Source organism: Phoca vitulina, unplaced genomic scaffold (assembly GCF_004348235.1).
Source record: "Phoca vitulina isolate PV1807 unplaced genomic scaffold, GSC_HSeal_1.0 scaffold94, whole genome shotgun sequence".
Classification (NCBI taxonomy): Eukaryota; Metazoa; Chordata; class Mammalia; order Carnivora; family Phocidae; genus Phoca; species Phoca vitulina.
This window is the reverse complement of record NW_022589797.1, coordinates 3,477,708-3,766,065: the sequence shown is the minus strand read 5'-3', so window position 1 is coordinate 3,766,065 and position 288,358 is coordinate 3,477,708. Positions and strand designations below refer to the sequence as shown.

General features: G+C 41.0%; 5 protein-coding genes and 1 long non-coding RNA gene across 15 annotated transcripts; 3 read left to right on the top strand and 3 right to left on the bottom strand.

Moving 5' to 3' along the window:
• Positions 1-49,021: 49,021 nt before the first annotated feature.
• Positions 49,022-53,625, top strand: TMEM215 (transmembrane protein 215). 2 transcript variants are annotated; one of them, XM_032396834.1, is made up of 2 exons: positions 49,022-49,537; positions 49,769-53,625. In XM_032396834.1, the coding sequence occupies exon 2, from the start codon at positions 49,827-49,829 to the stop codon at positions 50,529-50,531; it is 705 nt and encodes a 234-aa protein (XP_032252725.1). In that variant the 5' UTR covers positions 49,022-49,537; positions 49,769-49,826; the 3' UTR covers positions 50,532-53,625. The 2 variants fall into 2 exon arrangements, with proteins under 2 accessions (XP_032252725.1, XP_032252726.1); XM_032396835.1 differs by having other exon boundaries at positions 49,022-49,667.
• A 37,397-nt stretch (positions 53,626-91,022) lies between these two features.
• LOC116627147 lies at positions 91,023-108,502 on the bottom strand. The gene is made up of 6 exons (XR_004298436.1): positions 108,464-108,502; positions 108,183-108,225; positions 107,314-107,475; positions 105,494-105,594; positions 92,475-92,592; positions 91,023-91,356 (listed from the first exon to the last, which is right to left on the bottom strand). It is a non-coding gene; the product is annotated as an uncharacterized LOC116627147 (long non-coding RNA).
• A 20,375-nt stretch (positions 108,503-128,877) lies between these two features.
• LOC116627207 (cyclin-dependent kinases regulatory subunit 2-like) lies at positions 128,878-129,148 on the top strand. The gene has a single exon (XM_032396925.1). It carries the CDS (start codon positions 128,878-128,880, stop codon positions 129,115-129,117), a length of 240 nt encoding a protein of 79 aa, XP_032252816.1. The 3' UTR covers positions 129,118-129,148.
• Positions 129,149-129,934: 786 nt separating this feature from the next.
• Positions 129,935-218,259, bottom strand: APTX (aprataxin). 9 transcript variants are annotated; one of them, XR_004298416.1, is made up of 10 exons: positions 203,195-203,241; positions 195,434-195,570; positions 194,048-194,094; positions 193,525-193,827; positions 192,829-192,888; positions 191,523-191,749; positions 185,438-185,541; positions 184,455-184,637; positions 139,830-139,932; positions 129,935-130,056 (listed from the first exon to the last, which is right to left on the bottom strand). XR_004298416.1 is itself a non-coding variant. In XM_032396716.1 (9 exons), the coding sequence occupies exons 2-8, from the start codon at positions 195,564-195,566 to the stop codon at positions 184,483-184,485; spliced, it is 1,029 nt and encodes a 342-aa protein (XP_032252607.1). In that variant the 5' UTR covers positions 195,567-195,570; positions 203,195-203,241; the 3' UTR covers positions 138,877-139,932; positions 184,455-184,482. The 9 variants fall into 9 exon arrangements, 8 of the variants coding, with proteins under 8 accessions (XP_032252607.1, XP_032252608.1, XP_032252609.1 ...); XM_032396716.1 differs by lacking the exon at positions 129,935-130,056 and having other exon boundaries at positions 138,877-139,932; XM_032396717.1 differs by lacking the exons at positions 129,935-130,056; positions 139,830-139,932 and adding an exon at positions 166,071-166,632.
• An 11,133-nt stretch (positions 218,260-229,392) lies between these two features.
• DNAJA1 (DnaJ heat shock protein family (Hsp40) member A1) lies at positions 229,393-239,485 on the top strand. The gene is made up of 9 exons (XM_032396714.1): positions 229,393-229,529; positions 230,651-230,792; positions 230,937-231,114; positions 232,929-233,033; positions 233,950-234,177; positions 235,870-235,984; positions 236,981-237,096; positions 237,399-237,499; positions 238,284-239,485. Exons 2-9 carry the CDS (start codon positions 230,661-230,663, stop codon positions 238,500-238,502), a joined length of 1,194 nt encoding a protein of 397 aa, XP_032252605.1. The 5' UTR covers positions 229,393-229,529; positions 230,651-230,660; the 3' UTR covers positions 238,503-239,485.
• On the bottom strand, positions 239,131-265,063 carry SMU1 (SMU1 DNA replication regulator and spliceosomal factor). The gene is made up of 12 exons (XM_032396713.1): positions 264,919-265,063; positions 260,850-261,060; positions 259,149-259,301; positions 257,839-257,949; positions 256,384-256,512; positions 254,854-254,973; positions 253,224-253,340; positions 252,477-252,604; positions 251,413-251,539; positions 249,114-249,281; positions 246,813-246,965; positions 239,131-245,730 (listed from the first exon to the last, which is right to left on the bottom strand). Exons 1-12 carry the CDS (start codon positions 264,942-264,944, stop codon positions 245,632-245,634), a joined length of 1,542 nt encoding a protein of 513 aa, XP_032252604.1. The 5' UTR covers positions 264,945-265,063; the 3' UTR covers positions 239,131-245,631.
• Positions 265,064-288,358: the final 23,295 nt, after the last annotated feature.

Below are 288,358 nucleotides of genomic sequence, written 5' to 3'. Positions count from 1 at the left end.
TGTGCTTTAAAACCCACTGGTGTGCCACCTCTTCCTGGAAGTCTTTCCTGACTCTCCTGCTCCTTTTTGTCTCTTCATTTTACACCTGCAATCTCTATTCTTATCCCTCTATTGTCACTGGAAGTCCTTTAATAAGCCATGAGCTTCCTGAGAACAAGGATTGTGCCTTAGTTTTCTCTGCCTGTTCGGTTCTGGGTACTGAACCTGGCAAACACTAGAAGTAAATGACTCTGTAAGTGTAAAGGAGATGCTCTCAACTACACTCTAAAGGGGAGGGAAGGGAGAGAGGAGGACAGATTTTTTTTTTAAACCATCAACAATGTTTCTGGTCCTTTAAAGATGGACATTGAGATTCACCCCTGAAGGCACACGATTTCTTCATTTCTGGAAGACTTTAATGATCCTTTATGAAAAATTGAAGCTATGATCCTCAGTCCAATGAAGCGCTTATGGAGACAGTGAGGATCCAAACTACTCCACATGAAAATATAAGTGGTAGTCTTTACTGATGATAGAGAGGCATCCCCAAGGTTATCATGCTACTGAGAGACTGGTCGTAGATTGAGAGTGAGGATGAAATGGGGTGTTTCCCTGAGTGTCAGGGATCTGGATCAGATAGGCAGGAACTTGGCAAGAGCACTCATTTTGTAGGAATACAAACTGGCTTAAGCAGCAAGGTCACAGGCTGGTGTAACCAAGAGGGATCTCTGTGGGATAGCATGGCCAAAGGACTTGAGAAAAGATACCTGTGGTGTCCAGTTGTTTTGGTTTTTTTTTCCTGTGGTGTCCAATTTTAAGGCATCCCTAACTCCCTGTATCATTCCCTCCAGCATCCTATTCTCCAGTAAAGCTTTATGAAATGTCACAGCCCCATCTTAGCTGAACTCTGGGGAATTAGTACAGTGGCCAACATCCACTGTCACAGAATAAACACAAAGCCTCCAAAATAGTCTAAAATGGAGGCAGAGTATATTGCCTGCTAGGCAAAGAAGAATCATGTTCCTTAAGAAAAGTCAGGGAGAAGGGCCCTATGCACCCCAGTGTTCACAGCAGCAATGTCCACAATAGCCAAACTGTGGAAAGAGCCGAGATGCCCTTCAACAGATGAATGGATAAAGAAGATGTGGTCCGTATACACAATGGAATATTACTCAGCCATCAGAAAGGATGAATACCCAACTTTTACATCAACATGGATGGGACTGGAGGAGATTATGCTAAGTGAAATAAGTCAAGCAGAGAAAGTCAATTATCATATGGTTTCACTTATTTGTGGAACATAAGGAATAGCATGGAGGACATTAGAAGGAAGGGAAAAATGAAGAGAGGGAAATCGGAGGGAGAGATGAACCATGAGAGACTATGGACTCTGAGAAACAAACAGGGTTTTAGAGGGGAGGGGGGTGGGGGAATGGGTTAGCCCGGTGATGGGTATTAAGGAGGGCAGGTATTGCATGGACTGGACTCATAACACTGGGTGTTATACGAAAACAATGGATCATGGATCACTACATCAAAAACTAATGATGTATTGTATGGTGACTAACATAACATAATAAAAAAAAAAGTCAGTAAGTCTTCTGCAAGCTAAAAGTGAAAGGGACAGATACGATATGCAGAAGGGGAAGTTTTTTTCAAATTTCTGATTATTTCAAAAGTGGATTATAAAGTCTCCCTTGAGATTAGTTACTTTTCTGGTTTAGAATTATTGAGGCGCAGGTATGGTTCTAAAACATGCTCAGAATAGGCTGCATTAGGCTCTTAGAGGTCTCAGTGTCACTCAGTGGGCAAATTTGAATAGAATGCTTGAGGCTTCGTGAAATTTTTATTTAACGTTTTTGTTGGAGTAAAACAGTACACAGTTTATAACAGTCTAGTCTTCACACAGAAAGTGGCCATAGTTCAAGGTCAGAAGTCAGTCCAAGGTGACAAGCAACAACCAGGGCGAATGTTTCAGTGTTCCTGAGAAACCCCCAAGGCACCCTGCAGAGGCTTACTTGGTAGAACATTAGGGGCTCAGATGATGGCTATTTGGAGAGAGACTTATGAACTCGGAGCAACTAGGGCTACCAGGGTTTCTGAATGTCACCCCCAAATTAAAATTGCCTTGAAACCTAGTTCTTCCCTATAATTAGTAACATTGGCTCTTACCTTTGTATCAGTTGAAGTCAGGGAAAATACCACATCAAAATTAAAGGTGGGAAACTGGATCTATTCTGCACAAAGACAATCATGCTCTGAGTTATACACCAAAACCCACAGTTTTGTCTACTTAAGCAATGCAAGGCTTCTGCGATCTTTTAAAGAAATATTATCATTTCCTTTCCATGAAAAATTACCAGAGGTATTGTTCATTTTTTTTTTCAATACAATTGAAATCATACATGGTAGGGAAGTTTTTAATTAGTCCGTTCTGAGCAGGAACTGTGTGTGCTCACTGCAGTAGGAGTCTAATAAATTACTTCATAATCTCAACCGGAGGCTTTGTGTTGGAAAATACTCATTAGTTTGCACCAGCAGCCAGCGGCTTCCTGTGAAAGGTCTAAGAAACACGCTGCAGTAGTTGTAGAGCAAGTTGCTTGAGCAGAACTTCTGAGGCAGTGAAAACAAACGGGGCTGCATGGTGAGGGAAGCCATGCGGATCTGAGCTTCAGTGTCTGGGGACAAAAGAACTTCTGGAAATTGCATGCCAGCCCCTTCTGCCCAGTCCACACTTCCCTGCTCATATAGCTCTTCTCCCACCCCCCAATCAAAAGCTTGCCTGCTTGCTTTCAGCTCTTCCCAATATATATATATATATATATATTTAGTGTGGAGAGATCAAATGCTTGGAAATACTTGTCCCAAACTAGTAAGGCAATGCATATACTGTTCGGTTGAGATACATACATATGTACATATACACACACACCAGTGGGCAAAATGTTATTAGCCCAGCTGGTAAGAATAGTTCCTCTCAGGGGGAGCATAGGATTTGATATGTTAGTCACTTGGAGGAAAGGTTGAGACCCCAAGAGTCATGTTCTTATAATAAAAGATGTTCCCTAAATTGCTTTCTAAGGAGAGAGTGTCTTGCTGATCTCAGCGTTCTAACATTGTTGCACTCTGGTGGTTTGGTAAAGAAGTTTGGGTGATTGCTGGGGTAGAACAGTTCTGCAATATGAAGAGGTGAAAATTTGAAACTGTGGGTGGAGGGTTCAGGGAGAGAACCAAGAAAGCCAGGCTTTTTTTTTTTTTTTTTCTTTTTTAAAGATTTTATTTATTTATTTGACAGAGAGAGACACAGCGAGAGAGGGAACACAAGCAGGGGGAGTGGGAGAGGGAGAAGCAGGCTTCCCGCCGAGCAGGGAGCCCGATGTGGGGCTCGATCCCAGGACTCTGGGATCATGACCTGAGCCGAAGGCAGACGCTTAACGACTGAGCCACCCAGGGACCCCAAGAAAGCCAGGCTTTGTAAGCAAGAAAGGAAAGAAGGAAAAATGTACTTCTTAGCAGAGCAGGAGAGGTGAATGTCTAAGGGGATTTTGAAGTTATTTGCTGTAGCAAATACATGATAAACTCCTCCCTCCATTTGCCCTAGAAAACAGTTTCCCAGAAGCAGACCCTGAGGCTAAGATTCCTATGCAAGGGGCTTATTAAGGAGGTGCTGCCAAGGGAGCCCAAGAAGGGAGCAGGAAAAATGAGATAGGGAAGAGGGAAAAGTCAAGCTAAAATACAATCCAGGCAAAACCCATCAGCCTGATCCCACAGGGGAACTCTGGAGCATAAGTACTGGTGGTAAGGGAGCTGGGCTCTCACACTCCTGCACCTGTCAGTCATTGGTCAAGGGTGGGGTGGAGGAAGGGGATCAATTCGCAAGCACTCTGGCTCTGTTATGGAGGACAGTGCTCACTGAGGAAGAGTTGTACAAGGTGTTGCGTGCAAGAAGCCAAAGGGGTAGGGAAGGCAGAGCACAAAATGGTAAAAGTGGATCTGAGGAGATCTGATAGAGCACTGATAGTGTCCACTACATAAATCTATAATAAAGTCTACATTTGCTCACCACTGATTGTGTAGGAGTCCATTTTTTGTGGTAATAAAAGAAATAAACCTGACATATGCATTCAGGTCAAAATCTTCAGGGAGTAGAAGCAGAGACTGTCCTTGTAGGTGCAGAGAACGAGGAACACCTGACATCTAACTCTGTAGGCTTTTGGAACCAACCTCACAATTGCATCCAAATATATATTAATGTATACTCATGAAGCTATATTACTGATGCTAGACTGAGATGCAATTCCTGTTATCAAAATGGGATCTATATATGGGAGGTACGTGTATTCACATCTCTAATCATTTCTGCTAGTAAAATGTCCATAACTCCTGCTTGCCCACCTCACACAGTCTGATGCCAGCCTCTCGCTCCAGTTTTATCTCAGCCCAACTCCTGCCATGAGTTGCCCCTCATCCACACTCCATGCTGCCCTTGCACAGTAGCCACAACTAAACTAAACCTTCACATGCACCAGGCACTGAGCCAATATGGGTCATGGGTGTCACTTAATCCTAACTCCATGCCTTAGATGTTATTTTATTTCACAAGTGAGAAAACTGCATCTTGATGAGGTAAAGTCCAAGTTCTCTAAATGGGTAAGGGGTGGGGCTGCATTTCGACCTAGGACCTGGCGACTGAAGAGTTAGTGCTTTTTGCTGCCATGCTCCTTTCTCCACGGACATTGTCTCCCCTTCTAAAGCCCTTTCCCCACTTCAGAAAGTCCATGCCCTACCATCTTCCAAGAGCCAGTGCCCATGCTATCTCCTCCACAAAACCTTTTAAATTAGGCAGAATTCTTGGAGGGAAGGGATAGAAATCCAATATACAAGAAAGGGAAATTATTGGCTTGAGCATTTGGGAAAAATACTGGAGTGGTCTACATGTTCAAAGGGATTGCCATAGGAACCAGGGCTTAATAGGGACTTAATGCAGCTAGAATCTTCTTTCTACCTCTATCATTCATCTACACCCGCCCCCAGCCCAATAGCTTCAGCAATATGAGATACCTCTCTCTCTCATCATCCATTTATCAACCCAGAAAGGGACCTGATTGGCCCTATTTGGGTCATGTGCTTAACCCCTGCCTCAATCTCAGAGTCCAAGGGAATGGATTATTATGATCAGCGAGACCATGGACACTGGATTGTTACATGAGGAAGGGGGTGGCAGAAAACCACTCTGGCCAGTTCATAGCAATCGCTCCTACAGTTCATTAAACCATCTATGAAGATCCAGAGAGAATTACTCTGTTCCACTTTCTCTGGCATAAAACAACCATTTTATCATGCTTACAGACTCCATGGGTCAGGAATCTGGATGGGACACAGCAGGGATAGCTTGTCTCTGTTCTACAGCGTCTCTTAGATGAAAGACTTGAAGACAGGGGTTAGAATCATCTGAAGGGTCATTCATTCACACGAGTGGCAGCTGAAGATGGCACTCAGCTTGGGGCTCAGTTCCTTTCCACGTGGCCTCTCCATGTGGTCTGTCTGTGTGAGATGGTTTGGGTTTTCTCACAGCAAGGTGGCTGGGTTCTAAAGCTGAGCATCCTGTGAGAGAAAGCCATGTGGGAACTGTACTGCCTTTTCCAACTTAGCTTCAACCTGCTGCATTGAATTTGTTGGAGCCTCACAAGCTTGCCCAGATTCAAGGCGGCGGGTGGGCGGGGGGGGGGGGTAGGGGTGGGAAAGAGAATCCACCCCTTGATAAGGTATAGCAAAATTCTGGAAGAGAATGTGGGACCAGAAATATTGCTGTAGACATTTTTGGAAAATACAGACTGTCACACATTTTTCCCTGTGAAGTTTCTTTATGTTTGTCATATCTCCCCTAAATTATTGTGAGCTCTGTGAGATATTCATCTTTGTATTTCCGTGCAATGCCTTGAGCAAGACCTTACACACAATAGGTCTTCAAAATATGTTGATTAGCTAAATATCTCTAACCTAATGGCATTACAATTTTTCCACCAACTAACTGTGTGACTGTGAGAAATTTATGCAACATCTCTGAGACTCCGTTTACAAACTGAGAAAGTTTAACTAAAGTTGTGGTTTCTAAACATTCTGGTTTAGCAGCAAGTTACAAATCATTTTCTTCAAATTACATCTAATGCAGAATTCCAGTATGTAAAACAGATTGGGGGGGGGAAGCCAGATGTGGATAAGAGGGAACCCTGGTGCACTGTTGGTGGTAATATGAATCAATACAACCACTATAAGAAACAGTATGGAGATTCCTCAAAAAAATCAAAAGAACTACCATATGATGATCCAGCAATCCCACTTTGGGTATATATCCAATGGAAATGGAGACAAGATCTTGAAGAGATACCTGCACTCCCATGTCCACTGTAGCTCTATTCACAATACCCAAGATATGGAAATAACCTAAGTGTATATCAACAGATGAGTGGATAAAGATGTTGTATGTGTATGCAGTGGTCTATTATTCAACCATGAGAAAGAAGGAAATCCTGCCTGTTTCGACAACATGGATGAAACTTGAAAGCATCGTGCTGAGTGAAGTAAGTCAGACAGAGAAAAATATGCATGGTATCATTTATATGTGGAATCTAAAAAAGCCTAGCTAATAGAAACTGAGACTGGGGTGGTAGTTACCAAGGGCTGAGGAAAAGGGAAGGGACAGTAGAGGAACTGGAAAGATGTTGGTCAAAGAGTACAAACTTCCACTTATAAGATAAACAAGTTCTGGGGATCTAATACACAACATGGTGATTATAGTTAATAACACTGTATTATATACTTGAAAATTGCTAAGAGAATAGATCTTAAATGTTCTCACCACAAAAAAGGAAATGGTAATTATGTGATGTGATGGAGGTGTTGGCTAAAGCTATGGTGGTAATCATTTGTAACATGTGAGTAAATCAACATTTGGTACACCTTCAATTTACACAATGTTATATACCAATTATATTTCAATAAAGCTGGTGGGGAAGAAAAAAAACAGAAATGCTCTTTTTGAAGCAGGTATAAGAGGACTGGAGAACTGCCCAATTCTCTCCCCTCCCACTGGCTGCCACAGATGACCCTGAGACAGTATCATGGAGCTAGTGACCATCTTCTATTTTTAATCTTCTAGAATCTCTTCTGATAACAGAATCTACCTCTTTTCTGAGGAACCTCAACCTCCTCACCATCACCACTCTCCCATTCCACTTGGTTCTTCACACAGAACTGACCCCAGTTCCCATCTCTAAAGATGAAAATGTGACCCAGACCTGCCCAAGCAGAGTCACCAAGATTGGTTTGAAAATGAGTGTGACCCATTTAGGGTCAGTGAGACTCAATTCTAAGACTTTTTTTTTTTTTTTTTTTTTTTAAAAGATTTTATTTATTTATTTGAGAGAGAAAGACTGAGAGAGAGAGAGCATGAGAGGGGGGAGGGTCGGGAGGGTCAGAGGGAGAAGCAGACTCCCTGCTGAGCAGGGACCCTGATGTGGGACTCGATCCAGGGACTCCAGGATCATGACCTGAGCCGAAGGCAGTCGCTTAACAAACTGAGCCACCCAGGCGCCCCGAATTCTAAGACTTTTTACTGAAAATATCAGGAAGGAAGATGCTCTTTGTTCTGGGATTGCTCAGCCAGTAGAATAAAAGCCTAAAGCTGCTGTTAGCCATCTTTGCTGCTTTATAGGAGAGAGTCTGACTGACAATAAAGCTCTAAAACAGAGATAAGATGAACTGAGAGACAAGAATGAGAAAAGCAGGGCGCCTGGGTGGCTCAGTCGTTAAGCGTCTGCCTTCGGCTCAGGTCATGATCCCAGGGTCCTGGGATCGAGCCCCGCATCGGGCTCCCTGCTCGGCGGGAAGCCTGCTTCTCCCTCTCCCACTCCCCCTTCTTGTGTTCCCTCTCTCACTGTCTCTCTATGTCCAGTAAATAAACAAAATCTTAAAAAAAAAAAAAAAAAAAAAAAAAAAAAGAACGAGAAAAGCAGGGAAGTGGTGAGTTGATAACATTATTTGGGCATCTGGATCCAGGCATGCCTGTTGCTAATATTAACCCTGGATTGTTCCAGACAGTTTGATTGTTTTGCCCCACTTCTGAATGAAAGAATTAGAGCAAATACATAGAACTGAAGGTTCTATGGAACACAGTTTGAAAACCACTGCAGGAGATCATCTTTCAGGTCCCTTGCCCTTCACGAACCACTGAAGGTATAGACCTTTCAGCTTTTCATCGTTTGTCACTATAGCACCATAGCACTGGAAATGCATTGGTTTCTTGGAAATTACAGAATATCTGATGGCCACGAGGACACGAGGAAAATGCCTGTGGATGGATACAAGACTCACTTATGATACCATCTGACATTTGCTCTAAGGCAACCCAGACTTTCTGTTTCTAGGATTGAACTTAGTAAAGCTTGGAAGCTTTTAATCATACATAAATTCTATATTAAAAAGCCGTATGTGAGGGGCGCCTGACTGGCTCAGTCAGAGGAGCATGCAACTCTTGATCTCTGGGTCATGAGTTCAAGCCGCTCCTTGGCCATAGAGATTACATACATACATACATACATACATACATACATACATACATAAATAGCCATATGTCTTCTGTAGGAAAAACCACATTAATGGATCTTTAAAATTTTTGTTAATTGTGGAGTCAGGAGAGCAGACTGTTAAAGGCCCATTTTGGCAGAAGAAAAGGAAGAGACTGACCAACCAAATCTGATTGGCTAAGTGTGCTGGTTTCTGCCATGCCTTTAGCAAAGCCCTGTTCACTCATCTATGGAGGAGTGGTGGTGGTCTCTCCCACACGCTCCTAGACATGCTTTAGGGGTTAAAAGCAAAACCTGGTGCTTTTTTACTCTTCTATTAAGACTCCTGAAATATCTCTTTGAATTTTTCTGTACCCTGCAGGGGGCCATTAATAGATCTATATCAAGAATACGGAACCACCTCAAAACCACGAATGAATCTCACAATGTAGTCAATGTTGACCACTGTAGGATCTGATGTCTTTGGCAAAGGATGTTATTCCAGCCTATCTCAGGGCCCAAAAGAGTCCTGGTGCTGAGTCAAGTTGGATGCTTTGCCTCTGCATGATACTGTCTCTACTCATTTTCCTGTAGTTATTTCAAAGAGATTTCATAATACAGGAGAATTACCACAAAGATGATTTCTAAATGGTATTTAAATAGGAACCCCTACTCTTTTTCCATGCTTTTCTTAAGTCACCTTTGAACCTTTCCTATTTGCAAATGGTATTGCAGAAACATCTGTGTTTTAAGTTGAGTCCCTATCATTTGCAGGAATTCCTCCCTCTTTTTTCTCTGCTGCCTCATCCTGCCTGGAGTCAGACTCGGTTATGTCACAATCATTTTCAGGAAAGCAGACAGTGCTGCCAGAGGCTCAAGATTATGACTTTCCCATACAGAACAATATCATTTTCAGGGCAATTTCTCTTAGAAATATATACCTCAAAGTGAACATGAGGAGGTGGTGATGAGACAAGAGAGGGGTCTGGAGGCTCAGCTTCAGGGGTCTCCTATAGAGGACCCTCTCGCTCATGAAAAGAGACTAGGCAGGGCCCCACACATAGCAGGTACTTCATAAGTGTCAAATGAATGAATGAATCAGTGACTAGAAGAGTGGCATAAAACATGCAATTTCACCCATTTCAGTGAATTCGCATAGGAGTCCAATAGTGGAAGAGGGAGAAATGATATGTGATCACCTATTGTCCCTGGGGGATAAACCTGAGGATACAGAAATACTTTCCTAAAGATTATTTTCCTAGATTCTTACCATACTGATGCTTAGAATCAAGGAACATCAAAATTGGAAAGGACCTTATACGCAAAAATTCTTCTAAAAAATTCTTCTAGGGGTGCCTGGGTGGCTCAGATGGTTAAGCGTCTGCCTTCGGCTCGGGTCATGATCCCAGGGTCCTGGGATTGAGCACCACATCGGGCTCCTTGCTCCGCGGGAAGCCTCCTTCTCCCTCTCCCACTCCCCCTGCTGTGTTCCCTCTCTCACTGTCTCTCTCTCTCTGTCAAATAAATAAATAAAATCTTTAAATAAACAAACAAACAAATAAATAAATAAATAATTCTTCTAAAAGTCTATAATTGGCCCTGAAGATCTCCAAACTGAGTGTTTCTGAGCATATTGTGGAATATTAAGAGGTGCTATTTGGAGTAAGAAATACAAGTTTTGAAACAAGTTTTGGAAGCAACATGGTAAACAGAAGTAAATAGGCATCTTTACTGCGGGGTTCTCATAGTCTTTTTTTTTTTGTATAAACAGTATTTGTTTATCATTAATAAAGTGGAGGTCTGCATCTTCCCTCCCCTCCAGCACATCTTGTCTCTCTCATAGTCTTTATTGGCTATTGTTTATTGTAAATCTCCAAGGGGCAATATAGTGGACAATGTTCATCAAACATTTTTAACACAGAATCCCTTTTTTTTAGTTTCTCCTATTACTACTACAAGGGCCTTTGATACATGCTTTTGGAAACGCTGTCCTAGAACAAAGTTCTGACTGTATTTCTCCTATGGATATATTCAGCACAAGAAGGAATCTATTCTCGTCCCCTTGTTTTTCAAGCTCTTTTCTTCCCAATAATGTAGTCCTAAAACTGTATTAAAATATCTTGGCTCTCCCTAAGTTATTTAATGAAATATGAATTAAAATACCAACAGTTTTTTTAACTAGTAAAGATGAGTCTAATGTTCAGATGGAAGAACAAACAAAAACAACGAGATAAAGAAGGAATACGGGTTGTTACCATCAGATGTCAAAACATATTATAAAGATATAATAAAACTGTGTTAATAATTGCACATGTCCACATCAACAGATAATAGTGGAACAGAATAGAAAGAAATGCACCAAATGTCCACAGGCACTTGAAATCAGTTGGGAAATGGTAAGCACTGCAATTTTTAGAGTTAGAACACTGACTAGCCATTAAGACAAAAATAAAATCAGATCCATAGTTAACATCTTACGCCAGACTAAATTCCAAATGTTCTTAATGGACAAAAGATTTAAGTGTAACAAATGAAATCATAAAAGCACTGAAAGAAATTATGGAGGAATTTGTTTTATATCTTAGAGACCTAATATCTGAAAGACCTAATTATAATAAAAACCCAAAAGCCATAAAAGAAATGAATGGAAAATCTGACTACAAAAAAAAATATCAAAGGTTCTACATGGCAAAACCCAACATCAACAAAGCCAACAAACTGGGAAAAAATTTTGCAACTCATATCACAGAGGAAGAGTCAATTCCCTAGTATGGACGAGTTCCTACAGATCAATAAGAAAAAAGGACTAAAAACTGCCATAGAAAGGATATGATTATTCCACAAGGAAGGAAATACACATCTGCCATAGAAAGGATATAATCATTCTACAGGGAAGGAAATACACATCTCTTAAAACATCGGAAAAAACAATCAACCTCATTCATAATAAGAGAGACTCAATATAAACTATAGTGAGATATCATTTGTCATAGTATGTATAGTAAACCACTCTGTGCAGAGGAAAAGATTAGAGGGGAGAATATGCTGAGTCCCGGTATATACATAAAATACATCGCAGGTTTGCCTGAGAAAATCCTAACACTGTCGTTTGTAGGGAAATTTGGTAGTTGAGAGACAAGGAGAGAAGGGAGACTTCACTGTCTTTTCTTTTGTAGCTTTACAATTTTGAATCGTGAATGACTTTGAAACGTGAAAAAACTAAGAAATAAAGTTGGATCTAAGAAAATCTATTTTTATTTTCTTTCCACTACATCAGTTGGCTCAGCTATGGCTGGTCTCTGCCACTGCCCTCCTCTGGTTTCCAAGAGTCCTTTAAGAACTGCAAGGGCTGCTCAAAGTCTTCATAATACCCAGGGCTGGTTTCATAGCTCATGAAATGAAAGTTGTCCTCAGAACATTGCCACATGATTTCAGAACACATTTTAATGTGATGTTTCTGACAGAGCAGCTGTGGCTTCACTTAGCAGAATATTTGAGCATTTTAGTCTAAATACGGCAGTTGGGTTCCTAGAATAAAAGGTGGTGAAGGGATGGAAGCATGAAACCGTGGAAAGAGACTGGTTCTCTAGGTGGCACATATTAAATTTCAGAACTGTAAATTTTATTTTTACATTATTCTCCTGATTAGATTTTATAACATAAGTAATATTTATCTCAACTCAAATACATAGATATACATGTTTTGCTTTTTGTCTCTTACCTTTCAACTGATAAAATCTGATTATTTTCCTCACAGCACTGGGTGAAGAGTTGTAGGATGTTACAGCTAGAAGAAACCAGAAAGATCCTTTAATGGTGTTGTTCGGCATAAATAATCTGTTTGCTAGGTATCAAGGGAATATCAGGTGACCTCCTTCCCTCTGCATTTGAACCCATTGCCCATTTCTGGTAAGATTCAATACAACAGTCCATTTCAGACTCTGAAAAGACATGTGGGGTCATGATAGCTTCTACTAACATATATTAATCTTCCTGGCAAGGTGGTAAGGAGAACTAAGGGGAGCCTCAGAATAGCAGAGTTAAACAGGCTTAGGAAATAACATGAGCCTACCAGGATCATGGGAGCAAGTAATTCAAACTCAGTTCAAACAAACAAACGAACAAAGTTACAATGATTTATACGGGTTATGCCTCCCTCCACTTTACACAATCACGTTGTAGTTCAACCTTCTCCCATTTTAAAAAGCAAAACACATCCTTTAACGACCATTCTCATCTCCCAGTCCAACCCCCCTGCACAACCATAATAATCCCAATCTTTAAGCAGCAAGGAACCAAAACAGAAAGGAGAATTAAAGCTGCAAGCACAAGCTTTGCTCCCAATGTGAAGGAAACACATCCAATCATTCTTCTTGTGGGCATCTCACATCTCATGCTATTTAATACCTGCCTTTGACATTGAACGTGTCCTCAGATGGATCCAGACTTTCCTGACATTTTAAAACATATCAAATGGGCCCATATCAACTATGGAATTTCTTCTTTTAGCCAATGTTCACATCTCATTTGTATATCACAATTGTTTGAGAAAAGAATCTGCAAATAAAACCAGTTTGGAATCCACTACCTAGACTGTACAAGCACTATAAATGGAAGGAAGATAATGACAGGATGGCCCCACCCACAGAGAGGGTCATGTGGGACTTTAGAGAGCTCTAAGCCCTGAGGACGGAAGAATACAACCTGCTGAGGGTTCGAGATAGTTGTTGACTGCATATCCCCTACTCTCACCACTACCACCACCCCCTCTCCCCCGTTGAGTCTCCCCTCAAGTATTTGAAGTATTCCCAATACGATGAACCACTGTTAATACTGGTGAGAATTCTACTCTCTTGTTCTCTTGTTCCCAGGTAAAGGATCTTCCCTAAAGGAAGCCATTTTGGAGCAAATACTGCCAGTTCTCTCCCACCTTAGTCTAGTTCCTCTATATGGGAGAGTCACTTATCTGACTAATGAGATGGGGAGATCCTGACTTCCACTGGTTCACATTCGCCAGAGAATGGGGGCCTGAGTTAGATGAGAACAATGCTGGCCTTTACATTCTTGTTTTCTCTGACTGTTTCAGACTTGCTCAGAGCCCATGCACGGTGGATACCTGTGTTTCTGATCTGCATTCAGGAAGCAACAAGGTGCATCTCTGTCTCAGGCTCCAGCGTTCCAACTTGCCTCTCTCACTCTGCTCTTTTCTTTTTCTGGGGTGCTCTCTCTTTCTCTTGCATTTGACAAGATATGAAGTAGGCTCCCTTTGGCAGCTGGCAGGTTATGTGGGCCTGGAGTTCTTTGTGTAGACATCCTTTCCCTCAAATGAGTCCCCCGGTCTAGGCTGAGATGGAAGGGAAGTAGTAGGAAATCTCACTCTGCCCCAAGTCCAAGCTATGTTCTCCAACACAATAGATTAGAAGTCCTTTATCTTGGACAATATATCTGATATTATACTTTAAGTCTCATTTGTCTTTTAGTGTCTATTTCTAGAATTGTTAGAATGCAAAATGGAAAAGAGGTCGGGATCCCAAAAATCTCCAACACTCACCATAGGGTTCAAGCAGTCATGGGATCCTTCTGCCTTATATGGATCATGGTGCTCACCTGTCCACCTAGCAAGGGTATATGGGTATATTAACTGCCCCAGAGTTATTGGAAAGAGAAAAATTATGGTCACTGTATTATAGCTTAGTGCTTCCAGCAGGAGGCCTGTGTATCAATGGCCTAAACTGGGAAGAAGGTAGGCATTGGAGTCAGCCAAACTTCAGCTTCAATTTTAACTCTTCTACCTATTCATTCTATAACTCTGGACAAGTTACTTAAGTTCTCTGATCCCCTGTTTCGTCATCAACAAATGGGAATGATAATTATTTTCCTGTCAGTTTTTTGTGAATAAAATTAAATGGAATCATATACATTATGATAGCATATAAATTAAATCAAATCATATACATTAAGTGCTTAGCACATAGCCAGTGCCTCCAAAATTGAGCCTATTAATATTTCTGTGTAGCTGTAACTGGTAACCCAAGGGCTTCTCCTTGGATCTACTCGGCTATACTAACTCCAATAGTAATATATGCAATCTCACATACAGAGCTGCAACCCTGGAAGGCCCAGCCTCTACTTGCTAAGCATCCCCATAAAGAAGAGTGTATCTGGTGGCAGCAGGGGGTGGGAGAATGGGGCACATAAGCTTTGAATCTGTGGGTCCTTGGGTGGTGGTGAAGCTCCTGAGAGAGCCTGGCACAGTGAGGAGGGGTTGTTAAGCCAGGGACAGCCTTTGGCAACAGCGTCAAGGAAGAAGACCAGCTGGGGGGGTGGCACTGGCAGCCATGAGGTGTGGGAGGGTAGGCTGGCCATTGCTAAGGCGCCAACAGCAGTTTCTGGAGCAGTTCTGGCATGGCCTATTTGCCAGCTAAGGCTGTGCTTCTGAGGCAGCTCAGCACGGCCTGGACCCTCCTGCAGATGGCAACAGCTACAGCAGTGAGATTCTGAACTACTTCAGGAGCAGTGATGGGTACCAGCGATATGAGTTCTGTCTGTGTGGACCTCAGGGAGGACAGCTTAGGGACGTGGGTGTGGTAGTGATGCTCAGCAGGCTCATAGTTTGTTTCACGAGTGTATTTGCTTTTTTAGGGCTGCTGTAACAAAGTACCACAAACAGGGTGGCTTAAACAACAAAAATGTATTTCCTCACAGTTCTGGAGACTAAAAGTCCAAGATTAAGGTATCAGCATGGTTGTTTCCTTCTAAAAGCCAGAAGGGAAAATCTGTTCCACGCCCCTCCTAGCTTCTGGTGGTGTGCTGTCAATCTTTGTTGTTTCTTGGCTTGTAGTTGCATTACCATGACCTGTGCCTTCATCATCACATGGCCTTCTCCCTGTGTGTGTGTCTATTTCTGTGTCCAAATTTCCCCTTTTTATAAGGACACCAGTCATATTGGATTAAGGCCCACCCTAATGGCCTTATTTTAACTTGATTACATCTATAAAGATCTTATTTGCAAATAAGGTCATATTCTGAGGTACTGGGGGTTAAGATTTCAACATATCTTTTAGAGGGACTCAGTTCAACCCATAACAATAAGATAGCCTCAGAGGCAGCAATGGGTTCATTCTTGGAATGCCTGGGTACACTCTCTCCCCAATGGGATGGGAATGGAACCCCCAAGGATATAATGCTCTGGCCACAGACTTCCAAGCAGCATTTCCCACTTCCAGAGCTGAAAGGCCATCCATCATGATTGCCCCCCCCAACAACTCTCTGCCAGCACCCTTCCCCAGAACATCTTCCCCTCAACAATTTTCCCCTTAGGAGCAGGGTGCTGTTCTAGCTCACTGCTCATCTTGTGAACACACAGGGGCCCATGAAGGAAGATGTGGATGAAGAGGCAAAGTTATGACTACTGAGGATACTCTGTAGGCAAAGGGCCAGTAACCCTTGGTGGAAAGAAAATCATTCGGAGGCCAGCCAAGTATCAATACATGGGTCAGACTCAGGAGTCAAGGCTGGTATGGAAATAATGGCATTTAAATGCCTGTGTGTGAGTTCTTTGGAAATCCTAGGACTAGTCCCCTGTCTCTCTCCCTGATAAATAGGGACAAGATGCCAAGGTGACGCTAAAGGGATTCCTGACCAAACAGGGATTCAAGTTTCCAGGACTGGATAAAAGGCCTAATCTTTTATGTCACTTGGACATCAAAGCTACACCCACAATGACACATCATCACCTGCTTGGTTTGTTAAAGGTATTTTCATCATGTCATCAGAGATTCTGAATTTGCTCTGCTGGCAAGTGGCTTGCAGACAAAGGTAAATAAAAATCTTTGTTATCTGGATATCCATTACCAGTCTATCCATAAGCCAGGGAATTCTTCCTTCAAGTGATATCTTGAATTATGAAGAACCAGGTGAAGATGCCAGAGGCTACAGTAGAAACTGTTGAGAAGATGAAGCAGAAAGCAAATCCACAGACTGAAACAGACATTCATGGGCCAGGGGCATAGGAGCCTGACGCGGGGCTCGATCCCAGGACCCTGGGATCATGACCTGAGCCAAAGGCAGATGCTTAATGACTGAGCCACCCAGGTGCTCCAACCCAGGTGTGTTTACCAAAAGGAAAGTTGAAGCAGAAAAAGAGAATGTGCATGGTTTAGGGTGGGCAGGCCTCAGAGATGGGGTCAAAATCAGCAGAAATTTTTCCTCAGTGAGTCTCCTCAATCAGGTAAGTCATTCTTGCCAGAAGAGGAAAGTGAGGGGGAAGAGACAGGCAGGGGCCTCCTCCCCAGGATTTCTGTCAGCAAAATGCCTATTCTGTGGGCCAAGACAAAAGTGTGAGGAAACAAAGAGAATGGCAGCCCCCCTAACAACATAACAGTCATAATAGCTACATCGACTCAACTCCCACTGTGCACCAGGAGTTGTTCCATCTACTTTTGTACATTTAAACTTTGGAACAGTCCTGTGAGGTAGGTCTAATTATCCCCATTTTACCAATGAGGAAATGGAGGACGTGGAGAGGTTAAGTCACTTGCCAAGTTCAGGGAGTAACTGAATCACAGGGCTGGTTTGTCTGGCTGCAGAGTCTATACTTGTTCTGTCATACATAGCTAGTTATTCTTCTAAAAAACAGAGAGAGAAACAAAATTCCCAGAGAATTCAAACTCTGAGTGTGCGTGCGTGTGTGTGCGCGTGCGCGCACGAGGAGCAGGATGAGGATCTGTGCTTCATTCGGTTCTTCAAATGCTGCAATTCTTCTTTTAAATACCTACACATATACCCATAAAATACTGTCTTTCCACTAGATGAGGTACACAAAGTTCAGGCAGAGTAGTCTACCTGGATAATTGGAGTGATGTCCTGGGTATGGAAAAGTCCGTGATATCAAGTGATGGGCTAAGTCCTCCGAGTGCCAGGAATTTACCCAACCAGAAGCCCATTAATATTGGTGGTTTTCCTCCTGCCTTTAGGGGCTGCAAAAGAAATGCCATTTTATATACACTTTCCCTGAAGTTTCCTAGAGTGTGAGAGCCTTGGCATTTGGATAGAGATTTCATCATCTGGGTCCCCTGCCAACTACAGTGGAATAGTTCAAACCTCCAGGCTGTGAAGGCTCCTTGTCAAGGATCTGTGGACACTCTGTTTTGCCAAGGGGTATGCTGTTTGCAAGTCAGCAAAAGGAAGGTTTCTGTCTTTCTCAAATGTCCTAGTAGAAATAAAATCTCTGTGAAGAAGACTCTACCCAGGATGACTTGAGCCACGCACTTGGCTTTCTCGCAGAAGAATCAGCATGTATGGTATCTGTGTCCCTAACCACATCATCCTAATGTAACTTGTGCATTTGACAAGACAGAAGGTAAAGAAAGAGCAAGAAGCAGCTCAGGATGCCTGGCCCCAGAGTTTAGGGCAAAGAGCTTAGGACCAGGATTCCACACTTTTTTGGCACTTGCCCCAAGTTCTGAAATCCATAATAGTGCTTCAGTGAGCGGATGCAAGCTTGAATATGATTCAAGCATGAGTTGGAGACCAGGGAGGAGGCTTCCATCAAAACTATTTTTCTTCAGGAATCCTTCATAATGCCCCAGTTTCATGATGCCATTTTGGTGGAATTAAATTTCAAGCAGTTCAGAGTTATGGAATTGGTTACATTACGCTTCAGTTACAAGGCCAGTCACTACAGAGGCAAGCTTGTTAGGGACCCAAGAGGTAACCAGGGCATCAGCAGGAGGCAGGTTAGGAACTCCCAGCCTCTTGGTTCACAGTCTTGAGCATAAAGTGATTAAGCAGCAAGCCCTTCAGTTAGTCCTGGGTATGTCCTGTACTTTTTTATTTAATTCCAAATATTGTCTAAAAAAGTTGTAGAGGCTCCAGAGTAGGCTTTAACTTCTAGACTAGGGGCAGATCACTTTAACTCAGGCCTGCATTGCAGTTTTGCAAGGCCTGATCTATTTCTGGTTTGTTCTTACTCCATGGATATAATACTTGAAGATCCCAGCTAGCATCTTTGACTATCTATCAGGGTCTCTTCTCCTTGGAAGACCCTGAAATCTGATTTGTATCTCCCCAGCACTGTGAGAAAGCTCTACGGAGCAACTTCACCACTTTCCAATTAGTGAACGCCTCAAGGGGAGAAGTGGTTCAGATGGTCTCACTTCCCTGTAGGAGTTCAGCCTCTTGAGTTATTGCAGTCTTTGTAGCCTTAAACTCCCATTTTTATCCCCCCCACCCCCCGTGAGAAACTAATGTAAGCTCTGCTTGAATTCCCTGCCTCTTACAAGTCACTTGATGCTTCGTTTCCCAGGCTATGCATCCTTGCTGCTTAAGAATCAAGAAGAGATGCCTTGAAGGGAAAAGCAGTTTAGAATATCAGGCTCACCTCAGGGAGTTTCCTTTCTATCCCGAATTTTCCCCAGTTCTGGCCATCTTCACATACCTCTCCAAAGCTTTCAAATACTGCTTTTTTATTCAGGTTCTCTAGTTTTTTTCAATGGGAAATTTGGTTGGCAATACACTAGTCTATCAATACCAGAATCCCAAAGTAAGTCTTTAACAATACAGTTCACAAGCGTTTTAAACTGTTGGATCCTGTACAGCAAATGTTCTTGAACTAGAGGATGGCAGAAGGAATTCTACAGACCCATGACATCCTGAAATTGTATGTAAAATTGTGTGAACGTGTGTAAATGTCTTTGAAGGGACACACGACCCCAAGAGTTAAGGACCACTGCTGTAGGGTATCTACAGATACTTAATTTGTACTAAATACACATGTGTTTGTATTAAATAAACTTATAAATTACCTATGTTTAATATCTAATTTATTAAATACCTAATTTAATATAATACTGCCAAGGTCTTGTCCCAGAAAATGGTTCTCTATACCTAGTGTCTAAATACTTGATTTTAAGCCAATAAATATTTTTCTATTATAATGTTTCTTTTTCTACCATTCAGTAAAACCACTATAATAATGCCATAGATCTCTTTAGCATTTGAATGAAGCTCATTTCTAGAACTGCAGTCTAAATTTAGAGAAACCTACTCATAAGACTGAAGTTTTTCTTTAGGGCTGTCAGACATAATGATGGCCAACGCAGGACTATCATGATGGTAGTCCTTTATGGCCCTGTGTTTCCTTTGTGAATCATGTAAAGGTTGTTTTCTCTTATAAATAAACTATGTTTTATTTTCACAGCTTAGGATAATAAATTTTTTGCATTATTACTGTGTATCCACTTGAAAATCATTGGACCTCTCCTTTTGGATAGACTCTTTATAGAGATTTGTTGCAGAAAATATACTGCACACAAGTCTGTCTTCTTCTTTTTCACATGTTTGGAAATCACTGAATAAGATTAAGCTGTGGGATTGTGAGTCCACTGAGAATCAGCAGATTCACACAAAGGGCAACCTGAAAACAAGCAGAAGATTTCCACAGACTGTGTCCTGAAGAAAGGTGCACTCTAGAGAACAAGGCTAAGAGTCGGACACATTTTTTCCTTAGGTCCTTGAAAGTATCAAAATGTTATAAAGTCTCATATCTCTTGCCTTGTTGTGACCAGTCTGCCTTCCCGAGGGCCCCTGGCCTAGTCTAGGGCTCAGCTGGTAACTGGGGTCCTGCTGCCTTTGGACAGATTCACCTCCTCCCCACCCAGTTCCACCTCCCCCACTACAAAATGACTGCCTGCCCTCCCTAGACACCTTGCCACATTCAGACAACCTAACTAAAACCTCAAGGAATCTCATCCCTGACCAGGGATAAAAAAGGGACTCAACACCTAAAAAACAAATAATCCAGTCAAGAAATGGGCAGAAGACATGAACATGGCTAATAGACACATGAAAAAATGTTTAACATCACTAGCCATCAGGGAAATACAAATCAAAACCACAATGAGATACCACCTTACATCAGTTAGAATGGCCAAAATTAACAAGAGAGGAAACAACAAGTGTTGGCAAGGTTGTGGAGAAAGGGGAAGCCTCTTACGCTGTTGTTGGGAATGCAAGCTGGTGAAGGCACTCTGGAAAACAGTATGGAGAGCCTGAAGATGGTAAAAATAGAGTTACTCTATGATGCAGCAATTGCACTACTAGGTACTTACCCCAAAGATACAGATGTAGTGAAAAGAAGGGGCACATGCATCCCAATGTTCATAGCAGCAATGTCCACAATAGCCAAACTATGGAAGGAACCGAGATGCCCTTCAACAGATGAATGGATAAAGAAGATGTGGTTCATATATACAATGGAATATTACTCAGCCATCAGAAAGGATGAATACCCACCATTTGTATCGACATGGATGGAACTGGAGGGGTTTATGCTAAGTGAAATAAGTCGAGCAGAGAAAGGCAATTATCACGTGGTTTCACTCATATGTGGAACATAAGGAATAGCATGGAGGACCACAGGGGAAGGGAGGGAAAACTGAATGGGAAGAAATAAGAAAGGGAGACAAACCATGAGAGACTCTGGACTCTGGAAAACAAACTGAGGGTTACAGAAGGGAGGAGGGTAGGAGAATGTGGTAACCAGGTGATGGGTATTAAGGAGGGCACGTGTTGGGATGAGCACTGGGTGTTATACACAACTAATGAATCGTTGAACACTACAACAAAAACTTCTGATGTACTATATGCTGGTTAACTGAACACAATAAAAAAATTTAAAAAAGGGGGGGGTGGAGCCAGAGAGCTATGGTGGCAGCACTGGGACATTATAGGTACTCAAAGAACACCTGAATGAAGGAAGGAAACAAATGAATGTGAGAAGAGGCCAAGGAGAAAGTGAAACTCAGGAGCTGGCTACTTGGACAGTGGCTCCTACTCCCCCAAGGCTTCCCTAAACTTTTTTCTGCTAAAACCCCTTCAGGACTAGGTGAGTTCTCATCTTCCGGTTCAGTTTCCTTATAAATGTCATGATCTCCTTGCCTCCTGGGTCTGGAAGAACTTCAGGATCCTAGTTTTCTGGGACTAGCTCTCAACTGTTCTCTTAGCTTGGATCCTATTCAGGGTTTACCCCGCCTGCTCAATAGCAATTCCAGATCTAGAATTCTGAAAACATTTCTTAAACACAAAATGCTTCTTGGAATTACACTAAATTCTCTAGGAGATTTCACTATGTGGTTTTTCCTTTATAGATCTGGATATAGACATTCAACATACATTTGGAGCCTGGAATAATAGAGACTAAATCTATATTTTAAAATCTATCCCTCTGGAGGGGCGCCTGGGTGGCTCAGTCGTTAAGCGTCTGCCTTCGGCTCAGGTCATGATCCCAGGGTCCGGGGATCGAGCCCCGCATCGGGCTCCCTGCTCCGCAGGAAGCCTGCTTCTCCCTCTCCCACTCCCCCTGCTTGTGTTCCCTCTCTCGCTGTGTCTCTCTCTGTCAAATAAATAAATAAAATCTTAGAAAAAATAAAAAATAAAAAAAATAAAATAAAATCTATCCCTCTGGAAAAACATAATAAAATATATTCCTCTGGGACTACTCAGAGAAAATCATGGGGTGGCACTAGACACTGGAGAGTTTAAGATGAATAAGATGTGAGGCTTTTTTTAAAGAAATTAATGCTTTTATACCATAATAGAATTTGGTGGCAAGTGACAAATGGATTTTTTTTTTAACTTATAGAACTGAATTGTTGAAATTCCTAGCCTGAAAGTCAACTAAAACCAGGAATAGACTGCTACTAGGACATCTCAGGCTCTCTCTGTACATCAGCTTTCTTCTCTTAGTCTTCGCCAAGTCACTGGAAACATGACTGTTAGCAACATCCAAGCTCACATCACCCAGCTTTGTCACAATGCATGACCCAAAAAACAATCCCAGGAAAGGGTTCTGACTGACCCAGCTCGGGTCAAGTGCCCATTACCAGAAAAATCAGTAGGATAGGCAGATGGATAGGTAGTATCCCTTGGCTCAGCTTGGATCAGATGTCTAGCTCTGGCTGTTGAGCAGTGACCAGAGGACTGAGAACTGTAAGAATGCGGCAGATCTCATTTAAATTGTATGTCTAAAATAACTCTTGGCAGATAAAACAACAAACATCCACTACTACTTCCATAGGACCATGTTCCTTTCACACTTAGAACATTCTAAGATAGGGGTATTTCCTAGAATCCTAGGGCTATTTATTTTTCAATGGGCTACAACATTTTTCAAATGTAGGTGCCTCTGTTTGCAGAGGAAAACCTGGATCTTTTCACTGGGAAGACTCCTCTATTCTCTAAATTTGCTCATTATCTGTCTAGAACCCTCCCAGTCTAGGATGCTAACCACTGACTGGTCAAATCTCAGTTTTTTGGTCTTAGGAATGAAAATGTAAAAGCAAGTGTTCTTATCTCTGGTGGGCAAATTTCCCTCTTCAAGCCCCTCAGGTGTCCCATGGACTCTGATGCAGTGGCAGCCTGTGAATGATAAGGAGATAGCAAATCTGATTTCTGGCCAGATGCCATTGGCTAGGTTACTTCTCTTAAGACTCAGGAACCCAGTATTTGTACTTCACGGGTCACAGGTAGAATCATGGGGATGAGCCTGTATACTTGAGTTGTGAAATGCCATGCAGACACAGGATGGCTATTAATATAAGTCTACTTGTGGTCTTTTCTAGAGCTTTCCAGGCTAGCCAGTTGGCCTCCCAGGAGCTCCCTCCATTTTTAGGCCCCACACTGTCTGCTATGCCCATGGTTAACTTAAATCCTGTGATCTTTGGGGTGGGCAGTCTCTTGCCCTTAATCTGAAGTGGGCTAAGCCTAGTCATGTCCACTGTTCCCATGCTGTAGGACTTGGTCCTATCTAGGAGCAGATACCATGCCATTTCAGGACTTGCTGCCTTAGAATGAGCAGGGAGTGGGAGGGTGAGGAGACAAAGGAAATGTTTCCCATCTGCTCAATCTGGAGGACACTGAGAGATCAAAATTTTGGCATAAAATGTTACCATAGGAGAATGACAATTTTTAATTTTTAGTAACAGAAAAAGCTCTAGACTACGAGGCAAGGGACCCAAGTTTTACTGTTGACTCAGCCACTAACCAGCTATGTGAAATCTTGAGACTAATTTCACCCTCATTTCCTTGCCTGTAAAATAGAGTGATTGAATTCAGTAAATTGTATGTTCTCCTTCCAGCTCTAACATTTGATGATTTGGATGTCTGTGCACAGGAAGGTTTGGGGTAGCAGAGAAGAGGGATATAGAAACTCTGCCTAAATCTATGGTTTCCAAGCTTGGCCATGGACCCCCTCAGAGAGAAGACAGAGAATTTTTTTAAGTGGTTCTCAAATCCGTTTGTGAGCCAAACATCATCTGCAGACTGAATAAAAAGTATTTCACACATATGTGACTATTTTTAAATTTACATAGGTGTTACAGGGATTAATTAAATGCCAATTCATTTTAAAGGTAAGTGTTACTCATTTTAAAACTGTTTCAAACAACAAACACCAAGAGAACAACTACCATTATTCTTGGGGAATATTGTTTGTTTATTTGTTTGTTTATAAGAATCCTTCTTACAAAATGGAGAATCATTGATGAGGAGTAAAACTTAATAGTAGGGAGAGATTGTGTCTGGGATGTATTAACTTAACTACTGCCTTTTGATTGTGAGAAATTAAAGCTAACTTAACATTAGACAAAATTCTATTTAGCTTTTAAACCCTAGCCTCAACATCACCTCCTTTGTGAAGTCTCCTGGCTGGGTCACCATACCGCCCCATCCCAACAAGATTAGATATAATATCAGCCAGGGACCCAGTAAGAAATAATCACACACTCAAATAAAGATGATTTGACAAAGACTTAATAAAGACCGATTTACTCAGGGATGAGCAATTTATAGGGGAAATACAAGGGCTAGGGCAGTACCCGGGGTGCTAGAAGCAGGACTGTTACCACCAGTGGCATGACAGGCTAAGGGAGGTGTGGTTGTTGGAACTGGTAAGAGAGAGTCCTGAGGAGAGGGTGGCCTTGAGTGGAGCTGTGACTCTTGTTGGAGGGATGCAGCTGGCCCAAAACCACACTGTAGGGAGGACACCAGGGGAATAAATAACCCCACTCATTCTCCTTTCCCGATCCTTGTCATCTACTGCTCCCTGTAATGGACCACTGGAACCAGAAGCTGGACGACGATGGAGTCTATTGGTAGAGCTCATGCAGGTCAGCCTCCCAGGGCAAAGAGGGGGGCAAAGAAGGGCTGAAAGTGGACCTACAGGAGCATACAGAAGAGACCCCCACTCACTCTTTCTGAGTTCTAACAGTACTCTGTACTCAACCTCTTTCTAGTACTTTCCGTATTCAGTGGTAATTATCTGTTGACATTTCCATCTCCCCCCTACACCATGGTTTCCCTAAGGGCGGGAACCATGTCCTGTTCACTTCCGCAGTGCCAAAACCAAACACAATGTAGATCCTTAAGAGATATTTGTTGAGTTTCAATTTGAGGCAATGGTTTTGAAAAACAAGTGCCATATGGCTGGTATAGGTGGCATCTGCCGATGCTGCTGGGTGTTCCTGGGACCCGTGGGTCCTGGAACACATCTCCTTTCCCAGAGCACCGCATGAGATGAATGGAGAAAATCACACTATTCATGTGTTTGTGAAGCTGAGGCCAGTGAAGGAATATGTCAAACCTCTTGATTGAAGCTTCTAATTTTAACACAAGTGACTAAATCTCTAACCTCATGGAACTGATCTGAATCTTCTCAGAGTTTCTGCAGGGCAACTTTCTTTTTATTTCGAAGTGTCTCCTATTAAATTACCCTGTCTTGTTTCCAGAATCACAGAACATGGGAGGGATTGGGGAAAGCACATGTGAGAAAGTCTTTGTGCCAAGATCTCTCAGATTCTGGAACAAGAAGGCCCTGCTTCAAAAACTGTTCCCATAAGATCCAATGCTCCAGAACCTCTGAGAGGTTGAGGGACAATGGGATTCTGTGGACAGAGCTCTGCTCATCGCAGGTCTGATCACATTGACTGATGATTGGGCCTTCTTTTCCTAAACCTTTTTCCGCAGCATCAGGTTGAGAAAGTTTGCCAATGGGATGCAGATTTCCAGGACAATGACTTTTCCCTTGTTTCCGCAGGGAATTTATTAAGCTCAGAGAAATGTGACAATGCCATGTAACCCAGGCCCCACAGCATCAGAGTATTAGCCAGTGGCCAGAAAATACAGAAGGAGACTCCAGATGCAAATTCTTTTCACAACTAGGTGCAGAGGGGCACAAGCTGTCTGCTCTTCTAAACAAAAGGGAAGAATCAGGCCCAAACCCGAGAAAGAATCTGAGAAAAAAGTTCACAACTGCTTTGTTTGAGGCACTACGGAACCTACGTAGTTCAAACCCAGATGTCCATCTAAAATTAAGGTAGAAAAAAGGAAAACAGAAAGGTAACAACTGAAATTAATGAGATGAAAAAATTGCACTGGAGAAGATGAGCCAAGAAAAACATTGGTTCTTAGAAAAGATTAATAATACTGATAAGCTCTGATAAGATGATTAAAATTAAAAACAAGAAGGCGCGAACAAGCAATATTGGTAATGAAAAGGGGCATATAATTATGATGTTGTGGACCTTAGAAAGGTAATAGGAACATATATATATTTTTTTTCTTTTTTTAAAGATTTTATTTATTTTTTTGACAGAGAGAGACGCAGCGAGAGAGGGAACACAAGCAGGGGGAGTGGGAGAGGGAGAAGCAGGCTTCCTGCCGAGCAGAGAGCCCGATGCGGGGCTTGATCCCAGGACCCTGGGATCATGACCTGAGCCAAAGGCAGATGCTTAACGACTGAGCCACCCAGGCGCCCCAGTAATAGGAATATATTTTTAACTATAACATGCCAGTAAATTTGAAACTTTATATGAAATGGACAACTCCTTGGGGTTCTTGGGTGGCTCAGTTGGTTAAGCATCTGCCTTCGGCTCAGGTCATGATCTCAGACTGGGATGGAGCCCTATGTTGGGTTCCCTGCCCAGCAAGGAGTCTCCTTCTCCCTCTCCCTCGCCCCTCCCCCCCTGCGTGCGCCCTCTCCCTCTCAAATAAATAGACATCTTAAAAAAAAAAAATGGACAACTCTTGAAAAATATAACTTACCAAACTAACTTAAGAAGAGCTAGAACAGGGGCGCCTGGGTGGCTCAGTTGGTTAAGCGACTGCCTTCAGCTCAGGTCATGATCCTGGAGTTCCAGGATCGAATCCCACATCTGGCTCCCTGCTCAGCAGGGAGTCTGCTTCTCCCTCTGACCCTCTTCCCTCTTGTGCTCTCTGTCTCTCATTCTCTCTTTCTCAAATAAATAAATAAAAAATCTTAAAAAAAAAAAAAGAAGAAGAGCTAGAACATGTCCTATAACCTTTAAGAAATTAAATCAGAGGTTAAAAATCTCTCATTCTCAAATCCCAGATCTATTAGCTTTATTGGCAAGTTTTACTGAACTTTTGGTAAAGCCAATAATACCATCATACCTGAAGTTTTTCAGAATGTATAAGGCTTATATAACCATGGTTCTGAAACCTTAGAAGAACAATCCAAGAAAAAAAAATTCTGGTTAATATCACTCATGGACATATATGCAATCTCTTTAAATAAAATATTAGCAAATTAAATCCAGCAGGTTAGATTTAATCCAAGAATATGAAATTGATTTGTCATCAGAAAATCAATTAAGGGGCGTTTGGGTGGCTCAGTCGTTAAGCGTCTGCCTTCAGCTCAGGTCATGAACCCAGGGCCCTGGGATCGAGCCCCGCATCGGGCTCCCTGCTCCGCGGGAAGCCTGCTTCTCCCTCTCCCACTCCCCCTGCTTGTGTTCCTGCTCTCGCTGTGTCTCTCTCTGTCAAATAAATTTTAAAAGTCTTTAAAAAAAAAGAAAAAGAAAGAAAATCAGTTAAAATAGGAGCATCTGGGTGGCTCAGTCAGTTAAGTGTCTGCCTTTGGCTCAGGTCATGATCTCAGAGTCCTGGAATCAAGCCCCAAGTCAGGCTCCCTGCTCAGTGGAGAGCCTGCCTCTCCCTCTCCCTCTGCCTGCCAGTCCCCCTGCTTGTGCTCTCTCACTCTCTCTCTCTCAAATAAGTATATAAAATCTTTAAAAAAAAAGAAAATCAATTAAAATAACATCACATTAATAAAGTGGGAAAAAATCATACGATCATTTCAACAGATACACAAAAAAGCATTTGAGAAAATTCAACATCATTTTATTTATAAAAACATACTCTTTGCAAAATAAGAATAGGATACTCTATTGATCTGACAAGTTTACTTGCAAAAAAAAAAAAACTACAGCAAATATTTTTTTACATGTGAGCTATTGAATTCATTCCTTTTGAGATGGGAACAAGAGGACAAGAATGCCAGCAATTATAACAGCTATTTGACATTATACTGAAGGTTCTAGCCAGTGCAGAAAAGCAAGGAAAAGAAATCAAAATTACAAGTATTGGGAAAAGACACTGGCATCTAGAAAGTCCTCAATAAATGCTGCTATTATTATAAAGATTTTTTTTAAGTACTGGGCAAAGAAAAACAAAATTGTCATTATTTACATTACATGATATAATTGTGTCATAGAAATTCAAACAATTCTATAAATTTTTTTAACTAATAGAGATGTTAGCAAACTTCAGATACAAAATCAGTTCATAGAAATCAATTGTCTTTTGGGGCGCCTGGGTGGCTCAGTCGTTAAGCATCTGCCTTCGGCTCAGGTCATGATCCCAAGGTCCCAGGATCGAGAAATCAATTGTGTTTTGATACATTCAAAGAAACAGAAAAAAAAATAAATATCATTTACAAATAGGATTTTAAAGTACCTAGCAAAAATGTGTGAGACTTTAATACAGAAAACTATACAAACTTAATTAAAATACATCAAGAGTATCCAAATGGAGAGATATAGAATGTTCATGTATTGAAAGACTGTATATTAAAAATAGGTAAATTTCTCGGGGCACCTGGGTGGCTCAGATGGTTAAGCGTCTGCCTTCGGCTCAGGTCATGATCCCAGGGTCCTGGGATCGAGTCCCGCATCAGGCTCCCTGCTCCTTGGGAGCCTGCTTCTCCCTCTGCCTCTCTCTCTCTCTGTCTCTCATGAATAAATAAATAAAATCTTTAAAAAAAAAAATGTAAATTTCTCAAGTTGATCAATAGATTTAATGCAATTCTGATTAAAAATTCTATATGTATTTTTGTAGGACTTGATAAGCTGATGCTCAATTCATGTAGAAATGCAAAGAATAGCCAAAATACTCTTGAAGAAGATTGAGGTGAAATAATTTGCTCCACCAGATACCAAGATATCAAGCAAGAATAGGCAACGTCACCAGTGGAATTAACAGAGCGCCCAGAAGCAGACTCACTTATAAGTGGATAACTGATGTATGATAAAAGTGGTATTATGGTGGAGAAAAGATAAGCTTTACAATAAGTGGTGCTGGGATAATTTAGTATCCATGGGAAAAAAAATATGACATTGAATCCCTATCTCTTACCATATACAAATTAAATTCCAGGTATATTAAGACCCTAAAGTTGAAGTCCCTTAAAAGAATAATTCGAAAAGAAAATATAGGAGAATATCTCATGATTTGGGGGTAGAGAAGAATTTCTTAAACAAGACACAAAAAGCACTAACCATAAAATAAAATACTGACAAATATGTCGACATTAAAATTAAGTGCCCTAAAAGACATCATATAAGACAGTGAAAATAGTAGGAAGTGTTTGTAACACAAATAATCATTAAACAACCTATATCCAAAGTCTATAAAAAAAACAGCTAATAAGAAAAAGAAAAACAACTGAACAGAAAAATGAGCAAATACTTAAGCTGGCACTTTAGAAAAGAGGATATCCAAATGTCCAATAAACATAAAAAGGGGCTCATTAATCATTAGGAAAATTCACTAAAACTACAATGTTATATCAAAACATACCCATCACATAAAAAATATTTGTAATCCTTATAATACCAAATACTGACAAGGATGAGGAAGAGTCGGAATTCTCACATACTTCCCGCAGGAGATGTAAGAGACCACTTTCGGAAACAGTCTGACAATTCCTAATAAAGTTGACCAGGCACATATCCTTCAATACAGCAATTCTGCCCCTAAGAACATACCCTAGGGAAACACTTGCACATAGACTCCAGGAGATGTGTGTGAGAATGTCCACAGAAACTTGGCTTCTAATAACCCCCCACTCAAAACAGCCCAAATGAGCAGTAGAATGAATAAATAATTGTGGAGCACTCTTCATCAAAGAAAATGAATGAACGTCAACCACACAAAACAACAGAAGATATCTCTCAAACAGGATGTTTAACAAAAGAAACAAGTCACCCAAGAAACTACCTAGTATGTTACTATTTTATGTAGAGTTCAAAAATAGATAAAACTAATGAATACATTGTTTAGGAATACACACATAGGCTGTATTTCAGTTATTTATTGCTGCCATAATAAACCATGCAAAAACTTGGTGACTTAAAATACCAATGATTCTATTTGCTCATAATTCTGTGGATCAGGGATTTACAAAGAGCACACCAGAAATGGCTCACATCTGCTCTACTTTGGAGCCCCACCTGGAGTGACTCATATCTGGGGGCTGGCTGGGACAGCTTGACTCCTGGGCAGGGGGTGGGGGGTGCTTGGGGTGGGTGGGCACATAAGTGTAGCACCTTGGTTGGCTTGGTTTCCTCACAGCATGGTGGTTTCAGAGTCCCAAGAAGGAATATTCCAAAAGAACCTATCCCAATATTTGCATAATGCTTATCACTGTCCCATTGGCCAAACCAAGTCATATGGACAGACCCAGAAGTCAATGTGGGAAGTGACTACACAAGTGCAGAATAAAGGAAGCCATGGTTCATTGGGGGGCCACCAATGCAATGGCCCACCACAGTTGGTGAAGTAAGAGAATAATTTTCTCAAAAACAGTGGTTACTTTTCAGGAGGAATGAGGAATCCAATTAGGGAGGAGCACAAAAAAAGCATCTAAAATATTGGCGATATTCTATTTCTAAACTGACTGGTAGTTAACATAGGAGTTACTTTATTCTTCTTTAAAATAGAAATTGCACATGATACAAAATTATGCAGGCATTGAAATTTACATTTGTATACTTGCAAATAATTTACATGACATTGTGTTATATTATTAAATGAAAAACAGGGAAATATATATGTTTATTATAAAGATCCCAACTATGTATCAGAGCTGTTGAAGAGCTAGAGGTAAATAAACCTCCATGCCACAGTGGTTTCTCAGCATAGTAGCAGAACCATGATCGATGCACATTTTCTTATTATCTTTTTCTGTGCTTTTGGAATCACTAAAACTTTATGGGGTAAAAATAAGAATGACACCTCCCACAAAGTGAGGGATTCCAGTAATCCCTGCACTTCCCTTGACTGGCTTCACTTTATCATTCCTATTCTTTTCATCATAGCTACCAGAAGTTAATTTCTGGAGCACAAGGTATCCCAGGCTTTTCAGAATAGACTCTGATAAAAATTAAATCAGAACCACTTGAATTAGTTCTCAGACATGAATAGTATTGCCAAGCCCTCGATTTTGGTGTTCAAATGGGAACTGTCAGTCAGAGAGGGAAAGGGGCAGAGGGGACAGAGAATGATGAATTGAGGTGTCTTGCAGCTTCTCTATTTTGAATCACAAGATACCAAGAATTTGGCAGTGTGGACTTTTTCTTTAGGTCACCTACAAATACTCCTTCTTCTCTGATTTATAACTGGAGGAAGTTAATTCTAAGACCTATGGGAAGTTATAGAGGAGGAGGGAAAGGCAAGTACGGTATAACCTAATAAATTAAGAGCTTAGGCCCTGGTATCCAACTTTTTCACTGTATGACCTTGTACAAGTTCCTTAATCTCTCTATGCCTCATTTCCTCATCTCTAAAATGGGAACATAATAGTGCTACCTCACACTTCCACATTGTTGGAAGGATTAAACGAGATAATATATGTAAAATGCTTAAGTACAGAGCCTGGTTCATCAAAAGCACTCAATAAACAATGGTTATCTCCACTGCCAGTCTGTGTGAGGCATTCACACCTGTCATAGCAGATGTTCACACAGGTCCTGCTATGGGCCAGCACTCTCCTAAGAGCTTCACGTATGTTGACTAATACCACACCTAATCCTCATGATACCTGGGAGTTAGATATTATTATACCCATTTACTGATGGAAAAAAAAGGAAGGTCTGAAGTCTGCAACCTGCCCAAGGCCACAGAGTTCCTGAATAGCAGAGTGGGTTATCCCCAAACCTATGACTTTAAGCTCCCTCAAGCCCCTCTTGCTGGATATGCTCTTGGGATGGTTGGAGCTGGTGATGGTTAAATTTCCTTACCCTAAGGGGCCTAAGTGACTTACTCTCACCATCTGGTGAAAAATTGGAAAGAGAAATTAGAGAAAGGCATTTTCCCCAAGGCTCACAGAAAGTCTGCCAAAAAAAAGTTCCTCCAACTAGAGTATGAATCCTCCAAAAAAACTTCATTTTATCCCTGTAAGGAATGTCATTTCCCCCAATGCCCTCACTCAGCTTCAAGCACATCTTCAAATCCCTGGAGTATTTATACAAAAGACTTAGGAGCTCAATTTCTCCTGGGCTGCCTTTTACTCCAAGGAGCAGATGTTGCACAATAGAACTAATAGGCTTCAAGTTACATGAGCAGCAAGACTAACATCTTCTGCTAATAATGCTGTGAGTGATTTGAGCTCCCATGGGGCTATTACTCATAGTGAGACATTGACTTTACTCTCAGAGTCTCAAAAGCACTTGGCTGATCTGAATTAATTAAGCCATATTAACTTCCTGAGAGGCAGAGAGAAAACCTAGGAAGAAAAAGAAGTGGAAGAATGGGAAAGTGTTGTCTAATACTGAGATGAGCGTCCCCAGTGGACTGATAATATTATAGCAAGTGAACCTCACCAGCATAGCTAATGATACCCTAGGGAAAATTACAAGTCATTTGTAACATCAGAAATTACCATTGACAGTGATTAAAATGCTAGGATCTTAAAATACTTAGAGCTCAAAGTGTCCTTAGAGATTGATCATCTGGCATAATCCCCCACTTTAAGACTGAAAAAGCCAACCACTTAGATGAGTGAGAGCAGAAGACAGACCTGCTGATCCTCAGGACTCTTTCCTGCTGCTGGTGATGAGCTACCCAGGACCTTCCCTGATACTCCCTGCAGCAGGGGGTGCTGTGCCCAAACCAACTTCCCCCAGGACCAGTGGCCCCAAAGACTCCAGGTGTTTCATAGAGCTCTATAAAGAGCTGCCCAAAAGCATAGACTATTCTATTGCACCTATATATTTGCACCTGAATACAAAGTATTTGTCACCCCGTGAACAAGGCACTCCCTTTGGTCCATTAAAAAGAAAAGTAACAGGGGGCGCCTGGGTGGCTCAGTCGTTGTGCGTCTGCCTTCGGCTCAGGTCGTAATCCCAGGATGCTGGGATCAAGCCCCGCCATCAGGCTCCCTGCTTGCCGGGGAGCCTGCTTCTCCCTCTCCCACTCCCCTTGCTTTGTTCCCTTTCTCGCTGTCTCTCTCTCTGTAGAATAAATGAATAAAATCTTTAAAAAAAAAAAAAAGAAGAAGAAGAAGAAGAGTAACAGGGTGAGGTCCCTCTGCTACAGTACAGTCCACAAGTGCATCTAGCTGCATCCTGGCCCAAGCACACTTCTCTATAGAATGCCAGGAAACAGGGACCAGCATGTCTTCTGACCCTCCTCCCAGAGAGTTCCAGCCCCTTCCAGCAATTTCTACTGGCATTCACCCACATCCTTCACACGATATCCATTAACACATCAGCCCTTCTAGACCTTTCCTGTGGTTATTTTTCACCAAATACATTATGGATATCTCTCCATGTAAGTACACAGAGATGAACATTGTCTTTTCTAATGGCTCCATGGTATTTTACTGCAGAGGCAAACCAGGATGTAATCAGCCAGTCTTTCTTTGTTGTTTCCAGTTTAGGCCTTCCAATTGTTCACAATTAAAAATAATACAGCAGTGACCAATTGTACAAACACCTTTGCACACTTGTCTGATTATTTCTTTAGGATAAATTCTTATAAATGGAATTGCCAAATCAAAGAATATGGACTTTTAAAAAGCTTTTGATATAATCTGCCAAATTTTTCCCCAAAAAGTGGTGTCACAGTAGGTTCCCACAAGATTTCTGAGGTGGATCATCAATGACTTTAAATAGTTTTCTTGCTTTTCATTCAGATTCATTCCAATAGAAGCTAGTAGCCAAGTCAAATGCCAAATGGCACATTTACCAGAGGTCTGCAGAGGTTGGACAACTTTCTATAAATGGTGATAGCTTTGAGGAAATGAGGAGAGGTCATCCCTGGAAGCAGTGAGATAAAGGGCTTTTTCTTTATTACGCATCTTAATTTTGATGAAGACATCATTTTCTTTTTGTAAATTTCCAATTTGGGATACTGATGATTTCTGCATGGTGAAATTATGAAATATTATTATTCCTTATTTTGTTTACCTATATTTTCTAATATTTTTACAATGTCCTTGTAATACTAGTGCAAGTTTTTCAACTTTGGCACTATTGATATTTTGGTCCAGATAATTCTTTGCTGTGGGGGGCTGTCCTATGTGGCATAGGATATTTCGTAGCTTCCCTGATCTCTACCCACTCTTAGCACTGCCTGGTTGTGACAACCAAAAATGCCTCTAGATACTTCCATATATCTCTTGGGGGTCAAAATTTCCCCCAGGTGAGAACCATTGCTAGAATAATAGACAATATCAAAAATAATAATAAACATTTATAGTAGTTCGTGAAAGATGCTATTCTCAGTGCCTCAGGAGTATTATCATGTTGATTATTTTCAACAATCCTTTGAGGTGGATACTATTATGATATCCATTTTACCTAAAAGGAAACTCAGAATAGAGAGGTTGAGTAACATGCCCAACTTCAAGAAAATACAGAAGCCCAGACTGGAATCCAGTTGACTCTAGAGCCTGTGCTCGTAATCATTTTTCTGAAGCTGCTTCCCACTGAAATACTTTCAAAGACTCTCTTTAGCCATTTAATTTTTTTCTAGCATATCTTATAAAATATTTTTAAACATATACAATAATTCAATGAACATTCATATATTTATCACCTAAATTTAAAAACTATCAAGACTTGGCCATTCGCAACTCATTTGTCTCTTCCTTCTTTCCCTCTTTCCTTTTTCCTTTCTCTCTTCTTGATTCTTTTCTCCCTCCCTCCCTTTCTCCTCCTCTCCCTTTTTTCCTTTCTTCCTCTCTATTATATCATTTCATCCTTTATATAGTTCTAAAAAGTATGGATATTTTCTTATGTAGCCATAATGCCTATCATACCTAACAAGGTTAATAAAAATTCTTTGGTATCAATCCATATTCAAGTTTCTCCATTATCTCAAAAATGTCGTTTAATTCTTGAAAATGTCCAACTTTGGACACTAAGAAAGACAAAGCAGTATTTCCCCATATATTGTGCACTGAGACTAAAAGAAAAGGGTAGTCATACAAGTGCATTTCATAGGAAATCTCTCCATGGTTTGAGCTGAAAATGAGAGGAAAACACCCAGCCCACAACCACAATAAAGATCCTATTGCTGTTTTTGGGATACAAGTCCTGACATGAGCAGGAACACAATTGATTATTAAAGTTAATTTTAATAACAGCAGGAAACTGGGGCTAGCCTTCAGAGTTTCTCTACTCAGCTTTCTCAATGCATATTTATGAATTCATTTTAGTGCTTGTTGATTTACTGCCATTAGCCCCTAAAAACCCTGACTCTTCCTTTCTGTTGTCCTTGAAACACAGTAGAAATTCCTCACAGGTCTGTGGTTAAGGACTAGCTTCCAAGAGGGTGAACTGGTCTTACTTTATTTGAGGGCAGGAGGTTAAAGAGTGAGGATTCTTTGGAGACCAGTGGGAATCACTGCTACTCCTTCACCCCACACTGCCACCTGCTGGAATGGGTTAGGGGCAAAAAGCAGAACCTTCCTCATATGAGTTTCTTAGAGCTGCTGTGACAAATCGCCATGCACTTGGTGACTTAAAACAGCATACACTTTTTTCATTTTATTTTATATTTTTTTCATCATGATAAGTGTACTCTTTAATTTTCATCCTCTATTTCACCCATCCTCCCACCCACCTCCCCTCTGATAATCATCAGTTTGTTCTCTACATGTGTCTGTTTCTTGGATTGTCTCTCTTTTTTTTCCTTTGCTTATTTGATTTGTTTCTTAAATTCCACATATGAGTGAGATCATATGGTATTTGTCTTTCTCTGACTTATTTTGCTTAGCATTATAGTCTCTGGCACTATCCATGTTGTTGCAAATGGAAAGATTTCATTCTTTTTTATGGCTGAATAACATTCCATCATATATACATATGTATATAAAATATATCACCTCTTCTTTATCCATTCATCTATCAATAGACACTTGAGCTGCTTCCATATCTTAGCTATTGTAAATAATGCTGCAATAAACATAGGGGTGCATATATACCTTTGAATTGGTGTTTTTGTATTTGGGGGGTAAATACCCAGTAGTGTGATTACTGGATCGTAGGACAGTTCTATCTTTAACTTTTTGAGGACACTCAAAAGGACTGTTTTCACAGTGCCTGCACCAATTTGCATTCCCCCTTTCTCCACATCCTCACCAACACTTGTTTCTTGTGTGTTGATTTTAGCCATTCTGACAGGTGTGAGGTGATATCTCATTGTAGTTTTGATTTGCATTTCCCTGATGATGAGCCATGTTGAGCATCTTTTCTTGTGCACAGGTAGGGGGTAGGGGCAGAGGGAGAGGGAGACGCAAGCTCGCCGCTGAGCAGGAGCCAGATGCTGGGCTCAGTCCCAGGAACCTGGGCTGAAGGCAGACACTTAACCAACTGAGCCACCCAGGTTCCCCTGCCTCCTTCTTATAATAACTTCTGTGATTACATTTAGAGCCCACCAGTTAATCAATGATAATCTCCCCATCTCACAATCCAGAATTAATCATATCTGCAAAGCCCTTTTGCCATATAAGGTAACATTCACAGGTTCAGGAACTAGGATCTGGATATCTTTGGAGGCCATTATTCAACCTATCACAATTCCTCTTGAGCAGAACTCATTCCAGTAGTAACACCACTTATATTTTGAGACCACAAGGCCTTTTACATGTGTTTTTCATTTGATGATCACAACGATCTTTCAAGTTGAGCAAAGTTTAGGTTCTCCCAGAAGCAAACCCTGAGGCAGGGAGTTAAGTGCATGTGGTTTATTTAAGAGGTGACCCTAGAAGCACAGGCAGAGAGTGGGGAAGTGAGAAAGGGAGGAGAAGGAAGCCAATAAAAGGTGTGGAATCAAGCCAGTTGCCACTGTGGAAAACTGGAGCTCTATCCCTTGGGAGACTAAGAGACAGTATAGAGACCTCAGTTATCCAACCAGCGACTGAAGAAGCTGGGATTTACCTAACTCCCCCATGCACCCTTGATTGAGGGCAGTTCTGGGGGCATTAACTCCCACACCTTCATCTTTCCCCTGACTCTGGGGCCAGTATTATCCCAAGGCCAGAAGAAGACCTCAGAGTCACAGGTGTCTTCAGCAAGCAGCCTGAGTGGGGAGGTGAATGCCCAGAACATCGGCCAGGGCACTAGCAGTGTTTGCTATGATCCCATTTACCAGTGAGACCCATTTCTTCTCTCTTTTTTAAGATTGCATTTATTTATTTGTGGTGGGGCAGGGGGAGCAGCAGGTAGAGGGAGAAGCAGGCTCCCCGCAGAGCAAGGAGCCCAATGCTGGACTCGGGACTTGATCCAGGACCCTGGGTTCATGACCCAAGCCAAAGGCAGACCCTTAACGGACTGAGCCATCCAGGCGTTCTGTGACCCATTTATTCTTTCACCAAACATGTCTTGACTGCTTGCTTACTCTGGGCCAGACAGCATGCCAGGTGTTGGAGCTTACAAATGAATGAAGCCTCCCTGCATTTGAGAAATTCACAGTGTGTACAGACATGTAAAGAGAGAAATTATGATACACTATGGTAAGTGCTATGCCAGAATTTTAAGTATTTGTGCCTGGCACATAAGGAGTTTGCAATAAAAACTGGTTTTTAGAAAGAAAGTATTAAAAGCACAGAAGACCTCTGTCTAGAGGACAAATGTCCCTCTCCATCATTAGAAACAAACACCCAAATAAGGCACTGAGAGAAAATAGGGTAAAATACCAAGTGACTGGGCCAAGATAACCTGGCCTGTGAACAGCAGAATCAGGAGAAGAATCCACATCTTCTGACTCCTAGGCCAGAATTTCTTTCACTCCACCCAATGGCCTCTGAGAGATGAGACCTCACACCTATTGCAATGCCCAGCACATGGTAAGTACCCAGTGTCTTTGTGAACCGGAAAGAGTGCATCTGGTTGACCATGAGGAAGAGAAAGCATAATCCACCACAGGAATGGCAAGGGACTTTTCTTAAGGGCAAAGCCTAAAATGTTGGTGACATTAATCACCTCCCAAATTCCCCACCTCCTAATACTATCACATTTGGGATTAGGTTTCAACATCTGAATGTGGGGAGAGAGGCAGGGACACAAATATCAGGCTATAGCACTACCTCATTTCACGCTTGCCAAACCAGCAGAACGTGCTTCCCGTGAGAAGGGTCAGGATCCTTGTTCCTTATGGGCAGCTTGCTTCCAGGAAGAAAGAACAAGCCAAGCATGCTCAGTTATTCTTCCCAAACTTACCAGGTAGATAAGTGACTCACCTCCTGGGTGTGGAGAGAGGCCCAGATTGTATTAGGAAAAATGCCTCATTACGGAAACCAGGAGTAGGGAAAAAGCCCTTCCTCTCTAACGCTGTGATTGGGAAACAGAGAACCATCAGAGACTGAGGTTATTCCTTTCTATCAAGGTCTGGGGTTATCTCAGTTTCTCTCAGGGCATCTGCTTCCATCCCTTCACGTGCCCCTGGCTTCCTCTTCTCAGTCTTCTTACTCACAGCCTGATATGGTGGCCTCACTCCCCAAGTTCACTTCGCTATTCAGCTCCCCAAAGTTGACACACTTACCCTCTCAGTGTTCCCACTCCAAACTTACAGGAGTAGATCAGAATGGCTCAGCTCATTTTCTTTCTTTTTCTTTTTTTTAGAATTTTCTCTTTACTCTTTTCCTGAGTTGATGATCTTAATTCCACTCTTCTCTCTTATCCTCTTCACCTCCATGTACCTGGTCTCATTTCCTGTGTTGAGTTTGCCCTACTCCTGTGGTCCCCATCTCAGGCTTTATAAGACTTATCAAACCCCCTCTACTCTCTCCTTGACGCCTCAATGTGGACTCAGTTCTTCCCTGGAGGGTTGGTTTTACCAAAGGTCACATCTTCTTATGACTCTTTCTTCCCTACCCAAATTACCTTGGGCTCCTGATCACCCCCCACCCCCCCTCCTCCCCTGGCCTGGCTCAGCTCATCTTTTAAAGCCAGGCTGCCCAAGACTCAAGCCAGCAGCTGGTCAACTTATTCAACAACAAAATCAGGAAAGCTCACTCATACCAACAAGATTCACAGGAGGCTGTCTATAAACTAGAAAGCCACTTCACTGACTGTTAGAAAGGGAGATGTTACTTTCCACTCACTCAAATATTCATGTCTATGGAAAGACCATAGTAGAAATTTGAATTAGTGATAAGAAATTATTGAAAATTTTTAGGTCGGATGCTTTTTTGGCTAAGTGATATACCTTGAGACTTATAATTTACTTTAAAATAATTCAGGATGAAAAATAAAGTATAAAAAATTAAAGGAGGTGACTATTTTGGAAAATAGTTTGGCAGCTTCTTACAAAGTTAGAGTTACCATATGACCCAGCAATTCTACTCCAAAGTATTTACCCAAGAAAAATGAAAGTATATGTGCACATAAAAACATGTACATAATATTCATAGCAATATTTTTCATAATGACCAAAAAGTTGAAGTAACTCAAATGTCCGTGAACTGACAAACAGATAAACAAAATGTGGTATAACCATGCAGTGGAATACTATTTGGCAATAAAAAGGAACAAAGTACTAATACATACTAAAACATGGATGAACCTCAAAAATATTATGCTCAGTGGAAGAAGCCAGACACAAAAGAACACATATGGTATGATTCCATCTGTACAAAATATTCAGAAAAGGCAAATCTATAGAGACAGAAAGTAGGTTAGTGGTTGCCTAGAACCGGGGGTGGGAATAAAGAGTGACTGTAAATGAACAGCAGGTTTATTTTTAGGATGATAGAACTGTTCTAAAATCAGATTGTGGTAAAGACTGTACAACTCTGTAAATATACTAAAATTCTTTGAATTGTATACTTTAAATGGCTGAACTATATGAAATGTGAATTATATCTCAATAAAGCTATTTTTAAAAAGGAAGGGGCAAGGAAGGAAGGAAAGGAAGAAAGGAAGGAAGGGATGAAAGAGGGAAGAAAAGATTTTTGTCAGCCATAATGATCAGAGCCCTCACAGTACTAGAATGTCTGAGAAGCCAAAATCATCAGAATGTTGCTATGTGAGAGAAGAGTGGAAGGTCTTGAAAAATTTTAGATGCAGGAGATCCTGTGAAACCTAACAAACCACCCCCTTCCTGTAATCCCCATCTTCCTCTAAAGAGTGCTAGATAAACATAGCAAATGTCTGACCCACTGGTTCTTTCTTTTCTTTGGTTGATGGTAAATATCACTCTCCAGTTACATACTCTGTGTAACATACTCTCTGTAACTTTCTAACTATGAAATATGATGGGAGCTGCTATTATTTTTTCTCTAAAAAATATATCCAAACTGCCCGAACTATAAATTTCAGTGTTTTCAAAACTCTTCAGTCACAAATATTCAGACAAGCTCTTAGTTTCCTCCCATAGTATGATACTCTTTCATTGGGTAGGAATTTTTTAACACTCAAAGGGTAATCTTATTTCCAAAGATTTGGGGAACCATCACTCTCAGGCTCATGTATCTCTTATAGTATATTGAGGTACAGTATTATCAGGGATTTTTGGCAAGTCTGCGAAGATTATACACAATTATTTATCAGTTAGATCTCACCAGCTTTCTGTCTTTCATGGCTTTCTTCCTGTTTTCCAGGACTGTGGTAGAATTAATCTCAAATTAATTCACACAAATCTCTAATCTCATTTCTAGATTTTGGAAGCCTGAGGAAGGAGAGGTATGTGTGTTTGGTCTGCCATCTTGATCCAATTTGCAACTTAATTTATCATGATTGTAAAACATCCCAGTGTGTTGATGTAACATAATTTATATAATCATTTCATATTTTTCCATATTAAAATTAACATTGTAATCAACATCCTTATTTATATATCTGGGCATATGACTGATTGCTTCTAAAGAAACCTTTTTAGTGTCTGTTAAATATAATAATAAAATGATTTGGTGGTCTCTGGGTTTTTATAAGCATATATAATCAAAACTTGGACATGTCAGTGCACTATGCTTAATCTAAGGACAAGAGAGTAAGAAAACCAAATCAATCTTTAGTTTGGGGATCAAACCACATCAGAATTCTCTACTCCCAGCTCTTTATGATTCCTAACAATTCATCTTCTAATCCTTTCTTTATTCCCTTACCAAAGACCCTGTACAGAATCAAAAGAAGGACAACATGAAGAAAGATCTAAGCTGTTGAATAAGCTCAGTCCTGGAGAGCAAATGGATGCTTGGCCAGAACCACTCAGATACCTAAAAGGTTTTCATCTTTGGAACCATTAATCTAACACTTTCATTTGCACCAGCTTTATTTTTTAACTTAAGAACAGATTAGTGAAAATTCTAGGCTTTCTTTGTACTTTGTACTGTGTTCTGCACAATCTAATGAGCGCTAATGAGCTGCAAGAATTTTTAAAACTCTGTTAATTCAGCACTGGATAAACAATCGAGCTACTTTACATCTCTGAAGGTCCCAAGTGAAATAAAGAAAGGTATAAACGTAGCTTTTACTAAAGATCTTAGTTACTTCCCAAGAGGTAGAAAAGATGGGAGAAGGTATAGAGGAAACATGAACATAACCAGGTAAGTTAGAGGCTCTCAATAAATATTTGTTAAATAAATGAGTCGGAATTACAGCCAAGAAAGGTGGGGGGTGGGGGGGTGGAGTCAAGCCTCTAACCATGTGCATCAAAACAATCATGTTTAAGTCAAAAGGGGGAGAAATAGTATATTTATTATTTTCTATGTTGAAAACAGGCTTATAAGAAATCTCAAAAATGATTAGTATAAATTTGAAAGAAATGGCAAAGTCCAACCCCAATTCAACGCGAAAATTTATTAGTTTTCTTTCAATTTTTATGTTTTCCCAATTTTTCCACATCCTTTTCCGTCCTATGAGGAAGTGCTGGAGTGAGGAAGGGGGCAGGATGAATTTAGGGAAAATGTAAAGTTAAGAAAATTTGAATTTATTCACTTAGTCTTTCAAATATTCATGAATCTTTTATTCAACTACCATTTATTGAGTGCTAAATATGGGCAGGTGACCATTCTATTTTTAAAAATACTTTTTCTTAAAGGGGAACCCTCTTACACTGCTGGTGGGAATGCAAGTTGGTACAGCCACTTTGGAAAACAGTGTGAAGGTTCCTCAAAAATTTAAAAATAGAGCTACCCTATGACCCAGCAATTGCACTACTGGGTATTTACCCCAAAGACACAGATGTAGTGAAAAGAAGGGCCATATGCACCCCAATGTTCACAGCAGCAATGTCTGCAATAGCCAAACTGTGGAAAGAGCCAAGATGCCCTTCAACAGATGAATGGATAAAGAAGATGTGGTCCATATATACAATGGAATATTACTCAGCCATCAGAAAAGATGAATACCCAACTTTTACATCAACATGGATGGGACTGGAGGAGATTATGCTAAGTGAAATAAGTCAAGCAGAGAAAGTCAATTATCATATGGTTCCACTTATTTGTGGAACATAAGGAATAACATGGAGGACATTAGGAGAAGGAAGGGAAAAATGGGGAGGGGGAATTGGAGGGAGAGATGAACCATGAGAGACTATGGACTCTGAGAAACAAACAGGGTTTTAGAGGGGAGGGGGGAGGGAGGATTGGTTAGCCCGGTGATGGGTATTAAGGAGGGCACGTACTGCATGGAGCACTGGGTGTTATATGAAAACAATGGATCACAGATCACCGCATCAAAAACCAGTGATGTATTGTATGGTGACTAACATAACATAATAAAATTTTTTAAAAAATACTTTTTCTTATTATAAAATAAGAGTAGAAATTTTTAAAAATTCATAAATATATAGGGGCACCTGGGTGGCTCAGTCGATTAAGCATCTGCCTTCAGCTTGGGTCATGATCTCAGGGTCCTGGGATCTGAGTCCCATATCTGGCTCCCTGCTCAGCGGGGAGCCTGCTTCTCCCGCTGCCCCTCCTCCTGCTTGTGCACTCTGTCTCTCAAATAAATAAATAAAAAATCTTTTTAAAAAATGTGGATCAGGGTGCCTGGGTGGCTCAGTTGGTTAAGCATCTGCCTTCAGCTCAGGTCATGATCTTGGAATCCCAGGTTCAAGCCCCACATCACTTCTCCTCCTGCCCCTCTCCCCACTCATGTTCTCTCTGTCTCTCTCTCTCTCAAATAAATAAATAAAATCTTTTTTAAAAAATGTGGATAGCACAAATGAGAAGCTGGATTATTATTTAATTTCATTTTAATTAATTTAAAATTAAATAGCCTTCTGTGGCTAATGGCTATGGTATTGGACAGTGCAGCAATAGTTCATCTAAAGTCTTAATTTGTTTGACTTTCAGAGATTTCCACAAAGTGGCTGCCATTCTGTTTCCATAGCACTGAGTTCAAGAAAGTACTCATACCAGTTGTGTGGGCCATTAGAGTCTGAGGATGATAATGAGGATTTTGTTTACGCTTCATGAACTGTACCCTGCTGTCATATCAGGTGGTCTCAGCAGACACGAGGCCAGGCTATGAGCAGGCCTGGATCTGACTCATGAAAATAAGCCTTATCTATATATGGTAAACCTAGAGAGAAACTCTTTTGCTTCCAGAGGGTTAGATGTGACCCTCCTTACTCAGACATTACCATCCTCATCTGTGTGCCCACTGGTGAAGCTGTGGGGACTTCCTTCTTCACCTTGAGATAAGTAAATGCCAATTAATTTACTTACACGGTGCCTGGGTCTGTTCTGTCCATTAGTACATACCAATTGTTGACAGTTTTCAATATAATGGTCATGTAAAAGGTAGGAGCTTTTAAAAGGCTCTTGTCATATCTGGACATATTTCTTCCACTCAAGAGTTAGTACCAATACATTCCCACCATCAATACATGTGAGTGCTCATCTTAGCACATCACGCCCCAGCATAGGTGTTATTTTTTATATTTACAAATTTAATGGATTAACAAAATGGCCAGTTAAATTTACATTTCTTACATCTTTACAAGCAAAATGCTAAGAGAGCTCCCATCTTTTAAAAAGTTTTCTCTCTTGACCCCACATGGCCACCTCTAGCTATCATCTCATTTCTCTGTTCTCCTCAACAGCAGAACACTTTTGAGTTATCTCTGCTCTCCACCTCTAATCCTTTTCTCCTATTCTCTCTTAGACTCATTTCATTCAAGCTTTCACCCGCATCCACTCCACCAGAACTGTTCTTCTAAAGGTCACCAATGACCTTCATGTTGCTAAGTCCAGTGATTATTTTTTAGTCCTTTTCATACATGACCTATCAATAGAATTGATGCCCCCACCTTGATATGCTTTCTTCTTTTGGCTTCTTGGACATGTCTTCATTTTTTCTCCTCACTGAACAATCCTTCATAGTCTCTTGCTAGTTCCTCCTCATCTCCCTAGCCTCAAAAAGTTGATGTTCCTTAGTAATTAGTACTTGGACTTCTCAAACCTATCAATGCTTGATCCCTAAGTTATCTCAGTAGTCCCAGGGCTTTCGATGCTAGCCATGTCCCAGGTCCTCCCAAAATTATTATCTCCAGCTCAGACTTCTCTCCCAAAATCCAGACCTGCACACCAACTCTATCAACATCTATCAACTTTGATATATCAAGTGAACATGTCCAAATTCAAGTTCTTGATTTCCCACCTCAAATCTCAAGTATTGGAATCATCCTTGACTACTCAGTTTCCCTCACATCCCAAATCTATTAACAAATACTGTCAGCTTAGGTTAAGATATATCCAGAATCTGACCCACTTCTTGCCACATCCACTGCTATCACCCTAGTTCAAGTCACTATCATCTCTTGCCTGGACAGTTGCAATAGTATCTCAACTGCTCTCCCTGCTTCTGCCCTTGACCTACCTTAAGTCTATTTTCTATAAACAGCTAGGAGCCTGTTAAGACAGTTAGGACTTCTCTCTCCTTTCCCTAAAACCTTCAACCAGGCCTGTCTCTAACATGTGTGAGGCTCCAGGCAAAAATAAAATGAATGCTGCCTTTCTTTTCCCATCCCCAGCTCTGTTCTAAACCATGAAGGGGTTGACAGGCAGAGTATAGACACCCCATCTTGCATGCCAGAGCTTTATCCATACTCAAAAACACAGCTGTCCCTTAACCACCCCACAGGCCTACGGATGTGCATACCTGCAGTACAGTCAACACTTGGGAGGATGGACTTAGCAAAGAGCTGTGCACAAGCCCTGGAAGCAGGTATGGGGCTGTTTGGGCAGGGAATTCTAGGTTTGTGGGTACCTATCATATGGTCTAGAAAGGGCAAGAAGGCGTCCAGGTGAGGCACATCACTTTGGCCTATAGGGAAGGGCATAGCTAGAGGAGCCAAAGAAAGAATCCACTGAAGTGAAGGGTCAGTGCAGGGCCTCCAGTTGCCTGGATTCAATGGACTGGCAATGTCCCAAATGGAGGCTGCCTTGTCAGCCTGAATCCCAGAGTGAAGACAACCTGGAGCAGGGCTGCAGCTGACCCATCATAGACACATAGTATGAGCATACAGCCCTTGAGATCTGGAAGTCTTTTGTTGCCATGGCATAATCTATCCTATCCCACTAATACATATATCTTGCTCTATGAACGTGAGTTCTATAAAGGCAGACCATATCCCATTTGACTTATATCCCTAGCACCTAGCACAGTGCCAAGCACATAATAAATACTCAAGTTAATATTGCAGGAATGGAACCTTTCTGGATTTCATCTGTATAATAAAGGGGGTTAGAGTAGATATTTTATAAAGTATCTTCAAATTCTAGCATCCCATGTTTTCTGTGATTTCAGAAATAAAAGGTTCTGCATTTCCTTCTCAAACACCCACATGCCAAAGCCTCATTCCAACCTGAATTTCTTTTCTCTTCTGATGAAAAGCTTTTGTACATCGCTATATATGCTTATAGCATTACAAGAACTGCTTAAGGTTTTAAAATCCTACTGCAATCAGCCTGTACAGGCAAGGAATTAAATACTAAGAATGCCTTTTCTGTCTCTGATTACTATGACCCTGAGTGATGTCTCCCCCCACCCACCCACCCACTTTTGCTACTGGGCTTGCGCAAGTATACCTGCTGTTCAAAGACCATCTGAAATTACCTCTAAGAAGGAACTGCTTTGAGAATCAGGCTTATAATTAAACAGTAATTGAAGTTTCCTGTGGTTTTATGCATGGGTCTTATCTAATGCTTAAGTAGATAAACTGCATGGCTTAAAAGTCAGAATGGAATTAGATGCTCCTACAAGTGAGCAGAGGTCTTTGTTCAGCAATGGTGCTTCTTTAAAATCCAACCTGGTTTCCAGCACTTTTGTCACAGCACCTACACGACAATGACATCAGTCTACCCTGCAGAAGCGACTGTCAGAGAACCATGGAATGATAGAGCTGAAATGGACCTCAGCGAGCTCCTCATCCAAAGTCCTTGTTTCACAAGAAAATAAAACCCAGGGAGGTAAAATTGATTTGCCTCAGGTCACAGATAGAAGAGGAGAAGATCAGGGATTTAGGAGGTAAGACTATGATGACTTGGGTGACTTACTGGATGCAGGTTGTTAGGGAAAGAAAGGAATGGAGGACAATTACAAACTTCTCAGTTGGGGTCAAATGAGAAAGAGCAAGTTTGAAGGAAATCCAATGAGCTCAGTTGGGGTCATGTTGAGTTTGAGGTGTCTGTGTGCCATACAGACAGCTATCAAGCAGAAAATTAGATATTACAAATCTGAAACTGAAGAAAAAAGACAAAGTTAAAGAGAGAAATTTAGGAGTCAGCATCCTCCCACTCGGTGTTTAAAACTATTATAAAGCAGGAAAAGAAATCAGGAAAAGGGAGCAACAGGAGTATAACCAGCAGAATACTGACATCTAAGGGTTTTATTAAAAATAAAAATAAATAAAATAAAGAAGAGTTTACAAAATAGTTTACAAGAGTGGCCAGAGAATAGGAGGGAAACTGGGATAGAATGGTGTTGGTAAAGGCAGGGCAAGAGAAGGTTTCAAGAAGGGGGACGTGCTCTGTAACTGTGGCCCACGCACTGCTAGCTGCCCCCCCCCCATTCATTCTCCTCGTTTTCCTTGCTAACAAAATCCTGATTGTTTTTCAGAGTGGCAATAAACCTGGTCAAAAATTAAACCATGATTTCCCAGGCTCCTTTGCATCTAGAGGTTGCCCATATGACATCCCTCTGGCCAACTAGATATAACCAGATGTATATCTACTTGGTGAGAATGTCAAGAAAACAATTATTTTCCTGATATAAAGTTTGATATAAAGTTTGATATCCTGATATAAATGGTCAAACTGCTGGCATCTCACTTTTACCCTTTGCCTTTTCCCCTTTCTTTCTCCCAAGATAATGATTCTATGTCCAGAAATACAGCAGCTATCTAATGAGCATGAATACAAAGGACACACACACACACACACACACACACAATAGATGATATGGAAAATCAGATCTACTCAGTTGAATGAGTGAGAAATGTGGGAATCAACCTTGATTCCTACCCTCTTACTGCCTTTGATCCAAGATCCTTGACTCTACCCTTAAATATCCTTCAAATTCACTTTCTTCTAACCACCCCTAGTCTCTGCATTGTTCAGGCCCATATCATGCCTTGCCCAGCTGACTGAACTGTCCTCCTAGAAGGTCTTCCTGCTTCCACTCTTACCCCCTGCAACCTGTCCTCTAATCTTCTGTCACCAAGTCAACAAAATGGAATGCTTTTGTGTTGATCCCTGCTGAAAATATTTCCATGGCTCTCATTGCCTAGTGGATAAAATCAAAGGTGCTTAGCCCCACAGTTAGGCTCTCTATGATTTGGCTCATGCCTTATGTTGATTATGACATACTATGCAAATATATAGTGGTTCACAACCACTTCGTGAACAAGGACCACTTACCAAGCATTGTGCTTTATATTTATTTAGTTCTCATAATGCTTTCCCACACATTTGATAGTACCATTCTCATTTTGCAGATGGGTCAACTGACTCTCAGAAAGGTTAGGTCACTTGCCCAAGAACACATAGCTTGTTTAAGCAGGGCAAGGTCTGGATGTGAAAGCTCTTTCAAAGTCCTTTCCACTGCAGTGCCTTGACATGAAAGAATGTACACTCCTCTCCTTCCTGTTCCTCACTATTCCTCATCTACCTTAAATGGACAGCCTTGTTGAAGAAAAACAGTCTTGCCCCTCGGGCCAAAGGAATCTATCCCCCACTGCGGTGGGAAGAAAACAGGTTCTTCACACCAGCTTCGGCAAGGGAAGAGAGAATCGCCCAAAGCTAGAGCTGTATGGTGAGCTGGTGGGCCTGACTCTCCCATTCAAGGCTCTGCCTTCTCCTCCTCCTAGGTGGGGGTCCGGCGCGAAGTGCAAGGATGGGGATCCGGGTCAGAGAGCCCTTCTCCTTTGACCTAGCCGGCCTGGCTGGCGCCACCACAGTGTTGGAGTAGGATCCCGTCTCCAAGGCCACCCCCTCCAGAGTCCGGAGCTGGAAGACCAGGGGGGAAGGACTCTGGTGACTCCCCAAAGTCTCAAGCAAGACCTGACACCCACTCCTCACCACTATCTCAGCCTGGGAGCCGGTCCTGTGGGCTCTGGCAGCGCAGCCTACTCTGCCGCCGGAGCGGTTTTGCACACACCGCTGCCGCCCAGCGCCCGGACCCAGAGCAGTCGGCCAGCAGCGGGACCCTGGAGCAGTGCAGCCCTCTGAGCCCCGAGAGTCTCGCGGTTGAGAAACCCGCGGTCAGAGAACCCCCTGGGAGCTCTGCTATCAGTCGGGTCGGATCACCCAGATTTGTAACTGGAGAAAGGTCCAGGTCCCCGAGGGCCATGTCCAGCTAGCACCCTCTGGCCCTCGGACCTGAACTCGGAGTCCAGGCTGTCCCGTTGGGCAAATCGTCCCGAGTTCCGCTCTCCCGCCAGCCGCAGACTCGCACCCCCAGACCCTCCCCAGGCACGGAGGCAGTTGCTGCCGTACTGCTCAGCCCTCCTAGGCAGCGGCGGAACGATCCCCAGCTGCTCCCAGCACCCCGACTTGACCCTGGGCAACCTCTTCTGCCCGGGTGGCTCTCCCCGGGGTCTGAACCCCTCGCGCCCCCGCGCGTCCGTCTTTGTTTCTGAGCTTGCTCTGAAAGTGATGTAACGAGGCCAGGCTCGCGCGCTGCTTTCCCTCTTTCCCAGACTTAAGTCCTTCCTCCCTCCAGCACCAGAGCCCAGCGCTGGGCTGTGCCTCCACTCCACTCCCAGAGCTCTGGAGACCGACGGGCGCTGTTGAGAAAGAGGCGCTCCCACGTCCCACCTCCTGGATGCAGAGTCAGTGGGGAAAGCGAGGCTTTCCTTCCAGAAACAAGGGAGAGAGCCGAGGGGACAGCTGTTGTGGAGGTTTCTAAGGAGACTCAGACTGGCTTCTTTCCCTGCTCCTGGGAGACGGCAGGAAACCTCAGGTACCTCAGTGACCCCAGTCGGTGGATGTTTATATGAAAGAGACAGAGGCAGTAAGAGAGAGAGAGAGAGAAACAGAGGAAGAAACAGAGACCCAGAGACCGTGATTGACAGACAAGTGGAGAGAGACGAGTAAGAGAGCTAGAGAGTTGGTGGGTGGGAAACTGACTTCGGTTTTCTTTTTTCTTTTTTTTTTTTTTTTTTTTAACCCAGTGTGGTTTTGCTTCTGACAGAAGAGAGAACTGCTGCTCCCTAGCCAGCAAGCAGCCCCCAATCTGGATGGAGTGAAAGATGCGGCCTGATGACATAAACCCGAGGACTGGGCTGGTGGTGGCCCTGGTCAGTGTCTTTCTGGTCTTTGGCTTCATGTTCACCGTCTCTGGGATGAAAGGAGAGACGCTGGGAAACATCCCCCTCCTGGCCATCGGGCCAGCCATCTGCCTACCAGGCATCGCAGCCATTGCCCTGGCCAGGAAAACCGAGGGATGCACCAAGTGGCCTGAAAATGAGCTGCTGTGGGTCCGCAAGTTGCCCTGCTTCCGGAAACCCAAGGACAAGGATGTGGTGGAACTGCTGAGGACCCCTTCAGATCTGGAGTCAGGCAAGGGAAGCTCAGATGAGCTGGCTAAGAAGGCGGGCCTCAGGGGGAAGCCCCCCTGCCAGGGGCAGACAGAGGTGCCTGTGGCCAGTTCCATCACCACCCCCACACCCACGGAAGGAGAACGCCAGAGCCTGGTCCAGAGCGGGCATCAGGAGGAGGCATCCAGATACCTGGATGGTTACTGTCCCTCAGGCAGTTCCCTTGCCTACAGTGGCTTGGATGCCAAGTGCTCAGCCTGGGACAGATCTGATTGCCCGGAGCCTGAGGACAGCATCTTCTTTGTGCCCCAGGACAGTATCATCGTTTGCTCCTACAAGCAGAACAGTCCCTATGACAGATACTGTTGTTACATCAATCAGAGCCAAGGCAGGTGGGATCACGAGACAATAGTCTAAGCTTTGCATACAAGAGTCGCTGTGTTGATAGAAACGTGACTACATTCAGCTTCTAGGGGAAGGAAACTGCCCTGCTCCAACAGCCTTCAAACTGTTAGAAATTGACTTGGTATGTGATGGGTGTGCAAGCTTCGGGTGCCTGAAAGCCATGTAAATAGGCATGTTGGGGACACATTTTAGGGAAGGGTGATGAGGGTTAAGGACACTGGAAGAGGCAGTGGGTAGGAGAAGAAGCAGTTCCAATTGCTTTTTAACAATTAAACCATGTTGGATGTTTTGTAAAATAACCCAGAAAGTGCTACTCAGCACCTGCTAAAATCAAGATAAACCTAGAGTGGGCTGCAGATATCAGGCATGAAATGATACATGGGCTTGCCATAGGGAAACTGACCTGCTTTCAGTCTGAATAAATTGAAAGACAAAACAATTTAGTGCTTCATTGTATGAAATGATTTTTATCTGGTGAAAGCTTTTCACACTTATGATTTGCTGAAAGAAAAAAAAGTCAAGATAGAAAAGCTACTCCCTCCATAGGTAGGATGGTTTTTGGAGAAAGGGGAGTTAAAGGCAGTTGAATTATGTAATTGAGTTTTATATTATCCTCTGACAAGATCAGAGATTTCAAATAAAGTAAAGTAAGTGTGACCAGCTAGGTAAAAAACTAACATTTTTAGATGGCTATGTTCCTTCTTAAACTCTTCGTTTAAATTGATTTACTGGGTCTTTATCTTAAGTGTTTTTTAATATTTACTATCATTCATGTATAATTTCCTCATCAGGTACAAAATGACTTGATGTAATATTTTCATAGATTAGAATTTGTGTTCATCAAGTCAAAATTGGTTTTATATATGTATACAAGTATCTTTAACATTTCTGGGAGTTCTGGTAATAACTATTCCTATATGCCTTTTAAAATCTGAAAACTATGAAGTCAGTACATTAGTCTTGAACTTTATGCAGAATTTACATAAAATGTAATGGCTAAACTTCTGGAAGTGTCATTATTTGTACATTTATTCAACATTCCCAAAGACTATAAATGCCAATGAAACGAGTTAATCTACTAGATTTAACTAAAGCTCAGTTTTTATTAAGTTCACCTAATCAGTGAGCATTGCATGACAGGGTCTGTTTTATTTCATACTTAATCTTTTGCTGCTGAGGGAAAAAGGCACAATGGGATCCTAAAATGTATTTCCTATTTCACTTGCTTAATTGTAATAGACAAGAGGGCAATCAGCCAAAATACCATTTAGTCCCTGTTGAAGAGAAATATTGAATTATATAGAGAAATCATGGTATATTTCATCTTGCAGATCAAAATATTTTGCATCCTTTAAAGAATGATGATTTATTTTCAATGATCAAATAGTTTCAGCCACTTTCTCCCAAAGGGAATTGAGGACAAAAATTCTAGCCATACCCCTTTTGTATATTTCAGGTCCAGTTCTGCCAAGTCTTTAAGTGCAGCAATCATTCAGTCTTAAGAACCATGCCCTTAAAAATCACAATTTCCAAACCAAGTTCAACATCAAAAGAGTATGATTTTTTTTTAGTAGGGCTTAAATGTCAGAAAATGAGATGTGTGATCCTAAGCAAATTTTATCTTCTTGTACCTCAGTTCTCACTCTTCAGAAATCAGGGAGGAGTGGGACCGACTTACACTAGAGTATGTCTATCGTTCATTCCCAGTTTGAATATTCTATGGCATCATGTCAACGACACTTTATATAATGCCAGGGAATGAGATACAGCAAAATGCATGCCAAAGTTAATGCAATTCATGATAAAAATTATATGACATGGATTGAATTCTTACTACTACTCAAAAGAATTTTGTAGATATGTGAAAGCAGATTTGTTTTATTGCCAAATATTATTTATTCAACAAATACATTTCTGGGAATAAAATGAAGATGTTAATTAAGGATAAAATTTTTTTGATATCGGTATAGCCCCCAAATAATCCAATAAATGCAATAAATGTAATTTACTTTGGATTTGGCATGGAGGGAAAATAGTTTCCTAGAATCACAATACCTCTTAATAATTCTAGGGCATTTAAAAGATGAAAATCATGTTTCAATGAAGGTAAAAATTATTGGATAACTCTTTTAGGAATAAAAGCTTCTAATTTGAACAACAACAAAAAAAACCCTTCTAATCTGCTTGCCATTTGTGGACCTCTTCAGAGATGAAGAGATAGCAAGACAGCAGAGAGAGATATTCACAAAGACTCAGCAAATCCTATACAGGGTCTGAAAAGAGATGCTTGTAGTGTTAGGTATGGTTTAAGGTGTGGAAAAGTTACTTTTTGATTTCTTGGAATCAGCTCAAACCCCTTGATATTATATACACACATACACACACACACTCCAATGTCCAAATCCAAAGTTAATTACTAGTTTAGAAATCTAAGATATTTTATCACATTTTCAAGTTCTATTTCAGAAGATACTTACTTCGGTCTTCTTCCATCCACCTACTTAAGATACTTAAGGTATCTAAATATGCTCTTGAGGGAATTTTCTGCAGTGCTAAAATAATGGTTTGCAAATGTTGACTGGGTGGCTTAACTCTGACCAGAAAGAATAAAATACGTGATTGTGTGTGTGAATTTTTTTTAACATCTTACATTAGGTAACGCCCTCCTAATATAAAGCAAGGTAGCCTAGTGCCCCAAATCAACACTCATTAAGTAGTATTCAGGGGAAAGCAGCCATTCTGTTGAACAGAGGTGGAAGAGAAGGAAAACAAGATGAGAAAAGTGTCTGAGCTTGTTAGAGGAAAACAGCAGCTCATTCTAGTCAACAGTTTTAGCAAATTGTTAATATTAACGTAATAGACAGGAAGACTATTCCCTGTATCCAGTAAGAGCTTTCAGACAGACATAAATCAAAGTAGGCACTAGTTATTTTTTTACTTGCTATTAATCCAAATAGTCATTTCAACTTGATTTTAAATAGGCATTTTATTTTTGAAATTATTTCTATTGACTTTTTCTTGTTCAATATTCCTATCTATTATGCTCATGAGTTCTTTTTCCAAACTGCTTCTTGATTTTTTTTTAAAGATTTTATTTATTTATTTGAGAGACAGAGAATGAGAGACAGAGAGCACAAGAGGGAAGAGGGTCAGAGGGAGAAGCAGACCCCCCGCTCAGCAGGGAGCCTGATGTGGGACTCGATCCCAGGATTCCGGGATCATGACCTGAGCCGAAGGCAGTTGCTTAACCAACTGAGCCACCCAGGCGCCCTGCTTCTTGATTTTAAAGTGTAAATTCAGCCAAGATACCCAAGCTAGAACATATTTAGACAACTGTTTCAAGATTTAGTTTCTATTACAATCATGGCAAACAAAATCCAGATATAGTTAAGTTCAGACTCTCTTCCAATCAGGTCCTTTGGAAATGTTTTCAATACTCTACTCATCAGGTCCTTTGGAAATGTTTTCAGTACTCTAGGTCTTAATACCCACTGAGCTGGCACAGGTAGGGAAAGAAGACTCATTCTTTTAAATGCTTTTCCCTTTTGTAATATCCAACCTCTGTTTATTTATTAATATCTCCACTCTGCACCTATAGCATCATTTACTTGGTAAATTCACTGTTATTATTAATTTATAACATTAAAGAAAATTGTTTGAAAATCCACAGCCCCACTATCCTAACAGAACTACTGTATTTCCATTTTAGCATATCATCCTCAAGGACTCCCCCACATACACCTTAAATATTATAATTGTGTGGTTTTCTTCTCCTTTTATTTATATGCTAAGTATGTGTTCATGTTTCTATGCAGTGTTCCCGATTACCATTTAACAATTGTGTAATATGCCATTTTTGAGAAGTACCGTAATTTAACACGCCATTTTTTTTTATCATGTCATTCTTTATTGCTAGCCAGATAACATGTTTTATGGATGGTTTTGTATGTTTTTTTTCTATTGTTGGTAACACAGCTACATTATTTGTCATTTGCCCAAAGAGGTGAATATTTACAATCAAAAAGCTGTCTCCTTATAGATGAGAGTAAGGGGGCAGAGATGTGTAAATGGATCAAACACTTGACATTATTGGTTTTCTCTTGATTCATGGGCAAGACATAGGGTAAGAGACAAAATAATGCTTCTACAAAAAGGTCCCCCCTTTGGGACCAGAGCCAGTATTTTTAAGAATAAGATGAGATGGGGCCTATATTTTTAAGAGTAAGAGGGAACATTTCCCCAGTTAAGATACCACTAGTGTATATCTCAAAATCAGTTTACAGTGGTGTCAGTCTTCAAGAGCATAATGTTGAACAAGGAAAATGAAAAATAGATGTAGACAAAAATTACTTTTCAATATTTCAAAAGCACTTTCTTAAAGTATCTCATCATTTATTTTATAATATATTTAATATGTATATATATTATTACCTATTAGTGACTTACAAATGAACTGGAATTTCAGGAATTCAACAGACTCTACCCATGAGTTTTCTGTTTCTTCCTCAACGGAAAAATGAACTGAAGATGGAATTATGGACAAATGCTTGGCTTAACCAGATATCTCAATAAAGAACTGAATTCCATTCAGCCTCTTGTCCAGATAACATGAAATCATGTAAACACCACTGAGTCATGTCCTTGATTTCTCACCACCTACCACAGGCTCCTCACTCCACGAACACCCCAAAGAAAGAAGTTTATACATGACGCTGTCCAGATACAAATAGGTAGACATTGATATCAGATCTCCACAATCTTTTGCAAATTATTTCTGGGCCTGACCCTTCTTAGAGATCCTTTCTTTGTCTTTCCCTTTATTCCTCCTCCTGATTGCATGTTACAGTCTACAGACCTGGTATCCTCAATGACAGCACAAGGCTTTACATGTTTTATCCATAACAAGGTACAGTGATACAGAATGCGCCAGTTACAAAACAGGGCATAAAACTATTAAAACGTCTCTTTGACAAATCTATCCCAAGAAAGTTAAATATAACAAGTATCTTTGCAATTCATCACTTTCTTTCTCTTTATGGTAATAAATGATTATATATGAGACAATCCCTCAGTCTGAGGCCAGACCACATTTGTTTAGAAAAAATAGGCTTTTGAACATCAACTGCCTGTAATTCAACATGAAAAGTATGGACATACCTTCTCTGTGAGCGGTTAGACCATCAGACCAACTCATAAAGGCCCGCCTGCCCCTGTGCTCTTCCCCCTACCTCCCATCCTCTGCAGCATCTTCTTGGCTGTGCCCTGATTGTGCCCTGCAGCTCACTACCCTGAGCCTTCGCCCCATCATTTTCTCTGCCTCACATGTCCACCCTGTCTTCACCCCTCTGCTGGTTAAGGCCCTAATATCCTTCAGGAGGCAGCTGCCACATCAGTCTTCTAGATTTTCCCCCTCAGAACTAATAATACTTCTACTATTCTCTGGCCTGACAACACCTCCACCATTATCATCACACACATTAGCTGAGGGTGTGTCTGTCTCTCTAACCGCAGTGTGAGCTCTTTGAGGGCAGGGGCCACGTTTTATTCATCCCACCACTGCACACCCTCCCACACACACTTTGCCCTTCTCTGTGAAAACTCTAAATTGCACCACTTGGTCACTCTCACGGCCTTCCTTCTTCCTCTTTCTCGCAGGAAAAAAATATCTACCTTCTTGATTTGAACTAAATTAAATAGAATATAGTCAGCAAAAATGCGGGTTAAAATAGGCTTCTGTGGGTTGGGACCCTAACTTTTATTTAGCATATTGTTTCTTCGGGGAAACCACATCTTACATAACAAGGAGAAGAAAGAAATAAACCATTCCAGAATATTTTCTCCTCCCTCCATGATTGACCTAACTCCTACTCCCTGCCTCCCTCCATGAGTCAGTGACCATATACACATGCAACAAGAATTGGTGGTTCTAGAAGCACTTGACAGCCAAGCTTCTGAATTCCTAACTAGAAAGAAGGTAAATCAGTGTACTTAGGTTAACCCTGTAAGTAGGTCAACAGAATATAATTTGCCAGCCTGGCTATTGTCCTATTATGCTTCCATCCAATGATGCTAAACAGGACTTTCCAGGCCACCCAGGTATTCCCTCAGGACGCTCTCAGGGGGCTGAGTGGCAGACCCTCACTCTCTCAGCCCCAGTGAAGCTTTTCTTCTCCACAAAGTCTGTGAGATGCTCAGAGACTGGTTTGTGGTTCAGAGAAGGCTCTGGCTTATTCTGGAGCAAGATGATGGCATTGCTCAGCAATTCTCCTGAGTAGTATTTGAGGCCAGTCTTAATAAACTTCAGGCTCATGTAACTGGTCCTGTAAATTTCCTAAATTATCTGACTGAGTGAAAGTGGCATTTAATTTGAGTAACTCTTTTTCTTGACCTTGGCAACTATCAGGTTCTCCTTCAACAATAGCAAGAAGGACCTCATCTGAGTATGGGTGGGGAAGGGGATAGCAAAGGGAGAATGTGTCCGTATGGAATTGTCAGCACAGGGAGAAGAGCCAACAATCCCTCATTAAGCCAGTCACTGTTGTGGCCTCCTCCCCTGACATCACCACTTCTTGTCTCAAACTTAGTAGCAAATGCTAGAAAATGGACTGAGAGGACAAACCAAACAGAAACATGTTTTAAAACTGAAAAGCGTAAAAGGAAAATGCTAGAGAATTTTGATACATTTTTTTAAATGGCTAAGAAAAGAAATACAAACAATTTAAGTGTATTCTAATAAGGGCAAAAATTAGCTAAAACTATCCTGCTGGACAGAGTCAAAAGGAATATAAAATAGCATCCAATAAATAATCAAACTCATTTAAAAATTACTCAATAGACTAGTACAATCAAAACTAGAAAGTTAAAGGAGTACAAGTGAATACTTTTAGCTAAAGTATTCAAAATTAAATCTTTTTAAATTCACTAAAAATGTCCCACTGAAAAAACAGGGTGTGAGATATGAGCAGCAATACTGAGACTGGGACTAAGAGCCCATTGACCTATGGCTGACAGAGGCAAAGACAAACAAGGAACGAAGCTGGGCTTAGCTCTCCTCTCTTGAGTCCCCCAAAGCAGGCCCTTACCCTTCAGGTAGCAAAACTACAGAGTCCAGAACTGTTGCTCCCCCACAAGCCTGAGGTCCCTCCAAAGCTCACCTCTCACCCTCCTGTGTTAGAATAGAGGCCAGCAGCTAAAATGTTGAGAGGCAGTGTGCAATCATGGCCTTATGGAGGTCCTAACACAGGAGAAGTGTCACTGCCTACACCTTTGTCAGCCTTGCCTGGTCTCTGTCCTCTTCATCCCCCTGTTTCCACAAGCAGCACAACGTCCATTCCTTCACTCCACAAGTCCTGGTTAAGCAGTGCATATGTGCTGGGTATTGTGCTGGCCTGAGATGTCACAGTGAACAGAACAGACCAGGCTCCTGTCTTCATGGAGCTCACAGCCTAGCACAGGGTGTCAATGGCTGAGGTGAGGATGTTATGAGGATGTACACTTGGCAGGAGCACCTAGCCCTCACCTTATTGGGGGAGGGTGGTGAGCAGGGAAAGTGGCTAAAGGGTTCTACCAATTCCACAGTGTGTAGAGGTAGTGGGGAGAGTTTCCCCACACACCCAAGCAGTTCTCCAACACCAGCTAGGCATCCCATAATTCAACTCAATTCTGATACCGTCTACCTGGAGATACCATCAGATTTCACAGGGCTCAATCGTACAAGACTGCCCCTCCCACTTCAGATGCCAGTTGCAAGTCCAAGTGTCACCTGTGCTTCTAACAGGCTACATATTAAAGGTTCCAGGGGCGCCAGGGTGGCTCAGTTGTTAAGCATCTGCCTTCCACTCCAGTTGAGATCCCGGGGTCCTGGGATCTAGCCTGGCAAAGGGCTCCCTGCTCAGCAGGGGGGTCTGCTCCTCCCTCCCCCTCTTCCCCTCCCCCAACCCATACTCTCCCTCTCTCAAATAAATAAATAAAATCTTTTAAATAAATAAATAAATAAATAAATAAATAAATAAATAAATAAGCGTTCCAACAACCCTCTCCTCAGCTTTGATTAATTTGCTAGAGTGGCTTAGAGAACTCAGAGAAATCTTTTACTCACTAGATTACTGGTTTATTATTAAAGGATATAATTCAGGAACAGCCCAGTAGAAGAGATGCATAAAGCAAGGTATAGAAAAAGGGCAGAGAGATTCCATACCCTCTCAGATCATGCCACTCTTACTGAATCTCCACCTGTTCACCAACCCAGAAATTCTCCGGTCCATTCTTTTGGGGTTTTATGGAAGCTTCACCACATAGGCATGATTGATTAAGTGACTGGCCATTGGTGATTGACTCAATCGCCAGCCCCTCTCCCCTCCCCAGAGGTCAGAGGGTGAGACTGAAAGTTCCAATCCTCTAATCACAAAGTTGATTCCCCTGGCAACCAGCCCCCATCTGGTGATCCAGGGGCTTTCCAAAAGTCACCTCATTGACATAACAAAAGGCATCTTTATGGTGGTCATCACTTAGGAAATTTCTACAATTTTAGGAGCTCTATGCAAGAAACTGGACAAAGACCAAATACGCATTCCTTCATATAAATCACAATATCACAGAGTCATGGGGGAAAATGTCTGAATGAGACCTGAAAAATGCATAGGAAGTAGCTGACTAAAGAGGGGAGAAACAGTGTTCCAAGCCAAGAAAACAGTGTTTATGAAGGCCAAGAAGGAAGAGGAAAGCATGACACATGTTTATTTGGAAGAAATGGAAAAAAAAAAAAATTCATTAGATGGCTGGAGAGGGGGCCAGGTAGAGAAGGGCCAGGCAATGGCTTAGGCCTCTCCCCACCACTACATTTAGGCTTTGTTACACAGAAAAAGAAGGCCTGGCCACCCTGCTCGTCTCCAGCACAACCATAAGGAAGGAAGATTAGACTCATCTTGACTAGGGTTTGCAGGTTTAACCAAATTCTACTTTAAGGAGAATTGATTCAATAAGCAAGTGCTTGATCTGGTTGCATTTCAGGGCAAGGTTCCTTTCACTTGGAGACAAATAACTAATCAAACTAAGCAGTCCACCTTTCAAACATTTGTTTTGCTCTTACATGCACTAAAATAATTTGGAGCTCTTAAGTGAAAATACCTGATATAAACAGCTTCTAAAATCACCATTTCTGGGATACTTATCATTATTACAGACAGGTTGGCATATGGAAAGACTTTTTTCCATCATCGAGTACCCAACAATGATTGTGACATTAACCAGATTTACATCTCTACGGTTAACATTTTCTGTGTTTCAAAATGTCCCTAATATTTCTTCCTTACTTCAGCTGCTTGGAACTCAGGTCCCTTGTACAGACATATCTATCCCTGCACAGATACATCTATCATTCTCAAAGAGTGTCCCATGTCCGTTAGTTCCTTGTTAGGTGAATATATGCTACACAATAAAAGGTTTTAATACTCAAATAAGTTTGAGAATTGCTGGTTAAACCAAGATAAACATTTTTTTTTTTACAGTCTGTATCCCCAACACTCAGAACAGGACCTTGTACAAAGTGGGCACCAAATAAGTACTTGTTGAATTAGTGAATGTAGAATTCCATAAAGCCATATATTCACATGCTCTGTGACATATAAGAAGGGAACTGAGTGTGCAGCATTCCATGGGGCTTCCCTTAGGACTAGCATTGAAAAATCTTGCCCTAATCTTTAAATCTAGAAGCACACTAATCATGACAAAGAAGACAAATTTCCAGAAATCAAAACGAAGAGACAAAGGAAAGGGAGGGAAGTTACATAATCCCCAGAATTACTTCTAACAGACTACTCTTCCCTCAGCAGGGACAATTTGGGTGATCAGGGTAAGGATGTATCTGCCAGACATTTTGCCTCCAGATGCTAATTTCCCAGGTGTCCAGTTTGGCTCAAAAAAGGTTGCCATGGGCAAGCCTCACGGGTCCCCTCCCTCTTTGGGAGCTTTGTACTATCACTCAAACTATCGCTCAATAAACTTTGCTTTGCTGCCCACCAAAAAAAAAAAAAAAAAAACGGTTGCCAGGTCCTGCCTTGAACTCAGAAATTAAATAGATCCTAGATACCAGATATCGGTGAGGAATGTTTATAAGAGTTCTAAGAAGCTTTATGATGCAGAAGTAATGTGTTATGGAACCAGAAACCCATGGGAAATTGGAATCCCCGCCTTCCCTAGTCCCAGCCCCATAAGACCAGCATTCTCAGTCTCATCTAAGACCTGAGCAAGTATCATCAAGGTAGTCCAGTGGTTCTCAAACTCTAGCATACATCAGAATCACCAAAGGGCCTGTTAAAATACGGATTGCTGGAACTTACCTCCAGAGTTTCTGATTCAGTAGAATTTACATTTCTGTGAAATTCTCAGGTGATGTCAATGGTGCTGGTTCCTGGTTGCTTCCTCACCACTACATGTGCTATCAACTGGTTTTTACAGCCACAAGTCTGGTATAGACCCATAGGTCCAGCCATGTAGTAGCATTTGGATCTAATAACTGGTACATAATAGGCACTCAGTAAATAATTTGATTAAATTAATAAATAATTGTTTGTCTAATCCCTAAGATTAGAATCTACTTTGGGAAAGTGTACCCCACCTCCCCTGATGAAACTGGAGCCCAGTCCTTTATCCCCACTTGCTCAACTGGGATCATGACCCTCTCTGCCTACCTCCAGACCTTACAGGGACCATGTGCCCGAAAGAAAGACCTTTTGACTAGTGACAAGGGATATGACAGAGTCCAAGTGAGATAGGCCCTTTTTGGACCATGGGATTTAGACTCCTGGCCTGCCTGGTAAAAGCCAACTCCATCATGATCCAGTCTGTCCCAACCATTCCTGGGTTGATTCCTCTCCTTGCCAGGCCACTTCTGAGCTCCCCAGCCAGATGCTGGCTGAAGATTCACAGCTATTTTGGGACATACGGCAGGTATCTGAACCAGGTTCCAATGATGACTTCGAAATAGAGACTTCACTAGAGATCTTGAATGCTTTCCCCATCAGCCAGAATAAACAGTGGTTTACTTTATTATTTTCTTTTGTACTATTTTAACCATGCTGTGAGTGCACAGACAGCAATGGCTAATTTCATTCTTCCCTGCCTGTAACTCACATATGTGAAGTGTGTAGAAAAGAAAATCATACTATGCCCCAGGAAGAGCAATATATTTGGGCTTTGATAGATGATGGGAAAAGTAAATTCCAAGAATAAAGATTTTTCCAAGAAATTCAGAAACAAAAATTAAAATCTATTGTTCATCAATATCCCAACATTTTAATATTCTCCACAATCCCACATCACTGAGGAAGTGCAGGTAACTGCCTATGTATAGACACCTGATAGAAGAATGACCCATCTGTGCTAAACCACAGCCTTCCCACTCCTTTTCTGATGCAGCTTCTACCACTGTTTCCCTTGGAAACCAAAGAAGCAGCTGCCTGCAAAAAACATCTCTCTCCCTCCTCACTCATCAGTCCAAAGGACTAGCAGCTTGTTTTCTTGCTCACTGAAAACATCTGATGTTGGAGGATGGCATGCATGTGGGGGACAATACAAAAGATATTACCACAGTGGGTCAGACATATTGTATATTCTACCTACTATTCTTTCTTAGGTGGTTTCATGTTCCTCTTCATTTTATGTACTGCACCATCAATTTCTTCTCTGTGTTGTAATGATTTGTGTACACAAACCTTCTCTACTAGATCCTAGTTACTTAAAGTCTAGGAAGAACATAATCTTCTGTTCAGCATTCACTACATATTGATTAATATGTTATAATAATATCATATAATTAATGTAATATGATTATAACCCAATGATGAAAGTTTTAGTATCCACTGATGATTCTTGCCTGAATTAAGTATTACTATAATGGCTTATAAATATTCATTTTTCTTCACTATTCTACTTTTATCAATTGGAATTCTACTCTAAGAAAGAACTTTTCCTTCTCCTCCATTTATTTGTTGACTTACTCATTTATAAACAAATATGGAGGGGTACCTGGGTGGCTCAGTCAGTTGAGCATCTGCCTTCGGCTCAGGTCATGATCCCAGAGTCCTGGGATCAAGACCCACATCAGGGTCCTTGCTCAATGGGGAGCCTGCTTCTCCCTCTCCCTCTACCTGCCACTCTCTCTCTGTCAAATAAATAAAAATCTTTAAAAAAAAAAAAATGTGGACTCATGGATTATTATTTTATGCCATGAGTTATAACCCATTTCTATCAATTTTTAATGATGACATTGTCATGGATTATTATTTTATTCATGGGTTATAATCTGTTACTATCACTCTTGAAAGCTCAAATTGTCCTAGATTTGGCCAGAGGGAAGTCTTTGAAGCTTGCTTCTGTCCTTTGACATGTCTCCATCTTGCTTTTAACACTACTTTCTATCACAAGATGTTTCAATAAAACACTTATTATTTACAAAAAGAGAAACAGTAATTTTATAGCAGATAAACCTGGTAGACATCAGCTCAACCAGTGTTCAAAGTTAATATCACCAGTAATGGTGCCTCCTGATACCATGCAGTGAGAAGGACACATCATCACTTTGATGGTATTTCTGCCAAAAAATGAATAACCTCAATCTAATCATGAGACATCAGAAAAATCCATTAAGGGACATTCTACAAAAGAACTGGCCTGTACTCTTCAAAAATGTCAAGGTCATAAAAGACAAAGACTAAGAAATGGTCTTGGATTAAAAGAGACTACAGACATGATACTAAATGCAATGTGTGATCTTGGATGGAATACTGAATCAGAGGGAAAAGAGAGCTATTAAATATTATTGGGAAAATTGGAAAAATTTTAATAAAGTTTGGAAATAACAGTTTTATATCAATGTTAAGTTTCTGATTTTTGATCATTGCATTATGGTCATACAAAAGAATGTTTTCATTCTTAGGGATTTAGAAACTGAAGTCTTAGGGGGGAAGGAGTCTCATGTCTGCTCCTTACTCCCAAAAGGTTCAGAAGAATGATAAGACGAAAGTGATAACCTGGTTGAAGGGTACATGGGGAAGTGGGTGAAAGTATACGGGCATTTTTTTGTGCTGCTCTTGCAACTTTTCCATAAGCTTGAAACTATTTCAAAACTAAAAGTTACAAAAACTGAGCTGCATAAAAGTTATTTATACTTCACTACATTCTTAGAGGATTAAAGGCAATTTATAACCCTTTCTAAGCAACAAGATTTTTTCAATTAACTGTCTTCAGCTGAGTTCCCCTAGAAGCAGACACTGAGCCAAGTATTTGAGTACAAGTAGTTGATCTGGGACATGATCCTAAAAAGCATCTTGCCTTGCAAGAAATGTTAAAAGAAGTTCTCCAGAGGGAAAGAAAATGATTAGGATCTTGGTCAGGTACTTGGATGTACATAAAAGGTACTTGGATCTACATAAAGAAAGGAAGAGCATTAGAGAAGGAATAAATAAAGATAAAATAAAAACTTCTTTTTCTTACTCTTAATTGATCTAACAAATAACAATTTGTTTAAAATAATAATAATACCAGGGCATCTGGGTGGCTTAGTCGGTTGAGGATCTGACTCTTGATCCAGCTCAGGTCTGGATCTCACGGTTGTGAGTTCAAGCCCTATCAAAAACAACAACAATGGAGACGCCTGGGTGTCTCAGTCAGTTAAGCATCTGCCTTCGGCTCAGGTCATGATCCCAGGGTCCTGGGATTAAGTCCCACATTGGGCTCCTTGTTCAGCAGGGAGCCTGCTTCTACCTCTGCCTGCTTTTACCTCTGCCTGCTTCTCCCTCTGCCTGCTGCTCCCCCTGCTTGTGCTGTCTCTCTCTCTGACAAATAAATAAATAAAATCCTTTAAAAAAAATCCAACAACAACAACAATAACAATAATGCCAACAATGTACTTGATGATTATAACTCATGTTTAAATAAAATGAATGACAGCAATGATACAAAGGACAGGAGAGAGAAATTAGGAATATTTTGTTATTTTGTTATAAGGTACTTGCACTGCTAGTGAAGTAGTATAATGTTATTGGAAAGTAGACTTGGATAAGCTGTAAATGTGTATTGCAAACATTAGGGCAACCACTACAAAAGGTTTTTTTAAAAAAGTATAACCAATATGCTAATAAGAGAAAAGAGAAAAAATGGAATCATATAAGATGCTCAATTAAGGGCGCCTGGGTGGCTCAGTTGGTTAAGCGACTGCCTTCGGCTCAGGTCATGATGCTGGAGTCCCGGGATCGAGTCCCGCATCGGGCTTCCTGCTCAGCAGGGAGTCTGCTTCTCCCTCTGACCCTCCTCCCTCTCATATGCTCTCTCTCTCTCTCATTCTCGCTCTCTCAAATAAATAAATAAAATCTTTAAAAAAAAAAAAAAAAAAAGATGCTCAATTAAAACCATAGATGGCAGAGAAAGAATGGAAGACAAAATTAGGAACAAAGAACAAGAGCAACAAATAGAAAACAGTAACAAATATGGTAGAAATTAATCCAACTATATCAATGACCACTTTAAACAATGGTCTAAACACACCAATTAAAAGACAGAGATAGTCAAAGTGGATCAAAAAATAAGACTCAACCATATGCTATCTATAAAAAAAAATCCACTATAAATACAAAGTAGATTAAAAGTAAAGAAATGGAGAAAGATACACCATGCTAACACTAATCAAAAGAAAGCTGGAGTAACTATATTAATTTCAGACAGAGCAGATTTCAGAGCAAAGAAAATTTTCAGGGATAAAGAGAGTGCTATGAATTGAATTGTGTCCCCCCAAATTCATATGTTGAATCCCCATTCCCCAATATGACCAGATTTGGAGATAGGGTTTATAAGGAGGGAAATAAGGTTCAATGAAGTCATAATGGTGGGTCACTGATAAGATAGGATTAGTATCCTTCTAAGAAGAGGCACCAGAGAGCTTGTTCTCTCTTTCTCCAAGTGTGCTCAAAGAAGTGAGCAAGTGAGCACCCAGTGAGATGGCAGTAACCTACAAATCAGGAAGAGAGGCCCCACCAGAAACTGACCATGCTGGCACCCTTATCTCAGACTCCCAGCATTAAAACTGTGAGAAAATAAATGTCTGTTGTTTAAGCCAACTGGTCTATGGTATTTTGTTATGGCAGCTCATACTAAGACAGAGAGACATTCCATAATGATAAAGGGATCAACCCACCAAGAAGCTATGACAACCTTTGATGTGTATGCACCAAACAACATAGTGTCAAAATACATGAGTTAAAAGCTAATAGAACTGCAAGGAGAAATAGTTGGAGACATCAATACCCTTCTATCAAAAATGGGCAGATCCAGCAAGGAGAAAATATCAGATGTGAAAGAAGGGATATCACTATAGATCCCATGAGCATTAAGAGAATAATAAAGGAATACTACAAACAACTCTATGCTTACAAATTTGATAACTTGGATGAAAAGTACCAATTCCTTGAAAAACACAATTTGCCAAAACTCACATAAGAAGAAAACAGACAATCTAAATGGGCCAATACCTACTAAAGAAATTGAATCAATGATTAATAACCTTCCAAAACTGAAAGCACCAGACCCATATGGGTTCAATGATAAGTTCTTCCCAACATTTAGGAAAGGAATTATACCAATTCTCCACAATCTCTTTCTGAAGATAGAAGCAGAGGGAATTTTTCCTAAATCATTCTATGACTCACAATTACTCTAATACCAAAACCAGAGAAAGACTTCAAAAGGAAAGAAAACTATAGACCAATATCTTTCATGAACATAGGTGCAAAAATCCTTGACAAAATATTAGCAAATCTAATCCAACAATGTATAAAAAGAATTGCACAACACAACCAAGTGGGATTTACCCTAGGTATGCATGGTTGCTTCAACATTCAAAAAGCAATTAATGTAATCCTTCATATCAACAAGCTAAAGGAGAAAAATCAGATGATCTTATTAAAAGATGCAGAAAAAGCATCCGACAAAATCCAACATCCATTCATGATAAACATTCCAAGCAAACAGGAAATAGAGGGTAACTTCCTCAGCTTGATAAAGAACACTTACAAATAATCTACAGCTAACATCATATAACTAACATCTCACTGTCATTAGCAGTTAGAAACTAGAAACTTTCACGCTAAAATCAGGAAAAAGGCAGGGATATTCTGTCCTCTTGTACCACTCCTTTTCAACATTGTCCTAGCTAATGCAGTAAGACAAGAAAAGGAAATAAAAGGTATACTGATTGAAAAGGAAGAAATATTACTCTCTTTGCTCACAGATGACACAGTTGTCTATGCAGAAAATCTAAAAGAATTGACAAAAAAGCTGGAACAATTATAGCCAGACTGCAGGATACAAAGTTAACCTATAAAAGTACATCACTTTCCTATATACTAACAATGAACAAGTGGAATTAAAAACACAATGCCATTTGCATTAACACCTCCAAGAATGAAATACTTAGATACAAATCTAACAAAATATGTATAAGATCTATATGACAAAAACTACACAACTCTGATGAAAGAAACCAAAGAACTAAATAAATGGAGAGATATTCCATGTTCACGGATAAGAAGTCTCAATACTATCAAAATATCATTTCTTCCCAATTTGATTTACAGATTCAGTACAATACCAATCAAAATACCAGCAAGTTATTTTGTGACTATTGGCATACTGACTCTATATGGAGAGGCAATAATGCCAGAATAGCCAACACAGTGTTGAAGAATAAAATCAGAGGACTCACACTACTTGACTTCAAGAATTACTATAATGCTATAGTAATCAAGGCAGCATAGTATTGGCAAACACACACACACACACACACACAGATCAATGGAACAGAAGACAGCCCAGAAATAGATCCTCATAAATATAGTCAACTGATCTCTGATGAAGGAGCAAAGGCAATACAAGGGAGAAAAGACAGTCTTTTCAACAAAAGGTGCTGGAACAATTAGACATCCACATGCAAAAAAGAAAAAAAAAAAAAGAATCTAAGCACAGATCTTATACCCTTCACAAAAATCAACTCAGAATGGATCATAGACCTAAATGTAAAATGCAGAACTAAAAAACTCCTAGAAAATAATATAGAAGAATCTCTAAGTGACCTCGGGTATGGTGATAACTTTTTTGATTGAACACCAAAAGCACAACCCATGAAAGAAATAATTGATAAGCTGGATTTCATTAAAATTTAAAACCTCAGGGCACCTGGGTGGCTCAATCAGTTGGGTGTCCAACTCTTGATTTCAGCTCAAGTCATGATCTTCAGGGTTGTGAGATCAAGCCCCGCATCGGGCTTCAAGCTGAGTGTGGAGCCTGCTTAAGATTCTCTCTCTCCCTCTCCCTCTGCCCCGCTCCCCTCCCCTCCCCGCGACCACTTGTGTCTGTGTGTGCATGCTCACTCTCTCTCTCTTTCTCTTAAAAAAAATTTTTTTTAAACCTCTGCTCTGGGGTACCTGGGTGGCTCAGTCAGTTAAGCATCTATCTTCAGCTCAGGTCATGATCCCAGGGTCCTGGGATGGAGTCCCATATTGGGCTCCATCCTCAGCAAGGAGTCTGCTTCTCCCTCTACACCTCCCCTCTGCTTGTGCTCTCTCTCTCTCATGCTCTCTCTCTCAAATAAATAAATAAAACCTTTAAAAAAAGTTTTTTTTAAATAAAACCTCTGGGGCGCCTGGGTGGCTCAGTTGGTTAAGCGACTGCCTTCGGCTCAGGTCATGATCCTGGAGTCCTGGGATCGAGTCCCGCATCGGGCTCCCTGCTCAGCAGGGAGTCTGCTTCTCCCTCTCCCGCTCCCCCCTCTTGTGCTCTCTCTCTCTCTCTCTCTCTCTCTCTCAAATAAATAAATAAAATCTTTAAAAAAAAAATAAATAAATAAAATAAAATAAAATAAAATAAAACCTCTGCTCTACTAAAAACACTATCAAAATAATGAGAAGACAAGCCACAGACTGGAAGAAAACATTTGCATAAGACATATCTGATAAAGGATTGTTGCCCAAAATATACAAGGAACGCTTAAAACTCAACAACAAGAACACAAACAACCCAGTTTTTAAAGGACCAAACAATAGGTACATACATGAAAAGATGCTCAACATCACTAATCATCAAGGAAATGCAAATCAAAACCACAATGAGATAGTACCTCACACCTGTTAAGATGGCTATTATCAAAAAGACAAGAGATAAGTGCTGGTGAGGATGTGAAGTAAAAGAAACCCTGGTGCACTGTTGGTGGGAATGTAAAATGGTGAGCCACTATGGTAAACAGTAGGGAGGCTCCTCAAAAAATTAAAAATAGAACTACCACATGATCCAGCAATATATCCAAAGGAAATGAAATTACTATCTCAAAGACATATCTTCACTCATGTGTTCATTGCAGCATTATTCACAATAGCCAAGACATGAAAGCAACCTAAGTGTCCATCAATGAGTAAATGGATTAAACACACATACAATGGAATATTATTCGGCCATCAAAAAAGAAGGAACTCCTCACCTGAGATAACATGGATGAACCTAGAGAGCATTATGCTAAATGAAATAAGTCAGAGAAAGACAAATACTGTATGATATCACTTACATGTAGAATCTAAAAGAACAAACTCACAGAAACAGAGTAGACTGGTAGGTACCAGATGCAAGGGTTGGGGAAAAAGGATAAAAATGGTCAAAAGGTACAAACTTCCAGTTATAAGATGAAACTTAAAAGTTTTCACCACAACCAAAAAAAAAAAGGTAACATGTGAGGTGATAGATATGTTCATTATCTTACTGTGGTAATGATTTTACAACATATACATATCAAATCATCAAGTTGTGCACCTTAAACTTACACAATGTTATATGTTAATTATATCTCAATAAAACTGGGAAACATTTTTTAAAATTTCTTAAATGGGGCCAAAGACCTTAACAGACACCTCACCAAAGAAGATATACAGATGGCAAATAACTATATGAAAAGATGCTCCATATCATGTCATTAGAAAAATGCAAATTAAGGCAATGAGATACCACTACATCCTCATTAAAAATCTAAAACAAAATCTAAAATGTTGACAACATCAAATGCTGAGAAGGGTGTGGAGCAATAGAAACTCTTATTTATTGCTGGTAGAAATTCAAAATGGTAGAGTCACTTTGGAAAATAGTTTGGGGATGTCTTATAAAACTCACATACTCTTACTATATCATACTCCTTGGTATTTACCCAAAAGAGTTGAAAATGTATGACCCAAAAACCTATGCACAAATGTTTGCAGCAATTTTATTTATATTTACCAAAACTTGGCAGCCACGATGTCCTCTAGTAGGTGAATGGATAAATAAACTGTGATACAACCAGACTACGGCATATTATTCAATGCTAAAAAGAAATGAGCTATCATACCATGAAAAGACATGGAAGAATCTTAAATGCACATCACTAAGTGAAAGAAGTCATTCTAAAAAGCTATATACTATATGATTCCAACTATACAACATTCTGGAGAAGGAAAACCTATGGAGATAGTAAAAAAAAAAAAAATCAGTCTTTGCTAGGGATTGGGGGGAGAAAGGGATGAATAGATAGAGCATAGAAGATTTTTAGGGCAGCGAAACTACTCTGTGTGATGCTTTAACGGTAGATACATGTCATTATACATTTGTCCAAACCCACAGAAGGTGTAACAGCAAAAGTGAACCCTAAGGTAAACCATGGATTCTGGGTAATAATAATGTATCAGTGTAGGTTCATCAACTATAACAAGTGTACCACTCTGGTGGGGGATGTTGATAATAGGGGAGGTTATGCATGTTTGGGGAGGAGATATATGAGAAATCTGTATACCTTCTGCTCAATTTTGCTGTGAACCTAAAACTGTTCTAAAAAATAAATTAATTAATCAATTCATTAATTAAAATAAAATAAAAAATAAAATCTATTTAAAAGGAAAAGGAAATTACTTTTTTTAGCTGAATGGAGATCGTTACAAAGCATTTCTGCCCTCTGAAAGCTAATAAGAATCCACACAACTTTAGAAGGTATATCCTACATAATGAGTTCTCAAGTTGGAATCCATGATCAAACTCCACAAAAATTGTGTGTGTGTGTGTGTGTGTGCATATATGCATGCATCTTTCCCCCTGGAAAAAATTCCAAAACTTTCATGCTTAATCACTTAATGCTTAATCACCATCCCCTTCCGAAAATCTTAAGGATCTCTGCCTATGACAGTCAGCTCTGAGTATGTGTTTCTGACACCTTCATCTCTTCCCCAGTGGCTGATATAGACAGCAAACAGTGCAGTCACAAGGTCTTTCACCCACCTCACCCAAGACATCAGCCTGTAGGTTGCCTGCCATGCCCAGAAGTCAGCTGATTATCCCCAACAGAAAATCAGTTCATATCCTCTCACAGGTGCTCTCCATCTAGAAATGGTCCCAGCAGAGGAAACATATTATGACACTCAAGAGCAGCATCTTCACAGTCTCATATATAGCCTATTGGACATTTTTCCCCCAGGAGAAAAGAGGAAGCAGAGAAAAATGTATAGCATATCCTCATAATTATCAATATTGTTACAGCTATCCCTGTCTCTCCTTAAACTGTTTGACTTTTCCATCCGGGTCTAACCTAAAACTATTTTTTTAACCCACATACCTCAATATACTTGTATGGTTTCCTCTTCCTGCTACAAAGTAAATATGGATTAAAGAAAATTTTGAGGGAAAATCTCTGTTCTCTCCCACTCCCTGCCTTAGTGGGCATCCACCTCTCTCCCCAACATGTGTCACCAGCCCTCCTAACCCCACAGCTCTGGGTCAACAGTTCCACCATTTGTTTTTCTAATCATATAGATTTGAAATTTCATTTATCTTGTTACCTCTCCATTCTCTTCATGCCTCCTCACTTGAATCCTCTCAATTTTCCCACCACAACAATTCTCACATCTGGTGATGAATTCCTTTCTCCTAGCCCTGGCCTGGCCCAGAGCACTCAACCCCAAAATGCTGACATTTGCCACCCCCATTAGTTTATCCTATCACTTGTCCTAACAATAATGATATTCCTCTTTTATTGAAAAATAAAATATTACATCATTCATGTGTATATCAATGGGGTGTGGGAACTTTAACACAATTCTGAGAGATGAGCGTTATCTTCCTTCTCAAAAGAGATGGATACTGAAGTTCCCTACACAAAAATTGTGAGTTATTAGGGCCACCACAGATAAGACGATTAAAAAAGAGATGTGCAGAATTCCACTGAGGCCCCCTCATGAGTTTCCTTAGGTCCTGCCTTCATATTAATGTATAGTAGGGGATCTGAATGGGCCCCAGAACATCTGCCAGTTAACAACCCTCTAATACTGACACATTTAGACAGACAAGGCAGAGACCTTGGTGAAAGTAGAACATAGTCCATTTGATTTTGACTCGGGACAGGCTTCTAAAACATTGACAAGCTCTCTATCGACCTTAATAAGTGGTCTATAAGTGAGGCATTAGAGTTATCTCATCATATATTAAAACTTGACAAAAATGGTACATTCTTCTCTATATCCCCACACTGGCTAATTAAAGTGCTTATGTCTTTGTAGGAGTCATCCCAACTCCATAAGGTCGTGGTGTTTTCTCCTGCTGATCAGAGCTTCTGGTTGGCAGTTACATATACTTTTGATTAATAAAAGATTGGGGAACAAATTAAGCACATTTAATAAGTACAGTTTTACAGGAGAAAAAAAATTTTTTTTTTTTTTTCAAAAAAAAATTTCACAGAGTCCTTGGTAGTAGCAAGAGGTGGAATTACTGATGTGGATTACTGCTGGCTATTTTATTTGCTGATCCTTTTCAATACCAGCTTTACAACCAGCACAGCCACCCCAGCTCCGTGTTTACCTGGCCAGGCACTGGGTGGTCCTGATCCCTCTACAGCCCGCGCTTTGGTTGCTGGTGTTGCCAGCTAGCACGGCTGGTACAGCCAGACAACTGGCCCGTGGCGTCAGCACTCATGGCTGCAGCAGCCCAACCATCCCCCCCTGCTAGCAGACCTCAAGACAATAGCCAAACTTGTGACCCAAGGGTATGGTGAAAATGGGAGTTCGGGACATCTACCTCTACCTGTTCCATTAAATGAAAGCCAAACCAGTAGACTGTTGAGTTACAAGTTTAGGTAGAAATTATCCAGTACCGACAAATAAGGTGAGCTAATGGGCACTGTGATGTGGAAACACAGATAGCATGGCATATACATAAGAAAAGTAACATACTTTACAAACAGACAAAATAATCACCCAGGATATGAGTTGCCAGCACAAATTACGAAGTTCAAAATTGTCTTCCTAAATATTTATCCAAAAATTATCTTTTGAAAGAACACAAGGTATGGGACACATCAAGATAATTAAGACACAGTCCTTGCTCTCCAAGTGCCTACAATCTAGGTAAAGAATGACTGAGTACAGGGACGCCTGGGTGGCTCAATCGGTTGAACATCTGCCTTTGGCTCAGGTCATGATCCCAGGGTTCAGGTCATGATCCCCGCTGAGCAGGGAGCCTGCCTCTGCTTCTCCCTCTCCCTCTGCTGCTCCCTCTACTGCTCCCCCTGCTCATGCTCTCACACTTTCTCTCTGTTAAATAAATACATAAAATCTAAAAAAAAAAAAAATGATTGAGTACAGTTGACTCTTGAATGACACTGGCTTGAACTGCGCAGGTCTACTTATGTATTTTTTTATAAATACAGTGCCATACTGTCAATGTATTTTCTCTTCCTTATGATGATCTTAACATTTTCTTTTCTCTAGCTTACTTAATATAAGAATACAGTATATAAGATGTATACCATACAAAATATGTACTAATGAACTGTTTATGTTATAGGTAAGGCTTCCAGTCAATAGTAGGCTAATTAGTAGTTAAGTTTTGAGGGAGTCAAAAGTTATACTCGGATTTTTTACTGTGTTGGGGGTCGGTGCCTGGTGTTGTTCAAGAGTCAGTTGTATATAAAATGAATATCTGGCAAAGTGACCAAAACTGAGTATTTCCTAAGAAGTAACTATGATGGTATCACTGGGTTCAAAAAAAGGAAAGGTTTCATCAGGTTTCATGGAGGAGCTGGTGTTTAAGAAATTAAACCAGCAGAGCTAGGGAGAGCATAGTGAGTGAAAGGAAGAACAAAGACAAAGGTGTGACTCCTAGGAAGCAAGGGCAGGTGTTCTGGAAACAATGAGCCATTTGGTTCCACTGGATATACAATGAGCAAGCAATGAAAAAGGAAGGTGGAGAGGAATGTGGGGCCCTTACAGAAGCGGGAATTATGGTATTAAAGGGTATGCACTATCAGGGCCACACTGCATGGGCTCAAATCCCCACTCTGCCTCTCACTAGGTTTGTGATTTTAAGTATAACTTCTCTGTACCTCAGTTTCTTAAGCTGTAAAATGGGTACAATAATAGTGCCTGTCTCAGCGAGTTGTGGAGAATGAAATCAATTAATATGCATAAAGTATTTAGAACAATGCATGGCACATAGCAAATGCAGCATGAGTTACAGCTGCCCACTTTATTACCATGGAGGGTCTGAGATTCCAGAGTAAAGTGTCTGCACTTAATTAGGACAAAGAGTTAGGAAAGCTTCTCTGAGGTCAGAAGTGACAAGATTCAAACTGGGTTTTAAGAAGGTAAGTCGGTAAGTTGTAAGGGATGGAATGAAATGGGGGTGGAGAGGTGGGGGTGGGAAGTGAACACAGTGCAAGTAATGGGCTCTGGGCTGTGGAAGAGGGACCTATCCCTTCCCCTGAAGATAAATGTTGTGGTTTTGAGGGGGGTTCCAGAGCATGCGGATGGATGCATTCCTTCAGATTCCTCCTTCCCATTCAAATCACCTGATTAAAATATAGAGGAAGTTGAAAAGGATTTAATACCTATGGTAAGAAGCTCTACCAGCCTGAACCAAAAGATGGAAAGCAACTCCTGATATGTGGAAAGGAAAACTGACCTCTAAAAGCTTCTAGTTTTCTTTCTGTATCCTGAACTAAGACTAAGACTGAAAGGAAACTAACAATCTTATTTAAAAGGACACACAAGGGATGCCTGGGTGGCTCAGTCAGGAATCCGACTCTTGATTTTGGCTTGGGTCCTAATCTCAGGGTCATGGGATTGAGTCCCCACTTCCTTCCCTCCCCCCTCCCCCACCCCCCTTCCTTCCTACCCTCCTACCTGCCCTCCTCAAGCCCTGCATCAAGCTCTCACTCAGCACAGAGTCTGCTGGAGATTCTCTCTCTCCCTTGCCCTCTGTCCCTCCCCCCCTACACTCTAAATAAATAAATACATACATACATAAATACATAAATAAATAAAATCTTTAAAAAAAACAAATAAAAAAATAAAAGAACACAATTCTTCACAAGAAAAGACAGACACTTTCCTCTTTGGAAGGTGTTGAGGATTGCTAAAAATCCCCTTCTATGGGCTTGCCCCCAAACCTAGGTTCTTACTATGTGTTACTTCCATGAGATAAAACAATGGTGATCCCTATTAAAATGCAAAGAGATCCCTTTTCCTATCCAAATTTAACATCTCAACAAGAGTAATTTATTCAATTAATAATAAGCTAGTCACTAATGAGTCTCCACAGGAGAGTTAGGTTTGACTGGGAGCATGCAGGAGGACATAAACTACAACTCTGTATGAGAGAGTGGCCACGAGTTGGGGACAAGGAAAAGTACATGGTGGGGAAGGAGTAGGAGCAGAGACCACATTAAAGAAGGAAGCAGATATAGAAAGGGGAGTGAAGGGGCGTAGGGAATACACTTGCCAACCTCAAATCTTGAAAATCAGTCCTGACCAAGTTTAACGAAACCAACATCTGCCACCCAAACTGTACAACCTTGATCTTCACTGCCAGCTGACTTACTGCTCTCTCCTTTTAGCTACATGTACACCCCCATCAGGGACCTCTATTCACCCATTTCCCCTAAGAAAAAGGAAAGAGAGAAAGAGAAATGAACCATTTACAGTTTTAATTGTGGTGCAGATGATCTGAAGTGTGTAGATGTCTCCCTTCCCACTGGCCCAAGATGCCACTAAAATTTTAAAACTCTAGACTCCTCTATGTTTCATGAAAAGACAGTGACAGGCTACATGGCTAGAAAGAGTCAAAAACCAAGTGTAGAACAGAGAAATTACTTTAAGCTAAGTTACAGAGATATTCATTGTTAATGATTCCAGAATTAAATTAAAAGAGCTTCACTCTGGTCCTTAAATGCGGACAGCAGTGCCACAGCCCTCCTTTGGGGACTGCAGCAAATGTCTTTCCTTCCAGCCCACAGGTGACCATTCCCCCTTTCCCCTGGGGAGGAAGAACACAAATGTTTATTAGGGAAGAAACAGCCAACTCAGCCGGAAAAGAAGCCATCCAGTGCTAGACTGACCAACTCAGTGGACATGACAGAGCACATCTTCAGCCAGCCCAGGAAACCCTGGAGTCCCTGGGGACTGGCATCCCCAAGAGACTGCTCTTTAATTGGTTCCCCACATTGCTGCAGAGAGCTCACCCTGCATTCGGAGCAGAAACAACTGCTTCATGGGGGCCACGAAATGCTGGCTGACTAATGAGTCACACTCACCCGCACACACTCACTGATACTGCCACGGCTAACAAATCCCACATGTGCTGCCAACCCTGGAGGAGAGAGATGGACTAGAGCTCTGCAGCTACTTGGCCCTTCTGGCACAGCTAAAAGATGATGACCCAGTAACTCTGAAGACTGACACCTTCTTTTTAGGACAGTCACAAAGCAGGCAGTATCCCCATGTGAAAAATTAGTGCCCTTCCATCAACTGTGAATCACTAACACTCTCCCAGCCAAGGGGTCAGAGCCTCAGCCTCTCATTTACATGGAAACTGGTCTTCAGAAGCTTTCATTCAAGATTCACATTGATAGGGGCGCTTGGGTGGCTCAGATGGTTAAACGTCTGCCTTCACCTCAGGTCATGGTCCCAGGGTCCTGGGAGCCCCACATCGGGCTCCTGACTCAGCAGAGAGTCTGCTTCTCCCTCTCCCTCTGCCTCTCCCCCTGCTCATGCTCTCTCTCTCTCTCCGTATCTCTGTCTCAAATGAATAAATAAAATCTTTTAAATAAAGATTCACATTGATAGACTCTGCAAAAGAAACGTTATCTGCCTATATTTGCTGATCAAATCCAACTGAATTAATCATGACTCACTTCATTAGAGAAACACTCATGCAGGCAGTGCTCTGTGCAAAAGGAATTTCAGAGTTAAGCCACAGGAGTGAGTTGCTTTTCCTCGGGCTTTTCTATATGGGTTACCATGGCACCCCCTCTGAACATATTCATAGTTTAACTATACAAAAATACCACAGAAACTCTTTGGACAATGTCTGGAGGGAACCGCCCACAAATAATGCACATACATCTCACATTATTTTATAGCTGGCTAAATTGGCTTCAGGCAGAACTCATTTATTTAGTGATTTACTAAGTCACACAATCATTATTCCTGCGACTTTCTATCTGGGGGAGCAGAAGCAGAGTGAAGTGTCTCAGGTCCACCAGAGCTGGTGTGAATAGATAAAGAATCAGGCTCTGGTGAAGTAGAGACAGTGGTACCCCTTCCCCAGGCTCATCTCCCCCATGGATGGAGTCAAGGATTTGGGGACTGAAAATCTAACTCTCCTTAAGCTAGCCCCACCTTCTGTCCTAGGGATAACCATGTCTAAACCAATTTCAATTACCTTAATACAATTAGTTTCATTGCCTTTTCTAGGAACCAATTCTCTTTTAAAATAAAATACTCCTTTGAAAGGAAGTATACTGAGAGTATCTCAGTGGGAATGAGTTCATAAATGGACTTTTCCTATTATAAAAAGGAACTGCAGGCAATAGGAGATGACTGAGTCCAGTGGCTAGGAAAGAGAAGGATGTTGAAATCAGAGGAAAGGATCTGGAAAGAAAATGTGAGAAAAACCAGATATACTTGGCCTGTTTCACAATTTTGCCAAAGATATCTCACCCTCCTCAATTTAACCCCGAAGAAGGAGTGTCCCAAAAAAGGTCTGATCAGCTCATAATGGTCAGGAGTGAAGAAAATATCTATTTTATGAGCCAAAAGAAACATGTGTGGTCTTTAAGCAGATGCTCAATCCAAACACCTACATTTGTTAATATCTTAATCAAAAGTCAAAGGATTTCCAAGTTTGTTTGGGACTTTTTCCCCTGTGGCAGGGATAGCATGTGCAATATTGCAAATTCTACCAATGAGTTTACCAAGAGCAGTGACTAGCAGGGTTTTAATGACTAGTTTCCTCGCAATGCTCCTCTTACCCTCATGTCTCCACTGATACAGGTAACTGATAGCTACCTTCACTTGAAAATTCCCACAGCACACCAGTAGTCTCCAGTTTGTTCCTGGGGTTGGTATGCACCTGAATGACAGTGGATGTTCAGAGGTGAAGGACAGAAGAGGAAGGAACACAGTTATATAAACCCAGTCAACATCCCCTGCTTTTGCTTTGCCCTGAAAAATCAAGCAACTCTAAAGCATGACCAAGGAAATTAAACTCCAAGAATCACCCACTGAAGAGGTGCCTCAGGGCACATCCTAGCAAACATCCTGAAGTACTTCACATAATATCCTACACCTGATTAGCTTTGCCCATGGTAGTTATGTGGCAGGGGCTACTGACCTGGGAAAACCTTGCCTATTCTAGAGAAGAGTCGATGTCTACTCTTTTTGGACACTTATCCAGAAATATCTGCCCTTTTCTCATCATATACCTCCCTCCAGCAGCCAGCTTTTGATTACCTGAGGTAGGTGAGCAGAGCAAGAATAAAGATATAAAATCCCCTAAAAACCCCACACTCTCATCTAACCATTCCTTACATCCAAAATGTTGGGAACTTACCTTATCAGGTGCATCCCAAGTCATGATTTTTTTTGTCACAACCTATACTATTATTGAGTGAACATTTTTCTTTAAATGGATTTATTTAATTGTTTTAATGAAGAGTAGCAAGATTTATAGAGTTAAAAGCATCCCTTGACCTAATCAGAAGGGCTGCAAGAGAACTAAAAGAAATAAGTTCCTCATCTAAAATCACCTAATAGAATCACCCCCCCCCAAGTAGAATGACCCCACACTTGGAGGTGAGAGGGTCTAAAGAAAGCCCAAGCACCCTCCCCCATACCTATACACACACACACACATACACACACACACACACAAACACACCACCTTCTACACACATATCACCAAGGAGGAGCTCTGACTTAAGTGCTCCAAACTGGGCCACAGCAGTCAGTAGAGGTTGGAACTTTGGATGGTTAAACCAAAGGGGATAGGAAGTGACCCCTCTTCTAGATTTCTCACAGATTTTTCCCCCCACCTTCTCTCCCACTGTACGGAGTAGTCAGATACGCCAGAGGCTGCCTCCCACTTATCAGGCCCACACCTATCCTTGGTCCTCATAACCAAAACAAAAAAACAGGGAGAACCTAGAGAAGCCATGGAGAGGATACTGAGGCCAGACTGATCTAGGCTTTACAAAATAGGATTCTGTTCTCCTTTGTAGTCTTTTTGGATCTTCTCTTACCTAGAGAGTCTTAGGATCCTGGACTGGGGGAAAGGGTCCAAGGAGGCCGCACCATGCCCTCACCTCATCTAAACCTTGAGCTATGGGACAAAGGAGTCCTCCTGGCTCAGAAATGGTTCTTCTCAGTCAGTAGGATCTAGACATCACTGTTTTCCTCTGACACTGTCAACCCTAAACCCTGATAACAAGTTATAATACTGAGTGGCCCCAACTCATGTTTTTTTTTTTAAGATTTTATTTATTTATTTTTGCGAGAGAGAGTGAGACCATGGGTGGGGGGTGGGGGGCAGAGGGAGAAGCAGACTCCCCACTGAGCAGGGAGCCTGATAGGGGACTCAATCCCAGGACCCTGGGATCATGACCTGAGCTGAAGGCAGATGTTCAACAGACTGAGCCACCCAGGAGCCCCCAGCTCGTGTTTTTATTATCCTGCCTACCTGATTAAGTTTCATTAAGCTGGAAGAAAAGCAAAATTTGGATAATGCCAACCAGAATAATTGGTCCCTGAATAATTGTGTTAATTGTACAACCCAATCATGAATGAACAAAAATAATGAAAAGTATATTACTTTCCATAAAACAGATAATAAACTTGAAACAGCACTTATTGTTTTTTATTTTTACATTAAAATTCTCTTTTGAAGTCCCATTACAACTGTGTAAAATATTAATAATTATCTTTTGTTGGCACTATGTGCTAAGATTTTAATAGCATCTCTAAGAGGTAAATAGACTTTCCTCCCATTTTATAGATAGGTAACTAATCTATAAAGGCTGAGGCTAAGGATGTTAAATGCATGCCCAAGAGAACATAGCTTATAAATTGCAAAGCCAAGACCCAAAAGCCAATGCATTAAACACTTCAATAATATCATCCTAAATCCTAAATTACCCCCTCCAGAAAGATAAGTCATAAGAAGTAGAAAATGGGATAGCTTAAATGTTACTGTCTACATAGAGCAGAGAATACATTTTCCTAAAAGGAAGGCTTTATTTTGAGCTTTTACTAACCCAGTAGAGGATTGAAGAGAAGGCTTTTAGTAGAATTCTAATCTTTTGCCAGAGTCTTTTACCATTAAAGAGCCTCCATTAATAAAGGAAAGTGGTTTGGAAAAGAACATAGGCCCTTGAGTATTTTTTTTCTTAGAAACTGAAATAACCTGGGTGATAATGCATCATAACACTCCAACTGGAAAGTTTCCAATTGGTGTTTGGCTTTTTACAAGTTGGCCTTAACTAAACTTCCCTCAGCTTGATTAAAGTTTAGGTAGGCTTCCTCCTGACCTCCCTTTTCTTAAAGCATTTACTTTAGAAACTTGCAATTGTAAATTCTTTCTCTGAGAAGATGTACATCTTCTCCCAGCCTCTTGCCAATTATACAACCCAGGAAAGTCTTTCTCAAGGACCTGGGAATCATCCCTTTGAAATGTAATCATCCAGAAACCCCTATCTCCCAGTCTTTATGGGAGAGTAGGAGCCTAACTTCCTTGAACACCAATTGGCAAACACCATCACATTGAACCAACCTCCTTCTCAACATCCTCAATACTCCTACATTAGCTTACCCCAGCACTAAAAACTCTCCCAAAACCTTTTGTTTCAGCAGAGTTGAGTTCAATCTCTCTCCACTATTGCAATAGTCTGGAATAAGGTCTTCCTTGTCTGTCTGACTCCATCTGGTACAATTTTCTTTGACACTTTTGATTCACAATAACCTATGCTAACCCATCGTTTCTCCATTGGCAATGACTTTGCACTTGTAGTGACTCAGGGTCTGCAGGTTCTCTTATAAAATAAGGAGCTAGAAGTGAGTGCCTGGGGGTTATTACAGTACTGAACATTACAGACCCATGTTTTCTACTTCCTGTGACCAGCTATTACAGAAACTGTAAAGAAATCATCCCAACATAGGCAAAAAGCACCACATTCAGCCTTGCTCAGACATCTACCCCATCCCAACCCTATCACCAGGACAACTTTCTACTCACTGGAGGTTCACTTGAGTTGATATGCAAATACCCTTGGCATTGAACTCAAATAAAACATACCCGGAAATGTTTAGGACCCTACTACCTTTAAAACCATCAAAAACATACAGATCACAATAAGCTCACTAAAACAACACTTATATTTCACAAATTTTCCATCCAACTTGCATTGTCTTCTGTACAGCACCCCAGTTCCATTCTCCACCCCCCAAGTCCCACCTATCCCCATCAAGCTATAATGGTTCTCATCTGAGCAGTTGTGACATCAATGCCCTGAATTAGACCCATTTAGATTTGACATGTAAAGTTAAAAGGAAAGCGTTTCAAGGAGTTATTTTAGAAGGCAGCAGGCAAAGGAATTACCATGTAACTTGATGTGTAGGAAAACACACTAACTAGTCCTTTGGAAAATGTGCCAATGGGCGCATCTAACTTTGGCTGGTTAACTCCATTCAAGAGGTTGTGTTCACAGTTGTATCCAAATAGACAATATCTAGGCATTTTGGTCGCAACAACTCCATCAACCACTGGCTCTGATCAGGAAAATGTATGGATTTAAAATCTAGAAGTCTGTGAATCAAGTTGTAAGTCTAAGGTAAGAAAACATGGTGCTGCTACTTAATGTTATCTACTATGTGTCAAGTGCTTTGCATTCTCATTTTATTTGATCTTAACCTTGAGAGGTAAGCACTATCATCCCCATTTTAAGTCACACAGCTAGTAAAGGTTAGAGCTAAGATTCAAACTAGTGTCTGTTTAATTCTAATGCCTGTTTTCTTTCCATTGTACAATACTATGCTTAATTTGGGGTGGGGGGATTAATCAGCTTTCAATTCTTGCTCCTTTGTTCCTGAAAGAAATACAGGGGTGCCAGGGGTGCCTCAGTCAGTTAAGCATCTGACTCTTGATCTCAGCTCAGGTCTTGATCTCAGGGTCATGAGTTCAAGCCCCATGTTAAAAAAGGAAGGAAGGAAGGGGAAGAAAGAAGAAAGAAAGAAAGAAAAGAAAGAAAGAAAGAAAGGGAAAGAAAGAAAAGAAAAGAAGAAAAAGAAAGAAAGAAAAGAAGAAAGAAAGAGAGGGAGGGAGAGAGGAAAGAAAAGAAAAGAGAAGAAAAGAAAAAAGAAAAGGAAAGAAAGAAAGAAAGAGAAAGAAAGAAAGACACAGGGCAGGGGGAGGGAGGGAAGGTGAGAGGTTGGAAGGAAAGAAGGAAGGCAGCCAGCCATTTGTTTAGCACTCAGAGGATTTGCTCTATGATTCAGATAGCAAACATCTTATAGGAAGTATGTAATCAATTGAGATAGAAATTGAAGGAGATGGTGCTAAGAAGTTAAGGTGTTTGGTTTAGATATGTGGAATCTGATGTCCATGTAGGACATTCAAATGGAGTCAACTCAGGGACACTTATCAATATTGGTCTGTAGCTCAGGAGAGAGGTTGGGGGTAAAGATCATGATGTGAAAGCTTTCATCAGCAAAGAGTTGTTTGTAAACTATGGAAGTGAATGAAGCTGCCCACAGACAATGGAAAAAGTGAAAAGACAAGATGATTGAGGACAAAGCTCTGGAGCTAATAGAGGAGAAGGAACAAGTGAAGAAGACCTGGGGAAGGGGCAGCCAGAAAAGTGGGAATAAGGAAATGTGAGTTGTAAGCCGAGAAAGGGGAAAGATGGTGGCAATGGTCAATAGTCAAAAGCCTCAACCAGATCAAGTGAAGTGAGAATTGGACAGTGCTGCAGGACAAAGAATAATTTAAATGGGTTGAGGGTTCCAGAAAGTTGGAGATGGTAGAAAGAGTCAATGCAGATGTCTCTAAGGAATCCAGTGTTGTAATAATAATGGTTAATATTTATAGAGTGCTTACTAGAACCCAGGCATCATTTACATACAGTACCTCACTTAATCATTATAGCAACTCCTTGAGGAAAGTACTGTTACTATCTCCATTTGATGGATAAGGAAAATGAGGCACAAGGAAGTGAAGGAACTTGCCTAAAAACTCAAATCTAGTGGTAACAACATCAGGATTTGATGTTTGTTGATCAGGTAATCTGATTTCAGACCCCAACTTTCTAACCTCAGGCTAAATTTCTTCCCTTCATAGAAGAAAAAAGGCAAGACTAAAGTTAAGAGGGGCGCCAAGAGAAGTTTCCTATACATGCTTGATTTTATATGGGAAAGTTTTGAGTATGTTTTTATACTGAGAAAATGAATTAGTGAAGAAAACCTGAAGATCCTAGAAAGAAAAGAAAATCAATGGCACACGTTCCCATAGGAAGAAGGCAGGATCAGAAGCAATTCCTTATCTATTATTAATTCCTCAAGTCCTTGGTGAATGCTTACATGTCAGAATCTGCTTGGCATTAGGGACTCAGTGGTGAACTACAGAGATGGAGCTCTCACCCCAGGAAGCTTCCAGTCTAGCAGTACAGAGACAGGTCGAAAACAAGGAAACAGACCAACAACATAAACCACAGTATGTGTGATGAGGGGAGCAAATGGGGTGCTGGGACAGAAAACAACCTCCCACAGATAGTGACATTTAAACTGAAACTGAAGTATGGGAAAGAGGCAGATTTGTGAAGATTGCAGGATAGGGGTCAAGGTGGAGAGCACGGGGGAGAACAGAATGAGGTGCCACAAAAGAGGTAAGCAAATCACCTGGGTGGCTTTTAAAAACTGTTGACCAGAAAATCAGGATGTCTCGTCAGACAGAGAAATGACATCATCACATTTACATTTTTAAACAATTAAGAAAACTAAATGGGGCAGGGGAAGGAATCAGCTTTATAAGGGTAAAAGGTCAGCTCTTTTTTAAAACAGGAAAGAAGGAAAGAAATACTTTTATAGACAAGTTTAAAGGTGAAAGGGAGAGTTCACACCTAAGGAACTTCTATTGTCTCTGAAAAAGGAAAGACCCTAGTCCCACCTGCAGTGATTAAAGAGCATGGGATGGGGCTCAAAGGAGAGATGGGAGGTCAGAAGCAGCCAACAAAGGGAATTTGGAAAGGAAGACACCTGGGAAAATAAAAGACCTAGAGGGTAGCACTGGAAGCCTCAGAAGATGCTGGAAACCAGCTCTTTCAGGGGAGCCACCATCATTGGGCAAGATTATGTAAGAGTCTCCACTGTGCCGAAGAGACTGGGGACTGTTAGACTAACAGAGACATGAACTGTAGAGCAAGTGCAGAGGAAAATCCAGGTAGTTGAGAATTTTCAATAAGAAACCATTACAGAGATTAACCACGGATCCAAGGCTGTGTCAGAAAGTAAGCCAGGAAAGCTAGTTAGACTGGAACAGTTAAACAGGAGCCTTAATGCAGCTGAAGAACAAACAGATTTATCGAGGGGAGAGAGGAGGGATGCAAGCACATGGACGCTAATGGGATTTCAAAAAAGGAGCAGTTTCAAGCAATGACAAGGTCTGTGCTGTGATTACAGAGCAGCATTGGCAGCAACCAGTTTGCCCATTGCCCTCTTCAGGGAGCCTTGCAAATAGACAGGCTTTTGTTTATGGACATTATCTAGATTCCACATAAAAAGCACTCTACAACCACCAAATATTAGAGTATTGTTGTGAAGGGATGCTGGGGAGATGGCTTCAGGTCATATGTTGATGGTTGCCTGGCACCTTCCCTAAAACACTTAAACCCTGAGTACAGTTACTGACCATATTATCCCAGCAGGTGGAAAAATTCTATTTAAGAACAATTTCCACCATTATGTCATCAAGAAACTAAAATCACTGCCTCGATTCAAAATATCACTGTTGCTGACACCCAGTTCTTACAACCCTGGTTATTTCTCAATCTTGGATGAAATGCCTGTCAAGATCTCAGTTGGCCTAATGCAAGATGATTACCCATGGGTGGTGGTTGTTTTTTCCAGTCAGCTAGAGGATTAGCTGTGAGATTCAGCCAAAAACCCAGGGATAGCTTTGGAGAAATGAGGGTGAGAAGTAGGAATTGAAGCTCCACACACCAGCTGTGAAAGGCTGAGCAGAGTGGAGTTAAGATCACTGGCTCAGTGGTCAGCTCTGACATCCAACTCCATCTCTACTTGCCAGCTGAGTGGATGAATCTCACTTTCAGTGTCCTCTTCTGTACAGTGGCTAATAATATCTACTTTGCCTGCTTTGTTACAAAGATTAAACAAGATTGAGTATGTAAAGCATTAAGCACAGGGTTTGGCACATAGTACTATAGAGCTCATTAAATGATAGTTGTTGTTGTTGTTGTTGTTGTTATTATTATTATTAGGTTCTCAAATTGTATGCTTAGGACAATGAATCACTTCCAAGACATTGCTGAGGGGTTCTAGCTTCTCTAGATAGTTCTCTAAAGCAATATATATATATATATATATATAGCAGTGTGTCAGTAAGCCCATTAGGGAAAGGGTAAGGAGGAGAGTAGAGCCCTGATTTGTAATGGTTACCAATTTCCATGGTGTAAATACATCCACCGTGATTGACTTCAGGCTACCAAATGTGGCATCACCAAAAGTACATTCGGTTTTCAGGAATCGATACAAGCTAGCTCCCATACACCACTGAACATTTATCTGAGAATATCCCTCAAGAGTTCTTGGGAATTCATTTGTTAATGCACACACACACACACACACACACACATCAAACACCTATTCTACTCTATGATGGGCCAAGCATCTATTGTAGAAAGAAGATTTTAGAAAATGAACAAAGAAGACATGGCTCTCCCTTCCTTGAAGCTTGTAATCTTGGAGGAAAATGGACAACTAAACAGCTATTACAACACTGTGAGGATGTGCCATGTGGAGAGAGCAATGTGACAAGGAAGGTCAGGGAGGACACCTCACATCAGAGAACTCTCCTAGTCTAGAGGATGAGTAGAAGCCAGCCAGGTAAAGTGAGGGCTGGGAGTGTGTTGAACAGAGGAAGAGGAGCAATGGCCTGGAGTAATAAGAAAGCAGAAACTAAGAGGAGATTAGTATGGGTGGACATGGCACGAGTTGGAGTGGGGGCAGGGCTAGTCCCCACTTAGGCCATTAGAGGCCTTGTAAGCCATGTTAGGAGAGCCAGCACAGGGTTTTAAATAGAAGAGTGAGATTTGATTTTGAAAAGATCGCTCTGATACAAAGTTTATATAATTAAAAAGAAAATAATTTAAAAACAGAAAATAAAGGTCAGCCTACTTAGAGTGTGAATAAAGGAGTGGTGGGGAGGGATAGACAAACCAGAGGCAGGGGATCCTACTTGGAGGTTGTTACTATAATCTGGGCAAGAGATGATAGTGACCTGCCCCTGAGTCTTATCAGGATGGGGAAAAGGGGACAGATCTGAAAGATAGCTGGGAGATAGAGCCACAGGAGCTGGTGACAGATAAGAGAGGGATGTGAAGGAGAAGGAGAGGTCAAGAATGATTTTCAAGTCTCTGACTTGGGGCACCAGGTAGATAAGGGTGCCATTCTCTGAAAACCAGAGGAAGAAGAGCTGAAAGAGAAAGAGTATGGGATTTAGTATTGGACATGTTGGGGTGCAGATGCCTGAGAGAGTGGGATAATCCCCCTGGAGTTCAGGAGAGAAATCTGAGCTAGTGATAAAGCCATCAGAGCCTCTAGCATATAGGTCACAGCACAAGCCGTGGGAGTAGTTGAGATCATCCATGGAGGTATGTAGAGTTAGAAGAGAAGGAGGCTTAGAGTAGAACTCTAAGAGTCATCAATATTAAGCCCCCAAAAGAAGAAGCACCTAGGGGAGCCTGAGAAAGAGCAATCAGGGAAGTCAAAGGAAAACCAGGTAAATGAGGAAGGAAGAATCAATCAGCAAAGTCAATGCTACTGAAAGATCAAGACCAGGAGGACTAGGAAGTATCATTGGCAATCCCTGATGACTTTGGCAAAATTCATATCAGAGGTGTGACAGGGATGAATGTCAAATTGCAGGGGCCAACAGAGGAAGGATGTGGAGGTAGCAGGTATACACAATCCTTCAAGAAGATTGACAATGAAAGATGTAAAGAATTTGGACCGTAGCTGGGTAGGAATGTGGGGTTGATGGAGGGTTGTTCTACTTTGTTTTAAATGTAGAGAGACATGAGCATGTTTAAATGCTGGTAAGGAGGATCCATCAGAGAGGGGAGGCCAAGGGAGCAGGAAAAAACATAATGTGGGCCAAGCTATGCCTGTGATGGACTCCAGGCTTCCAGTCACCTCTGGGGTAGGAACTAAACCCTAAGGGTCTCAGAACAAGCCAGAGTTCATTGTCCCAGTAAGGAGGAAAGGGAAGAGAAGGAAAGGGGTGTGGAGCACTAAGGAAAATGTGTAGGTTAAATAAATGGGGCCACACCAGTATGTGAGCTCCTAGTACCAAGTCCCAATTCTAGTCAAACACTACCACTTGAGGGAAATGTGATTAAAACTTATCTTAGGTTGGGCGCCTGGGTGGCTCAGTTGGTTAAGCGACTGCCTTCGGCTCAGGTCATGATCCTGGAGTCCCTGGATCGAGTCCCGCATCGGGCTCCCTGCTCGGCAGGGAGTCTGCTTCTCCCTCTGACCCTCCCCCCTCTCATGTGCTTGCTCTCTCATTCTCTCTCTCTCAAATAAATAAATAAATAAATCTTTAAAAAAAAAAAAAAACTTATCTTAGGTTATTCTATGAAATAAGCTTTTGGTTTTTAACCAAAATAAATCTTTAGATCCTTTAAATGCTTAGAAAAGGAGTCCAAACTGGCAACCTGTAAGTCCAATCCAGCTGGCAGACAAATATTTTGCCTAAATAGTATAACAAAATTCAAGAAATTTCACATAAAAATCTAGACTCTGGAATTCTTTTGAAAACTTGAAATCTGGAAATGCTAGGACGACATGGCATCCATCAGATGACCTAAGTGGTTGCTGCCACGTTGAAAAGGGGCAAGCACTCCCCAGGTTGTCCTAGCCTCACCCAGCCTCCTTCCTTTCCTGCCCAGCCCATAGAGGAGGACTCTTCCACTCTGGCAAGTTGGGTTAGATGGCTCTGTCATCTGTTTCAGCTCTGCTCTTTTTGGGGGCACCTTCTACGTGCAGGGCAGAGAGCTAAGGCACCTTCTACGTGCAGGGATACAACAGCAACTGCAACACTGTCTCTGCTCATGGAGCATGTAAGCTGGGGAGGCTGGCGGACCCTTAATCTCAACAATACGAGGCTGCTGGCACTCTTTGACGGTACAGATTTAAGTCTGCATTTGGAAAATATTCCAGCTGTCTGCTCGTCCCACACACCCACTGATGAACAAAAGCACATTCGGAATGGATGCTCAACTAGCTATAGAAATTGTGACACGAATTTCCTGGAGTTGACATTGTATTGTAGCTCACTGCTTTTGGAGTGAGGCCAGACCACTGACTGAAGAGGGCAGGGGAGAACAGTTCAGCATAACACCAGAGAATTTAAAAGAGCATTGGAATGTTTTTGGCAATGGCAGTCTCATTGTATTCCTTCCTTTTTCTTTACAAATTGAAGTCATTTCCAATATTGTGCCAATATCTGACCTTGTCTTTGCCAGACTCAATGGAAGAGAGACTAAAGCAATAGAGCAGGTATGACCCGTAGGGCTCAGAAGATTTGTTTGTTTTGCTAAAACTCTTGCAGCTGATCTTTGGCCAATGTAAGTGTGTCTGCCTGCCCACGTCCCTTGAGGGTACCATTTTAAGGAGAAGGTGCTCCTTGGAACAGAAGGGCTTTTTCATTATTGAGCTTTCCCCTATTCCTGCTGCAGAGAGAGTAGGGAAAACAAATTTGATAAAGTTTTAATGTAGACTGAAAAAAGGCATTTCACATACAAGTAAGACCTTTATTTCTTGCAGTAGAATTTTCATTGAAAATGAAACAAAGATGAAAACAGCTGAGGCCCCAAGGAATTTCATACAATAAGACAAAACTAGAATATTTCTGTTTTGAGAACTAGTACCAATCAAAGACTCTGAATGGGGGGTGGAGTATGGGTAGAAGAGGCAAGTTGTTCTAAGTTTGGGGCTGAAACAACTACCAGGATTTAGAAAGGAGGTCACACAGGCTGCTCTGTTGACCCAGCAGTTCCTCCCCCCATCTATCCCTTCCAAATCAAGACAACAGCATAGCTCCATGCATTATGGATCGTGAACTTTGTGTTTGCCCAGGACAGATTTGGACTTGGACCCCAGCTCTGCCCCTTAATGGCCAGGTAACCTTGTGCATTTACTAGCTGGTAACCTTTTTACCTAATGTGTCTAGGCTTCAGTTTCCTCATTTATCAAACATGGCTATTAATCCACATTTCAGGGGGTTGTGCTGACAATGGAGTGAGAAGCCTTGCAAAAAGTGGCTTGTCCATAGCAAGCATTCAGTAAGGGACACCAAGAAAGAGACTGAACTCTTCTGAGCATATGGTCAAATAATATTGGGAACCTGTTATGATGTCAGTTATCAAAATTTGACATCTGAATTCTGGTATTCTTAGCCTAATTTTCAAACTATTCAGGAGCCCATTATGTAAAACTAAAGAACTACTACAAAAGGTAAACAGGGTTGGGGAGGTGGGGATACACAGACTAGGGCACAAAGAGGCTAAAAGGTGTGGGAGGGAGAATTACTTTTCATTGTTTATACCATTTTGCATGCTTAGAAATTTTTACAGCTTTACTGAGGTATGATTGATATACACTAAAATTTACCCATTTTCAAGTACACAATTAATGAATTTAGGTAATGTATATAATAACGTAATCACATAACCACTAAAGCAAGATATACAACCGTTATAGCCCCCTAAGAATACCCTTTTGCTCCTTCACAGTCAATCCCCTCCTCCACCAGGGCCTTAGGCAACCACTCATCTGCTCTCTGTCATGATTGTTTTGTGTTTCCTAGAATGTCATACAAATGAAACCATACAGTATGTAGCATTTGACCTTTATGCTTAGTATTTTTTAAAATTCATCCATGTTATTGCATGTACTAATATTTCATTCCTTTTTATTGTTGAGTAATAATCCGTAGTATGGATATATCACAATTCATTTATCCATTCACCAGTTGATGGATATTTGGGTTGTTTCCAGTTCAGGGTTATTGTAAATAACTCTGTTGTTAACATTTGCCTACAAGCCTTTGTGTTGTATCCTTTAAATTTTGTCCCAAATGCATGTATTCCCATTTTCAAATTAGGGTTTGGGAAGAATCACCTCTCTAAATAACTGGAACCCAGAATAAATGAATATAATTACAGTTTGAATGACCAAGATTTACATAACTTCTCTCTACGTGCAATACTCAGTTGTCTTTTTGTGTACTATGTCTTCTGATATACTAACATGTAAATGTGCAAGAGCTATTTGGCTTCTTCTAAGCAGTACATCTGGTTGATTTCCCCAGCAGACAAGATCAATCAAATCACTATGATGATGCAAAATGCTTCCCTGCAGCCTTAAGGGTGTTTGATTTTCTTTAAAAAATAATCTTTAACAGCTACATGCAACAACACATAGGGGAAGGGAATACGTGCATTTGGAACAAAAGAATACATAAATTCAAATACAGTCAAAACTAATCTAGGGAGATAAAAGTCAGATGAGTGGTTACCTCTAGCAGTGGTATTGACAGGTCCAGGAAGGGAGAGATGGGAGAAGGATATGATCGAGTCTTAGGGTGCTTCAACTGTTCTCTATCTTCATCTGGGAGCTGGTCTCATGAATGTATTCATAAATAAAAATTCATCAAACTATGCAATTAACATTAGCGTACTTTACTATATGTATGTTTACCTCAATTAAAAGAAGTAAAAAACAAATAATAATCTTTCAATCTTGAGTCAAATGAGATCATACGTATGACTGCCTGGCATTATACCTGGCACATAATAAATGGTGCTTATTAATATTCATCTTCTTCCCTTGCTTTCATTTCCAAGGGAAATATTTGGCAGAATGTTAACATTACAATCATGGAATTTAAATATTCACTCTTTTTTTTTTTGCCTGCATAGATGGGGTCACTTTGTCTCCCCTGAAAACTGATGCATAATGGGGTATGGGAAAAAGTGCAGGGTAGGGTCTTCACACATCCTATCTTGCCTTACCTGAGTGGATCCCAGCACAGATTTTCAGCTGGACGTTGGGCTTGTGTGGAATCTCAAAGGTCTTGCACACAGCAGCCAGGTCCAGGGCCATGCTTACTACTTCCCCAGTGTGGAGGAGCCCATTGGGCTTAGGTACCCCAGATAACACCATCTCTGAAAACACACAGATTAATGACAAACTTTAGTTAACTTGAGTTAACTAAAGCAGACTAAGTTTTTGGGTTTTTTTTAAGATTTTATTTATTTATTTGAGTGAGAGAGAATGAGAGATAGCACGAGAGGGAAGAGGGTCAGAGGGAGAAGCAGACTCCCTGCTGAGCAGGGAGCCCGATGTGGGACTCGATCCCAGGACTCCAGGATCATCACCTGAGCTGAAGGCAGTCGCTTAACCAACTGAGCCACCCAGGCGCCCTAAAGCAGACTAAGTTTTTACGGCTGCTACTAGAGGCTTGCCATTCCAAACCTTTACCTGGACCTTCCCCCTCGCAGCTTGGAAAGTTCACGTAGGACACAGAGTCCAGAAAAACTCCCAGGAATGGGTTCTTAAGAGCAAAAGTCACCAAGCTTGGGTGGTCTGGACATAAACTGATCCAATAAATATTTCTGGTCCATAATGTGAATAGATTGCCTCTTGGCAGCTGATGTTTAACCCTCCTTATGTTCAGGTAGCATTGTTTTCTTTGTCTTTCTGAAATAGCCTTGTCCTCTCATATTCGGTTTCATGGCAAACAAGAGAAACAGTGTCGGTCAACCAGCCATGTTTGAGTCAATTTCTTATATCTGCCTTTCATACCAAGAATAGGAACTCTGGGCCAAAGTTACTGAGGGCCACAAGAAAAAATGAAATAATACATCAAATGTTAATTCTTTAACTTCCACAAGACCATTTATACAGTCAGAAGGGTACTTATGGAATAGCAGCCCAGTAGCTTGGAAGAGTCAGTGGAGCTTCCAAAGATATAGAAAATACATAAAGATCAAGTCCTAGGTTCAATGTGAACAAAGTGGATTTCCTGGATCAAAGATGAATGACCTCTCTTGAAAAAGCTAACCTTCTTGGGGCGCCTGGGTGGCTCAGTTGGTTAAGCGACTGCCTTCGGCTCAGGTCATGATCCTGGAGTCCCGGGATCGAATCCCGCATCGGGCTCCCTGCTCAGCAGGGAGTCTGCTCCTCCCTCTGACCCTCCCCCCCCTCATGCTCTCTCTCTCTATCTCATTCTCTCTCTCAAATAAATAAATTAAATATTTTTTTAAAAAAAGAAAAAGCTAACCTTCTTTAGAGAAATGTGACAAAATCTCAAAAGTTTTAAATGGTATAATCTGTAAGTGGTTCCCCAGAGTGGTGATCCATGGCGTTAGCAATTCCTCGAAGAGATGAGGATGGAGAAGCTGGAGGAGAGAAGGTTGATAAAGAGGGGTCAGCAGGATCAGAACACGGTGGAATTGTAATGGGCATCGATATAATAAAGAATGAGAACTTAGACACTTAGACACTTAGACATTGACCTTTAATGTATGACTGCTCTGCTCTGCTGGAGAGAATATCTGATTGTTTGGAATTTTAATTTAAGAGGTGATGCTAAACGATGTTTTTAACCTTTTCTAACATTGTTGATTGAATGGGTAGGGAGACACTCTCTGTTCAGCATACCCACTTTATTTCTGCCTGGATGCTGAAGGTGCTGCTTCCAGATACCATTCAGCACACACACACACACACACACACACACACACACACACACACACATATGGTTGTCATGACAATCGAGGCATGGTCTAAACAAAAAACACATTGAGTCCATATCTGAATAAAGCCAGTAACTCAGACATTTTGGTAAAGCCTTTTTTGTTTTGGTGGGGGTGAGGGAATTTGTCTACCCAGCAGCAAAAAAAAAAACTTCATCTGTCTACACAGCAGACAGTAATACTGCCTAACTAAGTGCAAAATCCTGGGATTTGGGGATTAATTGATTAATTAATTAATTTAGAATTAATTTAATTTAAATTAAAGCATTGGCATTTAAAACATCAATTATTTTTCAAAAGGACTCTCTGAATGGGGTTTGTCCATCTCTTCTAGGTCCTTACCAACCAGGCGTCATAAGGACTAAACCACAGTAAAAATAACTGCCAAACCATTCTAGCACAAAGTTCTTGTTTCCAGGAAACATTTCTGGTCATTTTGTTTTGGGGGAAACATTAAGGTCCGCAAGTGTCAATCTACCACTTGTTTTTTCACTTGCAAACATTCTGATGCTCAATTCGAATGATTATCTAGGGTCTAATGACTCACTTAGGGAGCAACTTATCTAAATTAGAGCCCAAGTACTCAGAAACAATGAGAAACAGCTAATAATGGTACCTAATTTTCATTGAATGCCTTAGACACTAGGAAAATTATCATCATTACTAATAAGCAATTACTCTGTGGTAGACACTTGGGCTAGAGAGAGATATAAGGTTCAGGGAAGTCTATAAATATAAGCCACACTACAGGGCCAAACATAGCAAACAACCGACTAGTTAGACAAGTGGGTAATTAGGAAACCTTGAGGCAAACAAAGTTTCAGGGGGCAAGTGAGACTTCAGCTGAGCCCCATAAAAAGCATAACACTTAAGCATACTGGAAGTAAAGGAAGAACTATTACAGGTAAAAGAACTTCAGGAAAGTGTGGGATGGTTTGGGTATTACCTTGTTTGGCCAACAGTGTTCTACAGAAGAGCAATGGAAAATAATACTGTGCAGTGATGAATTAACCTTACCCAAAGAGAGGTCTGGCCTTTGCCCTCAGCTACTAGGAGTTGACCTCTAGGCCTTTGGAATATCTTGCCTAATAGGTAGGTCTTTGTTGTTTGCAAGCTTTGGCCACTGACAATCCCTAACAATGTGATTTGTGATGGGCCCTCAGGGCATGCAATGACCTCCAGAGGAAACGATGACTAAAGGTATTAGCCTGACCTCTGGGAGTAGTTGGAGACTAAAGGTCAAACACACAGGCAGCATGTGATCAAGCCCTAGTAAAAACTCTGGACACCAAAGGCTCAAGTGAGCTTCTCTGGCTGGCAATACTTTGCATGTATTATCACATATGGAGGAGGTAACGTCCATGACTCCACTGAGAGAGAATGCAGGGAACTCTGCATTTGGACCCCTCCTGGACTCTGCTCTATATGTCTCTTCTTTGGCTGATTTTAATTCGTATCTTTTTGCTGTAATAAAACTATAATAGTAAGTATAACAGTCCTGAGGTCTGTAGTCATCCTAGCAAATTATCAAAACTGAGGGTGATTATGGGGACCCTCAAATATGTAGCCAGAGGATGGTCCTGGGACCACCAAACTTGTGGCTGGTGTCTGAAGTGAGGACAGTCTTGTGGGAACTATGCCCCCAAACTGTATAGTTGGTGAAACTCATGGCAAAGGCTAAAGAATTCAGTTATGGGGGCACTGCACACAAGCTTGGAGAGTTTGGATATAATGCTGTATGCCATTAAGTTCTTGAACAAGAGAACATGATAAACAAAGTATAGTTTCATCTCATAGTAGTGCAAAAGACAGAGGCAAGGAGACTAGTGAGGGGACTCTTTTTTTTAAGATTTCATTTATTTATTTGAGAGAGAGAACGAGGGAAAGAGCGCAGGAGTGGAAGAGGGGGAGAGGGGGAGGGAGAGAATTTCAAGCCGACTCCCCTCTGAGCACTGAGCCCCATGTGGGGCTGGATCTCCCAGGGCTTGATCTCACAACCCTGAGATCATGACCTGAGCTGAAACCAAGAGTTGGACACTTAGCTGACTGAGCCACCCAGGTGCCCCTGAGGGGACTCTTTCTTGTTCAGATGTAGGAAGATGATGGTCTGGACCAGGGCTGAGGCTAAGAAAGGGAAAGGTTGTGTTAATAATAACATTTATTGTGAGCATATGCTGTACCAGGCATCATAAGTACTCCATACACATTTTTTCTTTTGCCTTTTTGTTATTGTTCTAGTTTTGTTTGTTTTTTTAATGTTCATAGTCCCTGCTTTATTTTCATTTGGTCACACACACTTTAAAACACACTCATGGAGCACCTGGGTGGCTCAGTTGGTTAGGCATCTGCCTTTGGCTCAGGTCGTGATCCCAGGGTCCTGGGATTGAGCCCCAAATTGGGCTCCCTGCCCAGCGCGGAGTCTGCTTCTCCCTCTCCTCTGCCCCTCCCCACTGCTTGTACTCTCTTTCTTTCTCTCAAATAAATAAATAAAATCTTCTAAAAATAATAATAAAACACACTCACAAAATACCCAAACATCCATAATTAGAAGGGCATAAAACAAGGGACTTACAGGCTGAAAGAAAATCCTAAGCTTCAGAGCAAAACAATACCAATCGACTATTGGTTTCACCAAAATTCCTTTGGCAAACACACAAAGATGTTTTGTTTTCAATAGGAAAAATTTAGGGACAAGAACCAAGCTTTTTGTGCTCCCTGAGGCAGGGTGTGACTTCTCTCCATATGCTTGTAATCCTAAAAACCATCTTATAAGGTAGACAACATTATTATTTCCATTTTCAAGATGAAAAAAAACTGACGCACAGAGAGATTAATTTGCCCCAAATCACCCAGCAGGCAAGTGGCAGAGCTAAGATTTAAAACCAGCTCAAATCTGACTGCAGAGCCTGACTCATAACCATTCTATCAAATGAGCTCTACCTCATGTAAGACATTGTGTTAAAGGAGTCAACAGTATTTGCTAGCCAACTGGATATGAGAAGAAGAGTACAGGGTGACTTTAGAGTTTAGCACATTGATAAAGGAAAAGATATAGTGGCCCCTACAGCCCAATTCTTCTATTTCACCATGAGCAGAAAGGACATGAAGAGATCTGGGTCGTGGCCCCAAATGTGCTACTAACAAGGGGACCTTGGCTAAGTCACTTAATTTTCCTGGGCCTCTGGTTCTTCAGCTGGAAGTTCTCTGCCAGCCATGAGAATTAGCATAGTGAATAGCCAGCAGCATGAGCTCTAGAATGAAAGAGATTTGGGTCCTGGCTTTTGCTAGTTATGTGAGCTTGGGCAAGCAACTGAGCCTCAGCAATTCTCATCTGGGAAATGGGGATTGTAATACATAGGTCATAGGGATGTTATGAGGATATTTACTGTAATAAAATAATCCATGTGAAGCCCTTAGCACAATGCCTGGCATATGGCTAAGCATTAGATATATGGTGGTTTTACTGTTAGTATTCCAGCTCTAACATGCTGTGAGATAATGCAGAATTGATTAGCCCTGAGCCCCCCATTCCAAATAATTCCCTTGGCCAAACTCAAGGTTGAATAACTAATTGGTCAATCCTTATTAATAAAGATATGAGAGAAACTAACATTTTTAAGCTACCCTTATGTAAATGTATATTCTATATTCTACTTTGTGACTTTCATTGCTGTCCGGTGCTGTGGTGATACATACAGTAAGAATACAAGTTCATACTGACATGTAACCAAATTGTGAAACAACAGTAAAACAGACAATAGCATAGGATGAAGATTCAGCATCACATCAGACCTTGACCAAAACATAAATGAATCACCACTTTCCTAAAGCATAACAAAGGAGAACCTAGAATTCCAAGTACTTACTCCATTTTTTTTAATCAACTCCAAGCAATAGCTACTTCAAATTTAGCCAAAAGATTATTTCAGTTTTCTTTTTTTTTTTCAGTAGTGGCCATCAGAGATAGTATAATGACCTCACTCACATTTCTATATAATGAGCTTACCCTTGGTGAATGAAGGAAAATCCTTTAAATACAGAGATTATTGAAAATCAGCATCCCTGCTTACTAAGTATGTAGTGTCCTATATTTACCCATTAATAGATCTGTTAAATATCCTCATCATTTACTGGGAGTATGTTTGGGTCTAAACACTTGTTCATTGATTCTGAATTAGAGGCACAGGGAAGAGAAGCTCAATCAGAGAAAAATTAAATACAAAGCAAATGATGACATAGTCATGTATGATAGCAACTTTAATTCTATAATGCAGTGTTTTCCAGTAATGAAAAGAAACACAATGAATTGTACAAGCACAATAGTTTCATCAACATTAACTTCATAATGCAGTATTTTTCAGTAATGAATGGAAATAAAAGGAATTGTGTGAGTCACAATGAAGCATGCAGTGAATTGCGTGACCTGTAGGTCAAGTAATGAAGGTAAAATGGGAGAAGCCTCATTCCCTCTTCAACGTGGTTACTGGTCTCGGTCTTTCTATTTATCACTAGACTGTAAATTTCCTGCGCGTAGAAATCCTGTATGTCATGTTCACCCTTATAACCTCCAGAGCTAACACAGTGCCTGGCACAGATTGGACTCTCAACAATTACAAACTGAATAGATGAATTGTAAATATTTTTTAATTATAAATATTTTAAATCTATTTTCAGTTTGCCTGATGGCTAATGAAACATTTCATTGTTCCTGTCTCAATTTATGCAATTAAAATTGAAATTAGAAATTATAATGATTGTTGATACCATTTTATCTAATTATTGTTCCATGTTTACTACACCATCTTTCAAGATTCACCTCCTTCTCTCACTGGGTAAGGGGAAAGGGAAAATACCAATGTGAACAAATGGGGGTTCAAAGGTCATGCCCGAGAGTCTGACCCCCCAAAAAAGTATAAAACCAGTTTATTTCCATTATTATTGAATAAAAATGGTTCTCAAGCCAAATCAATAGGCATTTTCTAGGTGCCCACTATGGAAAATGTCAAAGGCATAATGGAGACCACTAACTATTGCTTCCTAGGAGATTATGACTTAGCAAAGTTAGAATTTTTATACAAATTATTTGCTTCCATTAATTCCTAGCTTTGTTCCACTGCCATTTGATATTGTTCCATGTCTCAGGGACTGTCCAATCATCAATAACTACTCACATGCAACTCTGACTGTCTCTACTTTGTAGACATCATAATGACCTATAATTTTGCTGAAGGTGGTGTGAAGCTTGTTCAGGAACAAGTGTATCCACTTGTCCAGTGCAGCTTGGCCACTCCCTGTACGGCAGGCTGATGCTGGAAAGCAGAGTGAAGCCCACAGTGCCACAGGAAAGGGGCAGTGAGGTAGAAAAAAGTTAAATCAGGCAAAATAATTGGCAAGACCTGATTAAGCAATGGTACTTCCTTATTCAGCACAATTTTTTGAAGCTCTCAGAATTCTGAGCCAGGGAGACTGGAAAGTGATGGGCCAGTTAATTGCTTTAGAAAATATTCTTCATTGTTTATGATATGTTTGGTTGGTTTTTTGTTTTGGTCTGGTTTGGGGGGAATCTTTGTTTTTGTTTTTTGTGTTGCTCAGCGTTGCTTCAGACTGTGTTGATCAAAGCTAGGGCAGCTTGTTTGATGGGAATACCATCCCCTAACATCTGGACTCTCCCTGTTTCTGTCGATCAAGTGAGTGGGTTTATATAACAAGAGATTCACAATGATTGGGAAGGCTGTGTAAGACTCATTTAGAGAAGTCCCAGGCTGAGGTTCATTTGCTTGCCAGTTATCCTGATTCCTGCATGCATTCTAGATCTTTTATTTCTTGAATGTCAGTGGCACTTTCATTTCTTCAGATAAATTATTTTGAGTTCATACTAGACTCTTGGCTGGAAAGAGGCTTTCTGCCTCCCCCTCCGATCCCCTACCCAGGAGAGTGTCTTCAGCAGTGACAAGGCATGACTCTAAGCTTTTCTAAACTCTATGCTCTCTTTCTCCATCAGTGAAACAGGGAGGACCCCTTGACCCCCGGTTAGGGACTGACTGCTTTGACTGCCTGCAGCAAACTCCTGTTAAGCAAAACGTTTAGAATGTTTTAACCTGGGTGCCTGGGTGGCTCAGTCATTAAGCGTCTGCCTTCCGCTCAGGTCATGATCCCAGGGTTCTGGGATCGGCCACATGGAGCCCCGCATCGCGCTCCCTGCTCCGCGGGGAGCCTGCTTCTCCCTCTGCCCCTCCCCCTCTCTCTCTCTCTGACAAATAAATAAATAGAATGTTTCAACCTTACAATTTACAAGTTCGATTTAGGGGTTTTTCATTGAACTTTCAAAACTTGCTCCCAGGCAAGATGACCTTCGCTATATAGGGAAGGGAAGAACTATATGGCCTATTTACTTCAGATTTTAAAACACACTTCCTAAGATGAAGAAGTATATCTTTCTAAAGCAATTTCCTGCTGTTTTTGCTAAACTGGATGCCTTTTAGCTCTAAGAAACTGATTTAAGTTAAAAAAAGAAAAGTGGTGGGGGTGGAGGGACTTAACCAAATCACTGCAACATACTGTATTAACAGCATGCCTAAGTGCTAAGCTCACTGCCACTTTACTCAAATGCCTGCATTTTCTTCTTTTGCAGATAGGATTTGCTCTCCACCTACTAACAGTCATGCACAAATTTTATAATACTGTAGATTGCTGATCTCTCTGCCTTTTGAGTTGAAATCCTAACTCCAGTTATGTTAATTTACCTGAAAAAGATAGATGCACTCAGGTTACTCTGAGTTTGGCAAGGTTGGCCTTGTCTTAGGTCATCAGCAACTTGTTTTGGTAACATGCCTTTATCAGCTATGAATTAGAATAGTTAGTTATCTGGGGCACCTGCGTGGCAGAGTCAGCTAAGCATCTGACTTGGTTTCGGCTCAGGATCTCAGGGTTGTGAGATCAAGCCTCACATCGGGCTCCGTGCGCAGCGCAGAGTCTGCTTGAGATTCTCTCTTCTCCCTCTGTCCCTCCCACTCGTGCTTGCTCTCTCTCTAAAATAAATAAATCTTAAAAAAAAAAAAAGAACAGTTAATTATCCTCAAGGAAAAGGACACAAGGCCCAATCTTCATGTCTGTAGCATCATTTGTCACCACTCGTACTTTTGATTGTTCTGTGTTCCATATATAGAGTAGGGTATTGTTTGTTTGTTTGTTTAAATATTCTATTTGTTTATTTGACAGAAAGACAGAGAAAGAGACAGAGCACAAGGGGGAGCAGCAGAGGGAGAGGGAGAAGCAGGCTCCCCGCTGAGCAGGAAGCGGGATGCAGGACTCAATCCCAGGACCCTGGGGATCATGACCCGAGCTGAAGGCAGACGCTTAACCAACTGAGCCACCCAGGCGCCCCTAGAGTAGGGTATTGTTTGTATTGTTTGCCTGGCCATGATTGATTGATACCAAGCCAAGCACATTCCCTAACCCAGGCTTCCCTGGAGCCAGTGTGGAGATGGGGTCATGGGTGCTATCAGGGACAGAGATACCAGGAGAGTTAATTGGAGGAATGGAAGCTCTGCCTGTAATCGCTTTCACTCTGAGTTTTACTGACTGAGCACTTTGGTCATTGAGATTGGGGGGGGGGGGGGGAGTGTTAGGAAAAGCAGGCTATTACCTTCTTCACAGGGAGTTTGGTGGTACAAGGACAATTTATCCTGACTCCTCTAGTTTGGGGGATTAAAAAATCTAACATTATTTGAATCTTTAAGCTGTTAGAAGAAGCAACCAACTAAGATCTCCATTCTGGCTACAGGGTAGAAACAATCGGAGTGATTTGCCAGGCACATTTAGTGCTCATTTCACTTGCAGAAAGCTTGGGACCCCCTAGAGGGATAAAGGATGAATATTTATTGGAGTCTAATAATAGTGGTAAAATCAAATTTGTCTTTTTTCAGTGAAAGAAATAGGGTGAGGGGCACCTGGGTGGCTCAGTCGTTAAGCGTCTGCCTTCGGCTCAGGTCATGATCCCAGGGTCCTGGGATCGAGCCCCACATCGGGCTCCCTGCTCCGTGGGAAGCCTGCTTCTCCCTCCCACTCCCCTGCTTGTGTTCCCTCTCTTGCTGTGTCTCTCTCTGTCAAATAAATAAAATCTTTAAAAAAAGAAAAAAAGAAATAGGGTGATATTTTTGTATTTCCCTCAGGAATTCTGTCTCAATAGTCCATTTTTGATACATATTCACAATCTACCCTGGTAATATGCTAAATACTTATAAATACAGCATGATATGACTATATTGTTATTTTTTGTATTCACTGTTAATTAAGTAATACAAAATGCAGTCAGGCTTCCAAACAATATTTACAGAGTACCTACCATGTCCCGGGCACTGGGTGAAGTACCAGGGACACAAAAATGAACAAAATTCAGTCCTCACACAAAAGTAACATGTAATCCTGCTAGAGTAGGGTATTGTTTATATTGTTTGTCTGGCTATAAGCCTGCCCCTGTTTTTACTTTTTATTTTATCTTCTACTTCTCTGCCCAACTGTCCCACTCCACTGACCCCCATGCTGTCTCTCCAACTCCAAGCATGTGCCTGCCTGTGTGCCTCCCATTCCCTCCACCCCCAGATGCCCCTCACTTCATTCAGGGTTCTGATCACACCACAGAAAACTGCAATCCCAGTCACTCGCTCAATCCCTACATGGCTTTATTTTTCTTCTAGCATTTATCACCACCTGATACAACTACCTGTTACTTTGTACCTTTTCTATCTTCCTCCACTAGACTATGAGCTCCACACAAGCAGAGACTCAGTCTGTCTTGTGCACTGCTGTATTATCTGCCTAGTACAATGCCTAGCACATAGTAAATAATAAGTATTGATTCAATGTCTAAATGAAAAGAGTCAGCAAGATGGGATCCAGAACCTAAGTAGAGAGGTTGGCCTTGGAAAAACAAATGGTACAGCTCTTCCTCTGAAAAAAGAAGAAACAAGGTAAAGATGAGCCTTTATTTGATAAGGTTAGTGATAGTTGGAAATGGGGGGACATTGGTCAATTTCACACTTTAGAGCCTATAATTGGGAAGGAGGGATGGTGGAGCAAGGTGATCCTCTGGGAGTGAGATTAAGAAGGAATGTAAAGAAAGCATTAAAAGTGAGGAATTGCCATAAGGCAGCTAGGGATAAATAGAAAGACTGCATACAGCTGTAGTCTAGGTGGCCCAGAACATCCAGGTCAATGGCTGGAACTTACACACCCAGACCTCAAGACAGATGGAGAGCTAAAACTCCAGGACTAGAAAACGCTTGCATACAGGTAGTGGTGGCAGCTGGGAGTGGGAGTTAAATCAGAGAGGGTTTAGAACAAGTGAAAAGCATGCCAAGGGCAGACCCCAGGAAACTCTAAGCATTTAAAGTGTGTGTGAAGGATGCTGCTGAAAAACTGAGAGGGAGCCTGCTGGGCAGTAGGAGGTGAAGAGGAAAGAGCGAGTGGGGAAATCTGGTGAGGAAAAAGCTTCAGAGAGAAGGGAGGAGTCAATGGTGTCAAATGCTAGAAACAGGTCAAACAGAAGAAGAACCAGTTATCCCTACTGGTTATTAAATAATTATGGGTTTGGCAATTATACTGCTACTAGATGTTTACTGATTCCCTTGCTTAAAACAATGCTTAGTTTACTTGTTAAACTGCTAGGCCAGTAGTTTCCAATCCACCAGTGAGCTTCTAAAATACTAATGCCTGAATTTTACCCCTGAATAATTATAGCAGTGTCTGAGAGGTGGGACCCAGGCATTAGTTTATTATGAAAGCCCCAGGGGATTATAATATGCAACCAGGATTGAGAAGTACTGTGCTAGGGGAAACTGAGCTTTCCACAAATAACCACATGGGGGAACTCCATGTTTGGCACATACTGAACAACCCTAGCCCACCCAATAGGCTAGAGGACAGAGAACTTTGGTCCTTCAGATAATGGGAACAATCTGTTGGAATGCTGGTGGACCTTGCCTAGGCACCTAAGCCTGGGGATATAATGGTCACCCTCTCTGCCAGGTACCTGCTGCCTATTTGCTTCCTTGGTTTGGCAGATTCTTCAAACAAAGATCCTTGTCTGTTCACATCATCATCACCATCATCAACATATCTATCGAGCTCTGTATTGTACCTGGCACTTGCTAAGAGCATTACATGCATTAACTCATTTAATATGACATTCCTATGAAGTTGGTACAGTTTTTAACCCCTATTACATGGGATGGAGAAACTGAGGCTCATAAAGTGACTTGCCCAAGGATCATAAAGCTAGAAAAAGGCAGAGCTGGGACACTAATCCAGCTCTGGCTCACTCCAGAGCCTAAGCTCTGAACCATGTCTACATCATACTGCTCCATTACACTGCTGGAGTTGGAATCCTCTACCTGCCTGAGCACCTCCCCTTGCAGCTTCCTGGGAGGACTGCTCTCCCAGCTCCACCTCCCCCTAGACTGGGCACTTCCTTGCAAGACTCATGCACAGCTGCCCAAGATCCAGTGCTGACATTTAACCCTTTCCTTGGTAATAAGTAAAGATTTGTCTTCTACCTTCAACGCACATTGACTTCTGTTAGAGGCACTGAGAGTTACCAAAATCCTAGTGAAATGAGAACTGAGCCTTAAAAGTCCATGCAAGCAGAACACAGAATTAAAATCAAAGATATAAAAGTGTTATTTCCATGGCTTCAGCAATTAGCTCTCAGGAAAGAGCATTCCAGAGAAATAAGTTAAATAGAAATGCATGAACTAACCAAATCAGCCTTTATTACTGACATTGTATTTCAATAAAATAAGCAGGTGGTGGTTTTTTGTTTTTCATGCATTAGGTCTCGGATCTTGTCTGCTATAAGTACTTCCGTGTTTGCTATATTTCTCCATCTAAGCATCCAACACAAAGAGAAATTATTTCATGAGAATACTTTGTTCCCTATGTATTAATCTCTATTTGAAAGCACCTAGAAGGCAGGGGGGTTTCCATAAGGGGCTCTTCACTTATAATTATCATCCCTTTAGGATCCAGTAACCAAGCCAGCTATGAAGGGGTGCACCAGTGAGATCTCCCCTTAATGCTGTGATAAATCCATACCTAATTGGGCGCAGTTAGTGAGGGCTGGGAAGTCACCCAAAATTACCAAAGACATCATCACCTCTACCAGACTAACTGTGTTGGGAAATTCGTCTTATATAAAATCTTTATTTGTTCGAAAGTGGGTCTTTGAGATGGGTTGTTTTTCTTGTACCTCCTAATCAAAGGCAGTGATCAAGAGTAACATCCAGGCACTGATTTACTGATATTCTGAACAAAACTGCAGAATTGAACAACTTGGAATCATCTTAGTCCCAGTGTTCCCCATCTTTGTTAATGTTAGCCCCACCAGCCAGGAGGATTTGATTGAGCTTTACATCCAAAAGCATGAACTACAAAATCAATCCATGTGATTTTTATAAATTTTATAAATATGAAATTTGATTATAAAATTCAATATACTTTTTCAGACCACTTACAAAACCTGCTCTTAGGGGCAGGACCACCCCAGGATTCACTGATGTAGTATCCCTTTTTAGTTTTATTTATTTATTTATTTATTTATTTATTTTATAGCTAGAGTCTTTTTTTTTTAAAGATTTTATTTATTTTTTTGACAGAGAGAGACATAGCGAGAGCAGGAACACAAGCAGGGGGAGTGGGAGAGGGAGAAGCAGGCTTCCCGCAGAGCAGGGAGCCCGATGTGGGACTCGATCCCAGGACCCTGGGATCATGACCTGAGCCGAAGGCAGACGCTTAACAACTGAGCTACCCAGGCACCCTGTAGTATACCTTTTTAATTTTAAAGATGAGGAAACTAGCCCAGAGATGCTAGGATGCCAGAGGCTTGGAGATTGAAGCACAGGAGGGCAATTAACCCCATGTCTGGGGCTAGACTGAAGGACTCTGTAACATCCCTGGCAGGTCCTTTCCACTCCACCACTGTCCCATGAACCCTTTCAAAGTCACAATTCTCATTTTGTGTTTTAGTAAATTAATTACATAAATCATCATAAACACATATACACGTCTAAATCCCAAGATGATGGGTATTGCGGCTCCGCAGCTGTATCTGTGGATGGGGCACGCTGCGTATAAACATGCTTGCCTTGTTTTCTTCATCATATGTGTCACTTTGTCATCGTGTATTTAATGGCACCAGAGCTCTCCAGAAATACTGGGCTGCCATCTCAGCATTCTGCTGTCTCTTCTCTCTCTACATCTTCTCCCTAGAAGGTTTCCTCTCTATCTATGGCTTAGGTAGTGGTGGTCCCCAAACTTCCATCTCCATCTGAGCCTCTGTTCCAAGTTCCTGGCACATATTCAAATTGCCTACTGGATCATCTCTACCTGGAAATGGGCTTAGAAAGCCCGGGAAAATGCCAAGAAGTTGTTACTTGACGCAGTAGGTTACTTTTGTTGATATATCTCTTTCCAAGACATAATATGGGTTTGTGCTTAGCTGATGACTTCAGATGATGATCAAGTTCCCTTTCCCACCTCACCTCCTTACCTCTGCATACCCTGAAGGGCAAGGACAGTGATTCTCAGGCTTCCCTATAATTAGCTCAAGGGAGAGACACTGGAATGCCTAACAGAACAAGAGTCTTCTTTCTGTGGGAGGAGAGAAAAGAATTAAAGAAAAACTAAAACTTAGTATTACAAATAATCAAAACAGAAGCATGTGCCAAACTCTCTAGACAAAAATAAAATTTAATCCCTCTGAAAACTATGCTCACTTTCACTGATCTATTTATTCATTCAACTAATATTTACTGAGCACCTACCATGTGCCAACCACGTTCTAGGCCTTCAGAATACAGCAGGGAGCAGAGCAGACAAAGGCCCTGCCCTCAAAGAGTGTATAGTTCAGAGGCAGAAGATAGCAAATATACCAAACATATATAATTTGTCAGTTTGTGATAAGACAACAGGAGTTTAGGCAAATTAATCTATATCAGGGATGGACCATTGGCATCTAAGCCAGGTGAGGAAAAAAATGGGGTATGAAAGAAAGTGAAGTATAATGAGGTCAGTGGATTGGATATCCCACCTAATGCATTGGTGGAGTTGGGAAACTGAAGGGAACTCACTAAAAAAAAAGGGGTGGGTGGATATCAAAAAGTGAGATATTGACATGGAGATGTGGAGGTGATCCAGTTATGTGTAATGATAATATCCCAGGTGTGCTATAGAAATGGGTAGCTGAGACAGGTGAAGAAAAAGATCATGGGAGAAAATGGGGGTCAAAGAACTGACAGAACAGAACACATCATCCTCATGGATACTAAGGTCAGCCAAAATTATAATGGAAGTAGGGTTGGAGAGAGAGAAACAGGGAGCCCAGGACTGAAACTGTGTCCTTCTACCAGAGAACTACATGGGAATAAGGGAGCAAGATGGAGCCTTAAACAGGTTCCTCAATCTCTCTGGGTCTCAGTTGCCTCATCTGAAAATGAAATGGCACAAATAAATAATCTATAAAGTGACTTCCACCTAACAGCTCCAGTTTCAGACAAGCTGAGATGGTTGATTCAACCCCTTGGCCTCCCTCTGACAAGTAAAAAGGGTCAAATTAGCAAGTGTATCAATTCATGATTCATCTGTTAAACAGTATTTAGAATTACACTGTGAATTAGGCATTCCTTTATGAGATCTAGCCTTGAGCCCTTACTAAGTGTCTTAATTAATCATGAGGGAAAGAAAATTCAATTTTGCCACCAATACCTGTCTCTCTCTTCATTCTGTTTATGTCATTCCCACCACTTAAGAGCTGACAATGCTCCTTTCTGATCAAGTGTGACTTTCTCAGCCTGGCATTTAAGAATCACCACCAAAGGACCCATCCTAGTCATCCAGTCATTCCCAGCTCCCCAATATGGGCTGACCAGCTCTAACAATGCTGCTTAGGCCCTTTATTCCGTGTTGTCCTGCACAACCCACACCCTCTCTCTCCCACACACATACTCAGCTCACTCCTGTAGAGGACAGAGTGATGTCAGCCCAGCCCCTGCCATAGACAAGTTCCATATACAGTTAGTACTCAGTATAGAAATGACCTTGGTCATCTGCACTTGTCTAAGAGAGTCCACTTTTAGATATTTATGACATATAGTGACTAGTATGAGCCTTTCCCCATGAAGAACAGTAGTCTGCTGTTTGGTTTTGTTTTCAGTCTCTGTGGGATTACACTTAAATTGCATGGTTGTTGTTGAAAATTAATTTACTTAAACATATATTAAAGCTGGGTAATAACAAGATAATTGGGGGAAATAGGAATAGCCTATGAACCCAAACAGTGTAGTTATTGGTATAAAGTAAATTTTCCATTACCATCAAAATTTCATGATTCCTCTGATCTGAGAGTTGAGACAGATTTTCTTATTATATACTGTCATCTCTCCTTCAGCTCTTCTTTGCATTTATTTAAACATACCAAGAGCAGTCAATAATGTTCAATTGTTCTGAATGAAATTCCCATGTCCCTTGATTTATCTGTTAAATGGCATTCAGAAAAACATGAAACCATTGGTCAACATATACAATTCCCAAGGGTTTTACATTTAAAATAATTAAATGAAAACTAATTTCAAGGAACCATGCCCCCACCCTCACTCACCTCCTATTTCTCTTATGATCAATGTCTTTTATGACAGTTTTAATGTCTGCTGAAAATATGTATAATTTTTGTGATTTTTTGGAATTTATAAACCTGGAGGGATTTCTTAGAATAAATAAACAAATCCTAAGGGTGAGAAGAATTTATTTAAGGACTCAACATCCTGGGGAACAAAATCCACGCTCAACATCATTATGATTGGAATGTGGTCAAATGAACCAAATCCCAGAGGATCCCTGTGTTCCAGATGCAGCCAGAGTATTTTTAGTCCTGCTCTCCTTTAACTCAGTCTGCCTAGATTTGGATGGGGAAACTCACCCTAATATCTAGACGACTTTACAGTATGGAATTTTGGTTCAGTACTTTTTCAAAAGCATAAGCTATTCAAATAGATAGATAGATAGATAGATAGATAGATAGATAGATAGATAGATAGATAGTATTTATCTTATTCTCTCATATATATGAACAAATCAGACAAAACATCATTGTCTGCTAGGATAGGGCACACAGTTCATTGCTGAGCAATGGAGATGCAGACTCCCTGATGGTTCGCTTGAAAATATGTTCAATAGAATCTTACCAAGACTGAGTCACTTCACGTAGCAATCGAAACAATGGCATACCTGCAAAAAGACATTTTGATGTGAAATCCCTCATCTAGAGCAAATTAAAAATCCACAGAGATTACTCCTGATCTATGAAACGCAGATCCACTGTGAATTGTTTCAAATAAGCTCAGCTATACCCGTATTTGTGAATGCTATGAGGTCATAATTATCCAGAAAAAAAAGTGAATATTTCTTCCAAATAAATCTGATTCACTTGTACATATGTCACATTTAAAAATAAATTTAGGGGCACCTGGGTGGCGCAGTCAGTTGGGCGTCCAACTCCTGGTTTCAGCTCAGGTCATGATCTCAGGGTCGTGGGATCAAGCCCCATGTTGGGCTGTGTGTTCAGTGCAGAGTCTGCTTGAGGTTCTCTCTCCCTCTCCCTCTGCCCCACACTCTCTCTCTCAAATAAATCTTTAAAAAATAAAAAATAAAAATAAATAAATTTAAATGTTCATAGACTGGTCTATAATTAACAGACAAGTTATGTATTATGCTATTTACATTGCTAATATCCATAAGGCTATGGATATCAACTCAGTTATAGTTACAGTTATCCTCAGTAAGAGATATGTTAGAAATACTTTTCCCAAATACTTATATGCCTGTTAATTTTCACTGTGGTGTCATATAATCATATATAAGTGTTTCCTTCTAGTACTTTTAAAGTTTCAGTTTTCATACTGGAAATTTAAAGCTGTCCCCAAATTAATTTTGGTTAAAGGTGTGCACTAGGGGATCTAATATTATTTTTGCCAAAAGGCTAGACAGTCATCCCGAATCCTTTATTCCAACAATCTCTCCTTTCCTCACTTATTTGAAATTCCATTTTTGTAATATACTAAATTATCTTATTTACTTTGGCCCATTTCAGGACTACCTACTTATCTTTCTGGTCTCATTTCTCACCACTCCTACCACTCGCCTCCACCCTCATCTCTAAGCTCTGGCCATACTAATCTACTAACAATCCCAAATTGGACCATCTTCCCTTAGATTTTACATACCCTGTTCCCTCTCTTTGGAATTACTTCTCTTTTCCCATTTTCCTGGCAAACTTCTACTCTTCCTCAGCTCACCTCCACTGGGATACCTTCCATAGGCCGTTCCCCATGCTCAGTCTGGACTAGATGCTACTCCCATGCACATGACACTCCCTTAGGACTTCTATCAACTGTTCCATAACTCTGTTTGTCTTTCCCACCAGCCCAAGATGTTCTTGACGAGAGGGAATATTATTTATTTTTGTAGCCTTAAGTGCCCAGCACAGTATTTGTTAGGTGTATTAATTAGACCTAGCCTGTGCCCACCACTTACAAGACTCTTTGCTGTTGCTTGTAGCTATACTCTTTAGATGCTAAACAGGACTTTCTGCTAGCATCTCCAGCCAGGTCTTCCCAGGCACCAGTGAGTGGGTGGGCCTAGTTCAAAATCCTCTCTAGGCCTTCCTGTGTAGATATAATGATCCACCCATTCCCATCCATGCCCCAAGACATAAACAAAGCCTCTTTCAAGGTAATGCATTCAGATGACAATAGATCCTTAGGAACAATGATGGAAATGGGGTTTGGTTGTAGAATTTCACTAGTTTATGTTTCCTACCACTCAAATGCCCGGCTCTCACTGGAGACCTCAGTTGACAGGAATGTCATTATTGAGCAGAACATCCATCAAGCTTCCCTACGGGCAGTATTCTGTCACAATAACCACATCTGGCACTTTAATGCAGACTTCAAAGAATCTGCAAATGTTTGGATGATCTAATTCTCTGGGAAAATCAATAATACAAACCAGAAACGATTTATCTGGAACATGATCTCCTAATTCCCACTTTAAAATTTGACCTAGTTTTTCTGAGCACATAAAAAAACAAATATCTTCCTGGATTTAGTGTTGTACACAAATAAAGCTTGCAGATCCACCCATTGTGATACAGAATTAAGTATTTAGAAAAAAAATACCATCACCATCACAGTTCATTCTGGGCCAGGCACAATACATCTAATATCTCTAATCTGCACAACAACCCTAACTTACTAGGTATGATTATCTCCACTCTAAATGAGGAAACCGAGGCTCAGACAGGTGAAGTAACTTGGTCAAGGTCCCCCATAGGTAAGAGAGCCAGATCCTAACCCTGATTTCTGCAATTTCTGAAATTCATTCATGGCTTTTTAACATTGCCATAGTGCATTCCAATATAAAATACAAAAGCAAAGAGAAAGTTCTCACACCGAGAAAAGTTTTGTTTTCCTCAAAAATATTGTTGCTTTGGAAACAAAGGCAATTTTCACAAGCCAAGTAGTCACAGACTTTTCAAAGTCTTTCCACACCTGTCTCTCATACATTTGTTTCTCTTTAAGTTGGAGTCCCCCACCCCCACTCCTGAAGAAGGAGAAGGCTCTCCCCAAATCCCAGGTGTGTGGCTGGCATTTCGGTGTGGTTAATTACTACATTTGCACCATCAGCACAGAGGCACACATGCTGCTTTGCATAAACCAATGACTGGCTTGCAGATTATCCATGGGGAGTTCTCCAGTTATAATATTTTTCTCCAATCAAAATTCTACCATCTTTTCAGCTTAAAGCTTGTTTCCCCAATCATCAATTCTTGGATTAGATCACAAATGAGACATCTTCCAAGGGATAGCACAACAGCATTACTTTTCAAAACTGATGTTGTTGAGGGAAGGAATATTTATAGTTGTTGTCCCAGCTGTAGATGAAGGGACTTCTGCCTCCTCTCCCCTTGTTTAGGAAGATTAAATGGAATGCTCTGATCTCTCCTACCCCTGACTCACTTTCCACTGAATGACCGGGCTGTCTGATGGGTCACACAGTTAGTGTGTGCTACAATTACCGGTGGGTATCATTACGGAAACATGACTATACTGACCACTGTTCCATTTCTGCTCCACATGGCAAGCACCCCTGGACAGACACCCCAGGCCTGCCATTCTTCTTGTTCAACCTATGATGGGGTGGGTGTGGCAGGCATGTAGTCCTGGAATGCCGATGGTTAGATACTTGACTTTTTATCTTTTCTGCAGGTCTTTACTCACTGACTTACTCTGTCATGTGGCTGAGCATGTGAATCTAATGACTTACATTTGGGCTGGGTGATAGAAGCATACACTTCAACTTCACACCAGAGTCAGGTTCACCAATCCACCTTTTACCAAAGTTTACTTTGGGTATCAGGAGCTTGTTTACCTATGAAACAAGTGGTAATTGTCTCTCTATTATTCCTTATGTGTGTTCCCCATTGGTCAGAATCAGAAAAAGGAGAGGTGAATAGCAACCTGAACATCTAACAATTGAGAGTTCTCAGAAACCAGGTTCTGAAAATATCCTCCATCAACATTAGAATGGCCCCAAGTCAAGGGCACATAAGGAAACCCCTCCTGATTGCAAGATGAGATATTTTAAAAGAAATACGGCATATTAAAAGAACGATCATTTGTGCCCTGCTTTATAGTCCGCAATATGCTTTTTATACACATATAAGAAGTCAGTGAAGGGCGCCTGGGTGGCCCTGTGTGTTAAGCATCTGCTTTCAGTTCAAGTCATGATCCCAGGGCCCTGGGATCAAGCCCCTCGTCAGGCTCCGTGCTGGGCAGTGTTTGCTTCTCCCTCTCCCTCTGTCCCTCCCCCATACTCGTGCTCTCGCTCTCACTCTCTCTCAAATAAATAAATAAAATCTTAAAAAAAAAAAAAAAGAAGTCAGTGATGCTTTGGTTTGCTGAGCCTGGAAAGCTACAGAGCCCCTTGCAAAGGTAAAGAACTAGGAGTTAGTCAGTCTGTGGCTGCCCGATATGCAGGCTACTTTGTATCTCAGAGATGAGTTTCAATATCAGGAGTATTCTGCAAAACTGCAAATGTCGTCCCAACCTAGTGTCTCCTAACCAATGTAAATTGCTGCTGGCCCAGTGCCTCCCCATGTTTTCCCTTTCTTTATTTTAAGAGGGAAACAAAGTTGAACATATTGCCCCATTAGTCTTGGGAGTAAAAAAAGAGGGGAAAAAGCAATGTGCCTACTCCCCTAACTTCTCCTGAATCTAAAGTCAGCTATACAGCGTAAGGGAGAATGGCAGGGATTAGAAAGAAACTAAATTACTGAGGGAAAATGCAATCATGATTTTTGCAAACTGATTAAGTTTCTCACACAACCTGTTCACAAAATAAGGCCTTAGATGTGTCAAAAATAATGAAGGCTTTTTAAATAATAAAAACTATTGTACTTTTGCTGCAATCAATGATCTAGTTTTTTAAACATTTGTGATATTAATTCTATCAAGCTCTGTTACATTGGTCACCACCCCAGTCTTCTAGTCCTAAATGTACCCTGATTTATCATTTTCTGTGATGGGTTAAATATGAGATAAAATATAATATGAATCCATGCAAAGCAAGTACTTGTGTACCAACTCTGAGACATGACTGGTAATGGCTAACTGAAGCATCGTGTTTAGAAGGATTCTGAGGAAAAAGTGCCAATAAAAAGATCCTTGGATGTGAACAAGGTCCATAGCACATATTTTCCACCATTGATAGAAATAAAGTCTTATCCATAAGTCCAAAAGGCCAATTCACAAGGACATAGGTAGGGAGGTCTAGTGTCATAATAATAATATATACGAAGCCGATTTGGAGTCTGAACTGACTACAAGCTTAACACGAGCCTACAACATGAAGGCACCATCTGGGGTGGCACGGATGGAGGCATCCCACCCAGAGTCAGGCAGGTGTGTTCTGCTCTGCACTGGCAGGATCATGACAGGAGTGATAGGTTCCATTCCAGAAGCCACACTTGGAAAGAAATGTTAGTCAGCAGTCAGCAGGCTGGAAAGTGGTCATTCAATAAAGGGCTTTGGATTCTGTGTTTTCTGAAGAAAAACAAGGTTGTTCAACCTGGTAAAGAGAAAACTTAGAGGAATCCTGATACCCATCCTTCCCAGAAATCCAGCATGCTGCTGCCCCCAAAGTAGACCACTTGAGGTCTTTAGCACCACTAATTTATCTAATTCGGCAACCCGCATGAGCTCTCTGCTGTATTTACCCGTCTGCCACTACCGTGGTATGGCTGCTGCACCCAGATGTCCAACTAGCAGGCTGGGATCAGTTAGCAATTGTAATTAAAGCTGAATGTAATTAATAACATAATAGTGAGATATTCTTGTTTAATTTCCTGAAGTTGGAAGATGATGATATTCCTGACAAAAGATAATAAATATAAATAAACCTCCAAAATTCAGATGAGCATTTTGAGTCATATCCAAGTAACTATTCACCAAGCCATTGTCACCAAGTGGAAATTCACTGGCCCACACACATGTAGGATAATTATCTTAATTAATGATCTTCTGGCCCACTATCAATAGACTTAGATGCCCCTGCTGTCTTTAAATGCTTACAATATAGATAGCTGATGATTGTACAATAATTTGAATGTACTTAATACCACTGAGCTGTAACCTTACAAATGGTTAAAATGGTAAATTTTATGTCATGTCTATTTTACCACAATAAAGAAAAATGTTTTTAAAAAAATAGCATGGTGTAGTGGTAAAAGTATAGGCTTTTGAGTCAGCTGGAAAGGAGCATAAATTCTGACTGGGTCACTTACTGGTTCTGTGACCTCAAGCAAGTTGATAAACCCCTCTGAATCCCAGTCCTCTGCAAAATGGAGTGATAATGCCTACCCATCAAATGAGGTAAATAGTTGGAGGTAAGGAGTAGGAATGACACATAGAAGCCACCTGGGTGGCTCAGTGGGTTAAGGGTCCAACTCTTGATTTCGGTTCAGGTCATGATCTCAGGGTTCTGGGATCGAGCCCCACGTCAGGCTCTGCACTCAGCAGGGAGTCTGCTTAAGGATTCTCTCTCTCCCTCTCCCTCTGCTCCTCCCCCTGCTCACTCTCTCTCTCAAAATAAATAAATTTTAAAAGAAACAAAGAAAGGAAGGAAGGAAGGAAGGCAGGCAGGCAGGCAGGCAGGCAAGCACCCAGGGGATGATATGGCAGCTGAGAATGGATTAGACTCAGTATAAGGACCAGTGGGTTGAAGTTTCAGGAAGACCCACTGGCATTCAGGATAAGGAAGATTTGCTAACTTAAGAGTTTCTGACAATGGAAGAGGCACCTCCACAGAAAGACCATAGCTCTGCAAAACCATAGCCCTGAAAACCACAGCTATGGAGAAATGATAACCCAAGAACCAGAGGTTCAAAAACAATGGTTCACTTCCCAAGACTGAGGCTTCTAATCCATTCCATAGGATGAAAGGGCCACCTGTTAGCAGCAGACAACCACTGTATAAAACTCAATTATCAGTGAAGGAAGATAGAATTATTCAATAAATAGCACTGGAACAATAAATCAGTTGTATGATAAAAATTATATTACATCCTCACCTCACTCTATTTACTAAATTAATTTTAGATGGTTAATCCATTGTAAAAACTGAAAATGACATAAATTTTTTTTATAAAGATTTTATTTATTTATTTGTCAGACAGAGTGAGCAAGAGAGAGAGAGAGCGCACAAGAAGGGGGAGCAGCAGGCAGAGGGAGAAGCAGGCTTCCCGATGAGCAAGGAGCCCGACGTGGGGCTCAATCCCATCATGACCTGAGCCGAAGGCAGACGCTTAACCGACTGAGTCACCTAGGTGCCCCAGAAAATGACATAAATTTTTAGAAAGGAGTTTAAAAGTTTGGGATAAATTCACAAAACAATGGATAAACTCAAAAGGAAAATATTTATAGATTTGTCTGCATTAAAAGATGAAAATGCCTAACTCATTTGATCCTCCTGGGAAGATCCAATTAGATTAATATGTATTAAAATGTTTTTGCACACCACACAGTGGAATAATTTAAAAATATTTAGGGTCAGAGTGCCTGGGTGGCTCAGTCAGTTAAGCGTCTGCCTTCAGCTCAGGTCATGATCCCAGGGTCCTGGGATCAAGTCCCACATGGGATTCCCTGCTCAGCGGGAGCCTGCTTCTCCCTCTCCCTCTGCCTGCTGTTCTGCCTGATTGTACTCTCTCTCTTTCTCTCTGTCAAATAAATAAATAAAAGCTTAAAAAAATTTAGAATCTCTGACAGGAGGATATACTCTATTCATTTGGTGATCCCAATTCAAATTCTATCTTTATCCCAATTTTCACTGGAGCATACTAGGTTCGTGTTTTAATTTCTTTGGTTTTCTATTATTTTTTCATATCAAAGAACAAAAATATTCTTCCTTGCTACTATTTTTTTTATTATTAACATATAATGTATTGTTTCAGGGGTACAGGTCTGTGATTCATCAGTCTTACACAATTCACAGTGCTCACCATAGCACATACCCTCCTCAATGTTCACCCCCCAGCCACCCCATCCCTCCCACCCCCCTCCACTCCAGCAACCCTCAGTTTGTTTCCTGAGATTAAGGTCTCTTATGGTTTGTCTCCCTCTCTGGTTTCATCTTGTTTCATTTTTCCCTCCTTTCCCCTATGATCTGCTGCCTTGTTTCTCAAATTCCACATATCAGTGAGATCATATGATACTTGTCTTTTTCTGATTGACTTATTTTGCTTAGCATAATACCCTCTAGTTCCATCCACATTGTGCCAAATGACAAGATTTGGTTTTTTTTGTTTTTTTTTTTGATGGCTGCAAAAGCCTTGCTACTATTGTTTTAATGTCCCTGGATATTCTCATCTGTTGATCTTTCCAAAGGAAATTGAGAATCCTTTGTTAGCATGGTCCTGAGGCTTCTGAGGCAGGGCCCAGGCAATGGGAGAACAAGGCACCTTCTACCCTCTCTCAGGCAAGCAGCACTGCCCTCCAATGTGAGGTGAAGCAAAAGCAGTCCATGAATGGGTTTTCCCAACCCAACTTCACTGTTTCTACAACTTCTGGAAATCTGTATTTTCAGAAGCTTCTTTCACGTCAAGCAGAATCTAGCTGAACCCGTTCTAGCTAAACCTATCTTAGACCTGTTAGAATGGGTTGGATGATTATGATAAGTGCTGGGCTTTCTGAGAAATAGTACTACTTAATCATAATGCCTGTGACACTTGTAGCAGACAAGCTCAAAATTAGTTAGAAATCTTAAGGGGAAAAAATTGTCAGAGAGGTAACTTTTAGGTGAATGGTTTCACATAAAAGCCTAACTGCCTTATTTGGGGGTAAAAAAAATATTTTTAATTGAATAGACTTCCTCCCCAATAACTGATAGAATATTGACCAAATAAAATAGTCTCTATAGCAGATTTAAATCATACCAAAAACTGTGAATTTGTGTTTTCAGTATTCATCCTTTTGTTTTTTAGGTATTTTCTTGAGAAGCTGAGTAAAGATGCATCAAGGGTTGTTAATCAGATGCCATTAAACCATTATAATGGAAAGTTAGAAGGAAGTGTAGTAGGGGCTCTACTAAGTAATCTACCATCATGTGGCCCAGAAATCCAGATATTTTCTAAGTTAAATTTGTGCTACTTTTAACCAGCATTGGGAAAAGTCTGGCTTAATAGTAAAGGAATGTGCTTAGAATCCAACAAACTTGGGTTCTAATCCTGGCTCCATTTTATACTATTTAAAAGCTCTGGGCAAGTTTATTTTACAGCTCTGTGCCTCAGTTTCTTTGTAGATAATGCAGAGAAAATAAAACTGACATTATAGCATTCAAGATTAGGGGTAATGCATTTAAAGGGCCTTGTACAATAGTTGGCACAAGATGGATCCCTAATAAATATTAGTTATTAATGCCATCAATAATACTGAATGAATAGTCTGTGTTTCCTTATTATTCTAGTCTAAGAGCTCACCTAGAAGAAAGTAAGAGGATATCAACTATGCCGAGTGGAGAGAAAAGATTATAAATGATTCTCCTAGTCTATAGCGTTTCTGCCAAGGAAATCAAGTTCTTGCCTCTGGCTTGAGTAGCATCCAAGGAGCCCACTGGCTGCAGTACAATAATGGATGCATGTCCCTGCCTGGCACTGAACACACACTCGGAAGCCAGACTACTAGATCCCACTCTGAGAACCAAGAGCAACTGCATAAATGTCCCTGGGGCCCCAGGGACTATGGGACTCCCTGGCCACCACTGACCCAGGCTCCCCATCATGATCCAGCAAGCCACATCTGAGTGTAAGAAACAGAACAGTGACATCAGTTTGTGCAACCAACAAAGGGAACAAGCCAATCAGCAGACACTCATTGAACAAGTATCCTTAATAATAATAGCTACCATTGATTTGCCAGACACCCCTCCTGGTATTTTACAGGCCCATTCTTATTTAAGTATCAAATAACCCTGTGAGATAGGTATTGATATCATCATTTTACAGAGGAGGAAACAAGGCTCAGAGAAATTCATTGTAACTTGCCCAACATCCCATAGCTGGTAAGAGTCAGAGATAGGATTCCAATCCAGATCTGCATGGCTACAAAACTCAGTGTCATCCTACCATACCATGCTGACTCTCTAAGAGCCCACAGAGTTCTTCATGGGCTTCAGAACCTGACTCACAGACTCTAATCTGGAAGGAACCTTAAAGATTATACCAGTTATTAAGCTGTTGCCTCTCGGCTCCAAGCCCACCCCTCCACATTTGGCTTTGTGATGCTAGGGCGAGACCCTGCACACCCCATTTCCCCATTGCCAGCTGCTTCCTGTGAGGCTTTTCCAATGGAGGTTGGGGGAACAGTGTGCTAGAGTAAGACCTAAAAAAAGGAGAGGTGGCCTGCTACTTCCTGCCTGCTTCCCATTAGGTCAGCAGGGCCCCAGCAGTGTTTCTTCTTTACCCTGACCTCAGCAACTTGTTCCTATAGCACAGAGATTCTGTTTGCAATTTTCTCAGCACCAGCCACATTGTACCATCCTCCCCTCCCTTTCCCAGAGATACCAGCACCTACTGGTTCCGAGAAGCATGTATAACAGTCTTAGCTTCTTCCCTCTGTTCCCCCAGTCCTAAGTGTGATAGCTGCCTTCTGCAGTTACCTCTGTGTTCCCTGTCTGCCTTTCCAGTTCTCTACTACCTGGTTAAGAACTGTTTATAGTAATTTCTCTGTTAAAATAACTGGCATGGTTTCTATCTCCTGACTGGACCCTGACTGACATAAAGAATCATCTACTCTAATGCTTTTTGAATAAGGAAACTAGGCCCAAAGAATTGAGGTGACTTGCCTAAGTTTGCACAGCTAGTTAGTACTAGAATTCATAATAATGTTCCTGCCACTTATACACTTAGAAAATACTACACCCCAATGAAGTACTTAGACCATCAGCCTTATAGAACAAATGTGAAAACTGAAGTTCAGAAGTTTTGTGATTTCACTCATGTCATTCACCTAATGAGCAACAGAGGCACAATTTGAACTGAATCAGCCTCAGTGCCCAATCAGGGCTCTTCACCACTATTCTGTGCTTGGCATCTTTTCTCCCCTTACTGAGAGATGCAGACATGTAAATGTCTCTGCATCTTCAAGGACTGGCGGAGCTTCTAGCTGTGACCACTCACTCTACTCCTAGAACTGCTCACTTGACGTCAGTAATCTTTTCTTAGCCCTCCTGGCACAGAATAAAAATCTAAATATCATTCCATCTACTAACACTTCTTAACCAAGTCCCCAAACCAAAAGGGAAGAAAACAGTGTTTATATCATATCACTTGTCTCCCAAGCTATCCAGGAATCATCAGGATGACTGAAGCCCCTCTCATAGCCAATCACAATGACTCCAAGTCCTGGCTGACTCACAGACAAAACCAGAGGAGGATTAGTTGGCAATAAGGAAGGAGGTAAGATCACAGTTATGAAACCTATAAATACCTTTCATAACCCTGCTGCAGACCGGGCTGCAAAATGAGGGAGCTCTGATATGCTATTTACCAGTTATCAAAAAAGTTGTACTTCAGAAATATCAGTAAGTCTCTCTCTATTATCTCCTGACAGGTGGAGCCCAATTAGGAGCTTCCAAGGAGCTGGGTTTGGAGTCTAGCCACTCCCTGGACTGGGAGTTCTGCTGATCACAGCTAGACTACAGTCAGTTAATCACAAAAGTAGATGGCATGGCTCCCGTGCCAGGGATGCTGCCAGCTTGCCCAGCTTGCTGTCTACTAATGACTCAACCTAGATGACCAGCAACTCTTGTTAGGCTCAATACCCTTGTTTGTAGGAAGCATCCTCAGAAAAATTCATCTTCATTCAAGCCCAGAATGGAGGTTAAGGCAGGAGGCCTCAGAGCACGCAGGAAGCCTTGCTACCATACCAGGGTTGAAACTACCCACAAATACAGGAGTAGAAAACATAACGAGGACAAGCCATGGCCCTTTCCATGTGTCCTGAGCTTTGGCAGTCAGTTCCATGAAGCCCTTGAAAGTTGTGCTGCTTTATATTCAATATCCATTTATGGAGCACTAACTAGAAGCCAGGTACTGACAGGATTGTTTTGTTTAATTCAACAAACATCTGCTGAGCACCTACAACGTACAAGGGCCTTACCAAAGAGGAAAGACTCATGCCTAAAGGCAGCCTTCTGGGCTGTGTGTTACCTCTACTCTGTTCAGTATCCTTGTTTTCACAGATTTCTCAGTGCCTACAGCAGGAGCAGTCTGGTTTACTAGGAAGAGCAATAGACCAGGAGCCAGAAGGTTTAAGTCTAGGCTCTGATGCGTACCCCCTATAAAATTTAGGCAAATCACTTAACTACCCCTCAGTTTTCTCATGTGCCAAAAGGAATCTGACAGGTTAAGATGCAGTGAAATGAATCTATTATTGAAATTTGAGGGCAGAATGGAAAAAAATGTATTTTAGTCCTATTTAGTTTAACCATTATAGCAGACAAATGAAATTCCCTGATTAAAAAAGACATGGGGTCTACACAGCAAAGGAAACCATCAACAAAATGAAGAGGCAAACTACTGAATGGGAAAAAATATTTGCAAGTCATATATCTGATAAGAGATAAATATCCAAAATATATAAGGAACTCATACAACTGAACAGCAAAAGCACAAACAATCCACTTAAAATTGGGCAGAAGATCTGAATAGACATTTTTCCAAAGACATACAGATGGCCAATAGGTAGATGAAAAGATGATCACTAATCATCAGGGAAATACAAATCAAAACCACAATGAGATACGACCTCATACCAGTCAGAACAGCTAGTATCAAAAGGCCAAGAAATAAGTGTTGGCAAGGATGTGGAGAAAAAGGAACCCTTGAGAACTGTTGGTGGAAACGTAAATTGGTGCAAATGTAAACTGGTGTGGCCACTATGGAAATAGTATGGATGTTCCTCAAAAAATTAAAAAGAGAACTACCCTATGATCCAGCAATTCTGCTTCTCAGTATTTATCCAAAGAAAATGAAAAACACTAACTCAAAAAAATATTGGCACCTCCATGTTCATTGCAGTATTATTTACAATAGCCCAGATATGGAAACAACCTAAGTGTCCATTGGTGGATGAATGGATAAAGAAAATTTGGTATACACACATACACACACACACACACACGAATATTATTTGGCCATAAAAAAGAAGGAAATTTTACCATTTGCGACAATGTGAATGAAACTCAAGGACATTATGCTAAGTGAAATAAATCAGACAGGGAAAGATACTGTATGATCTTACTTATATGTGGAATCTAAAAAAACAAAAAACAAAAAAACACAAGCTCATAGATACAGAGAACAGATTAGTGGTTGCCAGAGACAGTAAGTAGGGGATAGGAGAAAGGAGTGAAGGGGTCAAAAGACCCAAACTTCCAATTATAAAATAAATAAGTCACAGGGATGTAATATACAGCATGGTGACTATAGTTAATAATACTGTATTGCATATTTGAAAGTTGCTAAGAGAGTAGGTTTTAAAAGGTAAGAAAAAAAAGTTTTGTAACTAGCCAGGTGATGAATGCTAAACTTGCAGTGATCATTTTGTAATATACAGAAATATCAAATCATTGTGTTGTACACTTGAAATTAATATGTTATATGTCAATTATATGATAGATAGATAAAGAAGAAAAGTAAAACAAACACCAGAAATGAAAAAGAGGACATAACTCCAGAGAAAGTAGATATTAAAAATCATCAGAAATATATAACTTTATGCCAGTATATTTTAAAATGACACTTCTATAAAAATATTACTTACCAAAACTGACTTAAGGGAAAAAAAATTTAAACCTAAATAAACCAATAACCATTAACAAAAAAATAGGGGAAAACTGAAAGATAAAATCACCCCCAGGAAAATGTGGCCACACATAGATTTATTTTCAAGGCTGCTGTAGCTTATTATTATTATTTTATTTTATTTTTTTTTTTGGTGTCCACTTCCTTCAGTGGCCAGCCCCAACATGCAGAATAGCCCTCACCCTCACCCCTCCAGAATCATGAATCTCAGCACTGGAAGGGCCCTCTGCCCATCTCATCCAGTCTCTTGCTCCCACAGGACTCCAGTCACCAACATCCTGGTTGAAGCCTTCCAGTCTTTGCTTGAATTAATACATGCAAGGGTGACCACTCATTGTTTATCAATGTGCCACTCCATTCCTGCTCAGCTCTCTAAATAGAAAACATGGTACCCAAAACCTCTCCCTATATTTACCTCTCAGTGGTCCTAATTCAGCCCCTCTGAGGCTACCTGACTTACCTAACCCCTGTTCTCCAGGGTGCTCTTTTTTTTTAAGATTTATTTATCTATTTAGAGAGAGAGCATGTGAGCATGAATGGGAGAAGGGGCAGAGGGAGAGAATCTTCAAGCAGACTCCCCACTGCACAGGGAGCCGGTCTCAGGGGTTGATCTCATGACACATGAGATCATGACCTGAGCTGAAACCAAGAGTCGGAGGCTTAACCAACTGAGGCACCCAGGCGCCCCTCTAGGGCACTCTTGGACACCCTCATTCTCCTCCTTCACAAGAACTCCTATAAACTGCTTTGAGGTTTAACAAAGCACTTTCCTTACATATCATTAGCAAAATGACATTCCAAAGGGGTGGGGGGAGGAGGGAACCAACACCTTCACATTGCTTGGGCCCTATTAATAGAAATGAGTTCTTTATCCTGTTTATTCAGAAGTTGATATTAGGCATAAAAAACAGGCATGACCTTTTCAGCCAGACTCTAGGCAGAAGACACTAAAAATACATCTATGTCCTCAGGCACATGGTCAGAGCCACTATGAATAACCCTCCATGCTCCCTGGAAATTCAGGCAGGCACCAAGAAGGGGCCTGCAGGGCAATGTGTATGTGGGAACACAGAGGGAGGCCTTTGTCCTCTAAGAGATGAGGCACGGCCCAGAGCAATGGAGACCTTGTCCTTTCCTGAACTATGAGATGGTCCAGAGGAGGAGAAGGAGTGGATTAGGAAAATGGGGGGATTTGGCCATATTATAATCAAATTTCCCTCAGTCTTTGAGAATTATGAGCAAGAACTTGGACTCAAATTAGCTTATGATTAAACTCAAATAGTGTGATAGTACTATTGATTAAAATGAAATATCTGGCTATACTAAGTCCAAGTCACTGTGTGGTAGAAGGAGTTAATCCCATATAAGTATTATCACTTATTAATAACAATAGTAATTACATTTATTGAGCCAGTCACTGTTCTTTAGCTATATTATCTCATTTAATCTATACAACAACCCTATAAAGAGATACCATTATTATCCTCATTTTACAGTTGAGTAGACTAAAGCTAATAGCAAGTAAGTAATTTGACTAAGGTCACACAACTAGTAAATAATTTACTCTGGGTCCATGCGACTTGGATTCCAAGCTCTTAACCAAGAGACAAGAACAGGGGAGCCTGGGTGGTTAAGTTGGTTAAGTGACCAACTCTTGATCTCAGCTCAGGTCTCTATCTCAGGGTCATGAGTTCAAGCCCCGGATTGGGCTCCACACTGGGCATGGAGCCTACTTTAAAACAAAAAAAAAAAGAGAGAGAGAGACAAAAACAGAGAAAGAATGAAGCCACCTTCCATAGCCAGTCAGTTATAGAGCCATTCACACCAGACCAGGGTCTCTAGATACCAATTGCTCCTACCTGTAGACTTCTCCTGGAGAAGCAAGCAGGGCAGGCCTCTGACTGATGTGGACTCCCTCGGTTCTCTGGGCTGGGGACTCTGCCACCTGCAATCTAGGCTTTACCTCAGCTGTCTGGTCACATCATCCCTGAATCCCCAGGCTCCCCTGCCCCTGCTGCCACCTGCGTCTGCTTACCTGTGCCTGCTTGACTGAGCACAGGCACTTGTTCCCCAAGCCTGTGCTGAGTCCCTGGACCCTTAAATCCAGCAGGTCTACCAGGGAAAACATGACCCATCTATTCTTGTCAGTCACCTCCTTCCGCCTGCTTGGAAGGTCTTCCACAGCTGGCTGCTTCTCCTCACCTGCACTACACTTGCAGGGCTCTGGACGCAGTTCTACAGGTTGCACTCCCATGCCTATTTAAAATCTTCAGAGGCAATAAAGCACAGTGGTTACGGCCCACCACACTTCAATTCAGTCTCAGGTCTGCCATATAGGAGATGGGTGACCTTACGCAAGTTTCTTTCTTTTTTTTTTTTTTAAGATTTTATTTATTTATTTGACAGAGAGAAAGAGAGCACAAGTAGGGGGAGCAGCAGAGGGACAGGGAGAAGCAGACTCCCCGCTGAGCAGGGAGCCCGACATGGGACTTGATTCCACGACCCTGAGATCATGACCTGAGCCGGAGGCAGATACTTAACCGACTGAGCCACCCAGGCGCCCTGTTATGCAAGTTTCTTAAACTTAGCTTCAATTTTCCTTCTTTTTTTTTCTTTTTTCTTTTTTTTTTTTAATTGAAGTATAACTGACGTATTAGTGTCAGGTATACAATGTAATGGTTCAATATTTGCATTAGCCTCAATTTTCTTATCCATAAAAGTGGATTTTGAGGATTCAGTGAGGTAGGATACAAAGTGCCTTGAATGTACTTAGTGCTCAGTAAATGTAAGTTCCTGTCTCCAAATTTAAACTTTACTGCCTAACCCAATCCTAACTCAAATATTCCTTGGGTGCCTCCTACCCAGATGCTACCCAAGATGTAGCTCTGAGTCCCTGGTTTGTTTTCAAATCAGAGGGCTTCTCTGAAAACTGATAACTCATCAAATTACATTGAAGCGTAAGTATGACTTGCTTTCACAAAGCACTAGAAAGGGAAAGTATCTTCAAAAACAACCCCCTCCCTCCCCCCAGATCACACACCTGGTTAGTAATAGAGCCAGGACTAGAAGCTGGGTTCAAATAATTTTCTGTCACTGCCTAAAATGAATTAAAAAGAGATAACAGTTTCTTGGCAAAGAGATTCCATTTATATGGTTATTTATAATAACTTTGATCCTAGGGATCCCGAAAATTGGGCCATCTAAAAATTCTTTTCTTTCACTTTTGTTGTATTACATTTTTCCGCACAATTAGATTTTGGATAGGTCTGAGGCTCAAATTAATTTGAATTCCCTGCTTTCATAAGAGCCAACAGTGGAATTTGGTGCCCCAAGAATGGGCTGGGTAGCAGACAGAGCTAGTTAGGAATTCTATTTTGTAGAACATAATCTCTAGGTAACTGGAAAGTTACCAAAGGCTACTTAGACTCACTGTCCCTCAGAGTTAACATTATTTGGCCATTCCTAATTATGATGATTCCCAAACATCATCAGTCACACGCTACCATCACAATTTTTTTAATATCTGGGGCCACTATTATCTACTTCATGTGTTTCTGTAAAAAAGCTTATTTATTTTCTTCAGCTATGTCTAAACAATATCTATGCAATCACAAGCTGATATTCTGGTTAATATTTTTCTAATATGCATTAAAATACGCAACTGTTGGTTTGTTTGTTTGTTTGTTTTTTTAATTTCCCATCAGTAATACATAAACCACTACTGCCACATACTGCCTCATGAGATGCACAAATACCTTCCTCAACAGAATAAACATTTGATTAACCAAGGTCCCCTTCAGGATTAACCAATGTCCCCTTCACTAGATGGATGATGGCTATTAAGGAGGGCACTTGGGTTGAGCACTGGGGGTTATACGTAAGTGGTGAATCACTAAATTCTACTCCTGAAAACAATATTACACTATATGTTAACTAACTAGAATTTAAATAAAAATTAGGGGAAAAAAACACACCAAAACACCAACATCCCCTTCAATAACTCCAGTGAGGGGACTCACCACTTTCCAAATGTTACCTAAAGATGTAGTTCCCAGCTAAATAGACAGCTCTGGAAGGACACCAGGCAGTACCGAAGTGACCAGTGGTATATTTTGAAATTTTTACTTTTTTTTTCAGAAAGAACCTCTTGAAAGAGAATAAGGCTTTTAGGTCAGAGGTGGTTAGAATTTTAACTCTACTACCTGTAAGTTCCTGAGCAAGTGACAACTTCTGAGCCTCAGTTTCTTCATTCTGCAAGGGGACAATGATACCCATGACACCCCTCTGCTAGGGTTGACCATGGGTTAAAATGCATACATGAAGCATCTAGCACAGCACCTGGCACAAAGTAATCACCTACTAAATATGAGTGCCCTTCCATTTCCACAAGAATATAGATTAAATAACCTGGAAACACTGACTAATGACTTCCCTTGGTAAAAACTGACCCAGTTTATCTCCTAGAGGCACTCCAATCACCCTGTTTTTGCATACGAATTTGGGACAGTATTTTTCTTCCTATTTGGCTGGGAGCCTGTTTATCTTTCTAAACCATAACTAGGGGACATGATCATTCTGAATGTGAAGACAGAATTTCTGACTGAAATGGCAGAGCCCTCACTGTTGGTTTTCTAGGTACAATAGGTTTTCCATAATCCCAAAGGGAAATCTAGTTTGCCTTTGGGGATGTGGGGGGTAGGCCCACTAGGGGTGGGGGGAGGGGCTCTAACCTGGAGGCACCAACCCTGAATCTGTCTGCTTAAGTCCACAGAATTTCAGCAGAAAAGCATCAACCATCACTGTCAAAGAGCTGGGGCCTTTGAACTAAAGTTACACAGCCCAGAAAAGGTAGGAAAAGTAGAGCTGGAGCGCAGACAGTCCTAATGAGGTGGGTTGGTGGTCAAAACCTCATTTGCATTCATTTCACTCATTATTATGTGACATTAAGGAAATTTTCTGCTGAGCAGAGTAACCTTGACATGTGATTTCCTGTGCTCTCCGGGTATACGCAGAGCATTATAAGAAATAATGATTCCCAAAGAGCCCATCTAATCTGACAATTTTCATCAGCCTCCAAAAGGAAATTTTATCTTTTGTCCATTTCTCCTGGGTTAGTTGTTTTTTTTTTTTAGTGTGTTCCTATAAAAAGAGAGAGAGAACAAGATCTATAACCTTCAACAATGTCCTTGCAAAAGTTAGACGTGTGACATAAATACGATCTTTCACTCATCTTAACCACGACTCAGCATTTCTCAGCAGGTGATTTAAATATTCACTGGCCCAACTCTCTTTTTTGTCTAAATCATGGTAATCTCCAGGCAACTCCTGTGAGTTTGGCCTAAGAACCACAGGCACTAGACTATCAGGACCAAATGGCATGAATCTAGGTAGCCAGTTCCTAATTACTCTAGTCTCAACCAATTTTGAGTCTACATTTGTGAACGTGGGTTATGAGGGACATGTGAATAAAATTCTGATTCTGGCTGTTTACAAACTTTGTGCGATATGAGTGAAATCTACTATCCAACTTTTACCTGAAAACATCTTTTAAAACCACTTTTCAAAAAAAAGATACAGAAAAAACTGAAAAAGAAAAAAAGATTGAAATATGATTGAAATGTTTTATAGTAAAAATTAATCAAAACAGTAAAATTCAGGGATGCCTGGGTGGCTTGGTCAGCTGAGCACCTGACTCTTGATCTCAGCTCGGGTCTTGATCCAGTAGTGAGTTGAAGCCCTGCGTTGGGCTCCATATTAAAAAAACAAAACAAAACAAAACAAAAAACAAACAGTAAAATTCAGCACAAAATCATACTTAATTATTCATCATTAGCAACAGCAAGACTACCAATAAGATGATGGTACTCATTAGCATAGCCAATCACAATGGGTTTAATAAAGATTTAAATTAAAAAGCCATATAAATTTCAGGGCACCTGCATGGCTTAGTCGGTTAAGCATCTGCCTTTGGCTCAGGTCATGATCCTGGGGTCCTGGGATCCAGCCCCAAGTAGGGCTCCCTGCTCAGTGGGGAGCCTGCTTCTCTCTCTCCCTCTGCCCCTCCCCCTGCTTGTGTGTGCGCACTCTCTCTCTCTAATAAATAATTTTTTTTTCTAAAACAGCCATATAAATAAGAACAAAGATTTGAGAGCTCAACACAATTTTTTAAATGTCACATGACTTTCTTTCAGATTTATCTTTAATATTGATAGACTGTACATTTCAGCTTCAAAATAAGGAAAAAGGTTCTGTTTTCTAGCCCTTCAAAAGCTATTGTTATTCTTCCTCCCTACTCTGCCCCTACTTCTCTATAATCATTCTTTAGCAATCTTCTGAATTCCTTTCCATTCCATTAAAGGCTCCAAGGAACTATTTCTCTCTCACATCCCCCCACACACACTCTGCCTCCATGTCAACAAGCTTTATCTATCCATCCCAGGGAGGAAAACATTTGCATCAACAATCCAAAACAATAGAACATGCCAAACCATTGACTTTTAGTATTAGAATATACTATATAGGTTTTGGGGTAACTGAGCCTTCCTAATAATAGTTTCAAAAATAATGTTTAAATGTACTTTATCAATTTTTTACACACCACGTGACAGGAGGAGGAGCCCACATATTAGAGCACGAAATGGTAAGAATTTGAGATTTTAAATTTGCTACAATGGATACACGTAAAGTTGATTTGACAGGGGACCAAAAAAAAAAGCATGAGTAGCCCCAGGGTCTTCCCCAAACCACTCCTCACTCCCATATAAGGAGGAAGTTACCTTAACTTCCAGATCCATTCCTAGAACTTCATTGGACAAAACCAAGCTAATAGAGGAAGAAAGAAAATTAAAATGTCCAAAAGGCTATGTTGATCTACAAAATGAAGAGCTGAGCAAAGAAGGGAGAAGGAAGAGATAAGCGACTTTATGTAGGTTCAGCTGGGTAAAGACCCGGGGCAGTAGCTTGTACTGGGGGAGAAGAGAGACTTTGGAGCAGCTACAATGTTGGGAAGATACTTTGAGAAGGAAAAAATAGGATTTTTAAGAAGCCCTGCATTTTCAGGAAAGACAGCAAGAATGCTTTAGTTTATTTATAATTATTATTTGCTGGTCTGTTATTCATTGAATGAGATTCCATGCTGGACTGGACCCTGAGATGATTATCTCCTTATCTACATAATATCAAGTGTCAACAAAGATTCAAATTACCAGATTAGTTGGCAACCATTGATATGGATGTGTGTGTATATGTGTGTATTGTTCTTTTAACAAAGCTTGCTCCTCTCTCCTATTAGATATACTCTGCCTTTTGTAAAATAAGAATACAAAATACAGAGCTCTACATAGTGTGACAAGATATACTCACTAAAGTTTACTTCTTGAGTCGAGTTGTTGCTTTGGCCAGACCAGGACGTGTGGCCCGCAGCACCCGCTCTTCATGCCCCGTCGCTCCCGCCCGCCCGCAGGATGGCCCACAAGCAGATCTACTACTCGGACAAGTACTTCAATGAGCACTACGAGTACCGGCATGTCATGTTACCCAGAGAACTTTCCAAACAACTCCCGAAAACCCATCTGATGTCTGAAGAGGAGTGGAGGAGACTTGGTGTCCAACAGAGTCTAGGCTGGGTTCATTACATGATTCATGAGCCAGAACCACATATTCTTCTCTTTAGACGACCTCTTCCAAAAGAGCAACAAAAATGAAGTCTATCTGGGGATCGTCAATTAAATCTTTTTCAAATTTAATGTATATGTGTATATAAGGTAGTATTCAGTGAATACTTGAAAAATGTACAAATTGTTGATCCATACCTGTGCATGAGCTGTATTCTTCACAGCAACAGAGCTCAGTTAAATGCAACTGCAAATAGGTTACTATAAGGTGTTTAAGATAAAATTTCTTCTAGTCGGTTTTTCTCTTAATATAAGTGCCTGTTTGACTTTACCTGTTACTTTTGTTAAATAAAGTTTGTATGTTGCATTTAAAAAAAAAAAGTTTACTTCTTGAAGCAGATATAGGATTGAGACCTTTTATCTACAATGCCCTCAATGCAGAATGTACTACATGCCCTGCTCCCTTCACTGAGGCTGAGAGGCAAAGAAGTCCCAGCTGCCAATTCTGCCATCTCCAGCTGCACAGTCCCAGATTACTTTAACTATTATTAATTACTGGCACATCAAACTCATTATCCCATACCAGTGCATCTTAATAGCATGGCTAAGAACCATAGATATAAGCCTATTTGCATTAGGCAACCAAAGAATCCATTTGAAAACCAGAAATTTCTATAGAGACTGACTCCATTGGCCAAAGAAACAATCCCCAAAAAGCAGGGCCAGAGAGTGCTAATCAAGCTCAGTGCTGACCTTTCCAAACTCCAAGGCTAGTCTTGCACACCTCTCCAGCCTAAGGGGAATTTAAGGCCCAATACTGTCTTCTCTAAAGTATGGTAGAAAGAGCACTAGACTCACAGAGAACTGGATTCAATCCAAGCTCTGTCATCCTCTTAAGAGGCAACACAGGGTAGGAGGTTGTACAAAGAGATGAACTAGACAGACTGGGTTCAAACCCCAGCTGCCTCACTTACTCTTTTTGCGACCTTGGGCAAAGCACTTCACCCTTTTGTGCCTCATTTTCCTCACCTATAGAAAAAGGATAATAATATTTACTTATCAGGGTTTGCTGTGAGAATTAAATAAGACACATGTAGAAGCTCAATAAAGGTTAGTTGCTGCTGTGTGGCCTTGGGCAAATCACTTAACATATCTGGATTTCGGTTTCCTCATTTGTAAAGTAATGGGGATGGATTACATAATTTCAAAGACTCTTGACAATACAGAACTCTAAGAAGATGTCAGATCCCAACAAGGAATAATAGACATAAGGAACAAATAACGAAAGAAAATTTGGCATGAGATGTTGGTTGATTCTTTTCCTTTTTTTAAAAGATTTTATTTATTTATTTATCAGAGAGAGAGCGAGCACATAAGCAGGGGGAGTGGGAGAGGGAGAAGTCGGCTCCCCGCTGAGCAAGGAACCCCATGTGGGACTCGATCCCAGGACCCTGGGATGACCTGAGCTGAAGGCAGACACTTAACCAACTGAGCCACCCAGGCATCCCGAGATATTGGTTGATTCTCATCAGAATGGTCAAGGAAGAGGCAGTGAGAGACCAAGCCGATTGGAAGGGTAATCATCACCCAGGTGTTTAAAGGAAGTGGACATTTCCCATAGTCAGCTGGGCACGTGGAGCAGCTCTCACTCTCCTCACTGAGGCCTTCATCCCCACAGACTGAACCAATGGAAAGAAAGAAAGCTAAACAAAAAACATTTTAAGACTGAAAGAAGTAAATTCTCTAAAAAACAATTTTTAAATGGAACAAAAAACAAACCAGTCTAAGGTGAGGTTCTAATGCTGGTTCCATCACTAGCTTGGTTTCTAATTTTACTTTGGCTAACCAGGAAACTCATAGTCAATTTACTGTTAATTTCTACTAACTCTATAAAAGTTATATATTGCCACCATAACTCCACTCTCCCTTTCACTTGATCATTACACTTTATTTTCCATGATCACAGCATTGGTTGTATTTTAGATTTGCCTATTTCATTGTACCTATTCTTAAAATCCACTTGAAATCCTTTATGAAACAAGGCAGGATATTAAATAAGTAGAAATCATTTTGCAAGTCACTGAATTACTTTATACATCATCTTTCTATGTATAAAATAAGTATTTGGGACTCAATGTCCAATATTCCCTTTAGCTCTAATCCTGTTAATTTTAATCTTTTCATTTCTAAAGCTCAAAGTCCATATTAGGTTGCCTTTATAGAGCTTTGACTTACTGTATATAAGTAGCACTGGGTTCTCCAATGTGTTTTAAGTTTCCTTATGCTTTTATGCTAAGATTATTGTCAGTAGCAATAATGATTTTTAAAGACTCATTTTGTAGATTCCCTTCCATCCTACTAGGCTTTCCATTAGTATCCTAGAATTGGATTTATAATTCTAACTAACACTTGAACAGGGCTTAACATTTATATAGAATTTATCACCTTGATTGAAAGTTTGAAATTATCTCACTTTGATCTTCAGCAAACCTTTGTGATAAGTGAAGCAGGAATACATCTCCACTTTATAGATGAGGACAATACCAGATGAAATAAATAGTACCCCTTTTTACAGATGAGGAAACAAAAATACAAAGATACTAAGTGACTTGCTCAAATTACACAATGACTTGCACAGGGACTTGAACCCTAATCCTCTGACTCTGAACCCTTGACCCTCTCCAACCATTTAGCATTAAGTCTTTACCTTCAATGGCCTCAGAAGCCACCAAAGGGAAAAGCTGTGGGGATCAACTTGTGAATCCCAGGAGCTAGTAATGATGACAAACTTGCTTCCGGGAGGGTTGAGCCTGTGACTGTCGGCTTCAATCCCAGGCTTTCTGGGACTCCTGGGGAGCTGGAATTACTGAGGAAACATTTTGATGGTACCTGCTGAAGCCATAGCCAATTCTAGAATTTGCTACTCTGCTTGGGAAAAGAAAGTCTGGACCTTATTTGGATTCCTGGGGGGCTCCTTGGGTCTTGTTGCCTGAGGCAGGAAATAAAGCAAATTCCTAAGAGGGGTGGAGCAGGGGACTTGGGGCCCTGCATCAAGAAGTCATGAGTAGAAAGAGCTTCTCCCAAAGGTACTCAGAGGCTTGGTATCCTAGGTGAGGATGAATTTGTCTCATGAAAGCCCCCTGTCCATCTAGCACTTCAAGAGTCTGTCCAGTACTGTCTCCTAGTCAATCTTCCACGTTCACTGCTCCATCTCTGTGCCTCTCTATGCAGACCCTTCAGACTGATATTGAATCCAGCTTGATTCTTGCCCCTGGCTTCCCCTGAAACCATCTGCAGATGTCCCTTGTCTGTATTCCCAAAGCCAGTCCTAGCTGCAGAACCCAGCCAGTGCTGTAGAGCCACACCTCTGTTGGCCAGGCAAAGACTGAATGCTCCAATGCAGAGCTCTCTAGAGCTTCTACACAGAGATTCAGCAAGGACCCTTGAGGAAGGGGACAAGTTTGGCCATGGAGTGATCAACGCTTTTAGTAATTCAATAGTAAAATTGACCCTTGAATAACACAGGTTTGAACCACACAGGTCCACTTACATGCAGATTTTTTTTATACATACAGTATTATAAATGTATTTTCTCTTATAATTTTTTAATAACATTTTTTCTCTAGTTTAATTTATTGTAAGAATATAGTATATAATGCATATAACATACAAAATATGTGTTAATCAACTGTTTATGTTATCAGTAAGGCTTTCAATCAACAGTAGACTATTAGTATTTAAGTTTTGGGCAAGTTAAAAATTACACCCAGGTTTTCAACTGTGTAGAGGGTTGGTACCCCTAACCACTACACTGTTCAAGGTCAACTATATCTAGAACTATGCTACGTACTTGCAGTATAGCAGAGAACAAGGCCTACCTGGGCCCTATCCTCACAGAGCTCAGAGCTACCCTCTGACCTGCTGATATTCTGCTTCCTTACCCACTTCTGGCAGCAGTTTTAGCTTCCAGAGCAGCTTGCATCGTACCAATTCTGATATAGGCAAAAAAAAGAGCGTTATACACTCATGGACCCACACCACTGGAATAGCAATACCACACCATACCATACCACTGGAATAGCAATGAATGAGTATAACCAAGGTTCATTCTAACCCTTCTACCTGATTCCCATTCTAGTTCATGCATTGCTTCCCTGGGATATCCATGATCTATGGGTTTCTCCTGTATATATTCATCAATAACTTCAAGTTGCTTCTCTTATACAAAGGAAGAAAATATGATAGACAATAAATACCCTAGGGCTATTCAGTGTAGTACATGTTGAACCTGATCTTTCCACTGGAATAAGTGGAAGTAATTTAGCTCATTGGAGTATTTATGACAGCAAGAAAAAACATAACTCATGAAATCGTATTTATTTTCCATTAATCTTAAAACATCTCTCACCAGATTAAAACACTCAAAACCAAGACTCATAGTCACCTTCAGGCCATATAATTGATTAGAAAGAGGTATTCTTGAATCATAATGTTGGTTCCCTGAAGGGTAAAACAAGGAGACAGACTACTCACTTATTTTTTTAATATTTTATTTATTTGAGAGGGAGAGAGTGTGTGCAAGTTGGGGGAACAGCAGAGGGAGAGGGACAAACAGACTCTGTGCTGAGCCTGGAACCTGACACGGGGCTCGACCTCACGACCCTGAGATCAAGACCTGAGCTGAAATCAAGAGTCAGGCGCTTAACCAGCTGAGCCACCCAGGCACCCCCAAACTACTTACTTATTAACAGATCCCAAGATAAGGCTTCTCTCATCTATGACCATGGATACTGGTTTCTCTGAATTCTGCAAAGCTTCTAATGTCTAACTTAAATTCCTCCAAATACCATTTAATCCTTACTCTCTCTTTCTTTTTTATAAAGATATTCCCCCTTACATTTTTTTTAAAGTAGACTCCATGCTCAGCGTGGAGCCCAATGCGGAGCTTGAACTCATGACCCTGAAATCAAGACCTGAGCTGAGATCAAAAGTCGGACACTTAACCAACTGAGCCACCCAGGTGCCCCTAATCCTTACTCTCTTATGCTACCCTCAGTGATACTAGATTTTGGACATCAAATGGACATCATCTAGATAATACACCTTAATAACCAAGAGTTTGATTTAGCATTTTTAAATTCTAAAATTATTTTTAATTGGTTATTTCATGGTTTTTATATTTACTACAATCAAATGTATCTCACTTTGTAGAATAAGCACATCCCAGAAGGCTCATTTTTAAAGTGCATCTTTCCCCTGACATTCATATAAAACCAGTCCCAAGACAAAAGAAAATCACCTTTAATGATGCAGAGATCTTTTTTTTAATCACACATTTAAAGGAGAATTTTTTATGAAACAATAATAATACACACGTGAAGACTAAAGTTTCTTTTGTTTGGCAGAATCACTTCTAGAGTTAAAGGGAAAACAGCAATTATAGCTTAAGAACAGAACATCCTAGACTAAAAATTCATTCATTCAGTTTTTATCAAATCTCCTTGCCATCATTTTACAAAAGAATAACAGGAAACTCTCCTTGGGTACTCAGACCTTGTTTCCTAGCAATTGATAGAGGCTGCAGGCTCTTAGGAATAAGCAATTGAGCTAAGACTGAAGAGAGTACAGATTGCGATTCCAAATACCATGGGAAGTGGATCAATAGGCAATTATTAAAAAGTAGGCCTCCCTCTTATGTGTACATAGTGTCATATAGCCAATGTAAAGTTAGGCTCTGGACATCATTTAATAATTCCTTTAATCAACCAGAATCCATATATATCCATAAAGGTCGAGAAGAGGAGGCAGAACAGGTTAAGAACAAAGTAACTGTCTAGTAAAAGGAGGCAAAAATGTAGAGTGTTGTGAGTCAGGTTGTAGAGTACACAGGAGTTCAGCACCTGATCCAAAGACACCAGTTACAATGTGTGTGTGTACACACGCAAACAACAATGTAACAACATCATGACTTTGCTGGGGTTGGTACAGATTAAATCAGAAGAAAAGATAAGTAGAAAAAACAAAATACATATCAAATATTCAGCATATTTGCAATTACATAAAAGTAAAGGAAATTCACCAAACTTTAACTATGGCTATTTCTGTGATTGTGGATGGTTTGTCTTTGCACTTTTCTGTATTTTCCTAATTTCTATAGTAAGCATGCATCTTTGACTTCCATATATAATGAGGAAATGTTTTGTTTAAAAAAAGAAAGAAAAAGTTTGAGATAAAGGAAAAGCAAGCAAAGGGAAATTCTCCTGGGAGGACTAATAAAAGGAAAACTTGATCAAGAAGCTAGAAATGGAGATAGAAGAGAAAACATTAAAATCCACCTGAGAGGCTGCACCTAGAGTGAGGTCGGGTTTGGCTTAAAGGCAGCTCTAGAAGTGACACAAAACAGGGGCTGTTAAAGCAATGGGCTAGTTCTATAGCTATAATTTACCCACCTGTATAGCCCCAAATTGCCTCACACTGTAATAAAATATAGAGTTTGGAGCTTCCAACTGAATGTGCAACTCAAGAACCACTTTGGAAGAGGACATTGAGAAGTAGAAGAGAAAGACAGCCATCTCAACAGGTGCCCTCTAGAGGGGACATCCCCCAATGCCAATGGGGAAAAGGCCATGGCAAATGCATCTTGGGAACAGATTGGTGGGCACCCCAAGTCAGTTACTGAAACATATGGCCCAGAGCAATAGCTCCCAACCGCCAGAGACACAGCAGGAGCAATGCATTCCCAAAGGCAGACCTAGGTGAGGGGTAGAAAAGACTGTAGAGTACTCAGTGTGAAACTGTCATCCAAGCCTGCTTTTCCCAGTGACTGCAACACAATCCAGGATTTGACAACCTGAGAGTAAATCTCTAAGGGATGTACATGAAGTACATGATGAGAGGGAAATAGTTCATGCTGGTTCTCAGCCTTTCTCTTCCCTCCATGCTTAGCAGAATTCTGTCTTGACCCTCTTCACCCCACCCCCTAGACAAGATTGGTTCTGCTTGGCTAAATAAGCTCTCTTGGACCTTGTAATGCAGAGGAAAAGAGCTGGTGAGGATGACAAGAGGCAGAGGGGCGAGAATTGGTACAGTGGATGCAGGGTTTTTGGAGGAAGGCTGAGGTGAGGGAGATGGGGGAACTGCTTCAATGTAAGAGAAATGGATGGATGAGAAAAGGAGATGTCAAAGATATATTACTATGGTCTCCTTATCTCCCCTTACAGAGTTGAAGAAAGTCAAGAGCTGAGACCTTTGGAATTTATTTTTAAATGCTGGATGGTATTATTTTAACCACAACAGTGTTCTGAGACCGTCCCATGAGAGTGCAGGCTTAAAAAAAGACTACACATTGATGAGGCACACCTCATTCCCACAGGAACCTTGGGGCTCAGGGGTGAAGCTAACTAGAATCCAATAAAACCACAGCAAACATTTACTTCCTAATGTTCTTGTGTGTGTTGGCTAAAATAAGGGTCTTTAGCCCTTAGTGTTTCCCCCTGGGGTCTTTTTTTCTAACAGAATTGTCCCTGAAGCTTCTAACTCTGAAAGCTGCTCAAATTTCTCTGACAGTACAGAAGGTATAAAAGCACATCATGTTAGAAGTGACAGGGGAAAAAAATGATAATATCTTCCTTAAGTTTGAGTTGCACAGAAATGTCTACTCTGGGTATGTTTTAAAGGATGAATGACCAAATCTGAAATATTCTTTGTATCTAGAGCATGATGTTTGACAATTTCATACCTTGGTTCTCTCTAATGAAAGCAAGGCTCCCTTTAATGAAATTAATTGTATTTGGCATAAGAAGAAATAATGAACCATTCTGTGCACACCACAATGGTACTACTAATCTTATATGCACAGTCATAGGCATATATATAAGATGCACAACAGGACCTGCTGGGGGTCATGAGAACTTAATAGTAAACCCTGAGCCTTGGTAAACACTTAAGAGCTACATGGTGACAAATGACCTCCATGATATGGTGCAGAAATATTCACTGCCATGGCACAATCTAGGACAAAGATAGTAAGAATGTGGTGTGTGTGCTACCACCCCATATCCAGTGACCATGGCAGACATCATTAATCAATCAACAGAATCTGTCCTGCTGAACTAGGCATGGTCCCAGAAACCTTTTCATTGCAGTTCTCCAGGCAGTCACTCCCAATGGATCAGAGGTGGCACGTGAGATGAAATCTATTTGCCATTCCTAGTCTATGGGATGGTTAGGGCCAAAATGTCTATGTGGGCATGAGCGTGCAAAGATCCCACCCCAGGGGCACACAAGGGTATTGGAATTGGTGGTGCAGAGATAAAGTGACAGCAGAACTGGCCTTCTGCAAAGGGCAACAGGCCCCCTGCCTAATCCCCAAACCTCTCCTATTTTACCTCTTGGTTTTTAGGTAACGAAGGTATTTTCAGGAAAGAGTAACTTTTTGAGCTATTATCTTTTATAAACACCTTGGCTCAAATTAATTTTTCACATCAACAAATCAGAAACCCAGAAAGACTCTGAAGGATGAGGGTTCAAGCTGGATCAGGTTTGAAGAGGCATATGATTAGGGATTAAAGAAGGTGCAAAGGGCTAGGTACAAAACACTACTTCCTACCCACAGCTCTCAGGAGGGTCAGCCCTATAGCCAGTAAACTGAGCATCAGATCCTCAAATAAGGAACAAAATCCCATAGTAAATAACTAAGGGAAAACATCTGATTAGGGCTTTATCTTTAATAAATGAAATTAAAATTTAAGAAAATAAGTTTATCTCTACTTTTTTAATTAGATTCTAATGGGCACAACTATGTACTAAGTTTTAAGAACTCAAATACTTGAGTTTGAACAACTAAAATATTTGTTAGGAGACATAACTTTTTTAACAAAAAGAGTGTAATAGCATTATGTAATATGCTTCACTTCATGGTTAATTTGTGTTGTAAGATCATACAGAGGGTAACTTCTCAAAATACTCAAGGACATATTAATTTACCATTATCAATACCTACCTTTGCTATTCAAATCATTTGCTTTGAGGATCTATGATGTCATAACCCTTATTGGTTTTCTCTTCAGTTGTTAACTTACCTGACTATCCCAAAACTCATTTATATGTGATCTGAGCAACATCATTTTCTTCAACCTCATGAAATCCTTAAATGTTTGTTAAGAGTGACAATTTCACTTCACAATCTATTTACATTGAGTTTGCATTTTCACTGTCAAAGTTTACAATATTCATCAGTAAAGATGAATGGAAAAATATGCTGTGATGTGAGACGAGTCAGGCTGGTATTAAGCAGGATACTTGCGAGGAGACAAATATAACAATATTGAATATTTTCATGTGATAATAAATTGTTGCTGCTCCATGAAATCATGTAATTGTTATGACTGAAATCCTAAACACTCAGCTATTCTGGATGCCTGTAATTATGCCACCTTCCTCCCTGGGCCACAGATGATTAGATCAGAAATAGACAGTGACCCAACGAAACCAATCATCTCTTTCCTGGGAATCTGGGATTGAGACTCAGTTACATGTATAGAATAGTGACCTCTCAACTTTTTTGATTATACATCCGTAACAGTAAAAAGATTTAACTACACTTTCCATAGATATCTTTTTATTTATAAATTGTATTGATAATTACATTTATTTGTAAATTACATGAATATAACTTTTAAATCTTTCATTTTATATATGAATGTAAATATTAAAATATTTTAAATTTATGACAATTTTTAAAACTTTTTATTCATTAAAAATATTAATAAAATATTTAAATTTTTTGAATGATATTCATTTATTATTCATTGTTTTAAGAGACTTTTTAAACTCTATGACCTAAAAATTCATGTTGGATGCTATGTTCACATATAAAAGTTGGTTTTAATGGCTGCATAGCTGAAAACCTAACTCATACAGACAATAGGTCCAGGTGGAAAAAAAGATATTTTCAACATTATGATTTTTTAATCCCAACCACCAATTATGGAAAGGCCTTTGTTGAAATTGGGCTCATAAATTCCCAGCATTTCTGAGGTCAATCAGTTCTTATAAACTAATCATACCCACTGACTTTCTCTTCTGGAAACTTTCATACCAGTTAGAAAACTCTGGTTTTTGAAGTACAGAACTACCAAGGTTTTGTGGTTGAGATACATTGTTTTCAACCACAAAATCATATAATGACAGAAACATTTCTAAACATCCATTCTCAAGATGTTTCTCCATAGCAAGAGTTCTTTTGAAAAGCAGATATTTTCTCTCGTTGATAAAAGTATCACCCTTGCCTTGAAGAAGCAGAATAAACTTTTTTGAAGTAGCTATCACTGTCACAGAAAAGGTCAGTGAATTTGGAATAGTTATTGAAAAATAAAAATGTATAATACATCTTTAAAAAGGACCATTCTTTTGTCACAAGATGACCAGAAAACATCTTGTGATATAAAAGATTTTCACAGCCATATCCTTTCTTTTTACAAAGTTTGGGATGATTCTACTATTAAAGCCCTTGTTTTTCTCAAGTTAACCACTTAAATGACCTCCTGTGGCACTTTGTACCCTTCTGGCTTCAACTCTTTCCTACACGAAATTGAATATGAATAACAGTGAATGAATTTCACATGTGGTGCTAACGCTCTAGTCTCACCCAGAATTATTTTTTATTCTAATCAAAGAAACTGTTCTGTTAGTGGTTACACATAGGTATAAAACATTATTTAATTAAAGAACTCATTTCCCATGTGACCATGGCTGACAGTTGCAAGTCCTGTGCAGTGTGTTCAAACACAGATACCTCATACCTTGGATGTCCAGTTTCGCTGGGTTATTTTGCCAGCAGTAGACAGTGTGTGTGAATATTTGTCCATCATCAGGAATCCAAAGGCCACATATCCGACCTTTCCCCTTCACCAAAAGAAAGAAGCTGTTTTATTAACAATAGATACAGACAAGAAAGCATCAATTATAATGACAAGAAAGTGCCCAGAAAAAAGCAAGTGAGAAAAAGGATGATCACTGATGGGGTTATTTAAACCCTTTCTCCGATCAGAGCTACTTTGCAGCAAATGCAGAGCGTAATCACTCTAAAGAGCCCTGAAAATGGGTTATTCTAGCTCCCTAGTCAGGATCTAATGCACCTGAATGAAATGTACCTTTTTAAAAAAAAAAATCCCTTTTCTGTGTCTTTTGTTCTCAAGGAATATCACAGTAATGAGCTGGATACCCAAAGTACAGTTATTATTTCTAAATGCTCAAATGGCTCGGCCTACATATGCTCTCAAAATATTTGAGTCACTGGAGAAAATTAAAAAAACATACTAGTGGATTAGAAGGGATTTCCAAAGAAATCATATTTTCACCTCAAATCAAAACCTCTTAGCCTGCCATGACTACAAGCTTTTGCTCTTATTCTCACCATATGTGCAATATTTTGGATGTTTCTCACTGATACAAAGATCTGTAATTTAATTCCAAACAACTGAATACAAATGACATTTACCAAATTAAAAGTCAGCACAATCTCCACGGCACTCTTCATACAAATACGTTTCAGTCTTAAAATTTAACAAGCTCCTCTGATTGCAAATGGAATTTAAACGAGAACCTAGCATGACATCTCTAGTGGGTGGGTCTTTCCTTGCCGTCACTGAGTGAGTGGAGTCTTTGGTAAAGGTTATCAATCCTATATATATTTATTAGCAGTATTGCTTTCTGTTCCTTAGGATCTTTACTTCTCAAGCCTATTTGGAGGTGAGAGTATTCAAGTCAGCAGACACGTGTTGAGCTCCTGCTCTGTACAAAGACTCGGTCTCAGTTCTGTGAGGGCTTCAAAGAAGAGGTCCCTACCTTCAAGAGCTTCCTCAGGGAAGACGAGGTAAGTTCATTGTTTAAAAAAATGCTGGGAAGGGGCTCCTGGGTGGCTCAGTTGGTTAAGTGACTGCCTTTGGCTCAGGTCATGATCCTGGAGTCCCGGGATAGAATACTGCATCGGGCTCCCTGCTCAGCGGGGATTCTGCTTCTCCCTCTGACCCTTCCCCCTCTTATGCTCTCTCTCTCTCTCAAATAAATAAATAAAAAATCTTTAAAAAAATGCTGGGAAACTCAATGATATAAGAGTTACTAAGTATTCAAAGGGCTCAGTTCCAAAACTCTAAATTATTAAATTGTAACATTTAATTAGCTGAATAATCCAGGCTAATAGCTAAATCCTCACTTCTCCTTAGATCAAAACTAGTTTTTATAGGTTTCCAGTACAGAAGTAAAACATATAAAGCGGCAGAAAAGACAAAAAGGATAAGTATACATAAGTGTAACTGGGCTTTTAACCCCTGAATAAATATTATCTAACTCTGCTTGGCATTGTGAAAAGGCACAAAGTGGAGGAGGAGAGGGCTTCAAAGGGGCTGGATTTTTTAATGACAGGACCTCAAAGATAGCACTGAGTTTGAGTCATCAGGATCCACTGTCTGGTTATGGATCAGTCAGATCCAGATACTGGACCCAAGATGAGTGACCTCTCAGTGACAAGTTCACACTAAATGGACTGCACCAATTCCTAAACCCCAAAAGCCAACCCCTCAATCTTCATTCAAAACATGACTTATTCTAAAACAAATTTAAGATTACTTAGAAATATGTAAACATGTTACAAGAGAAAATAAGTCCAAAATAAAAAGATAAGGCAAAGAGCAAATAAAAGTAGGAAAGCAGGGCGCCTCGGTGGCTCAGTTGTTAAGCGTCTGCCTTCGGCTCAGGTCATGATCTCAGGGTCCTGGGATTGAGCCCCACATCAGGCTCCCTGCTCTGCGGGAAGCCTGCTTCTCCCTCTCCCACTCCCTCTGCTTGTGTTCCCTCTCTTGCTGTGTCTCTCTCTGTCGAATAAATAAATATAATCTTTAAAAAAAAAAAAGTAGGAAAGCAAAATGGCATTGGGAGTGAAGTCAGCCCACAAAGTAGAGCAGTATATTCTTCTTTGAGTAGCCTCCTCATTGCTGGAATAAAGAGGCAAACACAGTGAGTTACATTATGCACTGCCACCAGCCTGGGTATAAAGAAAACGAAGAAGTCAAACAACAATCAGAAGATTATCCAGAACAAAGGAAATATGATGGGTAGGAAGAAACATTCCCCCTAACTCTAGGAAAACTTGGTATCTTGTTCCCCAAGCAACACCCACAGCCCAGTGACACAGTTACTGAGTCCGCACACTCAGGGTCTCCTCCCCGGTTAGTGCAACAGAGCTGCTTCTCTGTGACTGCTTTCCTGAGCTCACACTCTCCTTCACTGATATATGAAGTGTCACTGAGGATATGAGGTAAAATTCCATCAACTCCTCATGTTAGTCTTAGACACACTGCGATCCCATCTTTATCTTGAATTTCACCAGACTAACCCTGCAAACTTATCAAGCAAAATACACTAACAACGAACTGGATAGATGATTCCCCCAAAAGGCAGTGGCAATACTCCCAAGCGCATGGAGATCTTGACATAAGTTAAAACGAGAAGAGTGGCCTCTATACAAATTCTCTATAGCAGATCTTGTCGACAACAGTAGGACATTCTCAAAGCTTCTGCAGAAAAATGAGCCTGCCCTTTCACATAATAATTCAGACAATGGGAATGTGTTCTAAGGGAGACACGCAAAACAGGGAGGAAAAAAAAAAGTATGTTCAAACATATCCATTGTCAAAGACATCCATGTTGTTTATAATTATTTTTTAAAAATTTGAAACAACCTAAATGTCCAAGAATTGGGAAACTGATAAGCAAACTATTGTGTCAGCTCAATGCTGTATTACATATCACTAAAATGATGTTTAAGAAAATTCTGTTGTACCATTGACAAAGGCTCATGATACAATATTAAGATTCTTTAAAGGAGTATAGAAACTTGTGTATACATTAGAATTACAACTTTTGGAGAAAAATTCCTATGCAGTGAATAAAAAGGTTGAAAGGAAATCAATCAAATACTAGCAATTGCCTTAGAATGGTGAGGCCATAGGTGATTTTTTTCTCTCATCTCTTTTCCAAATTTTCTTTTATTGTGATTGTATTAGTCTTACTATGAAATATATGTAAACAAACTTAAACATCCAAACTACCTTAAAACTTATGAAACATATTAAACAGGTCTTTATATTGTTAGCAATAATAGACAATTAGATAGACAGTAATAGAGATCAGGAGAAGCCTCTGTTTATGGAAGAATCTCTCCCTGAGAATCACTTGAAACAAAGAAGAGGGGTAAGGAGACCAACGGCAGGGCAAGAAGTCTTGCAACAGTGGGTGGGGGCAAAAACAGATATATATTGAGTGTTCTAGTATTATAACCTTATTTTTCCCTGAAAGTTAATAAGACTGAGGTACAGTTACAGACTCTGTTATTTAAAGTCACTGCTTTTAGACTAGACAATAGTAGATACTGATCATTTCCAAATCTCTCTCCAAAGTCATTTCTCAACATAATCTCCACTAAACCCTCCATGGTATCAAAGTGGGCCAGAAGTCCCTCCTGCCCCCCCCACCTCCCACCAAAGACTTATTTTGAGGGAGATAAGAGATCTTCATATATAAAATAAAAGATAATAAATCTATGATCCTGTTTGACCAAACCTGATTCAACTCGTGACCTTTAAATGTCATACCGGTCACTAAAGAGAAAAAAAAAAAGTTCCATCTGTTGCATTTCTGCCTGCCCCCCAAAGGCATCTATTTTACATATAGTCTTGAGACTTGACACTATTCACAGAAATTTAAATAGCTCTTGCATTCATTTTCTAGGGCTGTCATAACAATACCACAGACTGGTGGCTTAAAGAACAGAAATTTATTTCTTCACAGTTCTAGAAGTTCAAGATCAATATGTCAGCCAGGTTAGTTTTATTTTGAAGCCTCCTTCCTTTGCTTGCAGATGGCCATCTTTTTCTGGTGTTTTCACATGATCTTCTTTCATGCATGTCCTAATCTCTTCTTATAAGAACACCAGTCATGGGCACCTGGGTGGCTCAGATGGTTAAGCGTCTGCCTTCGGCTCAGGTCATGATCCCAGAGTCCTGGGATGGAGTCCCGCATCGGGCTCCCTGCTCAGCGGGGAGCCTGCTTCTCCCTCTGCCTCTCTCTCTCTGTCTCTTATGAATAAATAAAATCTTTAAAAAAAAAAAAAAAGAACACCAGTCATATCTGGATTAGGGCCCACCCATATGACTTCATTTTCCCCTAAGTACCTCTTTGAAAGGCCCTATATCCAAATACACTCACATTCTGAGGTACTAGAAGGTTAGGATTTCAACATGAATTTTGGGGTTCATAGTTCAGCCTATAAGTCCTGTACACTGCCTTCTAGAAACATTTCATCTAAACATAAACTAACATAAATGAACAAAAACCAAATTAAGTAAGCACTGAGCTGTGCTGTTTGCGGTGGATTAGCATTAGTATTACACATTTACCTTACACTATCTGAATCATGTAATGAACCATGTCATAAAGGAATTTCTAGAGTCATGCTTTTCTGTTTCTGAATCCAACCTCATGACATGGTGCCAGGAGCTCTCAAATCCTTCTTGCTGGGCCCTGAACTGATCTTGTTACTGATCTTTGATTCTCCCAGAGTGGATCTTACAAACTGATAAAGAAGACATGATTTAATCACTCCGTAAACACTTCTAGATACCTATTGTGTGCACAGGCCCCTTCTCTGCTAGGGGCTATCAGAAACAAAGATGAGACTACCCAGTGGATTTGGTCCCTACCATCAAATAGCCTTTAGGCTGCTCAGAAATAATAGCAGAAGTAAAAAGGTTACCTTCACTACATACACACTTAGGTGTCTACTGGATTCATAGTTTTCATAGATGAGACAAAATGATAACGAAAATAGCCCAAATTTTCAACAAGTAGGAGGACTTGACAGCCTGGCCACAAGCATGTCTCCAGAAGAAATTCCCATTAGCTTTTATGCTTTTCCCCTTAAGAGAACAAGTTGCAACACCTTCTCCCAAGTCTCACAGCCTTACCTTTTTAAATACTAATCCTTTCTTTTGACTGCAAAAGCTTTTCACTAATAGATAGCTATCACATCTGAAGCAAATAATTAAAATATGGACTTAAAAGATATTTTTGCCTGCAAACCACTCATTTTCGAAAGCATCATCAAAAAGACGTCTGAATTTGTCACTGCTAGGAGGATCGACCTTAATAATCTCAGAGCAAGTTTTCTTCCCCTCCTGCCAATCCAGCATATCTCCCTCCCCATCCTCAAAAAAATAATTTTCAGAAATAAATTTATGTGTAAATCAAAGTATGCCTATAGCTTGTCATTTCAATTAATAAAGTGACAAACGTTTGTTAAATGCTTCCTCTGTGCCTAGCCATGTTCTAAGCGCTTGGAGACACAAAAGAACCACAAGGAATCTCTCTGGATCCATTTAAAACGTATTGTCACATTAAAAATGCCTCAAAGGTTCCAAAGAAAAAAAGAGACAGAACCTCTTCAGGAACTTTTTTTCCTTTGTAGCTCATGTTAAATACTAAAGAAGAGTTTTTGAAACTTAGATTCTTTAAGGGGAAAATAAAAGGTTGGCCTGCGGTTTGAAAGAGAGGTTGTAACGGCCACTATGAGGCATTCTTTAGGGAAAATAGTGCTCTCAGTGTTTATGAGTTATTCATTAGAGAGTCAGGGTCTGGCTGACACTGTGGGTGCTAAGGCAAAACTTTTATCCTGGCTGGAAGGTAAGAGCTATAAAGCCAGGTAAGGGCTGCCATGTGTTTCTGGAGGGCAATTCTAAATCACAAAAACATAGAGAAAGAGAGAACAGGAGACATCAGAGACAGAGAAGGCTTTGCTGTTTTGTCCACAAAAGGAAATGACATGTATCAGATGCAGAGCTGCTCAAGGTCTCATTAGTGGAGGTAGGAGGCAAGGAGGAGACCACATTTTGAGAAGACAATCACAGAATCAGAACAGCTACCATAATTTTTAAACTCAAAGGCTAGAATGGTAGAGCCTCAAGTCTGTCTCAAATAAAATATTCAGAGTTAGATTAAGACCCAACTTTATTAAGCAGATGAGGCTGAAAGATACATGATTAATTGAAATAGATTATAGGCATCCCTGATTTTGCACTGTTCCAACATGTACAAATTTCAGTTATCATGCTTTAGTTAAATTAACACCAGTCATTCAACAAAACAGTTACCACCATTCAAATTTCAGTTACCACCATATATTAATTGTGAGTCATCACATAAAGTGCAAACTTTGCTGCTAACCGTCAGCCCACAAATCACTCCACAGCAGATGGGCAGCATGATCAGTGACCAGTGACATCACTTCTTTCAAAGTTTGTCAGTAATTGAGCACCAAGCATTTGTTATTCATCGCTTGCACAGACAGAAAAGAGTACAGTTGTGTTGCCTCCTTGCCCCCCATTGATAAATTCATGTAATATTTTACAACAAGGATTAAAGTGCAACAAAGAGACAAAAAGTGATAATGCTGGAAGTGAAACTGGATGCGATTAGATTTGAAAAATGGTAACAGAAAAGCAAAGACAGGATGAGATCTAGGCTTTCATGAAGCTATGGTATAAACTATGTTGATAAAATGTAATGAATATAAAAAACAAGGCAGAGGTGCCTGGGTGGCTCAGTTGGTTAAGTAGCCAACTCTTGATTTTGGCTCAGGTCATGATCTCAGGGTTATAAGATTGAGCCCTAAGTCAGGCTCTGTGCTGGGCATGGAGCCTGCTTAAGATTCTCTCTCTCCCTCTCCCTCTGTCCCTGCTCCCTCCCTCTAAAAAAAAGAAATAAAAATTAAAAATTTTTTGAAAAAAAGGTAAAGTTGCTCTAACACATTTTAGTTCAAATTGTGGTAGAAACAGAAAGCCAATTATGGTTGAATGGAGCACACCTACTTTGGACTGAAGGCTGCAATAAAAGATAATCCAAATTAGTTCAATTAGCATTCAAGCCAAAGTGTTAACATTAGCTGCCATATGGAAAGAAAAATGTAATTACAGCGAGACTGGAAAAAAACCTTTTATTGCTAGTAAAGATTAGTTCCACGGTTTCAGATGTTGGCATAAATTGATTAATGTTAAACTATATCATTAAGTAGCTAGCACAAACAAGGATGCTGCTGTGAAATTTGAACCCAGATTGCAAGGATTAGTTAAGGCAGGTAGTTATGATGCTCTCAAACATGAAAGGGGCTATGACAAAAGCATGAGGACATACCAGAAGAAGTGCCACTGACAAACAACAACAACAACAACAAGTTAAAAGAACTCTCAAAGGTATTTCAAAACATTGGAAACACAAAGAATAAAATATTGAAAGCTGATCCAAACTTAGAAAGGATTATGACCATTTGCCAAGGCATAATATATTGATACAAGCTACAGCACGGTATACCTTGAAATATTATACTAAGGGAAAGAAGCCGGTCACAGAAGACTACATATTATATGATTCCATTAATATGAAATGTCTAGAATAGACAGATCTACAGACACAGAAAGTAATGACTGCCTACAGATTGGGAGGGCAGGGTATGGAATTGGAGGGTGATAGCTACAGGGTACGAGGTTTAAGCCATCTGTTTAAATATATCAGAGACAGAGAACTGTCAAAATAGCCAGTATCTAAAGGGCCAAGATTTCAAAGAGAATAGAGAGTCCAGTATTCTTTGTTTCTTTTCCCCTCAAGGAAATGATGATTCTTAGCGTGGTAGGGGTTGTAGTGGGTCAGGGGGGTGGGAATGCTGAAAAGCCAGGCAGAGAACAGATGCTAGAGGCAGAGAAGCCAGTAATCTCAAGGAGATGGAGAGAAAACACAGGAGTCAGGGCCTACAGAAGCAGCTTGGCCTTAAGTAGACGAGACCCTGAGGAGGGGAGGCCTAGGAAAGAGAGCCTGATATCGAGGGATTTCCCTTCAAGACTAATAAAACTGATGATCCTTTATTTAGCAAGACTAATCAAGAAAAATGAGAAAAAGCACAGATTACCAATAACAAAAATTAAAATGAAGACTGACTCACTACAAGACCTGCAGATATCAAAGAGATACTAATGGAATATTAGAACAACTTTATACCAATAAATTGGAAAGTTCAGATGAAATGGACAGGGGCGCCTGGGTGGCTCAGTTGGTTAAGTGTCTGCCTTCAGCTCAGGTCATGATCCCAAGGTCCTGGGATCCAGCCCCGCATCAGGCTCCCTGCTCAGTGGGGAGTCTGCTTCTCCCTCTGCCACCCCTCCCACTCTCTCTCTCAAATATATAAATAAAATCTTAAAAAAAAAAAGATGAAATGGACAAACCCCTAGGAAAATAAGGCTTACCACAACTGATACAGGAAGAAACCGAATAAAATAAAACCCAAATAAGGCTGTAGCTATTAAAGACACCAAATCTATCATTTTAAAATCTTTCCACAAAAGAACCTCCAGATACAGTTAGTTTCACTGATGAATTCTTCCATTTAAGGAAAAACAAACACCACTACTAAGAAAACCTATCTCAGAAAAGATAATCTATAAATAAGGGAATGTATCAAATTTTCCAGTAAACAAGGTCAATATACAACAAAAATACCAAAAATAAACTATTAGAAAATGACACTTGAAAAATGACACAATAGTAACTCTCATCTCTCCCTTCTCCAGTGGAACTGATTTTTTTTTTTTTTAAATAATCGTCTAATGCTGAATTTAACACTTTAAAAGAAGTCATAAAAGAAAGTCTATACTTAAATGGCTGGACTCCTGTTTATCCAGTAAACATGAATACATGCATGTCTTCATTTTATTTTTTTATTTTTTTTTTTTAAAGATTTTTTTTGTTTGTTTTTTTTAAAGATTTTATTTATTTGACAGAGAGAGCACAAGCAGAGGGAGAGAGAGGGAGAAGCAGGTTCCCCGCTGAGCAAGGAGCCCGATGTGGGACTCGATCCCAGGACCCTGGGATCATGACCTGGGCCGAAGGCAGCTGCTCAACCGACTGAGCCACCCAGGCGTCCCGCATGTCTTCATTTTAGACAGGCCTTCAGAACATCTCTCCTGGCATTCAGCTCCAAGAAAACCCAACATATCCCAGATGTCACCATAGTTCCAGGTATGTCTGCCTGATTTCTGGGAGAGAAGACAGGAAGTTAAATCATGATACGATCCATGAGCTCATCCTCAGCTTATTTTCAAGGGGAACCTTTGTTTTCAAGGGACACTCATTCAGTAAGGAGACCTTCCTTGGGCCCAGCTGAAGCACCTGCCAAAAAATGTAGACAAAAGGGTAAATGCCAGAGGCCAAGAAGCCTGGCTGGGAAGCCTCCAAATTTGGTGGAAAGCCTGTTTTTAAAACTGTTAACACTTCCCTTCCACCACTGATGACTGGAAAAGTGATTATGACAAATATAACAAAGGGTTATTAATGTCCTTAATATATAAGGAACACACAATTATCAATCCAAAATACCTTTAAGACCTAAAATACAAATGGACAACAACCCTTAACAGAATTTACAGAAAAAAAATATTAACACAAATGTCCAATAACCATCTCAAGAGCGTTGGGCTGGGGTAGAAATCAAAATTAAAATTAAAATGAGGGCGCCTGGGTGGCTCAGTTGGTTAAGCGACTGCCTTCGGCTCAGGTCATGATCCTAGAGTCCCGGGATCGAGTCCCACATCGGGCTCCCTGCTCGGCAGGGAGTCTGCTTCTCCCTCTGACCCTCTCATGCTCTCTCTGTCTCATTCTCTCTCTCAAATAAATAAATAAAATCTTTAAAAAATAAATAAATAAATAAATAAAATAAAATTAAATTAAAATGAGTTTCCTGTCTTTGCCAAAATTACTAGCAGAGATTTTTTTTTTAACAATCTTTTTTTTTTTTAAGTAAGATGGGCACTGTCATATCTACTGGTGGGTGTACTAATATATCTTCAAACTCTGTAGAAACTTAACAGATAGGAGAGAGAGAATTCTATAACAAGGCTAATTATAACCTAAATGCTATAAAGAAACAAATGCTGTGGGGATGGGGGGTTAAGATGTCTTAGCCCACCTCATGTCTAAATAAGTTAAAAGAGCTTTTACTTGAAATAAGTACTTTCCTCCAGCTATAACAAATAGAAAGACTATTTTCCTTTATGCTGTTGACCAACCTGGCCTTTCTATCATGATTCAAGAATGGCCTTAACAGAGAGCTAAATCTGGAAAACTACAGTTAATCCTTGAACAATATATATGGATTTTTTTTTCAATAAATATGGTACAGTACTATAAATGTATTTTCTCTTCCTTATGACTTAATAACAATTTCTTTTCTCTAGCTTACTTTATTCTAAGATTTCAGTATATAATATATAAAACATACAAAACATGTATTAACAGACTATGTTATCAATCAGGCTTCTAATTGGGGCACCTGGGTAGCTCAGTCGGTTAAGTGTCTGCCTTCGGCTCAGGTCATGATCCCAGGGTGCTGGGATCGAGCCCCACATTGGGCTCCCTGCTCAGCGGGAAGCCTGCTTCTCCCTCTCCCACTCCCTCTGCTTGTGTTGCCTCTCTCGCTGTGTCTCTGTCAAATAAATAAATAAAATCTTTAAAAAAAAAAGGCTTCTAATCAACAGTAGGCAATTAGTAGTTACGTTTTGGGGCAGTCAAAATTTATAGGCAGATTTTCAACTCCACAGGTTGTTGGTGCCACAACCCCTGCACTGTTCTAGGGTCAACTGTATTTTAAGAGTTTTAGCAAACATATTTCAACAGTCAGACTGACAACATAGTCCCAATATGTCCCTCCAACACAAACACACACACACACTCTCTCACTCACTCACACACATTCACACACATGCACACATACTTCCTGCAACTTTGCCTTTATTTTCAGAACTTTTCATAACATACCTCCTGTGAATCCTCTAACTTCTTTTTAGCTACTTTCTCTCTCTGCCAGTTTTCCTTTGTCTGTCCTTTAAACACACCAAAAGGGGGCACCTGGGTGGCTCAGTCAGTTAAGTGTCTGCCTTCTGCTCAGGTCATGATCCCAGGGTTCCTGGATGAAGCCCGGCCAGAGCATCCGGAAGCTTCCTGCTGAGCAAGGAGTCTGCTTCTCCCTCTGCCCCACCCCCTGGCTCATGCTCTCTCCCTCTCTCTGTCAAATAATAAAATAATAAAATTAAATTAAATAAATAAAATTAAATAAAATAAATAAAATAAAATAAACACACCAAAAGGTTTGCATGCTTGGCTTTCTTCTCTATAAGGTTTGTATCTTCTTTTTTTTTAAAGATTTTTTATTTATTCATTTATTTGACAGAGAGAGGCACAGTGAGACAGGGATTCTTGTAAGTAGTCTCAGATTCTACTATTGCTTCAAGAACTATCTCTACGCTAACTTCCAAATACATTATCTCCAAACCTGCATGAGCTTTCCTCACCAATACTAGATCAATATGTCTTGTATTAACTTCAAATATAACCTCTAAAATGGAATTTTCCTTCCTTACTCCAACTCACCTACTTTTTGTCCTATATTTATTCACCCATTCATTCAGCAAATAGTTACCAAGTGCCAGCCATTATTTTTTTTTTAAGATTTTATTTATTTGACAGAGAGAGACACAGCAAGAGAGGGAACACAAACAGGGGGAGTGGGAGACGGAGAAGCAGGCTTCCCGCGGAGCAGGGAGCCCGATGCGGGGCTCGATCCCAGGACCCTGGGATCATGACCTGAGCCGAAGGCAGACGCTTAACGACTGAGCCACCCAGGCACCCCAAGTGCCAGCCATTATTAACCATTCATTCTTCCAAACTAGATACTTGAGAGCCAACCTTCATTCTTCTCAGCCCTTCTCCTGGTTGGGTCAACTGTGTATCCTAACTCAGAGAGGTCTCTTAGATTTAGTTCTTCATCCCCACTAACACTTTAGCCCCATTCATCTCAATCTCTCACTGGGATGCCTGCTGCTGCAACTTCCTATACATTTTCCCTGCTAGTGAAGTCAGTCTATTTTCCACACAGTTGGCAGAATTATCTTCCTAAAAATAAATCAGGTCATGTCACTCCCTCTTCTGAAAAGCCATCATAGCACATAGTGGTGGTAGGGTCTGTGAACCAACTGCACCTGAATCAGCTGGGGAACTCATTAAGCTGTCCCTTCCTGAGCCCCAGACCTACTGCATCCATCTCCTTAGGGAGAAGACCTAGGAATCCCCATTTAACAAGCTCCCCAGGTGATTCTTGTGCCCACTCAAAGTGGAGACACGCTGGCCTGCAGGAGAGAACCCAAACTCCTTAGGCAGAAATACAAGGTCCTTCAGAAGCCTCTGGGCCCAACTGGTCTCAAATACCGTGCACCCTACACATCAGTCACACTGAACTTCTTACTTCTGTCTAGACACTTCAGGCCCTCCCATATCCCCATGCCTTTCTCTATACACAACTCCTCTGCCTCCTTCTTCACCTAGCAAAACCTTGGCCTACCTTCTTCAGTGAATCCTTCCCTGACCACCACCCCTTTCTCCATCAGAATTGTGTCTTCCTCCTTTGTTCTTTTTTTTTTTTTTTAAAGATTTTATTTATTAGAGCATGAGCATGGGATGGGGGAGAGGCAGAGGCAGAGGAAGAAGCAGACTCCCCACTGAGCAGGGAGCCCAACGTGGGACTTGATCCCAGGACCCTGGGATCACGACCTGAGCCGAAGGCAGATGCTTAACCGACTGAGCCACCCAGGTGCCCCCCTCCTTTGTTCTTCTGAAGCCCCTTCCTCATACCTTCATCGTGGCCAAACACTAGACTGAAACACAGTTTACCTGGTTCATGTGGTGGTCTCCCAAGTAGACTGTGACCTAATGGTATTATCTGGCAAATTAAAAAATCTTCATAAATGTCTAATGGGTTGATGAATTACTTGATTCACTAGGTCAATTTATTTATTTATCTAGTATTCATTTTGGCAGACTCACTGGATTCAGCTCTGCTTAAAATCTAAAGTTCCATAAGAAAAAACTAAATTTTGGGGCGCCTAGGTGGCTCACTCGTTAAGCGTCTGCCTTCGGCTCAGGTCATGATCCCAGGGTCCTGGGATCGAGCCCCGCATCGGGCTCCCTGCTTGGCGGGAAGCCTGCTTCTCCCTCTCCCACTCCCCCTGCTTGTGTTCCCTCTCTCGCTGTGTCTCTGTCAAATAAATAAAATCTTAAAAAAAGAAAAGAAAAGAAAAGAAAAAACTAAAATTCTCTCACAATCAGGAAAAACAACCATTGTCACACAAGCCAGGCCTGCCTCTGGAATTTACAGGTTCTAACTTTATAACAGATTAGATCACCAGAAAACTCCATTTCAGCTGCACACACTCCTCACAGAATTTTAATTTGATGTAGTGCTCTACTGTCACTGTAATGATTAATTTTATGTGTCAATTTAACCAGAACATGGGGTGCAGACATTTGGACAAACATTATTTTGGGTGTATCTTTGAGAGTGTTTCTGGATGAGATTAACATTTGCTCTTGCGCTCTTGCTCACTCTCTCTTCCTCTCAAATAAGTAAAATAACTTTATTTTTTTTAAGTTAGTTACTTTTTTGTTTTTGTTTTTAAAAATATTTGATTTATTTATCTGTCAGAGACAGAGAGAGAGAGCACAAGCAGGGGGAGCAGCAGGCAGAGGGAGAAGCAGGCTCCCCGCTGAGCAAGGGGCCCGATGTGGGACTTGATCCTAGGACCCTGGGATCATAACCTGAGCCAAAGGCAGACAGTTACTGACTGAGCCACCCAGGCATCCCAATAAATAAAATCTTTTAAAAAAGAAGGAGAAGAAGGAGGAGATGGGGGGGAGGAGAGGAGGAGGAGGAGAAGAAGATGACTAAGTAAACCAGATTGCCCTCCTCCGTATGGGTGGGTCATTCAATCAACTAAAGAACTAAGTAGAACAAGAAGGCTGAATAAGGGGAAACTGCTGCCTGTTTGAGCTGGGACATTGATCTTTTCTAGCCTTTGGGACTCACACCAAAACACTGGCTCCTCTTGGGTCTCAAGCCTGCCTGATTTCAGACAGGAATTTACACCATCAGCTTCCCTGGTTCTCAGGCCTTTGGACTCAGACTGCAACTACATACATATCAGCTCTCCTGGGTCTCCAGCTCACCAACTGCAGATTTGGGGACCACATGACCCAATACTGTATAATAAATCTTCTTTATTTGTTTGTTTGTTTATATACATATCCTACTAGTTCTGTTTCTCTGGAGAACCATGGCCAATACAGTCACCAGGTGGCCATTTGAGAATTGTTTCTAGGGGCGTCTGGGTGGCTCAGTCAGTTAAGCATCTGCCTTCGGCTCAGGTCATGATCCCAGGGTCCTGGGATCGAGCCCCACATCAGGCTCCCTGCTCAGCGGAGAGCCTGCTTCTCCCTCTCCCTCTGCTGCTCCCCCTGCTTGTGTGCTCTTTCTCAATCTCTCTCTGTCAACTAAATAAGTAAAAAAATCTTTTAAAAAAGCAAAGAAAATTGTTACTATGTTAACCCCCATTGAAAACCTTGTCCAGGGACACCTGGGTGGCTTAGTTGGTTAAGCATCTGCCTTCAGCTCAGGTCATGATCCCAGGGTGCTGGGACTGAGCCCCGCATGGGGCTCCCTGCTCAGCAGGGGGCTTGCTTCTCACTCTGCCTGCCACTCTCCCTGCTTGTGCTCTCCCTCTCTGTCAAATAACATCTTAAAAAAAGAGAGAGAAAGAAAACCTTGTCCGTTAATTTAAGTGCTCCATTGAAACAGTGATAGACACAACTTGAGAGTGCTGGTGATACCCAAATGTGTATCACATCCCTGAGTTCCATACTCATGGATCCAACTGTCTACTTTACATCTCAACTGAGTTATCTCATAAGTAACTCAAATCGAACATGTCCACAACAGAACTCCTAATTTTGCTCTCCAAACCAGCTTATGCCCAGTCTTCACTATCTCAAAAGATGGATCATCATCCATCCATATGCTCAAGTTGAAAACCTAGAACAATCTCAATTCCTCTCTCTTATTCCCATCATGCAGCTAATCAGCAAGTCGTGTTGATTCTGCTTCAACCTGAACACTTAATAGCACCTCTACTAGCTTTATCCTGAACCAAGCCATCCTTTTCTCTCACTCAGACCTTTGCAATAGTACCAATAGGGACTCCAATAGAAGACCCAAATATTTTCCCTGCTTCCACTCTTGCCTCCTGCAGGCTATTCTTCACATAGTAGCTAGTGGGAATCAGAATTAGACATTTAAAAAGATAACAAAACTTTACCTGCTCAAAGTTTCCAAAAGCTCCCCAATCACAGTTGGGGGAAAAAAAAGTCCAAATCTCTACAAAGCCAAACACAGCTACCTTCTCTAGCTTCATCTCCTACCAGTCCCCTGCCACTCACACAATTGCTGTATCCCTCCCCAGCTGTGTACAAGTTTCCTCCAGTATTACTGGTTGTTTCTCAAATATACCAAGTTTTTTCCTACCTCTGGGCCTTGGAACTTGCTATTTCCTCTCATGAAATGCATTTTGCATGGTTCACTCTTATCATTTGGGGTAACTGCCCTTATGTCACCTCCCCAAACAGACCTCCCCACTGTCTCCCCAACACTCTCTATGCCATTAGTCCACTACATTTGCCTTCAGAGCACTCATCACTACCCAATGTTACTTTATTTACTAACTTGTTTGTTGACCCTCTCTCTTCACTAAAAACCTCATGAAGACTGAGAATTTGTTTTTCTTGTATACTTCATATCCACAGTGTCTGGAACACAGCATATGCACAATAAGTAAACGAATGGACAGATTCTTCTCAGTATGTAATACCTAAAAAAAAAATTCAGTGTTTGCAAAATGGTATGTATCCTATGATAAGACATATATATAATGAGAAATTTCATAATTCATGTTTCTCTTTTTTCTTAATTTCTAGGAAGCCCAATTCTAAATTTGTACTCAAGTCCAACAACTTAACTTAAATTGGGTTTCCTTCCTAATTATCTATTACATGCTCTTGATCATTCATGATTATTGTAACATCCTATAGAGCTAGCTATCTTTTATTATAAACCGCCTTAATTCCTTGGTGTAGGCAGACTATAAAGATTAATGCATACATACTCATTTATTGATACATGGATGTTAATATTGTTTCTCTAACATGACTAAAATTCTTGAAAGCAAGCCTATTTATAATAGCCCTTCATATGTCCTCAAGCACATATCAAAGGGCAGAGCTTAATACAGTTGCTCGATAACATTCTAAATGTACTGATTTCTTTATTGATTGATCAAGAGCAAAACCACATTTTGGTTACAAGTGAATAAGCTAAGGTGTAGAGAAAACTGTCATCTCCCTTTCAAAAAGTGGACAAGGATTTGTTAGAAGTGAGAGAGCAGCAGTTATCTGCATAAAAAAGAGAACCTGACTTAGTGAGCTGGATAGGGAGGGTACACAGGCACAGCTAAGCCTCACACAAAGTTTAGCAGGAGAAAATCTGGAAAGGCTGAAACCTTCTCCAATAAAATTCTCCTGGAAAAACTGGTGGGGAGAGAGAGCGAATTAAGGGGGAGAAAATAATTTGATGATGTCTGAGGACAACCTTGAAGAAAGGTGAAGGTATTGATCCAAATCTTGCTGGAGAAATAATGAAGAACTCTTGGCAGGGTGGATGGGGTTAAGGGGAGGTGGGATAAATCTGGGATTAAAGGAATGGGTGCAGTAGATGACTGTCATTAACACTGATTGAGGACTACAGGTGGGGACACTAAAGACATCCCTTTCATCTACCTGTGGGCCCCAGACTAAGGTTAGAGAGACAAGAGAGGGGAAAAGAAAGAGAGAGCTAAGTTCTGATAGAAACCTGGCAGGACTGCCCCCTCACTGTTAATTCTTGACATTCAGCCAAAAGTCCAGCAGAGACGTTAAAGACCAGCACTAACCATGAAGGCCAGTGGCAGAAGTAGATGTCGGCATGGTGGATATAGCAGTTGTCCCCGCTGGCATCTTTCCAGCTGGCTGGGCCCTCCACGTCTTCACAAAACTCTTTGGCAGTGACCACAGTACTAGACAAGTGCAAGGTTTTGGATTTCTGTAGGTATTTCCCCACCACTCCCCATATGCTCCAATTCCACAATTTGCATTCCTCACACCAAAAGAGGGCCTTGAGATCCTCCTCATTCAACAAGATGGACAAGCTCAATCGAATAAAAATGGTAGACATCCCGCATCCACAGTCTGTTTCAGCACCCAGGGCCCTCTAATGGATAATTTGCTCAGACATTAATGTCTATATAGGGGCCCAGAAATAGCAAGGACAAAATGTGAGGTTTCCTCTGAAAATTGTGCTAAATGACTACATGTTAGTCAGAGTGACTTATATAATATGCCAAGGTCTTTGTAGGGGTTTTTTATGCTCTCAGAGTACAGTTCTCCTTTGCCGAGACATTTACCTATTCCAGAGCAGGGAACAGATGGTAAGGGCAGTTTCAACATGTGAGGGAGAGAACTTTTGCTCAAAGGACCTTTGCCCTAACACTGGACCAGACCTAGAACCAATAACATTTTTAAAACCCCTTGTGGTTATTCATTAAGAGAGGCATTATTAACCCCACTAAAAAATCAGGCTACACTGATGCAAGAACTAAGAGATCCTTCATAAATCTAATAGGTATAGGCAAACTAAATGGAATACATTCACAATAAATCTTGGAAGAAATCATCTACTAACAGCTTCCACTCCCCTCCATATGACACAGCCATATCCATACAAGATCCCCTCCATCCTCAACACACATGTTCATACATACTTACCATATTCCAAGCACAATGTTACAGCACCATCTCATATAAGCCTCTCAAAAGCCCTGCGAGATAAATACAACTATTATCCCATTTCACAGATGAGGAAACTCATCAAGGTTAAGCCCTCACCTAGTTGATAGAGCCAGCATTTAGACCCAAGTGTTCTGACTCAAGAACTCCCACTCTCAGTCTCTAGGCTACGCGGTCTCCCACAGGATGGCACAGAGCCATTGATAGAAATGTCAAAATGAAGGGGGCGTCTGGGTGGCTCAGTCGGTTAAGTGGCTGCCTTCGGCTCAGGTCATGATCCCAGGGTCCTGGGATCCAGCCCCACATCGGGCTCCCTGCTCAGCGGGAAGCCTGCTTCTCCCTCTCCTACTCCCCCAGCTTGTGTTCCCTCTCTCGCTGTGTCTCTCTCTGTCAAATAAATAAATAAAATCTTTAAAAAAAAAAAAAAAAAAAAGAAATGTCAAAATGAGGCACATCATCCCATGCAATGGGTGCAACTGACTAGGGTGGATTTACACATCAGAGGCAGAGAAGATGGGTCCTCTTGAAGTTCTGAGTATAATAACTCTGAATACAAGCGGTTTTATTTGCTAAATTAAACCATATTGCCAGCTAAAATTATAGTAACGCAGCAATCACTTTCACTTTCATCTAGTTTGTAGTATTTGAAGTTTCCTCCTAAAAAACAAACACTTCAAGCTTACAAAAATACCTTCTAAAAGATTTCTGAAGAGATGAAATAATTGTAAAGACTCTGCCAATTGATCTCAATGCAGAGATAACGCTTAAACCAAAAATTTTAAGCTCTGGGTCTCAAGTCCCTGCAGAATACCACACACACACCCCACATATTTATCACATAAACATCAAACACATACACAAACTACACAAACACCACACACCACAAGCAAACACATTCACACCACACACAGTACACACCACAAACACACACATAACCCACACACCACACACATACCACACACTCCACTCACACACCATAGCACACACTTATTCATCACAAAAAAATGCACCATAAATAACACACATATACCACACACATATACATAACATATATATACCCAACACACAAACCACATACCCATTACTTGTACACACATATACCACAAGACACCCATGCCATACAAACCACACACACAACACACACTCAACATATACACACAGGGCGCCTGGGTGGCTCAGTCATTAAGCGTCTCCCTTCGGCTCAGGTCATGATCCCGGGGTTCTGGGATCGAGCCCCGCAGCATATACACACAGCACACACACAAACAGTAAAGTTGCATGTGCTGCCTGTGCTTGTGATACTTATTTGTGGTGTGAGATTATTTATGATGAAATTCATTTTAAATTTGAAGAGTACAGCTCTGTACGGGCAATTGTTTTAAACTTGAGAATAACTTAATTAAATGACAAATTTAGTTAATTGTTATAGACAAAAATGCAGTTTATATTAGCAAAAAAAGTATGGGGCTTCAAAAGACATACTCTTTTTTTTTTTTTAAGATTTTATTTATTTATTTGACAGAGAGAGAGACAGCGAGAGAGGGAACACAGCAGGGGGAGTGGGAGAGGGAGAAGCAGGCTTCCAGCCGAGCAGGGAGCCCAATGCGGGGCTCGATCCCAGGACCCTGGGATCATGACCTGAGCCGAAGGCAGACGCTTAACGACTGAGCCACCCAGGTGCCCCTCAAAAAATATACTCTTAAGCCTACTAAATCACTGCAGTTTTAAAATCTTGACTCTGCCATTAGAAGAGGAAAGGAAATCTATTTTGCAATCTGGCACATTCTTATTATTTCTTACTGTGACTCATGCCATAGATGCCTTGTGCAAATGTATAAGAAAATAACCAGACTGATATGTGAGGAGAATTTCAATGATGGGAGAAAAGCTGTTTGGGCGAACCAAGCCCTTCCCAGCCTTCCCAGCCTTCCCAGCCTTGCGGCTGCTCTGACTATACACATCGTGCTAAAAAAAAGAAGAGTAGGGAAGAACTTCATAGGATACCAGTAGGGGAAAAAAAAAAAGAGAGAGAATTTTTAAGCTTGCCCTATGTCCACCGAAAAACACTCTTAAACCTAATAGCCTCTACTCTAGCTCTTTTCTTCTAATTCAAAATCTTATAGCTAAATGCGAGCAGCCTCAACTGCCTTCAAGCTTAAAGCTGGGGAGAGCAAATGAAGGTGAAGCAAAAGAAGGAAGTTGAGGAAATTAGTTAATGGGAGATTAGGCTGAGTGGCTTCCTCCCTGAGCTGGATTCGAAAGGGAGGGGTGGCAGAGAAGAGGGAGTGAAGAGCATAGGGCTGAGGAAAGTGCGAAATGCACATAACTCAGAAGTTCTTGAATAATTCTTCTTTTTTTTACTTTTATTATATTTAAATTGAGTTAATTAACATATAGTGTATCATTAGATTCAGAGGTAGAGTTCAGTTATTCATCCACTGCATATAGTTCTTGCTTACTTCTTGACATAGTATGTGCTAAATAAGTTTATTAAGTCCACTTTGTACATTGCCTTAGTGAGTTTGGTTTCCATTGCAATTTGGGGTTATCCATGACCATGTAACTATCTCACCCCATTACTTATTGCATTGTGTTTAAGTTTCAGGGGGCAAAACTGTCAAGAATTTTTATCTTTTCTTATTTACTAAGATAGAAGAAATCAGGTGTGTGTTTTTATATAAATGTTGATTAAGATCAGTCTTTAAGGAAGGTCTTAGAAGTTTACTGTGATCATTTACAACAACAATGTTTGAGCCATTCATTAATCTTCTTAATAAAAACCACTATTAAAATAATATAATTTGTTTAAACAATATTTCATAAGTGTTAGAAACAGTAAATTAACAAAGGGTTTATTGTGTGCTACAGGAAAGGAAGAGATTTTTTAGTACTAGGAAAATTCTTATCTTCTCCTTGAGTGTCAGAAGCTGCAGAACAGTTAGTTCAACCAAAGCAAATGCATTTGTCTTGGAGACTTTTCTTGAACATTCAAAATTTAGCTAACAGTATTTTACTGATAAGTTGACTTCTGTTCTTAAAGTAAAAATACATATTCCTGTTCTTATAATTTGTTTTCTTTCTAAAGAAGGATTTATGTGATTTTCTTCCATACCCCAGTTGACATAATTTGAAAATAACACATTTTCATGGTACAGATAATTTCCATGCTCTAATAATGCATTACAGAGCACTAAACTTAGGGAACAATTTCCTTCATTTAACAAAATATACATCTGCCTGAGGTACCTGGCTGGCTCAGTCAGTGGAGCTTGCGACTCTTAATCTTGGGGTTGTGGGTTCAAGCTCCACACTGGGTATATAAATTACTTAAATATAAAAATCTTTAAAATAGGGGCACCTGGGTGGCTCAGTTGGTTAAGCATCCGCCTTCAGCTGAGGTCATGATCTCAGGGTCCTGGGATGGAGCCCCACAGGAAGCTCAGCAGGGAGCCTGCTTCTCCCTCTGCCTGCTGCTCCCAGTGCTTGTACCCTCTCTCTCTGTCAAATAAAATCTTTTTAAAAAATCTTTAATACACACACACACGCCTGAATAGAAAATCAGAGAATAAGAAATTAAGGCCCCTATAAATACAGATATAAGTTTTAGGATCAAGAGAGATCAAGATCAAGACAATATTACAGCTATTATTTAACAGTTCCTTGAATATTCTGGCAAATGGGGATAGTGAGAAGGCAATAAAAAGAAACAAGTATAACTATCAGCAAGGAGAAAGAATTATCACATGAAAGTCTATCTAAAAACTTCAGGATATCAACTAATCAGAACTCATCAGAATATTCATTAAGGGGCTAGTTATGAAATAAATTACCCAAATTACTAACTTTCCTATATATTAGCAAAAAGTCAAAAATGTGATGAAAAATTTAAATCCCACTCCAACAGCAAAAGAATCTCTTTACATATGAAGAATCATCACTATGAATAAACTTAAGAAATGTGGAGGATATACATTGAGAGAAAATTACAAAACTATGCTGTAAGACATAAAGGAAGATTTCAATCAGTTTCCAGGAAAGCTCAAGAGCTGTACAACTGAAGTCCATCCAGGCCCACTGAGACCCCACTTAAGGCCAAAACCAGTGACTCTGTGATACTCAAACTTGGAGAATGGGGCTTGTTTCAGGATCCTAGTCATCTGGACAATAGGGACTATGCCAAAATGGTCCATTTGTCCATGTTTTAGTGGTAATCAGACTTCACACACACACACACACACCCCAGTGGAGGTGAACTGTTTCCATAGGCTGCCTTCCTGGGGTAGGACTATGTTACTCTATATTAGTGAGAGCGGTGCTTGCCACTATAAAGATAAACCCCATTTTCTCAATAGCAGAAGAAATGGAAATTACTTTCTTGCTTATTAAAAAATTTAATCAACCTGGGATAAGGAGAAAGGACAGGAACCAAGTTGGTGAGGACCCTGCTATCATCAATACAAATAAGAGGACTCCTATTTAATATGAGTTAATCAAATAAACACTGATTGTTTTATAGACAAAAAAAATTTAAAAATTTAAAAACCTAGAGTTTTGACCTTAGAGTCAATCTCTTAGACAGAGCAACTTCCAGGAAAGTGTTGATGACTTTCTCCTTGGAAAACTTCTGCCTAGAAATCTGCTGGATACCATATTTTTTTAGATACCACATTAAACAGTTTCAAGAGCCCATCAAAGCCCTGGGAAGCTTATAATAACCAGAGTCACTCTCTAACCTATACTAGAATTATGATGAAAATGTACTTAGCTGGGAAAGAATTCTGGATAACTATACTGTGTTATAAAGGCTTTTCAGAATCGACTTCACTTTTCTAACAAAAACAGTGATCATTAAGTGTATGAAACCAATATGCATTTAGTAGGGTTTTGCCTCCTGGTGTATACACACTAAGGGGATCCCACAAGATACCTTCTGCCTAGCATTTTCACCCTACCATGCATGAATCTCTATAATCATGCACATGGATGAAGGCATGAACTCCAGAGTACTCCCGTTTAAATGAAAATACATTCACTGGAAAAGTAATGTATCAGTTAACTCTACCACAAAAATGCTGCTGCAGTTAACTCTACCACAAAAATGCTGCTGATGATTACCACAAAACCAAGGAGCATGCAACAAGAATTATTTTTTCTCATGTTCATAAATCTGCAGGTCTGCTGGGACAGCTAGCTCAGCCTTATACTGTGGGTGTGTGAGTTGGTTGGGACAGCTCTGCTCCACATGTTATCTTTCTTCTGGGACTAGAGAAGAACCAGGATATGTTTATGGCAATGCAGAAGCACAGGAGGGCAAGCCAAAACATGTCAGCATACTTGAAGCCTTTGTTGTCATCATGTTTACTAACATCTCATTGGCCAAAGCAAATCACATAGCCCATCCCAACATCAGTGGGACAGAAAAATATACTTCATCTCTAGCAAGAGGAACCACAAAGTCACCTGACAAAGGTCTGACACCCAGGGAGGGTTGGAGAAATGGGAACAATAATGCAATCTTTCAAAGGTAACATGAACTCACTATTAACCAATAATACAGTAACATTTCAGGGTGCTTGGCCAGCTCAGCTAGTAGAGCATGAGACTCTTGACCTTGGGGTGGTGGGTTCAAGCCCCATACTGGGTGTAGAGATTACTTTAAAATCTTATAAAAAATAATTATACAGTAACATTTCTGTTTTCATACTTATCTAGTCATAAATACAGGACACTAAGGAAATAGAAGGAAGGGGGAAAGTAGGATCTAGAAATGTGTCACATTTCTGGGAGGGAGGAAGGGGTAGGGGAGGTGCCACAGTGGACTTGGAAGAGAAAATAATAAAGCAGAACATACTCGTGAATGAAATTCACCGATAAAAATTAAAAAATGAAGAAAAGCAAGATATGACAGTAGGAAAACATAGGTACATGGAGGGTAAAAGAAAATCCCAGAGAAAGACAAGTTTTTTTAAAAAAAAACTGCACAGAGAAATGAAACTGTTCAAGCGTAATTTTTTTCTCCTTTTGAAACTGGCATTCCTTGTATGGCCATCCCTAATCTATTACCTATGGCTTGTGATTTATAATCTGAAAGAGGTTACAATTTATAATCTATAAGAATCTCTCTACAACAATCCTCTCTATAAGAAAATTTAAAAACTGTGTTTGTGTGTGTACACAGAATTTTTCTTTCAAACCAGGCAGATCAGAAACTTCCTAGAATTTAAACCTTGAACATAGGGACACAAAACTGAAAATGGTAAGAGTTCACTCATTCTTCTTGAAGACGCTATCTCATGATTACTGCTTCCCAGGTTCTCAGAGTTGCTCTATATTCCTGAACCCCCACCCCCCCAAAGCCCCCTATTCACATTTCCTTCAACTCTGTGAACCATCCTTTCATCCTACCAATAAATATATTTTTTGCTTCAATGAGTAAAAATTTGTTTCTGTTGCTTTCAATCAAAGAATTGTATCAGGTACAGGTCCCTTTCCCATTTTCTATCCTCCAAGGAAAGGAGAGACAGAGCAAGAAAGAGAGAGAGAGAACAATAAAGATGCCTTAAAGCAAATAACAAGGCATGCCATCATTCAAGAATCCAGTATCTAAAATCATTTCATGAAAATGACTGTTACCATGGCAACCTTTCAGTGTGTATTCAGTGACTTTATGTGCATTCATTAACATTTTAATGTAAACCAAACTGTATTGGCTTATTTGGCCTTGATTCCTTTTTAAATATAGATTGTTTTGTCTCATAAAAGTTATCAGAGCTTCTATTCAAGATGGCTGACAAACAAGTAAATTTACTTTACCCCTAAAATCACACTGAAATGACACTGTAAAGGAAAGCCCTCCATGTTTATCTCCCACCACCACCATTCCATACACACACCCATGTACACACACATACACACGCTCATAAAATCCACTAGAATCCCAGCTCCTGTCATTGGAATCTGTTCTGATTATCCAACATGGTCAAAAAGGTTAATATCCCTCCCATTAGCTGATAAATTAAATGCAATCAAGTCAAAATCCTGAGATTTTTTTATTAGACTCTGACAAGTTGAATAGGAAGTTCATCTGGAAAAGTGACAGCCAATAAAATGTTGAAGAACACTGATCAGACAGGCCATGACCACAGAGAAAGTCAAAGTGGGTAGCAGCAAAGTAGCCCAAAGAGCCTGGGGAGATAGAGCCCTAGGGAGTGGTGTGCCTATTTCTCAACCTGCTGAACCACACTCCAGCACTTCCTCATTATCTGCATCCAGGACAAGTTCAGCCAGAACTTTAGGCAGCAAATGGTTTCCAAGGCCATATGACACCATGAGCACCACGTCACATTCATGTGCTACCTGATTCTGAGTTTTGGCAACTCGCTGACTCAGAGAACAGCTTCATCCTTCCTGAAGAAACCAGTCAGGCAGTCAAAGAAGATAAATAAAAGGAAATAAAGAGGTGAATCCACATACACTGAGGTCAACAATTGTTTTTACATCTTCAGAGAACTTAGGGAAAATTTTAAAATATAGTGATAAAAAGAAATAGATTTTATACACACACAAGATCCAAAGGACTAAAAGGATGAAGCACAAAGAAAAGTCAACCAAAAGCAGCAATCCTTCCAATGCCAGCATCCCACACAATGCAAGATCTGGAAGGGGTGACACTGGGCAGCAAAGAAATGGGAGGGTGCTGAGTATGAAAAGGATGAAGATTCTACAGTGAAGAAAACAGACGGAAGCCTGTGTCCATTTGTCTTGTCTTCACAGGAGCGTCCAACAAGCTTGGCTAGGTGAAATGGAAGTAGAGAAGAGAAAGAAGGAGGAGTGGGGAGGAAAAAAAGAAGAAAAAGAGTTACAAAAAGAAATTCTGTAAAACTATGGTAATGAAAATTAAAGCGTGAGTTTAGTGATAGTTCAATAGAACTGGAATAGGGAGCCCATAACAGACTTGTGTACATAGTAAAATTTAGTTCACCATAAATGTGGTGCTTCAAGTGAATGAGAATGAAGGCTAGTTTAAAATGAGTTGGAGTTAATAAAATAAAAATTGAAAAAATAAAGATAGATCCCTATGTCACACTGAATCAAAATTTAAATACCAGATATAATGAAGACCTAAAGTAAAAAAAACCAAAGTATAAAAGTACCAAAAGAAAATATGAGAACATATGGATAAGGAAGGCCTACTTAAGCAAAATATGAAATCCAGAAACAATGAGTTTTTTTAAAAAAGGAATGCATGTTTCGGCTACATAATAATTTTAAACCTCTGTATCATGAGAGATAGCATGAACAAAATTAAAAGGTTAAAAGGTCTAAATTTGTAAAATATTTGCAATATAAGTAAAAATAAGAGAAAGGCAACTCAATTTTTTTCATGTGCAAAAGAACACTGGCAGAGACCACAGAGACTGTTCAGTATCTCTAATTTTCATTCTGTGCTGCTTCTGTACTAATAAAAATTTTAGTTGGGCATGGATTTGCCCAAAATAAATAAAGGTTATACTTCACAGCCTCCCTTAAAGCTTGGTCACCTGCGGCTTGTGGCTGAATTCTGGCCATGATAATTCAAAAAGAAGCGTCATGGAGGAGATTCCAGGAAACTTCTTCAGAGAGTGTATGTGAGTCCTTAATCCCCTTCTTCATCTTTTCCTCCATCCTCCTGCCCAGAACACAGATGCTTCCATCTTGGACTTGAGGTCAAGGTGAGGAGTTGGATTTGAACAGGAAGGAGTTCCCTTTATCCTATGGAAGAAAGTCAAGAATGGTATGTATGTAGATAAGTGGCAGTGAGGGGATGGAAATTTGAGTAATATAATGCTTCACAGCCTCAATTTGTTTGATGAAGCAGGAGAAAACCTAGCTAAGAGTAAGGGAAGTGAGAACTTAAGGACAGTGGTATTGACATGACACTATTATTGAAGACAAAACAGAAGGAACCTGAAAACAGCAATGCCACAGAATGAAAGGAGAGCCCGGCAAGAGTTTAAGCCATAAATGTGTATGGTACCCATCTGCAAGGTTTATTAGAAGGTCTACTGATTTTTTCCCCCTAGCCTTGATTACCTAATCTTTTTATTTTTAAGATTTTATTTATTTGAGAGAAGGCGCATGCATGCACAACCAATGTGAGAAACAGAGGGAGAGGGACAAGCAAACTCCGTGCTAAGCATGGAGCCCAACACGGGGCTTGATCTCATGACTCTGAGATCATGATCTGAGCAGAAATCAAGAGTCAGAGGCTTAACTGACTAAGCCGCCCAGGTGCCCCTGATGAGTTAATGTGAAGATAAGAGCAAAGAAAGCAAACTGAGGCATCAATCCAGGGTTGAGATATAGTACAGTGAGTTTAGTATAGAATAGTAGTAAAAGGGGTATTTGTGGGAGAATATTTTAGATGATCAAACATGAGGTTCATGGAGAAGAAAGCAAGCTTAAGATGGGGCTACTAAACTGGGAGGAAGTGGAAGGACCAAGGAATTGAAAATCTAGACAATGGTGAAAAACAGATATAGTGGAAATGAAGCTATGGAAAAGCTGGAGGCTGGAGTCAGGGATCAGGATACTTGAGTTTTACTTGAATATTCTAAAATGAAGATGTTCTAGTAGAAGGCAAGTTTCAGAATATGACCATGCAAAAGACAGGAAAAGTTTAACAGAGTGGTAAAGAGCATGGACTTTGATCCAGGAAGAATTTCTGTTACTAGTTTTATTATTTATCTTCATTTAGGTTTGGTTTCTTCAGCACACCTGTTCATTAGATTGTTGTGGGGATTAAAAGAAATTTTAATTTCTTTGGATTAAAGAGCTTTGTTCAGTGCCCAGCACATACTAAGCTCTCAATAACTGAGTTTAAAAAAAAAAAAAAAAGGAGAAAAAAACACATACATGCCCTATTATTCTGTTTACCATTAATTAAGATGCACAACACAGGGACAACTGGATGACTCAGTAGGTTAGGCATCTGACTCTTGGTTTCAGCTCAGGTCATGATCTCAGAGTCCTGAGGTCAAGCCTAGCATCCGGCTCTGCACGCTCAGCGTGGAGTCTGCTTGAGATTCTTTCCCCCTCCTTCTCCCTCCCCCTGTGCTCCTTCCCCCTCCCCCTGTGCTCCTTCCACCACCACTTGCTTGTGCGCTCATGCACGCACGCGCTCGCTCTCTTTCTCAAATAAATAAATAAAACCTTTTTTAAAAAGGAGATTCATAACACATTATTAGGGTGGAAAAATGTAATACCTGTAATATTGATGCTAATTTTGCCTATGGGCAGCAAACATTTCCAAATTGTACACAAATGCCTAATAAGAAACAAGTGAATAATCCAATTATAAGCTCTTCCTTTCCTTTGATTGTAAATGTCTAAGAAAAAAAGAAAATGTCTAAGAAAATGAGTACACACAATAGTGACTAGTATTCCAGAAATTAACAATTAACTAAGTCAGCAATTACAGCAAAAACTCAACTCCATCAACTAAGCCAATATTTTGAAAAGAGGAAAGAAATGTATTTTTTTAAAGATTTTATTTATTTGTCAGAGAAAGAGAGAGAGTGCGAGAGAGCACAAGCAGCGGGAGCGGCAGGCAGAGGGAGAAGCAGGCTCCCCGCAGAGCAGGGAGCCCGATGGGGGGCTCGATCCCAAGACCCCAGGATCATGACTTGAGCCGAAGGCAGACGCTTAACCGACTAAGCCACCCAGGTATCCCGGAAAGAAATATTTTTAAATGAAAGATTTTTTAAATGAAAAAGAACCTATTTCCAGATAACAAGTAAATAGTAATCATAAGTAAACAAACCAAAGAGCCAGTGTGCTTAGAGATAGCAGAATTATTCTTGGTAAAGCTGGAAAGGACGTCAGAGTTACCCAGTGCAGTCAGCATGTTCAATGTCAGAAAGCTTTCCCTACTCCATATGCCCTTATCACTCCTCCCTCACTCTTTAAATTATCACCTGAAATATGGGAAATGTATACCTGTACATCAAAAGTATTAAATAAACCAATTCAGCAGAAGCCCTTACAGTGCAGTTGGAGAACAAGTATAACCCAGGTCATGGGCTAAAGGAATGACTGCAGACTTGTTATCTGTTACTTATGTTTGAGGGCACATGGTTTGTTCTGTGATATACCAAAATCCATTTAACTCAAATGGCTTTAAACCACACAGCTATAGGGCAATACCCCCTGTTCTCTGCCTGGCACATAGTAGGTACTCAACAAATGTTAAAATCCGTTTGTTTATTTATGTAGCCAATATTTATTAGGTCCCTAATATGTCCCAAACATTATTGTAGACATCAGAAATAGAGCAAACACATTTTTAAATTTTTTTATTTATTTTGCTGTTGTTTGCATTATGAAAGTAATATATGATTATTGCAAAAAGTAAAACAATACAAAGACATACCAAAATTTTCTTTGTGGTCAAATATGGGATCAACTATTTGAAATGTTCCATGAACATATGGGGAATAAAGTGTTTCTTCTCTATTCAAAGGAAGTAAGGTCTTTCTCCTATATTCAAGAGTGCATGTGCAGGGGCGCCTGGGTGGCTCAGACCTTCGGCTCAGGTCATGATCCCAGGGTCCTGGGATCGAGCCCCGCATCGGGCCCCCTACTCAGCGGGGAGCCTCCTTCTCCCTCTCCCTCTGCCTGCCACTCCCCCTGCTTGTGCTCTCTATCTCTCTGGCAAGTAAATAAATAAAATCTTTAAAAAAAAAAAGAGTGCATGTGCATACATGGGTGTATGCGCACACACACACAAAGTTAACTTATCACATTGTTCAATTCCCATATATCCTTATTTTTTTTAACTACTGGAGATGTCCAATTTTGATATGCACATACTAAAATCTTACTATAATTATTGTATTTATCTCACTAATCAATGAAAATTAAGATTAAAGAATCATACAACAATGAATTGAGATGCAAGAGCTACAGTAATCCCTTTGTTAAGCACCACATGAATCAGAAAAACATTAAATGAATTATTAATAGACTGTCTATAGGTAAATACATTGTGGATTAAATGATAAGACTTTTTTTCTTCAGAAAAATCCTTTTTCTGTTGATGTCAAATTAAATCCCTCAAGCACAGGAACTACATATCAGATCATTTAGCTCTTCTGAGTCATAATTATTCCCGGTGGCTCATTTTTAATGTTGGCTTTTGTATGGTTGAAAATGACTGTGCAATTAGGTAATTCTGTTAAAAGGACAAAAATTAGGTTTTTCTCTCTCAAGAAACAGAAGCCATATGAATACAGTGATGAGAAACTAAAAAGCAATTCAGAAACACTTTTAACTATAATACAAAGTCCTATTAGGCTAGCCCACAAACATGACTGTGAGCCAAGAGCCTACCAGCATTGTTCATCTTTAAAGGTCTTCACTTTTCTTTTGGACAACTCCTCTTCAGGTTTTATTTTTTATTTTTTATTTTTTTAAAGATTTTATTTATTTATTTGATAGAGAGAGACACAGCGAGAGAGGGAACACAAGCAGGGGGAGTGGGAGACGGAGAAGCAGGCCTCCCGCGGAGCAGGGAGCCCGATGTGGGGCTCGATCCCAGGACCCTGGGATCATGACCTGAGCCGAAGGCAGACGCTTAACAACTGAGCCACCCAGGCGCCCCTCCTCTTCAGGTTTTAAATAAGGAGCAGATAATGTGCAAAATACAATTATTTCATGTGTATAGAATAGCCCCATCCAGAAAGCAATGAGCCACAGAAGGAGATGCCCTGCTGACCATCTTTGCTATTAGTCACATTGGTTTAAAGTCTCACAGGTTTTATGAGGATAGAACAGAAAGAAAACCTTCCCATAAGAAAGAACCCAGAGGGTGGATACTATAATAATGACAAGTGTCCATAATCATACAAAATGTTCACATTTCATACAGGCATAACAAATGAGTTCATCTGCACCTGGCCAAATGACAGGGAGTTTAATCTTAAAGTGGACTATAGCTCCAAACACTTGTGAAGTGAATTCACCTAAAATCTTCACTTACCAGATTATTGTCCCACTTAAAAATTTAATAGTTTATTAATTAATGTAGAAACTACTGCTGCAAGCTCTCATCTTTAGAAGAGGGACTAAGTTATTTTTCTTGATATTCTCCTGCATTCAAAATAACTTGTTTTGTCAAGGACGTGTTATTTGGTCCTAGGGTATATTTGGCATCTACCAAAATTAATCTTTTCTTAAGACTGTTCATTGTTGTATAGTTCCTTACGTCATCAAACAAACAAGAATCTCTATGAATAGACTGAATCAAGTCCACCATTAGGTTTCCTTTGAAAACAACTCTTTGCCATAATCATCATAGTTATTTAGTGACCTTCTACCAAGTGCTCTACCGTCATTACTTCATGTAACCCTGCAGCGCAGATGGTATCTCAGCTACTTTTATGAAGGGGACTGAAGAAAGAATAACAAAACATGTCCCAGCCACGTGAGTTACTGCCTTCACCTCAGCCAGGCTTGGTCATTGTCAACTTGCCTGCTAACACACCTTGACTGAAATTCAAGGCTCCAGAACCAGGTTAAGGGAGATGTTATGTGTGGATACAGGAGGAGGCACCTGGGTGTGAGGGAAGAGCTCTGTCTTCTGACTATCCAATCCCCCACCCCCACCTTAATCTGTGTCAGGACCACGCTGAGTTGTAGATTCCTCAAGCAAAGTGAAACTAAAGCCACCTACCCCATGGCCTTCCTGCCAAGGCTGGGGGCTGGCACAAACGGAGCTGCAGTACAGTTTATTTAGTGCCTCTATGCCCAGCAGACCATATTACCTAGGCCCCAGCACAAGTGGGGAAAAAATCTCATCTTGAAGGGACCAGTTTCTATTTCTCATGGCAAACCCAGCATGGGAATTCCTTTTGTCCCAAAGACCTCCCTGTCCACACTACTCACCAACATGCCTGGGCAGCCTGATGCTCTCTATGCCCATCTCCCTTTCACCAATGAGTTCCCATCTCTTTCTCAAAAAGTAGATGCCCCTCTGGTGTTCCTGCCACCACCAGTAACTGAAAAACAAACTCTGCCATTATAGAACACTGTGCTCAGCAGGTCAGCCAGACTCCTGGAAATGCACACTGGAGTTTCAAAAAGATGAAGATTTCCTGGAGGATTTTGTGGTGTTTTGGAGAGTCCCTCTGGGCAGATCACACACTGTGGCAAGTTCTTTCCAAATTATGACAATTCAACCGCACCTTCTACAAAGAACTGACTTTTCACACTTAACCATCGGTGGTAGCTGCCCATGTTCATTTTCCCCCAAATCTTGAAGAGAGTTTGGGATTATGATACCAAGACAAATGCATGGTTTGCTGAACACTGCTCCTATTCCATGGTGCCTGTGAACTGACAAGCAGGCACAGACAGGAGATAAGGGAACTCTACTGATGGTTACACTGGCATTGGAAACCGTTTGGCACATCCAGCCCAAGGAATGCATCCCACCCCTCCCACCCCCCACAGGTGTCAGAGGGAAAAAAAAAACAAATACTTGGACAGGAAGTAGAAGTCTCACACTGTAGTCTAAATTGCATGGCCTTCTGCTAGCAGTTTTATGCTTTGCCCTTGAAATTCTTTTCTTTAATCACAGATTCTCATTATAGGGAAGGAGACATTGGGTGGGAAGGAAGAAAGAGAAACTTCATATAAAAAAATTGCCTCATCAGGTAATGCTTAAAAATCTTTTAACTAGATATTCACATGAAAAAAAAGGGGGGGGGCGCCTGGGTGGCTCAGTCGTTAAGCGTCTGCCTTGGGCTCAGGTCATGATTCCAGGGTCCTGGGATCGAGCCCCACATCGGGTTCCCTGCTCAGTGGGGAAGCCTGCTTCTCCCTCTCCCACTCCCCCTGCTTGTGTTCCCTCTCTAGCTGTCTCTCTCTCTGTCAAATAAATAAATAAAATCTTTAAAAAAAAGGAAAAAATAAATGAATCTAGACACAGACTTACACCTTCCAAAAAAAATTAATTCAGAGCAGATCATAGACCTAAATGTAAAATACAAAACTATAAAACTCCTAGAAGACAACATGAGATAAAATCTAGGTGACCTTGGGTTTGGTGATGACTTTACAACACCAAAGGCATAATCCATGAAAAAAAAAAATAAGTTGTACTTCATTAAAACTAAAAATCCTTTAACTGGGGACAAAATGTTTTGTTGTACAAATAAAGTTGAAATGTGAATTCCTATCTTAAAAAGATAATGTTGAAGTTTAAAATCATACTAAATAGGGTAGCCTGCGTGGCTCAGTTGGTTAAGCATCTGACTCTTGGTCTCAGCTCAGGTCTTGATATCAGGGTCATGAGTTCAAGCACGCTGGGTCCCATGCTGGGCATGGAGACTACTTAAAAAAATAATAATAAATAAAATCATACTAAATATAAAAGACTAATGGGGGCACCTGGCTGGTTCAGTTGGTAGAGCATGTGACTCTTTTTTCTCTTTTTTTTTTTTCCCAAAGATTTTATTTATTTATTTGACAGAGAGATAGACAGAAGAGCACAAGCAGAAGGAGTGGCAGAGGGAGAGGGAGAGGGAGAAGCAGGCTCTGCACTGAGCAGGGAACCCGATGCGGGACTCGATCCCAGGACCCTGAGATCATGACCTGAGCCGAAGGCAGACGCTTAACCATCTGAGCCACCCAGGCGCCCTAGAGCATGTGACTCTTGATCTCGGCATCATGAGTTTGAGCCCCATGCTGGGTGTACGGATTACTTAAAAATAAAAAAATCTTCTAAAAAAATTTTTAAATAAATAAGATAAAATACTAATGGCAGATCCTTGCTCGGGTCTTACTGTTTCATGGCTGTGGTGCAGGTAAGGCGAAAAGAAATGAGAACACCCTAACACAATTACTCATTTATAAGAAGACAGGAAGAAAAAATATTTGTGAAACATACAAGGAACAAAAACTTATCCTAGGGGGAGCCTGGGTGGCTCAGTCGTTAAGCGTCTGCCTTCAGCTCAGGTCATGATCCCAGCGTCCTGGGATCTAGCTGGCATCGAGCCCTGCATGGGGCTCCCTGCTCCACGGGAAGCCTGCTTCTCCCTCTCTCACTCCCCCTGCTTGTGTTTCCTCTCTCGCTGTGTCTCTCTCTGTCAAATAAATAAATAAAATCTTTAAAAAAAAAAAAACTTATCCTAGGTATAACATGCTATTTCCACTCTACCATCTTGAACATATGCCTTCTCTGAGAGACACAAGGAAACCTGATGGTTCAGGTGTTGAAATTAGATTAAATACTTCCTTGTTATCAACAGCCAAGGCCATCTCCGTAAGTCTCAGGTCCAATCCAGCATTCAGTTCACAGTCTTATATATTTTTGCCATTTAAAAAATTCAATTAATAAAAAGAAAAGAGATGCTTTAATATTAATGTATATGAACTCAGTATTTGACTCAAAAAATTTAGGAAAAAAATAAAGAGAAAAGAAATAAGGCAAAAACAAATTATAAAGAGAATCATGAAAGTAACAAATCCAAGAATTACTTTTTTGAAAAATAACACTTAATAATAAATATAAGGAAACATCTAGCAAATGTAATTAAGAAAAGAAATACACAATGCAAAACATGAGAAATGGAATTAAGAACAGAAATCAAAATTTCAAAAAAAAAAGTGAAGTATGTAACCTTTGCTCACATTTATCAAAAACCATTAGAGAGATCTAGTTCCTATCCAGAGAGAAAACCGTTCTCCAAATTCCCTTCCTCTGGTCCACAGTTTTCCAGACCACTCCAAAGCTCCCACTTCCCAAATGCCTCAAAGTCTTCCCCAAATGTTTACCTCATGTATCTTTTTTCGTATTTCTCCTCCCTCCCTCTTTACCATGTAGGGTTATCATGTAGAAGTCAGATCACCTTTCCCATTACTTGAATTCTCTACCACAAAGGATATTCCGGGAACTGATCCAGCAAGCCAAACTCCTAACCATTCTCCCCCCATGATTTGCAGGTCTCATTTGCTCTCCCCTCTTCTCCTGATACTTTATATCAGAAGTCTGGGTTCCAGGCCACAAAGCTTTCACACATGAATCAATCTATAGAACTCACCCCTATCCCATCCATCAAAAATGTTTCCTGGAGTCCAAGCAACATTGAAAGAGTAGCCCTCAGGAGCACCTGGGTGGCTCAGTTGGTTAAGCATCTGCCTTTGGCTCAGGTCATGATCCCAGGGTGCTGGGATTGAGCCCCATGTCGGGCACCCCCTCCCCACTTGTGCTCTCCCTCTCGCAATCTTTTTCTCGAATAAATAAATAAAATCTTAAAAAAAAAAAAAGAGTAGCCAAGAGGTTCATTCCAAGAACTCAAGGATGGTTCAATATTGGAATTTAATAGAACATGCCACATCAACATAACACTCAAGAGAAATTATGGGACCTCAGTGGCCGCTGAAAGACATTTATAAATACAATTAAGAAGTTGCTAGGACAACAATTTTGAACAAAATGTAGTTGACGTTTCCATAAAAGAGACAGAGATTAAGGTTGGGGGCAAACAGAAAATCTACTTTTCTAGATCTAGTAACAGAGAAATCAGATCCAAAACTTGAATTACCTTCATTTGTGTCATCCTCAGGTCCAACTGAACCTGTTACAGCTTGGAATTTGGCCTTGCAGGATGTCTTTCTGCCTCTAAAGGGCTGGAGAACTGATCTGACTTACTAAAATTATTAGCCATTTTTTGTTTTATCAGCTATTAATATAGGTAACTGAATGTTAATTGCATTCCCTTGTGATCTATTACTTTAAAAAATAAAATCTGGGTTTTTTTTCACATTCCCAAATATATATTCACTGTGGCTAATTAGAAATCTGCACAATATAACAGAATTTAAATTACCTACCTTCTCACCATCCAAAGCCAATCACTAATTAACATTTTAGTATATTTTCTCCAAGCATGAATTTGGGAATATAAACACTCTTGGTGTTTAATAAGGACATAAGTTTGTCACTGGTGTCATAACAATAATTTCTGTGTCCCAAACCCCTCAATGGGACATCAGAGGCTACTAGATTAAAGAGTGTTAACAAATTCTCAGGGCAAAAGATTAAACACTTATCTGCCCAAAGCACCAACAGCATTAGATGCCCTCCCATGGTAGTAGAGTGACTTTCTGTGTGTGGTTTGAAAAAGAAAAAAAAAAGCCCTACCAGATGGTTCAAAATAATCAGGGCCTACGGAATGCACATGCATGTGCGTGTGTGCATGCACACACACACACTCATCAGTTGCGAACCTCTGCCCTAGGAAATTCATGGATAATTGATTTGTTGAAAATGTTTGGAGAAAAAAGAAAATGTCTGGAGAGAGGGTCCATAGCTCTCACCAAATTCTCTGAATCTGTGACTCCTTCAAAATGTCAGAAGTCCCGGGGCAGCTGGGTGGCTCAGTTGGTTAAGCAACTGCCTTCGGCTCCAGTCATGATCCCAGGGTCCTGGGATCGAGCCTCGCATCGGGCTCCTTGCTCGGCAGGGAGTCTGCTTCTCCCTCTCCCTCTACCTGGTACTCTGCCTGCTCGTGTTCTCTCTCTCTGTCAAATAAATAAATAAAAAATCTTAAAAAAAAAAAAAAATGTCAGAAGTCCTGGCTTGTAAAATTCTTTCCAATTCTAATATTCTGGCACTATTTGAGGATGGGGCATTTATTCTGCCTGCTTAGAAGACAAAAGTCTTAGAAGAGCTGGAGGACAGAAGTGAAGCTGGGTTCTTCTATCACAAGGAGGTTTTGAGGGAAGCCAACCCATGGAAAATGCACACATACCCCTCTACCGTCTCTGTGTATCATTTGTCTTGCTTTGACAGGGCTTCCTCTAATATCAAACCATCAGAGACTTGATAACTATGACAATGTAAAAATAACACCACTTTTCAAGGATAGGCCCAGAAGTGTCTGCTCCCAGTGCTACTCCCAGTTATACTTGTGATGAGAGCAAGAGTTACTAATCTTGGGGTCAAATTAAGAAACGAGAGGAAATGAACTATCATATTTTCAAGGCCTACCATGCATTTGACCCTCATCTGATAAATTTCAGACTCAGGTCTCAACCCTGGCTCTAGCTAATTATAGAGTCTAACCTCAGAGCCAAACAGCCTCCCCTTAACAATCATATATGTTTTATGGGGCGCCTGGGTGGCTCAGTTGGTTAAGCGACTGCCTTCGGCTCAGGTCATGATCTCAGGGTCCTGGGATCGAGCCCCGCATCGGGCTCCCTGCTCCGCGGAAAGCCTGCTTCTCCCTCTCCCACTCCCCCTGTTTGTGTTCCCTCTCTCGCTGTCTCTCTCTCTGTCAAATAAATAAATAAAATCTTTAAAAATAAATAAATAAATAAATATTTAAAAAAAACAAAAAACAAAAAACAATCATATATGTTTTGTATTCTTACCTATACCTGGTTTTCTCTCAAACTTCTATCTTGATTAGGACATCAGTTAAACACACATCAGCCTTATTTAAAAAAAAAAAAAACTTACATATTTTATTGTGAAGCATTGATTTTGAAACATAGAATGTGAAACTAAGCTTTGGATTAGAAAACAGATTAAGAATTTCTTGTTCAAATGCTGCCATCTGGCGGCCAATGATAGTAACCCAAAAAATAGACCTCCCCTTGAAAAGATATGGAAAACCCCAATAGCCCTAATCACCTGGTTTGCTAGCAAAGATTAAAATCTGGAATGTTATGTAGGAAAATATTATCTAGAACATTATATGAGAAGATACTAACATGTTTATGTTCCCCTAATTCTGATCCATATGAAATACTTTGTCCATAAACAATGGCAATAAGAGGTTTATTAAAATGTTTCTAAAAGCCAAAGATGTAGCCTCACCAGACACACTTGACAGTTAAATTCAGCTGCAACAGAGAGAGAGTGCTGTTTTCTTCATGCTTTCAATGAAACATGAGGTTTCATTCACTCAACAAAATTTTATTGGGATCCTATTATGTTCCAGGTACACTGAATTTCACTGAGTACTTGATGGAGAACCAAAAAACAGCATCTGTTCTAGAGAACTTCATGGTCTGGTGAAAAAAATGGTCCCCGGCCTGTAAGGTTTGGCATCTGTACAGTACCTGGGCCTCAACCTCAGAGGGGAGTATGGGCCAGAAGCTCCTGCCTGCAGGGTGAGCCTTTTTCTCATTCACGTTATCGGGACCTACTGTCTATCAGCTTCTCAGACAGATAATTCAGACAGGTATACCTAGTAGGGTCTCTTCCCTAATGCCTGACCAGCCGGAGGGATCACATTTTAGTATTTGACCTATTTCCTACCCTCTCTCTGTCATGAACATTTTCTCTTTTCTGGGTTCTTGAAAGCAAAAATTAGTTTCTGTTCCCTAGTCACTCCAGGTATTTAGTAACCCAGAGAATATTTGTGATACTGGAATTGCTGTCCATAGTGGATAAGAATCCAGCTGCTCAACTGGCTTTTCAGGCATCCTTCAAAGTCCTCTCCTCTGCCCTGGCCCTGACCTCCTATCTCCAGAACCCAGCCAAGGACAGAGCAGCAAAGGTTGATGGTCTACTGGTGAACCACAACATGGAGGTGCCCTAGGACCCTGGCAACTCCAACCAGCATTTTAAGAGTATATCCTATAGTTTCTGGGGAAATTTCTGCAAAAGGTCCTTGGCCAGTAACTAATCATTAAATTTGAAAATATGATCCAGTTTTTCTTCCAATCAAGGCAAACAATACAAGTCAATAGTGGGGGCAGTGGATTGTGTCAACTTTTCAACTTGTAGCTGCCTTAAGTCCAGGACAGTTTGCCTCCTTTTCAGTCTTAGATCCCATGGTGACAGTGTAGGGCCAAAGGAGCTCCCAGCCTATGGAATGATGTGTGCAGTCCACATGAGCAGTAAACAACTATTGTTTTGCAAACTGCTCCTCCTTCTTCCGTGAAATTCTAGCGTGGCCCTCCACCCCTCATCTCAAGATGGTCCTGTTACTTGAGATGGCCAGAGTATGCCATCCACCGAAGAGACACAGTGATTAGAGATGATTATGTGACCTAAGCAAAGAAGTCAGGGTGCTTTCTCTGCTTTGGCAGAAATGTGGAAGGGTGAGGGGTGGAGAGGATTGAGCTCTCTCACTCTGATGCCCGAAGCTGTTTGTGCTGCCCCTGGAGAGACACAACACAGGAAAGCAGAACTAAGAGATGAAAAGGGAGCCTAATGGTATCATTTAAACCCCTAGATTCAGCTATGCCCTTTGCCTCCCTCATGGGTCCAGAATCAGCATGAAGTGAGGAAAATGAAGACTTCTTTAAAAACTCACTTTACAGGTTAATGCATGAGTGCAAAGAATTTCTTGCACTTTAGAAAGCTCATCTGCCAATTTAGTCTGAAGGGGGGAAAAAAAGACCTTGAGGACAGAGCAATGGGAGCTAATCAGCTGATGGCTAAGGACTCAAATCTTAACAGGGAGGGACTTTAAATATAATCTAATCCAAGGCCCTGGTTTCAAATATGAAAAACCAAGACTGGAAGGGGGAAAGGGCTTGCTTAAGAGAATATTCACTGAGGCTTTACAGATCATATGGGGTTAGAGTTTGGCAGAGGTGACTAGGATTGAGTGCTGGACCACCCCAGTGCCTGGCCCTTTCATGTTCATGCTTGTTTAATCCTCAGTCAACCTGGGAGGTACATAGTTTAGTTCCATTTGACAGATGATGAAATTGAGGCCAGAGAGGTTAAATGACTACCCTAGTGCGACACAGCTAACATGGAACAGAGCTGAGCTTCCAATATAAGCCTAAGGTGATTTTTTTTTCTACTCTAAGTTTACATGAAAAAAATATTATGAGGCAGGACAGAAGCAAGTGGGACTTAGGAGAGCAGCTGATCCTTATTCTCAAATAAGATGTCAGTGTCTACAGCCCCTGGCTGGCTCAATCGGTAGAGCATGGGACTCTTTATCTTGGGGTCATGAGTTCGAGTCCCATGTTGGGGGCAGAGTTTACTTAAACAAAATTTTTTTAAAAAGCTGCCATTATCTAAGAGGATCTGGGAAGAGTCGAGAAGAGGATTGCAATAAAGGCCAAGATCTGGTTTAAATTGCTAAATGAGCCCCTTATTTCTTCAAGTCCCAGCTGCCTTCTAAAAACTGAGGAAGTTGAAATAGATGGTCTCAAAATAAATTTATAAAATGGAACAGACAAAAGGAGTTGAGTAGTGAATGGCCCAGAATCCTAGAGGTCTAAACTCCTAAACTCCTTTCCCACTGCTCCACGGTCTGGCCATTCCCTTCCCTGAGGTTTGGGTAGAGAGCAGCTGCTGACAAGGGAACACTCAGGCACTTGAATGTGTCTGATTTGATGAGTCATTCAGCAAGGGCCTACATAATGCTAATAATGCATCAGAGCACTAATCATCAGTAGACTCTAAAACCCAAAACCCATTCCTTAATGGTAGAGTTTGTTTGCTAAAAAAAATTAAAATAAAATAAAAATAAATGAAAAGACATAGAGTAGATTACTCTAGTTCAGAGAGTCTAATGGAATTTGAGAACCCTTTTCTCCAGCTCTGACTTAAGATCTATAATAAACTATTTAAGGTCTACTCTTCATGCTCTCATATAAAGCATTCACTTGCTCAGCTTCAGGTTCCAGTTCATCTCTGTCATCATATTTACCTTCTCTTTAAACAACAAAAGAACTCGATTATAAATTTGGCTTCTTGGCTAGAGTTGAAGTAACCACCCATATTTAACCATTGTATTTTAATAAAACTGCTGCCTGGCCTGGATATGATGGGGCTTAGGCAGAAGAGGATAGTCCCTAATTGGAGGAAATACAACTTGGAGTCACAAATATGAGTTATATGAATTTGTTCTATTTTTTCATGCCAGTATGCCCAGTACCTAGAGAAGACTCCATCCAATTGTAACACAATAATAAATCTGGGATAAACAGGCAAAGATCATTTTTTCTAGTGATAATGTAATAATAGCCCACTTGGGAGAGAGGGTGCCATGGGGTCTATATACCTCAACATTTCAGACCTTTTTCTGGCCCCCCAAAATCATTATTCACATTTGCTCATCCAAAAATTCTATTATTCAAGGTCAGAGTAGCCTGGCTGAACAAAAAATGTTGAAATGGTCCAAATTTCCCTTCATTGTATTTCACATATTACACTGTGATATAGTTTTTCCTTGGTTGCAGTTTCTTATCAAATATTCTCATTTTGATTTTAATATCAATATGCTAAACTACATAGCATTGTTGATTAGGTAAAAAATTAAATTGAATGTTTTTGCAATATCTATTTTTAAAAAGTTCACACTGGGCACCTTATCTGAAGTTTAATGTTCTACAATTCTCAAGGACATTGGCTGAGGCCTCAGTGAAATCTCTGCCTTAGTCAGAGATTACTTATGGAGTCCAGCACAGTTTGGACTGTTAACATACTGTACCCAAGAGGTATTGCCACTCCCACTATCCTGGGATACATTCATGATGTAGCTGATCTATTTATGCAGATGACTGGTTTTAGTAGTGTAGATTCACTGCCTTTTAGATAGCTCATGATAAGTCTGTCAGTCAGGGTTCCTAAACCCCTCAGACCTGCTGAGGATTCCTCTATTTCCCAAGATTCCTGTCTCCATTTGATGGCTAAACTGGAGCCAGAAGCCAGAAGCCCCCAGGATGTGCACATGCCAAAGGGTTGAGGGAGGAGCATGAGATCAAAGGAGAGCATCCCAGCGACATCCTAGAGATGAGGTCTCTCCCCTAGACCTCCATAGTGATCCCAGACACCTCCTAAAATCCCAGATGCATAGTGATGACCTTTTTCTCCACAGCAGAGTTTCTTAAGTTGGGGTCCACAGACCCCCAGGGAGTCTATGGAAGCACTTCAAGGGTACATAAGATGTATATATATATATATATATATACATTATTTTGGGGAGTGAACTTCATGGCCTTCATCATATTTTTAACCTAATCTATGGAAGAATCTTCAGAGCTCTGTGGAAATCTTCAAGTTATAGTTACTGGGATAGAGAGAGGCAGTTAGGTCAATTCTGACACAGCTCAGCCCTGAATCTCTGATATCCAGCCATATGCAGTATATGTGACTAACTACCAGATTCCAGGCTCCAGAAAACATCCCTGAGGCTGCAAGGACTCAGTGACCATCTCAACTACGGTCTGGTCCCTGAAAGGACCATTTGTACCTGGATATCTCAGAGATAGAACCAGAAGAGGAAAAATATATATGCTCTGAGCCTAAGGTTAGCTGAGTTCATCATAGACCCCAGGCCACGCCTCTGAGACTGCCCTCTGAACAGGAGGAGGAGATGGGAATCATTGAAGACGGACAGTCATCAGCTCTAGGCCTTGCCCCTAAAAGCATGGGGCCCAAGGGCCTCCCCCCAATCCCTGTAGAAACAAAGCACCAGTCCCTATAACCAGTCATTCTCCCTTATCTAATGCCCAAGGTCTCCCTGGATCCTGAAATAAAACTGACCCTGCAAAGGGAAGGAAGGCCTGCAACTAGCCCAGAAAGCCAACCAGAAAATGGTGTGTATATCCTCACAGGACAGAGTCTAATCCGGGAGTTTCAGAAATGCAAGGTGCTTTGAAGCCCAGATTTCATTTATATTGTGGTTCTCAAACTTTAGTATGAATAACAGTCATCCTGAATGTTTTTGCTGTTGGTTTTTTGTTTTGTTTTGTTTCATTTTGACAGAGAGAGAGAGTGTGCTCGAGCAGGGGGAGGGGCAGAGGGAGAGGAAGAGACTCCCAAGCAGGTTCCACGCTCAGCGCAGAGCCCAACGTGGGGCTCGATCTCACAACCCTGAGATCATGACCCAAGAAAAAATCAAGAGTCAGCCAACTGAGCCACCCAGGCACCCAATGAATGTTTGTTTTATAGTACAGATTCCTATAATAATTGTGATTCAGTAGTTCTGGGGTAGAGCCCAGATATTTACAGGTTGTAAAATGGAACTAGCAATTCTGATCTCAGGCAACCATGGAGTGTACCTTTAGAAAGTATCTAGGGTTTCTAGGGGCTTTAAGGCATCAGATGTGGAAAAAGGGCTTTAAAGGAACTTACAGTCCTCAGATAAATCATTGAAATGCCATGGAGAGCTTCTGGCCAGCACTGGCCAAAGGCCCCTGGGGGGGGTCTATGGCTCCTACTGGTTAGTAATACATTTATATTCTTCAACTAATAGGGAAAATGAATTTGATGCACCAGAACCAAGACCAACTTTGAAGCCCAGCAACCTTTATAGATTATTAAATTTTTATCCTAAAGGGTCATAACAATGGTACCTACCCCATAGAATTACATACAGTGAGAAGTAAATGAGATAATTTGAACAAAGTGTTTAGCATAATGCCCAGACACACAGGAGTTGAGTGTTAGCTGCTGTAATCATTAATTACTGCTAATTATGACTATATCCATGCTCACCAAGAAACCACTGTAGCATCCTGTTTGTGAAAGACTGAGGTCAAATGTGGTCTCTATGGACTGAGGTATTCTCCAGAGAGAAGTTATTATTAAGGGTATTTTTTTTTTTAACTCAAGAGCAAAAAGAGTCAAATCCTCAAATAGATCACCAATGTAATCAAAAACATTTTAGATTTCCCTTTACCTTCAGTTCTGACATTATCCAAAAATCAACTTGGTCCAACAGTACCATCCAAATTTGTTCTGAGTGAAAAATGAAGCTATGGGATTCTGTGCAACTTTTCAGTCAACAGCGACCTCTGCATGCATCAGAACTAAATCTGTGACTATTACCTGAACTGCCAACAGTTTTCAACTACCTAAGAGAGCTGCCCCAAACAAATAAACTTTAGTTTCAGACGAAAGATCCAAGCAGACCAGCAAGAAGACTTGACAACCAAACCGTGATGAACATTTGGCCAAGTATTTCCTCATCAGCCAGGAACCCCTAATATTAGAAAACTCCATCTCTCCACCCCCTCGTCTAGCCTGTTTCCTTAAAATGAATAAGAACTGGTGAGACACATTTCCTGAAAAGGAAGCATGGGTGGTTTTGGATAGAAAGGAATGAAAGGGACAGAAGCAACTAAGTTTCTCCATGAAGAAAGGAAAGAGAAAGAATATTACAGAATAGATTAAGATCAGAAAACAAGACCAATTAGGGCCTTCAGGATAAATATGAGACCTCTCTAGCTGCTCTGATGAAGAGTACCACAGGTCTCGGGGGAGAAAGGATTAAATGTATGGACAGAAATATATAGCCCACCCTCTTCCATATCTTGCATTAGGTCAGTTTGAACATGGCTTTGCCCCCCATCAGTCAGACCTGACATGGATCCTGGAGCCTGGGGATCAGGCCTATCCCAGCCACCATCACCAGAGAACACATCCATGACAAACCCAAATTCCTAATTCCTAAACTACTTCAAGTCACCCCATATTGTAGCCACTCAGGAACAGAAGAAGCTTTGTTTAAAAAAAAAAACAAAAAACTGTATGTTTTAATTCAAGAAATAAAAGTTCACAGGCAATCCAGGACAGGTGCCAGGAATTTGCTCTACACAATCAGCCACACCTGCTGCAAAGGTTCAGGCTCCGTGGAATCACTCTGGCCAGTGCCTCCTGAGATGCTCTTTCAGCTGGGGAATGGAAGGCAGCGACTCCTGGCACTCGTGACAACGCAGGGGCAGCCTCAAGAGCTCAGGCATCCCATCTCGGACACTCACTGTGCCAGCGTCCCGTACCATCTCTATCACAGCTGCAAGCAAAGAAAAAAGTTCAGAGCCCAGCTACTCTGAAAAGCCAATATAAGATACCCCCCAGAAAAGCAAATCTGACTCCAAATAAAAATATGCCAGGTATCCTAAAGCTAGTAAACCTGAGGTTAAACCCACTGTGGGGAAAATGGGCTTGATCAGATTCTAAATCTGAGCAACCTGTTTTTGAAATAATTACATTCCTTTGGGACACACTGTAAGCAAACCATGTTACATGTCACCACAGTGCTTTACTGCTGGTTAGCCCTTGGTCAGTGGTAGCTGCCATCATTAATGTCCCAGCATACTGAAGTTCCACAGTATACACACGGGGAAATGCTCCCTTCCACATACACGCAGCCCTCCCCTCTTAATTAACCACTTGTGACATGAGGCTGCCCCCAAGCTCCTATCCAGCTGATGGCAGAAAAGACAACTGTTCAGAGCTTTCACATCCATGAACTCCAATAATTCTCAGGACAACCTTTAAGTCCCCTGTCATTACAATAAAACATCTTTCTGACTCTGACATAACAACTTTCTAGGTCCCCCCCAAGAAGGTGGCTCAAAGCAAAGTGGCAATCCAAATAATCCAGTTTCTTTTATTTTTTTTTTATTATTATTTTTTTTAATCCAGTTTCTTTTAATGGGTCTCTCTGTATAGGGACACAAAGTGGTACATCGGCTTTTGAGGCCAGGTAATTATCTAAAGAAACAAGAAAATCAAATATAAGAATAGGAAAAAAAAAAAAGAATAGCTGAGAAAATGAAACAAATGTGAAAACTAAAGAACTCTGTTTACCTTGGGATTCTAGGAAGTATTCTGTATTGAAAGAATTCCAATGTTTTTTGTTTTTAAGGCAAGGAGAATCAAAATCCTGGCTGATCACATGAAGGTGCACATGGCTAGTTGAGAGAGAAGGAAATTGACCATTAAATCCATTAAAAACTATGGCTTAATCAAAATGACAAACAGTAAAAGTATGGGTATATAAAATATTGCTAGTGTTTCCATTTAATCTAATTCATTCAATCATTCACTTAAGAACATTTAATGCTCACTAAGTACCTACTAGAGCCAACCATTATTCTAGCACTGGGAATTTAGCAGTGAACAAAATGAGAAAGGCCTCTGCCCTTATAGAAATTATATTCTAGTAAGGAAAGACAAATTTTAAAAAGAAAACAAATAAACAGGGAGAATTCAAATCATTAACATTGCTAAGGAGGGCGCCTGGGTGGCTCAGTCAGTTGAGCGGCTGCCTTCGGCTCAGGTCATGATCCCAGGGTCCTGGGATTGAGCCCCACATTGGGCTCCCTGCTCAGTGGAGAGCCTGCTTCTCCCTCTCCCTCTGTCTGCCACTCTGCCTACTTGTACTCTCTCTCTCTGTCAAATAAATAAATAAAATATTAAAAAAAACAAAAACAAAAACATTGCTAAGGAAAAACACAAACCAGGGAAATGGGACACAGAGTGCTCAGGGGCTAGAAGTTACCTCTTTAGCTAGAGTGTTCAAGGAAGGCCACTCCCAGGCAGTGATTTGAGCTGAGAAAGCAGTCAGGCAAGCAAAGATCTGGAGACAGAATGTTTTGGGGAGTGGCAATGCCAAGTGCAAAGGCCCTAAGAAAGAACTTGGCGCAACTGAGGAACAGAAAGGTGATAGATAGGGCTGGAATGGTTCGAGCTGAGGAAGAGAGACTAGGTAGGAGTCAGAAAATAAAGAGTCTTACAGGCTGACAAGAGGTCTGCAGTGTATTCTGCTTACATTGTCTCTGATTTGCACTTTTAAAAGATCACTCTGGCTGCCCTGCAGAGAAAGAACTATAAAGAGGGTAACAATAGATACAGAGAGGAGTTAGGAAACTACTGCAGAAATAATCACGCCTTAGATTAGAGCTGTAGTGTTTGGAATATATTTTGCAATAGAACCAATAGGACTTCCTAATGGATTAGATGTGGTTTGGGGGAGGTGCCACTTACAGAGATGGGGAAGCTTAAAGGAAAAGCAGGTTTGGGGCAGAAAACCAGGAGTTCTCTTTTGGACTTGTTAAACCCTTTTTGTATAAATATGACTCTTAGAATCATTAATATTTTCTATCCTCCCAATAAATAATCAAAACCAACCAATACATGCAGGAATCCAAAATGGAATATAGGCAGTATCAAACAAACCTAACAGTATTACAAACGAATAAGGGAACCACACTGAAGGGGCTCAGGAAGAAAATAACTAGTGAAATGAACTTCGGAAAAGAGTAGTTTGGATACTGTAAAGATGGAAAGAACTGTACAGAAATACTGTGAGTAAATGTCTTTCTCACAGGGTTATGGGTTAGCTAGCAATTCTGTAATTGTTTTATGTATATACTAAGACCAAACAGGAAAGTGAATTTATTATAGCTAATGAGAGCCACATTTTTCACCCTTGGAGAAAGAAATTACAATAAAGGAAAGGGGGAGACAAGAATGAACCGTGTAGAATTGAACTGGAGCCAGAGATACCAGTATAAGCTTGTTTTTTTCCGCACACATACAGAAATAGATAAAGAAATACGGAGGTGTGTGTATCTGTATGGATTAAGATTCACACATGTATTTCCTGGCCCTATCTGCTGAAAGGACCTAGGAGTAAAGACACCCTGGAATCAACCACTTCTCTCAATATAGAAACCTAGTATCCAAGTCTTGGTTTATAAATATCTTTCTTTCTCCAATAAAATGAACTAAATAAAATAAAAAGTTCATTCCAGGGTGAGAACAGGAAAAATACAGGATAAGCCTGGAATATCTTATTCCAGAAAATAAAGAAGTGCTCAAAAAACGTTGGGGCCCTGTCAAATGATTCGGGACCCAACCTAAAGGAGCTTCCAAGGACTAAAGCTAGAACAATTTGAACAACAAAATGAATAATGATAGACTAAATTAAAACCTATAGAATAAAATATCCATGAGTCCACACTGACAAATAACTGAATAAATACATAGTGGGGGAGAAGGGACAACTCTTCCATACAGAAGAATTCTAATTAATAAAAAAAATCACCATTAGGTAAACACCACAGTAATAACTCTTGCAGGCAAGACCTTCCAATAAATGCTAAAATCCCTGGGCAAAAGTTTGGGGAGAAACAGGATACTAGCATAGTCCCTAACTATTCAAGACATTCATCAATTACAAAGGGAAAAATAGTAACTCAGGAGAAAAACCTGGCAGACATCACCCTAAAAAAATGATCAAGGTTAATATGAGCAATAAGCCATCTCGACATCACATACTCCTTGATATGAATGTACTGAGAAGGACACAACATCACCTCTGTGGTATTAGGGGGGGCGGGGGAAGCATAACCTCAATCTAATCATGAAAAAATATCAGAAAAATCCAAAATGAGAGACATCCTATAAAACCAACCAGTAATCAGGACGCCTGGGTGGCTCGGTCAGTTAGGTGTCTGCCTTCGGCTCGGCTCATGATCCCAGGGTCCTGGGATCGAGTCCCACATCGGGCTCCTTGCTCAGCGGGGAGTCTGCTTCTCCCTCTCCCTCTGTCTGCTGCTCCCCCGCTCATGCTCTCTGTCTCTGACCAATAAGTAAATAAAATCTTTAAAAAAAAAAAAAACAACCACCAGTAATCATCAAAAGTGTCAAGGTCATAAAAACTAGGAAAGGAGAAGGAAGTGTCACAAGTTAGGGGAAACTAAGGAGAGACAACAAATAAATCCAATGCAGGATCCTGGATTAGATCCTGGAGCAGAAAAACATAAAAATAAAAAAATAAAAAATAAAGAAAGGTGAAATTCAAATAAGGTCTAGAGTTTAATTAGTGGTGATATTATGGAAGATCTTTGTTCTGCTTCACACTTTTTTTTATATTTTCTAAACAGAAAATATATTACTTTTATAAGAAAAAAAAATGTTACCCTTTCCTTTCCATACTGTTTATTCAAAATTATAAATAGTGATCATAAAAGGATATGTGAGTGGCAAATTACTGCTCATTTTGCTTCCCACCCACACTTGCCACAGCTCTTTTTAACATTCTTAGAACAATAGCATGTATTACATAAAAAAGGTATGGACACCATGATTACTATGTGAAAAGCACTCTGTAGTCAAAGGGCTCTGTTAGTCTGGGCTGTGCAGCACTGGAGAAATAGGATTATGATTATGGGTGACTTTTGCCCTAAATTTTTGAATAAGATTTTAGCAAAAAAATATATACAGTTGATCCTTGAGCTGACCCCCCCACACTATCAAAAACCCAAAAGTGTAATTTTTACTCCCCCCAAAACTACTAATATCCTACTGTTGATCAGAAGCCTCACCAATAACATAAACAGTCCATTAACACATATTTTGTATGCTATATATATTATATACTGAAATCTTGCAATAAAGTAAGGCAGAGAAAAGAAAAAGTTAAGAAAGTCACAATGAAAATACATTTACAGTATTTTACTATATCAAAAAACATCTGCATATAGGTGGACCAGCACAATTCAAACCTATGTTGTTCAAGGATCAACTGCATTTTTTTTTGTTATTTTCCAAAGTGTTCTATTTCTTTTTTTTTAATTTTATTGTTATGTTAATCACCATACATTACATCATTAGTTTTTGATGTAGTGTTCCATGATTCATTGTTTGTGCACACCCAGTGCTCCATGCAGAACGTGTCCTCTTTAATACCCATCACCAGGCTAACCCATCCTCCTACCCCCCTCCCCTCTAGAACCCTCAGTTTGTTTTTCAGAGTCCATCGTCTCTCATGGTTCGTCTCCCCCTCTGATTTCCCCCCCTTCATTCTTCCCCTCCTATGTTCTTCTTTTTTTTTTCTTAACATATATTGCATTGTTTCAGAGATAGAGATCTGTGATTCAACAGTCTTGCACAATTCACAGCACTCACCATAGCACATACCCTCCCCAATGTCTATCACCCAGCCACCCCATCCCTCCCACCCCACCCCCCACTCCAGCAACCCTCAGTTTGTTTTCTGAGATTAAGAATTCCTCATATCAGTGAGGTCATATGATACGTCTTTCTTTGATTGACTTATTTCGCTCAGCGTAACACCCTCCAGTTCCATCCACGTCGCTGCAAATGGCAAGATCTCATTCCTTTTGATGGCTGCATAATATTCCATTGTATATATACACCACATCTTCTTTATCCATTCATCTGTCGATGGACATCTTGGCTCTTTCCACAGTTGGGCTATTGTGGACATTGCTGCTATAAACATCGGGGTGCACGTACCCCTTTGGATCCCTACATTTGTATCTCTGGGGTAAATACCCAGTAGTCAACTGCATTTTTTTTAAATGAGGCCCAACATACATCAACCCTATGACCTAGCAACTTCACTTCCAGGAATTTACCAAAGGGCAAAAAAATGAAATATGTGCATGATATACACAACAACATACATGAATCTCAAAATCATAATGCTAAAAAAGGTCCGACAGAAGAAAAGTACACATTGTATGATTCCACTTATATGAAGCTCTAGAACAGGCAAAACTAACCTATGCAGAAAGAAATCAGAACAACGCTTGAGGGTTGAGGGGAAGATTAATTGAAAAGAAGCGCAGGGGAACTTTCTGGGATATGACAGAAATGTTCTGTATTTTAATCAGAGTGATAGTTACATGGCATAAATGTTTGTCAAAACTGACCAAACTATAAATCTTGTGCATTTTGTTGTATGTAAGTTATGCCTCTATTTTTTTTTTTTTTAAGATTTTATTTATTTGACAGAGAAAGACTCAGCGAGAGAGGGAACACAAGCAGAGGGAGTGGGAGAGGGGGAAGCAGGCTTCCCTCTGAGCAGGGAGCCCGATGCAGGGCTCGATCCCAGGACCCTGGGATCATGACCTGAGCCGAAGGCAGCCGCTAATGACCGAGCCACCCAGGCGCCCCAGTGATGCCTCAATTAAAAAAAAAAAAAAATACTGATGGGGGAAAAAATGTGGCACAAAAATTTCATTTGGTTAAAGTGGCCCATCATATAAGTCATAATTCGCTGAATAAAATGTGAAGAATGTTGGGCAGTTAAAAAAAAATAACCAAAAGAAATTCTGACACATGCTACAGCAGAGATGGACCTTGAAGACATGATCCTAAGTGAAATAAGCAGTCACAAAAAGACAGATACTGTATGATTCCACTTATATGAAGCACCTAGAGTAGTCAAATTTATAGAAACAGAAAGTAGAATGATAACTGCCAGGGACTGTAAAGGGGAACGGGATGTAGTTTGGGAAGACGAAAAAGGATCTAGAAGCAAATGATGGTGATGGCTGCACAACAATGTAAATGTACTTAAACGCCAATGAACTGTAATACTTAAAATCGTTAAAATGTTAAATCTTGTTAGGTATATTTTATCACCAAAAAAACAAACAAATACAAGATAAAAACTCCAAAATCCAATTAGTCTGCTTATCTTGTTGCTTAGCTCTAAAGAACTATGGTGATCTGCCTTGCTTGCATTCTTTAAAAAGACTGTTATTCCTTTCTGAATACTTCTGGGTATGAGCCAAAGGCAAACAGGCTCTATATTTTTCTCTCATTTTATTTTAAATCTTAGATCTACTGAGTTGTCACAATAAAAGTCAGTGATGTTTGTCTCCTTCAAAGCAATGGTCCTTAATTGTTTAGGAGTTTATAGATGCTTCTGAAAAATCTGAATAAAAGTCACAGGCACAAAAAATAAAAAGAAAAATCAAGGCAAGTCAGGCATAAGGGTGGAAGTTTCAGCCCACTTCCTTGGAAACATCCCACCCTAGTCCCCTGGGCCTCGGAACTATCAGCACACCCAGGCTGAATCCATCTGTCCACCTAGACAGAACCAGAATGCACTGGCACTACACACGACACTTACCTCATGCTGGGAATGGCATGGTAACCCAAACGGAAGCGGAGTTTGCTGGACCCAGCAAAATCTGTGATCATCTTTTCCCCCACAGTGTGCATGTGTTTAAGGAGCTCAAGGTGTTCCCTGGTCACAGCCTTCAGACTGGAAATGGAAGCCCATGGTAAGACCAGCCAGTGATGACGAGCCTTGGGATATTTATCCTTAATCACCACCACCTGCTCATCTTTGTAAACCTAGCAGAGGGGCATAAGAGAAGGAACAGACATCTACCACACATCTTTTGCATGCCAGGTGCTGTCATATTCACTAACTCACTTAACTCCCAACACAATCTTATGTAAAAGGTTTCAGTATCCCAATTTTGTCAGATGAGAACTGAGACTTGGAACATGTCTTGCACTGTCACAGACTTAACAAAGTGGGAAGTCTAAGATTGTAAACCAGGTCTAGTTGACTCCAGAGTGTGTGTTTTCAATCACCACACTACAAAGAATACACAGAAAATGCATAGTACAAAATAGTTCCTAAGGTTCTGATGTAACATCCCCGCAAGCATTAATTCAAATGCACCCTTCTCCACTCTAACCCAGCAGACCATGTGTCACAATCATGTGTTCACAATCATGTGAAGCCCTACCAGATCTGGCCCCTTGTAACCCAGGATGTAATTTAAGAAGAACTCAAAGACTCCTCCCAGGATGACGCCTGACTATTAATCCCAGGCAGCCCAATAACTACAGTCACAATATATTACCTGACACTCCCTTGAAAGAAACCCCACTAAGGTTAACACAACTTCCCTTAATAGCACCCAGAAGTTTAGAAGGAACAAAGAAGAGGGGATATTCATTTAAGGAACTGAGCTTCTCTCCAACCAATTCCAGTTGCTAACTTACTGATAATCGGAAAAGATGCTTGGTTCTCACAAAATAGCCCAATAAAACGAACCTCAGTCAGAAGGACTGATCTCCTTTGCTTTCACTTGTAGTTATGACCTCCGTGGAGTAGTCACTTAAAACATGAAGTGTATTGGGGCGCCTGGGTGGCTCAGTCGTTAAGCGTCTGCCTTCGGCTCAGGTCATGATCCCAGGGTCCTGGGATCGAGCCCCGCATCGGGCTCCCTGCTCTGCGGGAAGCCTGTTTCTCCCTCTCCCACTCCCCCTGCTTGCGTTCCCTCTCTCACTGTGTCTCTCTCTGTCAAATAAATAAATAAAATCTTAAAAAAAATAAAATAAAATAAAAATGATGCGGGAGAAATCTATTTAAAAAAAAAAAAATGAAGTGTATTTCAATGCCAAAATGTTATTCTGACCTGCATTTTGGGATCCTGCATAGAAATTTTCAAGCCTTGACTCCAGTGGCCCAATGATTCCTGAAACAAAAAGGGGCCATAAAAATTGCAAATGTCAATAGTTGTATTTGGCATTAGTTAATATTATATGTCAGCAAAGCCCAACCAAACTTAGCAATGAGATTAGTTTTTAAGAATTAAGCTATACCCCCTTTACTCAATCGTTTGCCTTTATAACCTAAACCGGCTCCATTTTCTTCCTATACAGGATTCAGAGCTGTGTGTCTAGACGAAGGCTGGAGATGCCAGAGTGTCAACTGCATCTTCTTCGCCCTCTCCCACTCCACCTACAGCCTAACTACATTTCCACTTTGACATCAGGATGCAAATCACATGATCTATGAACAGTGTTCCAATGCTAACCTTCTACAGATAAACATATGACTGACCCATTTTAGCAGTTCCATGCTAAGCACACCGCCATTATCTCCCTACCGTCAAGTGGCTTACCTCAGGAATTCAAGAGAAAAGTACATGAAGGGACATTCACCCAAGTGACTGGTGACACAAACAAGTGACTCTTTCATCATGGTTAATAAGCCTTGTCATGGTTAATAACCCCTTATGCGTATCTGGGCTTTACAGTGTACAAAACAATCAAGCAGTCATTATATCTCATTTAATCTCCACATCATCTATCAAGCACACGGCCCTCACCTTTTTGGTAGATGCATCTTTCCCTTTCTTTGAGGGCACAGAGGATTGGCCAGGGTCACTCCCAGGTTCCAGTCCTCTACAGGACTCAGCTTCCTGGGCAGCATCCCTTTCTATAGAATCACTGTTGCCTGACCTCTTTCTCTTCCTGTGTGTTTCTAGGCCAGGGCTCTCTGCCTCTTCCTCAAATTCTACAATATATGGATAAAGTTCATTCACCATGTGGAGAACTTGGCCAGGCTGCAGCTTCACCTCTTGGTCCTTCCCAATTATGACTGAGTCAATGCTGGTGGGATTGACCCCTACCTATAAATAATCAGAAAATAATTACAATGATAGCCATAATACCATTAGCAGCATAGCCACTGCTATGTTAACCACTTACTGCATGCCAGGCACCATGCTTAATGCTCACTCCCCACACGTGACAGAGAAGCTTTTATTGGTTGGCACAAACACTCTAAAATCAACAGCATAAGAAAATCATCAAGTATAAAATGGAAATCCAAATTACAAACATACATACCTGCTTCACCTTGACATATCCTTTGTTACACTCTGCTTTCAACTGTACTGAAAGAGATTTTAAAAAGTTAAACCTAAATGCCACAAAGAACCAAGCACTTGCTCCTATTCTCCTAACAGGACAATGAAGCCTCACTCCAGGAGGCAACTTGACTATGATTTCCTCAAAGACCTATGAGCAAAATTGCCTGTTATGCAGGTGGCTGGGCTCCAAATCCTTCCATAAAATGTCCACCAGCACACATACTCCCTTAGCTCCTGCTAATATCCCTACGAAGCAGCTTCACAGAATCCCCACAAATCTCGCTATTCCAGAGCCCTTGGCCCACTCAGGATCGCAGACTCTGCAGTCAGGGAAGGGACCCCATTCTCTCACAGACTCTTGGTTCATGATTATATCAGGCTTCCACTATTTAGTAAAACTACGAGATGCTTTCAATAGAAAAAGGCAAAAGATACACTTCTGGAAAAGAGAAGTTCAGCTGGCCTTAGTAGGCAGAGTGATTATTCTAGGAAGAGGATTGCAGGAACAGAACAGTCTGAGCATATGTGGGAAGAAATAACATTAAATACTTGTGTTCAGAGAAGTGAACAAAGTTTCTGGGGGGAGACAGGGTGCACAGACACCACAGCTGCTCTCCAGGAAAGAACAGGCAGAAGACAGGCTGACATACAAGTCCCTACAGTTGCTGTTGTGAAATGGGGACAGAGTGAAAAGCAGTATCTGCTTCTGTATCTCAGACCTAGCCAGCTCAAGTATGGTTTTTTTTTTCCCCATTTAGATTAACTCATGTGGAAAAAATCATAATCAGTACTGCAGACTCTAAGCACTGAGAAACTCTATGGGGAACACACATGTGGGGGTCTGGTAGCAGTGAGCATGTCCAGAGTTTATATGTAAAAAAATGAGGTACATGGTAAGGCTTTTTCCTAAGGACGTTCTTTTCATTAAATCCCAGGAAAGGCATTTCAAGAGCTAGATGCCATAGTCTTATAAAAATAACCCCCTCTGTGTGAGGCATTATGTAAAGGATGGAACTATCCCATCACTTCTCAGACATGGTTTCAGGCTGGAGGTCCCAGAATTAACTGTCTCACTGCTCAATGAGGAATCTCCCTGGGCAAAGCAGGGTACAAGATTCAGGTCCACCACCCCATAGTAACAGGATGGAACCTGCCTATTCTCAACACTGAATATTAACCACTTCCAGAGGGTAGAATCTGGGGTGAATGGGTCCCTGGTGTTAGCTAAAAGAGCTCAGTTCCTGAGTTTTGTTTATGGCAGACAAAAAGATTCTACCAATAGCATCCAGGAAATGTGCATCTTGGGTTATCATTATCCTGAGGAACAAAACACAGTAATCTGCACATTGCTATGACCAAGTACCTTGCTGTCGAGAACATTTCTTGTCAACAATCTTGGTCTCTGGGCCACGCCCAACCATGACTGCTTCCAAATGTGGAAGTTTGATTCGCTGGTGCCGGTTATCCTGTCTCACCAACCAGCACACCCTCATCATTACTCTGAGAGAAAAAAACAGAAGAGAATCACTGGAAAAATTAGCACAAGTCCTCCAGGGCCACACCCCAGCACCACCACATATGCCATCTACCAGTGACTTCACCTAGGTCTCAATTTTCTCACCTGTAAAACATGATGATGACAGGACTCATGAGGCTGTTGTGAAAATTAAATAAGATAATGTATATATTTACCTCTGTGCCTAAATCAAGCTAAGCAATCAAATATTATGTTTATTGATATACTCTATGTGCTGACCATTAGCCTACACACTGAGGATAAAAGAATAATTAAACATTGTCCCTATCCTTGAGGGGCCTGGAGTATAGGTGGGGCAGATAGACTCATATGTCAATTATTACAATATAATGTGATAAGCACCATAAAAAGGGATTAACCAAATATGGCATTAGCTCAGGGAAAGGAATAACTGACTCTTGTAAGTAATATCAAAAACAGCTTAATGAGGAAGGGATATTTATGCTGAGTTTTAAAGCATGAGAAGGAGTTTGCATGGCAGAGAATTAAGGACATAAGAATAGAGGATGTTCTTCAGTCCACAGGCATCTTTATGTATATTAGGTTTCCCTCCTTAATCATCATATCAATATTAGAACAATACATTTTATTGCCATCTAACAGAAGATTGTCATAATAAATATACAAACCTACAATGTCTAAAGTGTGAATGTGGCCCCTCTGTGCAATACACAAACTGCACAACAGTGAAGGAACTGGTTTTCTTTTGAAAACAACCTTTAGGGGCGCCTGGGTGGCTCAACTGATTAAGCATCAACTCTTGATTTCAGCTCAGCTCATGATCTCAGGGCTGTAAGATGGAGCCCTGCATTGGGCTCTGGGCTCAGTGGGGCGTCTGCTTAAGATTCTCTCTCTCTGCCCCTCCCCACCCACCCATCCCAATCACCGCTCCCTCTGCATGCGCACACACACTTTCCCTCTCTAAAATTAATAAATAAATCCTAAAAAAGGAAGGAAGGGAGGGAGGGAGGAAGGAACGAACGAACGAACGAACGAACAACCTTCATGGCCACATAGGATATCAGTAGAAGGGAAAGAGACAAGAAATTTGGGAGAAAAAAAAAAAGAAAGAAATTTGGGAGAGAGATGAGTCCTGAACAAAGGCAGGGGAAAGGGAATGGAGAGGAAGAAGATCCAGAAAAATTGTGAAGGTAGACTTAATTACTGACTGTATTTGGGGAATGACAAAGGAGTAAAGGGAGACATCAATCAAGACTTCTGATTTGGAAATAGCCATTAACCACAATGAGAAATAAACAAGGAGACATAATTTGAAGGTAAATGGCAGATGAAGAAGGGATGATTTCTGATTGAAACACAATTAGATTAAGATCCACAGGTCAAGGTAGGATATATGGGTAGAAAGCTCAGGGAGAGGAATGGGCAGAATGTATATATTTGAGAGGCATCAACATGTCAGAGAAGGTGAGGCAAAGAGAGAGCATGAGATCACCCAGAGAGGGAGAGCAGGAAATTATGCGCAGAGACAGGACTAGGATCTTTGGGATGCCTCCAGAAACTGACCATTCAAGCCTCTAATACCCTCTGAGAAATGTGCCCTGCAGGCAAGGTAGCACTTATCAGGCCCTCTGCACAAGCTGTGTCCAAAGGGAACAAAAAAGGAACAAGATTTTTAAAAATCAGAGTTTTATTACCATCTGCAAAGAAAGGATAATGCAAAGGAGTGAAGCAAATGAGTGCTGAAGAGGTGCAAAGTCAAAGAAATTTGATCAGTCAGGAAAGGCTTTGGAAACCACCCAAATGAAAATGCCGAGAAGACTGACAAGGAAGAAAATAAGTGGGAGGGGACATTCCATTTTTTTTAAAAGATTTTATTTATTTATTTGACAGAGAGATAGGCAGAGAGGCAGGCAGAGGGAGAGGGAGAAGCAGGCTCCCCGCTGAGCAGGGAGCATGATTCGAGGCTCAAACCAACTGAGCCACCCAGGTGCCCTGGGACATTCCATTTTTAAAAGCACAAGTGACAGGGACACCTGGCTGGCTCAGTCCGAAGAGCGCGCAACTCTTGATCTCTGGGTCATTGAGTTCAAGCCCCACACTGGGTGTGGAGATTCTTAAATAAATAAAACTTAAAAAAAAAAAAAAAAAGGTACAAGTGACAACACAGACTTCAGCAATAAGCCACAGGTAAGGGGTAGAAAGCAGACCTTATTAGCTGACCCAGAGGAGCTGCCCCAGAGAATCACCAAAAAATTGCAGAGGTACTGAACACTAGGCTGAAAAGTTTAGACTTCACAATCAACAAGAGACAACTGCCAAGTTATTGAGCTGCAGAGCAAAGTGAAACAACAGCTATGTGTAGGCAGGCTGGAGCGGAGAAGTCTAGAGTCAGAGATTAGTCACGAGGCTGTCAACATAATGACCAGAGTGAGGTCCAAAAGTTCAGCAGGTCTTTGTGAAGGAATGGATGCAAGAGCATGAAGAGTCAGCTGCATACCTAAAATCCTGAAACTGGAGCCTCAAATGATGATGATGCTACAGGCAAGTCCCACTTTTAAATGCTATGTGTTCAGAGGGGCATCTGTTTGCACTTGCTGGAAACTGATGAGTGAGCAGGTAATGGACTGAGAAGTGAAGTATGTCTTCATCAGGCCTTGGGAAATAAGTCATGGTGACTGACTACTCACAGTAATAAAAGAAATCTGGAGAGAGCACAATTTGAGAGCAGGGACAGGAAGGAATCTGATGGGCCGCTGAGAGCATGGCTGGCTGTTGCAGGATAATAGGAACTACCCCTCCTGCCCTATACACACACTCATTCCCACCAAAATTCTCAAGTTATGATGTTCCTATTTACTACTTCTTGAGAAGCTAAAGCAGTGACTGCACAATGCTCACGCAACTAATGTTAAGCAACATTTTGGCCCATTTTAGCCTCCAGTTCCAATTTCTAGGAATGAAGCATTTTAGAATATGGGGAGTACATAATGATAGATGCTCCTGAATCTTTAAATTGGTCCATCCAATAAAACTCCATAAACTGCAAGTTCTAGGACAGAAGTCAAGCCCATTTTTTGCTTACCAATATATCTCCAACACTTAATACTTGGCATACAAGAACGCAATATATATTGCAAGTGAATCACCAGATGATAATCCTATCCAGATTCTCATCCCTTCCTTCTCTTTCCCCTGCTCCAGTTCCTCTTAAGTGGTCCTTTGCTCCTCTCTTTGGGCAATCCCATCCTCACATCTAGGCAGATAAATCCTAATTCTCTATTTTCTAACTCCCTACTTTTCATTCCAGAGTTGTAGGGATTGGTCAGGAAAAAATTCTGGTTATATCTTAAGGAACCAAAGTGATCTGATAGGCCACACAAGCCCAGCAATCTGATAATGTGGAACAGTGCTGTCCAGTAGAATTTTTTGCAATGATGGAAGTATCGTTAACCTGCATTGTCTAATAACGTAGCCACCATGTGACAATCAAGCATCCAAAATGTAGCTAGTGCAACCAAGGAACTAAAGTTCTTAGATTTTTTTTAAACATACATTTAAATAGCTACATGTGGCTGATGGCTACCATGATATCCAACCCAGCCCCAGAAATTTGCCCAACCTGGTAAGTACCAAATTCCTCAGGCTTGAGGTTAAGACCCTCATACTCTACCCCCACAAAGGTTACTTATGTCACCTCCTACTTCCTTTCATAGAACTAGCCCACCCTTCCCTTCCCCCAGACTCACATACGTTTATTCTTACACACAAATACATCCCTCAGGTATGATGTACTGAGTCACATCTCCCAAGTAAGTCATTCTTAATATGATCTCCTGGCATTGGATTATACCGTTTCCTCCTTCCTAGAATCCCAAATCCTTCTCAATTCCCAAGTCCCACCTCCTCCAGGGAGGCTTCACTGAACTATCTTGTCTTCTCTACATCTTGCCATAGGGTGTGGTCAATTTATCTTCACAGTTCTCTGAAAATTAAATGTGGATGTAATTCTACTCTCCAAATGAGATTATAATCTCCTTATATACAGCCTGCATCACTACCCATCCATACAGAAAACTCAGGTCTCTAGAAGATTATGGCCCTGGGCTAGGCCTGGCCTTATACTTCTCAATATCCTCTGGTGTTTGGCATACCTTTATCTAGTGCATACTATCTGCTAGGCACTTCTTAAATGTCTTACTTTTATTATCTCATTTAATTTTCCCAGCAACTCTCATTCTAAGGAAAAGAAAATTTAAGGCTTAAGAAAAAATAGGTAACCTATTTTTAGTTTGGCATAACCAATGTGTGCCAGAGATAGGATTTGAATCAATTCTAAAGAACGGGTTCTTAATCACTACACCATATACCTTTTGTCTTCACTCATTTGATCATTCAATTAAAATTACTATGTGCCAGGGCGCCTGGGTGGTGCAGTCAGTTAAGCGTCCGACTCGTGGTTTTGGCTCAGGTTGTGATCTCAGGGTCATGAGATCAAGCCCCACGTCGGGCTCCATGCTCAGCATGGAATCTGCTTGAGATTCTCTCTCTCTCTCTCTACCCCTCCCACTCGTGTGCTCTAAAATAAATAAATAAATCTTTTTAAAGAATTACTACATGTCTACAGTGTGCCTTGTGCTATTCTAGTACTGAGAATAAAGAAATAATACATATCACTCATATAATCCAGGTATAATATATCATGCCTGCCTTCAAAAGGCTCAGTCTTGTGGGGGAGAGAAACACAAAAACATTTATAACAAATATAGTAAGTATAGTGATTGGTCTGTGCAGAGTATCATGGGAGCACAAGGCCGGAGTACCCAACCCAGACATGGAAAAAGGAGATGTCAAGGAAGATTTCCTATAGGAGTCAGACCTAAAATGAGTCCTATATATAAGCCAGATTAACTAGGTGAAGGGTCACCCTAATTAGGTGAGAAGGAAGTGGATAAAGGAAACAGGGAGAAAATTCAAGTCAAAGGGAATAGCAAGGGCAATGCACAAAGAAATAATAGACTGCACATGAAGAAGCAGTTCAGTGTTGCTACAACTTAAAATATGAGGCAGAAAAGAGGCTAGAGACACAGGCACGTCCAGAATAAGCAGAGCCCTGGGTGACTGGCTGAGAAGCTCAAACTTTAGAAGTTCCACTGGATTTTACAATTTAATAAACAATAAAAATTTGCTAAGTGAATGAGAAAAAAGATCAGATGAATGAATAGACAGATACTTAAAGATTATTAAGCAGAACTTTAACACAGATTTGTGTCAAAGATCATTTGGGGGAGGAGGGTACGTGTTACTTCTATCACCTCATGTGAGAAGATACATGGGGAACAGGACTGGAGGCAGGGAAATCAGTCAGAAGGCCATCACATTTCAGATGAAAGATGACGGTGCCTAAAGTAGTTCAAAGGTAGGGATGAAGAACAACACAGATTTGAGAAATATTTAGGGGGTAAAATCATCAGGACATAGTGATCTATGTAATGAGAGCAAGTTCAGGGAAGACAGAGTTCAGTTTCAGGCTTGTGAATTTGAACTGCGGGACTTGCAGGCAGAGCTGTCTAGTAGGGTGGTCAGAGGTGAGGGTGAAAGTCAGAAAAAAGGGTCTGACAACTTTGATTTGGGAGCATGTAGAAGGGAGTTAAAACCAAGCTAGTTGGGGCGCCTGGGTGGCTCAGTTGGTTAAGCAACTGCCTTCGGCTCAGGTCATGATCCTGGAGTCCCGGGATCGAGTCCCGCATCGGACTCCCTGCTCAGCGGGGAGACTGCTTCTCCCTCTGATCCTCCCCCTCTCATGCTCTCTGTCTCCCATTCTCTCTCTGATAAATAAATTTAAAAAAATCTTTAAAAAAAAAAAAAAAACCCAAGCTAGTTGATGTGCTCTCAGGCAGTGTATACAGAACAAAAACAGTGAGCCAAAGTCACAAGCCTTGCAAATACCCAACATTTTAGGGGAGGAAGAAAAAAGACTACCCACAGGAGAAATGGCTGGTGAGAGAGACACATGGAGAAACAGCTAGAATGTAAGCTCCTTACAAGGAGGCACTTTGTCTTCCTAGTCTCTGTATCATAATAAATGTTTGTTAAATAAATTAGCTGAATGTATTATTCTGGAAAGCAAAGCAGTAGAGGAGTGAGAGTTTCAAAAGCAGCAAAGGTGACTAAAAAATGTCAATCTGGTTTGATAATTACTGTAACTTTAAGGTTAAAATTTCAGGGGAATGATAGGTCTCAAAGGGAGACTGAAGAAAGGAGTGAAAGGTGAGGATATGGAGATAGAATTTAGAATACTCTTTAAAATAGTTTGAATAAGAAGGGAAATAGAGTTACTGGATGACAGCTAAAGGAAGGATGGATCACTAAGACTTCCTTTCTTTCTAGCTTGGTAGGTTAGGGGGCAGGTGACCAGGAATCTGAGAAATTTGACATGTTTATACAAAACTAGGACATAGGGGCAGAAAAGACAAATGAAAACAAGGTCTCATAGATGAAAATATAAAAGGTAAGATGCAAAGACACAGGGATTCGCTTTTATCAGAGCAAAGTGAAAGAAAGGTAAAAAGCGTGTAAGTCTAAGACTTTTTTTAAGAAGGGAAAGCAGGGGCAAAAATTTGAGGGAAAGCACATCTGATGACCTCAATCCACTCCATAAAATAGTAGGTAGGAGTGAGGTGTTTGGGAGCTTAATGAACAGTTGAAAAAAATCAATGTAATACAGTGGATAACATCCGGGCCTCTTAAGTTCAACTGCTTGAGTTCAAATCATGGCTCGGTAACCTACCCACTGTGTGATTTGACGCCAATCATTTAACCTAAGCTTTTAATTCTTTAGCTGTAAAACAACATTAAGAATTGCTCTACAACACAGGGTTGTCACAAGGACTGAATGAGGAAGTATGCAAAGCTCAGTGTCTGGCAAAAAGTAAGTATTCAACACTATTATCACTGGTTAACAGTGAAAACAAGATAAAAGCAAGGGCTAAGGACATGTAAAAAGATCATCCCCCATCACTGACTGTGCAACTTAGGCGGAAGGGCACAAGTCTGTATTGTCTCCCTACATGTACAGTCTGGTCTCAAGTATTCTAACAATTCCTAATATGTTAGATTCCCTAAAGACTCTAAACCTGGGTCACACTAATTCCAAATGGAAATTATATCCCTGCTTTTTTGGACCACTATCACTGCCTGCATGAGAAAAAGCTTGCTTCTTCTGGCCCTCCCATTAGGCCTGTTGAGGACGACGTGAAGGCCCCTCCAGTTCCTTTCAGGAAGCGCTTCTAGAGGAAACAATGCCCTTCCTGACAAGCTGAGCCGCCTCCTGGGCTGGACAATACCCTCTCTCTCTAATCTTTTTTTCTGCTTGTGTTGTGACCAAGCTGTGGGGTGAGAGGGGAGGTGAACGAACGTGAGGTGGGGCGGCGACCGAAAAACGGCCCAAGGGAGCTTGGCAAAGTGAGACGCCTAGAGCCCGAGGACGGAGCAAAGCCTGACGGGAAAAAAGCCATAAAAGCATTATTCAAGGAACATGATTCAAGGGCAGTAATGACCCCGGTCCAGGACCCACAACCACGGTTTTCCACCCGGCCAGCAGAGGAGGTAGGCCGACAACTGCCTTACCTCGAGACCGCGGCGACAGACAAGCGCAAGTCACTCTTCAGAGCCGCACCACTTCCGGCGCTGTGTGATGACGTCACGAGGCCATCCAGGGAGCAACCGGTGATGTCACCAGTGCCCGTCCTAAGATTGGCTGAAAGGGTCTCTCCCAATACCCGGATCGGGAAGCGTCCGCCCCTACTGGTCCCTCTGGGGTCGAGGTCCTAGTGCGGTTTCTGGCAATGATCCCGTGGAGGACTAGCGGAGCTTCTCTCCATCCGAGTGTCTCTTCCCTGTCACCACCTCTCAGTCTGAGTCCGGAGAGACTTCAGGCAGCTGTCCTCTCTGTGGCCGTTTCTAGGCAACTGTGCAGTGCCTTGACACTCCGTTAGTAGAAGCTCACTACCTTTAAGGCCATCTTTTCCGCTGTAGAAAGTACCTGCTGTGGCATCGTTTTCCTGCCCTCTTTCAAAACTGCAATCGACTCTCTTTTGTCTGGGGAGAAAGGGCTGGAGGGGCTTGCGGTGGGGAAACCTGATGAAGATTGTTTTAATGCTGTCTTTACTAAATGAACTGGCTGACAGGCAGTTAGGGAGGAGAGAAGCAGCAGGCTGCTGGGATGAGATGGGTTTACCGATTTTTATAGCGATTCCAGGATGTTCCCTAAGAGTCATGTATTGAAATTATTCGAAGGCATTTTGGCAGATGCAACAATTCTTATCTTGTGGGTGAAGGCGTAGTTTATAATTTTTCTCAAACTAAATAAAAACAGCCTTAAAGGAGTCACATTTCTTGCTCAGGATGGAATATATTTCCTTCCACAGAAAAGCAGAGTTAACGGTATGACAGAGATACCAGAGCTATTAAAATAGGGTAGAAGAATCTTCCAGGAAACACAGAAAAGAGACTTCCTCTTTTTAGCAGTGAAGATGCAGGTTTATATTAGGGTCACACCAGGAAGTAGGGGAGCACAGGAAGCATCTTAGCCACACAGCCTTCATGGTGGTGGAATGTGATTCACTGCTACTGGAGGTAAAATTAGGTGGCTCTGGTCACCTGACCAGTTCCCTCAGAATTAAGTTTCTCTTAGCCTCTGCTTCTATCTGACCTGCCTTAGTGTGTCTTGAATTCAAAATTGGATTGGATTATTCTAATTGGATTATTTACCATATATTGTGCAAAATTGGGCAGAGTTTCCATGCCCAGCCTACTAGGTCTAGCCCTTTGTCTATAGCATATTACTGGCCAGAGAAGCAGGGTCACATGGCACAAGGGCATGACAAACACTTAAGACTTTCACAGACCCTACCCAGAACAGAAAACATATCACAAACAGATACACAGAAATTAATAAAGAGTTGTTTGTAGTATTAGCTAATGTCGTGGCCCTCAAAGTGTAATCCTTGGATCAGTAGCAGTAGCCTCACAACACCTAGGAACTTGTTAGAAATGCAAATTCTCAGGCCTCACCCCAGGCTTACTGATTCAGAAACTTTGGGGGTGTGGCCCAGCAGTCCGTTTTAATGAGCCCATCAGGTTATCCTGATGCATGATCAAGTTAGAGCTTCAAATTAGGAAGGCAAAGACTTCAATCTGTACATCATGATAAATGTGTTTTGTGGCCTGCTCTGGGCTTTAGGGGCTTTTTTTTTTCCTTTTTCAAATGCAAAAAAATTATTTTTAACTGTGGCAAAATACACATAAAACTTATAAGCCATTTTTAAGTATACAGCTCAGTAGTTTTAAGTATATTCACATTGTACTGAATCTATCTCCAGAACGTTTTAACCTTGCAAAACTGAAACTATGTGTTAAACAACTCTCTATTTCCCCTTCCTCCAGCCCTTGACAACCACCAATTTACTTTCAGTTTCCATGAGTTTGACCACTCTAGATAATGCACATAAGTGAAATCATGCAGTAGTTGTCTTTCTGTGACTGGCTTATTTCATGTAGCATAATGTCCTCCCGTTTCATTACTTGTAATATGTCAAAACGTTCATTTTAAGGCTAAATAACACTCTATTGCATGTATACACCACACTGTTTACAATTGCTTTGTCTGTCAGTGGATGTTTGGATTGCCCCCATCTTATGGCTATTATGAATAATGCTGCTATGAACATTATTGTACAAATACCTCTTCAAGATCCTGCCTTCAATTCTTTTGGATATATACCCAAAAGTGGGATTTGTGGGTCATATGATAATTCTATTTTTTATATTTGAGGAACCACCTACCTACCGTTTTCCATAGCTGCTGCACCATTTTACATTGGACACAAGGGTTCCGATTTCTCCACATCCTTGATAACCTTGTTATTTTCTGGTTTGGGTTTTTTTTTTTTTAATAGCAGTCATCCTAATGGGTGTGAAGTGACACCTCATTGTGGCCTTGATTTGCATTTCTCTAATGATTAGTAATGTTGAGCACTTTTTCATATGTTTGTTGGCCATTTGTGTATCTTCTTTGAAGAAATGTCTATTCAAGTCTTTTGCCCATTTTTTTTCTTTTTGGGCCCCCACTTTTAAATCAAGTTACTTTGTTGTTGTTGCACTGTAGAAGTTCTTTTTATATTCTAGATATTAATCCATTCTCAGATATATGATTTGCAAGTATTTTTCCCCATTTCATAGATTGCCTTTTCATTCCATTAATTGTGCCCTTTGGTGCACAGAAATTTTTAATTTTGATGTTGTCCAATGATCTATTTTTACTTTTGCTGCCTGTGCTTTTGGTATCATAGCCAAGAAATCATTGGAAGCTTTTCCCCCATTTTATAGTTTTAGGTCTCATATTTGGACCTTTGATCTATTTGGTCATTTTTTTTATATGGTATAAGATAAGGGTCCAACTTCATCCTTTTCCATGGGGATATCCAGTTTTCCTAACACCGTCTGTTGAAAACATTGTCTTTTCCCTATTGCATGGTCTTGAAATCTTTGTTGAAAATCATTTGACCAGGGGCGCCTGGGTGGCTCAGTTGGTTAAGTGGCTGCCTTTGGCTCAGGTCATGATCCCAGGGTCCTGGGATCAAGCCCCGCATCGGGCTCCCTGCTCAGCGGGAAGGCTGCTTCTCCCTCTCCCACTCCCCCTGCTTGTGTTCCTGCTCTCGCTATCTCTCTCTCTCTGTCAAATAAATAAAATCTTTAAAAAAAAATAATAAAGAAAATAAAGAAAGTCATTTGACCATATATGCAAGGGCTTATTTCTGGCTTCTCTATTCAATTCCATTACTCTATTCGTCTGTCCTTATTATAACCATTACCACCGTTTTGATTACTGTTGGTTTCATAGTAACTTCTGAAATCAGGAGTTATGAGACTTCCAACTTTGCTCTTCTACAAGATTGTTTTGGCTATTCTGCTCAGGAGGTTTTAATTATCTTCTAATTCCAATAGAAATTAGAAGATCTCACATGAAAATTGGGATTCTTTGTCTATTGAAAAAAATCAATAAATCCAGCAAATTCTGGCAACAAATAGCCAGAATTGTGAGTGACTATCATGTGCTCTCCAGGCTACCGTCTCCACCTACTCATTTATATAACCTGTCTGGTCCCTGAGGGCTCTTCTTTCTTTGAGACTTTGAGAATCCTGGTCTAAGGGAACGGCAGTTGGTGCCAGAGGGACCAACCTGGGAATACTGCAGTGGTCTGGTCCAGAGATTTGCTCAGAAGGAAAAGTACAGAATCCTAGGAGAGGGCATTGCTAGGAAACTTCATTTTGTTTTTTGGGGTTTTTTGGGGGGGGGCATAGGGTGAGAGTGGGGTTGGGAGGGGTGTGAGAAAAGACCTGTGTGAGGAAAGGAAATTAAATCAAGCCCAGAAAGTTCAAAAGGAAACAGACAAGTGAAGGCTAGGGAAAAGAATATTCCAAACCTATGATCTACACTGAAAAAAAGAGCAATACACAAAAGCCCTACAGCGGGCCTTAAGCACATTATTCCAGGCATGATAGAAGTCCAGTGGAACTGAAGAGTAGACAGTGAAAGGAAATGGTGAGATCTGAGCAAGGATCAGATAGTAAACCATTTAGGAACTGTATGTGGGTTCACCCTATATTCAGTGAAAAAGCCCTGAAGATTTAGCCAGGGGAATAACATTATTTGATATTTGTTTCATTGGATGCTGTGGCTACTGTGAGGAAGAAAGGATGGGTGGGGTGGGGCAAGAACAGTAAGGGTGAGAGCAGTTAGAGGAGTATACTGATATAGTGCAAAGGATGTTGGCAGCCTGGACAAGAGGGAAAAGGTAGATAATTCAAGAGATGTTTTGGAGGCAGCATCAGTTGGACAAGACATTCTTCTCTGTAGGCAGACCTAGGTGAGATGCCAAATAATAAAAGTCACTTGGTGGGGATAGGAACAAAACCTAGTGAGCTAGGGGCGCCTGGGTGACTCAGTCGTTAAGTGTCTGCCTTCAGCTCAGGTCATGATCCCAGGGTCCTGGGATCAAGCCCTGCATTGGGCTCCCTGCTCAGCGGGAGCCTGCTTCTCCCTCTCCTACTCACTCTGCTTGTGTTTCCTCTCTCGCTGTGTTTCTGTCAAATAAATAAATAAAATCTTAAAAAAAAAAAAACCTAGTGAGCTATAAATTTAGTTGCATGTTTCATATGTCCAAAATCTTCTTGGGATGCCTGGGTGGCTCAGTTGGTTAAGCAGCTGCCTTTGGCTCAGGTCATGATCCCAGAGCCCTGGGATTGAGTCCCGCATCACATCGGGCTCCTTGCTCAGGAGGAAACCTGCTTTTCCCCCTGCTTGTGCTCTCATGCGTTCTCTCTCTCTCTCTTTCTCTCTCTCTGATAAATAAATAAATAAATAAATAAATAAATAAATAAATAAATAAAATATTAAAAAAGAAAAAAAATCTCACTGCAGGCACCTACAACTCTGCCTGCTGGATTCCTCTGGACCCAGGAGCTTTCCTGAGTGCAAACACACCAGAAATGAGGGGAATCTATGCCCTTGGGAGCATTTGTGAAATGATGTAAAGAAGTGGATGGGTAAACTTGTTTCCTCACCTTGGGGTGAAACAACTTTGAAGTATGTACAATACTGTCTCCCAGAGGTTCTCCAGCAACATTAAGCCCCAGTTGCCCTGAGTGATAACCTGCACATTAACTTCCTCCCATCCCAGCCTCGCTTCTCCACACCCCTACAGGAGCTTCTTTGGATCATCTCCTAAATAACATACTGAAATCCTTGCCTTAGTGTCTGTTTCTGGGGGAATCCACCTAACAAACTCCTCCTGACTATTTTCTAAAGATATCATTTTATTTCTCTTTTTAGAAAAGTTAATAATTCCTACTGCTTCCCAACTTTTTAATGTCATACTACAAAGATTAAATCATATTCACAGAACACTGGGGTAAACTTATAAGGAACTAGATGAAAAAAAATCATTACATTTCCTTTATAATTATGGTAAGAAAAATTAAAAACAGAGTATTTGGAAAAATTGTATTGATTTTGGCTAAATATTCAAATAAAATATTTTTAAATTTTTCATAAGAAACTTGGGCATGTTTCTGTGATTATCTTTTTTTTTTTAAAGATTTTATTCATTTATTTGAGAGAGAGAGCACAAGAGCAAGAGAGATTGAGAGAACAAGAGGAGGGAGGAGCAGAGGGAGAAGCAGACTCCCTGCAGAGCAGGGAGCCCAACATGGGACTTGATCCCAGGACCCTGGGATCACGCCATGAGCCGAAGGCAGACGCTTAACCAACTGAACCACCCAGGCGTCCCCTTTTATTCTTTTTTTAAAGATTTTATTTATTTATTTGAGAGAGAGTATGTGTGTGTGAGTAGGGGGAGGGGCAGAAGGAGAGAGACAATCTCATGCAAACTCCACACTGAGCACAGAGATGGATGCGGGGCTCAATCCCACGATCCTGAGGTCATGACCTGAGCCAAAATCAAGAGTCAGACGCTTAACCGTCTGAACCACCAAGGCACCCCTGTGAATATTACCTTTTTGACATTGGGTTTCATGATGAAGTAAAATATATATTTTCTGATTAAAATTTCTTAATCATAATCTTTTCAAATTCTTGGTAGTCATACCTATAATTGATACACCAGTAGAGAAGTTTTGTCCTATACATCACAGTGTAGACATGCTAATACATCTATAAACTATACCCTATAATTTACTTTAAGATCTTCCACCTATAATTTAAACCTTATTGTTTTCAACTCCTGCTTTTAGGACTGGGTTAACTTCCTACTATGGGTTGATTTCACAGCTTACTCCCTCAAGTTTCTAAATTTCCAAGAGTTCAGGAAAATAGTCACCAAAATTCCACGTAGTGACAGTCATACTATTAATGGTTCATGTTAGAACTTTTATTTCAATTCAGCAATTCTTATTTGTGTAAATCACAGATGTTGTGCTGGTCTCTCTTCAAATTTCTTATAAACATATTAAGAAGAAAGTCACAGGAAGTTCTAACTTGTCCTGCCTTACCTCCCACCATCTCTTCATTCCCAGCCTTGTACCAGGCAATACTGAACTTCTCACCCTTCAACTCCCTCCTCCCCAATACTGAGATGGATGACCTGTCCCTCCTTTTCCCCACTTACTTAATATTTATTGAGTACCTGCTATATGGTAGGTACATTCCTCAGGTATAAGGAATATAAAAATGAACAAAATAAAGACCCCTTTTCAGTCTAGTGGACAGAAAGCTGACAATAACACACAAACAAATGTATGTCACATGGTGATTTAAGTGCTATAAAAAAATACAAATTATACCATGCTGATTAAAAGAACCCTATTCGGGATGCCTGGGTGGCTCAGTCGGTTAAGCGGCTGCCTTCGGCCCAGGTCATGATCCCAGGGTCCTGGGATCGAGTCCCACATCGGGCTCCTTGCTCAGCAGGGAGCCTGCTTCTCCCTCTCTCTCCTTCTGCTTGTGCTCTCTCTGTCAAATAAATAAAATCTTAAAAATAAATTAATTAAATTAAATTTAAAAATAAAATAAAATAAAATAACCCTACTCAAAAGCATTCATACTGATACCATTTATGTTAATTTCTAGAACAGGAAAAACTCATCTAAAATCTATAGTGGAAAAAAATCGTAACAGTGCTTGCCTCTCTAAAAGTAGAACCAGGGATTGACTGAAAAAGGCACTTGAAAGAACTTTCTTGGTGATGGCGATATTCTGTATCTTGATAAGGGTTTGGGTTAACTGATACATGTGTTTGTCAAAACTCATCAAAATGGAAAAAAAAACTCATCAAAATGTATAGTTAAAACTGTGCATTCATTTATTTCTATGTAAACTTTACCTTAAAAACTTTAAACAAATATTGAACTCTAGTTAATTATATGCAAGCTGAGGTGTTGAAAGGCAAAATGTACTGATACCTGCAATTTATTGAATTGTATTTAAAAAGTAGATGAATAGAAAGATGAAGAAAAATGAGATAGAGCAAGCAGAGTAAAACACCAGTTCTAGAATCTAGTAGTGGTTATATGGGATGAGCTAAGCCCTGGCCCAACTGTAGTACTCAAATGCATTCCTGATGTTCATGCTATTTTCTGGAATGTTCTTTTCTCCCAAATTCACTCTTGCCCCTCTAATCCATTCACACTGCAGCTATAGAATATATTTCAAAACACAAATCTAACCATGTCACTCCCCTGCTTAAATCCTTTCATGGGCCTCCACTGCTCATCCAATTAAGACTAAACTCACTGTTTAGTCTTATTTTTACATAAGGTCTAATCCCATCTACTACTCTCCCCTTGCCTATCCACATACCCAAACACAGGGGCTGTCTTTCAATTTCTTGAACCCATTCAGTCAATGTTTTTGAAAACTACTCTAGTAGAGTAGAAAACTACTCTAGCTAACTTAAAGATGATGGGGCTGCCCTTGGTACCATTCCCAAACCATATGAATCCTGGACTATCCAGGCCCTCAACCTCATAATTACAGATGGTTAACAGTAACTCCCAGAACAGAAGGGCCTGAACTCTTTGCATTGTCAAAATCAGCTCTTCCCACTAGTAAGAGGGACATGGCTGTAAGAACCCACATGGACACATGCATCCCACATTCTCCAGTGTCTTGGCCTCCAGCCAGATGAAAGCAGAGAAGTGCTAGTTCTCCATTGGCTGGTACATTTATTCATTCATTCAACAAGTATTTCTGAGCACCTTCTACTTGTCCGACATTGTTTTAGGTACTATGGCTACCCACAGTGAACAAAAAGTTCCTGCTTGCAAAGAGCTTACAACCTAGTGGGGAAGGGAAGATCATAAAGAAGTATACAGGTCACGTGAGGATAAATGCTATAAAGAAAAAGCAGTATTGGGGCACCTGGGTGGCTCAGTCGTTAAGCGTCTGCCTTCGGCTCAGGTCATGATTCCAGGGTCCTGGGATCAAGCCCCACATCGGGCTCTCTGCTCAACGGGAAGCCTGCTTCTGCTTCTCCCTCTCCCTCTCCCTCTCCCACTCCCTCTCCCACTCCTCCTGCTTGTGTTCCCTCTCTTGCTGTCTCTCTCTCTGTCAAATAAATTTTTAAAAAAATAAAGAAAAAGCAGTATAGAAAGTGATGAGGGTATTTTGTGTATTATGAAAGGCCTTTTTTGAGCACAGACCTAAAAGAAGAAGTCATGTGGATATCTAGGTGAAATGGGAAATCATTGAAGGATTTTACTGTTCTTTGAAGATTTATTTATTTATTTATTTGACAGAGGGAGACACAGTGAGAACAGGAGCACAAGCAGGCGGAGTGGGAGAGGGAGAAGCAGGCTTCCCGCTGAGCAGGGAGCCCGATGCGGGGCTCGATCCCAGGACCCTGGGATCATGACCTGAGCTGAAGGCAGACGCTTAACCAAATGAGCCACCCAGGGGCCCCTCATTGAAGGATTTTAATCAGAGGAGTGACCCTTTTTTTTGAGCTCTGCCACCACCAATATATGTTTAGGTGACGTATTTTTAAAGGATCATTCTAATTACTTCATGGCACCAAGATCTTAAAAAAAGGGAATGGTTTACAATTCTGCTGTTTCTTCAAACCTTAATGTCTGTATCCATTCACCACTGAGAGTGTCTCCTCTGTATTAGGCAGGGAGCTAAGTGGTAAGGATAGAGAAGTCAAGCCAGACACAGCTCCTCCGATTAAGAGTCTTTTAGTCTGGTGAGCATGGGGCCAACATACTTTCACATTTCACAGACTTACCTCTGAGCTATTCTACTCTCCTGAGCCTGTCAGTATCCTTCCTGCCAATCCTTCACATACTGACCTAGCTGCTCTACATCAGACTGGATGCCCAGTGGCATTTTCCTGACCAGGGTTTGGCTCCTCTTGGCAACAGATTTGTATGGCTACACTTTTACACTATTCAGGCAACCCCAAAAGCCTCCTACCTTGTCACTTGTTTTGTCAGCAAAGCTCCATCTCTGCATATCAAAGTTACACAGTTTAATGAAATTTACTCTTTCTTTCTACACACATAGAATAACATAACTCTAAATGATATCATTTGTAACAAAAGTTTTTAGCCACTCTCCAGAGGGCTTTTGATACAGAAAAGACCTCACTTTCTACCTATGTGACTTCTCCCTGATGTCTTACAGAGGGGGGATACGGCGAATGTGATTGAAGAGAAAAAAGAACAAAAACATTTTTTGGAAAAGGTAGATTTAGCCTCTCTGTGGTAATCTAATACTTTACTAGACCCTTGATTCTCACTTCTCAGAATTCTCACCTCTATATAGTCCCTCCCCACACTGACTCTGGACTTGGTCAAGGGACGAGCTTTGGCCAGTGGGACATTTACAAGTACAAGCCTTGATAAATGCTTGCATATTATGGCCTATCCTCTTGGGGTGTCCTCTGCAGAACCCAACTGCCATGCTGTGAGAAACCCAGCTTAGCCATGTGAAGAGATCATGTGAAGGAAAACTGGGGTCCTAGCCAATCACCCCAGCTGAGCTCCTGGCTAACAGACAGCATGTGAATGGTCCAGCTTGGAAGGACCCTCCAGCCCTAGTTCAGCCATCCCAGCAGTCACCACGCAGGAAAAGATGAGCTATGCGTGCTAAGCCTTGTTCTGATCGCAGAATCTTGAGCAAATAAATGACTGTTGATATATTTTGGGGGCAGTTTGTCCCACAGTATTAGATACCCAGAACACCCTTTTCTTTAAAAAAAATAAAATAAAATAAGGGGCACCTGGGTGGCTCAGTCGTTAAGCGTCTGCCTTCGGCTCGGGTCATGGTTCTGGTGTCCTGGGATCGAGCCCCGCGTTGGACTCCCTGCTCGACGGGAAGCCTGCTTCTCCCTCTCCCACTCCCCCTGCTTGTGTTCCTTCTCTCGCTGTATCTCTCTCTGTCAAATAAATAAGTTAATTAAATCTTAAAATAAAAGAGGCACTGTTCCACTGTCTGCTGGAATTCTTAAGACTGAAATGTATAAACTTCAGGTCAAGGTTCAGCTTCCCTAACAAGAGAACTGCCTTATATACTTGTGTAATTGTTAGCTTAATGTCTGTGTCCTCATTCATCTGTAACCTCCATAAGGGAAGGGATTATGTCTGTCATGGTCAACATCGTCTCATTGACCTAGAAGAGACCCTAGCACATAGTAGGCACTCAATCAATATTTTAGTAAATCAATATTATGTTGATTTACTAGCTATGTTAGTTCCTGTGTTTGAATAAGATAGTAATTCTTTGACCACTGTTATTTTTAGCAAACACTTCTACAATGTTTACTACCTGTAGATACCTGTACTTTACATCAACTCATTAACTATTTAGTCTTCACAATAACCCTATGGGCTAGGTACTATTATCATCCCCTTTTACAGATAAGGAAACTGAGGCACAGAAAGGATAAATAACTTGCTGGGCGCAAGACCAGGATTCAAACCCAGGGAGTCAATTTCCAGAATCCATATTCTTAGCCACTACATTATCTCTCCCAGATTCCTATCCTAAGTCTGGCAGTGCCATTGCTGTTGAAACAAGAATAAGGTGACACATCAGAAGAGGAAGAGATCATTGTGATAAAGACATCGCTGTGACTCTGTAGATAGAAAGCTGCACACAGAGACGAAGTTCTTGCTCTGAAACACCTTTAAAATGTCAGTGACATCAGGAATGAGAGGTGGTGACATCCTCCAGGAAGACCCTTATGCCAGGCCCTACCCCCAAACTTCCAACTCTGCTAGCTAGAAGGACTAAACACCAACCTGTGAGCTCAGCTCAACCCCATTCACCCTACAGGGCTGGAAAGAGCTCTAAGACAGTGGCTGCTAGGTCAGCACTGAGTCTCTTTTAATGCCCGTGCTACTAAACCTATGACTGGGTCTTCCTGATGCTCAGCACAGAAACCGATGGCAAAGGCGCACCCTGGCCTCATCACAAGCCCTACCTCTCCTTAAAGGAAAGCCTGGATGTGGAAGTCTGGATTTAAGCCAGCAGCACTCTCAAGGTCACCTGCAAACTGACCTCCCAGTTTGATGAGTACAGTACTTTCTTAACCCAACACCACCACTACCACCACCAGCAAGCGTGTATACACACACATAAATGCCTCTGGCCTCACTCCCATATTTGGAGAAAACATAAGAAATTTAATGTTAAAATACTGAAATGGGTGGTGCAGTCATTTAGGTGTCTGACTCTTGGTTTCAGCTCAGGTCATGATCTCAGGGTCCTGGGATGGAGCCCCAGGTCAGGCTCCTAGCTCAGCGTGGAGTCTGCTTGAGATTCTCTCTCTCCCTCTCCCTCTGCCCCTCCTGCTCGTGCTGTCTCTCTCTAAAATAAATAAATAAAATCTTCTAAAAAAATTACTGAAATGGCAGTTTAACCCAAGAGTAGAATTATTTCATAACTGCATTGCTAGATACCTACAAAAGGTGTGCAGAGTTGGGGAGCAGGATTTTAAGTCTTGGAAATTAGAGGGGCCTTTCTAGAGAGAGTCTTCTCCATTTGACAGTCACTCAGCAAATACTTTTTGCCCCCTGCTATATGCCAATAACTAACTGTGCTGGTGCAGGAGATAAAACACCGTGAAGCCATGATCTCTGAGACAGCCCCCTGCTCAGTGAACCCACTGAATCTCTGTCAGGTGTGCTGCCATCCGGCTGTAAGAGGCATCCTTGTGAACTGGCCGCCCTGCCAGTGATGCTGTCAAGGACACTGCTCCTGACATAACACACTGTTCTCTTAAGAGCAGCCCCGGGAAACAGTCCAATCTGATCTCAGCTCAGGGAACAGTTTTACTTTTGCAGAGTAATGGGTTTGTTTTTTTATCAATGGACACCATGAACTGTAGGACCAATGAGGCTGTCAGCTTAGAGATAAATTCATGGCCCAGCTGTAGCAAATGTGAAGGTCATTCCTACATGCACTTTTAGCTTTGTCCCTGTTTCTGTTTTGTCTCTACCCATGTTTTTATTTCTTCATTCTCTGCACTTTTAATTTATGGCATCTTGGGGGGGGTGGTTTTTTGTTTTGTTTTGTTTTTTGGGCTCCTCTTGTATCCTTAGAAATGGCTATGAACACTTCTGGAAGAAGACATCACTGTCAATGTTTATAATACACTATACACATATACACATATGCTATGTTAGAGGTGGGCTCACAGCATGATGTGGGAACACAAGAGAGCTTATAATTCTGTAAAGAGCATGAGAGAAGACCTTGCATAAGGATCGTGCTTGCTTGAGCTGATTTTGTTTGTTCTTTGTTTTGTTAAGGATGTTGTAGAGTTTATTGATAATGTGACAAGCATTAAACAAAATTAAGTTGCTGCCAAGTACAAGATACTAAGAAAAAAAAAATTCTCACAGAGATTTTTATGTCATTTCATGGGTTCATGGAACATCACAGATATTGTTTACAACCACCTGAGGCTGCTTCCACGAGTTTCCTCTCATCAAGTTTTTTTTTTCTGACAAAAAGAGGATGGGGACAAACAATTTATATCTACGTCAGAATTTATGTGCAGAGAAGGAAATTCAGATGGAATATCAAAATAAAATTGGAAAATACTTGATTGCAAAGGGAGGTGATAAATTAAAATATTTACCTACAAGATAATATCTACACAAAATGTTATCAACTGGATTATTCAAATAAAGGAGGACAAACAAGATTTAGGAATTAAAATGATCGAGATCAAAAGTCTCAGTTTGGAGGGGATATTAAGAATCATTTAGTTCAGTTGCATACCTGTGCAGCAGTATTGCTCCTTAATTCTTCATTCCATGTTGCAGGTAGACCCCCAGCCTTGGACTTTCCCTGGCTGCCTGTGTGAGAACAGGGTGAGAAAAAGAATAGTTGCTGACACATTGTTTTAAGTGTGCTCGATCAGCAGATTATTTTTAAATACACTCAGTTTGAGCTCCTTTTCTTTTCTTAAAAAAGAGCTCTATCGATATAAAAACTCATATTGACCCACTGCATACAGAGGACCTCAAAAAAGAAAGAAGTCAGGATTACATGGATGAAGCATTCCACAATTTACAAAAAGACAGCAATAAACATGTTTACATCCTTTCATTCTTCAGCAGTGCGAAAAATTACAACTGTCTTTCTTCACGTTAGAAAAAGAGAGAAATAGAAAAGGTAAACCAGATAGACTCCATGACCTCTTTCAGTTATCTACAAGGCCTGGCACTTTAAAGGGGATACTATTCTGTCTTTGCATTGGGGAAAATTATTGACTTTTAACTTAGAGGGACTAAAGAGAATGCATTACTCTTTTTGCCCCTCTTCCTATTAGAATTTTTTAAAAGCCTTAGAAGTAAAATTATCAGGAAATTGCTCACTGCTAAGACAAAAGGCTACTCTGAACTCAGTAGCTAGTCACGCTGACATTTCCTGGAGGAGGGCAGCCCAGGCCCGCAGAAAAGCCACCGCAGCACTAAGCTGGACGCTCCACGAGGGCAGGAACACCTCTGCTTCTTCACAATGTTAGATATTCAGCTCCTGGCTTAAAGTCTGGCACAGTGCATATTCATTTATTCACTCAGTAAATATTTATTGAATAACTACTCTGTGCCAGGCAATGTTCTAGATGCCTGGGATATACCATAAAACAAAACAAAGATTCCTGCCCAAGTGAAATTTTAGTTCAATTGGAATAGGGGTACAGAGAGAAGAGACAATAGGTAAATAACAGGTTATGTCAAGAGTGCAGTGGACACAAGAAAAAGTAGAGCAAGTAAAGGGGGGATTGGGAAGTGCTGAGAAGGAACAGTAGATTGCAATTTTGAATAGGGTAGACACTGTGGGTCTCGTTGAGAAGGTGACATTTAAACAAAGCCTTGAGGGAGGTAAAGTGCTCAATAAACATTTGTTGATTATAAGCAGGGAGCCTGCTTCTCCCTTTCCCTCAGCCTGCCGTTCCCCCTGCTTGTGCTCTCTCTTTCTCTGACAAATAAATAAAATCTTTAATAAATAAAGGAATTAAAGCAAAATTAAGAAAGCAGAAAAGTATAAGGCATGTTCAGGGGATGATGAGAAAACAACTTTGAGAAGGTAGACTATTAGAGATGAATCTGGGAAGGAGGTAGGAGGCTCACTAAGAAGGGCCCTGGGTGCAAAGCCAAACGATATTGATTTACAAAATTTAGAGTTTATGAAGAACTCTCTTTTATGGTCTTATTTATCATATCTCCAGCAAAGTTAATTTCATCTCCATTTTACCAATAAGGAAACTATGCTCAGAGAAGTTTAGTAATTTTCCTGAGATCACATAGCCAGTAAGATGCAGAGCCAGAACTTAAACCTGACTTCCAACTTCAGGCTGTCCCTACAGCCGTGTCACCTCCCCCAAGAAAAAGTACAAAGGTAGTAGAAAGAGAGGAGAGTTCTAAAATACACAGTAAAATACATAAATGATCACATGCCAGTTATCAAAAAACAGAGATAGGATATAAAAATAAAATCTAAAATAAGCTTTTATTTTTTTAATTTTTTAATGTAAGTTTTCAAAATTATACACTCTGTAGAGCAACCAATAGATTGTAGGTGCACAACAAAAAATTAAAAGACAGTAAACTAGGGCACCTGGGTGGCTCAGTCAGTTAAGCATCTGTCTTCAGCTCGGGTCATGATCTCAAGGTCCTGGGATCGATGCCCGCATTGAGCTCTCCGCTCAGTGGCGAGTCTGCTTCTCCCTCTCCCGCTGTGATCTCTCTTTCGCTCTCTCTCAAATAAATAAATAAAAATCTTAAAAAAAAAAAAAAAAAGACAGTAAACTAAGAACCTGTTTTGAATCATGCCACTGTGGTTTTAGCAACAGAAAATACGTGACTACAAATATATTTCTACCTTAGCCTTTCTTTTTTTTTTTTTTTTTTAAAGATTTTATTTATTTATTTGAGAGAGAGAAAGCATGAGAGGGGGGAGGGTCAGAGGGAGAAGCGATGCGGGACTCGATCCTGGCTCTCCAGGATCATGACCTGAGCTGAAGGCAGTCGCTCAACCAACTGAGCCACCCAGGCGCCCTACCTTAGCCTCTCTTTTTACTACAAACTTTCCAGATTGATTTTCTCTTACAAACACAATAATACTTTGTAATTTGCTTTTCATTAATAAAAAGTATTATTTCTCAATTATGTAAGAAATACATGAATACTTTCTTTAAAAAGTTAAAGTCCCTAACCTCAGAGATAAGTAAGCAGTACTATCAGATTGGAGTGTATCCCCCATTTCTTTTTCTATGGATACTTGTCTATCCAAGTGCTTCCTGACTACATGTGAGGGTTAATATGTTTAAAACTGAACTCACCATTTTCCCCTCAAAGCTAACCAGGTCCCCTGATTTCCTGTGTCAGTAAATGGCAGCACTAATCAGAAACTTTACATTCCATATTTTATCTGCCCACTCACCTATCATATCTGATCATCAATCTATTCCTATAAGTTTACCTCTATAAGGTCTGGTGTTACCAGCCTCTCTTCTCCATTCTCACTTCCACTGCTTTAATACTGGTTCTCCTTACCCACTGATTCTACTACTGCCCAGCCAGGTTCATGGCTGTGTGACCCGTGCGGTCACACAGGGTCTCACACTTAGAAAGGCCACATGCTTGGTTTAATGCTCTGCTAGCACAGTCTTAAAGTTATTAATAATTTTTTTAATAAGGGGTCCTATGTTTTTATTTTGCACTGAGCCTCACAAATTATGTAGCCAGCTTTATACTACTCTAATAGCATCCTAACTGGTCCCCATTTTCCCAGTAAGGCCCTGCTGCAACCCACCCTCCACAACTCTGTAGGGAATTAAAACGAAGATATTCCATTGGAATTAGGTCAAGCAGTACATGGCACAGAGGTCTGCCAAATTTGAGGCTGAGAGTTCTGAAGTATGACTTTAAACTGAAAAGGTGAATTAATGAAGAATTAAATTTTGATATAACCCAAGAACTAACCCCATTATCTGTGGATACTTTTTGCATTACAAGTACTTAGGGAAAATGGCCAAAGTAAACACAACCCTCTGTGAAGCCAGAGTGGTGTAGGGAAAGACAACAGGCTTTGCATTCAGAAAGACTGAGTTCAAATTCCAAACTTGACCACTTTGGTGGTGGACTTTGGGCAAGTTACTCAAATTCTCAAATTTTTATTTTCCTTTTTTTTTTTTTTTTTAAGATTTTATTTATTTGACAGAGAGAAACATAGCGAGAGAGGGAACACAAGCAGGGGGAGTGGGAGAGGGAGAAGCAAGCTTCCCACGGAGCAGGGAGCCCAATGCGGGGCTCGATCCCGGGACCCTGGGATCATGACCTGAGTCTAAGGCAGATGCTTAACAACTGAGCCACCTAGGCGCCCCTCAAATTTTTATTTTCCTATTGATAAAATAGAGAAAATTATCTGGTAGGACTTTTGTGAGACTCAAAAAATAATAGAGACCCAGTTCAGTTCAACAAACAGTTACTGAATGTCTACTCTGTGCCAGACCATGCCTTTATGCCAATGACATCAAGATGAATGACTTCCTTCTCAAGGATACATTATGGAAAATATGAGGTGACTGAGGTGAGGAGTAACTTTATAATGGAAAAACCTAACAAATGCTACCTCACCAAGTGTGATCAGGTAAACATTGATAGTGATAAGTCAGGTTCATAGTATGTACCTTGGATATGATATAATGAAACTAAGTACTTTAACCCTGTGGTCTTACTCCCCCAAACCCACTGTAGGACCAAACTAAAATGGAGTCACTTATGTCAGGGACAAAATGGAGATGGTCAATGCAGGCATATAAGGGAAACTTAACTTAATCTTACAGGAATTTACAGTTCTTCTCAGAAATCAGCAAGTACATCAGCCAATCCCCAAATGCTAAGTCTGTTCATGCCATCTTTGGACTTACTCATTCCCTACTCAGCTTACCCTAATCCAAACAAGAAAGAAGACCACTAGGCAACCAATCATCTGAAAAAACCAAGCAAGTTCCACATTTACCCCATGAAAAATCCCTTGGACTGTGGCAACTTGAAACTCATTACTCCAGTTGCCCTGAGCTCCCCAGCTTGCAGGCAGAAAGCCTTGCAACAAACTCATCTTTCTGTTTTGTTTTATTCAGTGTGCAGTTTGGATTTTGACACTATAAACCCAGTCTCACCATGAGAAAAACATTAGACAAACCCAAACTGAAAGACGGAGTCTACAAAATACCTGGCCAGTGCTCCTTAAAACTGTCAAAGTTATCAAAAATAAGAGGGGCGCCTGAGTGGCTCAGTCATTAAGCATCTGCCTTCGGCTCAGGTCATGATCCCAGGGTCCTGGTATCGAGCCCCACATCGGGCTCCCTGCTAGGCAGGAAGCCTGCTTCTCCCTCTTCCACTCCCCCTGCTTGTGTTCCCTCTCTCTCTCTGTCAAAAAATAAATAAAATCTTTAAAGAAAATAAGAAAAATAAATTTTAAAAATCTGAAAAACTGTAACAGTTAAGAGGAGTCCAAGGAGACATGAGGACTAAAAGTACTGTGGTATCCTGGATGGAGTTCTGAACAGAAAAGGGACATTAAGTACAAACTAAGGAAATTCAAATAAAGAATGGGGCTTAGTTACTAATAATGTATCAGTATTGGTTCATTAGTTGTAACTACTGTTATCATTTGAACACGCTGAAAATAGGGAAAACTGGATGCCAGCTATAAAGGAATTCGCTGTACTATCCTTGCAACTTTTCTAATCTTAAACCATTCTAAAATAAAAAGGGTATTTAAAAAAATAAAAACTGGGGGTGCCTGGGTGGCTCAGTCGCTTAAGCATCTGCCTTCGGCTCAGGTCATGATTCTGGGGTCCTGGGATCAAGCCCCACGTAGGGCTCCCTGCTCCCTACTCCTCTGCTTCTCCCTCTCCCCTGACCCTCCCCCCTGCTCATGCTCTCACTCACTTTCTCTCTCTCAAATGAATAAATTAAAAAAAATAAATTAAATAAAAAAATAGGGTGCCTGGGTGGCTCTGTCGGTTAAGCATCTGCCTTTAGTTCAGGTTATGATACTCAGGGACCTGGGATCAAGCCCCTCATTGGGCTCTCTGCTCAGCAGGGAGTCTGCTTCTCCCTTTCCCTCTGTCTCTCAAATAAGTAAATACAATCTTTAAAAATAAATAAATAAATAATAACAACTGGAAGGGTGAGGGGTTGCAAGGGAGAATAGCTCATAAAGAAGATAAACCATGTATAGTTATAAAGAGAAGAACAAGACAAATTGGTGATACTCAAAAAAAGTATTTCCAAAATATGCAATGGAAAAAAGAGTCTCTTCAATAAATGGTGCTGGGAAAATTGGACAGCCACATGCAGAAGAATGAAACATGACCACTCTCTAACACCATACACAAAGATAAACTCAAAATGGATGAAAGACCTCAATGTGAGACAGGAATCCATCAAAATCCTAGAGGAGAACAGAGGCAGTAACCTCTTTGACATCAGCCACAGCAACTTCTTTCAAGACACATCTCCAAAAGCTAGTGAAACAAAAGCAAAAATGAACTTTTGGGGGGCGCCTGGGTGGCTCAGTTGTTGGGCGTCTGCCTTCGGCTCGGGTCATGATCCCAGGGTCCTGGGATCGAGCCCCACATCGGGCTCCCCACTCAGCGGAGGCCTGCTTCTCCGTCTCCCACTCCCCCTGCTTGTGTTCCCTCTCTCACTGTCTGTCAAATAAATAAATAAAATCTTTAAAAAAAAATATGAACTTTTGGGACTTCATCAAGATAAAAAGCTTCTGCACAGCAAAGGAAACAGTCAACAAAACAAAGAGGCAACCCACAGAATGGGAGAAGATATTTGCAAATGACACTACAGATAAAGGGCTGGTATCCAGGATCTATAAAGAACTTCTCAAACTCAACACCCAAAAAACAAATAATCAAGTCAAAAAATGGGCAGAAGACATGAAAAGACACTTCTCTGAAGAAGACATACAAATGGCTAACAGACACATGAAAAAATGTTCATCATCATTAGCCACCAGGGAAATTCAAATCAAAACCACATTGAGATACCACCTTACACCAGTTAGAATGGCAAAAATGGACAGGGAAAGAAACAACAAATGTTGGAGAGGTTGTGGAGAAAGGAGAACCCTCTTACACTGTTGGTGGGAATGCAAGTTGGTACAGCCACTTTGGAAAACAGTGTGGAGGCTCCTCAAAAATTTAAAAATAGAGCTACCCTATGACCCAGCAATTGCACTACTGGGTATTTACCCCAAAGACACAGATGTAGTGAAAAGAAGGGCCATATGCACCCCAATGTTCATAGCAGCAATGTCCGCAATAGCCAAACTGTGGAAAGAGCTGAGATGCCCTTCAACAGATGAATGGATAAAGAAGATGTGGTCCATATATATAATGGAATATTACTCAGCCATCTAAGTAAGGATGAATACCCAACTTTTACATCAACATGGATGGGACTGGAGGAGATTATGCTAAGTGAAATAAGTCAAGCAGAGAAAGTCAATTATCATATGGTTCCACTTATTTGTGGAACATAAGGAATAGCATGGAGGACATTAGGAGAAGGAAGGGAAAAATGAAGGGGGGGGGAATCGGAGGGAGAGATGAACCATGAGACTATGTACTCTGAGAAACAAACAGGGTTTTAGAGGGGAGGGGGATGGAGGGATGGGTTAGGCCGGTGATGGGTATTAAGGAGGGCATGTACTGCACGGAGCACTGGGTGTTATACGAAAACAATGGATCGTGGATCACCACATCAAAAACCAATGATGTATTGTACGGTGACTAACATAACATAATAAAATAAAATAAAATAAAAATATTTCCAGCCCCACTAGGTCCCACAGTCAATTAAAAACTAAAGGTTTCAAGAAATATAATTTATACAAGCATAAGAAACAGCATTTTAGCTGCAATTTACTTTCCATTTTGTGCTTTCCAATAAAAATTTTCTCTTTTTAATCTAAAGAAAAGAGTATAGCAGTAATTCTACACATCGAAAACTGGACTCATATTCGCCCTCCCCAATTCTGCCCCACCACAGCCTTCTCGTCCTCCTCTTTCTGGGCCTCCTATCTCAGGAAGGGCCTCCCCAATCATCGTGTTGCTCAGGCCAGAACCCTGGAAGTCAGCTATGATTCCTTCTCCCTCACCTCTGCAGCTGGTCACCACGAGCTGCAGATTCCACCTCTATGTTTCTATTTCTATTTCTCTCCCTCTCCATTTCTATTCTTTAGGCCTCACCACTTGTGATCTTATCTCTCACAATAAAAGCTTCCCAAGAATCCATCTTTCACATCAGCACCAAATGACTGTTCTAAAATGTAAATATGATCAAATCCCATCTGTAAAAAAGGGTTGCTGTGAGGATTAATATATGACAACATTTGTAGAAAGTTCAGCACAGTGCCTGACAGGCACTCAGAAAGAAAAAAGTCAGCTCGTAGTGGTTATATTACCATCCTCCCTAGAATCCTCCAGTGTTTTTTCAAGATAAAAATCACACTACTAGCATAGTGCTCAAGCCCTAATGACTTGGCTTCTGCCATGCCTCTAGCCATTTCCAGCTACCTCCTTGGACACCTGTAATCTGGTCACATGGTTGGGGAAAGTTATGAAGCATACCACTGAAATAAAATAAATGGTAAGACAAGAGACCATTCATGATAACAACCAAAAAGACAGTGTTTAGTAACAACTTCAAGAAGAAATGATCAGGACCTACCTTTTATTTATTTATTTATTTTTAAGATTTTATTTATTTATTGACAGAGACAGCAAGAGCAGGAACACAAGCAGGGGGGAGTGGGAGAGGGAGAAGCAGGCCTCCCGCCAAGCAAGGGAGCCCGATGCAGGGCTCGATCCCAGGACCCCGTGACTATGACCTGAGCCAAAGGCAGATGCCCAACGACTGAGCCACCCAGGAGCCCCAGGACCTACCTTTTAAAAAACAGCAACTATAAAACACAATAAAGGGAATATGCAGCTGTATGCATAATATACCTTGTTCACAGGTAGGAAGATACAACCTTATAAACATGTTAAGTCTCCCCAAACTGACTAATGTATAAAAGCACTGTAATTGTAATCACAATCAAAGTCACATTGGGATTTGGGGGGAATTGGCCAGAAATATTCTTAAATTCATCTTGGAAGGATAAACATACTAGAAAGTGCCAGGAAAAACTATAAAAAGGAGGAGCAGTGAGGGGAACTAGGCCTCCCAGACATTAAAACGCATTTTAAGGAGCGCCTGGGTGGCTCAGTCAGTTAAGTATCTGCCTTCAGCTCAGGTCATGGTCCGAGGATCCTGGGACCCAGCCCCACATCAGGCTCCCTGCTCAACTACGAGTCTGCTTCTCCCTCTCCCTCTGCCCCTCCCCTGCTCATGCTTGCACTCTCACTCTCTCAAATAAATAAATAAAATCTTTAAAAAATAAAAAAATGCAGGGCGCCTGGGTGGCTCAGTCATTAGGCGTCTACCTTCGGGTCATGGTCCTGCGGTTCTGGGATCGAGCCCCGCATCAGGCTCCCTGCTCAGAGGGAAGCCTGCTCCTCCCTCTCCCACTCCCTCTGCTTGTGTTCCCTCTCTCGCTGTGTCTCTCTCTGTCAAATAAATAAATAAAAATCTTTTAAAAAAATTTTAAAATGCATTTTAATGTAAATTTACTATGTGAGAAAAATGGCATTTCACATTAGGCAGGAAAAAGAGAGTATTAAATCAGAAAAACTAGCTCACCATTTGAAGAAAAATAAAACTCAGTTTCTTACAAATAATCCTCAGCACTTCAACCAAAATCAATTCTAGGTGGAAAAAAGATTTAAATGTAAAAAATGGAACCATGAAAGTACTACAAGAAAACCTGGGAGAATACGTTCATTATGTTGGATTGGTGAAAGCTTCCTAAGCATAACAAATGAAGAAGAGGGGAGAGGGGGAAAGAATGGAGAAGAAAAGAAACACAAAAGCCAAAAAAGGAAAAGGGTAGTTACTTACTACAATTTTAAACCTGCAGTTAAGTTGACCCAGAAATTTCAATTCTAGATGTCCATCTTACAGAAATACTGGCATGAGTGTCTACAGCTGTATTTGAGAATTTCTCTGCAGCATTGTTTGTAAAACACTGGAAATTGCCAAAACGTTCATCAATAGGGGAATGGTTAAATAAATTGTAATACCTGCATAGTATATACTATGAAGCCGTTAAAAATAACAAGGTAGATTTATTTATTCTAACATGGTAAGATGACAATAAATTAAGAGAAAGGGACAAGTTACAAACAGCATGTATGATATGATACCATTTCTTAACCCCCCCAAAAAAACACACAAACTAAATTATTGCTCATCTTTTTGTATTTTATATAAATAAGAATGCTTAAAAGTGCTAAGTTCTCTTACTGAAAAGTTAAAATATTCATAAAGACATATTTTTAGCATCATTAAGTTTCTATGAAGGAAAAATATTAGAACATATGTAATGATGTTCTTTAAGGCCACCAAGAATTACCTAACTTTGCTGTTGGGGTTACAAATTACCAGTTCAAAGCTTGAATTGGGAGGAGAGGATTTTATACTTTTTTAAGTTTAATTTTTTAAATAAGTACTACATTCAAATAGGTTAAAAATCCCAAAGTTACAAAATGGTATATTCTGAAATGTCTCCCTCCCATTCTCCTCTCACCAACATCTACCTCTCTCCAAAGGCAACCATATTACAAGTTTTTCGGTATCCTTGAGAAATATTCTATACACATCCAAGCAAATAAGCACATAGTCTTCCTTTTCTTTTAAACCAACTTTTATGCCCCTTATTTTATTTTTAATAAGGAATTAAGCTCACTTAGCTTGCAGGTTTTAAAAGGATTTTTGCTATCACATTTCATAGCTTTATGTTGACTTCCATCTTTCTCAAAGTTGTATGAATTTCCATTGGATTCCTGAGGCAAAAAGAAACATTAAATATAGTAATATTTAAGAAATACTAGACACAGTAATATTTATTGTGGAAACTCTCAGTTGAAGTGATTTGATATATATTCTACTTATTATTTCATATGCTTAACCAATGTGAGATTAACAAACGCACTGTTTATAGTATGATAAAGTCGGAATTTTACAACTACAACGCCTCAGAACACATGAACAAACTTGTCATTGTTTACTGTTCTCTATTAATTATGTTTTTATACTTGCTGGTCTCTTGATCTGGAATACTCACCTGGATGTGCAAGGTTCTGCTACTCAGAATCTCAATACTCTTCCTTTTCCTTTATTGGCATTTACAACACAACTCGTCCTTTTTTTGTGTGGTGAGATCCTTAAAGGCAGGAACATGATTTAAACGATTTTTATATTACCAACCCCTAGTGCTCTGCCTGCAGTATTAGACTTCCGTAAGTGTTGGTTAAAGAAAAAAAAGTTTATACCACAGGCGATAAGCTGAGATGGTAACCTCTAAGATTGTAAAGATTAGGTGCCTCTCAGTCGAAGCAAGAGCAGAGAAGTGAAGAAGTGCATCTGGGAAAACTGCTGATAGCTTGGTGTAACTAGGTGCACAGTTTAAATAAAAGAGATAATGCTGAAAAAGTACGCATCAGGATGCATTCAGGGTAAAGTTCAAAATCCTGAGCTTAGCAAGATATATCCAAGGGTGTTCCCCAAATAGCTCTGAAGCCTAGCCTACTGCCACCAGCTCCCTTAGCTGTGGCAATATCCAATTACTTGCAATTTCGTAGAAGTATCACATTCTTTCACCCCTTAGCCTTCTCTTGTGCTTCTTTGTTGGGAATGTTTTTCTCCCTTTAAAAACTCAGCTCAATGGAGGTTCCTCAAAAAGTTAAAAATGGGGGCACCTGGGTGGCTCAGTCGTTAAGCGTCTGCCTTCGGCTCAGGTCATGATCCCAGGGTCTTGGGATCGAGCCCCGCATCGGGCTCCCTGCTCAGCAGGAAGCCTGCTTCTCCCTCTCCCATTCCCCCTGCTTGTGTTCCCTCTCTCGCTGTGTCTCTCTCTGTCAAATAAATAAATAAAATCTTTAAAAAAAAAAAAGTTAAAAATAGAGCTACCCTAGACCCAGCAATTGCACTACTAAGTACATACCCCAAAGATACAAATGTAGGGATCCGAAGCGGCACCTGCCCCCCAATGTTTAGAGCAGCAATGTCCACAATAGCCAACCTATGGAAAGAGCCCAGATGTCCATCAACAGATGAATGGATAAAGAAGATGTGGTCATATATGATGGAATACTACTCAGCCATCAAAAAAAAAAATGAAATCTTGCCATTTGCAACAACGTGGATGGAACTAGAGAATATTATGCTAAGTGAAATAAGTCAATCAGAGAAAGACAATTATCATATGATTTCACTCATATGTGGAATTTAAGAAACAAAACAGAGAAACATAGAGGAAGGGGGTAAAAATAAAACAAGATATAATCAGGGAGGGAGACAAACCTTAAGAGACTCTTAACCATAGGAAACAAACTGAGGGTTGTTGGAGAGAAGGGGTGTGGGGAATGGGGTAACTGGGTGATGGGCATCAAGGAGGGCATGCAATATAACGAGCACTGGATTTTCTAAACAACTGATGAATCACTGAACTCTACCTCTGAAACTAATAATACACTATATGCAATTGAATTTAAATTTTTTTTAAAAAATGACATCTTAGAAAAGAAAAAAAAATCTGTTCAACTACTTTCCCACAGATGCTTTCCCTATTCCATCAGATTTGATATAGGAGTGTCTCCCCTGCTGACCTCTATCTTGTGGTTCTCTCAAGTTCGTTGATATGTCTGGTTCCCCATTAAAATCTAATGGGCTTTTTCTACTTTGCATCTCCAGCTTCCTTGGCAGTAGATAAATACTCCCATGTTTAGTTTTACTGAATATGAGACTCCATTTTCCATTATGGCCCCCATCCCAACATTTTAAAGTGTAAGGACTCACTTTGCAGACTGTAAATCCAAGTTCACAGACTGGTAGGGCTTAAAATTTAGATCAGTTAAGACGATTTGTTAGCCACTCTTGGTGCCTCTCACTAGCCAACAGGGTGAATGCCAGGCCAGGAGTCCAAGGCCCTCAGTTTGCACCAAAGTATTCCAAACACTTCCCTGTGCCCAATGTGTAGGACACAGTCGGGGCCAAGGCAAATAACATACGTACAGGGGCCTGGATTTGCACAAAGAGCTCTTCCCACTTGCAATTTGGTGGATTACAAGGCCACGGACTACGCGTGAAAAGGAGCAAGATCAGAGGACTGTGAGATTGTCCAGAACAAGACACTTCTTCCTCGGCGGGTTCCCAGAATCTCGGGGCTGAGGAATTAAGCGAATTACAAATGCCTGAAGCGGCAAAAGAAAAGCCGGCAGGGAGAGGGAGTACGGCGGGGCTTTGTTCTAAGAGGTTCCTGTTCCGAACTCAGCTCCCGCATGGAGCTCGGTTCCCAAGCCCTCCCCGCCGTCGCAGGCGGCGGAAGCGGCTGCGACCCTGCGGTTCGGGAAACCGGGGTTGGCCCGGCACTGCACCGCTCCCGCCCGAGACTTCCGCACCCTCTGGCCCACGGGGTGGAGGAAGGAACTCCAGAAAGTTCCACGAGCACCAGAAACCCAAGCTTGCACCCACCCCCACAAGGCCCTTCGGCAAAGCTCCTCCCAGCACGATTGCCCACGCGCCGTTGCCCAGGTAACCGCGGGGCGGTGGCAGCGGCGAAAGGGGCGGGACTTCCGTCGAGTGACGCGCCTGGACTCGGCTACAAAAGACGACGGCTGCGGCGCGCCGGGCGGAACTTTCCAGAACGCTCGGTGAGACGCGGAGGAGCGGCGGCTGCCCGAGCTGCGCCCAGCAACGCGCTCCTTCCCGCTCCCCCACACCGGCCTCGGCCCTCTCACCGGTGAGTTTCAGTCCTCGCGCTTCCCCTTGTCCCAAGGCCGGCGCCATTGTTGGCACGGGGAAGCCGGATGGAGCCGCGGTCGGAGGCGGTTGGCTTCGCGTGGGCGGGAGGGTTGTCGGTTCCTGTATCCACGATTCTCTTTTTGGGAGGGCTGGTGTGGCGCCGCGGCAACCTATCTCCGGCACGCGGTGAGTGGGCCCGAGACGTTTCCTGAAGCATTCTCCACTGTTTAGCCCGAGGTCCCCAAGGATTTGCCACCTTCGGGTTTCCACCCGCCCCCCTCCGTGCGCGCCCCCGCGTCCCCTCCGCCCCAGCGTCCCCTCCGCCCCAGCTTGCTGGGGGTGGGCGACCATGCGCGCACGCGCGGAAGGAGCGAGGGGCGAGGGGCTGTGGGGGGGAGCGGGGCGGAGGCTGCGGCCGCTTCTCCGGTCTCCCTTCCTTCTCTTTGTTGAGGGCTGGCTGGGGTTCTCCCACCTCTTCGGTCAAGGTGGGAGGAGGAAAACCTTAAAGGTCTGCATCTAGTGCAGGGGGAAACCTAACGACATGTAAACTACGCTGGCTTGTGGGGGCGAGAGGGGTTCGGTGGTCAAAGTGGAAGTGCTGTTAAGTTCCATGATTGAGAAACATCTTTGGCGGGGGAGGGGAGCTCGCCCTCTTGTGCTTTTAATCAGTTTCATAAACCAATCCGTTTCCCCCTCCCCCGTGCCCAAGTGCTTTTTTTTTTAGGGAGTGTATGGCTTATCAGATTTACCAAAGACAATGATAACGTAATAACTAATAGACTGAACCTATTGGTGCTCTTTTTGATCACTGCTGTCAGTACTGGAAAGAGAAACAGGAAGAATCCAGATAATAGTGGCGGTAGTATGGAGCTTTCCTGTGGGAGAGGGGGAACCAACTGCTGTAGAAGGCTTTTGAATTATTCCTGATAATTATTAGCTAATACTTAGTTCGTTAGAATTTATGGCTGAACTACCAAAGGAATTGTTACCTTCTCTGAAGTTTGGGGAAGGTGGGTTTTTTAAATCAGATTTGGGGAAGAACAGATTTCTTTGCCATACCTCTGATTTTGGCTAATTAAAATTTCCAGTTGAAAGTCAGTTAAAACTTTTTTATTTCAGGCTGTAGAAAATGGTGAAAGAAACCACTTACTATGATGTTTTGGGGGTCAAACCCAATGCCACCCAAGAGGAATTGAAAAAGGCCTACAGGAAACTGGCCTTGAAGTACCACCCTGATAAGAATCCAAATGAAGGAGAGAAGGCAAGTGATGTACTCGTACTCTTAAATGTAGCTGTGTGGTTCTTTGCCAGGTGTATAGTACTTATTACAACCTGACGATAAGTATGTGTAATACAGTGACTGCTTTGCAGCACTTTTAAGTGAAATTTCTTTTTTCTCAAACAGTTTAAACAGATTTCTCAAGCTTACGAAGTACTCTCTGATGCAAAGAAAAGGGAATTATATGACAAAGGAGGAGAACAGGCAATTAAAGAAGGTGGAGCTGGTGGTGGTTTTGGCTCCCCCATGGACATCTTTGATATGTTTTTTGGAGGAGGAGGAAGGATGCAGAGAGAAAGGAGAGGTAAGAGTAACCTAGTCCACATGGAGCAAATTAAAGTAGCCCTTGGTGAAAGCAAATTCTAGAGAAATTATCTATTTGAAATGCTTGTTTACACGTTGGTATAATGTTGCAAACCGAGGTAAACTGCCACTTTGATTTATGATGTAGTTTTTTTAAGTGGGATTGATGTAGCCAGAAATAGCTAGGCCAATCAAGTTCTAACAAGTAAACGCTTGTAAAGGTCTCCGCTACATACGACTTCAGGAAGGTTATCAAGCATTAATTAAAGGAATAGAGTATAGGACAAAGCCCTTTTTAGAGCTCTTTTTTGATCCCTTCCTCCCCCTCCCCCACAGCCTTGGAGTTACATGGCCTTGTTCAGTTACAAGTGAGTTAAAGTTAAGAAATTAAAATTTTTTCAAGGTCATATATAGCAAGGCATCAGTAGAGTCAGTAATGGAACACAGGTTTATTAACTCCAAATAGGTTATGGTCTGTTTAATCTTGTTTCTGCTTTCTTATTAAAATTGTGTCCTTAACACTTAACAGAAATGTGGTTATGGAATTTATTTTAGAACGATTTACAATCATAGTTAATTGTTTAGGATGATTTCTCTCACAGAAAAACAAGCAGTTTTTATTTAGAAAAAAAAATTTAAGGAATTGACTGGCAAACTTTGACTTAGATTAATGAAAGATTTTTTTTGTTGTGATACTGGAGGATAATGTAACCACACTAAAGGAGTTTTTGTTTTTCTTCCCTGTTTTCTCAAATCTATAAAGCTAAAGTAAGAGGGGCAGTTTCTAGCATGCCAGAACCAACTGCATGGGACTGTATCTGATACAGAACCAAAGGTGGAGCTAGGAACAAAAGGGTATAGTTAATGGTGCTTCACACTTGTTTGGGAACTAAAAGTATTCATTAGACATGTGCATATAGGAGTGAGGGAGCTTTTTTCACTTAGGCATAAGGCAGTACTGTTTGGTGAGTAAACGTCACTGTGGAAGAATCACTAAACAGGAACTTACTAACCATTGGCAGGTGATTTCATTTCTGTAGCCTTTGTGTCCTTTTGCAGTCTCCACCTTCCACTTCACATTTTAAGATGAGATATGGCACTCCTTTGTAGCCTCTGGCCACATTTTACTTTAGATTAATTCAAAACAAAAATTCCTCTATATGTGGTAGCCTTACTAAGGTGCTAAATGGCCATACGTGATTAGCAGTTACTGTATTAGATACCACGGATGTAAAATATTTGTCACTGCAGGAAGGTGTATTGGACAGCACTGTATGAAAAATACAGTTTTTAAGTACTGCTGTCCCCAAAAGTAAGTGTGCTACTCTTACATCACAAAGAAGTGGGAATTGATAGATTTATCCAGTCTCCATAGAAGACTATCTGCTTCCCTGGCCAGTCTTGCTTAGTTGGAACTTAGGGTGTTGAAGAATTTTTGGATGAAGTAATTGGCCGTATCATTATCATACTAAGTGAAAGATTCAAAGAATGTATTAGAAAAGAGATGCAGTTTGGATTAATTTGTGAAACCTGATGTTTAACATTGGTTTTCCCAAGTGATTTTGCAGTTGAGGTTTTTGATTGCCATAGTTTGTAAGATGGCCACAAATATGTCCTTAGGCAAATTACTTAACTGTTACCCAATTTTCCTCATCTGAAATTACATCTCAGTTTGAGGATCACAGGTGATAATGTGACCAACTTCCTTGTACGTAGTAGGTGTTCAACAGATGTATCCTACTGTTTTTAAAGTGCAATGAACACAAATATAAGAAGTAACATTTCAAATTTTTAATGAGCAGTGTTTTGTTTTAGGTAAAAATGTCGTGCATCAGCTCTCAGTAACCTTAGAAGATTTATATAATGGTGCAACACGAAAACTAGCTCTGCAAAAGAATGTGATTTGCGATAAATGTGAAGGTATGGTCTTTTAACACCTAAGTATAACTGAAAATGAAACAAACTTTTCTGGATATATAAAACTGACAGTACACTACCTAAATCTTGCAGACTGAAAGTATGAAGAAAATCTGAATCTACCACCTTGAGAAATACTAGCAAAATACCACCTTTTTTTTTGTTGTGTATGGTTTTTTTGTTTGTTTTTGTTTTTTAAAGATTTTTTATTTACTTATTTGACAGAGAGCAAGAGAGGGAACACAAGCAGGGGGGAGTGGGAGAGGGAGAAGCAGGCTTCCCGTGGAGCAGGGAGCCCGATGTGGGGCTCGATCCCAGGACCCTGGGATCATGACCCGAGCTGAAGGCAGTCGCTTAACTGACTGAGCCACCCAGGCGCCCTTCGTCGTGTATTTTAAATACAATTGGGATCAATCGAATTTGGTGTCTTTTCCTCAACATTGTTCAGAGGTGAACAGTTTCTGTTCTAAAACTTTATCGTTCTAATGGTTTCAGAATCTGTAATATGGTTTTAATAGTGTCCTCTTTTTTTGGACACTTAGCTGTTTAGACAAATTCTTGGCTAAGAACCTCTGGTCTTTTTTGTAAGTTACTTGTTGGAAATGTTCTTTTCTAAAGAGCGTACGCTTTAAAATGTTCCATCTCACAGATAAAGTGGTCGTAAGAATGGTGCTTTGGGAGCACGTTTCAAATAAAATTCTGAATTGGCACTTTTTGGGAAGACAGCCGTCAAAATGTCAGTAGATAACTGAAGCTGATGGTGGCTATGTTTTATCAATTATAAGAAGGCTGAATTGTAGACTTCTAGGGCAGAATTCCATCAGATCTTGGAAATTAAATGTAGTATGTAAGAATTCATTTAAAATATTTGTTGTTGTATCTAATACTAAATTCAGACATTTCTTTTTAAAACATTCAGGCAGAGGTGGTAAGAAAGGAGCAGTCGAATGTTGTCCCAATTGCCGAGGTACTGGAATGCAAATAAGAATACATCAGATAGGACCTGGAATGGTTCAGCAAATTCAGTCTGTGTGCATGGAGTGCCAGGGCCATGGGGAACGGATCAGTCCCAAAGATAGATGTAAAAGCTGCAATGGGAGGAAGATAGTTCGAGAGAAGAAGATTTTAGAAGTTCATATTGACAAAGGTGAGTTCTGAGCCACTTTCTTAATTTGAATTCTTGAGTGCTGTGGCAAGTTTATTAATACTACATTTTGTAATCGTTAAAAACTATCCTTAATAGGTTTTATGTATGATGTTATCACCCAGGGATAACTCTTAGCTATGTAGTAAATGCTTTTTCATGCCAAGCTTTTGTATGTTTTTAGGGAATACTTAAAGGATCTCCTCACTTAATATAACACTGACATCAGCAAATGATGTTCCACACTTAATTTTCTTCTATTAAATCAGTTCTTCCACCTTTTTTATTGCAATTAACTTAACACATTGTTAATTTTCTTGGGAACTGCTAGATTAAGGGATATACCTACCTTTTTTTAAGCTTTTATTTTTAAATGATCTCTACACCCAACATTGGGCTTGCAGTTAGAACTCTGAGATGGAGAGTCACATGCTCCCTGACTGAGCCAGTCAGGCACCCTGGAATATGTTTGCTTTTAGGTGAAGAATTCAGGGGGGGGTCTCAAAGATTTCCTTAATTTTTCTAAACTAATGAGCATGTTTCATTAATCAATACGTAAGAACTTAGATTATGAATACGTGGTAATGTTCTTCAGACTTCACTAACTTAAAATGAAACTAGTATTATGCACTGCATATTGGTGGAACTATTGATAGTATGAACATTATATATTATTACATACATTTACATTAACTTAAGCTCCTGCAATAGTATTCTTCCATGTGAACCATGGTATTGACTCTCCCTTCATTTTTTCCTGCTTAATTGGTTCATGTTTAGTATGTCGGTAGGACATCCCCTTTTGCTACCAACAATATGTATTTTGGAGGGCATTAGTGGCAAGTGAAACCATTTTTGCTGTATCTACCTACAGTCTTTATAGTAGTGGAACAACCAGTAAAACCTAGTTGTTTAATTGCTTCACCACTGTAACAAGACAGTTACTTGGCTTCACAAATGATTAAAGGCTGTTTAGTTTTGTCAGTGTATAATACTGATACTGTGGTTTAAGTTCTTAGTATTTTAGAGGTACATATTGAAATATTATGTCGGGATTTTGCTTCAGAACATGGGGGGGCATGGGTGGAGGTATAACACATGAAATAGTAGTCATGAGTTGATAGCAGCTGGATCTAGTTTGAATATATAGGAATTCATTGTAGTATTGGCTACATATGTAAATTTAATAGTTTCCATAACGAGTAAAACAAAGTTCTTGTGTGGGTCACCTCGGTGATCATTGGTTCAGGAGATAAGGATATAAGTAATGAAATTGAAATAATTAACGTTTACGGTTAATAATGTTTGCCAGTCAGCTGACTCAGTGGCAGTGTGGGCCTTTTATTTAATAGTCAAAACAGCCCTGATGTGGTAGGTCTCTGGGAAAGTTGGTATTTTTTTGGAAGGTTATGCAACTTGCTTTCCCAGGGTAACCCAGCGAGTAGTAAATAAGAGCTCTAAAATGTGGAACCTCATCTGTTTGCCTCTATAGAGTTTGTTCTCTACTATGATCACTTTCTTCAGTAAGAAATCGGACTGATTTAATCATGTGGGCATTCTTAGCCATTTTGGTAGATTTAGCATCCACAAAGACACGACTTTTTTTTCCACACAAACGTGCATCAGTGTTTTTAAACAGACTGATTCTGGCACTAGTTGGATGTTAAACAAGAGTATAAAATCTTTTGTTTTTAGGCATGAAGGATGGCCAGAAGATAACATTCCATGGTGAAGGAGACCAAGAACCAGGACTGGAACCAGGAGATATTATCATTGTTTTAGATCAGAAGGACCACGCTGTTTTTACTCGGTAAGAACTTTTATGAACTACTCAAACTGACCTCTTGCATATTTTTTTTCTAATGAGCTTTTCATTACTTTAAAGACATTTCTTGGAAATACCGTAGAAAAGTATAGCAGGAGAGAGTTGGGTTATATATGATGTCTTTTCTAAAAGGTAGTTAACCACTGTTTTAATAAGCAAAAAACGGAAAGGATCAGATTTGGGGTTTTTTTCTAAACTTAGTTGTTACCCAACCTGGAATTTGAAGGATGTGCTTTTATTACAGGTGTTTTGTATGAATATAAATGGATGGGTTAGGCGATACATCCCTAAACAGTCTTTATATAGCAGTTAATTTGAAATAACCTAAAACTTTGCCTTTCAATCATGAGTTTGTGATATGTTGGGTTGTTTTTAACTGTAAACAAATGTGTAGAACTCTCTGTTGAAAACTAAGTATATAAATTTATATATTGCTGTGAAATACTGTTTATGAAGAGCTGAGAGTGAAGCACAAGAATGATTTAGCAATTTGTTAAATATCTATCCCTTGCTAATTTAAAGCATTGGATGAGAGTAGGGTTCCAATAAATCTGTTGGGAATGACCTCTGAAGGAACTGGTTTTGACTTAACGAAAAAAACATTCCCACAAATGTCTCAATGGAAAATGCTGTCATTTGAGGTGAATCTTGTTACAAAGAGTTTGGAGTACTCGGTAAGATATTTTACTAATACAGATTGGAAAAGAAAGTCTAAGCACAAGTAGGGAGTGGGATGAAGAAACAGTTTGGGGATGGTAAGTAGTTGAGGCTGCCTAGAATGTGTGGATGGATTCTAAAGTCTTGTCCAGGAAACAGTTGGCAGGGTCCATGTATATTGGCTGTTTGGAGAACGGGGAAAGAAAGGACATCTTCGTGAAAGATACCTTACACTCTTGCTGTTAACACAATTGCCTGCCATGGTACTTCTAATAATTGGTGATTTGAAAGATGTAAGCATATGTCATATTGACATTGATACAGGCGAGGAGAAGACCTTTTCATGTGTATGGACATACAGCTGGTTGAAGCACTGTGCGGCTTTCAAAAGCCAATATCTACTCTTGACAACCGAACCATCGTCATCACCTCTCACCCAGGTATGATATTTGGATGGGCTTGTCTTTCTGTTCTAGTATTGTCATGATCTGCTGTCAGCTGGTACAGGCACTGAGAAAACTGGTATTTTACTTGGTCAGTTACATATCTTTCTTGGGAGCTGAGCTGAAATTGTATAGGGTATTGGGTCTTTTTGGAAGCCTCTAAAAAGGTAATGGGATTGCCTCACATAAATTCAGTGAGCTAGAGGAATCTAATTCCTCTAACAGAGGAATCTCTGTTGTTTATTTTCCCCGCCTCATAAAAATGTGACTAAGGAAAAACTCGGCTTCCGTGTTTTTAGGTCAAATTGTCAAGCATGGAGACATCAAGTGTGTGCTAAATGAAGGCATGCCAATTTATCGTAGACCATATGAGAAGGGTCGCCTAATCATCGAATTTAAGGTAAGCTATAAAGTACTCTAGGAATACTGGAGAATGATTAGCTTATTTAAACTAACGACAGAATTACATTTCCGAATGGTAAGGTACATCAGATTGGTATTCTCTCTTGTCCCAGGAAGAAATAAATTAAGCTAATACAAGGCTATAATTGGGATCTTAAAAGTTCAGCAGAAGCACTCAAAAAGTGCCACTACTGTGGCTTTTTGGCAAAATACTACAAAGCTTGGTTTGCTAATAGGATGGTTTATAAAGCAACCCTCAATCATTTTTTTCAATCTTAAATTGTCTGGCTCTTGACCCATAAATACAGCTTTTATTAAAAACATTTTGGGAAGATGCCAAGGGAAGTGTGCATTTTTGATAAATTCTGGTGACCATGTAGTTCAAAATACTATTTTTTTTTTTCTTTAACAAAGTTTTATAGAAATGGGAGAATTTTGTTTTAAAAAACTTGGGCAAAGAAAGGACTGCCTTTTTGAGGACAAACAGCTTTTAAAAAAATAACTGTTAAAAGGAATTAGTGTTTCAGGATGGGTTCTCATGTGCTGAATAGAACGGTGATCATCACAGTGCAGTTTTACTAGGGTAATTTTTTTAATTGTCTTAAATTCTAGTTCAGGGTACTAGGTAGATACATGCTGTGCCTTTTAGAACACATGTTCTAATTTGGGATTGGCACATTGACCACATGTTTTTATGGGGAGAAAATGGATCAGTGGTAATATATCTAAGGAGCTAATGAAGTATATCAAACTGAACTTACAGTAGAGATTTCTTTTTATAGGTAAACTTTCCTGAGAATGGCTTTCTCTCTCCTGATAAACTCTCTTTGCTGGAAAAACTCCTACCTGAGAGGAAGGAAGTAGAAGAGACTGATGAAATGGACCAGGTAGAACTGGTGGACTTTGATCCAAATCAGGAAAGACGGCGCCATTACAATGGGGAAGCCTATGAGGATGATGAACATCATCCCAGGGGTGGTGTTCAGTGTCAGACCTCTTAATGGGGCCAGTGAATAACACTGCTGGCATTTTATATGCAGTAGTGAATGAGTGAAGGACTATAATCATAGCTCACTACTTGCTATTGTTTTTGTTTTAATATTCAACTATAGTAGTGTTTTAAAAGTTAAATGAAGAATAAACTCAAATATAAAAGCTCTGACTTTGCCCTGTATGTATGATGACTTCAGTGTGCAAGATAAAGTTTAATACTTGTAAAAACTACTTTAAAAAAAAAATCTCCCCTAGCATTTGTTAGGCCATACCTTGTAATCAATTTCAGCTCTATGTATATGAAACAGCTCAGACTGAAATGCTAGGTGTATGTATTGACTTCGGTGTATGACCCTTAATTTGTTAAGCTATGAAGTTAAAACTTGTATTTAATTGGCAGTCAGACAAAGAATTTGTAGAGAAGTGTTGGTCTATAGTTAAGTGGGATTCATTGTGATGCCTCTGCATTTATTGCCTCAACTGTTACTTGAAGATGGCATGCTATGTAATTTGGCCTGTGGTATCATTGATAGAAAGGATACCTCTAAAGAAGAGGTTTATCATATGCTGCTGCTTGAGGGCTTGCACTTGTAGAACTGCATTCCCTTCTGCTGTGCCATCTTTTTTTTTTTTTAAATATATATATATATATATATCCTGGTTACACTTTCTTTCCTTCTCTTTGGACCATGATAAGCTTCAGACTAGTGACTTCGGGAGCAGGGTAACTTAGAGTGAAGAGACATTTACGTGGAGACGTTAATTTGCATGTATGCGATAGGAAGGTGTTTTTTAGGTATGTTACAGGCTTACTTTAAACCATTTAACTTATGCTCCGAAGTAACTGTAATTTAATGTTGGTAGTATAGCAAATTATGATGAATAGCTTTAATTGTATGTTTAAAAGTCATGTTCACAAGCTTAAATCTGGGTATCAGAATTAAGCAAATGAAATGTATGAATGTCTCCTTAATATACTGATTACAAAGCATTTCCAATGTGTCACTACAGGCTTTTTTTTCCCCTAGATTAAAAGCATTGGCTTTTCACTAAGTAAGATAGGTGATTTCTCATTTAACTAGTTAAATGGGTAATAGAAAATGCTATTTAACTACAGTTAAATGTTAAACAAGAGCGGGGAGTGAATGAGGGTGAGGGGTGAGTAATGAGCCAAAAGGGGTTTTAAAAACTTGGCAAACACTAGAGAATGTGAGAGGTTTTCCTATTTTCTGGTTCTGCATCTCCTGTAATCAGGAAGCTTAAACATTTCCAACCCAGAAGTGATCCATGTCGGAAGTTCCCCTCATAGAGCACACTTGAGTTAAAAGGAGAAACCAAAACCTAGTCTGTAAGAGTAGTTCCCACACCTTCAGTGGTTTTTGTCAGTAATCCTAATTGACAACCTTTATTCTTAGATTGTCTTTTTTTAGTCTCTACCATACAGCTACCCTCATGTTTAGATATGATGGCCAGGTGCTCAGGAAAGCATAACAAAGTATTCAGAAACAAAAGTATTCAAAATAATGGCTGTGAAAAATCTTAAATTTCTGCACAAATTTATATTAAATGTATATTGCAATACATTTAACATCTTTTAAAAGATAACATAAGGCTTTCCACCTCAGTCATGAGGGGAGTATAAATCAAAACCACAGTGAGCTACCACTTCATACTTACTAATCCAAAATGAAAACAGGTGAGAATGGAGAGATTGGAACTCTGTACCTTAATTGGTGAGAGTGTACAATGGTGTGTCTGTTATGGAAAAGTTGGGCAGTTCCTCAAAAAGCCAAACAAGGACTATAGGACTAGTGTAGTTCCCTCCTTGGCTAAGTAAGATACTTGCTGCCAGTGTTCATTACAGCATTCACAGTAGCCAAAGGGGGAACAAAGTCATGTCCAACTAATGGACAAACCAGATGTGATGGTGCGTGTAAAGGTGACAGACACAGAAGGACAAATTATCGTGTGCATACAAATGTATGTATGTACTTAAAATTAGGCACATTCATAGAGATCAATTACCAGGGGCTAGAGGGGAGGAGGGGAATGGAGAGTTAGGGCTTAATCATTTGTGGTGATGAGAAAGTTTCAGATACACAGTGATGGTTGCACAAGGTTGTGAATGTTATTTAATGCTACTGGATTATACAGTTAAAAAGTACATTTTATGTTATATAACAAAAATCTGAAAAAAAAAAATCACTAAAAGGAAATAGGTAATCTGGAGAGGCAGAAACAGTTTGTAGTCTAAAAACTGCTTCTCAGAACTTTGACCCAGTCTGACCCAGGAACACATGTGCATCAACACAAGTGCAGTGCCTGGCCCCAGCACTAATGCTTTCTCTGATGCTTCCCCCATCCATTCATACTTAGAACAAGAAAGTCCTACGAGGATGCCCCTGGCACATGGTGGCAGATCTTCCTGTACGTGACATTAGCATCAGATCTTTTCTGCATGTGGTACTGGTTCTCAATCTTGGCTACATTTAGAGTCACTTGGGAAGCTTTAAAACATCTGAGTCCCCCCACCCCACCCCCAGGGATTTTGATGTAATGGAGCTGGGTGTAGCTTAAGCATCAGGATGGTTATGAACAGCCAGTGTTCAACACTGCCACCATGGGGGGCATAGTGAGGTTAACTACCTAGGATAGTAATGGCACTGCTAAGAGAATTGCTGGGGAAGGGCAAATAACGGCAGCCGTTGATAGCTGAGACCAAGGGAGCTCCCCAGCTTAGATGGATACTTTATCACAATTTCTTTTTTGAAATAATGTGGGGAAATGTGTATAGGATCTAAAAATACAGTGAAATGAAACTGCTGGCAAGCTACAGCACTATAAAAATGTCCTTTTAAGAGTTACTGAAGTCCTGGACCTTCATCACTTAATTTATGGTTATCTCCTCCACAATCTGTGAGACAGAACAAGAATCAAAACACCTACTCTGTTCTGTAGGTGGAGAAACTGCCCTCCAGTCTGCTGGTTCTCGAGTTTGAGCAAAGTTGCTGAGCCCCACTGCCACAGTTGCCAATTCCATAGGTCAGGGACAGAAGCTTAGTCTTTCGGGGCACTTCGAACCACTGCTCTGGCAAAAGTGAAACAGAACAGCAAAAACTGGAGTCCCAATTCTTATAATTCATGCTCTCTTACACTCCTCTTACTGCCTGTGGCCAGTTTAGGTAAATAAGTTAATGGAATATGGACAGATAATCCAAGCATCCTTTGCCTTTTCCCAAACCTGAAGAGAAGCTGAGAGCAGCTGGATTCAAAGAATAAAATTGAGCTTTGGAATTATACCGAGTTTTCAGTGTGTGCCCCATGAGCAAGGTTATGGGAACCTCTGGAAATGTTTCTTCATATGATGGGAACCATAATAGGCTGTACCTCATAAAGTAGTTCTGAGAATTAAATGAGGTTGCTTACATAGGAAGGAAGGGCTCAGTAAATGCTCTTAGTTCTAGTATAAGTTGAAAAATAACTGAAGACACTGAATAGTACCTTGAGTTTTAAAAAGAAAAAAAGGCTGCCTTGAAATACCGTCAGATCTTCAGTGATTCCAGTCACTAATGCAACAATTGAATGGGGTTAGGACAAATGTCCTTACCCTTACAGAGTTCATTTTACTGCCATGTACTTAAGTTGTAAGTGCTGGAGGGAAATAGCAGATCTGGTGGCGGCGGCAGAGGACCTCCCTAGGAACCTGACACAACTTGCTGTTTCAGAAGAGCCCAGTTGTCCGTCTCCCCTCTCCCACTATTCGCATGGAATACATTCCAAGACCCCCCAGTGGATGCCTGAAATCAAGGATAGTCCTGAGCCCTATATACATTTTTACCTATACCTACCTACCTACCTGTGATCATGTTTAGTTCATAAATCTGGCACATAATAGAGATTAATAATAATAAAACAATTAGAATATGCTGTACAAGTTACATGAACGTGGTCTCCCCAACTACACTGTACTCACCCTTGTCATGATGAGAGAAAATGCCCACGAGAGGAGATGGAGGGAGGTGAGTGATGAAAGCACTGTGACATGGTGTTAGGCTACTGTCGACTTCGATGCTATGTCAGCAGGAGGATCATCTGCTTCCAGGCCACAGTTGACTAGTAACTGAAACCACAGATAAGGAGGGACTACTGTATGCCATTGGTTGCTGGCATCAAGCTCCCATCTGCTTAACCTCTCCTGCTTATACTGTTAAGAGGCCAATAATAAGATCTCTGCCATCTCTTCATAAAGTGAAAAGCCCAGTTGGTGCCATCAGAGACCTCCAGCCTCTGACTGTTGGCTCCAGGAGGTGCACAGCACCCACAGCTGGTAAGGGGCTCCCTAACCCAGGATGCAGGCCAGTTCCAGCGCTGCTCAGCATCACCCAGACCTGGAACAAGGGCACAGAGACCCCACTGTCTGCCTGGAGGGTCTGAGGCCCTCAAGCAGCTGGACAGTGGTACAGACTGGTGGAGTCGAGCCTGGGTGGCCCTTCTCTCACCTTGGCCTCAGTCCCTGGGGCTCCCCTCCTAAGAAAAGCTAGGTGTAGAGTAAGTACACACACTTTTAACGTTTGTACAAAAGAAGTTGGAGACGTGCACAATAGTTACCTGGGAAAGGCAAAAGATTCATTGTTTACAACTTTTTACATGTTATACCAATTAAGAAAAAATACCTACTTAAATGGCTCCCAATCCAGACTTCTCTCTCCACCTGGTCTCCCAACACGGCAGTGCCTGGAAAGACTACTAACTCGCACCGCCAAATCCCTTTACCCACAGCTCCTGCTGGTCTTTTTTATGGTCAACTCCTCCAGGAAGCCTTTCCTAACTCAGAAGGGCTAATTAAGTGCCCTTCCTACCATCATCAAAAAACTCCCAAGATTTTCTCATATCCCATTTTAAGTACTCCTTTTTTAACTTCAATTTCTTCCCTATTCTATGACAGGAACTGGTCTTAAGCCATCCTCAGTACTAGGTACAGGAACAGACATTTGATAAAAAATTCCTAGAAGGAATAAGTGAACATGTGCTTAGCAGATTCTTATTCTTCATGAGCACAAAGGAAATACTGTTCAAATTCAACTGCAAAATTGACTATTCAACGGTTGGTGAATCCAGCAACATCCTAACAAAAAGGAGTTCTGAAGAGCTGTACAAAACGAAAGGCTTTTATAGACTTGAAGGGGGTGGGAAAAGGAAATCTCCAGCAGAGTGGATTGTTTCATGCAAGGTCACCTTCCTGTAGAAGGGGCCTGTCAGGCAGATTATCATATAAATACTGAACCTGGTAATTACAGATTGGTTAAAAATTACAGTCCTGGGACAGGCTGAAACTGCAATTTGGGTAGGCATTAAATCGGGTAGGCATTAAATCTGGCTTCGCTGGTGTGGGACTTAGCACAAGTGACTCCATTGAGCGGGGGGCGGGGGAGGGAAGGGTAAAGGGAGAGGGAGAAGCAGACCCCAGTGAGCATGGAGCCTTACATGGAATCGATTCTGTGACTCGGATCATGACCTGAGCTGAAGGCAGACGCTTAACCAAATGAGCCACCCAGGAGCCCTTGGCCTGTTTATTTTTAACAGTAGCGCTCATTGCCTATTCATGGGCTAAATACAGAATCCCAATTTCTTGAAGACTTTTCTAAGGAATTTTAGCATAAGCTGTTTCCTCTTTCCACCTTAAACTTTTTATGTTAAAACTTAATTTCACTGGGATGGGAGACCAGAATTCATGGATTCATGGCTATGTTCAACTCTCAAAACGGCCGCAAATGACATTCTGTCAAAAGGCATGTTTAAAGATTTATTTGGAGTCAGAGCTGGGGAGCGGGGGAGGAATCTCAAGCAGACCATGTTCAGCACAGAGCTGGATGTCGGGCTCAAACACAAGGACCCTGAGATCATGACCTGAGCCGAAATCAAGTCGGACACTCAACTGACTGAACTACAAAGGCACCCCCAAAAAGCCGCAGGTTTAATGGCAAAAGGAAAAAAATTCGGGGAATATGATTGGGGAAGAGTCATTTCTTAGTGCTGCCAAGGATTAATTCAGCCAATATTGAACATTATTGTGCCAAAGATCAGGCTATATTTCAATCAAAGTTAAATTATAACATTCTAAAACTTTTTTTAAAACTTTCCCCATTAGTTTGTACCTAATAAAGGCTAAAATTAAAAGGCATAAGAGGCCCAAACAAATAAGGTCTCAATTTCTTGAAATGATCCCTGCACAGCACCTTCAACATCTACATCAGTGCACTGAATACATCTTTGGTTGAAACATAAAAGACACCCATGTGCAAAGTATTTTCAAGAGTTTTGTTGGCTTTTTTTTAACTGGTAAGGATGCACATAGCAAAAAAAGACTTCTCTAAATCTCAGGTCCTTTTCTAATTTCCTTCAGAACAATAGCACATTTTCAATGCCAAAACTTCAGATGCCAAAACTGAATTCTCATAACGGATCCTGCAACTAGTTCTACCCAGAAGATGGAGATGATAGTCTCTGGAGTTGGCCAGAACACATGAGAAGGCACAGCTAAGAAGAGTGAGTGGACGGTGAGGGCAATGAAATGAGTATCCTATGCAACGCCCGACCTTTTTACATTCAATCTTTCTAAATAGGAACAGACTTCCTGCTGTACTGGGATTAATAATGCTTTATTCCACCCTCCTCACTTGATTCTAAATATGTAAACTAGATGAGCACTTATTTACATTTAAAAACAAAGCCTCCGAAAAGGGTAAAGTTTATTAACACCTTAAAAAAACGGACCAGCAAAGAGCTACTGAATATGGGATAGTTACTTATTCACAAGTTTTACTGCAGGAGGTACGTTTTAATCACTATTTCAAATCAAAGGAGTACAGTTTTCTTCTAGAAACAGCAGTATTTCACTCTTCAGGTAGATTATTGAAAACATTAAGTGACTGCCCCAATTAGAAACAGATAAATGAATACCTTAAAAATATATATAAAAGGGTAACTGCTACTTAAACATGAATTTTCACAAAATTATTCTTGTTCCTAATTCAGACAATTGCTTAGAAAAGGTAGCCTTAAAAAAAAAAAGCAATACATGTATATGTCTTCACTTAAGTACATGCTCTCAAGCAAGTTTTAAAAGAAAAGTGGAAATTAGGGTTTCCAGAGCTTTAGGAGTCCATCCTCGCTGTAGGTAGCAATCAGGTTCTGATGAGGGTGATGTGCAATACCAATCACATCCTTCTCGTGAACCTGGGAAAAGTAAAGTACTGGGTTAGAGGATATAGGTCTATAAAAATCACCCCGAAGAGGCTTCCAGAGCGGAGTGGGAGGGAGAAAGAGTGAAGCTTCTACTTCTCACCAAAGAAATCGATCCTAAGGCAGCCTTGAAGAGGGCTAAACAAACAAAACAAAAACAAATGAGGCTATCACTCTGCTAGTTCACATTTTTTGTACTGTTTTTCATAATGTGTGAATAATGCTTTGTCCCAAATCACTTTTGCATTACAGCTGATCCTACTCACCATCACTATTTTGTAAATTCTAGGCCAAGACAATGGCTAAGACCAAATGATTCCATCAACTCAGTGAACTTGTATTTTCCAGACCCCTCAGCTAGGCACCCCTGAGATCTATATGGAGGCCTGACAGGGCAGGTGCATCAAAAGCTCACTCAAGAATCATGTGAGGCCAAGAGATGATTTTCTAACATGGGTATGTATATAATTTTTTATATGTTTATACCACTTCTCCTTCTGGACCACAGAAAACTACATTTTCCCTGTCCCCCTGGCATTTAGTCAGCCATGTGACTGAATTCTAACCAAAAAAGAATGAGGAACAAAGTAACATAAGCCACTTCCAGATGTGAGTCTCAAAAACATGCAGTGTAGCCCTCAGCTAGTTTTTCTCCTCCTGAGATCTTGGAGGCCACATATTCCAAATGACACAACTAAAAGATGGAGAAAGACGATCTAACTCCTATCACACTGTGGCATAACAAGAAATAAGATGTATCTGTCACTCTCTGATCCCAGCAGGGAGGATATGGCTAAATCTAGCTAGGTAGACAGGCATGTTCCCTTTTTATTCTCTGCTTTATGTCCACCCATTCTATTCACTTGAAGCTGAGGGCTCACTGAAGGATGACCTTTCCTGAGAGAGGAGGTAATTCCATACCATTACTTATGGGCCCTATATTTTATTTAGTGATACAGTTTTTACATTTTTTATATACCAAGCTTCACACAGCAGTCTGGAAAAGGTTTACTTCGGAGTTCAGAAAGGCATAAGTATTAAATTTCTTGAGATGGCCTCAAGTCAGTAATACTCACTGTCAGAGTTCTCTCCAGTTTGCCAGTGACTGTGCTAAAACAGTAGAGCACGAAGTCCTCCCCAACACAGTAGATCCACTCACCGCGGGGAGACAGGGCGCAGCAAACAAAATCACCACCTTCCCTCTTACCAGAGCTGAAGCTCCTGACAATCTAAATCATACCATAACCCAAGGCAAAAACAAAACATCTGCATTAGCAGCAGTTTTAACTAACATCTTTACATTGTTAATTCTGCATTTTGGTTTACTGACATTTATAATTAGATCACCAGTTACACTCATCGTGTGCTAAATCCTCTCGCCTAGGAAATATTCCACGGATAAGCTATCTAAACTTAATCATACATCCCAAATTACCAACCCTGCTCTTTAGTCTACTGTCATTTTCCCCTGAAGCAAATTCATTACCACCCAAACAATTTCTAAATCAATATACTACCAGTTCTCAATGCTCTGTGGACTTATACTCCACTGTTTCCTCTAACAGAATGGGATGCTTTCCTCATGCAAGATGGAACTCTGTCTCCAAGACCTTGCTTGCTCTATTTTATACACCACATCATCATAAATCAAGCTGAGTGAAAGCAATCTCAAGAGGTTAAAAGGTTACATACCATATGATTCCATTTTTACAACATTCTCAAAATGACAATAATGGAAAGCAGATCAGTGGTTGTGAGGGGCTAGGGATGGGTGGGGGTAAAGTTTGACTATAAAGGTTGTAGCATGAGCAAGTTCCTCTGGGGTTATGATAATGAAAACAGTTCTGTATCCTGATTGTGGTGGTAGTTACAAAAACCCATACATCTGATAAAATTTCATGGAACTTGTCGCCTCAAAATGAACGCATGTAAAGACTAGTGAAACCCAAATAAGGTTTGTATTTGAATTAATAGTATTGTATCAATGTCATTTACTGGTTTTTGATAATTGTACTATGGTTACATATGATGTACCAGCAAAAAATTTTATAGTGGGCAACTACAGCTGTTAGGCAGGGAGCCAGGAAATAGTGCAGACCAGCCATCTCAACCATGTGCTCTTTTTTTGTAAGTTAGTTTAGTTAGTTCAGTCAGTCTGTCTGTGTCTCTATTTAATCTCTACACCCAACCTGGAGCTTGAACTCACAGCCCCAAGATCAAGAGCTGCAGCTCTTCCAGCTGAGCCAGCCAGATGGCCCTCAACCATGGGTTCTAAACTACAAATTTATCAGTGATAAGAGCTAATGGGATGGAGAGATGGTTCCAGACACCACCCCTGGCTCTTCTCCATGCTCAGCAGAATCCCCAAGGGCCCAAGCCAACATTTCAGTAGCACCACAACACGTTCCCAGGGCTTGAGACCTTAATCTTGACACTCCTAATGTCCCTGGTGCTACAAAAGTGCCCTGATTACAAATACATATCATGAAGACACTGTTGCCCTTTTCCTATGACTCGAGTTCTACCTTAGATCGTGTGGTAACTAGGAGACGTACTGAGTTAGTAATCCACATACTGTAGCTCCCTTACTCAGACAGGGACTGTTATCAACAACACAGGTTTGAACTGCCCATGTCCACTTACATACAGATTTTTTTAATTTAATGTTTATTTTTTTTTTAGTAATCTCTACACCCAGTGTGGGGCTCAAATTCACAACCCTGAAATCAAGAGTCGCATGCTCTTCTAACTGATCCAGCACTCCATGGATTTTTAAAAAAATAAATACAGTATGGTACTGTAAATGTATTTTCTCTTCCTTATGATTTTCTTAATAACATCTTTTCTCTAAGCTTACTTTATGGTAAGAATACAGTATATAGGGGTGCCTGGGTGGCTCAGCCATTAAGCATCTGCCTTTGGCTCAGGTCATGATCCCAGGGTCCTGGTATCGAGCCCCGCATTGGGCTCTCTGTTCCGCGGGAAGCCTGCTTCTCCCTCTCCCACTCCCCCTGCTTGTGTTCCCTCTCTCACTGTGTCTCTCTCTGTCAAATAAATAAATAAGATCTTTAAAAAAAAAAAAAATACAGTATACACAATACATACAATATACAAAATACGTGTTAATTGTTTATGTTATCGGTAAGGCTTCCAGTCAACAGTAGGCTATTAGTAGTTAAGTTTTGGGGGGAGTCAAAAGTAATATGCAGATTACTGTCCAGGAGGTTGGTGCCCCTAACCCCTGTATTGTTTTGGGGTCAACTATATACGGCTTTTGGAGTGATGAACCCATATTTGGTTACTGGAAGGGCCAGAACCAAGGCATGATTTAGGAATGGCCCACAGGATCCGTGCAGAGGCACTTTCTGAGCACTCACCTGCCCCTGCATGTTCATGATGACCACTGTATTTGATCTGTTACACACCACAAAGTGCTCTGGATTTTTAGGAAGCAGGATCACACTGTTGACAGTGATATCTGTCCCCGCAGTGCTGCCCAGGGATTTAAAGGTATTTGAACATTCTGTGGTCTTCATATTCCAGATCTATAACACAAAAATTTAAGGTGTTAACATTTTTGGGGTATAAGAATTTCTAAAGTTTGGGGATTAAAAAAATGGACATTTGGTAACTAAAAACGAATAAAACTGACTCAGAAAAAAAAGCTTCTTGATTTTTAGTCCTATCAAATACCTAGCTTTGCCATATACATAGTAAGCACTTATCATGTTTGCTGATTAACTGGTATCAACAAAAGTCACAAGGCTATGATGTTTTCTTACAAAATTTTCCTAATGAGCTATGTATCTTTAAAATTTGCCACGCATCAACACTGCTACTGTCAACCAGAAAGCTATCCTTATCTGGGTATCAAAATAAAACATGGGCTTTTTAGAACTGTATGCTCAGGACTCTTTCCTGAGATTCTGATTTGATAGCTCTGGGGTGGGGCATAGACATGTCCATTTTTAAAAAAGCTCCACAAATGATTCCAGTACAGCTTGAACCACTGAAGAGAAGCCCGTGTTGACACACACATGCGGATCCGTGAAGGAGAAGTCCCTCTCGGACACGGGTAGTACCTCTCCCGGCCCAACGTCTCTTCTGGTAACAGTCCCCATCCTAATGCTTTTCACCTTGCCCTTCTGGGCTGTTATGAACTGCTGGGGTTAAATCAGACATCACAGTTATTGAAATCTGAGATGTGCTGAGAGAAAAATGGACCAAATCTTGAATGGCATTGTCTGGACCCCATTCACTTCACGAGGTACACAGACACAAAAGCCTCAAAGGCACGGACTGCGTTGGTTGCTCTGTGCTTTCAACAGAGCTTAGCATAAAACAGACGCTGAATACCTATAAACAGGAGGAAAGAACTGCCCCACTAATTCCCCAGTGTTTATTTTCCTAATTTATACTGTTATCATCTGCCCCAATCTGTTCTCTAAAGCCCAGTTGCCTTCAGGAGAGAAATGAACTTTTAAGTAAAGAGTTCTAAGGCTCCCAATGTTTTCTGTCCAAAAAGTCAGTGAGATGCTTTACCTGACTCACTGAAGAACTAAAGGAAAAGACCACAAAACAAAGAGGGATAGACAGGCAACCTCCCACTGGCATTGTACAAGTTGTAAGGCCCATATACAAAGCACAAAGGGCAAATCCCATGACTAAAGTACTAAGAGCTCTGTGTATCTCCCCAACCATCCTGAGGAAGACTTTCCTACCCTCAGGTTCCTGGTTCAATTCCCAAGCCAGAACAAGCAATTTCAGAGGGTGGTCTTTTAGGCGTTTGTGTTAAAATGCTTAGGTCTTCTGCCACAAACTACACACATACATAAGGCAATTTAAAAGCAGGTCGAGGGCGCCTGGGTGGCTCACTCGGCTAGGTAGCTGCTTTCGGCTCCACTCGTGATCCCGGGGTCCTGGGATCAAGTCCTACATCGGGCTTCCTGCTCTGTGGGGAGCCAGCTTCTCCCTCTGCCTCCCCTTCTCTCTCTGTCTCTCATAAATAAATAAAATCTTTTTTTAAAAATTAAATAAAAGCAGGTCCAGAATGTAAATGGGATTGTCTCAAAGATCTCCAGCAATTTTCTATTTGGATTTCTCATCTCTTTTAGGAAATGAGGCCTGCTATTAAAATAACCAAACCTCTTAAGGTGCTGAAGATCCACTACTTGCAGCTGAGAGCTGAGGACAGTAAATGAGTATTTGAGAAAGGGCTTAGTTGTACTCTACACCTCTCCTGCCTCTCTACAAATGCTGTTCGGAAGGCCCCTAAATGTTGGGGGGTCAGGGGTCGGGTGAGACTGTGCAACAAAAAGATCTATTTATCTGGCCACTAAGCCCTTTGTAAACTTGACTATTGTGGGTGAACCATACCTTTATCAAGATAGACTTTAACCACTATATATGGGGTGTGACTTAATACAGGCCTCCACACCCTTCCTCTTTTCCTACACATGATAAAGTCTGTTTTGATTATGTAAGTTTGAAACTGGAGGTCCTTCAGTAGGGATTCACCAAAGAATATTACTACTGTCTCAGACTCCACTCATTTACAGCTTGAAAACAGCTAGTAAAGAAGTTTACTCCACCACAATCATCACTATTATCACCACTGAAAACTCTTCAAAGGACAAAAATAGAAACCCCAAAATAGACCAGTAGCAAATACTTAACCTTTACAGTGCCATCAGAGGATGCACTAATAATATAATGTCCATCTTGTGTAAAAGTTGCTTCATTAACAAAGGAGGAATGGCCACGAAATTCCTTCAATGTTTTCCCAGATTTTAAACCATGAATTCTATCACAAACAAAAAGAAATTTACAATTAATATTCTATAGAATGCAGGGCGCCTGGGTGGCTCAGTCGGTTAACTGTCTGCCTTGAGGTCATGAAACCAGGGTCCTGGGATGGAGTCCCACGTCAGGCTCCCTGCTTGGCAGGAGTCTGCTTCTCCCTTTCACTCTGCCTTTCCTGCCCACTCGTGTGTTCTCTCTCTCGCTCATTCTCTCACAAATAAATAAAATCTTAAAAAAAAAAGTTTATAAAATAAAAATATTCTATAGACTGCAGTTGGGACCAAATATTCTTTCAATGAATTATAGAAGCTCAAATTATATCAGGTGAAGAAAGAGGACTATGCAATTATGTATGTAGTAAAATTTTCATTATGCCAAACAAAACAAAAACAAAAGCTTGGCACAAAGACTGGAAGAAGGGGCACCTGGGTGGCTCAGTAGTTAAGCGTCTGCCTTTGGCTCAGGTCATGATCCCAGGGTACTGGGATCGAGCCCCACATGGGGCTCCCTGCTCGGCAGGAAGCCTGCTTCTCCCTCTCCCACACCCCCTGCTTGTGTTCCCTCTCTCGCTGTGTCTCTCTGTCAAATAAATAAATAAAATCTTAAAAAAAAAAAAGACTGGAAGAAAATATGCCAATAATACCATAGGCTTCTGTTCAGGGACAGACTTCTAGGTCTTGGCTATATTTGTAATATGTCCTCTATGGTGCTTCTGCTGCAGGTGGGTCAAAAATCACACTTTGAGAAACATGAAACACTGCTATAATCCCTTTCTCTCTTCTGGGTAGACTCAAATGAACAAAATAATAACGAGGTCTCACATACACTCACTCTTCATATAACACCATCTTGGTGAAAGCATAAGGAATCACGAGTACCTCCCTCCAGTGCTTCATTATAGCAAACCCAAGTGAGGGAGTTTGGGGACTCTTACTTACCGAATTGTCTGGTCAAAAGAGGCACTAAGGATCTGACTGCTATCCTTAGAAAAGCTTAGACAGGTGACACCTTTACTGTGTGCCCTTTCAAATCTCCTTAAACACTGTCCACTCTGAATCTTCCATACCTTTACATAAAAAAAAAAAAAAAAAAAAAGTAAAAACTTGTAAACAGAGTCCCACTCTAGCCTGCAGAGCGAAGCAAGATGCAATGCTCAATAGTGTACTAAAACAGCATTAAAAATGCATGCTAATAGTTGAATATGGCTGCTTCACATAGTGCAATAACTGAATCCTCTGAAACTTAAACCTCTTTCCTTGTAAATTATTAAAACAAAAATTCAGACTCAAAGTTCACTTAACAGACTTTTCTGTATTTTATCTAGCCCAGGGTGTTTCACCAGCAATTAAATACAAACCACAGCTAATCAACAGCAGACCATCCCACTCCCTAAAAAAAACCCCAAAGTACAACACATCATATAAGGTGAGCCAGGGTGGTACAGCAGAAAGGGCATGAGGAGCAGATCTAAGTTGAAGTCCCAGTCTATCAGTTACCAACTGTGTGACCTTAAACTGATGATTGAACCTCCTGAGGCAGAGTTGTTAGGATTAAACAAGAAAAAGTAAATTAGCATAAAGTTGATGCTCAACAAAGTTGCTATTAAGCTATCACATGTGGAACACTACCTCATTGCAGAAGTATCAAAATGTCTACATATAAAGGTTTGTGCCACTAATAAATACCTTGATTTTTCCATCTTGGGCCCCAGTTGCTAACATTTCTGTATCTCTGCTGAAACACATGCAGAGGACAGCATCGTCCATCATCATAAAGTTATCCTGGGCCTGGTATTTAAGATCCTAAAGGAAACAAAGATAAGCAGTTACCAAAATAACACAAAACCCCCAGTTACGCCAGATCTCTACAAACCCACTAAAAGCAGAATAACGGATTGTGCCTACTCTAAATTTCCAAAGCAAATACTAGTGCCATGTACACATGTTCCTAATGAACCACTGCTAGTGCTGGGAATAAGTAATTTTGTACACTTCAAATTAATACTCTAAAAAATTCCAATGTAACACCCTTTTGCTTACTGATCTTTTTTCTATGCAAAATTCCCCTACAATTCTACATTGTACATTTTTAATGTATCTGAATTTATTTTAGGGTATGATGTGAAAAACCAATGTCTTTTCCAAATTGTCAGCTACTTTTCCTAAAGCCATATATTGACTAATCGACTTGTGATGTTTCTTTTATCATCCATTACTATTCAGAACAAAGTATCTTCATCTTTTCCTAATTACAAAGTAAGACTGCATCATGGTTTAAAAAAAAAAAAAAGCAAACTATAAGGAAATATATGAAGCAGAAAATGAAAACCACTCATGAATTCACTACCCATGGAGTGGAAGTTAGTATTCTATGATAAAGATTATATTTTAAATCAGTGGATAGTCAATAAATACCTACTTAGGAAAAAAATTACGTTGGATCTACACCAACTTCATCCCCCTAAACAAATTCCAATGGATCAAAAATTAAACATAAAATGAAACATGAAAGCACTAGAAGTTGTAGAAGAAAAAGATGGATAAATATAATGATACAAAAAAATTAAGTCTATAAAACAAAATGATGAGCAAAGCCAAAAGAGAATGGTCAAAACTGAAAAATATTTGCAATACATATTACAAAGATTGATTTCCTCAAACTGTTCCTAAAAATCAGTTAGAATTCAAAAGAAAAATAGACAAACGATACGAAGACTTCACAGAACAGGAAATATTAGTGGCTTTTCACATATAAAAAGATATTCAACTTCATTCATAATAAGAGAAACAATTAGTACTACAATTACGTTAGATTAGAAACAATAAGTAATGCTTACATATACCTAGAAATTCCAGGAAGATTACATAAGAAACTGATGACCCTGGCTGGACCAAGGAAGAGAACTGACCAGCTGAGGGACAAGGATAGGAGCAAGACTCTTGCTCTTGCTCCTGAATAACTGTTCTGTTTTATAAAATGTTGTATCAGATGGGGGCACCTGGATGGCTCAGTCGGTTAAGTGTCTGACTTCGGCTCAGGTCAAGATCTCAGTGTCCTGGGATGGAGCCCTGTGTCTGGCTCTGCGCTCAGCAGGGAGTATGCTTCTCCCTTTCCCTTCCTCTCTGCTCCTCCCCCTGCTCATGCTCAAGCTAGCCCTCTCTCTCTCAAACAAATATTATCTTTAAAAAAATGTTGTATCAGATGTATATATTATTCATTTAAAAAATAAACATATTGTAAAAATAACAGATAATTTAAAAACAAAAAATAGATAATTCTCCCATTAGAAAAGTTAATCTATTTTAAATACTTTACCTTCCTGATTTTTCCAGTTGTAAAGTTCCAGACTTCAATGAATCCATCAACAGACCCAGTGACCAAATACTGACCATCTGGAGAAAATCGAGCACACTCCACATGTGATTTCTGACCAAACTGTTTCAAATGAAACAATGAAACAGATGCATTTTTATCTACTGACCTTAAAACAATTTCCATTTTAACCTTTTGAGAAATCCTGCCCTAGCACAAAGTCATAGCTAGCCTATATTACGGAGTATTGGAGGGGTATTTCTGTATCTGGACAGAGACAATGGATATATTTTCTCTGACCAGTTTTAGGTCTGGGCTCTCAGTTTAAACTAGGTTTTTTTTTAATGTGAAGTTGATATTTCCAAAGCAATGTGAAAGGACTTGGAACAAATAACCCTATTAAAACACTCAGTAAGTTTTTACGTGAAGCAGCCACTATCAGTATGACTTTCACACTCAGTATGAGACAATATGTTGTTCATCTAGGGGACAACAATTCAGTTTTTCAAAATAAATGTCTGTTTTCCTATACTGCTTTGTAAACAAATTTTCCATCCGGTTTCTTTTCATGACCTTCATTTAATCAAGTGATAACGTGTGGCTGACTGACTCTAGAATTAGAGCTGACAGACTATTTGCCTAGGAGATGTATCCTGAGCATTTACCAGCAATGATGTTCCCAATAACAGATGAAAACTACAGAACATTAGACAAATGAGAACAGAGAAAAGCTCTATTATGAATTTCGTTTTAAATGCCAGAAAAGGAAAGTCTTTATAAAAGAAAATCTTGGCTCAGCAGCGTAATTGTAATGGATTTCTGTCTCAAGGCTTCAGCCAGGTAAATAGAACAGTGCTTCTCAGAAATATCTTTACATGCGAATCAAAACATATAATCCAGAAAAGATAAATTCAAAGCCCTAAGCCAAAGGTCCAAGATTTGAGGAATATGAAATATTTCAAAATCCATAAATTCAGTAAGAGCACAAACCCAGAGAGAAACTAATAGAAAGGAGGTGCTGAAGTAGCAAATAGGCTTGAAATTCTGGGAATTGCAGCAATTTCGTGATTGTGCTTTGTCCTAGAAAAGTCTCAGATTAAAATAATAAACAAACAAACAAACAAACAAAAACAAGAACCAGCCATGAGATGATAAAATTATTTTCCTCGAACACCACACAAGCCTGCTTTACGGTCTATGCCTGGTACTTTGCCGGACATGTAACAGGCAAAAGCAGCAATGACGAACAGGGCGAATACACAGAAAGCTCACAGTTAGTTCCAGGCATACCCAAAGAGCTAACCATTCTTCCAAATGAAGGCCTCCTGGGAGGAAGTGCAAGGGCAGAGGATGGGCCAGCTGCCAAATTTATGGATATACACTTGAGGGGTGCCACTGCCAGACCCCAGGAGGACCCCAGTGGTCTCCAGCAGGAACCCTGAAAGTTGTCAGCTCCTGGCACACGGCCTGGCTGAGCAAGCACAGAGTCCTCAACAAATGATGAGCAAATGGCTGAGTATCTAAGGATCCTACCTTAATGTGCCTGCTCAGCTGTGTAGGAAACTTTTCTTCTTCCACATCTTTGACAGCCGCTTTGCCTCGGAACAAATCTATGGTCATGCCGGGAGGAAGCAACCCCTGGTGCTGCTGCCACTTCAGTGCCTGTCAGCAAAGAAACGCACACTAACCTGCTTGGCTGCTTCTAAGATCTCGTCCTGACTGCTCAAAGCCCAGCCCGAAAGGACCAGGTTACCATCTACACCCACACACCTTTGGCCCTCCAAAGACAACATAATCTGTGCAACTCTGTGTCTTCGGAACACAGGCTGATCCCGGGGTGCAAGGGAACTCTGAGAGCCAACAGGTCCGTATTTCCATATCTATTTTCTTAGAGGTTTGACTTTTATTCTAAACAAAATTTGGAAAACAAAAATCTCCCACAGTCCCAACATCCAAATAGAGCCACTGTTGGTTAGCATTTTATGTACACCTTCTAGTGTTTTCCCCCTTACGTGTGTTTATTAACATATCTGTAATGATGTTCTATATAAAATTTTATATTGTTTTCACCTATCCTCAGATCATGCAATGACATAACTATCAATTCAATGGCTGTAAAATATACCCTACATGGTGAATGTTTTAACAGTTTAATTGATATATTAATGGACAGTCACACTGCTACCAATTTTTTACACAGCTAAATTATCCCACAATAAACACTTCTGAACATAAGGCTTTTTCTATTTGAGGGATAATACTCACTGAGAATAGATTCCTAGAAGAAAAATTATTGAATCCAGAAAAGAATATGAATGGTTAAGGCTCTTGATATACACTGCCAGACCGCTTTCCCAAAAAGTTTTAACTTCAACAGTGTTTATGACTGCATTATGGGGAGTGGAAAAATCATGGATTTTGGAGACTGATGGTCCTAGGCTAGATCATTTGCCAACTCTTATTTTCATTTATGTTCTTTGCCCACTTATCTATTGTATTTTCACTATTTTTCCTATCGATTTTTGAGCTTTTAATGTGATCAGGGTCGGGACTATGAGCCCCACATTGAGTGTAAAGATTACTTAAAAAAAAAAAGGTCCAGAAAAGTTAGGTAATGTGCCAAAGACCACATTAGTTGGTAAGTGAGAGATCTTGGATTCTAACTATGGTAAACATTTATTCCAATTTGCCTTTGACAGCGTCCTGGCACAATGATCAACAGCACCCTTAAGCCATCCCAAATGGGATGATAAATTCTACGACCATCCTAATTCTAACTAACTCTAGAGCTTGTGCTATTAACCACTAATCTATACTGCTTCTCCCAGGATAAATGCGGGTGGCCTGGCACAGGTACTGGTGCAAGCAGCTCTACAGGCAGTCCCCAGTTCTAAGGATGTCTGATCTCTTCAGCCTGTACATATAGTTTATATATAGGAAACAGTACCAGGAGTTCAGGGTAATTTCAGTTCCACAGACTTTAATTACCTGCCCCAGCAATGCCATGAGACGAGATGGAGGCACCACACTGACTTCCCCAGCTAAGGCCTGGGCAATTGCTGCTCTTCTCTTCTCTTTGCTACTTCCATCTGGGTATGCCTGAAAAAGGAGAAGGATATGAGTGTGCTTACTTAAAAACAACAATAATCATCAAGCAGAAACATTTTTTTTTAAGATTTTATTTATTTATTTGACAGAGAGAGAGAGCCTGCACAAGCAGGAGGAGCTGCAGGCAAAGAGGGAGAGGGAGAAGCAGGTTCCCTGCTGAGCAAGAGCCCAATGCAGAACTTGATCCCAGGACCCTGGGATCATGACCTGAGCTGAAGGCAGACACCCAACGACTGAGCTACTCAGCTGCCCCAAGCAGAAACATTTAAAAAATATATAAAAAAAAAAAATACCTGGTTAAAGAAGGGATTAATTATATTAATTAGTTAAGACAATTCCCAACTCTCCCCACTTGCATTTCAAAAGTATGCGTTGGGAGAGACTTGAGGTCAGCCAATCCACACTGTTATTTCTGAAAGGGTCCAAGTAAACCACGTCAAAGCCAGAGTTGTTTTTCCAGTTTTCTGAAAAATCTGCAGAGCTGAGGATTCTTTTAGTAATTTTTTGGTCATTTACTTCAGTCCAACGACTCCCAGCCCAGAAGTTCTTCACCACCTCTAACTTGAATCCTTTTATGGTAATCTAAACTTCCTTCCTTTATCCTCATGGTTTCTGTGAGTTTACCCTAACTTTCCACTCTCTAGGACCTATTAAATTCTTCTTCCTCCTATTTAGACTAGTAAAAGGCTGGGTGAGAAACAATGAAACAATTAAACATATAATAAGGTTTGGGAAGAAGAAAAGAGTATCTGTCACCACACTCTACCAGTAAGCATAACTGGCTGAGACAAAAGCACGAGCTTTCTAAGAACTAAAAACGTTGAGAGAAAACTGCACTTGTTGGGCCAAGGGACACAAATGCACAGTAAATATGCTAGCCGTCAGGCAGCACTTCAGGGTCAAATAAGTACTTGGGCTAATGTGGAAATTATATCACAGTAAATTTTTTGCTTCTTTACTAATCAACATACAACCCTCTAAAATGGAATGTGTAGGGGAGGGAAGACCTTCAAATATTCAGAAAATTGAACAAGATTATTCTCTTTAGCATATGTAAATTCCAAACAACACACATAAACAGTAAAGTATCATTCTCAAAAATTAAATCAAAATCAGTATCCAATAAAATGGTAAAAAACAGATTACATTACTGCATTTTTTTTAAAGTTAACAAGAGTTTCTTGTCATACCTCACGAGGATCAAAATAAGACCTGGCCAAGAGGTTCTCCAAATGAATATACCGCTCTGGCTGTGTTTGTTTTAACATGATCATGGGGTCAGTCTGTCTCAGGAGTGACCTGGCAGCTCCCAATTCACGCAGCTCTATCAATTCCAGAACAACCTGGAAAATTGAAAGAAAATGTCTGTTTCAATGCATTCTCTTAGTACTCTTTCAGTACAATTTCTGATTCAGAAATGGCCTCCCAACATGATTTCCAATATTAGGAAATACTCCTTTCTCTTTTCCCTAGCATTTTCAGGTGGATAAATGAAGCAATTATAAATAGTAACTTCAATTTTTCTTCCTTTTTTTTTTTAAGATCTTATTTATTTATAAGAGAGGGAGGGAGCACGAGGCAGGGAGGGGCATAGGGAGGGGGAGGGCAGAAGGAGGGGGAGGTGCAAATTCCCCGCTGAGTGGCAGAGCCTGACGCAGGACTCAATCTCACGACCCTGAGATCATGACCTGAGCTGAAGCTGGACGCTTAAGCAACTGAGCCACCCCAGTCTTTCAACTTCTGTCTTTCATTTTTATCTACCCATCTCCTCTCCTCTCTGGCTTACTGTTCGGAATACAGAAACTGAAAAAACTAAAGATGAGAATATTTCCAAGGGCTCCAGAGAAACCTTTCTCCAATAAACGAAATTTTCTTTGGGGAATTACTGAACTCATGTGGATTGTAAATAAACAAACTATCCTATTTTTATTTTGAACAACACTACATTCCTATTTCCAGAAAGCCCATTCTGTTATTATACAAGTGTATAATAACTAATTTATATGATCTTTGTCCTGGTTTCCTGGCATGGAGCTTCTAAAAACCTTGGAATTTTCCTAATGATAGGAATATCTTCATTATTAATGAGCCCCTTGCATCACATCTGAGTTTGTGCTATGAAGACAGCTCATGGAAAGGCCTGGTTGCCAGAAAGACCAACCACATTAGAGGGTTGGGGTTTTAAGCCAGCCCAACCTCCAAGGAGTGCTGGGGAGCTGAAGATTGAATGAAACCCCAATAAAAACCCCAATGGAGCTTCCTAGTTGGTAAACACATTAATAAGCCAGGTGAGACACTCCACAGGGAGAGAACATTAGAAGCTCTCCACTCAGGACCCTCTGAGACCTCACCTTTATGTGTCTCTTCATTTGGCTGGTCCTGATCTGTATTCTTGATAATATAACTGTAATCATAAATACAGCACTTTCCTGAGTTCTGTGATTCATTCTAGTGAATTATCAATTCTTAAGGGGTCATGGGGACCCAGATATGCAGCCACTTGGTCAGGAGTGTGGGTGGCCTGAGACCCCAAAAAAGTGCAGCTTGTGTCTGAAGTAAAGGGAATCTTGTGGAGGGCTGGGCCTTTAGCTTGCAGGGTCTGCACTAACTCCAGGTGGTTAGCACCAGAACTGAATTGTAATACTCTACTTGGTATCAGAACAGTTTATTTAATGATCACTTAAAAAATAATTTTAATTTAGGAAAGTCTTGGCTTTTCAAAAAAAAAAAAGAGGAAAAAAACCATACAAAGTAGTACTCAAGCCTTGACAGTATAAGTTTTAAGGGCTGTTACAGTCCCACAGTGCTTCAAGGAATGCTCGCTGACACTTCCCAGTGAGGGGACCCTCAATTAACCAACTGAAGGGGATCAGCATCACCTCCACTCTTACCTGTTCGTAGAGGTCAATGAGGGTTTTGTCTGGCAATTTCAGAGACTGTATAGCCTGTAAAACAGTATCCCAATGGCCACTATTAATGTCAGCTACAAAACTCTCAATGCTGTCCACCGTATTCAGAGACACCGTAGTCTCTTCCTGTAAAGTGGCAAGCGCCCGATGTAAACTGTTCTCCTTTAGGTACTGCATGATAAGACGGATCACACTGAAAAAAGAAAGCAACTCATTTAGTTCAGGAACCCTCACACACCAAAAGAGTCCACAAAATAAAGCCCCCCTAGCTTATTTCTTCTATTCGGCCATCCTCCTTTCACTCTTTGCTTTCCAGTTCTTTATCATGTAAGTAAAACTTTCCAAAAATCACAGAATCTCAAGGTACAAGGGACTTTGAGGATCATCTAGTCCAACCTTCAAGTCAAAATTCAAGAACTGGGGTTTAGAAAGGAGAAATAATTTGCCTAGTGTCTCACAGTCAGCTAGAAAAGGAGTTGGTACTATGGTGACTCTCTTACTTCCAAGGTATGAGATCTTTTTATTATGCCAAGTTTCTTATTAACTTGGCATAATGTATGATTATATTGTTGAATACTTTTTGAAAAGACTTATTTATTGGGGCGCCTGGGGGGCTCAGTCGTTAAGCGTCTGCCTTCGGCTCAGGTCATGATCCCAGGGTCCTGGGATTGAGCCCCACATCGGGAATCCCTGCTCGGCGGGGGGCCTGCTTCTCCCTCTCCCACTCCCCCTGCTTGTGTTCCCTCTCTCACAGTGTCTCTCTGTCAAATAAATAAATAAAATCTTAAAAAAAAAAAAAAAAAAGACTTATTTATTAGAGAGTGTGTGTGTGTGAGCACATGGCGGGGAGGGGCAGAGGGAGAGGGAGAGAATGGACCCAGGGCTTGATGTCACAATCCTGAGATCATGACTTGAGCTTACTCGACTGAGCCACCAAGGCACCCCTACTGTTGTACACTTTTGTGAAATATTTAAACCTAGTCCAGTCATTGACAGAATATACTCGAAATGCTTATAGGATGATTTGGTCCATTCTTTTAAACAATAAAAAAAAATATGAATTGAGATTTTCTTAATGGGGATTTGTTAAACAATAAGTAGAACTATACTGTATGTAAAAGCAAAACAAAGTAACACCTACCCACTGCCTTTATTACCAAATTTTCAGGACAAGTGAAATAAAAACATTGTGGATTCACTTTCCCAAGAGAAAAGAGGAGCCAGATAATTTCCAAATATTGAGAGAAGAAGCAACCACTTTCAACATGTGACAAAACTTTTAAGTTATTTATAGTTAAATATAGTTATTTATAGTTAAAACTTCTTGATCTTGGGCTTAGTAAGGAATCTGGTGAAGAATCTGTTCATATAGACTGTAAAACTTCACTGTACAATGCTGTAATACACTGTTTTCCTTCTTTCTTTAGAAGTACGTATGTGGCTCACACTGTATTTTTTTTTTTTCTTTTTAAAGAGGGGAGACAGAAGGAGGGACAAATAGAGAAAATCTTAAGTAGGCTCCAGACCCAGCATGGAGCCTGTTGTGGGGCTTGATCTCACAACCCTGAGATCATGATCTGAGCCAAAATCAACTGTCGAACGCTTAACCCACTGAGCCACCCAGGCGCCCCTCATACTGTATTTCTACAGACAGCAGGAGTATAGAAGGTCAGACTGTCCTGGCTGGAAGGAATTACAGATTGGAATTTAGTCAATTCCCTCTATCAGAGAGAAATAATAAACATAAAAAAATGAACAATGTTTATTGTTTATTATGCACTTACTATATACCAGGTACCGTTTTAAGTATTTTAGGCATATTGATTCATTTATTCCTCAAAACAATCCTATGAGGTATTACTATTATGTCCATTTTACAGATAAGGATTTGACCAAGTAACAGAGATAAATGGAAAAATGAAGACTCAAACTGACAATGTGGCTCTTGAGCATACATCCCTGACAGGAAAGCAAACACCCTCTTCTTAAAAACTCCTGCAGAAGGAAACTGATTACTGCTACTTGCATTAAGTAGTCTCTTCTCTCATGGCCCCTTTGAGAGATACTCAGGTTTAGATCCCTGCTATTTTAGTACCTACTATCTTTCTTAGGATACTTCCATTTGCACTCCCAAAAAAGGCACCCTCTCTGTAAAAATCTCATATTTGACACACCTCAAATCAAAATTTACTTTCTTCCAACACAAATGTACAGTTGACTCTTGAACAACATGGGTTAGGAGCACTGACCCGCTGCACAGTCAAGAATCTGTGTTTAACTTTTGATTCCCCAAAATCTCAAAAGTTAATAGCCTGCTGTTGACAGAAGCCTTACTGATAACATAAAGAGTCGATTAACATATATTCTGTATGTTATAGGTATTATAAACTGTGTCCTAACAATAAAGCAAGCTAGAAAAAAGAAAATCATAAGGAAGAGTACACTTACCGTACTGTACGATAAAAATATGCTCAGATAAGTAGATCTGCGCAGTTCAAACCCATGTTATTTAGGGGTCAACTGTAATATATAAAGACCTAAAAGCTCTGGAGATAGGCTGGGATTTGAATCAGAGTTCTGTCACTTACTGTGACCCTGGGCAAGTCAGTTAACATCTCTGTGCGTGTTTCCTCATCTGTTAAGAAAAATACCTACCCTGTAGGGTTGACTATACTGTTAATAGCATGACTGGCATAGAAAATACTCACTAAATAGTAGCTATTACTGATAATAAAAACATGCAAGGGTGCCTGACTGGTTCAGTCGGTAGAGTGTGAGGCTCTTGATCTCAGGGTTGTGGGTTTAAGCCCCACACTGGGTGTAGAGATTACTTAAAAATAAAATCTTAAAAACAAACGAATGCACGAACAAGCATGCAGCAGCCCAAGGATGGGAGAATGGTTGGTGTCTGCTCTTATTTAGACCCCAAAGCACGGAATCCTTTCCAACTCCTGCCCTGAGTTGTTTTAGTTGCCAGCACTATCACTCTTCTTTGCTTTTTTCTCCACAACACTTACTACCATCTGTTAAGTCTCATATTTTACTTACTGTTTTTGTCTGTTGTGTGGGCCCTCCCCAATCACAATGTACATTCTATAAAGGGAAGGATTTTTGTGTTTTGTTAACTACTGCATCCCCAGGGTCTAGAACAGTACATAGTAGACTTCAATATTTGTTGAATGAATAAACCTCCCTTCTTCCTGTGGCAGGTCTTCAGGACAAGTCCTCTCCCTTACTTGCACTCAAAACACAAATACTATGTCTGCTGGTTTAATTATTATGTATAGGCAAGGGCAAGGTAGAGGGTGGAGTCCTAAAAAAGTTCACTAAAGACTTTCTTCAGTCATTAGTCCGCCTCCCCCCCACGTAGATCATTCTTCTGGCCCAATCTTCAGATTCTGTCTCTCCTTTGTAGCTACAGAGAACTCTCTGACCAATCAAAATTCAGCGCCAGATACCGCTTGATAAAACAGCTAATCGTTCATTCATTCCAACGGCAGTAATTGAGGCTCTACGGTCTGCTAAGCACTGGGACTATACGGAAAAGGAGCTCCTAGGCGCCTACACAGGCCAGTAGGGTGGGCAGAGAAACAGCTACAATACTGGGTAAGTAAGTGCTGGGCAGAGAAACGCAAAGGGGCCATATAAGCACAGAGGAAACGAATCACACTGTTACAGGGGAAGCGGGAAGAGTAGGAAGCTTAGAATCCAAGTTCCCTTGTGCAGGTAATTAGACTGGAGTCCAGAATGGATGGGCAATCTGATCAGTCACAGAACGTGCCAGGAGTCGGCGATGGCTAGAACTCAGATCTTCAAGGCCTATCCTTCCTCCTAGCCCCGTGCAGTCTCCCATGGGGTTTTGGGCTTCTCGTCCGCGACTTTCTAGTGGGCCCGCCTCCGACGTAGCCAGATCCAAGAAGCTTCTTTGTAGGCAAGGAGAAGCCCTCCACTCCCTAGGCTCTCAGACGCCTCCCCCTGAGCATCTTCCACTCCACACCCTTCACCTCCCCGCCCCCGCCACTTCGCAAACTTCCGCCACCGCAGGACTCACTCCGAGGACTCGATTTCGATCGACATAGTGATATCTTCACGGGGGAACAAACCACTCCACTCTTAGGCCCAGTCGCGCAACACACCAAATACACCTCCGGCAGCCGCCTTACACCACTTCCGCTCGACGTCAGACGCCCGCTCCGGAGACGGCGTGTACGACAGAGGGGCGTGGAGTGCGTGAGGGGCGGAGCTTCGAGCGGCTGTTCGAGGTCTGCGTCTGAGCTCCTGCTCCGCCTACTCGGGAAAAGAATTTTGCCATCTCCTCCCTAAGGGAAAACTGCTTAGAAGCGCTGGTTTGGAAATTTTGTTTTCCATCTGATGCAATTAGTTGACTAGGTGTAAAGATAGGATTGAATTCACAGTACCTGACTGGGAGATTAATACATTCGAAACCAGTGGAATACTAGCCAACATTTGCAGGAAAAGTTAAGTGGGAAGAAATAAACAGAAAGATGGATTTAAAAGAATAATAGGACTTTGAAGCCAAAACAGTTTAATCAGTCTAATTATGAAAAAAGTTGGGGACATAGTTGGGATTTGCATACCCACTTCTTGGAAAGAGCTAAAGTATTTATAGCATTTCCAACTAAGTATTTAGCTTAAAAGAGTTTCACTGCAGTGGTAGATTACTAGAAAAACAGTGAAACCAAAGCAAATGTTCAAAGGGAGACTTGAGACTCCTTTTTCTAGATTTCAGACCATACATTATTAAATTAAAAGAGACAAATGAAATGTGATGTCAATGAATTTCATAAAGGCTAGTTTTTAAAATATTGTATTGCCATTCTATATAAATTTTAAAAAAATATTTGCAGCAAAATGGTAAGAAATCTATGTTGTGAAAATTACATATTGAAATGATTTATTTAGAGATTTCCTGTTGGCTTTCAGTCTTATCTGATACTGTCCCCAAAGTTCTGCACACAGTTTCTCTCTAGCCTCTTAAATACTGCTGCTTTTTTTTCAAATCTTTCTCTATTTCCCATCAACTCTTCAAGGACATGGTCTCCAATATCACAAAGGTCTTAGAATCTAAATATTTGCTCCAACATGCGGTGAGATAGGTGTGTGATTTCTGAGATTCTTCCACTATCCCATCCCATGACACAACATAGATTATTACATCTTCCTTGAAGAGCCAGCTCATTTTCAACAATAGCATATTCATTATCTCCACTTAGTACTTGTCATGTTATTTTTGCTTCAATCAAGGATACTTCCCTATTTCACTTATACAAATAAGTCTTCTCTATAATTATTTAACCACACGTTTTATTCTAGTGTCTGCTACACCTCTGCCTTCATTTTAAATGGAATAGCTTCTCTTCTTGTAACTCCTATTAAATCTTTAGGCCCGGGGCGCCTGGGTGGCTCAGTCGTTAAGCGTCTGCCTTCCGCTCAGGTCATGATGCCGGGGTCCTGGGATTGAGCCCCACATCGAGCCCCACATCGAGCCCCACATCGAGCCCCACATCGAGCCCCACATCGGGCTCCCTGCTCGGTGGGAAGCCTGCTTCCTCTCTCACTCCCCCCTGCTTGTGTTCCCTCTCTCGCTGTGTCTCTCTCTGTCAAATAAATAAAATAAAATCTTAAAAAAAAAAAACTTTAGGCCCAAGGATTTAAATATTGAAATAAATATTGCTATATTTTATAACAGTTTTTTCATATGTATTAGGCATTATATTTATTTTTTCATCTGTATGAGTAGATTATATTATCTAAGAATTTCAAGATACCAAAGGAAATGTTACCAAATATTTGGAGGACCTTGAGTCTAATAGTACTTGAGAGCATATAGGGTAGATCTCCATCACAAATAATTCCAACATAATGACTCCAATCTCTTACTCTATTTTTTTATCCTTGGAAAAATATTTTAGAAAATAATACTTATTTTGAAAAAGAAACATTTATGTAAAGTGAGGCAATTCCTTTGGTTTCACTTTAGTTTCTTTTTATTCAGTCAATTACAGGTACAATTAAATTGGTTGTTTTTTCTCAAAAAAATAACATGTATTATATTATCCTATTCTAGGAAAGCACAGGTCCACAATTCCTTACCTAAAATTCTGAAATCTAAAGAGCTGTGAACATTAAAGGTATTTTATAAGTTACTTGGCAGCACAATCTGTCCTGAATTTAAGTAAGGCTGTTTGCAGTTTTTTAAACATCTTTTAGTGTGAATATTCATATGCAGAAATGTTAATATATTTAATTATGGAGTACTGCCTAGATCCTGCTGGGAGATATTATAAGATATACAGCATATAAACCATGCTATCTTTTCAAAATAAAAAAATTCTAAAACCCAAAACATGTCTAGCCTATTTTCAGAAAAAGTGTTGTGAGCCTCTTCTACCTATGTATCTATCTACTCTTCTATTGTATATATATGTAAAGGCTCTTTGAAGTGATATTCACCTAACCTCATCTGGATGATAAGATTTGGACTAATATTTTATTCTCTTCATTTTTCTGCATCATTAAAATTATTTTTCATAAACGTAAAATATTTGAATTTCAAGAAGAAAAGTTATAGTATTTAAAGGTGCAGGTATCAGTTATCTGAAAATTTAACTTATATGGAAAAATTCAATCTCTGATAATTCTAATTTCAGAGAAATAAAAATTGCTTCTAAACTAAAAAAAAAAAGGTGTGGGGGCAGTGAGGGGTGGGAGGGTGCACATAAACTGTATTCTATCTGCACCACTTACTGCCTTAAAAAAAATCCCTGTTGTTGGGCACCTGGGTGGCTCAGTTGGTTAAGCAACTGCCTTTGGCTCAGGTCATGATCCTGGAGTCCCGGGATCGAGTCCCGCATCGGCCTCCCTGCTCAGCAGGGAATCTGCTTCTCCCTCTGACCCTCCCCCCTCTCATGTGCTCTCTCTCAAATAAATAAATAAATAAATAAATAAAATCCCTGTTGCCAAGCGGCCTTTTTCAAATCAGAACTTATCTGTGGCCGTGTCTGTGGTTTATGCATCCATGACAAACAGACACCATTCCTGAGAAATGAAATTTTATTACAGTTAGCAGCCTCATCCTTTATCCCTTAGATGTGTTGGATTTTTAATCTCTGATTAACAGCCAATATCTCTGACATCACATACTCTCCTCATCCATGTTTCCTCTGTAATAGCAGATTTAAAGATGATGTTTTTGTTACTGTGTCCTAAAACTGCAGTCTTTACCTAGTTAGGAAGGTTTTTTTCCCCCTAAAGTAGCTGCTTATATAAGTCTTCTGTATCCCAACTATATAACCCATCAATTTTCATATCCTTTTCATACCCAAAGCATAAACTTTTGTCATCTTTCTGATCCCTTATTAGCAAAATGATAAACTTTAGCAGTTACTAGAAGACCAATTTGTCTATGAAGTTTTGTTTTTACCACTAGACAAATGAGGTCTCTCATATCTCTTTATCTGTAAAGAAACTCAACAACACAACTTCTAACCTCTAAACCAGGCAGTTGTATTCATCAGGAAGCTTCCCACTTTCCACGTAGGGACTAGGTTACAGCCTCCTAGACCTGATTTCTGGTGAACAAATGGCCTAGAGTGACCCCCAAGGGAAATCTAATTTACTGATCAGGTCCCCTTTCCAGAAAGTGGGCCCTTCCCAGAAGTCGTGTCTCTGCAGTGTATCTCCTTAATCCAGCAGAGGGCAGGCTGACCACAGAAAAGCTTCCATTATAAACTGGATCTCCAGATATCTACCTCGTTATTAAGGAGGAGAGGTATAGGGGAGAGAGATCCTCCAATGGGCAAATGAAGTAGAAGGCAGGGTCAATATTTGAGTGCCAAAATGGGGCAAAAGATTGACCCTTCCTATTAAACGAGATCAATTTCATCTAACGTGATAATAAGGCAAAGTCTAGAGAAAAATTAGCACACAATTCTGCCTATTCGAGGCAGGACATGACTTATAGGTCTTATAACTCAACCTTCTTTTTTTTTTTAAGATTTTTTATTTATTTGACAGAGAGAGACAGAGCGAGAGAGGGAACACAAGCAGGGGGAGTGGGAGAGGGAGAAGCAGGCTTCCCGCGGAGCAGGGAGCCCGATGTGGGGCTCGATGCGGGGCTCGATCCCAGGACCCCGGGATCATGACCTGAGACGAAGGCAGACGCTTAACGACTGAGCCACCCAGGCGCCCCAACCTTCTCCTTTTTAATTCCCACCTCCTTTTCCAGAGCAGGAATCTCTGCATCATCCCTGATGAAGGACTTTCATTTTTTTTCTTTTATATACCCACTTGATTGAAAGCCACCTGTTCCAACTTGGAACAAAATGTGCTTTTCTGTAACTCCCAAAGAGCAATCCTGTTCCCTTCAGAGATTACAGTGTGGTCCTAGCCCTACAGTCAAAAGGGCGGTTTCACTTATTTGTGGAACATAAGGAATAGCATGGAGGACATTAGGAGAAGGAAGGGAGAAATGAAGGGGGGGGGAATTAGAGGGGGAAACGAACCATGACAGACTATGGACTCTGGGAATCAAACTGAGGGTTTTAGAGGGGGGCGGGGGATGGGTGAGCCTGGTGATGGGTATTAAGGAGGACACGTATTGCATGGAGAACTGGTTGTTATATGCAAACAATGAATCATGGAACACTACATCAAAAACTAATGATGTAATGTATAGTGACTAACATAACATAATAAAAAAATTATAATTAAAAAAAGGGCAGTTTCTCCACATGGATTAATTTTTATCAGGAACAAAAATCTTTTCCAGAAACCCCTCCCCCTTCAGCTGATACATTGACCAAGATGGCAGTATGTGTCCGTGGTGGAGTTGAAGCCATCACTGGTGAGGGGAATGGAATTACCATGGTTGGCCTGACGTGCACATGTGCCACCTGGGACTATGAAGAGACTGCTTTCCTGAGCATCCAAATACAATGGCAGATCATCCAGCAAGGAGGAAGAGATGGAGCTAGTTGGGTGGACAGCCAACCCTGACTGCATGGTCTGGTCTGTGAAGCCGGTAGGAGGCACCGAAGAGTTCCATCACACAGACAAGAAAGTGGAGAGGAGGAGTGGAGGGCTCTGCCCAGATCTCACAGTGAGTCCCAAGCTTGTAAGAACTCATTTATGCTGACTTCTGTCCCTTCCCTCCCTTCTTTGACCAATGTCCAAATCAATGGCTGCAGATGCTGTCCTCAGTGGACCAGCCAAGTCCAGGCTTATAGGACTAGAGAGAAGCAGAGGGAGAAAGATGCATTCCTAGGAGGGCAAGGAAATGGGATTAACTTGGGACACAGAGAATAGTTCTAGCCTGATGACATGATGCTTAGACAGGACCTGAGCTACACATGCCTATCATGGAGGCACCTTCTGAGGAAACAGCCTCACCCACAGCACCACCTAGAAGGGCAACCACAGGCAGCCAGATTTTATAGCATGTGACTCCACTCTCCATCTTAGTCCGAAGTGATTGCACTAGAGGTAGATAGCATACCCAAGAGCAGACAAGCCATAAGCTGACTGGCATCCTACAATTTGAACTGACTCAAAAAATGAGTTGAGCCAGTTAGTTTTTCTCTGTGTCTCAGAATTATGACCTTGAAAATGTAGAGAGATCAGCTGAAAGGTTCTAAGGGAGGGAGAGCCATGAGATGAGTAAGACAAAAGTGTGAGGCAGCTTAAGCTAAGAGAGCACAAAGATATTTAGCTGAGGCAAGGAAAGCCAGTGAGTATATAAGGTGAGCATGGAGCAGACACCTGAAGTATGTTGAGTGGTGTTAATGAAGGAACTCTGGGGTGGTGAACCTTGAGCTCCACCTTGCTGCTGAGGATGCTGAAGTGACTTCTGAGCCCTAGAGAACCTCCATTTCCAGACTCCTAAAGGCCTGAACCATGGTGCCTATATTTAGATTTCCAAGCTCTTCCATCTCTTTCTTTTAGCCAATTTCTATCCTTGAATAACTCCTGTTTCCTCGAGTTAGCTTGTGGGAAGCTTCTCATTTCCAAAGAGTCTAAGTTCTTTGCTTCCAAAGAACGTAAGCAATACACACCAGTAGAGTGAGAGCAGCAGTGTTGGGAGTATTTAACAGCCCAGATCACCCAGGTTGGAATCCCAGCTCTGCCACTTACCAGCTGTGTGACTTTAGGCAAGTTACTTCTCTCTGCCTTGTCTCTTCATCTGTAAAATAAGGATAATGATAGTACCTACCTCAAAGGTTATGAAAATTAAATGAGTTAATATATATGAAACACTTAGAGCATTTGCCTGGCATATAGTAAGCACTAAGGGTTTGCTATTATTATGATGATATATTACAAAGTAAAAGCCCTTCTTTTATTTCTGTTTCTTAACACAAAAAGAAAATTAATACTGAGGGCACCTGGGTGGCTCAGTCGGTTAAGTGTCTGACTCTTGATTTCAGCTCAGGTCCTGATCTCAGGGTCGTGAGATCGAGTCCCACATCGGGCTCCATGTTCAGCACAGAGTCTGCTTGAGATTCTCTCCTTCTCCTTCTGTTCCTCCCCCTACTCGTGCTTGCTCTCTGTCTCTCTCTGTCTCTCTCTCAAAAATAAATAAAAGAAAAAAAGAAATGAAAATTAATACTGAAAGTCAAAATGAAAGCTTAAACTGGTTAGTTTTGGAGGGAGAGACTCCTCCCTCTTTGTTTTTTTTGTTTGTTTGTTTGTTTGTTTTTTATTTTTAAAAGATTTTATTTATTTATTTGACAGAGAAAGACACAGCGAGAGAGGGAACACAAGCAGGGGTAGTGGGGGAGGGAGAAGCAGGCTTCCCGCGGAGCAGGGAGCCCGATGCGGGGCTCGATCCCAGGACCCTGGGATCATGACCTGAGCCGAAGGCAGACGCTTAACGACTGAGCCACCCAGGCGCCCCAAGACTCCTCCCCTCTTTGATGTGATGCTGCTCTCACAGATGGGTTTGTACCTTTTCATGTGCCACCAGGTGGTGGATGGGTGGTTCCCCATAATCTTCCACTTTGTCTTGACCCTTGGGATCCCTGTCTGTGTCACTACTGGCCAAGTCAGCTTCTGTGACCCAATGCCATAATGGGGGGTTTGGCCAGCACCTCCTTTATTTACACAGAAAGTGTTCTTCCCACAAGCCTGGGGGCTTGGATGGGAGGCCAGGGTTGGAGAGCCCAGTTCCCCACACCTTGACTTGTTAGCACTTGTGGTTTCCACAGGCTTCTCTTAGCACTCTTTGATCTAGTATCTGTACAAATAGAATCAACAGGGCCAGGCCAGGACGAGCCCCAGCAGCTTCATGTACTTCCCCCACAGGGACTTCCCACTGTTGTCCTTTTTTGTAACTAGCATCTCTGATCTCCTTACCCAGACTACTTTCCTTCAACCTCCAGGGACTAGAATAAGGACTAAACTTATACACCTGGAATGCTTGGCCTTTCTTTACATCGAGGGGAAGCTTCTAGCTTCATTCCCCATATTATTCCTACTCATAAAGCAGGCCAAGGTGTCCCATTCTCCAAATGCAGTGGATACCTTTTGGGATGTCTGGCCAACCCATAATTCTCCTTTCTTTCTGAGGTGCTCCAACGACCCCCAGGGGGGTGCTGCAGTCACATTTTACAAAGCATTTCTCTCCTCACCTGAATGGCCCAGTGGTGGACACTAACCCAAACTAAGCTGATAGGATTTTCTCTCCCAAGTATTAATATTTGGGATCTAAATATTCTAGTTCCAGCTGGCCTGATATGCTGAGGAGTTGCGGGTGGTCACTTTCTCCTGCATGACTGGGGAGCAAAGACAGTCAGGCTGCAGAGAAAAAAATGAAACCCCTGCATAGAGAAAGACATGATAGCCATCAGTAGTTCTCTCTGGGTTTCTGATGGCGTTTTGTCCTCACAAAACTCTATGTGGTAAGGACTATTAGTAGCCTCTTTTACAGACGAGGAAACAGAGGCTCAGAATCGTGACATTATCCAGATGGTATGACATGAGCTCCTCCTAAAAAGAGTACAACTTGAGGCATCCTAGTTGTGTGAGCTGGTAAAGGATCCTTTTTTGTCTCCTTAAGCTGGTTGGGTTGGGATTCTGTCACTTTTGATTAAAAGAGTACTGACAGGGGCACCTGGGTGGCTCAGTTGGTTAAGCATCCAATTCTTGATCTCAGTTCAGGTCTCAATCTCAGAGTCCTGAGTTCAAGCCCCGTGTTTGGCTCCATGCTAGGCATGGAACCTACTTAAGAAATAAGTAAATGAAAGAGTATGGACAAAAGAGAACGGAGATAGATTCTTTTGGATGGATCTAGCCTTGGATGTGAGGAAGGACACCAAGATACAGAAAAAGGAGGTGAGAATGGGTGCAGCTGCAGACAAGTTTGGAGGTGGGGGGGCAGGAAGTGGGGGAAGTTTACACCCATTAACCTCAGGGTTTATTTTGCTTTTTTCTGTGAGATGGTAGGAGGCAAAGCCTGTGTGTCCAGATCAACTGAAGCACTTGCAGTGGGGCAAACGTTGCAACTGGAGAAAGGAATCACTATAAATAGGAGAAGAAAGACCATTTGTATCAGGTAGAGGAAGCCCCGGCTGTGGTTACAGGTGATAAACTTTATTTAGGTAGACGCATCCACCCAACTGTGTATGATTTCTCTCCAGTAAGGCTCAACTACATTGCTGGGGATTAGCTGAGTGAGATAAAATTGGGAGGTTAGGACACTAAGGGTCCGAGGAGAGAGCAGTGGAAGTGATACACCTGGAAGTCAAGGCTGGGGGAAGGGGAGCCATGAAAGGCTGGAGGCCCTGAGGATGTAAAAGACCCGTGGGGTGAGGGTCAGAGCACGAGAGAACTAGAGAGAGGGCATGTCAGAGTCTGAAACATTGGATCTTGAGAATTCCGAGGTGGAGCCCTTCTCACCGATGACAAGATTCAGGACATGACCACAAGAGGGAGTGGCTGGAGTGAGTCAAGGAGAAATGTTAGAGGGGATGAAGTCATGGGATTTGGGGGCTAAATACACATAAACATATAGGCTTAGAACACATACAAACATACATCAGATACACCCAGGAACATGATACAGACATACATGCAGATAGACACAGGCACACAGCACAGGCAGGCTTCACTAATTCATGGATACAGGGCACAATACAGACCCTCCCCTCTGCTCACTCTGCACATACAACACAGACAGGCGCACAGCCAGGAACACAGGGACACATACATACACACACACACACACACACACACGAAATACATATACAGAGACACATAAAATCATGTGACAGACACAGAAACTTTAACACATACACACACCACAGCACTGTGACTTAAGGGAGTAGGTTTTTCCCCTGGGTATCATTTTTCCTGTTGATTTTGGCCTCTGTGGTACCCACGTGGCATATCCCCCATTCTTAGAAAAAAGACAGAAACCTGACGCCTCTCCTAAGTTAGAAACAAAGGCCCTAGCACAGCTCAGCCCTGGCTCACCATCCAGGGTGTCTGCTCCTACCTCTGTCTCCCTAGAACTGGAGTTCTGGCTCAAATGCTGCCCCAGACACTCCCAGCCAAGGGAAACAGAGTCTCCCCAGGCACAGAGGGTAGCCCTGGGACAGTCAGCCAGGCTGGGCAGACAAGCTGAGACACCCAGAGCCCCTGCCTTCCCCAAACCAAGCATCTCCTTCTCAGCCAGGCCAGCTTTACCCAACACACTGGCCTGCTGAAGAAAGGAAACAAGGGTGGGTGGAGAGGGGCAAGGCTGGAGAGACAGGTAGGATTTAAGGCTTCAGCCAGAGGAAAATGGGGAGTGAAGAGGTATTACTAAGTGGGAGACTGATGTGTTTACATTTGCATTTTAGAGCTCCCAACACCTAGAATAGGACCTGGCACATAATATATATGCATAGCTCTGGTGACTTCTTGTAGGAGGGGCTGGGAACTGTAACCCTAATGGTGGGAATTTCAGTCAGGAGAATCAGATCAAGTAAAAGGGAATGGGGGCTTAATCTAGGACCAAGCATGGTATTGGAGTGAGTAAAAGAAGAAATGAAAGTGACTAGGGATGTGATAAGAAAAGCTAGCTAGAGCTGACCATGGGACTGGCAGGGCCCATGGGCTTTGACTCATGCTAATTAAAATACCACTATGCAGCTGACATAGAAAGCCAACTTGTTAATTTAACTGTCATATGGGTATGAAATATACCTATCATGAGGATGGCAAATATATAGATCATCATAAGCATTCTCAGCAGCATACAAATATGCTCTAGTACTCTGAGTCTTAAAATTTTCCTTTGACCGGGGCACCTGGGTGGTTCAGTCATTAAGCATCTGCCTTCTGCTCAAGTCATGATCCCAGAGTCCTGGGATCAAGCCCCGCATCGGGCTCCCTGCTCGGCGGGAAGCCTGCTTCTCCTTCTCCCACTCCCCTTGCTTGTGTTCCCTCTCTCGCTGTGTCTCTCTCTGTCAAATAAATAAATAAAATCTTTAAAAAAAAAAATTTTCCTTTGACCAACATCATTCCTCAACATCTTCTACCTCATTTTTCTTCTTTCCTTCATAGCCAAGTTTCTAGAAAGAATTGCCTCCAAATGCTGTTTCTACCTCCTCACCCCATTCACTCCTATTATTCCAATCTGACTTTCATCTCTACCATTCCACAAAGCATGCTTATGTCAAGGTCACTGGTGACTTCCATGTTGCCAAATCCAACGAACACATCCAGGTCTTCATCTTGAGAAAATTAAGGTTCAGAAAGTTAAGTAGAGTTTCACTTCTTGTAATTTGGCCCATCCCCCCTACTGAAAACAACTGGAAAATATAAGACAAATCTGCCAGAAGGCGTAGAAGAGATAATAAATTAATGTTTGGGTCTTCCCCCCCCCCCCGAGGGGTATTTGTCAATGACAGAATGGAGGACCAAGAGACAGATGGCTTTTTTGAACAGAGGACAGGGATTGGAGTTTAGGAGTGGCCAAAGTGAGGAGCCCTGCTGAATTACGCTTGGGTTATTATACTGAAAGCCTGAACCTTAAAAATAAGGCTGAATTAGAAGTAGATAGGTGCTCCTCACAGGGATCAGTTTCAGATCATCTCAATCCTTAAAATTGGAATAAAGTCATTCTAGAATGCCAGTAACTCCCACGAGCCTGGCAGAAGCAAGTAAATGTAATCTTTTCTGGAGGGAGACAAGTTAGGCCTCAAATTATTGCCATAAACAATTTTTTGCATTGTGTTTTACAAATACAATGGCCCATGTGCAGACAATAGGGCATAAATGAAAATCAGCAAAAACAATAGACAATAGAAACAATTCCACAGGGTCTCCAAATATTGGAATTATAAGATACAAACTTTAACTATATTTACCATGTGGTATTACCATGTTCAAGGCAAGACTGAGATTTTTCAACAGAGGACTGGGAACAATAAAAAAGAACTAAATGGAAATTTCAGAGCTAAAGATATAATAATAAAAAATCATGGATAGGTTTACCAATTCATTTGACAAGCTAAAGAGAGAATTCATGAATTGGAAAATAGTCATAAAAAAATAACCAGAAATAAGTGCAGAAAAACAAAAGTTTTGAAAATACAAAAGAGAGAAATAATTCATAAAGAGTGTGATGAAAAGATCTAACAATGAGTAATTCAAATTCAAGAAAGACAGATAGCAAAAGTTGAAGGGCTAATGGTTAAAAACTTTCCAAAAAGGAAGAAGGTATCAAGCCAGAGATTCAAGTCTTGGAAATCCAAATAAGTTAAATAAAAAGAAACCCATGCCTAGCCACATCATAGAAAAGCTGATCAAACCAGTGACAAAAAGGAAATCTTGAAAGCATCCAGGGTGGGGGGGACCCTATAACCTTAAAAAAGAAAAAAGGCAAAAATTAAACCAATACATATCTTCCCATAAGGATCAATGAAACCAGTAGACAATGGGATTGTATCTTAAAGGCACTGAAAGAAAATAACTGACAAATTCAATTCTATATACAGTGAAAATATCCTTCAAGAAGAAAGGTGGGATCCTGATTCAAAAAAATTATAAATTAGAACATATGAAACAATTGGGGGAATTTGAACACAGAATATTTGATATTAAAGAATTATTATTTTTAATTATTTGGGTTTTTAAAAAGAGTATCTTTTCAGTGATAGTAAATACTTACAGATGAAATATTTACAGATGAAACATTACGATGTGAGATATCTGCTTTGAAATAATCTGAGACTGGGTAGGGATGGGTGGTGTGAAACAAACTGAGTGGGTACTGATCATTGTTGAAGTTTAATTATGAGTACAGAGGTTCATTACACCAGCCTCTCTGTTTTTGTACTTGTTTGAAATTTTGCATTCTAAAAATGTGATCCAGAAATAGTGAAGGTGAAATAAATAGACAAAAAAGAGAGAGAGAATTTGTTACCAATTGAGCCGCACTGAAAATGTTTTTCAGGCAAAAGGAAAATTATTCCAGATGGAATCACTGAAAATGCAGAAAATAATGAAAAGCAATGAAAAATGGTAAATATGTGGATAAATTCAAATTGATATTGACTGTAAAACAATAACAATAATAATCTCTTGTGAGGCCTCAAATACAGTGAAATTAAAATGCATGACAATAAGAACACAGAAGTCAAGAAGGCATAAAAGGAGCAGAAGTGTTCCAAGGTTCTTGCATTGTTCTGGAAGAAGGCAAATTCCTAGTAGACTTTACTAAATCAATAATTGATCTGGTAATCCTGTAAAATAACTACTAAAAAAATAGTAAAAGAATGCATAATTTCTAGGCCAATAGAAGGGAAACATAGAAAAGTTAAAAATACATAGTCAATTCAAAAATAGGTCAAGGAAGGAGAGAAAAAGGAATACAGTGCATGTGAGACAAACATAAAACAGTTAATGAAGTGACAGATTTAGACGGAAATATATCAATAATTACTTTGACTATAAATGGAAAAAATTATCCAGTTAAAATACAAAGATTGTTAGACTGGATTCAAAAAACAACTATATGCTCTTTATAAGAGACACAGGTAAAACATAAGGATACAGAAAAATTTAAAGGATGGAAAAATATAGAACGCAAGGACTCTAACCAAGAGAAGAGGTAGATTTTCTCATACCGTTTCAAGTGTGCAACTTAATGATTTATTTTTATTATATTCACAAGATTATGCAACCATCACCACTATCTAATGCCTAGATAAAGCTGACTTTAAGGCAAAGGCTGTAAACCAAGAAGATATAATAATTCTAAGTTTGTAAGCCTCTAATAATACACCCTCAAAACGTGAAAGGTAGGAATGGATAGAACTACAAGAATAACCAGAAAAATGCACAATCGTAGTGGAAGATTTTTAACAAAGGGTATAGAAGAGCTGATTTAAAAATTCATTAAGGCTATAAAAGATTTGAACTATACAATTAGCAAGTTTGACCTAATGGGCATACACAGAATGCTGTCCTTCAAAATTCTGACTACATTGTCTATTTTATGCACACAAGAACATTTGCAAAAGTTGACCACACGCTGGACCACAAAACAAGTCTCAACAAATTTCAAAGGATTGATATCATACTGAAGATGCTTCCTGCTTACAATGAAATTGAGCTAGAAAGCCATAAGAAACAAACAGAAACTTCACAATAATTTGAAAACCCAAGTATTGATTCAAAAATTTGGGAGCTTTCTGGGTGTAATCTGAAACTTGCTACTGTACACAGAGGGTAGGGAGAGCTGGAAGAAAGAGGCAGACCACTCCTGATTGGTAAGTGGCAGTTTTAATAAGCAAGGAGACTTATTTATGAGACTTGTCTTAGGCTACTGCAAAAGGAGTAGATTTCTGCACCCATCCACCAAATCTTAAAAGTTCATATAGAGGCCTTAACTGGGTTCATTCACGTATACTGTCCAGATTATCTCAGCAACACCTTCTTCTCCCAAGGCTACATCCTTGCAGCAGTTCCCACTGTGGGAACAGTAAGCTTAGTGTACATTCTAAGGACCAGGGAGGGGGTGAGGAGCGTCGATCGCCCAAGGTCCAGCTTCTGGGTCAACTGGCAGTCACATTCTCTCCATGAACATATCTCTACACATGATAGGACATTTAAAAAGCGTATTTCTACGTTATCATTAGATGAAAGAAAAAAAAGTCTATTGGAATTAGAAAAAAATTCAAAGTAGAAACTAGTAAGAAACATGACACAAAATTGTAGAATACAGTTAAATATGTGCTTAGAGGGAAATTTAAATGAGTATACTTAAATATATATCAAGAGCTAAACCCTAGTCTCAAAGCATGAGAAGAAAAGCAAATTATACCCAAATAGAGTAGAAGGAAATCTTAAAAATTAGATCAGAAATTAATGAAATGGAAATAAAATGCAATAGAATCAAAACCAAAATGTTTTTCTTTGAACAGACATATAATATTGAAATGAAAAGGAAAAATAATTCCTTCAGAAATTATGAAAACCTGATGAAGATATTATGAGAAGGAAAATTACTTGCCAATCTCATTTATGAACATAAATGCAAAAATCCTAAACAACAGATTAATCAACCAAATCTTGCAGTTTGTGAAACAGTGAATAGATTGACTAAATTGGTTCTGTTCTAGGAATGCAAGTTTGGTTTAATATTTAAAAACCAATCTGGGGCACCCAGGTGGCTCAGTCGGTTAAGTATCCGACTCTTGATTTCAGCTCAGGTCATGATCTCAGGGTGGTGGGATGAGCCCCATGTCAGGCTCCACGCTCAGCCGGGAGTCTGCTTGAAGATTCTCTCTCTGCCTCTCCCCTGACTCGCATGTTTGCACGTGCGCTCTATCAAATAAATAAATAAATCTTAAAAAAAAAAAAAAGAAGTATGGTCTGGCCCAGGATAGATAAATAGAGCAACACACCAGAATAGAGTCCAGAAATAGACCGTCACACAAAGGTGGCCCTGCAGAGCAGTGGGGAAAAGACAGCCTTTCCAATAAACGGTGCTGAGATAATTGGATATCTATACCGAAAAAAAAGTAATTTGCCCAGTGTCCTACAATGGCTATATGGTGAAATCAGGTCTTTTTTTTTCTCTCAAGTTTATTTATTTAAGTAATCTTTATACCCGGTATGGGCCTCAAACTCATGATCCCAAGATCAAGAGTCACATGCTCTTCCAACTGAGCCAGTCAGGCACCTGAAGTCAGGTCTCTGAACACAAATATATCTGACTATAATGTAGTCCATACCCTTTACATTCTGCCAATGGCCCAGTCACCTCCCAAAGCTATCATGAGCAACAAGACCAGAAGTTACGGAAGTGCTTTGTTAACTGGTAAGTGCTGTGAGCACCTGTGGGAGAGGCTATGTCCGTTGAAATGATTTCTGCCTTCCAGGCAAGTAGAGTGGCCTTGTTCCACAGCCCTAAAGCCCCTGGTGGGTCCGTCTCCTCTCCTGTAGATTGCAGCTGGACCTGAACACCGAGTGCCCTTTAAAAGAGTGGCCCTCCGGTTAGCTACCGGCAAGGGAACTTGAGCAGGAGGCTGACGTTTCAGCACAGATGCTCAGGGCTGGAGCCCTCCCAGGGAGTGGTGCGAGGCTGATGCTCTGATGTTCCCTTGGGGTCTGTCTCCAGCAGCGTTTGGGAGAAAACAGGAGCTAGGCCACCAGAGACCCTTGGGACAAGTCTGTGTTTCACTTTGTAAGTTGAACTTCGTGTTTTTGCAGCCTCAGTTTAGGTGATAAGGCAGACTAAAGAAGGAAGAGCAACAGGGCCTTCCTGGAAGGCTTGCAGCAAAGGCCTAGTTCCCTTTGGATTGTGAACCATGCCCTTGGGAATGCCTCAGGACTGCCTGGAGTTGCCTTTCCTTCCACCCTCCCCCTCCCTGGTTTCCTGGATTGACAAAGGGGACCTTTGTTTCTGGCCTTGAGTCTTGTCTTAAGCACCCCAGCAGCAACCTCAAACAGGCAGAAGGAGCTGGAGAAATAAAACAGCCTGGAGAGTTTTCCTAGAACCATGGCTGGCAGCCCTAAAGGGCCCTCACAGCCTCCCCACCCAGTTTCTGGCCTTGGTCACGCATCGGATCAACACTGGGTTCCCCGTCCAGGACTTCCTTAGCTCCCTCTACTGCCTGCATCTGCCCAAAGCAAAGCACCCCCAGCCGTGTCTTCACCTCAGAGTTGGTGGTGGGCCAGTGAAAGGCCTGGGAGGCCTTGTTTCCCATGAAGAAAAGCCCTGGAACACTCTTCTGGAAGGTGTGGGCAGTGAACCTGCAAGATAGAGCAGGCCCAAGATGGGGAGAGTGCCCACAGGCCCTGGGCAGCCAGCAGGGCCCAGCTCATCAGCCAGACCCACCAGTGACCAAGGCCAGGGCCTGTGAGAGACGAAGCTGAGCCCCAGCACCTGAGTCAGTGGCAGGGCATCCAGCTGCCAGGCAGAGCCCAGGCTGGCCTCTGAGCTGACAAATCAGTCATGGGGAGGTCTCTTCTGTCCTCAGCAGCGGATCTTCCCCCCTCATTCCACGGTCTCACTGCAGCTGGGTCAGCTTCCAGCCAGGGCAAACCACATGAAACGTGAATCACTGAGGTCTGGAGTCTGATAAAGTCAAACCCAAAGACTTGCTTTTTAATGCTCTCGGTTCAGCCTGTCTAAAAACCATGAACCATCTGACCAATCAAAACTCTGTCCTGGCTTCATTTAGGAAGGTGCCTTTGGCCAAGAACGTTCGGAGGGATTGGGAATGGTGTGGCACTGCCCTCCTTTGGGCAGAGGCTGGATGGTAAGTGGGGGACAGGTGCCCAGAAGGACAAGGGAGGGCTGAACCGAAGTCCAGGCGTCTGTCTCCACCCTCCGCCGCAGAGTGATGCTTCCAGACGCAGAGAGCAGCCCCACTTCTTCAGGGCCACGCGGGTCCTCAGCCCTCAGTGGTCTCCCTTCCTCCTCATACCCCATGACCCAGGTCTCCTGCATCCTCATGGAGGATTTCAATACTCACCACTGCCCTCCCCACCCCCCCAGCCGGTGTGTCTCCCAGACTGCGGTTGCACAGAGGTCCCTGCTCTGGGAGCCACTGCCAGGAGGTATGCCTGATCCCCAAGTCCCCTAAACTGTAAAGGGAAAACCAAACAAACCGAAAAACACACAAAATAAAAACCGTGCTCTTGGGCCCCGTCCTCGATCTGCACTGCACTTCCCTGGGCAGTGCTGCTGGTGCCAGGCTTGAAGGAAGGGCCACATCTTCCTGCTGGGGTGGGCGCCACTCAGCCCGCAGCCTCTAGCTGCCACCTGCTTTGTGGAGGGAGGGCTGCTGAGTGTGGATGAGTGGCGGGCTCATGGTCCAAGGGCCGGTGGGACTCAGGAGAGCTGGGTCAGACACGAACTCTGGGTGACCTTGTACAAGTCACATGACCTCCCTGAGCCTCAGTTTCTCATGATGGGGAATACTGTATGAGCAGCGCAGAGCAGGTAGGAAACTGCCAGGCACGCTCCTAAGGGCCCACACGCAGCCGTTCACCCGTCTCCCCGCAGCCGCCCTTCCTCGCTCCCTCACTGGCAGCATGCCCTTGGTGAAGCTGCCAACTGCAGAGCTGGGACCTTGGAGCTAGCCTGTCTCCTGGGCTGTTGTTATCAGAGCAGGTCAAAATTACTGAGAGAACACAGGACACTTTGACACCAAGGCCCAAGGCCCTGGCTGGATAACCTCCCCTAGCTCACCACGTCCAAATTTCTCAATGCAGACAACCCCACCTGCCTGGGCCCCTTGGAGCCAGCTGAGCAGGGTGGGGCAGGGCTGGGCACACAACTCTTGGCGTCCTACCAGATAAGGATTCAGTTAGGGGCCTGGTATCCCCCCACCCTCCTCTGGCACATGCCTCCCAGGCAGGGACCCGGTCCAAGAGCACAGGCCAGTTGTCCAGCACTCACATCTGGACCGGACATGAGTCTACAATAGCTCCCTGCTCAAATCTGTGTCAGAATCCAGATGTCAGGGCCTCCCTCAGCAACAGAGCTCCTGGATTCTGGGGCCAAAGATCCGTGGGCAGTGGGGGCCCCCTCACTTCCTCCTAGGGTCCTGATCAGGTGCCTCAGGCCAATCTTGCCCCTTGAGAGCCAGGGAACAGTGCCCCCTCCCATTCTTTTGGTTCTCGAGCATTTCTATTACCCCAAGTATAAAAGGCATGGATGTTCAGTTGTGCAGTGGCAAGAAATGTCCTAACCTGGGGCGCCTGGGTGGCTCAGTTGTTAAGCGTCTGCCTTCGGCTCAGGTCATCATCCCAGGGTGCTGGGATCGAGCCCCACATCGGGCTCCCAGCTCGGCGGGAAGCCTGCTTCTCCCTCTCCTGCTCCCCCTGCTTGTGTTCCCTCTCTCGCTGTGTCTCTCTCTGTCAAATAAATAAATAAAATCTTTAAAAAAAAAAAAAAAAAGTCCTAACTTTATTTTTCTAAATCTGAGAGAATAGCTAGAAGCTCATCGGCCCCAGCTGAGCTCCTGTCCGACCTCCGTGAACATCCCCACAGCATGCCACGTCCTACCACATGTGAACAGGCCACAGGCCTCCACCATTCCCTGTGGGAGGAAGCCCCCAGCTTCCTTCCAAGTCCGGGCACTGGCAGAGAATGCAACCCCTCCCCCACCGCCAGGGGACAATCCAGCTCATTCTTCCAATGGGGCCCGCACTGCTAATGGCCTCAGCCCTCAGGCAACCCCCAAACACTAAAGATTGTTACCCCCAAACGGGAGCCTGGCCGTATAGTCTGTGCAGAGAAGGGAAGATCGTCTCTTCGTTTTATTGCTCGTGCATCTGCTCCCACAAACAATTACAGAGTAATTTCTGCACTAAATTATTCATACATTTCCCTGCCGTATATGGAAATACCATTCTGTAGTTTGCTTTTTTTTCCTTATACCTCTTCCCAATCCATAAAAATAGATCCACTTCATCATTCTCAATGGTCACACTGTACTTAATTGCTCGGATGCACCTCATTTTACTTAGCACAGGCCCCCATTGACGGTAGCTTCTAAGTGTTCGTATTACAAGCGCTGGCTGAGTAAACGCTACTGTCCATACATCTTGGTGCATGGCTTTGTTTTCGTCGGATAAATTCCTAGAAGCTGAATTGCAAGGTCGATGGATAGGCCCACTTTTAAGATTTACTTCTCTACTGGGGCACCTGGGTCGCTCAGTTGGTTAAGCAGCTGACTCTCGATTTCAGCTCAGGTCATGATCTCAGGGTCATGGGATCAAGCCCTGCATTGGGCTGCAAGCTCAGTGTGGGGTGAGGGGTGTCTGCTGGAGAGTCTTTTTCTCCTTCTCCCTCTGCCCCTCCCCTGGCTCGAGCATGCACGTGTGCTCTCTCTTTCTAAATATATAAATCTTAAAAAAAAAGAAAAAGGATTTACTTCTCTACAGTCCACTCCCAGAAAGGTTGTACCAATGTAGCAGCATGAGGGTGGGGGTCCCCCCGCCCTCACCCACACCAAGTCATAGGACCATCTCTCCGAAGTGTCCCTCCTGTCCTCCAGAACTCATTTGTGTTCTCCCTCCTGACCCTTGGGGGCCTTCTCCTTCATCTGGACAGAACTCGTCTAGGTGACTGTTTTCACACCTAGGTGTAATATGGCCCAGCTTGTCATTTTTTCCTTTAAAAAGCCTCCACCTCAACCCCTAGTTTCTGCCAACAGAAAATGGGAACCAAGGGGGCACTCTGGGAGTAAGCACTTCCTTGCCCTTTAGTCCTGATATCCTGCCAGAGTCCAGGCTCCACCTTCTCCACCCCTAGTTTCTGCCAACAGAAAATGGGAACCAAGGGGGCACTCTGGGAGTAAGCACTTCCTTGCCCTTTAGTCCTGATATCCTGCCAGAGTCCAGCCTCCACCTTCTCCACCCAACCCCCCCAGCGAAGGGACCGTTGTACCTGTGTCATAGCTTGGCTGCATCTAGCTTCCGTAGGCAACGGTGTTTGTCTCGGGCAAAGGGAGCAACTGAAAAGCCCGTCGTCTGGGGCAGAGCCCCAAGTTGGAGTTAGCAATCAAGCTGAGTGCCCATGGTTTGCAGATCCTCAGGTGGCACTCCCCACATGGCCAGCTCTTCTCACACTCGAAAGCTTCAGGAGGATGCTGGACTCGGCCACCTCCAGAGCAGGATGAGGTCAAGTTTGGCGACAGGGAGCTGCCTCCTTTTTAAAAAAGTTGTGGTAAAATATACTATCCTGGTCTTTTCAGGCTGCTATCTCAAAAATAACATAGACTGCATGGCTTATCAACAGCGGAAGTTTATTTCTCACAGTTCTGGAGGCTGGGAAGTCAAAGATCAAGGTGCTGGCAGATTTGGTGTCTGGTGACGGGAGGCTTCCCGGTTCACAGAGTGCGCGCCTTCTTGCTATAACCTCATGTGGCAGAAGGGCTGAGGGAGCTCTCTGGGTCTCTTTTACAAGGGCCATAATCCCATGCTTGAGGGCTCGGTCTTCATGACACAACCACCTCCCAGAGGCCCCAGTTCCAAATACCATTATATTGGGAATAAAGTTTCAACGTGAATTTGGGGGGGGGGGAACGCATTCAGTCTGTAGCAAATATAACACGGAATTTATCATTTTAACCACTTTTAAGTACACAGTTCTGTGGCATTTAGTACCTTCATATTGTGCAACTATCACCACCATCCATCTTCAGAACATTTTCATCTTCTACAACTAAAACTCTGGACTCATTGAACACTAACTCTCCATTCTTCCCTCTACTCACTCTCCCTTACGGCCCCAGGGCACCCATCACCCGACTTTCTGTCTCTATAAATTTGACTACTTAAGTACCTCATATAGTGAGTGGAATCCTGTAATATTTGTCCTTTTGCTACTGGTTTATATCACTTAGCATAACATCTTCAAGGTTTATCCACGTTGTAGTATGTGTCAGAATTTCTTTTTTTTTATTAAAGATTTTATTTATTTATCTATTTCAGAGACAGAGAGAGTGGGGGGAGGGGGGAGGGAGAGGGAGAGAAAGAATCCCAAGCAGACTCCAGGCCAAGCAGAGAGCCCAACACAGAACTCGATCCCATGACCCCAAGATCACTACGGGAGCTGAAACCAAGAGTCAGACGCCCAACTAACTGAGCCACACAGGTGCCCCAGAATTTCCTTACTTTCTAAGGCTGAATGATATTCCATTGTATGTATACGCCACATTTTGTTTCTCCATTCATCTGTTGATAGACAACTGGGTCATCTCCACCTTTTGACTGTTGTGACCTACTATGAACATGGGTATACAAGTATCTGTTCGAGTCCTTATTTTCATTTCTTTTGGGTATATACCCTGAAGTGGAATTACTGGACCATATGGCAATTCTATGTTTAAGTTTTTGAGGAATCACCATGTGATTTTCCACAAGGGCTGCATCATATTACATTCCCACCAGCAGTGCCCAGGGTTCCAATTTTTCCACATCCTCTGCAATATTTATCCTGTTATTTTGATAACAGCCATCCTAATTGGTGCAAGGTGGTATCTCAGTGTGGTTTTGATTTGCACAGGGCAGGTGGGGGTGATCCTGCTATTTTTATAAATGACGACTCAGAGATAAACTGACTTCCTTCAAGGTGCTAAGAAGGGTTAACCTCAGGTATAAGAGGAAACCCAAGATCAGGGCACTTCCTACTGGAGGAAGGGCAGAACTATGGGGAGACCAGAGGTGGATTCTGAGAGCAAGTCCTAAAACAGAAGAAGAGCAAACTGAGGGCTCAGAGAGGGGAATCAACTTGTCCAGGGTTACACAGTGAGTGGGAAGGCAGAAAGAGCCAGCAGTAATGATCATTGTTTATATGGCCTTTTCCTGGCCATCTTCCCAGGCCCCCTGCCTGGTGACCTGGCACACATCTTGCTCAAGGGCAGATGTCCTTGGAGTGTCATATCCCTCTGGTTTCTGGTCTACTGACCCTAACACTCCCTACCCACAACAACCATGCCCTGAAGGTTCCTCTGCCTCACGGCCCGCGTACAGTTCCCCGAGCCCAGATGAAGGCAAAAGCCACGGTCCCTGCCCAGGGACTCTGCCAGCGAAGGAAATAAGACTTGTCTGGCATGACCTGCTCAGCCAGACAAACTTCGTCTCCTTTCTAACAGGGTTAAGAAGTCCCAGTTCTAAGAAATCAGCCCCGGGGAATGTGCAAACTCTCACCTCCTGGAACAAACAAGAGGAGGGGAGCCTGGAAGTGTGGTGGAGACTTGGCAACACCTAGAACTTGGCCACCCTCCCCACACATGGCTTCCCTCTGTCACCAACAGCAAACAGTCCTGCCTTGGGAGGTCCCACTCATATACCTGCACAAGTACCCACCAACCTGGGTACCACGGCCCTGCCTCTGATGGACGTTTGTAAGACAGTGATTTGGCATCCAGGTCACATTCTCCCATGGAAAAAGGTACTGTGTTGGGGGACCTGGGGCCCACTGAATCCGCACTCACGACTACCAGGTTCCGCCTGGCTCAGACTTGGTCTGGGTCCATGTGAAGTGGGAGACTAGAGACAGAGCACATCTCAAGGAAGTGGCCAACCCCAGGGGCCTGTCTGTGGCCCCTTCCTCCTGCCTTCTTCCCTTCCTGGCACCCTTGGAGCCCACCAGGGCTTCAAGCCCCCTTCCTCCCCAGTGTTGCCCTTCCAAACACCTTTGCTGGTGTGAGGCAAGGAAGGGGTGGGAAAACACGACTGTGAGGTCCTGGGTATCTCCAGAAGGGGACTGGTCACGTCACAGCACCAGGAAGAGGCAACAGTAGGATTTGAACCCAGGCACTCTGGTCTCTCTTAGGCACATGTCAGGTGTGTTATGCATGTTAGTATGTATGTATCTGTGTGGATATGTGCATCTTTGGGGACAGAAGGGTGTTCCACTTAACCCAGACCTTCTGGCTTACAAAGCCTTCTAAGGCAGCACTTTGTCCAAAGGACCAGAGTCTCGTCTCCTGTTTGAAGGTCAGATCTGAGCCCAGGGCCACCTCTGTTCAGGTCTGGAGCCCCTAGGGATCCTTCTAGCCATCACAAGGATGGGTGGGGACAGCCATGGCACTGTGGGGGCTATAAAGTGCTGCCCTTCCTGCTCCTTTTGCCCAGTTGGTCCCACATTCCCAGCTCCATCAGCCTGGACAGCAAGGGTGACCCCTCCTGCACCCTGGTTTCCTCGGACACATTTCTTCCAGATGCCAAGTCAATCCAGCCAGCATGTAAGAGGTAGCTGGTGCCTGATGCTGGGGGCGATGAGGAGGAGGCACCCGGGGTACATAGTGCCTCAGGTCCTTGAGTCACAGCTAAGACCCTGGAGAATATTTACATTTCCTGGGGCCGACAGAAATCTTATTTTGTAGAATACCCACTCAAGTTACACTGTGAACACCTTGTGGAAATGGCTCTGAGGACGATCTCAGAACTACCGCAGCATTTGTTGACCATGGCAGAATGCGGCCCGAGACTCGCTAGGAAGAATGTTATTTTGATGT

Coding starts and splice junctions, on each gene's coding strand:
- TMEM215 (XM_032396834.1), top strand. CDS start 49,827: ATGCGGCCTGATGACATAAACCCGAGGACTGGGCTGGTGGTGGCCCTG.
- APTX (XM_032396719.1), bottom strand. CDS start 195,566: ATGATGAGGGTGTGCTGGTTGGTGAGACAGGATAACCGGCACCAGCGA. Junction 194,095..195,433: donor GAAATGTTCTCGACAGCAAG/GTACTTGGTCAT, acceptor AATCTCTTTCAG/TACAGTTGAAAGCAGAGTGT. Junction 192,889..193,524: donor AAGATGCATCTACCAAAAAG/GTGAGGGCCGTG, acceptor TTTTTGTTTCAG/GAATCATTGGGCCACTGGAG.
- DNAJA1 (XM_032396714.1), top strand. CDS start 230,661: ATGGTGAAAGAAACCACTTACTATGATGTTTTGGGGGTCAAACCCAAT. Junction 231,115..232,928: donor GATGCAGAGAGAAAGGAGAG/GTAAGAGTAACC, acceptor GTTTTGTTTTAG/GTAAAAATGTCGTGCATCAG. Junction 235,985..236,980: donor GACCACGCTGTTTTTACTCG/GTAAGAACTTTT, acceptor ACATTGATACAG/GCGAGGAGAAGACCTTTTCA.
- LOC116627207 (XM_032396925.1), top strand. CDS start 128,878: ATGGCCCACAAGCAGATCTACTACTCGGACAAGTACTTCAATGAGCAC.
- SMU1 (XM_032396713.1), bottom strand. CDS start 264,944: ATGTCGATCGAAATCGAGTCCTCGGA. Junction 259,302..260,849: donor TCATTGACCTCTACGAACAG/GTAAGAGTGGAG, acceptor TCAATTTTCCAG/GTTGTTCTGGAATTGATAGA. Junction 256,513..257,838: donor TCATGGCATTGCTGGGGCAG/GTAATTAAAGTC, acceptor CTTTGCTGACAG/GCACTGAAGTGGCAGCAGCA.